Source organism: Labrus mixtus, chromosome 7 (genome assembly GCF_963584025.1).
Source record: "Labrus mixtus chromosome 7, fLabMix1.1, whole genome shotgun sequence".
In the NCBI taxonomy this organism is placed as follows: domain Eukaryota; kingdom Metazoa; phylum Chordata; class Actinopteri; order Labriformes; family Labridae; genus Labrus; species Labrus mixtus.
In genome coordinates this window covers 3015734-3304091 of record NC_083618.1, presented here as the reverse complement: position 1 = coordinate 3304091, position 288358 = coordinate 3015734, and the positions used below count along the sequence as shown (strand labels likewise).

The 288358-nt window shown below is 39.9% G+C and overlaps 7 protein-coding genes and 3 long non-coding RNA genes across 21 annotated transcripts in view; 2 read left to right on the top strand and 8 right to left on the bottom strand.

Annotated features, from left to right (window-relative positions):
• The window catches only part of LOC132977312 (uncharacterized), a 13598-nt gene extending 4802 nt beyond the window's left edge, over nt 1–8796 (bottom strand). The window contains exon 1 of the long non-coding RNA XR_009673804.1: nt 8266–8796. This is a non-coding gene — a long non-coding RNA (uncharacterized LOC132977312). The remainder of the gene's footprint in view (nt 1–8265) is intronic.
• LOC132977512 (MICOS complex subunit mic25a-like) overlaps nt 1–99155 on the bottom strand; it is a 291593-nt gene extending 192438 nt beyond the window's left edge. The window contains exons 1-9 of one of the 3 annotated variants that reach the window (XM_061042130.1): nt 98899–99155; nt 96954–97044; nt 96518–96572; nt 95613–95769; nt 75569–75589; nt 71959–72042; nt 65898–65968; nt 51565–51700; nt 35203–35233 (exon numbers count right to left, since the gene is read on the bottom strand). In XM_061042130.1, the coding sequence (XP_060898113.1) occupies nt 35210–35233; nt 51565–51700; nt 65898–65968; nt 71959–72042; nt 75569–75589; nt 95613–95769; nt 96518–96572; nt 96954–97044; nt 98899–98982 (723 nt within the window). In that variant the 5' untranslated portion in view covers nt 98983–99155 and the 3' untranslated portion in view covers nt 35203–35209. Of the gene's footprint in view, nt 1–34936; nt 35234–51564; nt 51701–65897; nt 65969–71958; nt 72043–75568; nt 75590–95612; nt 95770–96517; nt 96573–96953; nt 97045–98898 lie in introns of those variants that run through there. The other 2 variants (XM_061042129.1, XM_061042132.1) reach the window with 2 other exon arrangements.
• LOC132977504 (uncharacterized) lies at nt 17900–29828 on the bottom strand. Of its 2 annotated transcripts, XR_009673827.1 has the most exons (4): nt 29068–29828; nt 25129–26203; nt 22989–23072; nt 17900–18569 (listed from the first exon to the last, which is right to left on the bottom strand). It is a non-coding gene; the product is annotated as an uncharacterized LOC132977504 (long non-coding RNA). The 2 variants fall into 2 exon arrangements; XR_009673826.1 differs by lacking the exon at nt 29068–29828 and having other exon boundaries at nt 25129–26429.
• A 297-nt stretch (nt 99156–99452) lies between the features above and the next one.
• Nucleotides 99453–107104, bottom strand: tpra1 (transmembrane protein, adipocyte asscociated 1). Its single transcript, XM_061042128.1, has 11 exons — nt 106941–107104; nt 105164–105347; nt 104472–104604; nt 103931–104017; nt 102971–103043; nt 102700–102779; nt 102474–102584; nt 102322–102382; nt 102091–102193; nt 101622–101702; nt 99453–101545 (listed from the first exon to the last, which is right to left on the bottom strand). Exons 2-11 carry the CDS (start codon nt 105334–105336, stop codon nt 101275–101277), a joined length of 1173 nt encoding a protein of 390 aa, XP_060898111.1. The 5' UTR covers nt 105337–105347; nt 106941–107104; the 3' UTR covers nt 99453–101274.
• An 884-nt stretch (nt 107105–107988) lies between these two features.
• trim107 (tripartite motif containing 107) lies at nt 107989–110915 on the bottom strand. Its single transcript, XM_061042115.1, has 2 exons — nt 110689–110915; nt 107989–109811 (listed from the first exon to the last, which is right to left on the bottom strand). The coding sequence occupies exon 2, from the start codon at nt 109779–109781 to the stop codon at nt 108282–108284; it is 1500 nt and encodes a 499-aa protein (XP_060898098.1). The 5' UTR covers nt 109782–109811; nt 110689–110915; the 3' UTR covers nt 107989–108281.
• Nucleotides 110916–111019: 104 nt separating this feature from the next.
• On the bottom strand, nt 111020–122869 carry LOC132977500 (phosphatidate phosphatase LPIN2-like). Of its 5 annotated transcripts, XM_061042111.1 has the most exons (21): nt 120979–121117; nt 119532–119732; nt 119325–119420; nt 118949–119220; nt 118443–118547; nt 118159–118267; nt 117333–118053; nt 117121–117214; nt 116766–116953; nt 116562–116655; nt 116364–116433; nt 115992–116084; nt 115715–115773; nt 114781–114931; nt 114491–114639; nt 114281–114367; nt 113700–113852; nt 113277–113391; nt 112812–112915; nt 112252–112420; nt 111020–112219 (listed from the first exon to the last, which is right to left on the bottom strand). In XM_061042111.1, exons 1-20 carry the CDS (start codon nt 121042–121044, stop codon nt 112270–112272), a joined length of 3078 nt encoding a protein of 1025 aa, XP_060898094.1. In that variant the 5' UTR covers nt 121045–121117; the 3' UTR covers nt 111020–112219; nt 112252–112269. The 5 variants fall into 5 exon arrangements, with proteins under 5 accessions (XP_060898094.1, XP_060898096.1, XP_060898097.1 ...); XM_061042113.1 differs by lacking the exon at nt 120979–121117 and adding an exon at nt 122762–122869 and having other exon boundaries at nt 111020–112420; XM_061042114.1 differs by having other exon boundaries at nt 111020–112420; nt 120983–121123.
• Nucleotides 112080–117499, top strand: LOC132977503 (uncharacterized). The gene is made up of 3 exons (XR_009673825.1): nt 112080–112221; nt 112252–117176; nt 117363–117499. It is a non-coding gene; the product is annotated as an uncharacterized LOC132977503 (long non-coding RNA).
• Nucleotides 122870–125333: 2464 nt separating the features above from the next.
• Nucleotides 125334–130213, top strand: myl9b (myosin, light chain 9b, regulatory). The gene is made up of 4 exons (XM_061042109.1): nt 125334–125487; nt 128522–128725; nt 129134–129295; nt 129397–130213. The coding sequence occupies exons 2-4, from the start codon at nt 128542–128544 to the stop codon at nt 129570–129572; spliced, it is 522 nt and encodes a 173-aa protein (XP_060898092.1). The 5' UTR covers nt 125334–125487; nt 128522–128541; the 3' UTR covers nt 129573–130213.
• A 957-nt stretch (nt 130214–131170) lies between these two features.
• On the bottom strand, nt 131171–138769 carry LOC132977498 (mucin-2). Its single transcript, XM_061042108.1, has 3 exons — nt 138354–138769; nt 136065–136306; nt 131171–134924 (listed from the first exon to the last, which is right to left on the bottom strand). Exons 1-3 carry the CDS (start codon nt 138370–138372, stop codon nt 133404–133406), a joined length of 1782 nt encoding a protein of 593 aa, XP_060898091.1. The 5' UTR covers nt 138373–138769; the 3' UTR covers nt 131171–133403.
• A 3177-nt stretch (nt 138770–141946) lies between these two features.
• dlgap4b (discs, large (Drosophila) homolog-associated protein 4b) lies at nt 141947–256072 on the bottom strand. Of its 5 annotated transcripts, none has more exons than XM_061042122.1 (15): nt 255612–256030; nt 216844–216910; nt 178976–179024; nt 163281–164548; nt 162880–163094; nt 161932–162033; nt 161081–161231; nt 159494–159746; nt 158961–159113; nt 150482–150915; nt 149809–149897; nt 148386–148873; nt 147252–147343; nt 144492–144662; nt 141947–143621 (listed from the first exon to the last, which is right to left on the bottom strand). In XM_061042122.1, exons 4-15 carry the CDS (start codon nt 164475–164477, stop codon nt 143379–143381), a joined length of 3588 nt encoding a protein of 1195 aa, XP_060898105.1. In that variant the 5' UTR covers nt 164478–164548; nt 178976–179024; nt 216844–216910; nt 255612–256030; the 3' UTR covers nt 141947–143378. The 5 variants fall into 5 exon arrangements, with proteins under 5 accessions (XP_060898105.1, XP_060898106.1, XP_060898107.1 ...); XM_061042125.1 differs by having other exon boundaries at nt 143446–143621; nt 144455–144662; nt 255612–256072; XM_061042123.1 differs by lacking the exon at nt 161932–162033 and having other exon boundaries at nt 255612–256029.
• Between the last annotated feature and the right edge of the window lie 32286 nt (nt 256073–288358).

Genomic DNA, 288358 nt, shown 5'->3' with positions numbered 1-288358 from the left:
AAGTTTAGTTTGAATTAGTTATTTGTAGCTATAAAAAGAAGTGCAATGCCATGACTGACAGCTCTGTTTAACAAATGCAGCTCCTTTATGGAATGATTGCTACCAAAAGAGTCATTGAACTATTATAACCTTGAGTGTCTGACTTAAAACGAGTGCAAGAGTCTGTTCTGCTGTGGACTATATCAAACTGAGGGATCTTTGATGTTTAATTGGTTAGTTCAATTTGTGTTTTGGTAATGGGTGGAATGTCAAAACTACCGCTCCTACCTATCCCTACGATCTGCCCCTGCAATGAGTCAGTGCACATCACTGGTGGTATTTTGGCTTCACTATCGTAAAACTGGAGGAGGTTATCTGTCCATCTTTATATACAGTCGGTGTTTTAACTCATGAAACCAAACCTCAATGTGCATTTGCTGTATTTTAAGCAGCAGGACTGACCTGTACTGTCTTAAACACGCAATCATTTTAATCGTTTCATCATCCAGCTGCTTGAGCTTTTAATTACAATTTAAATGTAAATATTGTATGGTTCAAAATCTTGTTCTGCATATTCTATAGGCATCAGGCAGTGCCACACTTAATGTTTCTTATGTAATCCCCCCAAGAGAGTTTACATAATCTATTCTGCTCCAGGACTTTATGGTTTCTGAAGGATTTCCCTTCTTAGGATGTCCCTAGGACTTTCAGTTATTTGGTTACATTGAGAATTTTTCAGTATTTCTGTGGACAAACACACCCACAATCACAGACACACAGAGCTGTCCTCCACACAGGAACCCATTACAGAGAGAAAAGGTGACATGTAGGAGAAGCACAGGATGCCTGGCGTCAGTTCAGTGCCTCCATCTCCCCCCCTGACAGAGTGGTGAGTGGCCCCTCACTCACAGCTGTCCTGGACTCAGTCAGCCAGGCACACAGCTCAAACCTGCAAAACAACACGATAGGATGCTAAGATGCACCTGGCAGTGCAATTTTCCTCCTGGAGGAGATAGAGGGACCGGGAGTTATTTAAATGCTAAACAATGCGACCTGTTGCTGTAACTGCAGACGGCTTCCTGCTGGGATTGGTCATACAGGTTTTCATGTGTGAGGCCATTTGAGGAATGTGGGGAAACAGTTAGAGTTTACAGGGCTAATAGTGGCTGCAAAGGGTCATTTTATTGACTTGGAGCATGTAACCAACATTACGGATGAATCTACTGTATCTGCAAAAAGAAGAAATAAAAATATGTGTAAATGCAGGCTCATGCCTTTAACAAAAAAACTAGCCTTGTTTTATGGCATTGCCTAAATTCCCCACCATAAAAAACATTAAAGTCTAGAAGCCAATATAGATGGGATATTTTATGAAATCACTGAAAATAAATGCTGTATTTTATAACAAAAAGTACAAATGAAAGCTCCCATATTGTTCCAAATCCTTCAATATGGCAGAGCACAATATTGATATCCACAACAGTGCTTGGTATTAAATGTTTGTTCTGTTTTCTTAATGTAATCTTGAGAAAATATAGAAGCAGCCAGCCAACATCATCTTTAACTTGAACAGGATGAGTAACGTTGATCATTATTAGATCTGACGGGCTTCCTGCAATATAGCACAGAGCTCAATTAATGCTGTCTGTCTCTGCACAACCTCATCAAATATGGCATACAGCTTAGTGCCATATGGAGGAGAATAAAGTACATGTTGTAGAAGAAGGAGGCTTAATAAACATTCATATACATTAAAAAAAAATGAAGTGGCCATCGGTTGATCCAACATATTATGAAAATGGGGAAAGAGTACTGCATTAGTCTCTTTTTATATGAAAACTTAACATATTCTGTCATATTATTAGTGTACATATAATTAAAATATGTGATTTACTGTAGTTTTACTGAAGTGTTCGTTTTAAATGTGTGCTGTAGATGAAGTTGAGACAAAGCAGATGTATGTTCTTGGACACAGTCACTCTATTCTTTAATGTTAAGGTTACTGGGGAAAAGCAGGCCATGTTGAGTTTCAGTATAAAGAGGAAGAAGAGAGCTGCAGATTTGAGGAAGCTGTGGTTTGTGCAGGATGATATCTTGATCCTGCTTGGCAGACACGTTTATTTTTGGACAGTGAGCAAACCATGAGCCACTGTGTTATCTTGGAGCTGGAAAATTACCTTCCTTATGTTGCCTACGATAGATATTATTTATTTGACTGAAAAGCAGTGGTATCAAGTGAAGTATGTTCACAGTGCAGTGTGGCTTCTTCTATTACAGCGAGAGTATTTTTTTTTAAAGTTATTTGTGGGCTCTTGTTTTTAATGGATAGGAGAAAAACAAGTGAAAGAGACTGAGGACTGACGTGCGAAAATAATCCTAGCATTTTTTTTAACCCTTATACCTCAGTAGCATGTAATAAATGAAGAAATGGTTCATATAAGACATTCGGTATAATGTTTGTATGTTAGTGGTGGTGTTTTGGGTTATTTTGCCAAATTTAAAGTTAAATTGAGTAGTTCGTCTTTCAGTCTGAATTTTGGGGGTTTGATGCCAGCTCCTGAAGACACATGTCCTGATCCCAAGGATTGCATGTATCTATGTATGGGATTTATTAATGCTGATAGATATTTTACATAGCATCCTCTGCCATCAGGATGTGAATGTTCTGTGAATGGGTGACTGTGCTTTGAATATTGCCATTGTACCATTTACCAAAGGTAAAAAGGATTGTCACCTGACTGCAGTTAACCTTTAACTCAACATAACAATTTAGCACCTTTCAGCCCCTTGTTTTGGATTCTCCCAGCGAAATGTCTGAATGTAGCAGTTCCTGGCCAAAAAAATTATCTCAAATAGATGCACCGTTCACTCCCTGCCCGACACTTAACAGCACACAGACAAAGTAAATGCTGGTGAATATCGTAGCAACTAAACTGTCTGAGTTCAGGAACAGAGCTAGAAAGAGATGTTCTGTATTGAACGGAAGTCAGAATCATGACTCCAGATTAAATAGGATCTTAGCTATACTGGCTACTGGGCAAGCATTTACTACAGCTCATCTACAGTATGAAACTTTTCAAAGTCATTTGATCAGATGTCGATGTTGTGTTTACAGCTTGTAGCTGCACCCAAGAATCCATTTGACTCACAAAGAAACAGATGTTAAGTTACAGAAAAAAAAATGTGAGACAGCATTTCAATATTTTTGAAAAAGCTCTTCTTTTCAGCAGCAAATACCCTTCACAGCAGACTGTCATATGCAATCTAGCCAATTCTTTTCAAATTTATTACGTTGTATTTGAATTTTAATCAGAGGTCAAATAGATACTCTTTTCTAACAGCGCTGAAACTTTTGCGATGTTACCATGGCTGATCTTGGTAAAGGAAATTCTCCACTTGACCCAAAGCATCAGAATAAATGATGAGCATGCACATGCAATGAATAAGTTGGCTTGCATTTTGATCATATAAACAATATGTCAACATTATCAACATTAAATAATATTATAATATCAGAGACTTTTATTATTGATTTCTTTAAAATACAAAAGGTTGACTTTACTGAAGCATAAAATGATGTATGGATTATACTGATATTTATATTTTATTTGTTTATTTAACAAGGACAAATGCAATGAACATTGCTCCATAAGTAGTGCTGTGCATAAAGGTTTAAAGCCGTGGCTCATTTGCAACCTCTGTCCCTGGCTAGGCTTTCAAAAACGCATCAGTATGAACACAATGTATCCTGGCTAAGCAGCATTCATTCTCCCAACAGAAAAATAAGGCGGGACAGTTATATATGTGTGCTATTGTTGTCTCTTGTTTATGGTGCTTTATAATGCAGAGAGGATAATAAAAGGCAGCATTCTGTCATTCATTTCCTTCGGTAGGTGTCCTCTGACAGCATAAAGAGAAGGAATGAAAAGCAGTGGGAGTATTGAAAGGTGTTCCTACAAACCAAAAACAGCTTTCACTAACTGCATTCCCTCACAACAAGACACAGAAATGATGGCAAAATTGCTTCTCGATTCATTTCTCTAAACTGAGTGCAATTGCAACGAGTGCTACAAGCTGCAAATTGTCCAATCAAAAACGTTATTAAGCAATGCTGACAGGTAATCAAGACGAAGGCACTACACTGAGCTCCATTGTTAAATGTTTCCATCTCGTACCTCGCTCTGTCTTAGCACTCACACCCTACATGTGCAGAGAGCGCAGCGCAACAGACGCACTTATCTAATGACCTTGTACACGTAGTAAAGATATCCCCGTTTGACACAGCTAATTGGTCGATGTGTCAGAGGATGTTTAGCGGCTTAGGAAATCACATCTGCCCATTGATTTCTCCCACTACACCCCCTCCATCAGACATTGTATTGCTTAATCCAGTCTACAACTCCATTGTTGTGAATCCTCAATGGAGGCAGGAGGAGGAGGCGAGAAAGCATGAGAGCAGGAGGGAGATCGAAAAGCGAGGAGAGAGAACAAGCGATTAAGAGGCACTTGGGATGGGGAAGGTGAATTAGAGAAAGAGTATCAAACAACAGTGTGATTGCAGTAGGAGAGATTGGGGTGCAGGATGGAGACTACAGCCATGCTCCTCATTCATGCTGAGGCATATTTAATGGCAGGAGGTTTGTCATGCAGCAGTATGCCTTCACATGCGATTGTGTCATGCTAGTTGTGTTGGTGCTGAGCTGCTGTGCTACTTGAAGCGTGCAGGTTTGTGTCGCGGCATCTGCTCTCCGCTTTAAGCTTGTCTGCCCTCTGGTTAATCATGAGAGTTCCTCTGTGTTTCTGTTCTCTGCAGCGAACTCTGTGATACTTTTAAACCCACTTTTTCAGGGTCAGAGCACACACTCAAGCACAGGGACACGCACAGACTCAAATGTGAAAACTTATCTGGAAGGTTCAGGTAAAGGTTAAAGGCTTTATATGTGATTTTTTTGATCCAGCAGATGTCGCCCTTGAGCACCAGCATGAAACCAAAACAACTCACGCTGCATTGTTGTGTTAGCATGCTAATGCTAGTGATCTTTATTATTCTGGTATCTTCACACTGCATGTAAATTTACCTGAAATGAGCGTGATCTAGAAACACAGTTAAGCAGTGAGTACAGTATGTTATTCTTCTTTTCTCTAGTCCCTCAATTAAACAACTTTTATACGTGAGGGGAGGAGTCAGCCGCCGTCCCGACGATGTAAACAAACTGAAGATAGGACTCTGAAAACTCTGAAAACATCACAGACAGTGGGACTCAGGTGTTACACCCATTGTAGACAGTCATGACTCACAGAGTTATTTTCAGAGGATATACTTGATTTATATTATATTTAAGAGTGAAAAATCACATAGAAAGCCTTTAAGTGACTTTGGAAACAATGTCATTGCAGTTTTTTTAAATGATGCTTGTGTCAGTGAATGCACCTGTTAATAGAATAAAAGACAAATCTTTGTGGAGAAAACTATTGGAGATTAAACGTTTAATTTAACTTTTTTTAAAAACTAGACATGCTCAACTGATTATTTTTGTATTATTGCTGCATTATCCAAGAATTTAAGAGGTACAGTCATTCTAATTACAGTCATGATGTGAATATGTATGGTTCCATTTTTTATTTGAGAAATGGCTTTGAACCTTTAAAACTTTCTTCTGGTGATGATATACAGTATGCATCTGAGAACCATGGCTCATTTCTTGGTTATTACAGTCTGGCTAGCGATTTGTGAGCCAAGACTTCCTGTGTGCTGGGCTGCTTACAAATAAGCAGCTCGAGGAGTGACGTGTGTTCAAATCAAATGCGTCGAAAAATAATAAGTCACACAGAGGCTTCACTCGCGCCTAATCAGCGGTATGAGCCTTCTGATGCATTCCAGGAAGTCGGGAAATCTAAACGCTGATTGATTATCCTGGCATGACCTCAAATAGATTGTTCCCACAAGTAACATTTTTTAAAACATTAAGCACATTCTTAGCTGCACTTGCATGCAGATATCTGTTTAAACAGATTCATAAATTCATCGTCAGATTACCGTGGCCAGGAAATCTTTACGTGGCCGGCTTTAGCTATCTATACAAAAAGGTATTCCTAACTCAATCCTGCTGATACGTGATCTGTCGATACAGCTCGGACTAAGAACGTAACCAGAACACCTCCCATACTGAAAAACACAGCCCAATTACACAAACTACATTTCTCTGTAGTTTTTCTTTGTTAAAACTTTTGAAAATATCACCCAAACTATCCCAGAAGAGTTTAATGTATCTTTTAAAATGTCTCTTTGTGTGATTTGAGTGAACTGGCCCTTTAAGTGCTTCTTGTCATTGTAAAGAGATACACTATGCCATGGCAGCTACTATGACAAATGCACACATACACACACAGAGTCTCTTCAAGCAGCCAGTACAGTTGCTATGGAAACAAAGTTTGTCCGGCTCTTATAAAATAAAGCTTTTCTTGCGGCCTTGGCTTGTTGGCCAAACCTGTCACTCATCTTGCTGCAGCCACGGCTGCATCGTGATCTGTAAAAACTCAAAGGTGAAAAAAGTGGTAAAAAGTCTGTAGTGTATCATCAAATGAATAATCTTTGTGAACCAACACTTCTGTGGCAGCAGGGTTTAAGCTGACTTTTTTTATTCATTTATTTCACTTATTATCACTTATTATTATTGTTAATTAACAAGTGAACAACTGAAGCGATGTCAATAAGTCTGTATTCCTCAGTAGTTTTCAGAACTCACATAAAAACAGTCTCTTCTCACAGACTACTGGATAGATCAGAGCCATCATTTCATCTCAGGATGAAGCAACTTGAACGATAACTGCACAACAGTTTTCTGTTTTGTGTGGTTAAATGCCAATGTGATCACTGACTCACACATAAAGAGACTCATTTCATTTTTTTTTTGTGCAAAAGTCCTAGAGATTCCTGAGTCCTTTCTCTACCCACCCCTACACTCATCAGAGTTTATACCACCAGCTCCCAGCAGGTTTGCGTTGGTTCACACACACACTCGACATTATGGCTTCTTTCAGAAAAGACTGTAAATACAGTAATTGGCATTTCTTTACATTGGCTTTCATTCTATTATTTTAGTCGCTTAAAACGTGGTTAAGAATCAATTAAATATGGATATGGGAATAGCTTCAGTTTGTAGTTAGCTTAGCAGCCTCAACTACATTCACTTTTCTTATTCCTCAAAAAGTGAGAAGTAAACATAAATTGCTAAAACAAGTGTAAATTGGAGAAACCATCCACTGTTTGTTATTCGTGTAGCATTCATACATTCACATGTGTCATGAGGTTAAAGGCATTTCCAATAACATGGCTGCTCTCAAAGGTACTCTGCCTGGTAACAAAGAGCTGGCGCATGTTTGTGTGAGTCTTCTGCAGAGCTGCTTAGACAGATTCCTGAGCTGCCTGTCTGTGTGAGAGGCATGAAGTCACTGAGCATCAATCAGCAACCTGCTGTCTGCAGAGCCACAACCTCCTGTGTACCTGCAGCGCTGGAAACTGCTGAGACTGCACCTTATATACTTGGTTAAACACCATCTTTAACACCCCCCCCCCCCCCCCCCCACCTCCAAAAAAAAATCCTCAGTTCCCGAATGGTGTCTTAAAACAAGCTAAGCTCACTAACTTCACCTAGCCCAGAGACCCCTGCTGCACCCATTCATTTGCGCTGTCTTTCCTAATAAAGGCGGAAATAGTTCAGAGCGAGAGGTGAATCGCTTGACTCCGCATGTGTCCTTTGAGATAACGTGCCATGGTTATGCCAGGAATTTCTTGTCTTTAGAAGAGCAAGACATCGAGAGAAGAGAAATAACAAGCTCTCTGAAGTATACAGCTGTCTAATTTCAGGGTCAGAGGACAAACTGTATAAAACATTTTGGGTTTTTGCGCTTTTATTCTGTCACGCACACACATACACGATGGACCTACACAATAGTGCATGCACATTCAGCTAAAACATTTTGGATTGGTTTGTGCCCCTGCCTTTGTATGCCTATAAATCTACCCCCTGCATCAAGAAAACATTTTTTTCCCCTTTGATGACCTTTTCCTTTTGATCTGTGTTCTGCAATATTTTCCCTGTACAACAAAAAGCCACAGACATGATTGATAATGCATGCATGCTCCACTGGCTGCTGGCACATTGCTTTGATCTCCGTCAAAACTGAACGAGAGGAGCCGATAAAATGTAGGGCAAACCTCGTTCTGCTGGGTTAAAGGGAACTGGTGATTCTTGGAATAAAATGACAAGACCCACACAAACTTACGCGCAAGTCTTGGAAATCAAAGCTCTCTTCGGATGTGACTGGAATTATGTTCTCAATCGCGCTCCTTAGGGCTGCACTGGCCTCGCTTTCACCCCGATGGGAACTGCACCAACAACCTCTGCTTCTTATCTCTGCTGAAGAAAGAAAGAACAGGATCTATGAGATTGTGGAATGCAGACATCTCCTTACGTAAAAGCCACATATAGACTAAATCTAAAGTTCTGTGACAGCTTTGGCCTTTCCATCAGGGGTTTCAAGAGAAAACAGTCCTCGAAAGACCCACACACACACAAACACATGGCTTCTCTTCTGTTTCTCTCTCCATCCCTGTCTAACAGTGCAGCTAGAACATGCATGTATTATTCATTTAGCAACTAGCAGGATGTGGGGCCTTGTCAAGAACTGAACCCACCACAGCGGTGAGAGAAGGAAAGCAGAGAGCAGCAGAGGGGGGGATGGGAAGGAGGAAGAGAGAGGAGACAGTAAGAGCGACACAGAGAAAGAAAGATGGAGGGATGTTTTGCCTGGTAAGCATGTATTTGTGCGTCTATGTTAACACTTAATATAACAGAACAACACAGACACATGAAAAAACATTTATATAGCCTCTTTCACACATGCACTGCACTCCTGAAAATGTCTTCACATTAATTGAGTTAGCTGCATTTGGTAATGTTAACAGCCAAACCCCAACTTTATTCTGACTTTTTCCTGCATGCCCGATAGTTAAATGACTGCAACAATTCAGGGGGTTAGATGATGTGTGAACACAGCAGGTCATAGCAAAAAAAAAATCACTGCTACCAGGTGGGTGGGATGATGATATGTGACATAATGATTTAAAAAATCAACTCATATTCAGGCTGCTTCATGATCTTTTTTCTCACCAACATGATCTTTTCACTCTGTCATTGATACTGTGGGAACATCAAATATCTGCCATCTTGGACATATTGTAATTATTACACTGTGACTAGCATATTTTATTCCTTAATTTATAACAAACGTGTAAAAGGGGAACCCTAGAAAATTTCAGGTGCAGACTACTGTCCTGAAATGTTTGCAAATTGTCTGATATAGCTCTACCCCTCCCTTAAGAGCAACATCATCACTCTTCTTTAGAACATGGAACTGAACCAACAACCTCTCTGCACCTTCCCAGAGATATCTCTGCTTTTGGAAATTGCAATCCAATTTGAGGATATCACCATAAGCTAAATCCAGGAGGAATATTTAAACTATCAGCTAGCTTAGATTGGTTTTTCTGTCTCCCCTTGCCAATCTTAAACAGCAATCTGACTGGCATTTTCTCCTCTCTGAGGCTGTCACTCAACAGACATTTGCGGTTGAAAGAGTCGTAACACTCTGTCAGAAAGAGCCATTACTCTGTAGATGGACTCGCAGAATCCCTGTAGAGAGGAAGGGTGGGGAGAGGATAACAGAGAGGAAAGAAAGAGAAAAAGAGAGAGGGTATGGGTACTTTGAGGAAGTATGCAGGAAAAGGTAGTCAAGGGTCAGATAGAGGAAGGAGGAATGATAAAGAAAGAAGATACATGAGGATGGAAGTGCTGGAAAACTGAGCTAAAGGGAAAATGAAAATGAAAATGAAAGCTGGACTGTACACACACAGGTTTAAATGGGCTACATCTCACAGGCCCTGAGGATGCCCACATGTGACCGTGTGCAGTAAGTATATGTACAAAAAGAGGCAGCAGATAGAGGGAACAGAAAGGCCATGTTGTTGACATTTGGGAACTTTTGGGTTGAATAAGGTCAGTTATTTTGTATTCTGCTGTTGGGCTGTTATACATTATTCATTTAACCTAAGAGCAAATTGTTAATTTTTTTTCTACACCAGTGGAATATGAGCATCATAGCTATATTAATACTTGAGCTACTTAAAGCTTGTGTGAGGGTTTTTAAATCTGTTTATGAAATTTACAGTATTTCTAAGTGATGACTATTTATGACTTGGGAAAAAAATTCTATATAGTTATTTTAACTGTCGCATTTAACTGCACACTGCGGACGTTTTTTACAGCAAAGATTCATGATGTTTGACAGTTAAAAGACAGCAGGAGGACATTTTTAACCACTACATACAAAGGCTCAGGACATGATCAGCTAAGAAATAAGACTTACAGTTTTGTCCACAGGGGGCACCAACGAGACACATAAAAGTTCCTCACAGTCACTTTTATGCTGCTTCAATGAATACATTGGTATTAATAGTGGCTCAAGTGACCATGTGTAATGGTGTTTCAAACCCCATAGAGAGGTATCCGAGAACTCAGGAGTTCCGCTCAGTGTTTAAGTATCTTTAAGTATCTTTCAGCTAACTGTTAAGGGTCTGAATCTTATACCACTTCAGTACCAAATAGTGCAAGTTAAAATAGCTCACAGAGAATTTAAGAGCAAAAAAGCGAGATCTTCTTCAAATAGCTTGTGACGCACGCTAACAAAAGAATATCTTACATTGACCAGAAAACAGATACATGGTAATGTCTCCTGAGTGTGAAGGTGATAATATGAACATTTATGATGTGCAGCTTGTTGCCGCTGCCCCCAAGTGGCCTGAAAATCTAATAATGCTGCCTTAAAGGGATACTTCACCCGTTGAAACATGAATCTGTATTGACATTGGGTCATATATGTAGTAGAAATGTGAAATACATTTTTGTCTTTTTGGCTCATGTGGATGAAAGACACCAAATCCCAAAATGCACAGCACTGCAGGCCACTCCCACTAAGGTCCTCTAGTTACAGACATATTTACTTCAACACATAAGGCTGTTTCTTCAACTGATTCCGAAAACAGACTCTATGTCTGTGTCCATAGGTCAACAGTGAGAGCACCGACACTACCAGTCCGCCCCAGCTCAAGCCGGCAATTTAGCCGCGAGACCGTTGCTGCCGTCAGGCTGGTTTTGTTTCTCGGCTGCTGTGGCCAGTGGTGGCCGCTGCCAGCTCAGCCGCGACATAAGGCCTACCGCCTCGCTGCTATATTTAAATTTTTTCGCCATTATCAGCTTTCTCCATAGAGCCTGTTAGCATAGCTTCCAAGCAATATGGCGGACGTTAAGTTTGGATTCTGGGAGTGAGTTCCCACCCACTGATCTGTGATTGGTCTGTAGATTCAGTGGTCGAAAATATGAGGAACTAGCGTTGTAGTTTCACCCTGCTAACCGCAACAGCTTCCAGTGACGCAATATGAAGATTTTTGCGTCACTGGAAGCTCCTTTTCAGACTCAGAAATATAAAGATTTCCCATCTCAGGGGAAAATGAGGGCGGGATGCACGACCATTCAAAAATACTACCAGGTTTCTAATGATACAAAGATTAATGCAAATGGGTGAAGTATCCCTTTAATTTCATGCTTATTAAGTCTGTAACTAACTTGAGAGCAGCTGAGATTGTAGGAGGAAAATATTCTTACTAGGCCAATATGTTCAATGAAGCATTATGTTTATAACTGAAGCAAGCTGCCAACCCCCCCTCCCATTAATCCAATCAAAGATTGTACACATTTGATCAGGATGATTGTTTTTCCAAGAATAAAAAACTGTGTGATCTACCTGGAAAGATTCTAATCACACAAAACATATTCCAAAGTGGCTTTAAGGTAGTGATTCACATGAAGTGATTTTTTATTGTTACAGATTTTTTTAGCATACAGTTGAAAAAAGAAAAACACAATGGAGAAAGAAAGAATAGCCGAGCTCAGACCAGAAGTTGTCTCTTGTGATCAGCCTGTTTCCCTTGACAGGCGACATTTGGACAAACAAGGGCCAGCACTGCTGTGAGTAAAGCCAGGGCTCGGGGGAGGGGCCGACCCCAAACCATGTGGCCCACCCTGACCCGCCGCCTCTGAGAGCAAGGGCACGTCAGCACAATCACATTATGCTAGATAAATGCCTGGCCTGCGCCAAAATATGTGTGGCTTCTTTATAACAGAAGGCTGCCACATGGCCCAGTTTTTTAAAAAACAACAACTTGTGACTCTGAAGATCATACTGTGAGCATGGGGCAGCATGAATGTGTGTGTGTGGCAACAACACATGGTTATTATGCCCCCGAGCAAGGCTGTAGACAGCTGCACAGTTGTGAAGACAGTAGAGAATAAAAAGGGCCTGATGAAAGTGATTTCTTTATTCTGAACGCTCATAAAATGAAGCCTGGTGGCCGAGATATCCTGAATTATTACAGCAATTATATGACACAACAAATTCACAACTTTATGTGCCATTTGAGGCAAATAATAAAGTGGGCTAAAGGTGTGTTGGAAACTAATTTTTGACCAGACAAAATTACATAAAGAGTCAATAGCAGTCATCCCAGCAACTAAATAAAATGAAACAAGAAAATTTGTTTCTTTTTGGGTTGATGATGCTGAAGTAAGTCATAGTTCAGCCTCTGTGTGACTAACTAAGACTTATCTAAAACACATGAGCCGGCGCTCAGACACTGACATAAGAGAGACCAGCAGTTTGTTTGCATGAGAAAAATAATTTTCTATTATGAACCAAAAATTATACAATGTTCATTTCACCTACAAATCTGGAGGGGCAAATTTGTGTTTTGGTCTACTCACACTTACATCTTCCCAAATTCAAGCATGTACAAGTATCACAAGGCTTCTCTTTTGGTCTGAACCCATATCAAGATGCAGCACATGGCATAGTACACATACAGCACATTGCAGCAGTGTGGGTGTTGTATTTTTGCTGCATGTGTGTGATAAACTGCAGCTGAGTTGAGGTGAGAAGCTTTACAAACCCTCCTAAGTCTCTTCAATCAACTTTTCCCTTCAGAACAAACTGGTTTGCTTTCAACTGTTAATCCTGCCCTCAGAGTAAGTGAGACTTGTTGGCATGATGGCAGATGTCATTACCCATCAGCCTACAGGGTTGTGGGATTCACAAACAGGAAGTGATGGTATTACACTTCTTCCCTGCAGGCTGCAAATTCATTCCAGGTCTGTGGGAACGCTGTTATTATTATTACAAAAGCGTTCATTTGTTCATCAGCTCCAGCTGCTGCAGCTATTACTTTACATATTCACAGTCATTTTTATTTTTAACCTTTTTTTCTGATGTAATAACCCTTCTTCCTAATCTGAAAAAAAAAATCACATTTATAATTCCACTTTTTGGGTAGATTTTTGGCGGATTTAGTGTTTTGGATGGAGTGGGGAGAATAAAAAACAATTTCCCTCGAGGTGGAACTCTAGGCTGGAGGAAGGAGGGCTGCCGGTTGATTACCCAAGCTAGAGTGAACCGTGTGAGGATGAAGAACAGGGGGAGCCCCATTCATGGGCTCCGAGGAAGAGATCCATACTCTGGGAATAAGTTAATCCCATTATGACTTCCGAAGATGGCGGAGTCGGATCGGCTTTCTTAGCTTGGATAAGGAGGAGAAGGGGAGAGAGACAGAGGGATAGAGGGGTGTGAGAAAGAGGAGGGAGAGCCAGATAACTCCTGTCTACCCCAGGGCTGTGTAATTATACCTGAGGATGAGATAAATGTCCTTTTAAACAGACTTCCTTGCATACACACACACACACACACACACACACACACACACACACACACACAAATGTACAAAGGTAATGTATAGATGTTCCAGACCTTGGGCATTTCTCTACAAGTCTCCAACTGAGTGAGTGATTCCTCTAAACTGCACCCTTGGGCCCAGTAAACCAGCCTGTCAGGAAAGCAGGGGACACACATTTGGTGAACTTCCCAGTGTAGAAAAAACATACACACACTCATACACACACACACAGGAACAGGGAGTGTGGGCCAGTAACGGTGTGAGAGGGAAATTGGTGATAAAATCCTCATCTTCCTTCATTGCCCGATCGTTTGTCTTCGTCGCGCAGGCGGCTCTCTCCAGTCATGGAAATGCTGGCCGGCAACCGAGAGCTGAGTCACGTCAAGCATTCATCGATCATCTGACTGTTTACTGTTACTCTCTCTCTCTCTCTTTTGTTCCATCTGTCACTCCCTCTGTCCGTCTATCACTCAATCGCAGGAACTCAATGGTTAGTCTTTGAAGTTTGACTCCATGTGACCATTCTTTATTTCTCTCATCTGTTTTCCCATACTCTGCTGTTATAGTTTGATCATTGGGGAAAAAAATATTCATACAGCGCAAAGCGATATTGATGATTTTCTTTTTGATAAGTTAATGGATGGGATCCAGTGAGACTTACATTTTTCAGTAAGTAAGATAAGTCCATTTGAAATAAACATGAGCAGAGTAATGTCAGTAAAGCATCATAATTTACTGGCTATTAAGGTTGCAGACTTATACACATAATTTACAACAATTTGGTTCCAGAGAGTCATTTATAAAGTGGATAAGGACACTATACACTTCACCAATCACCACCGTCAGTACTTATGGGTTAATTTTACAAAAGTTCATTATTCACAACTGTACCAGGCAAGGTATGGTACGGAGGGGGGGGGGGGGGGGGGGGGGGTTTGGGCAGTTACAGGCTCTGATGGCTCAGTCCGCTTAACCACCACTATATTTCATTTCAAACACTCAGAATCAGTGACAAAACCCACTGAGATCCATTAAAAACAATTTGAAACGAAGTGGCTAGAAATCAAAGTCCTAAACTCTGGAAGAAAGGGAAAAACTCCAGTCCTTAGAGTTTGCTGGAGGGCGTTCCACGAGTTTGGGGCATCAAAAGAAAATGCAGATTCACAGAGTTCAGTAAAAGCTCGAGGGACTTTAAGAACGAGCCAATCAGAAGAACGGGACATGTAGGTGCCCAAATTCTATTCCAACAGGTCTTTGATGTAAAGTGGAAGTTTGCCAATAAGAGCCTTGAAAATATATAAAAACCAATGTTTGGTGGGTTTCTCTTCAAGAGAAGGCCAACCGACCATCTCATACAGCTCACAGTGATGAGTGCCAAATCTATCACCAGTTATAAATCTCAGGGTGGAGTGATAGACAGCGTCAAGAGGCTTTAGTGTTGAAGCTGCAGCATGTCTATAAATGACATCGCCGTAATCCATCACTGATAAGAACACAGCTTCAACAATTATTTTTCTGCACAATAACGGAAAGTTTGATTTGTTTCTGTACAAAAAGCCAACTTTCTGTCACAACCTGTAGACAAGAGTTTTTACATGGAACTTAAAAGTAAATTCCTCATCGAGCCACATGCCAAAATAGTTATACTCCTTTACTCTCTCAATTTCTGAGCCATTTGAAGAAGATATGTGTACACTCTCATAATCAATATTTTTTGGCTCTGGAGAATAGCATAAATTTAGTTTTAATCTCATTAAGTAGCAGTTTTTGGCTAATGAGATATTCTTGGACAGAATTAAAAGCAAGTTGCAAGTTTTTGATGGTTAACTGTACAGAATCTGCAGTACAATACAAAATAGTGTCATAGGCATAGAGATGGGCATGACAACCATTCAAAGGAGAAGCAATGCAATTAATATAAACAGTGAAGAGCATGAAACCCAAGACTGAACCTTGTGGCACACCTCCATTAATTAAGAAAGATCAGATTTAGCGGGAACTAACTTAACACACGCCTGTCAAACAAGTAATCTTGAAACCAGGCCCATGCAGTTTCAACCCAATAGCAGATAATTTCTTTAAAAGATTTGGTGGTGATCGACCGTATCAAAAGCTTTTGACAGATCTATAAAAGGAGCATCACAATGAAGCCTCTTGTCTAGTGCTTGTTTTTTTTATTTTTTAAGATTTATTTTTGGGTGTTTTGTGCCTTTATTGAAGAGGTATAGGACAGTGGATAGAGTCAGGAATTTGGTAGAGAGAGAGTGGGGAATGACAAGCGGGAAAGAAGCCACAGGTTGCATTCGATCCTGGGCTGCCCGCTTGGAATACTACAGCCTCCATACATGGGGCGTGCGCTCTAACCACTGCGCCACCAGCACCCCAGTCTAGTGCTAGTTTTATGTCATTTGTCACCAATGTGATGGCTGAAATTGAGCTATGATTGGCTCTGAAACCAGATTGCTGCAGGCTCAGTACTGAGTGATTGAAAAGACAGGGCTTGAGTTGGTTATTTACCAAGGCTTCCATGACTTCTGCCAGACAGGGTAATTTGGAGATGGGATGATAATTGTTTAAATCATCCCAAGCACAACCTTTATGCAAGGGAACCACATGTGCAGAATTCCATACATTAGGAATTCTACTTGTTGCAATCAAAAGATTGAAAATATTCATCCAGTGATCCGTGATGATCGGAGCAGCTTTTAAAAAGAAAGCATCTAGATTGTCTTCACTAGTAGAGCTCCTGGAATATAATGGTTGAAGTGCATTCAATACATCATAGTATGAGAAGGGGTGGAAGGAGTAAACTCTCACTATCATTAAAACATGGACCAATGTTAGCACCAGCAACAACTGGAAGGAGCCCAGGGTATTCTTTATCAAATAAAAATGCAGCAACTGCGCAATGCTTGTTTAATGCAAGACACATTTCAGATTCATTTGAAAGCACAGAATCACCAATTTTATTGTTAATGGGCAGCATTTGGGCAGCAATAGATTGTTTTTATCTAAGTTAGCTGCTCTCCAGAATATTGCAGGGTTTGAAGAGGAGCTAGTGATAAGATCTAGATCTATAACATTCTTATATCATTTTACTGTATTTACCTCCTCTAACTCTTCAACAATTTTAGCATAAATTAGAATGATTATCAACATTATATCTATGTACGTTTTTTTTTTTTTAAATCCTCCATAAGAGCTTAAAGGCTTTATATGCTTTATATTAAGTATTTTTCACACTTAAATGTAATATAAATCAAGTATATCCTCTGAAAATAACTCTGTGAGTCATGACTGTCTACAATGGGTGTAACACCCGAGTCCCACTGTCTGTGATGTTTTCAGAGTTTTCAGAGTCCTATCTTCAGTTTGTTTACATCGTCAGGACGGCCGGCTGACTCCTCCCCTCGTGTATAAAAGTTGTTTAATTGAGGGACTAGAGAAAAGAAGAATAACATACTGTACTCACTGCTTAACTGTGTTTCTAGATCACGCTCATTTCAGGTAAATTTACATGCAGTGTGAAGATACGAGCATAATAAAGATAGCTAGCATTAGCATGCTAACACAACAATGCAGCGCAAGTTGTTTTGGTTTCATGCTGGTGCTCAAGGGCGACATCTGCTGGATCAAAAAATCACATATAAAGCCTTTAACCTAAAAGAAAAAGAATCGACAATACAAAAGAGTATTTGACAAAAAACAATGCACAATATTAACATAAAAAGCTGTAAAAGAGAAAACCTAACCAACTGCAGAAGCACACATGAGTGTGTCCTTGGGTGTTTCTCACTCACTTAAGTGTCCCGTTCAAATAGTTTCATCATTGTTTTCCCTAAAGCAGTGTGTATTTGTCTTCGATTGTGCTTTCTCATCCTTTAACAAATGTGGGGGGAGTGTGTGTATCCTTCTACATATTTGCATGTGTTTTCTTAAGTTGTGTTGTGCTGAGTTCATAGGGCGACCTGATGATTCACTAAGCTTCATCTTGTCACCAGGCAGAGACTAATCTGCACTCTGCTTCATTTTTTACTGGAAAAGTTATTGTCATACAATTAATAGCCAAAACAGCAACAACTTAAACATGATTTTTAACCTGCAGGGAAATATGGACAGTTGATATCAAAGGCAAAATAAAATGAGTCAAAATGAGGAGGTTTTGCTCTGTGACAGGGCTACAGCACAGTGAGTGGTCTGTCACCACAGAGATCCATTACAGTGTGACATGTTACCCACTCAGAGTAACAGTAATCAGGGAAAGAGGACGATTTAAAGGGGCGAGAGACGATCTGTCAATGAGTCTGGGCTCAAGCTGGGCTGGTGATGGAGAAAAGGAGAGTTGGAGGGTTGGCTAGAGAAGTTACATTATCATCCTCCTTCTCTTTATGACTCTGCCATCATACACACACCAAACACAAACACACACATACACAGAAACGAATACACCAACACCGAAAAACTCCCATTGGAATCAAGCAAATCAGAAGTTCCTATGTGTAGGTGGGTGTATTTGCCATTCAGCATCTATGTGTGTGTCAGTGTGTGTGTGCCTGTGTGTGTGTTTGTGTGTGTGTGTGTGTGTGTGTGTGTGTGTGTGTGTGTCAGGCTGAAGACTGAATACCTGTGCAGTTCAGTTTGTACAGTATGACTCAGCAGCATTCAGCCCCCACGGGAAAACACGTTGCCTGTTAGCGCTCGGCTAATAAGACGCCTGCTTGAGGTGATGCGTCACCAGCCCACCTGAACACTGCAGAGAGAGACAGAGAGAGAGAGAGAGGGGAGGGTAGGGGAGGGGAGAGATGCAGATGTAGCTATTAGAGAGAGGGAATTGTCTTGAAGATGAGCGCACCTGTCTCTGAGCACAAGCTGCTGCTGCTGCTCCTTCACGCTCTAGCTCGAGTGTCGATGGAACACAGAAGTAGATATTTTCACAACCACTCGTGCACTATACTATACAAGATCCATCAAACTGTTTTATGTGGCTTTGCATAAGAGGAGAGCCCTGTGTACAAACATTCTTTATTACTTTGGATCAGCCCATATAAAGGAAACACAAAGGTTTTGGTACGTATTGCTGCACAACACTTCCTCATTCCAGGAACAACAGAATAGATCATTGTCAGTGAATCCTTGAAGACATATAGGGGTAGAGTTCCAAGCATAGTGGACAAACACATGAAATATACGGTTAATTATGTGAAATGGTTGCACTATAGTAAGGTTTAGGCACAATGCTTCGAGCTAATGATAAATTAAAGTTTGTGATTTGGGTTAGATTATGTCTGTCTGTCCTCTCACTATATTTCTACACCTATATGAATTAAAGCAAATTTCTCTGAACTCATATTCATGTCATGTCTGGTTCCTTCAAACACTAACACACAGAGATGCACGGACAAATCGAAAGATGCAATAACTGACAGGCTGACAAACAGACACACACACACACACACACACACACACACACACACACACACACACTGTTGGTTTCCTGAGCCCACCGGCGATGTCTGGCACTTTAGTGGACTGTGGCTTTTTTTTTTGCATGCGTGTGAGCATGTGTGAACAACACTCCGTAATGTGCTGGGTGGTTTGAGGTCAGATTGAGGATGACTATTCATAGAGCAGACATTACCCAGCTATTCAAGTATCTTGTCCAGCAAGGCATAGACCCAAGGAATTTGCTCACACTGGTCTCATTCTCAGTGTAGAGAAAGAAGGGGGGGGGGGAATGATTTCAGAACAGCTGTGGAACAATTAAAGTTTTTTTGGACAGTCAAGTGTGCAAATGATAACCTCAGGGATTCCTAAAACCAAGAGCAAAAACAGACACTGCTGCAACAAAAATGTTAAAGTCCTGAAAGTAACATTGATAATTCTGACCTGGACTTTCCCCCAGACAGATGAGTAACAGAGAGGCACATGCAGAAGTAAGCTGGTGAACTTAAAAAGAAACTTAAAAAGAGACACACACGTAATATTCCTCTTCCACATCCAGAGTAAGTAAAGGCAACACGGAGAAAGCGAGGTGGAAAGGAAAATAAATACTGAATGATTAAATGAACAAATGATGTTATGTTTGTGTGCTTTGAAGGCCTCGTGTAATACTGCTGGTTGAAGCTCGATCTATACTCACAGAATGTAGGATTATATTCTTCTTCAAATGAAGGAAATCCTATTTTTGTGTCTTTGTTTACCTTGTATAATAAACTTTTATTTACTACATTTAGCAGTCTTAAAGGCATAGTTAAAGGGATCTTTTTTGAGTGTGGCTAAAGTATGCATTTCGTATAAACTTGTCCATAGCAATACATAGCTTAGCTTTTTGTGGAAACTTGTGAAGGCTTTTCCAAACAGAGAAAGTACTGATTGTCATCTACACTTTGACCAAATGTTTTTTGTTTTTTTATTTTAATAGTTTATCATCTGCAGCAGCATCCTGGGCTAACTAGAGACCCCATACCATGTACAACTGATTTTATGAGATTCATGCAAAGACTCAACATGAATTGGCATGAGACTGAGAAGAAGTGTATCTGGTGAGTTAGCCTCATTAGCACGCTGAAACTTGCTAATTCCACTCTTGGCCTCAGCCCTTTGATGGTGGTATATCCGTCTCTCTCTTTGACCCACATTACATGGCTCTATTTAGTTGTCCAATCATTAAAGGAAAAAGGCCAAAACAATAAGACATTTGATGAAATGCACAGCTAAATGTGGAGTGATCCACATGACCAGCAGAGGAGATCATCTGATTGTGTTCTTTAGCTGATGAGGGAAACAATCTGCAGCAGTGACACAGGATGACTTCAGGGCTGTAGACGATGACCATTAAAGGTTAAATATGGCAAGTGTGTGTGTGTGTTTGTGTGTGTGTTTGTGTGTGTGGGTGTGTGTGTGTGTGTGTGTGTGTGTGTGTGTGTGTGTGTGTGTGTGTGTGTGTGTGCAGAAAACAAGCATCCACCTCATGAATTATAATGCAAGCTGTCAAAGTCAGTGTGTCTTCAGGATGGGAAGTAGCCAGTTCATGTCGGGACAGGACTACTTGGTGCTAGATTACATCATGCCAATAAACAAACAAACAGGAAGTTACACACACTATGACCATGATCACATACTGGGCTCGCCTACAGTGTCCCCTAACTCGACATGTCCTGTCAATTAAGGGGTGTTAAAGGGAGAGAAAATTATCAACAAAATCAACACAACCTTTACTTAAATATTCTGTAACACCTTTGTCAACACTTTAAGCACCACTGAACTAACACATTCGTCTACACCCTCCTCCAACCATCCTGTCCCAGAAATGTACTTTCAGAACCAGTGGTTATGTGTGTTACTTGTGAATATTGGTCATATCTTTGCATGGATGAGTGTGTATGTAGGATTTTTCTGTGCTTCTTAATAGCGCTCGGCTGCCCCTGTGTCCTGGGAGGCAGCGCTGTGCATGCACTGCTACATGTTGTCGCTGAATAGCAAGTGACAGTAGGTACCAGACCCGAGCAGGGAGAGCCTCTAACAGACAGTGAGGTGGGGGGAGGTGAGAAAGACAGAAAGGATGGCAGAGCACCGGGGGTGGGTGGGGGGGGTGGGTGGGGGGGGGCGGTGGGGGCACTCTCACTGGTGCTGGGCAAGACTTGAAGGTCATGTCGCTAAGCATCAGATCAGCTGGGCCGCTGGCCTGGGCGGGGTGTGTTTGTGTGATTCTTAAAGGATGGTATCATGAAATGCTCTCGAGGCATCGCAGTGTTTTCTTTGTTTACTCGGTTCAGTTTGGGCATAGAGCAAGGCTCAGAAGAGGATTTTAAAGTATACAGGCTCTACATTTTTGTCATCCTGAGTTGTGATCATGTGTTTGTAACCAATGCCCCATCAATGTTTGTTTTAATGTGGGAACATGAGAGGGCAATACAAGTGATTGACAGGACAACATACAGAGTAGAAGAATCAAACAATGCACCCACCACCATAAAAAGAAAATAGTGATGTCTGATGCCTTTTAGAAGATAGAGATAGACATGAATGTATGAATGTGTGGATGTATGTCAATGTGGTGGGGAAGGGGATTTTCAAAGGGCACTGGGTGAGGTTGAGGGTATAGGGTTTGGTGGGTTAGGAGCTGCAGTGTGTGTAAAAGTGAAAGTGTTTGTGTGTAGTGAAAAATCAACAGATATTATCCAACTCTCCTGTTTCTTTTTTTTCCACATTCAAGGGCCTTTTTCAGCTTTTTGTTTATGTCTTATGGAGTAACATTGTTTTCTTATGTTTCTCTCTCACATCTCGTTGTCTCAGTGTGGGTTCCACCAGCAGTCAGAAGCTGTTTTTAATGAGGCTTTGATATATCCACTGTACACTACACTTAAGAGTTAGCAACTGCAGAGTGTTTAGCAGCAAAAAAATAAAAAATTTTGAGGAGTTCACATGACAAAGGCTTAATTTAATGTGAATGGTGATTATCCCCTGCACTGTTGTCTTAATAAACGCTAAAATAAAACAAAGAAAGAGATCTAAACAATCCAAAGTTTAATCATCTATAGAGACTATTTATTTTCAATGTCTGTTTAGATTCTGATTGTTGAGCCTGATCATCATGTTGCCGTTCTGTTTATAAATCATTACTCGTTGAATAATTGGGGATGTGAGCAAAAAAAACAAAAAAACAAAGAGCCAACATACTTTTCTTTTAGGTTAGAAACACTCTCCCTCTGCTGCTTTCAAACCACACAGGACTGATTCATGTAATGTATTTCTAACTGCTGAAAGGTTTTGACCATTATATTTTCATCTAACAGCAACACAATGAAGTCAAAGAAAACAAGGAGTGGTAAAATCATATTACTGAGAACTGACCATACAGAGACTAGACCGGATCATATTGTACCAGCAGAGAGCTCTTTTGTGAGTCAGAGACTCAGAGTTGGATCAGAGAAAAGAACCTGGATGAGGAGAGGAAAACATCCTTGACTGCAGAGCAATAATAAATAAAAAAAATAAGATCTTTGCTACATTTGGAAGTTACCTTCAAATGTTCAACTCTTGGCAATGCGGGGAGAATATTTGTGTGTGTTTGTGTGTGTGAGTGACTGAAACTGTCAGTGAATCATCAAGTCTCCTCTCTACCAGTTCAATAAATAACCATTCCCAAAAAAATGCCCGTTTTACTCACAGGTCAATTTCCCCTGCAGTCTGTCAGAGAGGACTCCCCAGGGAGACGGGAATGAGTCAAGGCGCACAGGCGAAGCTTTTCAATCTACAGACAGAAGCAAGAAAAACCATGTGACTCACCAATTCATCCCATTATTTCTCCAGCTTTTCTAAGTCCTGTCTCCTGCTTGGACATCTTTTTTTTTCTTGCTGTTTTAAGGTGAGGCTTTCACTTTACCATTCCATTTATTTAACATACAATTCAAATGTATATAGCAATATATTTAGCACTGTATCTATAGACTGATGATCCTTTGTAATGTATGTATGATTTGTAATGATGATAATAAATGTTTCGTCATTTAAAGGTTTTATGGTGTACTATTTTACTATTTGCTTGAAATATTCACTGCTTTAGTCGACCCCCCCCCCCCACCGCCCCACCCCCCCCCCCTCCCAAAAAAAAAGAAGCTGAGCAACAATGTATCCCTCCTAACCAGCGCACGCTCTGACAGATTACGCTGTTGATCAAAAGCAGAGGAAATTCAAAGGGACCGCTTTACTGACATCACGTTTATATGATCATGGAAGAAAGGTCAAAGAGCAAACAAGAACCTACCCGGGGTGTTGTGTGCCATAACATGTAATGGGTGGTGACAGGTGTAGTTGGTATAGTGGGCTGAGGGCAGTAAAACAGAGCCAGGGTCACGTGGAGGTTGAGGTCCCAACACTCTCACGAGGATCACTGCCTGACCACCGAGTCATCGTTCCACACAGACACACAGAAGAGAGAGTATATTTGACAGATAAATTTATTGAGGTCACAATGGAACAGCTAATATATCCTGATGTGTGTGCTGTATTGAAATGTTACAAACAAAGCTCATTATAATTTTCAGCCTAATACAATTTGATCTATTAACTGATCATTCATCATACATGTTATGTTCATGACATATTATTTCTACAATTCTACAATTCACTTAGCAGACGCTTTTATCCAAAGCGACGTACATCAGAGAGTAAGTACAACACAAGCAAGGATCTAGAAAAAAGGGAACAATGTCAGTAAGAGCAAACGATCAGCTTTGAGTCTGATTGGACACACAGGTGCTGACAGGAAGTGACCAGAGGCAAAGCACAACATTGAGGGCAGTTCTTGAGAGCTCTAATCAGTATAGAAACCATCTTATAAGTCGTCGTTATCAAACAAAAACCATCGTCATTACCATCATCATCATCATCAATAATATGGAGACCATCATCATTAAGTTAGTAGGTATTCATGAAAGAGCTGGGTCTTTAGCTTTTTCTTAAAGGTGCAGAGGGACTCTGCAGATCGAATGGAGTTTGGAAGTTCATTCCACCACCGGGGGGCGACAGAGGAGCAGAGTCTAGTCAGAGACTTAGGACCCTGCTGTGAAGGTTGGATTGTTTCATTGGCAGAGCGTAGCGGGCGGGAGGGAGTGTAGACCTGGATCAGAGAGTTAAAGTAAGGAGGAGCCGTTTTTGTCGCTGTTTTGTAAGCGAGCAGCAGAGTTTTAAATTTGATGCGAGCAGTAACTGGGAGCCAGTGTAAGGAGATGAACAGCGGAGTGACATGTGCTCTTTTAGGGAGGTTGAAGACCAGTCGTGCTGCTGCATTTTGTATCATCTGCAGGGGTTTGATAGTGCATATTTCAAAAGAGAATCACAAAAGTAATCATGTGTTGCAGATATATAAAAGGAAACTGGTGATAACTTCCCCGCACTATCCCCTAGGCAACTGGCGCCCTGATGCATCAGGTTGATACATATATTTTTGGTCTTTATATTCCTTCATTTAGAGGTAGGACAGTGGATAGAGTCAGAAATTGGGGACAGAGAGAGTGGGGACTGACATGCAGAAAAGAAGCAACAGGTCGGATTCAAACCCGGGCCGCCAGCTTTGGAAGACTTTAGCCTCCGTTGCATATGATAGTTAACATGATTTTTTTTCTCTTCAGCATGATGTCTCCATGATCTCTACATCATCCATCTTCTGCGAGTTCTTCACCAATATGCAGACGATTAAACGATTTAGCATGCCTAAAGAATCCAAAGCACAACAAACTTTCATTCTAAGAACTAAAGTAGTGACAGCGGCGGCAGCACAAAAAGCTAGCTACTCTGTAAATACCCACCGGGATACGTGTCTTTGTGGCCTTGTCCAAGCAGAAAACTTCATCTGCCTTTCAGGGCCGGACAGAGGGAGGCATGTTCACACATTAGAGTGTGACCTCCGCTAGTTGACAATGTGAGATCGAGCCACAGGCTGCAGGGAGAATGTGTTGCGTTTAAATCTGCAGCATGGATGGAGAGTTAAAAAAGCAGACACACACACACACACACACACACACACACACACACACACACACACACACACACACACACACACACACACACACACACACACACACACACACACACACACACACACACACACTCTTTGCACACACCCTCTTTGCACACACCCGAATGCCCATACAGAAATTCTTAACACCTGCTTTCAAAGCTCCTACAAATCACACACGTGCACACAGAAACACACACATAATGTGTCTTGGTGACATTATGGATGGATGAGTGAGCGGCTTCACAGAACAGTGATTACTGGCTGCTGTGTGTGAAAGGAAATAGATTAGTCACTGTCTCATCTCTCTCCCTTTTTAATAATACAACATATAAACACTCCCTCATGCTGTCTGAGAGGGAAAATAAACCAAAAGAAAATTCAATGTTAGGATTCAAGGAAACTGCTTTTTAACATTGTGCCTTGAATCCAAATGATATATATATCACTGTGACGACCTCTTCAGAATCATACATGCGTCTGTCTTAGTTTACAAAAACTGTGAAAAAACATGTTTGAACAAACCTACTCTGAAAATCATAAAGGCTATTATTATAATCACTTTTTTTTACGTCAGATGTTCTTTTGTGCGTTTTCCTCAAAGCGTCTTCACAATTTCTGCTGTGAAAGAGAACAGTTTTCTGAAAAGTGTTTCTAAAAAAAAATAAAAAAAGCAAAGAAAAATTGATTGTGGCGGCATTGTTGAAATCCTTGCAAAAGAAAATTGCTAAAAAGAAGAAAAGAAAAAAAGCTGACCTTCTTTTGTGTGCGATTCCGGTGTCAGCGCTGCTCTCTTCCATCACTGGTGCATTGTGGGTACATTGTGGATGAACCCTGCCCTTCAGCAATTCTCTATGTCATGATTTCTTTTCCACCCACATGAAGACAGACACAACGAAAGACAACATGACAGAGGCATAAAAATAACCGTCTGTTTCCTATGATTAATTGTTAACTTTTACAGATTTATACATCTACTGTCACCGTCCAAAAAGTTATTTATTGATGACATGAGTTATAAAACCTAAATGTTGAAGTTGGTAATAAGTTCATCATCGGCACGACAGTATGGCGCGGATGAGCATACCACCTCACCTGATCCCACAAGAGCGCTGAAGATAAGCTGTCACACGGCCGACACACACACACGCACACGCACACACGCACACGCACACGCACGGACGCACGGACGCACACACACGCACACACACGCACACACACACACTCTCAGAGAGGTGTCAGAGAGGCAGCAGCAACAAAGGGTCTTGTTTATTAACGGAGCTCGTGAGGCAACAAATGAAGCATGAAATGAGTATCTCTCACACAACACAGACATACCAGGTAGTGTACGGCGAGGCCATGGAGGGAAAGAGGGAGAGCAAACCTGTGTCAAGCTGTAAAAATGCTCACAAACATACAGATAAAAAGAATCAATTTCATGGGTCGTGATAGTAAACAGAATGTAGAGGCATCTGTTTCGACAGCAGATTGTGTGACCCAGTTAATGCAGACTGCATGATGGTGTGTGTGCCGTAATCCATCAGTACTCTTGTTTTAATGAAGTAGTTTTAACAGTTAAGGACATACACTTCACCACTCTCATGTCTTTAACCATCAGCCGGTTTGCTTAGGTTCACATAGAGACTGGAAACAGCAAGCCTTATTTTCATCTAACAAAATCTCTCAGCAGGACCAACAAGCTCACCAATTAACATATTACAGGATATATTCTGAGTCAAGATGATAAGTTGTGATTCTACAGGTTATTATATGTAGGACCATTTCTCAGCCAGGCACAGTTACTCAGAGCTAAAATAGTCTGGAACATGAACACTGCATATAACAGATCCATCATGCATAGAAATAATGATCAGTTGATTATTGAGATTGAGAAGATTTTTTTTACAAGTTGGCTAATTTAACACCTAAGCCCATAAACACAATTAAACCCTGATTGTCACATTCTCACACAAAATCCTCTTTGCCTCCTGTTGTAACTACCAAACGTGTTTCAGCCGTTTTAATGCCAACATGTAACATTTGGTGAAGCTGAAGTGTAACAGAGGTATACTAATGCTTCCATACTGCATACTGTCCCCACATCTCAGAGAGGAATGCTGGATCTATATGCTGCAGGATAGTTTGTGTGTTGCTGGTGGTGGGGGTAGATTTGATGTAGTCAAGTGTCCCAGAGAGCATTGTGCAAATTTAGTTAAATTTATTTTATTTATTTAACCTTTATTTAACCAGGAAAAAGTCTCCTGGTCTGGTTAGAAGGTGTAAATCAATAAAGTGTTGAGAGATATCTAACAGGGACCCCAACAACGTGGATTCAAGCATCAACACAAGCTTACATGATAGATTTCATCCCTATTATGTAAAAAAAAATGTTCAAATGACATCATGTAAGCTGACCTGTCGTTGTGTCCCTGAGCAGGAAACTGAGACTCTGGCAGTTCCAAGAGCTTTTTCTTTTCCTGTGTTGACCTCCTTATGAGGTGAAAAGCAAATCTCCCTTCAGGGATCAACAGTGTCACACTTACAATCTGTGCTGTGCTGCAATAAAACGGCTGTAAGAGGGGTGTGACACGGGACAGAGGAGTGTAATGCTGCCATCTATAGGCAGAACCAAGCTGCCATTGATGAATCAACAGACAATGCAAACTCACAAATCTTCTCCCTCTCTGGTCTACCTTAACTTCCAAATCTTTTCCTGCCTTATACAACCCTGTCAACGACATACCATATGAGTCTAATGTGCAGTTACAACCACTCAAAAAACCTTTAAAACTTTATAAACTCTATCCTGCTCCTCTAACAGAAGTCGACCACACATGACCTGAAGGCTACTGCTGATTGGCATCCAGTTGCCCTGTTGGCACTGGCCAGCTTCTCACCTGCCAGCCACTAAAAAGGTGCAGGGCATCTTTCAGAGGTCCCTCACCCCATCACTTATCTGCTGCCACCACACACACTCACTCACACACACACACACACACACACACACACACACACACACACACACACACACACACACACACACACACACACACACACACACACACACACACACACACACACACACACACACACACACACACACACACACACACACACACACACACACACACACACACACACACACACACACACACACACACACACACACACACACACACACACACACACTTCATTACTTTACGGTAGTGAGCACACACAGCATCCTTAAACTCACATTGTATCTGGCTCTGTATGAAGTAGGCTAAAAAATTAATTTCCGAGCTGTCATAATGAGCCTGTTATGATGGATCCAGCCCACATGCCTATCATCAGAGTTAAATTGATCACAGTGTGGCTGATGTACATCATGTGGCGGGAAGAGAAAGTCTCTCTGCAGTGATGGATAGCTAAAGTGAAGGCGGCTAATTGGAAGTTTAAGGTAAAATCACACTGACAGTGGGGAAGGAAATTGGCTGCGTTTAATTTATGTTCCCTCAATGATTTCTGGCTGATGATACAAAATCAGAGTTGGCACTTTTTTATGTTTCTTTTTCTGAGAATTAGTCACAAACAAGAAGTGGTAAACAAAGCAGTGGGCTTGAAAGTTAAATGGAAAACTCTCTGATGTATTCAAATCACATTTTTCTAAATAGAGCTTGAGCGCTGTGTCGGTCTCTACCACATTATTTCACTCTCAACTTGAAGTTCATCGCCTTCAATAGAAACTCACCATGTAATGCAGCTTTTGTCCAAGTCTTACAAAGGCTACTGCCGCCTGTCCCTCATTAATCAAAGCTTCTGTTGACATAGGAAGTCTGTTGCAGGACGCCATGATGATGTTCTTCATTTACTTGGGGGTGATCCACTTGTACTCACACTGCCTCTCTTCTCTTTGTGTGACAGACAAAGCAGACAGCACCCCGACAATCTGGGAAGATAGGATCATTATACAGACTGTAGCCTGCCATTATTGACACTACATTTGTGTGTGAGTGCATGAGTGACAAAGAGGAAGACTGAGGAGAGAGATAGTGTCACGAGTGTCAAATGGAAGTGTGACTGCCTGACCAAGTCGACAGTACGCCTCAAACAAAGGCCTGTACAGTCACATGATTCGTGCAGATAAGAGTGTGTGCTTCTATCCACATTTGTTCCTTTTATCACATCTCGACACTTCTGAAAATAAACTTCTTCATCAGTCATGGTTTCAAGCTGTCACTCTTGACCCTGTGAACACACAAATGCAATCTGGCTGTTGTTTACTTAAAAATTGGCCCGCTCTCGACTTCCTCCTAACCTGGCACTTTACTAAATCACATGGATTTGTGAAGCCCTTAATTGCAGCTCAAGCCTCAAAAAGCATCACACTTGTTGTGTTTAAATGTTTTAAATGAACAAAACAAATCCAAGAGCACACATTGGAAACACACTTTAAGAAAGTCTTCGAAAAAGGTCCTGGGTAAACAACAAAAGGACATGTCAATATTTTAAGCCTTAAAGTGCCCGAATTGTTTTATTTTGTCCTTTTTTCATCTCTAATTCTAATGCTGCTGAAGATGATCAAGCATACTAGTGTTTGGAAAAAATCTAGGGACACAGGAAGTGAAGAATGAAATTAAAGGGGTGAAAATAGATACAATTTGAACTAATACTGTTTGTACCTTTACCTTTTCTGGCAAAACAGAGCTATGTGAGTTTAATATGCTTGTTAAAGTTTTTTTTTTTTAATAATTCAACTCAAAAATTGTACGATATGTCAGAGTTTGCCTGAATTTTTGGAGACAGTTGTGATCAGGGTTGAGTATCAAGAACCGGTTCAAACCTGGAAATATTTCTGAAAATGCTGATAGTTCACTGTTTTTAGAGCCTTAATGAGCTAACAATTAAGGTAGGCACATTTTGTGTCTTTAGATATTAGTATTTTTTTTGTACTCTATAAAAAATATTGGAATAGTAATCAAGATTCAATAAAAATTGTGTTTGATAAGTGGAACCAGAATCGGAACCTGCCGAATCCATTAAATTGGAATGGTTCCCAGATATAATCAATGAAATATGGCACCTTTTCAATCAGAAAAGACGTTATATTTTACTTTGTGTATACAAACAATCCTAGAAGTATCAGAAACGATCAAATATCTGAGGAAGTGAGTTGTCTTTCTCATATGTACTGAAATACCATGGTTCACTTCCAACACACATGGGCGTGATTCACTTGATTTTTTAAATTCCATTTCAATTCATTCAAATCAATGAACTCAGAAGATTAGAAAGGACAACAGCTTGAAGTGCCTGCATCTTGAAAAACAAACCACACTTTCATTGCACCTAAAACTCAACATCACCTCTAAATACTCTTAGACTTGTTGCTCCATTCCCAAGAGGACAGTTGTAGCGACACTTCCTGGCATAATATCACAATATCACACCATGCCAGGAGCCGGCAGCGTGATTGTTGATGGCAGCAAAAATCCTTCTTCTCAAGGAAAAGCTGTCCTCAATTCCTGTGCACAGCTTTCCAATAAAGAGCCAAACAAATGTGGAATCCATGTTAGCCCCATACGGCTGGGGCAAGAGAAGATTTCAGGCCCTAAAAACAGAATAATGAGGCATTAAAGTCTGGGGCTGAGGAGGGTAATAATAAGGAGGGGGTTTGGGGGGAAAGGGGACAATAGTTCCTGAGGAAAGACAGAGAGAGAGAGAAGGGGGAGCAGGCGAGATAAGACTGGTGGCTTATCCTAGTTACTGAGGAAGGATTAAGTACTGCACCACTTTGGTTGGGTGAATGCATGTGCACGTATACACACACAAACAGTCTTTCACACACCCTTTCTCTTATTCAATCACCCTCTGAGAACGTACACACATCCAGGCATGTGCTGAGAGGGGTTAAGGAGCTGCGTTGCCCTCTGAGCCAGTCTTACTGGGCTGTAATGACTTTAGAGGATGTCAGACTCTCTTCATCCACCAGTGTAATATAATAAAGCAGAAAGGAGGGGGCTATCTTCTTCAGGCTGCCTCTACTACACCCTCTCTTTTCCCCACCTTCCTTAACTTCATCCACCCAGTAATATCTCTCTGCCCCCTGCACTCCATGATGAAATACTTTGTACTGAATACATTCTTTACCTTGTTCCCCGATTCTACATTCTGACTTGCTTATGTGTTAGGTTCATACAGCCTTCTTCTGCTCTTTGTCTTCCATTTTTCCCAACGCTATGTTTCTCCTCTAGTGTCAGCCATGACAGTGTAGGGTTCTTGAAGTCGTGTGTTGTGACAGCCCCAGTTTCCCTCTCTGCACCTGGGTCAGTTCCCCCCCTCCCCTTCTTCAGGATCCTCTGTTTATCTCTACATCCTCTCTGAAGTATTTATTCTCTTTGTGTTCTCTCTCCATCTGCTTTATCACTGGATCCTGGCTTGGTGATACAGAAAGTGGCTCTTCCTGGGGTTCAAATGGAGACAGCTATAAATAAATAAATACATTTAAAACAAGTGTTTCATTATTCTAATGACAATGGTGCCATACATGTCAGGCCCTTGTTTGGCATCAGTTATCAGTGAACTGACCCTTTGATTTCTGACAGACTGAAATTCACCATCATTTCATTGTGATAATGCAGCCTTACAAAACTAAATGACAAACATTGAAATGAATGAAACAAAGCACCCACCTCTCAGGCTCTTCTTGTTCTTTGCCTCTTCCTCCTTCCTCCATGCTGCGTTTCTTTCCAGCCAGCCGCTTCTCCGAGCTGTGAGTGTTTATGTGTGTAGTCGCTGATTGTAGTGGGGGGTCTAATTCAATTCACCACTAGCCAGTTCTACTTCACATTAACGCAGTTTAATAAAAGACTATTCAATTAGCTAGCCAGCTCCGCCTGAGTGTGTGTTGCGTTGCAGAAACAGAATGGTGAATGTCATTGATGCAGCCCCACACTCCAATTAGGCTCACTGTCGACTTCTCACATATGCAAAGCCAAGTTGGCTGAGAGAAGAGAGAAGGGAAAGAAGGGAGAGAAAAACCAAAGGCAGAGAGAAAGCAGAGGGTAAAAGACTGGCAGTGGCTGAACTCCAAAAAGAAGTAGGTGTGTGTGTGATACAATGTGTGGGTGAGCGTTTTTCCTGTGGCTGAATTCTACAAGTGTCTAACTTTACTTGAATTGATCCCCATTAAGTCTTTACAAAGGGCAGCAGTTTGTCAAAGTCTGACACCACTTCTCGTTTGCCTACACCTTTTCAGCTGGATGAGAGAGAACAGCTGACAAACAGCGTTTCAAGAGCTGAACAAAGGAGACGGAGCAGAGCTGTTAAAAACATATACATTAGGCTCCGTGTCTGACTGTCAAACTCGTCTCCAGCAGACACTACAGGATGTTGGAGAGGTTAAAGACCTGGCAGCAACTCAAAGAAAAGCAAACACCTGCACTTAAGCTATTGGAAGAAAGCATGACAATTACTGTTTGTATGCTGCAGAGTATTGCCGTAACACCCCCCCCCCCCCCCCTCCCCCTCCCCCTCCCCAACATAAGTCACACCCTGCTTTATGCACATTTTCTGCTTCTCTTTGTAGTCAACTGGAACCAGTAATTGTCAAGGACTGGAAATCAATAGTGGCGCATTGTGAGGCGTGAGCAGCCATCTTTCTGACCTCGCAACCATGCAGCTGCCTTTCCTTTCCTTTCAATCAAAGCAATGCCGGTTACCATGGCAACCTCAATCCCGCAATCTTTCTTAGTAATAACGCGGGAAAAGGGAAGGCACAGCACTGGAGGTGCAGGGTTGAGATAGAGTCAGGAGGAGAATGAGAGAGAGAGTAAAAAAAAAAGAAGTATTCTCAAACATAAAACAGGACATAAAGTAACAGACGCCTAGAATATTAACTGGGAGGCAATTTCAGTGATGAGACTCATTCAAATCCAACAAACAACAGCTTCCTTAAAAGAACACAAACATCATCCCCCCCATCAAGATTGTGTTTATCTCATTTCACCGCCAACTCGCATTGAAAACATCTCATAAAGCCTAGTCTTCTTCTTTTTTTTTTTTCACCCATTGTGCTCTCTTATCCGATATATTGGTGAAATATCCCTGATATTTCGGTAATTCCGCCAATTTAATTAAAAGGGGGTGGGTTTCTAATAAAAGCCAAATGGCAGATAGCGGTGCTTGGGCTTTTCAGGAGCTTGTTTAATCAGAGAATTGCTGAATGGGAGAAGGCAATAACAAAGTGAATAGAGGCTGGTATTTGTAAAGAAATGTCAGCGAGAAAGAGGGGATATGAGAGACGCTCTTATGTGGTGCTGTCTTTAATATAGGTAATATGTGGATCGTGTCGGTGGGGTCAGAGCTGCCTAATCCTCTCCTATAGAAGTTGAGTTTATAGCTGGAGGTGTTCACTGACTCACACATAATAAAAAAAACTGGACTGAAAGGGCTGATAAACACGCATATTCACACACCCATTAATTCATGTCTGTGCTCTTTACTTTACTAGATTTCTATAATAGAGCGTTTATTGTATGGATTAGTCTGTGGGCATGTGCGTGTTATGTCGTGATCAATACCATGGTGGCGCGGGAGTCAAACTGTGATCAATAGATTGCTTCTCACAGCTATCGTAAACGAATACACTCTACTGCATTCAACATCGACTATCACTTGTGAGAGTGTGCTTTTATATCCGCTAACAAGTTTACAGGAATATTAGGCGGTCATTACAATTCTGTGCTTCTCTGTTGTGTATATATATATATATAATATGTATGCATTTGTGTATTTGTGTGTGTGTGTGTGAGTGTGTGTGAGAGAGAGAGAGAGAGAGAGAGAGATAACAAGCCTCTGTCATTCCGTGTGTGACCAACCGTCACATATATATAAGTGGCAATGCATTTTAACTGAGGCCCTCCTTTTTTTACGTATACACACACACACATGCACACACACACGCACGCACGCACGCACGCACACACACACACACACACACACACACACACACACACACACACACACACACACACACACACACACACACACACACACACACACACACACACACACACACATACAGGGGGTTAAGTGTCTAAGCACAGAGAGGCGCTGTGAGCTGTAGCTCTGTGTGCTGACCTTCAGGGTTATCTGGAAGGTTCCTCCACACCTTGCTGCTAGCACTAACCCCGGCTGTCACCATGGAAACACAGCTAGCAGGGACAATATGTGGCCTGTCCGGTGTGCACGCAAGAACCTTAACGTGGTGGCATGTATGCAAAACCGGTTAACTATCATGGGAAACACAGTAACAGACAGTAACACATGTGCACACACACACACACACACAGGTTTCTTGTTGCACACTTCACTCCTCATCTGTCCTGCACTTCATTTATCCCTTGTTTTTCCTCTCTCTTTTCCCTTCTCTCTCTTAATGAAACCATGAGCACGGCACAATCAAACCCCTGGGCCTCACTGCATTGACAGAAGGGTGCACACGACCCCATTTTCAGTAGTGGAAGTGTTATTAGCATGAAGTGACAAGACACAGCCATCCGCCACCGCACTGCACGCACACAAACACACATAAGAGAAAAAACCTGCAGTCTCATCACCACCGGATCACTGGGATTTATTTCAGTGATGGCAGGGGTGTGCCAGCGCAACTTGACAATAAATCAACACATCATAAACTCTGAGTGGCATGTCAAGATAATACACTCAAAAAAACAAGGAGGACAGTGAGGGGAAAACAGGAGGGGGTTATTCAGTGATAGTGGGAAAAATAAAACGGTGGATAAATTGGAGGACAAAAAAAAGGCGAGAAAAACACAGATATGTCATCTCTGCTTCTTCATGACTTCTCCTCCTGCTTTCTTTGGGGTCTCTTAGCCGTGATTCGTCAGTGAGCTCTGGAAAAAAGGAAAAGGGGAGAGGGAAGAAGAGAGAGCGTCAAATTATATTGTTTACAAGTACCTAAGGGAAATTCACAAACACAGAATGCATCATGAGATATCAGTCTCACATACTTAGAAAACAGTAGCCACAGTCATCCCGTATATTTCACAAAACTCAAGAAAGTACCACTTCTAAATATTTAAATATCACCCAGGGAAGCTGATCATCTGACACCTCTGAGCCTTTCTACTGTATTCTAAGTCCAACAAGTATTTATCATTCAGCTAGAAACTCATGGGAGATTAACATAGTGCTCTCTTAACAGGCTACGTTTGATATTATATTGTATTGACTGAATTTCTGTCTATTTATCTATGATGAAAATAATGAGCTTCATATTTAACTTAACTTTTGATACAAAGGAAATGCCTAAACACATGCTAATGATGTACTATGGGAGTGTGTAGATAATTTCAGTTCTACCTACCCAATAATGAAAAGGTTCTTTGACTATGGGAGATGTTCTTTACAAACAGAGCTCATTTGTTTAACACTTTTTTTTGAATGGACCAAAGTATTGTTGAATGTTAAGGAAACGCCTGATTAAGTAAACTACAAACGTTTGTACATTGTGTCTACATTTTCCATCAGTCAGTGTTAAAGATAGACTCTGACTGGGGAACAGACACAGACGCATGTTTAAACATATTTATTCACTCTGTAGCGCGGTGACTCATAGCACAGTAGCTGCAGGGAACGTCTGTATTGAAATACAATAAAAACAAAAATAAACCTTAGAGCAAGGCACTTCACTGCAGAAGCAGCAGAGCGGCAGTAATTCCAAATCTACCTGTTCCTTTATTTTATTTCAATTCTTCATTGAATGTTAAAATCCTACATCTTGTCACTGAATTTTCCTAAACTGGATTCTGCCCCTGTTGCCATAGCACCAACGTTTTGTGTGGTGTCAGTACCCGACGAGACAGACTGCTCATGAGGAAGACTTTGAAGTAAGGAGAAAGGGGAAAGCTTGTATAGGTTGAAGGAAATGTGTTGAAAGAACCTCATATGTTTGAGTAATCCAATCTAAGAATCCACTGGTTAAAGTGTCCTGACAAAGCAAAATCAAATAAAAACACAAACAACTGAAACAGTTAGTTCACAAAATTAATCCAATATCAATTATAGAGCATGTTAACCTACATTTAAATCATTTAAAATAAGAAATTTATGATTCCTTTCTAATAATTCCTAGAGACTTTCTTTTGTACGATCCAAATGTCCGGGAGTTCAGGCCCATAAAACTGAAAGCAGCCTCAGCAGGTTTCTTGAGGGACACTTTTGAAACTTTCAAAGAAAGGCAGTGTATGATGTGAGAGTTCACATTAGGACATGAAATGAAAGGTAGTCAATAATATATGAAGGAGCTAAATTATGTAAGGCCTTGAAGATAAGTAGAAGGAGTTTGAATTAATTCTAATAGAGACAGGTAGTGTGATTTTCTTTCTTCGTACAGTATTTGTTCAAATCAAGGCTGCAGCAGTCATTTTTTTTAAAAGGCCGGTAAAGGAGAGTGGCAATTATCTTAGTGGCTGGTAATAAAGGAATAAATGAATCAACATTTCAGCATCACTCTGAAAAAAAAGGACAATAAAAAAAAAAAACAAGCAATCCAAAGAGACAACAGTAGATTTTTCTAAAAGGAATCAGTAGACAACTCACAGAACTTAAGAGTTAATGAGTAACAAAAATAGATGTTATATGAGACGCCTTGCCGGTTTCATGTTTGTGTATCAAAACACTTTTCCAGTTTTTTGGCAAAGTTTGAAAATATTTTTTAGATTTGTCTTTGTGCCTTTATTCAGTTTAAAAATCTCTCATAGTTGATTATGGTTTAGAAAGCCAGCTTACTGGGGTATAAGCAGGATTTGTGTATTCACCTGCTTTTTGCAGGTATCAAATGCAGTTGTTTTAGGCAGATAAGGAAATCGATGGGCAAAACGTCAAACTGGGAAATATACTGCCAATAAAACAAACAAAAAAGGAATAGTAGCATAATAAATATTGTGTTTCCCCTATTTTTGCTTTTTTTTTCAAATCTTTATAAGATCGCCAAATGTGTTTGATACAATAATGTTCACTCTCCCATTACTCTCCACTCCTTGCTTACGTGCACGAGTCGTGTTTGATACCTGCTCTGCATGTCAGAGGGAGAAAAATGTCTGCTTGTACGTCCCTCAATTGAGCTGCAAGGTCTCATATTAAAGATGACCCTTCTTGTGATATTGTTATAATAGTTTTGTCCATGTTTCTCTGCACTCTTGGTCTTGGGTCATTGCGTTATGCTCAGCCATAAACAAACCTCAACGCGGCTCACCTTTAAGGTTAACAGAATATCAAATGGAACTTTTCAAAACGGTGTGAGCGGGGTTAATTGGATGTCTCTATTAAACGTGCTGCTGATGAAAAAGCTTCGGTCAAAATAGCAAAAACGGACAAAGAGAAATGAAAAGAGACAAAGGCCAATAGTATTTAGAGAGAAGATGTGCGGGTGTGTAGGCTGTGTGTGTGTATGAAGAAGTGACGAAAATGAGGTGATCAGATTGATTTCTCAGCTAGATTAACAAGTTAACGCTTACAGCCCCAGAACAAACCCTGAAATATGCTGGAGAACGTTTAAACACAGGTACAGCGTCATTGTTTGCAGGGTTTTTCCTGCATATAGAATTCTTTGGCGCCCCCCAAAGAGGTTTTACCCAGCGCCAAAGGAAAATCACGAGCGCCAAAAGAAAAAAAAGACGATTCAAATTGCAAATCAAATCCTCCCTGAATGTATGTTACAAATATCAATACATCAAACGACTGTTGAACAAGCAGAACATAAACTTAAATACGACGTCTCTGACTTCTAGCAGTCATCTAGTCATCCGTTTACGCATGCGGCTCACGCTGGATAGCCAGCCAATGCACTGTTTGTTTGTTTCTTTTGACTTGGTCCGGACGCTCCGCTGACAACCACAAGCGCTATATGCAGGTTGATTTTCAAGAGCAATCCACTTCATGGCAGTAAATATTAACCCAACAGTCATATTAAAACTATACTAAACCACGTATGATGTAGCTGCGGCTACTTGTCCCTGCTCCTCTGCTGTCTGCAGATGGGTCATCGCGGGGGCACGCCGAGACACGACACACCAACATACATGGCTGCAAACGCACACACACACACCAGAACGCCAACCACCGCGCGCACCTGTTTACTTGTCGTGCAACTGTGCAACGGAACACGGTTGATCCGCGATCCATATGGACCGAGTCTGGAACGCACGTTCAACTTTTCTCCGTTCACTTCCACCGTGTCTGCTTTTATCAACAATCAATAACTTAACTACCGTAACGTCAGCCAGCTGTAGTCTGTGAACTTCTCCACACAGACTGTCAAACAGCGCTGCGTTATAGCCAGCAAATATATTTTTATTATTTCTCAAGTTCCTGATCTGATCAAATGATCCAAATTATCTGTGACTTAAATCTGTGACACATTTTATTATTTTGTAGGAAGTCAAAGGAAAAAAATATTATTATTATTATACCAGATTTAATTGGGGTTTCAGTAACTTAAGCATTTTGCTAATATTCTTTATAAAATGGTCAGAAATAACAGGAAATGCACAGATTTCTGTCAAATAAGGTAATACAGACTCAGACTATACTGTTATATGCGGGTTGAACGTTTACTACAGCGCGTATAGTCACCCCCCAAAGGCCCATTCTGAGCCAGGAAAAACCCTGTGTTTGTACTTGAATTATAGAATTATACAGCCTTGTGTTTCTCCATTGTTAAAACATGCATATCAGTCGGGCTCTACTATTTTATTCTTTAGCTGCAGTGCTATTTGCCGTCTGCTTGTGGTGGGCATTACCCCGACTTGTTTTTTTCGAGGTGGGAACAAAACAAAACACTTAGCTTCTTTTATAATGACAGAAAATTGAGCTGTTGCATGTTGTGATTACGTTCTCTCAAGCTCTGAAGCTTGCTGTGCGGTGCGCACTGAGCTGGAGTAAATTGTGATTTGCGAGAGTGAGTCGCACGTTGGGCAGAGAGGTGAACAGTACCAAGACGGCCTTGAAGAAATTTCATTCTTGCCTGATAATGAATTAACAATAGCGTTTTTAGTTGGGTTTTTTTGTGCATTTTATTGCTTTTAAATGTATCATATTTGGCTGGGATGTTAACAACCAAAAAAAAGAGAGAAAAGTCTAGCATTAACTCAAGAGTATAAAATCTTTAAGGTCAACCTACATACAAACAGAGTCCCTTGAAAAGACACAGGGCGACTGAGTGTTCCTGAAGCTTCAGCTTGGGGCCGCCGGGTGGGCTAGTTGGCATGCTAACTACCACTCGGTGCTCGGCTGGCAGACAGATATGCCGGTGGGCAGGTTAGCTGTTCACTTGCCAAGTGCATCCGAGGGCATCGCGGCCTGTGCCATTGAATTGGAGATGAGCTGCAAATGTGACAAGGGGATTTAGCTTTACTGTTCCACTCACGTCCAATGATATGAAGGGGGGCAGTGTGTGTCTGCATATGTGCATGAAAAGACAGAATTTCAGGTGAAAAAAGTTCTGTTTGTGTGTGCAGGAGTTTAAGCTTGCATTAAAGTGTGCAGGGGCGTGAATGTGTGTGTGTGTGGGAATTGCAACATTTAGATACAGCAGTGTGATGGTACATTGTGCCTCATGCATAGTGTATGAAATAGTTCCTGAATTTCAAACTGACCCCTAGCACCTCCCACAGTACACACAGTTCAATTTGGTGCCCCAGGTCCAATTTTGGACAACTGCCATCCACACTTAGATGATTTAGAGAACGGAAAAAGCTTTTTATGCATGTCACCTTGGGCGGAGAGGGCAGCCAAATATTCAAGCTCAGAGTCTGCACTGAATTTCATTAGTTAACAGTACTTTAGGTACACCACGATCGAGCTTTGTTTAATCTAATGTATATTACAGAATGTATCCTGTCTGCATGGAGGTCAGAATATTCAGTTTTTTCTATTGAAAGTGTTGTAGAGGGGCATTTTAAACTTCACGACCATTTCCGAGGCGGTAGTTTGAGCTGTTGTTTAACTTCACTTTCTTTTTTACTGAGAGGTTCTTCTAATATTTTGCTCAGCTCATTAATGTCAGGTGGATGCTTTACTCTGCAGTCAGAAAGATGATCATCTCTACTAAAGCATATACAGTATATCAGGTAGAGAAATGTAGTGTTCAAAATATTATTTTCTCAAAATAGGTCACGCAATATTTATTTAAATATCATTCATAACAAATGAGAATATAACTAAAGCAAAGGCTAACATAGAAAAAGAAAACTGTATATGCAATAACCAATACACAAGCTGTACAACAGTGTGACAAACTGGTGAAGGGACAAATTAACTACTAATGATGCATCCGCAGGACCCCGTATTGAAGCCATGTAAGGGTTGGGTAACAAGACCAGTGGAGTCTGACACTTTACCCTTTTAGCTCCAAATCAATTAAACAGTGAATTCTGCCAAAAGTGACTCGATTAGCTGCTCGACATGTTACACTACTAACTTACAAACTAACTTCCACAAACAGGTTTTTTTAATAACTCTGATGGACTTTTCTACAACAGACACTTAGAGAAACGACACAGATTGGACAAACTCTGAAAACATGCAGACAGACAGAAGGACAGACGGAAATTGTGGATTCTTGGAGGGAATTTTCTTTTTAGATAGACACACTCACATATTCTAATTTTCTTATTTTGGATTCTAAATTAAAAAAAAAACAAAACCTAATAATTCAGTAGCAGTTCCCACTTCCTTATGCAGCGGTCTTTGACGTAACATACGCTGTTTCCTTGGCAACGATAAACATTCTGTGTCTGACATGGCGGTCACAAAATGTATTTTTAATTGCATTTTTAAAGCTTTGGAATCTACTGATCTACAGTATATCACTGCTCAACATTATCTGGCAGTAATATCATGGTGATGCCAAAAATAACCATAATGTATTTTTTTCTTGTCTTTTCACACTTCTTCTCTGGTTCATCATCACTGACTCTTGCTGAGATAGAAAAGATTAGGTTAAAAACACACACTAGCAGTGATTCACAGACAAGTGAGCACAACATACAGACACACAAAGACATGTTTTCTTCCACTTTCTTCCACCAGTTTCCATCCAATTAGTGAGCAGAAGATTGAATGTTGTGTTTGTTGACCAGGAATCAACTTTGAATGGCAGCAGCGTAGAAGCAACAGTGTGCACACACTGAGTCTGTTCAGACTTCTCCAGTCAGACGCTAATGACAAACATACAGACAGCAGACCTTCAATACATCTGTATTAAATATAGGTGGACGCTCACATGTACACATACTCCCATACACAAACACACTTGCCTCGCTCACTTGCCTTTTCTCTGTGAAAAACAAAAATAATAGACAAGAAGAAAATCAATAACTGTCTTCTTTGCTCAGTCCTAACAGCACTCAGTTCTCTGCCTCTCTCTGGAGGAACCGAGACAGTTGCCAGGCAGGACTGTCAATCAGACGCTCGCAGAGTGGCCGAGGCTATAGCTGCTTTATAAACACAGACTTTCACTGATTACACAGTCAGTAGGAAAGCCAGACAGTTAATCAGGCAGTCAGTTGAAGGAGCCTCTTAGTCCGTCAGTCAGCTAGTTGGTTACACATAAAGGAACATCTATTTGTTCAATCAGTCACTCTGTACATTGGTTGGTTGGTCTTTTGGTTTGACCAAGATGGATCGACACAAAATGTACATTTTCTAAAGCTAATGTAGATTTTTTTTTAATAAAAATGTGCACACTGACCTTAAATATCCATAACGACAAAAAGTAAGACATTTAAAAGCTCTGCTTTCAAATAACTGAAAAAGCTTTTCCAAAAATATTTTCATTGTCAAACTGCTGAAAATTATGTAAATGCCAAAAATAATTTTCAAATAAAGACAGTTTGTGCCGAGCCAAGCGAATTGCACAATAACTAAAACAAGAACGTTAGAAAATATAGAAGCTATCAGGTCAACAGGGGCAGGTATTTAACACAGAACTGGTTGATTTTGGGTGGAGTAAATACACTGTTTAAACATGGCTGTAGTCTCAGTGACCCATTGGTTTCTGTAGAGGCGTTATGAAGCCTTATGATGACTGCAAACAGGTGGAGCTGAGGTGGGGCTTAAGCCTATGGGTAAACAGATGCAACACGCCCATCTGTCAGTCAACTCAACCATGCCCTCAGTTTTGCAAATTCACAGAGCAGCACCTCAGCCTTTAAGTGAGTGAGTGCCTTTGTCCTTATTTATCCCAACACCTTCTTTGTACCCAAATGAAGACACACGATGGCCTAAAGGAGGACCAATCACGTTACAGAGATGGCGGTCAGTGGGGTGTAGCATCATGGATCAGATGTTAAGCTGGATTCTGATAGACTGTTCTATAGATTTAAGAGTAAGAGGGAGACAGAAAGGGAGGGGGACTGTTGGGAGAAGATGGGAGGGAGGGAGGGAAGGACAGCTCATCTTTATGTGGCCTGTGTGTTCAAGGGGTGGTCGCCTTGGAGATGATGGATGTGAAGGAGAGGTGGGATGGAAGGAGAGAGACATAAAGAGACAGAAAAGATGTGAGCTTGCACGCAGGAGTGTGTTTGTGTGGGCAATATATATATGGGCATAAGGTATTCATAACAAAGGTGTATGTCAATATTTATTTTCATGATGTGTCGCCAAAGCACTTTAATGGTAAGAACAGAAAATATCTGTGTCTGGAAATAAGTCACACGAATAATAATAGTGATCATTAGAAGGAAAATGGCACCCCACAAAGTTACTGTATCATCAATGTAGGGGGAATGCAGGTTTACTGTAAAGGAGATATTAATGATTGTGAACTGTCTGTGTGTGTGTGTGTGTGTGTGTGTGTGTGTGTATGTGTGTGTGTGTGTGTGTGTGTGTGTGTGTGTGTGTGTGTGTATGTATCTGTGTGTGTGTGTGTGTGTGTGTGTGTGTGTGTGTGTGTGTGTGTGTGTGTGTGTGTATGCGCTTCAGAGCAGGTTACTGCAGAATAGAGAGGCTCTGTTATCAGTTCAGAGTTAGAAGAAAGGGGCTTACCACTTTCAACTTCAACCATTGCCATACACATGCATCAACAAACACAGAAACAATAACTTGTATTTTCTTATTTTGTATTTATTTCAAGATCCAAAAATCATATTTTTCTTCTCTTGTTCCTCCAGCAGGAGAGGTTGACAGACCTTCCTCCTCTCCCCTTTCTTCTTCCCTCAATAATTTTGTTGTTTTTCCCCCCTCCCTCTTTCAGACCGACTGCTTTTCTCTTTATTTATCCTCTCTCCATTCCTCCCATCATCCACTCACTCCTGTATCTCTCTTCTTACAGTTTTCTATTAACCCTTCTTCCCTGACAGGCACTCTTAAGCCTCTTTCTCCCAGACTTTTCCTCTCTTTCATCAGTCTCCATCCATTTTCCCCTTTGACAGACACCTTCTGTTCCTCTTTCATCCCATGCAACAGGACTCATCCTTGGTTTTTTTTCTCTCTTTCGTTCAAAATGGCAGAATTTCTCCTTTTCCTATCAATCAAATTCTTAACCCGGATAAACAGGTAAGTGTGAAGACGTCTTGATGTATTGTATCTGAGATTTGCTATAGGACCAGAAGTCGGGGTAATGGAGGAGTAAAATGGTCTGCCATTACTGAAGCCATTCAGTTCTTTTTTTCCCCCCAAGAAGAATGCAGGTCTTAACATTTCCTTAGGACTGAATGTTGTCTGAGGGAGCTTAAGATTGTACTGGCACACCATTTTGAAAAATACATTGGTTGTTTAGTGTGTAGTTAAAAGAGACTGGAGTGGGAAATGTCAACTGAAATGTTTTTTGAAGAGAAGTGCTAGACAGATACAGAAGATTCACAGACACACACAAACAACTGAACATGGGAGCAGAAGGACAACACCAACAGCACAGCTGATGGAGGTGACATTAAGAGAGAAAACCTGAACACAGCAGATCCATCTGTAAATCCATGCACTTCAAACTCCTACTATTTTTTCTTCCTATAACAGCCTGCCAAATTAACAACCACAATATGTGTGTTTTTAAAATCCTTTTGAGATGATCTCAAAAAAGGAAGATGTTGTTGTGGACTAACTCCACTCACAATGAAGACAACCACTGGTGCATAATGTGTTCCCTTTTCTCAATCAGTTTACCATCAGAAATGTAACCTTTAAGCTTACTAGAGTCATGACGAACACAATAAATCTAAATAGATCATTTAACAATATGTTACTTCTTTGATTAATCCTTTTGTCCAAAGAATGTGTGAAAATATAACCCAAACTCACAACACAAGTTCATAGGCAAGTTGTGGTATTTTGTCAATCCACATATAATTTCATTAAGTTCAAATCAAAAAAGGATACAGCCTTGAATGGCAATATTTTGGGGGCAGTTATGTATAAAGACACCAATTTCAGATCTTTTATACATAATTGTGGTAATGTTATGATTACAAATCAAACTTTTGGGTTATGGAACAATTGAAACCATTGCTGTGAAGTTCACTGGATGTTGCTGAGTTTTACTGTGAGTACAACAGATGGTAAGAAGTTGGTTTCAAAAAAGGCAAAATCATCATTCAACTATAATTTGAGTTTGATGTTTAAACTCAAATACAAGCTCAGTTTGTCCATTGCATGCAACACTTTTGATCTTCGGTTAGGTATCTGCTTTGGTGTCCCGTTTTGCAGCAAAAAATACTTTACATATGTTTTTATCAATATAATATTTGGGGGAATTTTTTTGGTAGCTGAAATGAGGCTTGTTATAGTTATAATACATCAAGTCAATACTAAGCAAAAATATTTCAATAACATTAATACACTTAAATCTACGTCAACTATTCAGCAAAAATAGTTTTTCAAAAATGTAGAAGGAGATTCAAGAAGATTTCATAGATTGGGTCTTAGGACAGACTGAACTCTCTGGTAGGTAATGATTAAGTTTTACATGTTCTTAATTCTCAAGTTTCCAACTACAGAGGAATTCTTTGTTGCCATTACAAACACAACTCTTAACTCCTTCTCTTTTACAGTCCCACAGAATAGTACACAAATATCTTCATCTATGTGTTGATAACTTTACAATCCAGCAGCTTGAAGGTTGTTGACAAACTGGAAAAAAACTAATGGGACATAGCTATTATCAACTCCCATGTTTACACCTGCCCAGTTTGTAGGCTACAAGTTGCCTAAATAAAAACATAGTTGAAGACTTTCCACAACTAAATGTACGGGGAGGAAATTTCACAGGTAACTTATTCTTAATATGCAATTCAATCTGTCTTGTCTGGGTTTTTTTTCATTAAATAGGGTGTGTTTCTATTTTTTTTTTAGTATCAGCCCCCCATCGGGTTCATCAACATCTTCCATGTATTCTGTTTACCTGTTGAGAACTGCCATCTGTATCAAACAGTTAATGCCCTATTTAAAGGCTATAATACAGAATCAACAGCTTTCTGATTAAATCTTTAAATAGCTCCAAATACTTTAATACAACATACCTTTTTTGGTCTCAGCAGTGCCCCATAAGCTTTGTGAGATCAACGCAGGACCTGAGTGGCACTTAACCAAGCATCTCAGAGGGCATGCACACACTCATGCCTCAGGGTACACAAATACTCTGTTCAGGGGACCGACACATTTAAGTGGGCTAAGTATGTGGGATGCAGTAGCAAGTGTTGCTGAGATGTCATTGGACCCTTGCTAATGGCATTAAATGGCACAGCACTAGCATTAGCATTCTGCAGAAGGCTGAGGCCTTGGAGTGTTGCGGAGGAAGAGTGGGGGTGACACTTACAGTAAGTGGTGGTTGGAGAAACGTTTGTTCTTGAATGTGACTTTGAGGACGATTGTGTTTTGTTTGACTCAGTAGAAGGTTGAAAGAGAGACAAGATTATGAGAGGTATAAGGTGGACTAGTTAAACTCTCCGATGGGCTTAAATGCTCACAAAGAGTGTCAAAAACCTCCAATGACAGTGACAATATATGAGAAGCTGTCAAGGACCAAAAGAGCGAACGCTTACAAAATCCTCACGGTAACACAGGCCTTGGTGGGCTGACATTTACCCTGCATCCCTACAATCACACACTCACATAAAAACACTCTTACACACAAGGTCCCATATGCATGACAATGGCCTAACTAGAGACTCTTACAGGAGAGAGAGACAGAAGTGATAGCTGAGAGGAGGTGCAAGGCCACATCCTGAGGCTAACTGTCTTTAATGGATGGCTGAGGGCCATGTGTGAGAAAATGTGTGTGTATGCATGCATAAATCATAAAACATAAAAGAACTTTTGAGTGACATATAAGGAAGGCTGTGCCACTGTAGATAGTGGGTTGGGTGCACTTCAAGTCGGGAGACAGAAGAAGTGAGATAGATACGTTAGTGATGTTCAGATCAAGACTCTGGTGGAGAAAAAGAGAGATAAGCGGGTCACTGGTTTCATCGGCAGATTGATTGACAAACAGGCAGGCTGACAGAATGGAAGATATATACAGTAAAGCCTTCATGAATACACTTATGGGAAGTCATTTAAGTCTGCAGTAGCTTGGAAGTCTTTTAATTGACACAAGCTCAGACGGTAGGCACCTTCTGCTTTGTTTGTCATACCCAAACTGTATCTTTGCTTACACTTCTTAAAGTGACAGGCAAATTTAAAAAGTACATAAAGACTGTAACAAAACCAGTTTTAGGCTGACAGATGGTATTTGATAAACGTCAAGCGGGACAAAAGAGAGAAAGATAACTATATTTATGAAAAGCATGAACCATAAGGTATCAGCTTCAGACAAAGATTCATTTCAGCATTCTCCCTTTAATCACAGAGAAGAATGCTTTGCTTTAGAAAATCTTTACAAGCACATAGAGATAACAAAAGAACAGAGCTTTTAAGCTGTCGGGGGGTTTTCACCATGTAGGCTAGAAGCTTTGCTGTCTATTGAGCAGTCATGTTATTGTGGCGTTTATGTCTTTTCTTACTCACTTGCTGTCTTTTCTCTCCATGAACTTCATTTTGCTTCCAACTTATACAAAAAAAAAGAAAAGAAAAAAGCTTTTTCAAAGTGCATCTTAAAAATATTTTTGGTCGCTTATGCTGTCTTTCAGTTCTGCAGAGAAGAGGCATCTTTTATGTAACATACTTCCTCAAAGTTTTGTTTCTAAATATATATATTGTTTTTAAATATATTTTTAATGTATAAAAAATGAAATAATGACCTACATGATAAACAAATCTTGTTTTCCAGTTTTGCAACAAAAGCAGACAATAATTCTCACAGAGGGAAAGTAAAAACCTCCAATTATAAACAGTCTCACTGTTAACACAATATTTCCCTCAGGTGTCTAGTGAAGATTATATTTCATAATGTAATATGATCCTGAGCTCTCTCTTGTGACTAAATCTGCTGTGCATATTGCTCCCTGTTGACCCTTAACCACCTGCAGCAATACTGAAACTTTTCCTTTAAAACTTTGGTCCAAGCGTTCGGCTTTGCCAAGCTGCTGGCTCTGTCAGATCCATTTATAGACAAGAACACTGGACAGCTGCCTGCGTGTCCACAGGGGTCTTGGGACTGCCCACTCATTTCTTTTCATTAAGGCTGACTGATCGGAAGCCTCCGGTGGCAGCTCTTCTCGTCTGTGCTCCATTTGACCCAGTCTCAGTCATAGGGGGAACCATTCCAAGGTAGTGTTTGAGAACCCATATTAGCACCCAGCATAACTAAATATACTAAATATATATATATTACTAAATTTTCAAGGCTGATGGTTTTATGGACAAACGTTTAAAAAATACAATTTGCTCCGTTGGAGGATAAATGTTTTACTTGTGTCACTCAACTTTTGGATTGGTATATTTCAGACAGCAACAACGGACTAGATCATCAGTTTTATATTAAGATTCTTACATGGTCTGCTTCCCCTCAGACAAACTGTTTCTACTCACTGAGTTATACTGTTTACTACAATGAGAGTTGGGTTTCTTTTGCCTGTTTTTATTCACGCTTTGGCAAATTGACAACACAAAAAGTATGCCAAATACAAAATTAGTCCTTTCTTATTGCAGTTAGGAACTGGTTGTGCATACCAAAAATGTGCTTCAGGAGGCTTCAGGTTGCATTATGAAGAACTGTTTTGTAGGATTTCTACCCTGATTAAGGCTATTTATTTTCAGAAGGCATCTGACATGAGATTCTCTGAAAGTGTAAGTCACACAGAAATGTGTATGACTGTATGTTCATGTTAGGGATGGGTTCCCTCATTATTTTACTGTAAAAAAACGTTGGATGTTGAAGGTTGCCCGCTTTGTTTTCTGTGGCGTGTCGCTCATCAGTACTGCTTGTCTTGACAGCTGACTTCTGAATGAGATGCGTGTTGGTGACATGTGACTTCTTGGATAGAGCGGCCTACGATTCACGTTGCACATCAGCCTACATTCTGCTGCGTTTTCCCTATGCATCTTTTCCACTCTCATAGCTGTTGTTCACACTGTGATGGTTTCTTGTACTCTGGCTTGACAAACACCATCAGCTCGCAGTTAACTTGATTACACATGTAAGGCTAAAACAACCCATGTGCAGGTGCATGAGCACTGAAACATTACTTGAATATTGATGTCAACAATATGCAAGTAATCATGCTAATCCGTAGTTTGTATTTGATCTTATTTATATCTATGATCATTTTTGATGCCCATTGTGGCACTGAGGGATTCAAACTTTCCCAGTTTCTTAAATGAAATTTCAATTGCAGTCACTGCTGCTGCTATTTCTATACTGACCATGTTGATAAGTAAGCCGAAGTACCACAATTATCTCCCCATTGTTTTCAGAACAGTGGCTTGCATCTGTCCCTTTCACCTCACACAGTATCTTTCCCTCACATGTCTCTCTCAGCGCCCCCTCTTTCAGCTCTCCCTCGCCTCACAGTTTGAAAGAGTCTGGACCAGATCAGAACTCTTCTGTCTCCATCTCATATTCCTCTGTGGCTCCTTCATTCCCCTCTGCTTTTCACAACCCCCATCTGCCTACTCTTGTTGCACTAAACATGACCCTTTCTTTTGCATGCCGCTGGTGTAAAAGATGCTCTTTAATATATTGTCAAACTTTAGTATAAAATGTAAATACTTGTTGCAGCTACAGCTATGAGTAAAGGTAGAAGAGAGGTTTCAGCTCTAAAATGACATCATATATATATAATTGCTTGAATTTACTATCTAGATAAGAAAATGTGCTGCTTTGTTTCCAATACGACTGTTTCCAAACTATGATCAGGGCCTCCTGCGTCTGTGTGTTCAACAAAGACAGCAGTGAATCTGAGAGCAGGCTGTGGAAATGAACATGCAAGGGATGTTAGCCAAACCAACCAAGAGCTAACAGAGCTTTGTAGCTAGCAGTGCAGATCAGAGCTAATGCACTGGGTAATGTGAAGAAAGTGTGCAGTGAAGGGCGGAGGAAGAGGCTTTAATACAAGGAAGAGAGGAGCATGGAGGATGGGAACAGGTGGAGAAGAGATGAATCAACAGTGACAGCAGCGTGGAAGATCCAAGGATGAGCAGATGATTCACAAAATGGACAGGTAAAAGATAGAGAAAAAGAAAGACATAAAAGATAGAAAATAGGATGGATTATTGGCTGTAGGTAGTTTAATAGGACATTTAAAAATGAACACTTCAATCTTAAATCCCAGAACATTTAAGAGGGGTTTTGGCTTGTGAGAGAGCACTCTTCAGAAGTCTTAAAGGTCAACCTGAAAACCCAAAACCCACTTCAAAAGAGCAGCGCAGGTCGCTCATGAAAAGCAAAGATTTCATCTCAGTGGGATTATCCCAATAAAGAAAGGTTAGACTCAGAAGATGTCATCGATAAAATGTTTCAGATCAAGATAGTTTCCGTAGGAATTCTCCTATCAAACTTAGGAAGAGAGAGAATACCGGTCAAAGTCTCTCACATAGTTTGGTCTGCTATGCAGCAAAAACATCTGCCGAATAATACACCTTTATTCACCAGGGTACAAGTGAAGAACATTCTCTTCAGAGGACAGAGCAGGGTGTGGAGTCTACACAGTCACAGAGGGATGGGTGTAGCATTAATTTGCCCTTTTACTCTCTGTCTGTCTCTTCTGTGTTTTCTCGTTCTTCTTCTTAATCTTATTCACATTTACCTTTTCAATGATATGCCTGATGGAACCTGAATTAAACACTTTGCTAGCTCGCCTTTTCTCTGCAGTTTTCTCACAGTCTCAAATTATACAAAGCTCGCTCACATAACAACTAACAAACCAACTCACGTATAAACATATACACTGTTTTCTCCCCAAAGAGCCCCATCCAACTGGCAAATGGATCTTTTGAACCAGTTTAAAAAGACTGATTGCTTTTATTGTGAGCCTTTGCTTTGCTGTTATCGACCATTTAAACTGCCAAATTCACCAATTGTTGATTTGTGCCTTTTATCTGCTTTGGAACCATATCAGTGCGTTCTGTCATGATAATAATGTGCAAATTGCCCCATTCATTATTGTTTTTTGATGGAGAAATTGGGTAAAATAAGCACTTTGTAGATAAGCTTAGGGTCTGAACACTATTTGGGAAAGCATCAGCAGAACGCAGAATGCATTTCAAAGAGATGAACGCTAAAACTGATTTTAATACACTAATAACGGTGTAATCTTCCTATCAGAGAGTTCCAAAACACATAGCACGCCTGGTGACTTATAAATCCACTCAATATGCATGTCTCATTGATTAAGCTATGTATTTGAAGTGTCAAAGAAACCAACATGCAGATTACAATGCTCAGAAGTAGATTGATTTTGTGCAAGGATTGAAAGGGTATTTGTCTCTTCCCCTTTTTATTTCCACTGTCACTGTTACTGTCGAGTTTCCTGCAGGTCTTACTAATTAACTGCTATCCCGCTGTCCTCTTCAAAAACTGGAAGCAAATTAAAAAAGTCTTTAAAGGAAAGGGAACTACTCCAAGTGCTCTGGCAAAGAATGCTGTGAGCAAAGAGGCAAGAAAAGTAAAAAGAAATAATGGGAGTGAGATATCGATTGAGAGTAGAGAAGTGTGGAGTTACCTGTGACATACAAACTCTTACACGTATTACAACTCACTTATACACCCACACAAACAACTCAAAAACTTTACTCAAAAATCCCATCCAAAAAAAGAAATACCCACATAGAGTTTGCAGCCCTCGCCTACCTTCTTGGCTTGCTGGACACAGACCATGTACTGCTTGGCCAGGCTGGAGCAGAGCAGGGTCTGCTGTGGATTTTCTCTGTAGCACTGCAGCACCTTGACCTGCAGCTCAGTGCACACAGATGCAGTCTGCCGAGGTCTGTGCAGGAATAGAGGGTAGAGAGGAGGGTCAGCGTGATTAAAAACATGTAGCACTGCCAACTGAGAATTTCCTCAGTTACTCTATGTTAACAATCATCAGTTCATGTAGGAGTGCATAGTCTAACAGAGCCTCTCCTGTATCGAAGCCTTAAAATAGATTTGTGTTTTCCCTTGTACAAGCCATAGTTACTGCCACTAGTACCGCAATTATTATTCAGTAACAAGAAAATCAACTAAAATGACTTATTGATTATATTGTAGATGCACTCATTGTAAAGATCAGGACTGATACCAATGTGTAAAATAACTAAAAAATCCTATAGCTGATTCCGATAATTATATCCCCCCCTGCTGAATCAGCAGTTGCCAGCTCTAAATGGATGCGACACAATAGATAACCATTGGGTCATTATGTGAAGAGGGTCGATATCGTCTGATAGTGATGGTCAACCATGGCATCCCTATTGATTAGCATTGTCTACTGCTGTTTCATTGACAGGTTTTTTTCTTTCTCTTTTTTTTATTAATTTCCAAATTAAATGAGTAAAATGGCAAACTTGCATGAAAAAGGTTGGTTTTGAAATGAAGGAGTACGATTGTTTTATTATTAATGTTGATATATCATTTCAAAATTGTGCTGCAGGATAACTTAACAGTTTATATTTCTATAGAATATTTTTACTGAAGTAAAACATGGGGAAATGGCAAGTCTAGACAGATAACTTTGGTAGTTAATTCCCCTTAATGAAGAAGGCCTGATTACTGTATTTTTTTAAGGTTTATTTTTGGGCTTTTTATACCTTTATTTAAAGATAGGACAGTGGATAGAGTCAGAAATCAGGGAGAGAGAGAGAGAGAGAGAGTGGGGAATGACATGCAGGAAAGGAGTCACAGGTCGGATTCAAACCTGCTATCCTGCTAGGAGCACTATAGCCTCCGTTCATAGGGTGTGCGCACCAACCACTAGGCCACCAACGCCTAAGAATGCCTGATTTAAGGTGAGAGTATTTTCTCTAAAACCATGGTGGCTAAATAATCCATAAAATCCCTGAAATCTTGTTAATCTCATGTTAATAATTAGCAGTGTAAATACGTGTTGATACGCTTTAGTGCAGATTCAGTTTCAATCTATAGTTTCAGTCTCTGATGAATTTTGCTGAAAAAATATACAAAGGCAAAATGAATTAAGGAACTAACTACAGAAATGGTCATTCATTCCAACTGAGATTGCCAAACTGACATTTCTACAACTCAAGGTTTGTACATACAACAAGAAAAACTAGGTATGAAGGACTTCAAATAACTTAGTTATGAATTTACACTCACATGAAATCCCAGTTATAGCACTACTGACAATTTCTGTACTATGACACTAAGTTTTTCAGAGACTTTATCCTCCTTAAAAGAAAAAAAACATTGAAGATTGCTTATAAATTGTTTTAGTTTCAAATGTAAAAGGAAAGAGAGTTTCAAAGGCTTCCAGATGCAGCCTGTGCAGAGAGATGAATTATGCATTGACAAAGCAGCTTAGGAGTCAAAGTCAAACTTTCTCTTTTCTTTTTTATCTTACCCACACATACAGTACATGTGTGTACACAAAAGCACACAATCATATCCACAAATACATGCGCACATGCACACATGTACACACACACACACACACACACACACACACACACGTACAGGTAGCGAATGCTAATCCTACATGAGGGTAATCCTTGAGTGCTCTGTTGCTTGTAGTAATTTACCTGCTGTTGTGACAGAACTCGTAACTGGAGGGATTGGGATATGGATATGTGCGCGCTCACACACATGTCTACACACAAACACACAACTTATTATTCCGAGTACTGCTTCATGTACAAGCTCTCGTGTGCACATTGGGCTCACTAGAAGCAGAAAGAAGCAAAAGGGAACAGAAAGGAGGCAAAGGTTGACAACAGTCAATGGGGAGACTTTTTTTTTCCTTCCTGTAAGAATTGTGCCATGAATATCTCGTAACTCTTAACTCGTAACTCGCTCTATGAACTACACTGCTAGACCTGCAGAAAATATGTCCCAGGCTCCAACATGACCCTCACTTCTTCATGTTTATCATAGTCTATAAAAAAGAAAAGTAATTCAGTTCTTAAAGTTTGACTGCAGGAACACATTGTGCTCTTTGTGTGACTTCTGGGTCTATAGTCTCATTATTACAGTTTGATTTTTAAACAGTTTAACAGCAAACTGCAACTTTCTCACATGCATACTTTTCTTTTAATTGACAATCATCATCACATCATTGGAAATAAAAATCTTCTCAATCTCACCAGACTTTCTCACATGTTTTCCCCTAAATATTATCCCTTGATGGTCTTTCTAAAGGGGGGACTTTGAATACAAGAAATTGAACAAGTCACGAAATAAAAGAATAAAACATTTCTTCTACTCTTATCTTCTCCCCCTCTCTGTCTGCACTGCACTCAAATCTGACCCGGTCGTTACATCACTGCCTGGGCTCAGCAACACTAGCAAAAACCCGTGTCTGTGATTACAATATGTCGCTGCATCCACAATATGGAAGATCAAACTCTGTCCTAAACTTTTTTGAAATTCAAAATGTGCATATATTTTTCCCAAAACAATGACATTTAAGTTTTAACATGTGGTGTGTCATCTTTGTGCTATTTTCAAATAAATATGGAGTTTCAACATTTTACAAATCGTTACATTCTGTTTGTATTAAGATTTTACTCAACATCCAGGCTTTTTTTGGAAACGATTATAATAAAAGTAACTCTGTGTGACACTAGCCCATTTATACTATCTACAAGATATCTTATATTTCTTATACACCTCTGTACTAAAATAAAGAATAAATAGAGATGAGCAGAAATAATTAGTGTTTGATTAGATACAGAGACGCCAGGCTTCATTTAACATGATGGGACATGCCTATTTATTTTGACAAGCTGACCACCTGACACACACACACACACACACGCGCACACACAACCTCCATGCCATACCTCAAAGCAATTGCAGAATCATACATCCTTCACATATGAATTAGCTCAGCAGACCCTGCCTTCACTGACAAATACACACCTGAATTTGTGGGTGCACTATGCTTTGAAAAAAGCTCTGCACACGGCTGTATGGGTGTGTGTTTCCTGTGTGTGTATGTGTGTATGAAAGAAACGATACAAGGACATTTCTCTGCACTGATGTGTATTATGTAGACTGTGTGTGAGTGTGTGTGTGTGTGTGTGTGTGTGTGTGTGTGTGTGTGTGTGTGTGTGTGTGTGTGTCTGTGTGTGTTTTATGCCTAGAAGTGCAATGGAGGGGAGAGCAGGAGGATTAAATAAATCACTGGCAGGGAGAATATTCATGAAAAGAAAAGTGAATGCAACCAGAAACAGAGACAAAGACAGAGTGAGTGAGAGAGAAAGACACAGAACAGACAGTGATGACTAAAATGACTAAAATGACCTATACTCGTTGTATTTTTCTACATATAGTGTGAGGTCAAGCAACAGCTTAATTTTAAGCTGATAATTATTCATAGTTTTCAGATTCTAGAAAATCAAAAATCAATTCTGGATTCAAACTGATTCCCGATTCCACATATATTTCCTGGTTGTTTAAAGGGGTGCTTATTTCAGGATCGACTGCAGTCTGCTAAACACTTTATTATTTGATAGTATCAAACTATCATTTGACATTTAAAAGATCAACGAAATGGTTTCAAAATAAAACTGCTTTTATAAATGTTTTTTTATAAGCTGATTGTAATAATGTAAATACACAGAGGAAAACCTAAAACACAATTTACATTATTTTTGCCTCCCTTGGAAAATATTTTAATATTTTTGGGCTTAAAACAGCTAAGTAAGCATTCATCAGAAACTTGCCAGTTAATAAATGATGTGATCATAAATGTAAAGCCTATACGGTTGGCGACATTGTAGAGGTGAAGGTCTTTTCAAACAGACGATGGGATCTTGTTTTTTTATTGTCCGTTTAGAACTGGCTGCAGATCGGTAAAGTGATGCTAAGTGCGTCGGTCTGCACTTGTTGGCCATTGTTCCACTTATGTCATCTCTGGTCGGTGGCATATGATGTGAGCTCGGGCATTTGAATCGTTCCCGAGGTATTTCACTTTCATTTTGTAGTCCCTGCATACTGAATACATTGAGTTAAGGCTTCTCTTACCCTGGGGATTATAAAATCCACAGTGCGCTCCAACGCTTGCCTTTAATGAAAACAGCTTGGACTGAATGCTGCTCAACAGACAGTACAGGCAGTACGTTAGTATGTTGGACACAGCCATACATTACAGACACACCCCCTGCTGTATCAGTGTAAATAGGAGGGTTTTGCGGATTTGCTGTGCTCAAATTTGCTGCTGGTGAAACTTTACTTAGAAGAAGAATGTACGTTGAACCATAAAATGTATTCCTTTTTATCCTTATTATACTTAAAATCTTTAACCTTCAATTAAAGATTCAACAATCAAGAATCAACAGTGTACATATTGAAATGTAAGACATAAGGTCTTTGACATGCTTTTTGTTAAGCATCTCGAGAAAACATATGCTGTGAACTATACAAATAATGGTTGATTGAAATGTAATGGTAAATGGACTTGAACTTATATAGCTCTTTTCTAGTCTTCCGACTACTCAAAGTGCTTTTACACCACCTGTCACACCCACCCATTCATACCCTTTCACACACTGATGGTAGTGATTGCTATGTAGTATCATCCATCAGAAGTAACTAATCCCATTCATACACCACCACTGAAGCAGAGGAGCAATTCAGGGTTAAGTGCCTTGCCCAAGAACATCGGACATGTTGGACATGTTGCTCAGCTGGGGATTGAACCCTCAACTTTCTGGTTGAGAAGCGACAACTCTACCAACTGAGCCACAGCTGCCCCTGGTTCTGTCTTTCATTTGATTGTTGACCACTCCCACCAATAGTGCCATGAAATATCACATCTGTTACCAAAACCAGCTGATGAAATGGAGCCTTTTTAAAAAAAAAATTTAAAGATTTATTTTTGGGCGTTTTGTGCCTTTAATGGAGAGATAGGACAGTGGATAGAGTCGGAAATCAGGGAGAGAGAGAGTAGGGAATGACATGCGGGAAAGGATCCACAGGCTGGATTTGAACCTGGGCCGCCGCTTGGAGGACCATAGCCTCCATACATGGGGCTGGCGCACTAACGACTGCACCACCAGCGCCCCAGAAATGGAGCCTTTTTAAGGGAATGCAGGGAACATACATACAAAAATGATGTAATTCCCTGGAACGGCATTGAAGCCCTCAGACACAACGCTCTTTTTTGTCTTTTGGGACATCTCTTGCAACTACTACTCGTTTTCACCTAACCCCTCTCGTCCTGATACACTAATCAGATGTCCTAATATGGAGAGATGGGGGTGTGGTAGTGTGCTGATTGCAGGTTGCGGGCACGCGCCTGTCAATTTAGAATGATTCCGATTCACTAACATACGCACGGTGGTGAGAGCAAAATTGGCTGGTACGCACGTGTCATGAATCTGACGTTGACTTTGCATATCGGTTATTTTATGCGTTAGAGCAAGATCATTTCTATAAATTCATTAGTGAATGAGGCCCATTGAACTTAGAAAAAGTGGCTGCCACCATTGATAACTACATTTCCATGTCTTCATAACATTGCATGTTTACATCGTCTGACAACAGAACACTGTAAAAATTAGCTCTTAATTGAATGCAAGTTTTGGGCCCTTGCAACCCTTTCCCACAGACCCACACAATCCTTGTGCGCTGTGTTCCATTTTGCTAGGTCCCACGTCACGCAAAATAACCTACCACATCTGTTTTTAAAGCGGGTCATGATGCAGTACAGCCACATTCATTTGGTGCCTGTTTTGATGTTATGTTAATATAGTGATAGGTAACACGATGTGAGGTCCATACATGGTGTTTTAAATTGAAATTGCCTGGATTCTCTTTGCGTCTCTTGTCTGACTTCCTGTCCGGGTCTATCAGCCCTGTTCAGCTTGGAGTGTGCTGGCAGCAGGCGCCACTGAAAATAGACTCAGCGCATTTTGTGAGCCAAGCAGAGTGGATTGGCGCTTCAAGTACGCAACTGAGTGCAGTGAAAACATGAGCATTGACTAGAGAGGGCGATCAGCTTCTCAGATTTATACATACTTTCAATTGCTAAAAATAGCAAAGTCTTTGCCAGAACTTTTTTAATATGTACATCTAGTGGAGAATTCTTCAGGATGAAAGCCTATGAAAGTTTACAACAACTTAATGTTTTTATATGTGTATCATCAAAGGACATGTGATTGCTTATTTGCTAACATTAGCTAATGAATGTTAGCTGTCTTTCGTTTAAGAAACAAAAAATAAATCTGGTTAAAGCACGTAGGTGGCAGATTGGTGTGTGACATCACTTGAAAATAATGAACTGTTTTATGTGTAATGTTTTCCAACAGTCTCTCATTTGGGGCTCTGATATGGGGCTATCGCGGGTTAATACCTGACAGAGATCCATCCATTGCAATTTCTTATTCTTAATTCTTAATCAATATAATTTTCATTTTTTTTCAAGCTAGGAACTGCCAATTCTTTGGCCGATCCCAATTTTTAAGATGGTGATGATAGGTTGGTCAGTTTAACAAGACAGTTTAAAAGTAGTTTCCCGGCAGTTTAAATCACCTGTTTAAAATAGTAATGAGACTAGCAGGAGATAGCAATAACAATAGCCCTCAGGTATAAATCCAGGCTCAAATTGAAAAAAAAAAAAAAAAACACATTTTTTTTTTCTCAATTCAACAAGAGAAACTTTCTGATAGCAGGAGTGTTTTAATAATGGAATCTGAAGCAGAAAATTGCCTCCGCTAATCTGCACCAACTGCCTCGTCTGAATGAAAATTAGAGGTGAGCTCCTATTAGAAAAACATTAGCCGCCCCAGCTAGTCTGATTGCTAACTTTTGGGAAAAGAAACAAAACAATACTCCAATGGTTTTCAGCCTGTGACACTTTGTATAAATACGTGCAGAGTTGGTGGAGAGAGATTAGGCTCAAATCGTTAGAGTTTCTCATTATTTTTTGTCTCACCTGGCAGTGAATGGTTTTATGAAGAGAGCTCAAGTTGTGCGCTGCTGCAAACCATAACATTGGGGAATAAAGCAATAAGAAGAAAAAGGGAAAGATCATGAAGGCATAGCAATTTATTATTCCCTCTGTGTCAGTGTCAGTGTTGTTTGTGTTGGTGTGTGTGTGTGTGTGTGTGTGTGTGTGTGTGTGTGTGTGTGTGTGTGTGTGTGTGTGTGTGTGAGCAGTTATTAATGTATGACAAGGATTTGGGCTTCTTTAAGGCAGCAGCCATGGTATTATACTTTTACTTTTAATATCACGCTGAGTGGCGGCGGAGAGAAGAGAGGATCAAAGATGTCATGGCTGGGGTGAGATCAAAAGGAATGACAGAGCATGCATCTTGCATTGTTGGAGTCTTTGTAAAGCTTTTATGATACTGCCATAAGGATAACTGTCACAACATTATATTTCAACTGACACAAATATTACTTTCAGATTCACAGAAAATCAGCACTATGGATTTAGTTCAGGTCTGTCTGAGGAGTGCTATGATCATTTAGGTAGTTAAATTAAGTACAACAGTATTTCCACTCTTAAATCCTTAGCTCACATTTTACTTTCATGAAATTATTCAGAAACTTTCTTCAATTTAATCTCAACTCCACCAAAACCCTTACAAAGTCGCCGTCTAATATGGGAATAGCAATCCAAAATAACTACAAGTCGTGGACTGCTGACAGACAGAACCCCGCTCGTATCTCCACACACTGACAGCTGAAGTGCTGAACAGAGATAGGAATGCAGGAGAACAATTCGCACTCTGTTAGCCCGGCTGATTGATCCCCACCAAACTCACTTTGTGGGAATATAAGAGACAGAGATGGGTGGGGATAAGGAGAGTGTTTCATTAAAACAGGTGACATGCGGGAACAAGATAAGGGGTGCATGTGCGCGCGTGTTTGCGTGTGACATCTCATCACTGATAACTTTTCAATCAGGAGTCCTCGCGGTTGGACGACTCACTCCAATCGTGGGTGACGTGGGATGACACATGCTCTTTGGACCGTTTCGCTGTTATCACCTTACATCGCTAGACTTGTTTTTTTATCATCAACAATTTCAATTCCAGTTTTGTGTCATTGCATTTGTAAAGTCCCTTCTCTTTAAAGAACTGACCTTTTCTTGTGAAAAAACTGCAGCCTCAAAAATTACAATATCCGAGCACATAATCCAGTCGTTACCTCTTACTTTGGCTCTCTTGTTGAACCCTGTGTAACATAAATCTGATACATGTTACACATGTTTTGTATTCTACTTGATTTTAAATGTTGCTACTCTTGTGATGTCTCTGTGCAGCTTTACTAAGTGTGGTGCTGATGTCCTTGTCAACATAACAACTCACTAAATCAATGTGTTTGTTGTGTATGTTTCTGTTACATGCCTTAACAGGTGGGGTACACTGTAGCAAAATATCTAAGACTGTACAACATACATCTGTAGAACAACCTTAATTTTGAGCCTCTCTACAATATAACTATCAAAATAAAGACGAAACACCAAAACAAACAAAAAAGTACACATCCATTGAAAGAACATTCCTACCCCAAAAGAAGTACATAAAGGTAAATGAAGACAGTCAGGGACATAAAAACGACCTCATGACCACAGAGACTAGATCAAACAAGACAAGACATATTTTCCCTATCATAGCAACACTCTCATAAGCTGTTCTCACATATGCACTCCTTGAACATTTCAGGCAGGTTGACCCTGCGATCCTGACTTGCTTGTTCAGACACGCACCTCACAGTGGAAGGCGATCCTAGTCTGACAGGAGGTGGTGTGTCTCAAGAGGCAGTACATGACGTGAAAATCATGACGCAGCAACAGAGTCAGACACTATCATGACAAATGTAGCCATTATAAACAAATACAGTATATCAGTGCCAGTGAAGATCGACATATGCAATGTATCAACAAAAGAGCGGAGAAGAACATACTGGTCTGGCAAACAGAAAACATAATGATGCAGTTTCATTATATGGGCGCGCATCCTGTCTGTTGTTGTTTGCTGGTTGCAGGAAATAGACGTCATTAACCTCTCCATCTCACTTGCAGAGAAGTTTCTCGATTTCACAAGGAAAATTTACTAGGAGGCTGGCAGTGATACCTTCAGCTTAAGTCGGAGTCCAAATGTCTTTTTTTGCATTCACACATGCAGCTCACCAATATACAAAGACAATGGGCTGATGACCATGACACACTAAATGTCAGAGTTTTTAAACGAGTACATTCTGTTCCATTTGAGAAAGATAAATACAAACCCAAGACTTGCTAAATAAAATCCAGAGAACCAACCAGGTGGGATTATCATGACTATTAGTCTGTCCTTGTTTGTGGCCTTGGTTTTAAAGAAGTGGACCTTTGAAAACCACTAGCACTTAAACCAAGCCTTGAACGTTTACTGTAATGAATACAGAGTCTTATTGTTTTATAGAAATAATCATTTCACACCAACACATTAAAAACCTTCACCTACCTACTTTAACTACACAGACCAAATCTAATCAGTCTGTTATTGTTATCTTGTGCTGTAGTGTTAATGTGTAGGTGTATCTTTAAACATCCTGTAGAGGCAGTAAAAAAGAGGAACACTAACACAGTAACCAAGGCGGTGTGTGAAAGTGAGCTGTCTGTCCTAATGTTCGAGTCTTTGTTGGACCACAGTGCAGACAGGTGTTGTCTCCAGTAATGACTCCTGCAGGAGTCTTCTTCTTACCCGTCTCTTTCACTAATTGGACAGTCTACCCACACACAGAATAAAATAGATATAACAAACCCACATGAATGGAGGCCTTCAACCACAAACTGTCAGCAGTTACTTCATGGAGAGTCCTCACACAGGCATCCACCTGAGGCTCACTTGGGTTCTGTCTTTGCTAACAATTTGAGAGTAACAAGGTTTTTTAAGAGGATTAATGGATTTTCTGATCTTAAAGTAAGCTCTGCTGCAATACTGTGGGTCTCTAAGGTGAGTTATTTTGAGGAAATATGGGTTTGATACCCTAAGGCAAGGCTAATGGATGAACTTAGTTGGGAAAAGCAAGCAGAAAATGGCACTAGATAACATTTTACCACTCACTTTTACCCCACCTGGGAATATATCAAGTGTGTGACCTGTCCAGTGAAAGAAAACAGAAGCAATTTCCCAGAAGTCTCCCGTCTTGTTGCCTTTATATCACCAAAGAACTTTCCTCGTGTGAGAGAGGCTTAAACTTGTACACTGTTTAAGGCTGCATGACCCTGGAATCACAGGAATCAGCTGTCAAATTGGAGGGCTATAACTTTAAACATACAGCTGTAGCATAACTAAAAGGGATCTCTTATAGTTGTACCTCTGGACACAAGACAAGAGCATGTTTTTGTTTATGTTGTTTTTTGAAAACTTAGAAGAAAATACTCATTTAGAAAAGAAGATGACAATTAATGAAGGCACAATGTTTTAATCATTGGCACAGAAATAAAAAAAGAGAATGAGATTACAGATAAAAATAGTGTACCAATTAGACATTCATAGGTAGAACAGGAGATAGAGCCAGGTACAAGGATGGAAGGAAAAGATGAACTGTAGCTACATAAAGAGATGGACAGTATTGCAGCCCATCCACTGCTCCCCCTCCCTTCAACACTGGGTAAATAGAATAATTACTGGGTGGTCAGTGTAGTGTGAAATGACAGCGTGACCACAGCACAATGAAACGCTGCCCAAATGTAGACAGAACACGACGAGCACATGGCTTCCTGAATACAAAGTGTGCCTGAATGTGTAGCACAGATAGAAAAAGGAGTGAAAGTGTGTGTGTGTGTGTGTGTGTGTGTGTGTGTGTGTGTGTGTGTGTGTGTGTATGCATGCGCTTAAAGAATAATGAGCAACACAACATTGTGGGACAAAATGCTCTTCTTTCTGCAAACTAGTGCAGAATTGATCTTTTAACCTCTTCCATGCAGCCCAGGACAAAAGCAAATCCATGCTAATGTAATCATTTGGACCAAATTTTGGACTTGAATTGTGTGCTGTTAAATTCAATGGGCCAGGTGCATGAAGATAGCAGTGTTGTGGCTGAAGTGACTGCCCATCAGACAAAGCAAAGCCAGCAAAAGACCAGACAGCGTTCGTTTCTTCTTGTTGTTGAACAAAAGTAGCTACTATGAACCACATTTCAGACCTAAAAACACCACCTATACAGTATATATATTTTTACTTCTACGACTGCCATGTTTTTTTCCTTCTTTTAATAAAATAGATGGGACCTAATCTGACTGAAGTCCTTGGACAGAGTTGAATGTTTTCAACTTAAAGTGTAATTATAATAATAATATTAATATGTGATTTTTCACACTTAAATATAATATAAATCAAGTATATCCTCTGAAAATAACTCTGTGAGTCATGACTGTCTACAATGGGTGTAACACCCGAGTCCCACTGTCTGTGATGTTTTCAGAGTTTTCAGAGTCCTACCTTCAGTTTGTTTACATCGCCGGGACGGCGGCTGACTCCTCCCCTCACGTATAAAAGTTGTTTAATTGAGGGACTAGAGAAAAGAAGAATAACATACTGTACTCACTGCTTAACTGTGTTTCTAGATCACGCTCATTTCAGGTAAATTTACATGCAGTGTGAAGATACGAGCATAATAAAGATCGCTAGCATTAGCATGCTAACACAACAATGCAGCGCAAGTTGTTTTGGTTTCATGCTGGTGCTCAAGGGCGACATCTGCTGGATCAAAAAATCACATATAAAGCCTTTAAGCATAAGCACTTTTAGTTTTAAAGTAATAGCAAGAAGCAACATAAACTATTTAAGTAAACTACTCTGACACTGATTGAATTTCTTAAATTACCCAACATGTGTGGAAAAGACAGAAGTCAGATGTGAGAGATATTGTAGAGAGATACTTTACCATCAATTACCCCATTGTAGAGCTAACACTTTAACCTTCCACTGGACAATGAAGTTGTAAAATCTTTATATTTATGGACAAAGGTTTCTAATCAAGATTGATCAGATCATTTTTCAAAAATCTATCTATTTAATTCTGTGACCTATTCAGATGCATTTAACACTGCTGCCAACAGAGGGAAAATAGGTGACTTCTACATCACTTGTTACTTTTACAGGTCTTTCTTGGAGGTGTTTCATTGTAAGTGACATTAAGGCTTTAAAGGTGAACAGTAACACATTAGATCAGTGGTAGAAAATTGAAGGATGTGTGTGTTAATGAAAACCAAAGGGTGATGAATGGAAATGTGAGAATAACAGTTAAAAATAAAAGATCAGAATTAATTGGCCATCCTAATCATTTTTCTGATATATTGCTGGAAAAGGAAAAATGAATTGCTTTCTGACTTAAAAGGATTCTCTTTCCAAAAAAGGGGTGGAGAAGGGTGTAGCTATGGCCACAAATTGGGAAGGCCAACACAACGTGGCAGTGCCATTGTGGCTGCAGCTGACACATTTTAACAGCAGGTGAGATCTCAACTCTGAAATCTCAGAAGAGCAACTCTGCTTCTTGTGAAATCCTGCTATTCCTTTTTCCTACCTGCAGAATGAGGTTTTAAATTATAGTCTTGCCATATCTGCAAAGCTATTTGTAGCTAAAGATAAATAATATTGAGGTGTACTTCATTAAAAAGAGATGCTTTTTTTAAAATTATAACACACATTGAACACAGTGGAAAGAGCCCCATTATATGTACATGTTTTCATGCATATCTGTTCATAAAATCTAGTACCTATTCAAAGCTGAGATTTCAAACCAGCGTGTTTTTTTGTCTTTCTGTGAGTGCTTGAGAGGACAAAGTGGAATAAAGAACAAAGACAATCACATATTTTGTTATTTTACTCTTAAAAAAAGATTAGTCAAATGAAAGTAATAGAAATAAGTACGCAGTTATTGTTAGATATGTGTTGTTTACTTTTGGACTTTATTAATTTTCTTAGAACTATTGCAAGTTAAGGTTAATTAAAATAAGATCCACTGTGGACATTAATTGTACTATTTAAAAACAGCAGTGGATGATAAAGATAGCAGCAATGCCTCAATAACTATATACAATAACTATAAACACATGTATTATTAGTGAAACATTTGATTTGGTAGACCAAAGTATCTAAACTCTCACACTGTAACCGATGTCTTTAGGATTTTATTCATCATAGATTTAAGATTTATATGAATCTGAGAATGTTCTGTTATAATACTATTATAATTGAGTCAAGAAGTGGTGATAGCTCATTAACACTCAGCTTCACCACTGTATGCTAGGAAAACAATATTCAGATCATCACAATCATGTGGATCATCCTGCAGGTCAGAGCTGCTTTCTCTCTGATATACACTCTGCTGAACGTTTGATTCTACTGTGAGGGCACTCACTCTTTCGACTCACTTCAATCAGGTGTGTGTGGCCCTGATTGGCTCTGATTAAGCCCAGGTGTGGGGAGCTTTCATATACCATGAGCTGACTCATTATCTCACCTTCAGAGGTAGTGAGAGGTTCGCCCTGTGGTTTCGCGAGTGGTTGGTGTATATATAAACACCAACTCAGAACTTTGTGTGTATTTGATGTCAATTGCCTGTTTCCCAATGTATAACTTGGGGTGCTGGAGAGTTGGTTGTGACTCCAGCCTTTTTGGTTATCAAAGGTCGCCCGGGCTGCCTTTGCCTTTCGTTTGCAGTGGTTTGTGAATAATTTTCAGTGCAATATTCCATTTAGGATGCCTGTTGTGGCTATATACAGTTTTGTTGTTTTTTCCCCCCTTTCCAATCTATCGCCATTGCGATTTTGTGGTTATCCTTTGAGACACCCCTGGGTCCGCACCTGCGTCCCAAGCCCCCCCCCCACAAATACTGCACACAATGCCTGACTTTCACTTGCTATAGATGTGCAGGGTTAGAAAGAAAGTTAACTAATAGATCATTATCAAGCAAACTGCCTTAGGCTTGTAAAACATAATGCGGTAATGAAAAAAACATTGTAAAAAGTATACTGAATGGTTCATTCCACAGAAAATGGTGTTGCAAAGCCCGTTCAGAGTACTTACCGGATGTGAGCCTCAGCTGTAGTAGCTGCCTGGTTGAACTGTTCAGTCGTCTGCTCGTAGTTGTCAAAGTTCTGCAGACACAGAGACCGCGAGAGAAAGTACAATGAGAATCAATTCAGGGATATTCTACCCTATTAAATAAATTCCAATTCACCATGAACTGGATGCTCAGACCAGACACATGATGCTTTTGAGGATTTAGAAAACATGCACCCCGGCTTTTAACTTTGTTCAATTTTCACATCAAATTCATTTAGAAGATAAAGCCTAAGAGCTTGCTATAATTCAAATTTATTTATTTAAGCCTCAGTTCCAGCACAAATAAGCCAATAATGATGAGCAAAATTAATGAAGGCCTACTGAAAAAGCCACATTTGTTAAATTAGCAACCTTTAAATTTTGCAGAACTGCTTACAAATTTGAATGCTAATGGCCTCTTAGTGTTCACTAATGTTGTTTTTTGTGAGAAAGAGTGGCATTTAAACAGAAATAATTATACAGATGGAGCTGTGCAAAGTTACAAAACACCTTTCTACTGAAGTAATCAGTGATCACAGTGTTAACTACTCTGCATTAAGGTCAGAGCAGCTCACAAGGGGATCAAGTGACAAGGAAGAGGTAAAGATTGCATGTAGTTTTAGAGAAGCCACAATGCACAATGCATTTAAAAAAGATCCCAATTTTTAGACAAAAAATAAATCCCCAAACAGGCTTTGGATCAGAGCACACTGAATTCAGTTTGACTAGAATGCCCAAACACAAAGCAAATCTCTCTCACTGTACCACCCTCCCTAACACATTCACTGGGCAGTAATCACCATTTTAAACCAATAACGGCAGTGCTCACGCTTTTACTTAATTATTCCCTATATTCCCAATAGATGAGGTGATAGGAGAGGAAGATAATTGCAGTGACTGAGCGAGGAAAGAGATGGGATCAAACACAACCCCCCCCCCTCCACAATCCCTAGCACTCTACTCCTACAGTGCCCCCAAGTCATTTTCATATCTCATTATTTCACACTGATCCTCAGACATGCTTCTCCTGATCTCAATGTCTGGTGTTGGAAAAGACTCAAGTAGAGTAGTGAGCATCTTTTTCCTTAATCCTGCTAGTATGCACTACAATGTATAAATTGGTTCCTAATCTTTTTTCTTCCCTGTATTAAGAAGAAAAACAGCATAATTTAGTTATCAGCATGATATAAAGTAAAAGAGAGCATGTTGCTCTAACTAGTTACCCATGCCAATTACCAATAGTTGTGTTGAAGTATCACGCAGACAATTTCTATTACAGCATCACATAAACTACTGCCATTCACTGAAGAAATGTACCAGTTTATGTCAAGAGAAGTTATTTCTGCTAGTGCACTAACAACCTATAATGAATTTATCTCAATCAAATTCTGCTTTTAAAGTTTTTATTGGTATAGTTGCTTTTTAAACTGACACCAATGGTCTGTTTAGGCTGTGTTTGACAATGGGGAAATGTTAAACTTGATGAGGTACAGGTCTTATTCCTGCCAGTTGTGTTACCTGGCAGTGTTATACTGGATTTCCCAGGGACAGGATTCAGGATTAGACTCCTGTTGCTGTTAAGTCTCCCCATTGCTAATCCGTGGACAAGTCTTAAATGCCACATCCTGACAGGGCGGTAACAACTGCGGCTCCAAAGCAAGTCAGGTATACTTCATCGCAGCATTATGTACTTTTAGCATACATAAAAGTACACTTGATCGGTTAGTTTTGTCAAACATTTTAGTATGCAGCCTTCATTCAAAAGGGCTAGAAACCGATCCCTGGATTCATAAACATTTGCAAGATAGAAGTCCCACTTTCTGATAGAAGAGAGTTAGCTAATACTTTGGCAGCCGCCCTGGGAATGTGTGGTTAAAGGTTAGCTGCATGTTAGCGAGTGAGCCTTTAGCCTAAAGTCAAAGGCTCAGTGGGTAAACTCAACAGAGAAAGGCTGAGTTGAAACTTGAAAGTCTGGGATTGCCTGGTGTGATATCCAGTGTTTGAGCCAAGATAAAAGGCTCCACTGGGGTTTAAACTCATGGACGCCTCAGATTATGCAGGACAGAGAGAGTAGGAAACAAGCAAGGGAGCAGCAAGCAGATGACTGGTAAAGAGAACTTCTCAGTGATGATTGGTGTATCATGCCAAGGCTCTAACTTAAAGGTTTGGAGGGGTTAGACGTTGGATGTTTCAATGCCTCACACATGGAAGAAGTGAACATATTTCACAATGTTGGCAGTGTGGAAGCAATACTTTTATTATAATATTTGATTCATTATTTTCCTGTTTGAATCCTACCAAGGCATAGAGAGTAGCCTACAGGAACATGGGGCCTGATCTAAATTGACCCAAACGTCTCCTCCTCTCATACAAACTAACAGTCAAACAACAGTATGTCTTTATCCATGGATATTAACCAAAATGTTTAGCTTTTTTGTTATGGAAGGGATGTCATAACAAATTTTAGAAATAAGCACCTGCCCCCATCATGAGGGTTACATTTAAGTTAGCTGTGAAAGATAATTCCCCCTTGTATCCATGGTGTATAGGTTAGTGTTACATTGAAAATTATTATTTTTCTGAAGGAATTCTTACATTAAGATCCGTCAGGGCCTCTGAATGACTACTGTCAGGTACCAGTGTCTCTGTGTTTGCATATATAAAGTTGTCTTATTGAATTAAGAGAGGAAGACAAAAAAGATGGAGAGTTCAGTTAAGATGTTTAGTGGCCTGTCAAAGTGGCAGGCTAGAAAATAATATATTTCAGACCCTTGATACAACTATCATGTCTGTGGTCTTGGAAATAGAAAAAGGGCAAGGAGACAAAACAGAGGAGAGAAAGTGCAGAAGTAGTATTTGGATTGAATCGCAGGTACAGCTTATCCAGTCGTAATGCTGGGGGACCCCAAGGCTGTGTTGATTTTTGTGTGTATCAACATGTTTTTTTTGTGTCAGTTGAAAGAGCAGACCCAGAGCAGCAGCCCCAGCTCAGCTGACACCAGAGAAGTGGCAGTACTATCACTGGCACACATTCTCTGAGCTTTTCCCAGTCGTTTGCACCCATGGGGACAAAAGCCCAATGTGGAGAAACAGGAAAGGGGGGATGATAACCCTCAGCGGGGTGTGGGGGGTGGGGAATAGGTTTTGGAACCACTCGTGGAGGGGATTAGTATGGATGTGTGTGTGTGTGTGTGTGTGTGTGTGTGTGTGTGTGTGTGTGTGTGTGTGTGCGTGAGCTTGCATACATGCAGGTGTGTGACTAAATCTGTGTTTGTACGTGAATGCTTGTGTTGGATGATCCTTACATGCACACTCGTCTGAACACCCTCCAGCAGCTGAGGATTGAGATGGGCTGATGTCAGGATTTTGAGGGGTGTCGCGGGTTGGGGTGGGGTGGGGGTAGGGGTGTTTCATGCTCCACACTTGGATGAAGGCGGATTAATTTTTCGGGGGGGGGGGGGAGATTAAAAGAGGTGAATTTAAAACTGAGACTTGTTTACAGAGTCACAGGGTATGTTGCCACAGGGAGACAGATTTACTCCACCTGTACGCTGGGAAGAGATTAAGGAGGCATCCACAAATAAACCAGAGAGAGAGAGGGAAGGAGAGAGAGAGAGCGAGAGAGAGAGAGTACCAGTATGTTTAGGGGTGTTGTCTTTTTGTTAGAAACAGAGGGGAAATGCAAAGTTGTTCACTGGCTTGGTTATTCTATCACAATTACTTCTGAAGTGACAGCATACACACAAATCTGTCACACAACCCTCCCAAAAACACACAAACACACACACATATGTGCAGGCTTTTTCCTCATGTGTCAGTAGTGGACTCAAAGAGCATCATCAGCCTTTGGACAAATACGATTGTCTGTTATCGTCATTCATCCCTTAGGCAAACTGGACACCAGTGTGTTTGTTTTCATACAGGTAATCAACCTCACTCACACACATACACACACACACACACACACACACACACACACACACACACACACACACACACACACACACACACACACACACACACACACACACACACACACACACACACACACACACACACACACACACACACACACACACACACACACACACACACACACACACACACACACACACACACACACACACACACACAATTATCAGCCTACTATAAAGGGCTGCTACTAAGCCAGAGTAAAATGTTGATTCAGAAGAAGATCACACACCAATTACCTGTGGATTCTACTTCTAATCTGTCTGCTTTTTCCTTTGGCTTAAATCTCTGCCTCAGATCATTAACACATGCAAACAGTGTAATAGCTAGTGTATGAGGGGGTGCTTGTGCTATTGAAGATTTTGTATGCAACAGCAATACAGAAGTGAGAAAACAGAACCCTCTTATGGGATTATCATATAAGTATAAAATCGTAGCCTGGTATTCACACTTTCCCAAAGGTATTAATCACCTTTAAATGTGAGCGTCATATTAACTGGATTGAATATGAGACTGATGGTGAAGGATGTCTCACTGAGCAATGTACAGATGTCTTCACATGCCTGGATCATCATTTATGTGAAAAGTGAGACATATTACCACTTCAAGTTGGGTTTTGCATTTATATATATATGACCTATGTCAGTCACAATTCAACTTTTTTAAGTGGCAATTTATTTCACCCAACTGGCATTAGCCACAGGTAAAAGAGATTGAAAGGAAGAAGAAATGGGCAGGGTAAAGGAACTGCTTAATGCACAGTCCATATAGCCTCTTTATCTCTCGCTCTCAGTCCCCCTCTTTCTCACTTCCTCATCCGCATGCAGGTCAGCCGCGAGCAAGTGAGGGGTGAATAGAAGCGATAGAAAAGGCGAATGCTGCGGCAGGCGGGGGAACGATAGAGCATCCTCCACTCTTCTGCCAATCAGTCTCTTCCGTCAAGCATTGAGGTGTGTGCTGCTTGCCACACGGCGTGCAGGGGCCCTTCTATTTAACTTGGCTATGTAAAAGGTTTTCTCAGAGGCCTAAAGGAGGCGAGCACCGTGGACTAGATAAGGTCCACCTGATGGGTGCTGCCAGGCGGAGGGGGTCTATTGAATACTGAAGGGAGAGTTCTGGGTGTGGTGGGGTAGACACAGGAGGTATGTGCGATTACTCTATCCAGTTACATCACTTGAATATGTTTTTGGTTTTCAGCAATGTAAAGGTGCCCTTAAAAATAACATAAATATTCTTTCATCATATTTTTGTATCTTTCTACCTAGGATTTTCTATTCTTTCATTTTCTTTATTTTCAATCTGCCTTCTTTACTATTTACACCACTTCTTTATTCTTTTGTCCATCCCAAAGAGCACAAATCCTTTTTCAGGGTCTATCACACTGAGGGTACTAACCTTGCTTGCGGCAAAGTCTTTTAACAAATCTGCTCAGGTTTACTTCATAGGCAAGGAACAGATATGCCTGTGGCTTTTACCGAGTACAAAATATCAACAGTCAACTAGTGCTAAGGTCAAGGGAATACGGGACATCATTTCTTAAAAGCGTCTTAATAAAGGTACATACTGTACAGGTGATGTGAAAAGCAGAGCACATTTTGATTAATCTACTGAAGATTTCAGAGACACAGTGCTGTGAAAGCTCTTAAGAGTGCTGGTTTATCAACAACACATTGTGACTCTCATCTGCCTGCTGAACGTACAATTTGATACAGGTATGTGGACCTGACATTTCCAAGATAAAAAGAGAGCCTGGTGTCCCAGAGAGATTTTAGTCCCTAAGGAGAGTAAATAACATGTCATTTAAGACCATATTTCTGATGTTTAAAGCCTAGTTTTTTTATGAGAGCATACAGGACATTGTATCTAGTGAAGTCTCCTTACCTACAATCCTACTCCCTAAACTGTTCAAACAAAGAGGATGAATTGATGAAAAAAAATGCTCTTTCATTTACTTCAATAAGACAATGCTAGCACTTCTGTAGTTGCACTAACATGGTCTCAGAATGTGGTTCAACTCTAAGTGGTCATCTTAATTGTAAGCATGTTTAACGAGTGAGGAAATGGTCCTTACCTTTTTCTCCAGTGTTGCTAGTTGCTCTTTATAGAAGCTGGAAATGCTGGCCAGTTCCTTCTCCTTCCTCTCCAACTGTTTAGACTGACACAGGGATAGAAAGGGAATAATAAATGAAAAAGAGGGCAATGCAGAAGAAGGAAAATAAATAAAAATTAAAGAAGGACATTGCATTCGTTTCAGAAAATGTAAACCCAATTGTTGTTCTAGTTCTTTTTACGGACATAAGAGCATGGGTTTAAATGACTTGACACTGATCTCACCTGACAAGTTTTTAGCTCTTTATGAAACAGAATGAAATGAATACTTGTGCATCTTTATGACCTATAAAAGCAAACAAAAGTGATAACTTTGATATGGTCAAAAAGTGTTAATACCTGAAACCACTGCCATGGGGTTAGGTGTCAAATGAGGATATTAACAGCACGCTACAGAAACAAACATCTTTTACATTTCCCATGGGAAAAGTTCTTGATGATTGATTCATTAGATTTTTTGAAAATAAGCTGGATGAGATGTTTTGTTCAAAAACACTACACACACATGTACAGGACAAAACCAAAGAAATAGAAGTGCCACTTTGTCCACAAGGGGCACTAAAACTAACTGCCTTGTTAATAATGAGGATGAATGAAGTATCAATGAACCCTCATATTTCAGTTAAAAAGAAAATCCATCACTAAGTAAGTATGACCACTCTACCACTATAAATCATCACTTCAATGGATATCATTTTGTATTGGGACATATTAGCTTCATTTCAGCATTTTGTGCCCTATCAGTCATTTTACACTACTGTAATATTGTGATGGCAGAAAAACAATTGAGCTTCTGTATCAGCTGAAGCACAACCACTTGTGTTAATGACATCACAGAAGAGACATTTACATTTGGCTGAAATCACATATTTTCTACAACACAACATCACTGAGCTCCTGCCTCTGGAAACAGATCACTGTTGCAAATATTTCAAGAAAACAGAGCATTAATGATTATATCCTCCTATGCTGTGTGGTTAAAATATCAGTAGTAGTTTAATCATTTTTAAATCATTACTTTAAAATGTCTAACTTTTAATTATTCAACTGACACATCCACCACTCTATGAAAACTTCACAAATCGGATTCTTTCTTTTTTATTAAGGTTTATTCTTGGGCTTTTTATGCCTTCATTTTAGAGACAGGCAATGGATAGAGTCAGAAATCAGGGAGAGAGAGAGTGGGAAATGACATGCAGGAAAAGAGCCACAGGTCGGATTTGAACCAGAGCCACCCGCTTGGAGGACTTTGGCCTCCGTACATGGCGCACGCACTTTAACCACTAGGCTACTGGCGCCCCCAAATCTCTGATTCTTGATGTATTTATGGAGGGTAAACAAAGTAAAACATAAAAGACTGGCATTAAAATGACTTACAAAACTAATCAGCTGGCATGTGACTGGCACAGCGACACAGCAGGTGCTGACATGGCGATGTTGGCGTTAGGATGAGGTGAAACACTTTAATATGCCCGCTGAGCCAAGCTTTGACAGGCAGATAGATGGTAGATTGGCTGTAGGAAGAGCCATAGTTTGGGCCATGGCCATAGCAGCATGCAAGCAGAGGAAGATAGGAGGCAGACGTCAAAAAGATACACTGTGAAAACAAGTTGCCAGGAGTAAAAAAAATATGTTTTTTTTAATGCACATGTGCAAGGATTTTTAGATAAAAGAGTCACTGACAAACCACAGTTTCTAGTACCACTGAATTCACAGTGCTTCAACAGTAATATGCAATTTCAAAAGGTGGAATAAAACGGGATACGTACTCACGAACACAATAGATAGAAGCAGAAAAAGCATAATGAAGAGGTTTAAAGCAAATGTCACACAGACAGTTAATAAAAGAAGATGTTAATGATTTACAAAAGAAAAAAGATAGCAATGTAGGGACGTCTGTGTAGTATGCCAACAAGGCAACTGAACTATGATCTCTCACCATGTCGCCAGCTTCATGTGTTTATCAAATGCTTTTCTAACCCATCTCATTTCAGATTACGGACAATCAAAGAGCAACATATATTGCAATAAAGCCTGGTGCGGTTTGGTGTGGTTTCTTAATATGAAGAATAGCAATCTATTAGTAATCTTCAGAAAACATACTATAAACCATAAAGTTGTCAAAACAATCAATACTTTTCAATACCATGTTTAAAAAAAAAAATCTATTTTAATGATCGATAATTATGGAAAAGCATTTGAAAAACTACAGATACTTCAATCATAGTTTAACCAAAAGCAATGCGTTATGGAACAGAAATGCTGTTAACTAATTCATGCAATTAAGACAGTGTGCCGGAGGTTGTCTGCAATTTTTGGTAATTAAAAAAAAAACATTAAAATAAATATGGGAGCCTCTGAATTTTGTTTTTATTACTATGGTATCCAACAAGGTTGTTTTTTTACTAGTACAATATGGAAGTTTGCAATTCTGGTATCATGACAACCCTAATACCTCATACTGGATTCAAATACATTGATTTGTACTAATTCTAGCTGAACTGAAATGTAGTGAACTGAACCGAGGAACAAAAAAAAACTTGCAGCTCGGTTTAGATCTCAGTGTTTACAGTGCATCTGTCAGAAGTTTGGTCATGCTGTGGAGAGTATGCAGTGGATCAAAGAAGAAGCTCAGCAGCTGTACAAACTGAATCACATATTTTGACTAAAATGCACAAAAGGATGGGCAGCATGCACACTGTGAGCAGAGGGTGGTTCAGTTCTCTCTAGAATGCACACATTTGTTCGGAGGGAGTTTACATATGTGTGCCTGCATTTTAAAGTGAATATTTAACAACGCTCAGGCACTCACAAACACACGTTGTTTCTTGCCCATAAGGTTAATGAGTGAAGCTACAAGCTGGGGGAACATGATATGGTGCATGAACACAATGAAGCTGGCTGACAAGAAAAGGCAGCAATAGGGCATGGATTTATGTAGCACTGAAAGTGTGTATCATGGACATACGCACAGACACACACATTCAGTGTAACGCCATGGTGTAATTTTGAGTTGTGCATTAGTGAGGGTGATATAGATCAGATGGAGTACCAGCATCATCCCTGGATGATCTTCTTTGCTCTTAGCTGATATGGTGAACACAGGTGTACAGATACACACATGTGTACTTACACACAGACATCACATTACATCTATTGTAATCCAATTTAATCTTATCCTAACTTAACAGGCACATGCATCCCAAAAGACCACATCTGCAAATCCCTAGACTGTGCTTACTGCACTTTTTCCTTTCCGCAGCGTCTGTTTGATGCTTAAGGGCTGTGTGTGTAGGAATGTAGGTTTGTGTGTAAAATCACCTCTGCTAGCAGCGCAGATGATGTGTAATTTTCTAGCTGAATACCTCCCAAAGTGTTGTTGTGTGGAATGTTGGCGCGGCACACTCACAGCCTCGCTTTAACGCACAATGAAAACATGACATTTGAATAGAGGAGAGAGAGAGAGAGAGAGAGAGAGAGAGAAAGAGCGAGAGAGAAAATAAAAAGAGAAAGGACGAGGTAGAGAGAAAGAGCAAGAAAAAAAAATGAAAAGCATTAGAAGTGTTGCTTACCCAGGAATCCAAATCTGCTGGCTAGGAGAGAGTCAAGGAACAGAGGGTTAGTGAAATGGCAGAGGGTGTTAGGTACGTGCAAGATGTGTAGAAACAATTGATATGTGATAGAGAGAAAGAGGAGAAGGAAGTAGCAAGATCCAGGTGGATAATAAGAGAATATTCAAAATGGCTGTGCAAAATAATGTGTATTCCCCATACCATATCGATTTCCCCACCCTCTACATCAATACATTAAATGGATTAAAATGTCCTTGAGTTTCCCTTAAATTCCTGGAATCCAAAAAAACTCTGTGTCCCTGTAGATACTGTTAGTTGCAGCTTGCTCCTGGACCCTAAAGCTGTCGCGAGCAAGAGAGAGAGAGGAGCAGTGGGTAGAGCGACACGCAGAAGAGGTTTTTGTGGGAGCGGGGATGATATATCAGCAAAAATAATAAATAAGACATTATTTTATTTCACATCAGTTACACTCTAAAGACTCAATAAAATGATTACAGTTCTTCACAAAAATGCAGACAGGAGTACGTTTGGTTTATGTGCTGCTGTTCCCCATTCAAGCGGCAACCCCCAGTGTTGGATATGAAGCCAATGCGGAAGTGCAAAAGCTGCAGTTCATCAAGTGTCCACATGAAGCTGGCTGCAAAGCCCTGATGTACCATTAACACCGATATTAAAATGCCAATTTTTACAGCAGAAAAAAATGTTTAAATCCTTATAAAAAAAATTATTTGGTCTGAATAGTTAGTGTCTTTATGATTGGTATACACTGGATTGAATTTCTTTACAACTCATCTGTTTTGATTTTATGAAGGATAAGACTTGTTCATAATTAGGCACGTGGCTGACCTGACGGATTGTGGGCGCAGTGTAATCGTTAGTGAGGAGGCTTATGATCAGCCTCAGCTCCAGCTCTTTGCCTGGTGTTAGGTTTTCCACAATTTTCTTTTGAGCCATCATTCACAATATTACGACCGCCATTGACAGTTAAAGCCCTGACACACCCAGGAGATCATTGGCCGTCGGTCCTAGTTGGACCGTCGAAGAGCGGTCGCTACCCATCGTGCATGTGCAGAACGTACGCGGTGGTTGGCCATCGGCTGTAGTCTCTTCGGTGTGTTCTAGTGCATTTTTTTGGCCAAGACAAACGGCGACGTGAGGCGACGCCACAGGTCGCCACAAGTTCTTTGCCGTCTGCTTGGTGTGTCAGGGCCTTTACATTAGTGTCTGTTTTAGACCGATACAAGAGAGAGTAAGCGATGCCACCTACGACGCTTTCATATAGTCCCAACCTGCAAAAAGTTTGCTGTGAGCTTCACAGTACTGCATAATGATTGACACACAGAAATGTCCCAAACACAGTAACATGATGAGAAAACCTGTTAATACAGACAGATTTGGAGTGATACCTGAGATGTAATACTACTGTGGAGGCAGCTTAATGTGTGCAGCACTTGAGTCAGAGACAATGTTCCTTATGGTGACAATAAAGTGTATCGTACCGTACAATATAATGTGACAGCACATGCTAGACCACTGCATGTCACAACACTTTTATCAGCATATCAAACAACATTCATGTTTGTTCAGTATTTATATTGAATACAGACAGGACACAATATCTTTGTGTGCTCTCAGCCCATTCCAGTATGAAAGACGGGGATAGATTAGAGCACTGGGTGGCTCTAATGTTAGCATGCCTCATAAAAACACCATTCAGTTAAATGAGGTGGACTCACAAAGCCAGTTGCTGCAGAATACTGCTTGTGTGCTGGGTAATCTAACGGATACAACCCATACCATCTGTTTAACCTCCCTGCTCCTTGGCGGCAGGCCCTAAAATGAATGTGTGTCTGAGTGTGACTGTGGTACCTGTATGTGTGTGTGTGTGTGTGTGTGTGTGTGTGTGTGTGTGTGTGTGTGTGTGTGTGTGTGTGTGTGTGTGTGTGCGTGTGTGTGTGTGTGTGTGGACCCCTACAGAGTGCTCACAGGAGTGTGGAGGTCCCATTTCCATACATGACAGACTCTAGAAGAGAGGTGATTGTTTTGTTGGGATACAGATGCAGACAAACACACACCAAAGCAGTTTTTGAGCGGTCCATGGGCCGTAGCAGACAGTTAAAGGTGCATCCATTCATTGTTTCTGCAGCTCAGACCTCCCCTGTGGCCAGCAGTCAGGAGCCTCAGCCTGAAACATTAGGAGTCTGGAGCCAACGAACTAGCAAAGAAAAAAAAAGGTCCCAGACACTCTAGGCCTAGGGCACAAATTTTCCTCAATATTTTACCAAGACAACTCATATGTTTAGTCAATTATTAATCAAGTCTATGCTCCCTTAGTAGACATAACAAAAATCAAAGACTAATTGGCTTGAGGTGTATGTAAAAAAAATAAAATAATAATAAAATATCAGGACATATCAAAAGTCAATAACTCTCTGTGGACAAATAAAAGTGGAGGTTACCATAGCAACAATTACTTTACTACACAGCAAGGAAAATAACTGCTAAGACTTACCTAACCTTTAATAATGAACCCAGCAGAGACACATCACCAAACAATGGCAGCGTAAAAAAAAACACCCCTCAATCACCATAAATGACACTCCATTATTTCACTCCCTTTATACAAGTCATACTGCATTTAAGAAAGTACTATTTCTCTCTTTCTATTGAAGCCAACAGGGGTTTATATAAGTGTGTCATATTGACAGACATCTCCTCTTCTGTACTTCTGTTATTTTGCTAAATCAGTCATCACAATGTTTAGTTGTGCTAAGGTGCAAAAACAGCCAGGGTCAAAACCTTCCTTTTAAACTGTTATAAACGGAATAAAGAACGACTATTTCTGTCACATTTCATGGCCATCAAACATATCAGTATACTCTTGGTCTAAAATATATGTAGGTGAACAAATTGAAGTTCAAATTGTGCCAGATGTTAGAGATTGATTCAGCACCATTTGCATAATTGTACGTTATTTTCAGCATCTAATTTTTTTTCTTTTTAAATAATTGACCAGCAGAGTAAAATCAATCATGAACCCTTAAAAGCCCACTGATTTATTGCATCACAATGCAGTTGATCATATCTTCTTAGCTCAACCATGTTCGGCATGGTTTAACCAGGAGTGTCACCAGATGCACCAGTTAGACAACGCTTCATGCTTGATTTAGACTTGAAATCTGACTGAAAGCAGTGTGTGTGTGTGTGTGTGTGTGTGTGTGTGTGTGTGTGTGTGTGTGTGTGTGTGTGTGTGTGTGTGTGTGTGTGTGTGTGTGTGTGTGTGTGCGTGTGTGAGAGAGAGAGAGGTGAGAGAGATGAGTGTGCATGTGAGTAAGTGTGTGTGCCTATATCTGTGTGGGAGAGAAACTGTAAGTGACAGAGATGTGACAGGATGAGACCTTTTAGTTTCCAACAAAACCTGACATGGTGAAATATGCTTGCTTGAAAATCAATTATGCAAATGATGAATTATGCAAATGTTACATTTGAATAAATCTATGTGTTTTGGGAGAAAAGATTTCAGTGTGGTGTTCTACCTTGAGTCAGGGAGAGAGAGAGAGAAAGAGAGATGAGGAGACAGAGATGAGGAGAGAGTTGTAAAACAGAGATTAGTTTGGAGAATGTCACTCGCACCCACAGTTTGTGCAGTCAAACTCCTGATTTGTCTTTTTAGGGAGAAAGTCTCAGGAAAGAAATTGAGCTTATTCAAGGACAGCTTTCTTCGTGTCATATTGATTCAGAAATGCAAACGTTCATCAGACGTTCCAATAATAAATGCTATTGGCACCAAGGTTGCCAAAATGTTTGATACTTTTCAATACGCAATGTCCTTCATTTTAATTATCGATCATATCTAAAAGTACTGAAAAATTTAGATTATCAGGCTTATTTTCAACCAAAAGCTGCTGCTAGAGAGAGAGAGAGAGAGAGAGAGAGAGAGAGAGAGAGAGAGAGAGAGAGAGAGAGAGCAGTCTAAACTCCCCAAATTGGCACAGTTGCAGTATTATTCTTTGTATCAATTGTTCCTCTTCTTTCATTATTATAAATAAATATAGTGTGAATAAGAACTGGATTGATGTTAATCAGTAGCAGATGTGTTTGTAGTGTTAAAATGTAACACACAGAAACAAAAGTAGAAACATCCTACCATGATGAACAATGTATATCTATATATCTATATAGATATATGAATAAAGAACGGTTCTCTGGGTATCCTCACATACTGACACTGTCCTGGATGAAAGTATACTTTCATGAGTCATAAGCCACAGTCACATTGCTCTGTGTTGTCTCACCATAAAGCTGTAGGAAAGCATATACCTTTTATTCATTTTATGCCCTGAATCAATAAATCTTTGCAAACATACTTCGACAACTTCACCTGGCCAATATGACATGAGCATACAGTATGTGTTTAAATAAGAAGCTTCATCAAGGTGAAGATTGAGTAATGTATTTTAATAGGATATGAGTGTGCTGAAATCAAATAGTCCCTAGCCATTTTTAGATTTTAATCAATTTCAGTAAGGGGCCCTGAGATTATATTACAGGGTGATTTGATCCTTTGAATCTTTATCAGTTCACAAAAACAACTTCAACATGATTGGACAAGTTTAGTTTTCCATACATTTAAATGGAAAAACAATCTATTCTTTGAAGTATAAATGCAAATCTATTAAATGTTCAGCCAGCTTAAAGCCTTGGGTAAATAACAAACAACATAAGTGATTGATGTTTTCACTACCGATTATATCGACTTAAAATTGGATTCAATATATTGATCCATATCCTGTAGCGTCACATACCCTACATAGAATTATTTTTTTTTAAATCAAACTCAATCTTAAATTAAAACCGCAAGCGGTGATGAAGGGCCCTCGCACCCCTGTGTATGTCGGGGTGTGTCGCGACCGCGGGAGTGCAGCAGCAGTGGAACGTGACTAAGCAGCAGGTCGTGCAGTTCGATTTGTGTAAAAGTCGTAGTACTGGCATGTTGAAATAGGCAGCGTAGTGAAGATCACATTCAATTTTGACGTAGAGCAGGTCAGGCTGGCACTGTCATGATAGCTATGAAATCTGGAGGAAATTGAGCATTGTATATAGGATGTAGTACTTACTCTTTGCAGTAGGTGGCGCTATGGTTGAAGTTGACTATTGTTATGTCAATGTGTTCAGAGGCCAACCTTGATCATACTTGGGAAATTTTAAGCAAATCCGAGAAAGTATGTATGATGTAGTACTTAGTCCTTGCAGTAGGGGGCGCTATGGTTAAACTTTATTATTGTTTTGTGTCACTGTGTTCAGAGGCCAACCCTGATCATACCTAATTTCAAGAAGATCAGACAAAGTATATAAGAGTTACAGCCACTTCCTGTTTGATGGCGATGTGATTTGTGGACTTCCTGTTGAGTTTTGGGCATGGGTTGAAGAGGCTTTTTTGTAGGTTTTGTCATGTTAGAAATGCATAGTAAAATTCAGAATTGTAGGTTCAACGTGCTGCTGGGGCTGAATGTTTGAAATATTGTAGGGGGCGCCACTGAGCCATTAAGCCACGCCCACTCACTTGAACGGTATAACATGTTTGACTTTACTACCAGGATTATATGGATGAAGTTTCGGGACAGTACGACTATGTTAAGCCCGTGAAAAAACGACTTCCTGTTTGATGGCGAGCGACGCGTCCGTATGGCGACAGCGTTGGACGTAGACGTTTGAGCTTGAAAGTGTTGTATGGTCAAGGTGTTAGCATGGTCCACACCAATTTTGAGGGGAAAATGAGCTACTGTGTAGCAATGGCTAATGCTAATTGAGAAGCAGTAACTTCCTGTTGTCAACAGGTGGCGCTGTGACTAATCAAAAAATGTCGATCATGGATGTGTTCAGGTCAGGTCCCGTATCATGCATGAGAAATGTTAATATGATTGAACACTGCATAGCTGAGATATCAGCAATTACTTATTTGGCACCTTGCCAAAACGCTCTAAAAACCTCAAATGCACGCCACGGCCACGCCCTTTGACGAAATAACGTGCGGAGCACAACGAGATATGTTGAGCCTGTGTAGAACACACTGACACTGAGTTTGCGTCGATCGGATGATCGCCCTCGGACAAGTGCGTTCAAATAGGAAGGCTGAAATCGGCGATTTTGGGCCGTTATCGTGAAATTCAACGTTAATTTATGGACTTCCTGTCAGGTTTTTTGAAATGCTGCAAGAGGATTTTTAGTCCGTCCCGACAAGCTTAATATGCGTACCAATTTCCGTGAGTGTACGTGAAAAAACCCTTTATGGGGAGGCCATTTTGAAAATTTCAAGGGGGCGCCACTGAGCCATTTTGCAAACTCCGTTTCCGAAACCACCAAAATATAAAATTTTTCACCAGATCTGATGACCGTGGAAAGTTTGGTGAGTTTTCGGGCACGTTCAGGCCCTCAAAAGTGGCCGCAAAGTGGCGGAAGAAAAATAAGGAGGATAAAAATAATAATCGCTAGGGTTTCAAGAGGGTCCTCGCACGGTTCGTGCTCGGGCCCTGATTAGAAGAAACATTATTTGCTCCATTACTTTATGTTTAAATTTCAAAATTCACAGCATATTACAAAGTTTTAAAAAAATTAAAAGGAAATGCACAGATTTCTGTCAAATAAGGTAATACAGACTCAGACTATACTGTTATACACGGGTCGAACATTTACTACAGCGTGTAAAGTCACCCCCCAAAGGCCCATTGTGAGCCAGGAAAAACCCTGCATAAAGGCTAAATGCACGACTTTTTACACCTAACACACGCTAACACAACAATGCAGCACGAGTTGTTTTGGTTTCATGCTGGTGCTCAAGGGCGACATCTACTGGATCAAAAAATAAATCGCACATTCAGCCTTTAAGTGTTTAGTAATGACTGAATAATATATGTATATAGAAATTCACTTGTTGCTAACGCTGATCCCTGAGTTTAGCACATTGGTTTGTAGTCATACCAATCAATAGCACCAAGTGAATTTGGGTTTTTGCAGTTACGGCAAGCCACAAGGGGAAAACATGGCAGTCAGCTCCGGCAAAGCTTAATGAAAGGACTCTGCATTTATAGTAAGTGACTTTTTGACAGAGTATTTTTCAGGTCTCTGCCTTAGAGGCTCATTAATACACGTACACAGCACACACACCCTCTGCCAGGAGGACCGGACAGAAGTTGAAATGCTCAGTGGATTTATCACACTTACACCTGTGGCTTGTTACACACCTGCACAAAAACACATGAAGTCGCACACAAGCATTCAAATGTTACAGTAGAAATCCAGAGGCATGAATTGGTTAGTCTAGCTGTTTGCTCATTAAATGTGTGTGTACGTGTCACATAGCCGGAGAGGTTGAATGAATTAACACTTGATCATCAGCCTGCGTTCTCACCACAGACTGTCACGCAGACACACATACAGAAAAAGACAGCTGACGAGAAAAAGGAGGAGGAAGTGAAGGAACACAGAAGTGAATAAAGGGAATAGGGGGAGAACGAAGGAGGTGGGAAACGAGAAAAGATGAAAATGAGAATGTAAACAGTTATTACATTTTCTCTGTCTGCCTACCACATTTCCTCTACTTTCATCACATAAAGCTTTAAATAGTGAAGTTGATCGTTTGAAAAACACCTGGAAAAGTCTTATGGACTATAGACAGGAACAGATTGGTTGGACTGGGCAGTGATCAAACCAGGTATTTCAACCCACAGGAACATGCCAGTTAAGGTTTTTCATCTCGACCGCCTATGTCTTCACTTGGCATTGGACTATCCTATTGTATTTTTCTTTCTTCTGTTTGAAATCTTTATTTCTCCAAATTAAAATAAAAGTTTGTCCAGCTTAAAACATATCCAGAAGGAATCAAGGCTTCACTTGTAAATCTGATAAAGTATTACTTCTACTGGCAAATACACCATAGGGACCAAACGTGTGCTTATTTTGTAAAATAAAGAAATACAACATCCAATACATCCAGCAGAAACACAAAGTCTATACTCAATCACGCTTACTGAGATTTCTCAGATGCATTCATTTTGGGAAACAGAAACAATGTGTTTGAAAAACTATTGATTTCACTGGAAAATGTCTAGTTTACCTTTGAAAACACACAGTCCTTACAAACACACACTGGGTCCCTTATTAGACATGAGATAGGACTTCACAAATGAAACAAATAGAAGAGAGAAAAGGATCATCCTAAAATAAACTGTTGCATAAAATCTAACTTAGAGACGTAAAGTTAAATACAAAAAAATACAAAATAAAAGCCCCAAAAACTTAAAAGGAAAAGACATCTAAATGCTAATTCAAATTGATCCCTATCTAAAAAACAAAACAAAACAACCTCGTACTATGTTTTTTCTCACATTCCACTATATGAGATCAAGCATCTGGCAAACATGACTTTTCCTCTGTATAATAAGTCTCTTCCAGCTGTCTCATTACATCACGACTTCTCTCTGATGGGAGACGTGTTCCCCTCCTACACATTTGTCCTTTGAACCTACAGGATTTGCCCCCCCCACATCGTTCTGCTCCTCACCGATCAAAATCTCCTCAGCCGGTAAGCGCTCCGCTCGTCAGCAATTACCGTCGCTCGAGACGGTGGAGAAGTGCTGTACATGTGTGCAGAAGTGCGAGCGTGCACAAAGGGGCTTAGCTGCTTTAACATGCATAAAAGATGTCAAGTCTGTGATTACACTAGCTGATAGCAAGTGGTTTAGCTGTGTGTGAAAGTGTATGTGTGTCTGAAAAGCTATTGTATTTCACATCAGCAGTGTCTATTAGAAACACATTTTATACCTGTGTGTGAGCAAATATGGGGACCTGTAGACTCAAAAGCCATCACTGCTGAAGGCTAATGTTCAACCCATTTGTCTCAATATAAACCTCTTTCTCCCACTGCAATATCCAAAGGTTCTTTTTTTTTTCTTGTTCCATCTTTCTCGTCTCTCTCTCCTCCACTCATTCTCCTGTCCCTCTCTTCCCTCTCCCATCCTCTGTCTTTGGCTAACAAGAAGAGTTAGCTATAGTCAGCTGGTAGTACGATCTAGACATCTGAATCTATCTATGATCCCTCCCTGTCGATGTTTCTTTTTCACTGAGCTCTCTGGCCTAATGCTTCCATGTCTTGCCTGACCAGTCTGCTCACGTATTTCAGTGTAAACGATTCTTCAATTCGGTCTCATAGGAGGGTGATGGGAAACTAGGAAGGCTAGTGGACAAAGCATAAAGTAAATATGTTCATGTGTCTTCAAACGCTACGCTGACATAAAAGCAGGTGCACAAATACATCTATATTGTATGGAGGTATAAGACAATGCATTGCAATCATCTGCTTTCTTATTTTAGATATATGCCGTCATGTTGGGTCAAGGAGGAAAAATAAGAGGATATGGGGAATGCAGCTGAAACAACACTTCCATCTGGTGCTGAAAAGCAAACACTCAAAGCAACTGAAGAGATATCAATTGACAGATTGATGTAACCGCCGGCTACTTCGGTGAAGAGGGATGAGACGGTGGAATGTTACAATGTCTTAGCCCAAAAATCATTTATGTTTGGCAAAGTCTTTAAACATACCACTGATAAATGAATACATGTTATATGACTTTATTATCTATGTAATACAAATGGAGAAAAATGCAACCCTCAATTAATCACATTATGTTTAAAGCAATAAAAGTGAGGGAATTAGCTGAGGCAACAGTAAATAGATCTATTGCAGAGGATTATATTCTGTGACAAATGTCTTTAGGACTTAGACAGCAGGGGGTCCTGCTGGTTAGCGAGAACATCTTGTAACTGAAGGCTGCATATTCGGTGCAAAACACATTTTCAGCCTTGTCAAGTGTCGTTTTCCAGTGCTTTGAAGCAGCAGCAAGGCAATACTGTTAAGCATGTGAGGCTGCATCCACTGTGGTCCGAGTGTTTGTCATCTCAGGTCTGACTTTAATGAATGTTGGGCTTTTCACTCTGCTTTTCATCATCTTTCTTTTCGACAGTGTCGAATGTTTCTCTCTGAGTCATCATTCAAACACACACACACACACACACACACACACACACACACACACACACACACACACACACACACACACACATACACACACACACACACACACACACAAACACACACACTGAGGACTGGGGTTGAAAAGAGGAAGATAAAAAGATGAGAAGCAGAGGAAGAGGAAAAAAATGCTGGGTGAACATGTAGCCCAGGAGCACATGTCGCTGTGCAGAGTATGCATCCATCCTGCCTCTTATCATCCCGGCAAACAAAACATGCTTCAACAATGCCACCTAGTGTCTATTTACGAAGCTACTTCACCTTTTTCCTCATCGTGCAGTCACAAATCTATCACATCCAAATACCAGACATACCAATTGAATAACCATAAATATGCAGCCAGAGGTAATATTATGTGATGTGAAGGTTAACGGGGTGGGTCTGATTACAAAGCAAGGAAATTAAAACTGATCAACAATTTCAATTTAAGTATACCACTTCTGAATTCCTGCTAAATAATCCCAGTCTGATATAAGAAAACGACCTGCCTCCTCCTCCTGCCTGCAATCTGTCTGGGTTGTTGAAGATAAGACGATCAAAACAGGGACGTCAGGACTGACCAAATGGGAAAGTCACCTCCCCTCAACACACATTTCAGCAGAAAAATATCTAACTGATAAAATTCTCATTAAAGATTATCCTTATTTATCGGAAAACTGAGGATCTGTCACCACCTGCAGGTACATGGCTTCTTCATAAGCAAATCATCGAGAAACTTCCTTGCCTTTTTGCTTCATTTGGACATTGTGAATGATTTATCACGGGGCAAGAATAAGCAACTTTCAACTTCTTACCCTGTTCTGACATTCGTAACTTAAATGATCACTTTCCTACGAGTCAAAAGCAAAAATGAAGAAACCAGAAACCAACATGAACAAGGGGTGAAGTGGATTGATGCATTAGGGCTTACATTTTGTCATACTGAAATTGATATTAAACTGCCTCCAGAGTTAAGAAACTACTAGATGAAGTATAATTAAATAAAGGTGAGGGGAATTTACATGACTAAACAACAATTCAGAGGTATTCAAAAGCCAAATTACAACAATACTGGAGAGGTGCCAGTTCACTTCCTGAGTACTGCTGAGGTGTCCTCGAGCAATGCCCTCGCTCTTTTCAATGTGATAGTTTTACGTCCTAAGTACCTACTTCATAAGACTTTTGCAAAAGTTTTATTTGTGCCTGTACGGCCTCTGCAATTCTGTATTTTAAATGAAATTTTTAGTTTGATGGTATTTTATTTTTCAAACTGTGCTGCCTCTCAGACATTAACACAATTGTATTTACTCTATGGAGAATATGTAGGATGGTTACATGTGTTTAATTCTAGGATACATTTTTTATTTGTGTGTTTATGTTCTTTTTCCTCTGAATAGATGTGATGTGAAGGGAAAAGGAAACAGACATGTATCATATTGTACAGCTGAATTTACTGTAAATAACAACAACAAAAATGGCAGTTGCATGAACACGAGCGCAACAGGTTGTGGACATGCAAAGATCCCTCTGCCGGGATGCAGGCCACCTCCACTAACAGATAGACCTAGGGAACAGGTACTGGATAGTTGTTTTTATCACAATCGTATACCCACAGATATAAAGGTGTGTAAAGGACTACTTCCCCCTAATTTACCTGATATGATTTTACGTGTCTGTGTCTTATTTTGTTACATTCCCTTAATGGAATGTTCTCTGAACTGGTCTGAATTAATGCTTAACTATGAAATGTTGTTTATCAATAATGGTTTTAGTATTGGAGAACGCAGGTTAAAGCTAGCAATGAATCCTCTAACATGTTACAAACATCACACACAAGTTACAACCTCCAACAAAGAATACACTTCCAAGGAAGCTCCTGAAATTCAGTAGGTTAAAGCAGATGCTTGTCATTATCCGTGTGTGTGTGTGTGTGTGTGTGTGTGTGTGTGTGTCTGTGAGAGTGTGTGTTTCTCAGCACTGAATGCCTGTGCATTAGGGCTCAATAATAATATCTTCAAGGATAGACAACATGACCTACTGTCTCTGCATCTACCAATTTTTATATGATTGTATTATTCATACCTTTACCTGAGAAAGACAGATCACCAAAGTGTAATGGGGGTTTTCCCTCTCTGTGAACTCAAGACAGATGCTGACACAGTTTAAATAGCACTGCCTCACTGCTGAGAAGCCTAATACAAGGTTTAAGCTACAGTATATTAAAAATGTCTTCACAATTGATGCAGAAGTTCAATACTCCCCTGCTTGAGAATATTTATTGTGTAATATCATCAAAAACAATTAATATTTTAATCATAACACTCATTAGTTCCTTTTGATAGGGGCTACAATCTTTGCATGTTTGAAAGTTATTTTTTTTCCCCTTTAAATCTTTTTTTTTTCTATTAAAATAATTCAAGGTCCGCTCTATTTTCTCAAGCTTCCTACTGGATTTCTTTAGTGGGTGAGTGCAAAGCTATGCCTTGTATAAATATTGCCAATATGTTTATTTTATTTTAAGTTATTTGTATTTTAAATGAGTTTAGTTTTTTCATACGGAGCCTCGCAAGGCTCAAGTCAGAAAAATAAAAAGCCGTTTGTATATTCATTCCAACTAGCTACTTTGGCTAGTTATCAAACCTCTGGGTATTTGCGTCTTGTTTTTGGTTTAAAACGTGCTTTACATGTACGCTGCTGTGCGTAAGGTACAGGCGTGTGACCCGTTGGAAATAATCTTAATGGACTGTAATGACCTTTTCTAGTTTTATCTAAATCTGATGTCATATTTTATTGTAACGGTGAACTTCAAATGTTACATCTAGATACTTGTTTTTAAATACAATAAAGATTGATGTATTTGCAAATGTAAGCTCTTTAATTACAAATTTCTTTAACATAAGTTGTCACATTATTTTGTGTGGCGATGCTGGTTATAGGTGCAGCTGCAAACAACTAACTCTAATGCACACATCTGATAATGTCATTGGAATTAATGTTGATTTGAAGTATGCTAGTGGAGTTGTGGATCAAAGTATTTAAAAACAGCAATATGGTTTAAAAAAGAATTTGTATTTATTGGTTAAAAAATTATCCTTAGGGGGTGTTCACACTTGACTTCTTTTTTCAACTGCCTGCGCATCTTTGTATCTGCATCTTTTTTATTTTTGTGACATTTCTCAAGGATACATAGTAGGGCTTGGCGATATGGACCAAAACTCATATCTCCAAAATTTTTGGCTGAATGGCGATCCATATCGATATGTATTTTATTAACAGTGAAAACACATGGAAAAATAAACTACCTGTTTGTGAATTTAGGAGGAGCAGGGTTAAGAGGGACAGACAGTCAGTCATCATCAGTGAGATAAGAAAAAGGTGAACTGGCACCTCTGTAACGTTATTTTAATGCAACATAAACTATATCCATATTAACAATATTGTCTTACCCTATATCTTGTTTGAAAATATATCCATATATCTTAAAAACTTGATATATTTCCCAGCCCTACTGTGCATACATACTAATTGCATTATTTTTTTTGCTGCAGCAATGACACCTCTGAGGCGAAGAGAATAGTCCCGGGAAGAAAACAAACACAGAAGGTGCTAATGAAAGAAAGGAGAGAAGAAGAGACGAGGTGTTAACAACACTACTATCTGTCTCTACTGTTACTTCACTCAAGGTGTTACTGTTGCAGCCTAAATGTGGTCAAGGAACAAAGGAAGATAATGTCAAAAAAATATATGTTTTTTTCACTTTTTCAGAAGCACATTTGTAAGTAGTGTGATAAGCTGGATGTCGAAGTACATGGAGGCACAAACTAACCTCAAACAAGGTGCAACTAACAAGGTAACCACATTGTTTGCCTCCTTGTGTGTTTAATAATAGCTGCGGAAACCTAAAAAAATATGTAACAGAGGCAACTGTTACAGGTTAGTACCATATCTGCCTGAAAATAAGACAGACAATTACAGACAACGCAGCGAGCCAAAATAAGAGGATTTTAAGAGAGAAGTGTTGGCGAAGCGCTTTGAGCACCTAATTGGCATATCTATACAAAACAAAACAAAAAGTCCCTTTCAAATGACTTCATTGTAAATCTCAAGAGTCATCAGGATATGATTTCATATGGATTCTGTGAAACCATTTGATGTTTGCAGAACTCAGTGCTCGCTGCTATATGACTGATTGGCTTTAAATATGGGTCCTGTATTAACCATGCGGTGTTAACCTACCATTAAAACCGATATTAATATTCCAATTTTGACATCAGAAAAAAACATGTAAACATTCTTGTTAAAAAAAATGGTTTTGGACTGAATAGCTCATGTCTTTATTATTTGTATACACTGTACATGGCTTGTTTTTTTTAACTCCACTGTTTTGATCATATTAAGGCTGATAGTTATGCATAATTAGGGGCATGGCTGATCTGGCTGATCTGGCTGACAGGCTCCGCTTTGTAGCTGCTGCTAGGAGACTTGAGGCCCACCTCAGCTCCAACTCTTTTGCCTATTACTATACTGATTAAATCAGGAGCATTTCCAGCGTGATGACGTCAATTATAAATCAGTGAATCACTACTGTATATATCACTAACTAAGACATATCATTAGACAGACACCTAGTTTTCAAACATTCACAGGAGGAGGAAACACTATTAGATGTTGCAAAAGGCCACAGAATTTGGTGCCAAAGAGAAGTGTAAAAAATAAAAAATATATTTTATGCAAGACACAAATACAAGGGTATAATCTAGTGAACTGGGGATGAACCTTGCAAACAGATTTCCATATATGACACACACACATACACACACATTCCTCTGATAAACAAATACAGAGCCTGTTTAATGCACAGGTATGCACAAGCGTACGCACATGCAAATACATCATATTTATATATATACACACACAGAAATAGTGCTAGTAGTGGAAGTTGGCGCTGAGCCAGGCACAAATGGCTAATGTGAGTGTTTGTGACAGGCAGCCTGAGGCAGTGTGGGGAGCAGCTCCGTTCTATGACAGGTGTTGCCTCCACACTTCCCTCGCCTCCTTCTCACCCCATCACTGACACACAGCTTACCTGCTGGGGAGCCAGGAGCGCTCATGGGGAAATAGGCTGGGGGGTGCTCACTATATATATGTTAGTCTACTGTGTAAGCATCACAGGAGTGTGTGTGCGGGCGTGTGCGTGTGTGTTTCCTCTGGGGAATAAGGCAGCTCCCACACTGCTCAATGTAGATTGTTTTAAGTTGGAATGGGGAAAGAGACGGTGGCTGAGAGACTTTTCTCTGTAAGCCTCCAGCTGTGTTGTTGCTGGGAGATGGAAGGGTTGACAGAAAATGCAGAGAAGCCCACCTGCTAGGCTGAGAGATTTGATACTGGCAGGGCTCTTCAATCAGATTTTCATTTACTTTCAATCTCTTCAATAGCTGCAGCAATGCAACAGGCAGTATATATACCAAGCATAGGCTCTACTTCCTTTGATCTTATAAGTGAACTATTTGAGGTTTTAGTCTTTTTTAAAGTTTATGTCACATTTTAGACAGCAGCGAAATAAAGCATGGAACAATGAAAAGTCAAAGTGGCATTAAAAGGTGAAACCCAATAAGAAGAAGGACAGGTAAGAAAGAGTGAGAAGGGAGAGCCGGTGGGGAGATCACAAACAATCAAAGTTACATACTGTGTAGGCTTTTCTCACACACACAAAATATATCTAGGTCAATCCTATTCACACCTGAAAGCAGCTAAATAAGCTCCTTCTTCATATTTATACTTTACACTTGTGCCCAGCACAACCTCCAACTATTTTTCATGAACAAACAATCACTACGAGAAAACTGCAATTCAAATGTTCCCAAAAATACCCTCGACATGAAAACCACACCCATCACGAAAGACAGAGTTGGGTCAGTAGACATTTTGTACCAAGTATGACCACAGACTGCCAAAACCTCCCCCAAATAAAAAAAAAATAATAATAAAGCTACACACACTTACTGGCAGTATTAACTTGTCATTTAAAAAAAGTAAGAAAAAAGCTTTGAGGAAGTACAGAGAATGTAGAATTTGGCTTCACATTGCGATGCTTGAGCCCATATCAGTGTAAGCTAAGCCAGCGTCTCATTCAGTGTTCATTACAGTTGGTCGGCACACTAAAAAGACACTGCAGGTCTAATCAATCGGAGAGGAGAGAGAGAGACTGAGCCATGGGAAATCCACGTGTTTCATTCTAACTAAAGGAAGTGAGATAGAAATAATCAACAAGGTTGGAAATGCTAATTATTGATCGTCAATAGATTACATCTCATCAATACACATGTAAGTAACATCACAAAAAGTCCGACTTGTGTGAACCAAACATTTCAATTATCTCCAGAGCATTGTAAAGTCCAAAAGTCAAAATTTACTGAAAAAAGATCAATGCAATCATTTCCAAAATTCACAACATGTTTTTATCTTACCAAATTTTATGTTTTAATTATATTTGTTTGCATTTAGCCTTTCAAAAACAACATTTTCACTGCGGTCAAAAAACTTTTTGCTCTCTTGTGTATGGTGATTGGTCCATAGGTTACTGTACTGTGATTGGTCCATAGGTTACTGTACTGTGATTGGTCCATAGGTTAGTGTATGGTGATTGGTCCATAGGTTACTGTACTGTGATTGGTCCATAGGTTACTGTACTGTGATTGGTCCATAGGTTAGTGTATGGTGATTGGTCCATAGGTTGGTGTACTGTGATTGGTCCATAGGTTGGTGTATGGTGATTGGTCCATAGGTTGGTGTACTGTGATTGGTCCATAGGTTAGTGTATGGTGATTGGTCCATAGGTTGGTGTACTGTGATTGGTCCATAGGTTGGTGTATGGTGATTGGTCCATAGGTTAGTGTACTGTGATTGGTCGATAGGTTAGTGTATGGTGATTGGTCCATAGGTTAGTGTACTGTGATTGGTCCATAGGTTAGTGTACTGTGATTGGTCCATAGGTTAGTGTATGGTGATTGGTCCATAGGTTGGTGTACTGTGATTGGTCCATAGGTTACTGTACTGTGATTGGTCCATAGGTTAGTGTACTGTGATTGGTCCATAGGTTACTGTACTGTGATTGGTCCATAGGTTAGTGTATGGTGATTGGTCCAAAGGTTACTGTACTGTGATTGGTCCATAGGTTACTGTACTGTGATTGGTCCATAGGTTAGTGTACTGTGATTGGTCCATAGGTTACTGTACTGTGATTGGTCGATAGGTTACTGTATGGTGATTGGTCCATAGGTTACTGTACTGTGATTGGTCCATAGGTTACTGTACTGTGATTGGTCCATAGGTTGGTGTACTGTGATTGGTCCATAGGTTAGTGTACTGTGATTGGTCCATAGGTTACTGTATGGTGATTGGTCCATAGGTTAGTGTATGGTGATTGGTCGATAGGTTGGTGTACTGTGATTGGTCGATAGGTTAGTGTACTGTGATTGGTCCATAGGTTACTGTATTGTGATTGGTCCATAGGTTACTGTACTGTGATTGGTCCATAGGTTACTGTACTGTGATTGGTCCATAGGTTAGTGTATGGTGATTGGTCCATAGGTTACTGTACTGTGATTGGTCGATAGGTTAGTGTATGGTGATTGGTCGATAGGTTGGTGTACTGTGATTGGTCGATAGGTTAGTGTACTATGATTGGTCCATAGGTTGGTGTACTGTGATTGGTCCATAGGTTAGTGTACTGTGATTGGTCCATAGGTTACTGTATGGTGATTGGTCCATAGGTTAGTGTACGGTGATTGGTCGATAGGTTGGTGTACTGTGATTGGTCCATAGGTTAGTGTATGGTGATTGGTCCATAGGTTACTGTACTGTGATTGGTCGATAGGTTAGTGTATGGTGATTGGTCGATAGGTTGGTGTACTGTGATTGGTCGATAGGTTAGTGTACTATGATTGGTCCATAGGTTGGTGTACTGTGATTGGTCCATAGGTTAGTGTACTGTGATTGGTCCATAGGTTACTGTATGGTGATTGGTCCATAGGTTAGTGTACGGTGATTGGTCGATAGGTTGGTGTACTGTGATTGGTCGATAGGTTACTGTATTGTGATTGGTCCATAGGTTGGTGTACTGTGATTGGTCCATAGGTTACTGTACTGTGATTGGTCCATAGGTTACTGTACTGTGATTGGTCCATAGGTTAGTGTACTGTGATTGGTCCATAGGTTACTGTACTGTGATTGGTCCATAGGTTAGTGTATGGTGATTGGTCCATAGGTTGGTGTACTGTGATTGGTCCATAGGTTACTGTACTGTGATTGGTCCATAGGTTGGTGTATGGTGATTGGTCCATAGGTTAGTGTACTGTGATTGGTCCATAGGTTGGTGTATGGTGATTGGTCCATAGGTTACTGTACTGTGATTGGTCCATACGTTAGCGTACTGTGATTGGTCCATAAGTTACTGTACTGTGATTGGTCCATAGGTTAGTGTACTGTGAAGATTTAGGAATAATCCAGCGGCACCATAAATTATATTCATGAAAGGCTAAAAGGCTTCAAAGTCTATAGGCCCACTGTCGTTCCAATTTTTTTTCATGACTAAAAATGTTTCAAAAACATCCCCCCCTCTGTTAATTTTACAAATTGCACCCTGCTTTTAAGAATTCAAATCTTTCTAGCAATCACCTCTCTCACTCCCACTTACTGCACTGTTGGTTGACTTGTTGCCAAAGTGAATTTCTGAATATGACAAGAATATCTGTGTCAATACACACATTTCTGAAGAAGCAGAGTGGGATTTTCTGGCACAACTGCACCAACTAACAATGTGCATGAAAAGTGACTTGAAGAGGTCAAAATGCTCCAGCAACAATTGTAGTATGAAGATCAACTTTATTAACAAATTAGATCGACGCATTTCTGCTTGTGGCCTTCATACATCAGGGTCATCAGATGACCCTGCTTTTTCTTTTTTTTTAGATGACCCTGATGAAGGCCACAAGCCGAAACACGTCGGCCTAATTTGTTAATAAAGTTGATCTACATACTACAAGTGTTGCTGGAGCATTTTGACCTCAATAAGCACATTTGAAATAATGACATAGCAGAAAAATCTGAACACGGGAAACCAATAATAAGATCCTTGTTTTTGTACCGTGTTAGAAACCCTGTGACTCTGATGGCAGTTACTGTTAGTGTTAACATTCATAGCAGCAGACAGCATCGTGCATGTTCTGGTTTCAGCTCTAAAATCTTAAAAATTGAGCTTCTTAATGTACTAAATTGAAACAGTTCAATATGATTTTGTGTACTAAAAAAGACAATAATATAAATAATAACAGGGTTTTACAAGACTGGAGGAAATACTATGTTACATTAGAAGGAGACATTGTACATAATTATTCAAAAGCACAACGATGAACATCTAAGAATCGAAAGTGCAGTGGTATAACAATCAAACAGCAAAGAGAAAACTATTTCTGTGTCTCAGCACACAGTTGTCTTTCAAAGACTTAACAGTAGAGGGGGCTGTAGGCTCATACAAAAGGTTGGAGTGTAAAAGTACTCTACTACTAAATAATACAATGAACTCACTGGTCAGATGTTTGAAAGGTCCCTTTAGGAAATTGCTTCTTAGCCCGAACATTTAACATCTCCTCATACTTAATGTTGCCAAAATTGCTGCAAAATCAAACCAAGAAATGTTTAGTTAAATATATAAATAATAATATAAATATTTATTTATACATATATATATATATATATTTATCTTTTATATACATTTAAATTCAAGTAATAAATGCTTAAGAACTTATTTTTAGGTACTACATTAGACACAAGTGGCCCACTGTTTTCAGAGAGTTTAAATAAAGAAATCAAACATACTTGGGGAGTATTCAGTGCAATATAGCACAATTCATCTGGGACACCATAGTCGAAAGCACAGCTCTGACTCTTGGCATAAACCTGGAAAGCATCACTTACCAGGATTTTCGCCTTTCCTTGCTCTTCATGGACTTTTCCTTTCTCCAGGATGAGGGCAGGGGTCAGCTCATCCAGGCCTGTGGTTCTCACTGTCTCTCTCTCCCTCTGGGCCAGTTGGGCCAACTGTTCTTCCACCAGGGCCTGCTGACGCTCAAAGCTGAGGGGGGAGGAAACAACTGTTTTAATCTTTAACTTTTATTTATCCAATGCAAGTTGGCTTATCATGAAAGTTCTTGTTAACACAGAAAACTAGCAATATTGATTTTGGTTAATCAGCAACAGTATTAAGATTCATTTGAAAACCAATAGGACTAAAAAAAAGTATTTTATAAATAAAATTGTTTAGTTAGGAGCAGAGTGAAAAATTCCAAAGAGACCATTTAAGCCCTCAGACATTAAAACTGTTGACAGAAAATAAAAGGCAGTTATACATTACAATTCAATGATATTGTAGTATGTTACGTCTGTATGTGAGGTAATAAAACACTGATTAGATTGTGGCTAGACAAGCTGGACTTGCCAGCGTATAACATTTGAGAGGCTTGGGATAGTATACGAGCATGCCAGCAGCATAGCAGCATGCCTGTTACAGTATGTAGCACAGGCAGTGTTGACAGGCCACTCAATCTGTATAGGCTCAACATAAACATTACACATCAGCATCAAGTGTCCGGCACTTGCACTGGATATTTAATGTATGTGGCAACACAAAAGTCTCAAGCTAAGTGTATATAAATATACAGCTCAAATATTCTGCACAATAAAACAGGTGTCAGATTCCGAGCATGAAATACTAATAAACCATAATAAATAACATAAACATGTATATGCATAACCTCCTCTTCTCAAAATATGACTGGATAACAACCTAAAGGCACAATGACCTTGGCTTTATGGCGACATACTTTTTGCGTATTTCTTCCTGGATTTCTGTAGTGGAGGGTCCTGACGGTTTGGAAGCTGAAAATTAGATGGGACTTACGTCAATACACTGCAATATGGATCAGTTTGAAAAACAGAGAAGCAAAACCAACAATTTGTTACCAGAATATGAAGGGTTAAATTCTTGCCAAATAGTGTTCCCTGCTTATATGACCTCTGTATTACATAGTTATCTGATCTACAATAACTAAAAGTGGACCCTCTTTAACCCTTTCCCTAAGCAAATGTCAGAGTTTATGTTTACTCTATTCTATCCTGTATATACCGCAAGAAAAAAAATCACACAGCAATTGAGGGTTTTTTTTCTCATGTTGTTCTAATTCATCACAATATGTCATCACACTACACGCCTCCAAAGGGAGCTCTGTGAGAAAGGAGAGGTCTTTGACATGAACTTACTTGCTGCTGGTTTCTGACTATCTGCTGGGGGTGGCTTTCCGCTGTCAGACCCCTGAGACTCTCTCATCCGCCGAAGCACTTCATCTGAAAGCTGGAAAGCAATGTGAGAATTAAGAAAACTGTGCATATAAACATTTAAAAGCCCCCTGATGTTTAGTCAGGACTCATGTGTCTTGGAAAACTGCAGGACAAGAAACGTGCGAAAGAGATTATGAACATGTAACCAGTAGCTACTTGTGTACCAGTTCCAGTGAGTTCCAGTAAAACTCTCTGGCCTTCCTTAGTACTAAGATAGACAAACTATCTGCCTTCATGCTCAACTAATGAACAGGTGATTCATGTACTTTGCCTCTGGAAAATTTGCAGATTCACTGGGTCATAGTTCTGTGCGGATAAAACAAATATTTCATATTTTCATTTCATATTTGATTTATTTGCTCATTTCAGTGTATGGTTTCAACACAATAATACACAACAAAAGATATTTTCTCATAATGCTGACACACTGTTCATGAGCAAACAGGAGCAGGAAGAAGAACACTTATAATACCTGCCCCCTTTCCTAATAACACAAGATACTGTTTAACAGAATAAGATGGCTAACCTGTTGTTTTCTCTTTCTTTCACAAAACAAAAAAATAGATCAACAATATAGAAACAATCAAATACAATCAGTTAGATTAACTCAATACATTCATCATTTCCCAGAACATTTTCTTTATACATTCTTTTAAATTGAATGATACTTGAGCAGCATTTTAAATGATTATCGAGAGAATTCCATAATTTAACTCCATTTACTGAGATACACATTTGTTTTAATGTAGTGCGTGCAAATGGACTTTTAAAATTAAATCTTGGGATAGGATAGGATAGGATAATACTTTATTGATCCCCAGAGGGGAAATTCGGCGGTGCAGCAGCACATACAAGTAAGCTAAAAATACACATTAAACAGAATAGATTACATAAATAAAAATTACAAATAAAAACAGGAGGTATACACAAGTACAAAATGAATGATGAAGTTAACTATGCATGGAATTGAGACAGTATTTGCAGAGAATGACAAGATAAAGTGACTTGGTATGATAAATAGCAGCAAGTAATGTAAACAGCAGAGAAGAGAGGCAGTGTTGTACCACAGTAATGCAGAGTGCAGTTATATAATATAATGTAGTATAATATAATATAATATAGTGCAATATGAACAATATAGTGTAATATAATTAAATGTTATATAATATAGACTAATATAATATAATAAAATATATAGAATGTACAGTATGTATGTATATATATATTGATGCTAAATAATAATAATAATAATAATAATAATAATAATACAATAATACAATGTTAGTAAATCAGATCCGTCTATGATCCTCCTCATTAAATGTAAACACAAACAACTTCTGTACATTTTCTGTACAATAGACTGTGTAGTCTTTGGTTTGAAACTGAAAGTGTTTTTCTGACGTATGACGTCGCATTTGTAATTTACACTAGACTGACGTTATAGTAATATTAATAAAGTCATGATGGATAATAGAAAATATTTACGTGACGTTGTAGACATACAGCATTTCAAAGTTAAACTACTAAATGACTCCCGGTTTGATTGGCATTTGACCAACAACTACAGGTCGTGAATTATCACTTTTAAAGGACTGGAGGTTAAGATAGCATACTGGTACCACTAACCTTAAAGCACATGACCCTGTCCGGACATTGGGTGGGGGGGGGGGGGGGGGGGGGGGGCATGACAGGAGTCATTTGAGGACATGGGACCTGTCAGCCTTCACACAGCAGCACACACACACACACACACCTCCTAGCTAACCGATATTAGCTTTGCTGGTTATACCCTTATACCCAAGAACAATATTCAAACTTTGGCTCTGAATTTTTCTCTTTTAAAGAAAGGTTTTATATTATTATTTACCTTTACTCCGTCAATGACTGTGACCTTCTCGTCTTCGTCCAGTCCGAATGACACTTTCCTTGTCGTACTCCCATTGCCCCCCATGGTGAGCAGCCGTCGGTTCCCACCTGGTTAAAACCAATAATGAACACCCCGCCTGCTGCTGGGACAGGGTGTCACAGGGTGTCACACAGATGAGACAGCGGCTAAAGGCGCTGAAAACACTTCAATAAAGGTCATTCTGGCGCTGCAGTATCCTCCCTGCTCATTCGTCGGATGAAATAATTCAGAACCAATGACTCGCACTCGTGTGCCATCTGAAATGGACCAAGGGTACATGGGAATTGTAGTCATATTGCAGTTTGACTCAAGAGAAGATTGACTTTAATACCTTTTCGTTAACAAACCAAATTGAATTAAATAAAGGACAAACAGTCGTATAATCAAGATATGAGAAAAACATATGCAGGGAAAGGCAATTTTCCTGAATGTAGTTGCCAAGACTATCCACAGAGTGGAGTCCTATACTAAATTTGACTCCAACTAAAAGAGAGGTACATAAACCGGCCAACATGAAGGAGTCCATGGTTTATTTTGTTGGTCATGGAATGATCAATACATTCACGAATATGGTCTGAACATTACACAATCAATGCACTTAAATAAAAAGGCAAATTACAGATCGTTTGTGAAATTATTTTTTTTTTAAATCAGACACCTCTTGTGTATCAAGAGAGAGGATGCACCTTGCAAAGTCATGTCATGTGAAGGCAAACTGATCTCCAAATCACTATTTTAACTCTATTCACCAGCTCTAAAATTTGAATAGAAAATATTTCTGATTCAAACACAAGCCATTGTTTCTTGGAAATACACAACTTTGTTTCTGTAGGTCTATGAGAAAATAAATCATTTCTGCATACAGGTCATCTCTGTCTATGAATACTGCTAGCTTAGATACAGTAATTCATTCACACCAAGCATACTGCATTTTTTTAGAGAAACCCTTGCACACATCACATTTCCTCTGTAGACATAAAGTAAATGAGATGTGAGGTGGTTTACAAAACACTTGAGTATGACATTGTAGAGTTAAGACAACAAAGACTACACAAGTTGAACAAAGGAGCAAACGAATCAGGTATCAAACTGATCAGATTTCAACATTTGGTCTTTAGCGGTCTTGCAGGTTTGTCTTAATTCCTAAAATGATGATGAAGCCTTACCAATTTTTAACACAGCCCACCTTTCTTGCTCATAGGGGATTTCATCTTTATAATGCAACTGCATTAATACCATCATGTGATAACATCAAATTTAGCAAAATTGTTCATGGTCTTATTTCACTTTTTGTACCAACATTTTGTGGAAAAACTGAAAATAGAAAAGAAAGGAAGGATGTTAACTGCAAAATTAAACTCAACCTTTAAACAGCAACACTTTTGCAGCAAGCAAAATTTTAGCAGCTACTCTGTAAAGAACAGAGAGCATGACATAATTAGAATACATAGAAAAGGTTTCTGCACATTTGGTGTCCCAATCACACTTCCTTATTGACTATGAATTCAATATAAGTTCAGTAGCAGGAATGATAGATCTGGTATAGGAATAATAAATTAAAGAGGAAAGAAATTACATATCGCAATTTTGATATTCTTTAAGCTAAAATCTAGGAATGACCTCAAAATGGATTGTGATCTTTGACATGGATCCGATGCCTCTATAAGGGAGTTACTGACACATCGACCTAACACCCTCCACCTGCTCACAGCAGGGACAGCACCTATTTCAGAGGTAAGTAAACCAACAAAAATGAATTAGCACTTGTCCTGTGTAAAGAGGCATAGTGATTCGGCAAAAAAATAAAAAGCAGAGTCACATTTGTAATTCAAGGCAGCAGTCTATTAGGTCAGTTGAGATGCTATTTCTCAAAGCTTTGGTAGGAATGTTGGATTTTATTGATGTGGTGTTCTTAAACCACGGTTAAACTTCATCATTGAGGATTATGCAGTTGATGCGTAATGCTGGAATGACAGAAAATGTGCGGGGAGGAGTTGGAAAGCTCCAACATTTAAGAGCGACAGAATTAATACGGAGTCTGTTGCAGCCGCAGTGCGAGGACAGCACTCATAGATTGGAGTTACAGCAGCATTGCACTCTGCCAACAGTGTTACAAAAGTTTTGCTATATTCATAATCCTCCACATAACTGGCAAGCAAAGGTCCCTCCTTAAGTTTCCACTTTTCCTGGTTTCAAAGCAAAGCCAAGAGTAACCCTTTACCGGTGTCCCACAACTTTGTTCTGCATTTTTATGGCCGACTCCTTTGAAGGCCAACCTACACAACCTTAGCAACATGTAAGTCCAGCTGTAAGTCCCTCCCTTTCTTTTTCAATGATTCACACATTGATAGGTCTCCAGCGGTCTGCTTCAATGCTGTTGATGCTGCTGGATCCATAGGGTCCGGAGGCCACATCATCCAGGTAAGCTCCAACCACACGAGAGCTGCCTGGACCAGAGCCGTCGATCTGGGTGGAGGAGTAGTACAGACCCTGGTCAAGCAGCTCCTTACGGCCGATGGATGCAGCGACAGTTGGGGGAAGGTGGACGTCACTTTCATCCGGCTCATCCATCTGTGACTTGTAGGAGAAGAGGATCTTCGGCTCGGAGCTGTGGAAAAGGAGAAAAGTGTAGAAAAAAGGACGGGAAATACGCTGTGTATGTTTGTATGATTCTTTATACATACCCAAAGAAGCCTTTGAGGAATGTGACATAAATGAGCGGAGCAAAGGCGGAGAAGTAGAGGAAGGTGGTGACATCAACACAGCTGGCAAAGGAAATATGAAACAGACGTGTCAGACAGCATCGACGGAGCTGTAAAACAGAGTTCTGCTAAACAGACAATTCAATCCAAAAGTAAAACATCTGTTATATGTTGTCATCCTCTTGCCTTAACTCAAAAGAACTTTACTGGACCCGCCAAAATAGCGAGTCATCCCCCTTGTTGCTGCTGAGCCAAATATTTAATAAGATGGTTAATAAGCAGCCACAAAGCTCCATTTCCAGGATATAAATAATTTTAAAAAAAAACATGCAAAGAACAAATTCAAAAACAAAATGATTCATGAAGAATTGCTCTGAACCCAAAAATCAGTACAACAATGTTTCTTCCTCGAACATTTATTCAGCATCATATTCAATAGGGTTGTACTAACCACAGTCCCTCTATGATTCCAGCACACAGCAGGGAGCTGCCAAGGCCCTGGACCAGGTTCAGTGTAGACAGGATGGCAGCATACACATAGAAACTCCTCTTGGCTAGATGAGGGTAGCAAAACCAACAAAAACAGAGAACAAATGCTTTGGTATGCAGTGGTAACAAGCACATTAACACATTTCCCAAGAATCATGTTTAACTCTCTTCAAATCTTTTTTTTATAACTTACATGGAAGAGATATCCTCTCCCTCACTGGAGTTTTAGGCAAGATGACAATCAAAGAATAAACCTAAAGAAAAATGAAACGTTCAGCATTAGTAGTCAAGTCATTTATCAAGTATGTTAATCCACATGATGCTGCACTGACACACGTCACTGACCAGGAAGAAGAAGCAAGAGCTGGCCAACCAGAAGTGCCGTCCTCCGTGACCGTAGATGTTGAAGTCTTCAGCAGACAGGTGACTGTCTGGGTACAAGATCTCAAGTGTGCCCTGGAATTATTGACCATTTATTGCATGTAGCATGAAAGAAATACCTTAATTATCTGGCTTTGGGATGTTCAGTAAGGTCTTTAACACTGTTTGTTGTTTCATTATTTGTCTTTACCTGAGTGATGGAGTAGCCCAGAGCTAGAACAGCGGTAATAGCCAACACACGCTTTATACTGGATTTGCTCTCCAGGTGACCTGATCAATGAATGAAGAAAGAGGCTTAACACACTAGCAGACACAGAAAATGTACAACTGTTCAGTTACATTCACTGGATTCATGGAAGAAGAGAAAATAAATGATGGGAAGATTTGCAACAGATGTGTCAGGTGGAAAGTGACATCACACATGAAGTAAATAAGAACTGAAACAGGAAGAACAAACTAACCGAAAGCCAGACCCAAGATGATGACACTGAGCTCAATGGCCAGCAAGAAGAAGCGGGTAATTTCCCACAGCACCTAAAGAGACAAAAAAAAGTATCATGAGAATCCACGTCGTTCCAAGCTGTTTCATGACATATATTGATCCAGAACATCTACAGGTCAGGTCACACTCAAAGCGTTACATAATCACTGATGTTTTATCTTTTGAGCAGTGCAGTGCGCTATGGGAACAGTGGGTTCATTAGTGGTAACTCCACAGGGATCAGTCTGGTATGTGAGGAATGTCAGCCGTGCCTTTCCTTTTACACAACAAAGTCATGCTGACGCTCATATGTGACTGTGACTGGATGTCGCGTCATGCTTATTTCTGTATGTAGTTATGCTAGAAAGCTCCAATCTATCAGAGATCTACCTGTAGTTAACAATGCTAAATTACACTGTCAATCCAAGAAACAGTAACTGTTTTGAACCAGCAGTTTCTTTATTATTCTTTGTAGTTTAAGGGAAACATCAGTGTCATGTGATAAGTACAGCTCACAATATCTTTCTAGTTCCAGACAGTGACAAGTAGTTCTTATAGAAATACAAATAATTAATGAGTGCATGAAAATAAGATAAAATGTATTAATATGCAGTTACAGAAAAAAAAAAAAAAAAACTTGGGGTTGTTTGTCGAAGGTGGAACCTTAATGACTAGCTTTATTCCAATTCATGACGTATTTTCCCAAGTCAAACTTGTAGATTGATATCAAATTATTTTGTTCTTAAAAACATTACAGAAAACATTAATAACTTCCTGTTGAGCAGGTGGAAATATCATGATTTTCCATTTTGCTAGTTGTGGGACTACCTATTACCGGTTCGTACATTTGCATTTCATAATATTGAAATATAATAATTGAATGTACATATACATTAATGCAAGTTTCTAAATGTTAATCATGCTTGATGTGTTTCCTTACTTTGTCTATGATGGTGGCAGCACTGGATGCACTGACGGTCATTGACACTACAGCCCGAGTGATTCCAACTGCTGCTACAACAAAAACCTAACAAAAAAACACAGCTTGTTAAATAAGTCTTCTTGACACAATAAAAACATTTCCTTCAGTGGGATGAGGGGGAATTTATCGCCAAAAGCAACGATGCAGAGCTTAACACTCGAGCCAAACAATCAGATTTCCTTTACAGCCTTCTCAGCTGACATATCCTCTATGTGAGCCTTTGTTGTTATCTTACTATCAATGGAATGGTAACATCAAGTTTCAAATAAAGCCCACTTTGGTTCACTGTCCCTTGACCCTGTTGGGGCTCATTGCCACACAGAAATCTCCTGCAGCAGTAAAACTTCCACCGTGTTTGTCAGTGCAGAGGTAGATTATGTTGATCTTAAGTGATAGGCTGATATATTTTCATAACATTTATTTGCAGTAGCACAATGTGAAGCATCAACAGCATAACTTTAGATACTGTATATTTGTGTTTCTGTAGTTTGCATCCTACCAGCAAGTAAAAGGTGACAAAGATGGGGCTGGAGGTGAGTCGAATCTTGGCCCTGGCTGAGGGCAGCTTCCACATCAGGAATACAAGGAAGGCCACATTAGGCACAAGAAGGAAAATGTCCCAGAACCGCACTCTAAGACAGAGAGATAAATGTGAAGAGGACAATTCAGAGTTTTCAAAAAACTTGTATCGGCTGAAGACTCAGCACATCTACAGTTTTGTTTGTTATTCACTTTTGAACAGTAAGTAGTTCCATTTTGTATTTCTGGCACTTTCTCACACATGTTCACTACTCACAAACTCGTTCAATCTTTATCAATCAATCAATATTTGTATGGCATCAATTTATAACAAATCTTATCTAAAAACACTTCACAAAAACAGCAGGTGTAGATAGAGAGAGAGAGACAGACAAACAAACAGAGCAACAACAACAACAACAACAACAACAACAGCAGCAAAAATCAATAAACAGACTTTTTAACTACAATGCCTGTAATAATGGTAAAGTATGTATGCAGGAACAATGAAACATGATATTTAACTGATCAGTCTGATACACATTAACAACTATAATAGCGATTCAATGGGGAGGACTGATATTGTTAATTATAGCAGTTGAAGTGGAGCAGCTCTTAGATTCACATTAACAATTATAATGTTGATAACAGACATTCATGTTTTTCAAATACCTGGAGTTTCCAGCGTCCTCATACAAAACTTGAAGACATTTATGAGGCTTGCTGATGTTGCTTTCGTAATCAGGTTGCCAGGTTGGGAATGCTGAGATGTTCTCCAGCGGTGTGGGAGTAACGCTGCCATTGTATTGAGCAAACCTAACCACAGCAGTCACTGTGGCTAGCATGGTGTCAGACACTGTTGGGAAAGAAAATCTGATTATGTCAGGCATTAACTGTAATATTATTCACACAAGCTGAGGTAAAACATATTTTCTCATCAAAGAGCTTCCTCTTGTAAGGGGAAAGTTCTTTATAGAGTTTTAAAACGACAACGAAGAGTTTATACAAGTGACTTTTGTACCAAGCAGGCACACAGCTTTCTGTGTTAAACATTATGTAATGAGCTTAGCTGCGATATGGTGGTTAAAGTGCTCCGGCTTCAAACAGTGAAACTAAAATAATCCTGTTAGCTGTAAGTTACTACTCGAGAGTTTCAAGAACTGTCAAGACACAACAAGTTACCTTTCTTTACAAAACAACGTTTCTTCTTTATGTCTTTTCTTACTGGTTTTACTATTTTTATCTTCTTTTACTTCTTACTGTCCTTTTATTTATGCTCTTATCTTAACTCCTCTTATGTTTTAACTTGGTAATTTCTTATCTTACTTACTTTGTCTATTTATGTTTTATATTTATATTTACTTTTTATTAATATTATAGTTGTTTTTTGATCCTTTAACCACATGTTTATATTTCTTTTACTGCTCTTACCTTCTTATTGCTGTTATCTTTTGATTTGCTTTTAGCTCTTTTAGTTTCTTACATCTTTTTAAATCTTTGGTTCCTCTTGGTCTCAGCTTGTGTTGCCTGGGTTCTTATGATGGTTCTTGTGTTGCCTGGGTTCTTATGATGGTTCTTGTGATGGTTCTTATGATGGTTCTTGTGTTTCCTGGGTTCTTATGATGGTTCTTGTGATGGTTCTTATGATGGTTCTTGTGATGGTTCTTATGATGGTTCTTGTGTTGCCTGGGTTCTTATGATGGTTCTTGTGATGGTTCTTATGATGGTTCTTGTGTTGCCTGGGTTCTTATGATGGTTCTTGTGATGGTCGGGTTATATATGTCTGTTGGGTATCGTGCACTATGGGTTCTTTTCTGTTGAATTGTATTTAATTATTTTTAGTATTTTGTATTTGTTATGTTCTTGCTGTTGTTTATGTTCTTCTGTGTTTGGTTTAGTTTGTTCTTGTTTTTGCTGTTTGTCAAATCACTTTGTAAACCTGTGTTTTTAAAAAGGTGCAATATAAATAAAGTTATTATTGTTATTATTATAAGAGATAAGTAAAATGACAAAAACAAAGAGCAACACTAAGACCGTTCTTACTGTAGTTAAGTTGATCACGTAAAGCTAATATTCATGTATCCAAACCTGAAAGTCTTTCTTCAGGTTTATCAGAGTCATACTACTTTCAGTTAGTAAGTGTAAGGGGAATTACAGACGCTAGCTAACAATGCTAGCGTTAGTGAACCATAAAACTAGCAAGCTGCGGTCGGAGGATGTTATCTGTTCAATAAAGAATAACATCCGCCGAGTCCCCATTGTAGAGTTACACAGAAAAAAGTAGATTAATAATTGTAACTAGTGCTAGAGGATTTAGATGAAGTATCATTGTTTAAAGCTGACTGGTTTACGTTAGCATCATAACAAAACGTGATACTAGTGCAAGTGTAATTACGCCAGCCTAAAGTGACATAACGAGAGATTTCCTGGTGAAAAAAGAACAACTTACCGATTCAGTAGACCAGAATTCCAGAGAACAAATGCTGTAGAATGTTTTAGAAAAGATATGACTTCAGCATTTGTTCCTCACATCAATAAATGGATCACTGAAACGGGACATCGCTGTACCCGACAGTTTCGTTAAGAATTCCCTGTGTAGTCAGCTGACACATCTCACCACACATGCTAAGGAAGTCTCGCGAGAAGTCACCACACATGCGAAGAAAGTCTTGCGAGAAGACAACGTGACGTATGTTTTTCTCCAAACTCCGGCAGGTGAAGGCTTTGGATAGATACGTAAAGCCCATGATATATCCCTCTTCTTGATGGCGATGCTTGTTTTCTTGTTGTATTTTTTTTGTTTGTACATGTATTTGAATTAAGGAAACTGAAATACACAAGATAATTGACTGACATCTTTTAAATTATAAAACAATTAACAAACACAAAACCTATAGGCCTATATCAAGGCTTCAAAAGCCTTTTTGGAAACTCCAGATTGTGAAAATATTTTCGTTGTTCTAAACAATACCTCTATACTCCAATTTTTTACAGCTTTTAAACTGATATTTTAGGTTATAACAACGAATAATTGAATAAACTATAATGGTGTTATGTTTCATTAAGCTTTCAAGAAACAACCTGATCAGCTCAGCAAATCATCCAGCTATAAGCTCCCGTTCTTTTGCCAGTATTAAAAATGGCTGTTTTGTTTGCAGTAGTGACTGAAATAAAGTTAATCCTCTGTGTGTGGGGAAAATAAGACTGGTTCTCTTGCATGATCACTTTCTTTTTCTTTTTGAGACAAATCATGGACACATTGCACCTGGAAAGACTGAGAATGTATAACGAAGACTAAGGAAGTGTTTTTTAAGATCTTGACTATTATAGTAGTGTTTTTCAGGGTTAAGGACTAATGTGTAAGATGTAAAAGCTTGCTTTGTATAAATATTCCCTTCTTATTTCTTTTTTTTTTAAATGAGGAATGTGTACAATTTGAACAGTTCAGAGAAACTCCTCAATACTTTGTGAAATAATGACTGCAGTTGATAAGACATAGAATGTGATTTTATTTTATTTTTTTGTTTTCTTTCCTGAGCACTCATATTAAGCATTACAGTGCATTACCAACAAAAATAAAAACTTTACAATTATTTCTTTAAGCTTTTTTCATGGGCACTATATTTCAGGTACACTGCAATTATGTCTATGTTTGACACACAACATTAAACTTTAAATTAACACACACAACACAACTACACTCTTACATTTGTTTTCCTTTTATCATTGTTTTTTTTTCTGCATGGCATTTATATATACATTTATTTATTTTTTCTTAATGTAAATAGTGTTATGAGTGAATGGTGGCACGTGCTTTGGGAACCCCTGACATCATCCTGTAGGCCAGGAACACTGGTTCAGTCAGGTTGGCCTTAAATGTGTATATATGAGTTTTCCCGCTGATGGGGCTGACATTATAGAAGCTCAGTCTGTGCGTCTTAAAACTCAGTCTGATCTCCAGCCTGCATGACACTGTGGTCCTCTTCAGCGGCACACTGTGACCCTGCTCAAAGGCTGTCAGCAGATTATTGAACCACATCAGACACCAGGAACTCCGGCTGCTCTCAAGAGCCGAGGGCAAACCGGTACGCTCTAACTTTCTGCTGTAGCACAGGCCTATGATCCACGGAGACCCCTCCAGCTCCACATCCCAGCAGTGCTCCCCTTCATGGAAGCTCTGGGTGCTGAGGACCTGTAAGAAGTTGGTAAACCTCTGAGGAGAAGGTGGGTAGGGCTGCTTTGCGGCGCTGAAAGTGACTGTCTTCAAGTCGTCCGAGAGGACTAGGTTTGGATGGGTTGTTTCGGCGTCAAAGGTCACCTCTGAAGGGTTGAGGGCGTTCCGAATGGAGCGCTCAATCTCTCTGAATCTTTCCCTCAGTTCAGTGTTCATGCTTTCCAGTTTGGGACAGGCTCGTGCCGCGTTGACTTTTGTGTCAATGTGGTCCACTTCTTCCTCCACGGGCTTGGCCATTAGCTCTGCAATGCGCGGTTGTAGAGTCTGAAGATCGCCACTGAATGCAGCCTCGTCCTCTTCGGTCAGGAGGGACTCTGCCATGAGCACAGCTTGTCTCAGCTGCTTAGTCAGCTCCGAAGCACGACTGACTCTGTGGCCTATACCTTCCTCACCTGGAGCCAGCTCTTTTTCGATCAGCTGCATCACCTGTGCGCTGTAACTCTGCGTCAAATCTTTCACCTGTTCTAAAAGTTTGGATGTTTTCTCTCTCAGCATACTATTAGCAGCTGTCACCTCCGACTCTCGTTCCCTCTCTTTCTTCAGCAAACTCTCTGCCATTTCCAACTTCAAGCCCAAATCTGTGATTTGAGATGCAAGTCTGAATTTGGGTTCTTCCATTTCCATTTTGCCTTTGCGAGTGTCTTTCTCTTGGTGCGAAGAAAAGGGGAGCTCTTCGGACCCAGTCCCGATTACTAAGTCATCCTTTTCCTTTGCGTCAGAGATCTTCTCCTGGCTACCTCCAGCAGTCACTTTAGGGTGCGATTCTACTGCACCAGGCCTAGCATCACTCCTCGCCGCTTCAACATCAGAAGGGTCTGCATTTGGTTTGACTCTCCCAGCAGTGGCTTTGTAAGCTTCAACTAGGCTGCACATTTTGGAGCTTTTCGCAAGGGTGCTGGTTCCCTGGTACTCTACCTGGCACTCAGGGCAGCTATGCTGGTCAAGACCTTCTCCCATGGTCTGGAGGCAAGCCAAGCAATAGGTGTGACCACAGGGAAGAGAAACTGGATCAGAGAAGAGCTCCAAGCAGATTGGGCATGTGACCTTCAGAGCCATAGCTTCTGGATACTTTTTGGAAAAGTGTTGCTCGTTCTCGCACACAGACATGGTGAAGACACTGAAAATAGAAATGACAGGGTAACACTTCCAATATGTTGTTTGTTTTTTTAAAACATGAACTTTAACGTATTTCTTGGTTGCTTAATTGTTTTTTGTAGGGTAAAGGACTTCAAAAATAATCCCTAAGGTAGCGTCTGGCATTTGGGCCATTAAATTAGGAAATATTCACTTTAAAATTGCTGTGGTTAATGTTTGGTAAATTTACTGCATTTTATTTCCTTATATATATCGATGTAAAATTGAATATTTCTAAATATGGATATGGCCCTGACAAATATAGGCAGGTTATTGGCAAGTAACTAGCCAACATGACAGCACAGGAACAAGGAAACTACTGTATAAAGATAAGATCGCAGCATTTCCTATAATAAGTTTACAAAAAAAAAATAGGCCTAAGTCAATTCTTCTGTGTTGTGATATGTAGTGGAAATCCGAAGTTTCGTGTAGCCACGAGTGTGCAGAGCGAAGTCTAATGTTGATTACAAATGTTTCTGCGTCGTCATTGGGCAGTCTGTTTGTATTTAGTTGCTTAAGTTTCGATTTCCTTCCTGTGAGCAGAATCTCCAACAGATATTTAGTCTGAGTGCCGCGGCCAAATGCTGATAAATTTCTGTCGTTCATCTTAATTTAAACACTTACATTGTTAGATTATTCGGCTCCAGGGAATGGTTTAATTTCTTAATCTGGCTTTTGATTCCTTTTAAAATAATAAGGCACATGTTGTTATCGAGGCGTGCTTACGGATCACTCACGCTTGGTGGCTAGTAGCAGGCGAAGTAGTCTATCTTTTATTAATCAGAAACAGATGAAGATATGTCGTTCTTCTGTTAATAAGGAAACGGACTTACCCGTGACACTACAGCTGCCCTGTGCGAAGTCTTCCTGTTCAGGTGAGTCAGTAAAACGCACTGACGGAGACATCAGCCTTTACGCCTTCTACAAACATTACGCCTCTTTCTGCCCACTCTGAGCCTGTACCTGCTTTAATAGTTACAGATCGAATCTTCGAAAATGGTTAGAAAGCATATTAATCGATCTCCTATTGAATAGCAAAAAAAAAAGAAAAACAAAAAGAAACTTAAATGCAGTTAGGAAAAAAACATTAACGTATATTAAAATTAAATCTTGCTAACAATTAATGGTTTCAAAATACAACTGGAACACACAATAAAAGGTTATTTTTAAAATGCATTTATATTTCTATATATTTGGTTTACAATCAAACAGTCAAATACTCAGCTCCAATGCATTTCATCACAGTTGGATATTGAAAGATATGCAAAATATAATAATAAATATATAACAGTCGCTATTGTACAAAGGCACAGTGGCATGGTAAACTGCTCAGTTTACAATTCACCAGAGTGAAGTCAGAGTCACTCTGACCCACAGCTGTGTTTATGTTGTGTGCAACATTTTAAAACTAGGTAGTGAAGTACCTGAAAAGAATGTGAAATATGCATGTTGCAAATTCAAATTTTGAGATATGGTCAGATAAACTACTTATTGCAGTCCACAGTTATTCAAAAAAAGTAATACTAAAGTCCCTTAACCCCTTTACAGTATCCACATGCAGTACCACATCCCTACTGGGTCATACAGAAAGGTCATAAATACATTTCACATCACATTTGCTCACTTGGTACAGTACATGAAGCCAACCCAAGTCCAAATACATTCCCTGTTGTCTACATTAAGAAATGAATTGTACTTCTCCCAATGATATAAATGATATCAGATTTGTCTAGTAGATGTGTTAGTGGTTGAGCTTCAAGGACTGAACCAAAGATTTCGAGATAAAGTAAAAAAAAAAAACATAAACAGGCAGTTGTTCCTGAATAGTTTTGTTATGTGCAGGATGAAGGTGTTTCTATTCATTTTCTTTTCAAATATGGCAGTTTGTACACCTGAAACATGTGACAGGATTAAGATTATATACCAGTACACAGTTTAATTTCATATTTGGAATGTCTAGGAAACTTATGCACACAATCAGAATCCACTTTAAAATTGTTTTAATGCATAGCTATTTCGTTTTTTATCATGTTCATTCTTGCACAAATGTAGCATCGTGTATTTGGTCGTAGTCAATGTAAGAGTGCCCATTATGGTTTATACACTTCTTTTTGAAATGCAAAGTACATATTATGTATCATTCCCTTATTTGGCTTTGTCCGTGAAAGACGGGACAGCTGCCTCTTTCTGTTTCAGTTTGTTCAGTTTCTCATGAACACACATGATAGATTGCAGGCAAAATTCAGGCATACTCAAGAAAATCTTTTGGAAAAGGAGAAGACAAATGCGAGAGCACATGTGCCTGCCTATAAATGTGTGTGTGTGTGTGTGTGTGTGTGTGTGTGTGTGTGTGTGTGTGTGTGTGTGTGTGTGTGTGTGTGTCTTTTGGTAGAAGTGTATGTTTATGTGTCTACAGTAGTGCATCCAGGTCCAGCTCCGGCAAAGCCTCCTTCCAATAAGAGAAGCTGCTGTACTCAGGACAGTCCAGAGCGAAGGACATGCTGCCCTCCACAGACAGCATGGGAAAGAAATGTTCCACCAGCTCACTTAGATGGCTGTACCTGCAAAACACACACACACATGAAAACTTAAGACACATGTGTTAGAGATTGTAGGTTTGTAAAAGTGGGTTCTGTGACAGTCTAGTCATTTTAAAAGTTGTTTTGGAGTTTCCTACAAATAGTTGAGATTGTTCAGGCTGCATATGAACGATACTGATGAAAGTGGATAAACTTCAGCACATCAGTTTTTTGTTTGTTGCAAAATTACCAAACCCAGTGAAATTGAATGCAGTCAATTATTGTGTAAAGTCCATTACTTCTTAGTTGGGCACAAACACTCGTATCAGTCATAGGTTCTTTTTTTTTTGATATGACAGAATTATCAAAGTCTTTTAGAGTTTTTTTAAAGCTTAAAAAGAGATTGTTTCGATCTTTATTGTTTCACACTTACGAGGACTTGTTGCCTTTCGTTTTCTCCTGGATGAGCTCTCCTTTCGGGTTGACAGTAAATAATCTGGTGTCAGGCACCCCGACCTGCTTATAGGCATAAGCATCCTAAAAAAAAGAAAGGAAAAATTGTCTCATCGACCTTTGTTTTATCTATGTACACTAAAAAGATTGTTCTTCTGTTACAGCAGTAATCCATGATCAATCATTAGCCAGTGTTTACTTATGAACTAGCAAACCCCAGACTTTACAGCAACATTTCCTACACTTACTTCTAACTACTGGAGTATATTCATGGATGTATATGTGTATATGTTAATAGGACAAGGAAAAACACGTATATTCTTATTTATTTTCTTAACAGTCCTTAGTGATCATGTACAAACCCTGATGCAACATCACACCTGGAAACCTTGACTGAAAACACATTTGTGTCTCTTTTCAGAGCCAGTTTTACAGCATTGCTTACATTAGTCCTGTTGCCAAAGGCTGCGTAGAAGGGCCGTCTCTGTGGGTTGAACAGGTCCCTGATGTCACCGAGGCAAGCGATCTTAAAAACCTCGGGCTTCTTCTCAATAACTTCTCTGCAAAGTTTAGGACAGACAGTTCACAGTCAAAAGGGAAATCTGTTTTAAATGCTTGGCCCCTGTCATACATTTACAGTTCTATTATTCACAAAGGAAAATAATTTAGCACTTTTGTGTTCAAGAAGTGTCCACTAGAGGTCAGCAGTACACTCCATTGATTTTCAAACTCCAAAGACATTTTCCTACAAACATTTTTTTTATGTTTTTTGATGCTGAATTCTATTTATTATATTGATTATTTCTATAAAAGGAAACACAGTGAACTAATAGCATGTAAACAGTAGTTCAGTATTAAGATTCCTTACCTGTGTAGAGCTGAAAAGAGGCTGCTGGGGGCCAACAGCACAGGGCCTTTGGGGAGGACAGTGCCTTGATCATTAACCCACTGAAGGTAGTCCTTTGTGATGGCAGCCATGCCTATGGCCCTGGCTGAACAATACAGGAACTTATAACCATTTCTGCAAGGAAAGGGGCAACAACATTTCAGGTAAACAAATTGATTCACAGAAAGAAAAAACTTACAGAATTCTTCTGACAAGACATTTGTGCTGAGACCTGTTTTCTTTTAGTATTAGTGACAAAAGATTAGCACTTCAAATAAAATCTAATCTTTTTACAATTAACTGAACAGCTGAACTCATTATAAAAGCCCAACGTAAAATAAAAAGGCAAACATCTGGTAGAGCAGATTAGACAGACATCTGCAAAATCAGAATGACATCATCTGTGGGAGATAAATTGGATCTGTTTTGGCCTGTGAAATGTTCGTATTCCATGTGGAAGTTCAGTAAGGGCGGATACAAAAGGGAAAATAACAAACTAAATAAACACATTTCATGATGACTTTCTGTTGTTTAAAATGCTGGTAATATTTTTCTACACATACTGGTGTATTTTGTGGTAGAGTTTGGCGATGCCTTTGTGAGTCCAGTCTTTTCCAAACTGAGGTAGAATATGACCCAGAGCGTCAGACCTGCAGGAGACAAGACCCCTCATGAAACACGTTGCTGTTAAAGATGCACTATAGAGCAATCAGGAACTCTGCTTAACTGGCTTTATATCAGATTGTCTAATGCACAATATATGTCTGATTTACTTTGTGATGGTGCCGTCTATGTCTGATATGATGATGCGATCGTTCCAGTTCCACAGGTAGATGGCAGCCTCACAGCGACAGGTGCCTTGGTACTGTGTGGTCACACTGAAAACCACTTTGTTGGCTCCTTCACGCAGGTTCAAGTGTTCCTGGTTGTGAGAAAATGACATGATTAGCTTAGCGAAGAGAAAACAAAAGCACAAGGACATGGTCATCCTCTACATACACTTCATAGCACTATACAATTCTTAATGTAGATGTATGAATATGTGAGCATGTGCTTCTCTTACTATCTGTTCAGAGGTCAGACGCAGTGATTTGCGGTACATCTGACTGATGCACTGAGTGGCGCTGAGGGTTTCTGTTGATAGGCTGACTGGAAGGGTTGCTTTTCTGCCGAGTCCAGCTGCCTCATCACTGTCCACGTCATCCAATGTGGCTCTGGAGGAAAAGTGCACATTTAATTAACACACTATTATTCTTCCCTGTTACTGTGCCTCTATTTAAAGACATTAAATACTAACTCACTGACACAGACACTGACTGAAAATAAGAAAACCTTCAACATGGCTCTAAGCAACCTCATTTAATGTGAAATGGACGATTTAGACAAAGCTCTGGCACCCTCTGGTGGCACTTGGGTATCCTACATGCTGAGACTTTGAATTGATTCAAAAGAATATCACGCTGCACCTACTCAAAAATGAAACGAAAGCTAGTGCGTATAGGTTCAGACTGACACATAGATATGTTTCTAGGGCTGCATTTGTTTTCTTTACTTTTTTCACTACAATATTGGAGATCCTAAGAATGTTAAGAAATTCAGATATCATTCAAGTGCTCACAAAATACTTAAACGGACACTTGGATGGAGCCAGTGGAAGTGAATGAGACCTTACATTACTCTGTCACTCCTGTGTGTGGCCTTATTCAACACTTGTGTTTTATATAATCATTGGGGCAACAGACAAATAGCAAAAATTCTGTCCAATTATTTTTTTTACATTTATGTGAATTATGAAAAACAATAAATAAAAAGAAAGGACAGGCAATCTTTGGATTAATCTTTCCAGCGATGCTTCTCAATGTCCTTAAGAACCCTCAAACATTAAAAGTAGAAAGACAGCTGTTGAGCAGGAAGATCAGATTCCAGCTGAAACACAGCATGTGAGGTTTTATAAGGCAGAGTTTCTGTGTTAATCACTTCTCAGTGAGATGACTTACTTTACTGAGGAAGATACACTTGCCAGTGGCTCATCTTGCTCCTCTTTTGAGATCTTCTGCTGAAAACAAGGTTACATCTTCAGGTATATTCTCACAAGATACAGTAGCAATGATGGTTTTTTTTTACAAACAGAACTTATTTTTATGTCACACATGGATTTAACAAAACTGCACTGAAAAATATTATAATTACAATCATTTCTATTACAGGTGCAAACTGACTGTAGCTCATCAAAACACATTTGATTGAGACTAACGGGGGTTCTAAGGAAGGTACCTGGTTGTTGTCCATGTCTCTTCTCCTCCAGGAGAACCACCAGCGTCCACTCTTTTTAGGCATCTTGTCTTTCATCAGCCGGTCAATTGTACCCTACAATAGTATTAATAATCATAATAATAGATTGGATTTATATAGCTCCTTTCAAAGGACCCAAGGACTCTTCAGATTTAGAATTTAGAAGTAAATTCTAAATGTGAAATATGAGTATTTCAAAAAGATTTTTAAAAATTAAATACTATAATTTTACAATTGTGATTAATCATGATTAAATACAGTCTCTACTGTTAATAATCACAATTATAATTTTTACTGATTGACTGAACTATTTAATCAATATTTCTAAGGACTAAGGTAGGAAACGTGAAATACCTTTGGTAGATTTTTCTGGAAAGTTGTCATTGACAAGACCATTGGAGCAGCTGCTGCCCAGTTATAATAGCTGTGAAAGATGAACAATCATTGACATAAACACCAAAATACTGACCATTTTTAATTCATCTAGACGTACTGTACATGCAAACAATCAAACATCAACAAATAATTTACAGTTGTGATAGCAAATCTTACTTGGAGTTGATGCAGACTACAAGACTCAGATCTTCAATGATTCCCGGATTGTTGGCAAAATCCTGGTATGTCACGATATGCTCCATGAACTTTTCTGAATGAACAGAAAACTCAACACGGTTAAATTACCTCACTGTGGCTCCTTTAATCCTGCAACATTGAAAAGCCACTCCACAACAGCAGCAGCGATTCCCCGTCCCTTACCCTTAGTGATCTGGCTGGTGTCGCCCTCTTGTCCACAGAGGGACATGCTGACATCCATGTTGTAGGAGGTGGAATCAGACAGATACTCTGTCCCGCTGTCCATGGCCCCGCTGCCCACAGACTGTGGGGACTGGCTCCCTGAGTAGGAACCCTGCTCGGCCCCATGCTGAGAACCCCCCTCTGCCTCACTGCAGGGAACAAAGACACTCAAATTCAATCACTGTGGACATTACTGACATCATTGCCTTTTAATGTTTGTTTTGAAAATAAACGAGTTCTTCTAAATAGGTTTAAAATGTACCACTTATATTGTATGTTATCAATCTAATCTAACATACATTCTTTTTTTTTTCACCTCTTAGGGAAATAAAGTGCAGCCTTCTCCGGGTCCAACGTCCTCAGATCGTCCAGGTAAATATCTGTCGGTCCTAGATGATGATTTCGTTTACCTAAAAAAATCACACATGAACCCAGCTGGTAAATAGTGGTGTAAATAGATTACTTAGTTAACACAAACTCTACACTGATACTTTGAGCACATCTGAAGTGTGAGGAAAAGAATATCACCCTTTTTCTTTTCCAGTTGCTCCACTTTAGAGGACACCTCAGAAGAATTTGCTGAAGCCTCCACAGTAGTCCAACTGGTCGCGGCGTCTCTCCCGTCAGCTTTTGGTCCACGGTCCTCCTCCCCCTCTTCTGCCCAGGGATATATCCCACTGTCCTCCTCACTCACAGGGGGACTGCTGGTGGATCCCTGCTCCCCGTGCTCTGATGAGGCGCTCTGCATCTGCAGGTCTGACCTCGTCGCACTGCAGTCCTCGCTCTCTTTTATGAGTTGTATTTGTGTGTTGTTTAAATTGGTCTCACTATCTTGGTTTTTTGGGCTTATAACATCAGTCTCAGTGTTAATAAGCTCAACGCTGGTTGTGCTTTCTTTGCAAGCAGGAGAATCGGTTCCAGCTATTAAATTAGCTATAAAAGAAGATCGCTCCTCTTTTTCTTCTTCTAAGTCCACATAAGTCTTAGCTGTAGGTGCATACGACATGTCGAGGTCAGTGGGGGTGGAATGAGCAATGTGAGAGTTTTTCTCCTTGGATAAAGGGGGGGTCTGCATAGGGAGGCTCCCTAGATCCAAAGATTGAGTCCTTGGTTGTGGTCTGACCACTGTTACCCTGCCCACTCTGCCACAGCTGATCACAGGCTGGTAGCACGTGTCGAAGGAGTCCTGTCTCTCTATGGTGCAGAAATGAGAGCTGCCAGAAGGGGAGATCCTCTCTGTTTGACACAGCTGTGAGGGGGACGGGGCAGATTGAGTGTCAGCGTGGCAATACTGAATCTACAGCCAATCAAATCTATAGCTGTTTATGTGTGAGTGTACAGGGTGTTTACATACCACGGGAAAGGCACCCCAGTTCCACTCTATCTGAGGCCCAGAGGACCCCTGGGGTTTAACCACAAGCTCAGAGTCGCTCTTGGGAGAGGTGGCTAAGCTGAGGAACACACTGCCGTGACAGAGAAAAGATCAAACGTGAGATAAAGAGAAAAAAGTCAATTCATGTGAGGAGAAGAAACAGTACGATTTTATCTCTAACAACTGGTCCTCAAACTGCCTCAGTGTGGCCGCTCAACACAAACAAACCAATCAATCAATAGAGAGTAAAGATTAACATTCCTCACCTATCTGAGGGTGACTGCTCTTCGTCTGAGTGTGGATGAGTGTCTCGGCTCTGCATGGCCGCTAGCTCACTTGGCTCCTCGGACAGCGAGTAGTACACTGATTTACTGTAACACATGTCAGAAGACATTTTGAAGTGAACACTAAAATGAAGGTGAAAGGCTACTCTTTATGACAATCCCACTGACAACAACACCACGCCATGCCATGAAAAACAACATCAATAAAAATTATATAAACTAATTTATTGTTTTCTGCTTCAATGTATCATCGCAGGAAGATATTCTCACTCATTACTGCGGACAATTTCCACCACAATGAGAAGATCACAAGATGTGCAAACGTTTTTTTATGAGACGGAGGTGAGGACAAATGAAACAGTTTGGTTTTAAACGAGTGACTATTGCCTGAGTAAATCAAGATCTTGTACCATTTCTTTAAACAGTTCTGTTCTTAGTTTGCCTTAAAAAAAAACATATACACAGTCCAGTGAGTTTAAATCACAGACCTGGCGTGCAGCGGTGTCATGGGCCCCTCTTTAGCAGGACTCTCCTGTCCGGCCTGATCGCTCTCTCTCTCCAACTCCCTCTCTCTTTCTCTCTCGTCCGACGACGATCCGGCCTCGTCTCTCAGGTGAGAATCAGAACGGATTCGTTTGCGGCGGCGTTTCTTCTTGCGAGCACCAGAGCCAGTTATGATGGATCCCTCGCCTGTCTCCTCGAGCTCCTCTGAGGTCTCCAGAGGGATTGGGGAGGTGCACAAATGAGCTGGGACCTGGGACTGGGGGGGACGGAAAGTTTGCAAAGATGATTTGTTTAAGGATACACAAATGGATTCATTTTGACCAAACATGGATAACATGAAGAATGGCTTTATCATCTCACCTCCATGTTTTCATTTTCCTCCACAAAGAAAGCTTCTCCATTGTCCCCCAGCTTCATGTGCAGGTCAACCGATTCACCATTTATCTCGATGTCCACCTGCGATTGCGATGCATGCGTTTGTCAAATTATGAAAGCATGAAGAGAAAATCATCATCATAATATATACATAAAAATATAGTCAAAGTAATCATAAAGGGAAATACTGACAATTTTCTCCTTGGAGCGCAGCACACCCAGCTTGCCGAAGCGAACGTGAAAGGGGGAACACTGGAACGATCCATCGGGCTGTCGCACCACAATCACGTCGATCCCTCCGGTCAGAGTGGCGGGATTAAGGCCGCGGTACAACTCCTTCACTGTCACGAACACAGTCTCCGCAAAGTGGCCCACAATGTTCATGGTTTGGGACTGAAAACAAAAACACACAAAAAATTAGAAGTGAGAACATTAGGGCTGAGACACAGGAACAAAAAGTGTCTGTGTTCAGTGTTTTCTTTCCACGTCTTCCATTCATGATACATAACAATCTATTATAAAGAATTCCCATGACTTTATTATTGAAATAATCAAGCTAAAATAAATGTGAGATGCAACGAAGAGAAGTACATATCACAACATCATTAGCCAAGTAGCCTCAAACCTTTCCACAACAGTAAGCCCCAAACAGAAGGGTTTATTTTGAAAAACGCAACGTCAGTGTTTCCAGTGTTTAGAGTCAACCACAATGACCTTTGGATCGCATCTTATTCATGACTAATGGGCTAAAGATCAACAACTGTGAAAGAAGGTGAGGTCTATTACAGCTACATACTGACTGCTTGTTACTACAGCACAAAAAAGAGCTACTAAATGATTGTGGCAGAACATGACGATTATATGAAAGAGTCCCTGACATGAACATAAACGCTTGTTAATTCAGGTTAGTTAATTAAACTAAGAACTGAAAAAAGTTTTTATTATTTTTTGTCTCTTCAGTAAGGCAGAACATGTGGAACCAGAAGTAGCTTTAGTATGTCTAAACTTTTCCAAGGTTCCTGAAAAACTTAACATCTGGCCCAGTTTGAAGAACCTGCATCGACATTACTGACTGTCAGAGTCGCTTCAGTGTGATTTTAGAAACAGGTTTGTCACCTCGTTTGACTTTACAAGACCTTGACATGACTGAACAGTATACCAACTTATAACTATATTACCGTGTATTTAAATTTAAATTAAGACACACCTCAAGAAAATATTTTCTGAAGTCACAAACAAGAAGCCGGAGATGATAACCCTTCACTGTTACCGTATTAGTAACCAATTTTATCCTTAAAATTACTTATTTAAAAACACATACAGTCAAAGAAATCTCAAAACATTAATTAATTCCACTTTTATGAGGCTCATTAAGTTGAAATGTTGTTGACACAGCTTGTTAACCGCAGTGTTCAGGAGGCACAACGTGTGTCCGCTCTGTAAGACCAAAATCAAAGATTATCTTCACAACTCATGTAGATACGTTTGTTTATCATTTTTCCTCTCTTCCATTCTTTTAAAAAAAAACATCAGAAACAGTCATGGTAAACCTGGTTCTGAGATCTGAAAACTTAAAAAGAGACTCTTACAGTAAACATGTTTTAAGCATCGACTCTACATTTCCAATTCGAAGTCTTACCCACAGTGAGGGATGCAGATGTCCCCTCCCAACCAGACTGTGTTCACTGGACCTCTCTTCTGCCATACGACGACACTATAAAGGCTCTTCCCATCCCACTTTCCCACAAACGTTACCTTCATCTCCCCCCGAGGAACTTGTCATCCATATTCCTCGGGATGCTCAGCTTACTCTAAAGGCTAGACTTAAACCCCCACCCATGTCTGTCAGTAGATGTTAGGCAACATTTTGTTAGCTTTAACCACTGGGACCTAGCGACAAATATTGTAGAGTTGATTATAAAAAAACTGCTCAGTCAAACAGGACTTTCCTCTTGATCGGTTATCATTGAAATGATAGCGCTCTATTCCACTGTGTAGCTGTGGCTGGATGCAAAATATAGCAATCTATGAGAGAGTCCTGGTAAATTCAGTCACACGCTGATGCTTCCTCTATCCAACACAATTTCACAAGCACACACACACCCTCCTGTCACACTGAATTCATACTTCCCCACTTGCACTGCACATGACAGCCAGACCAGCAGTTTCTGAAAGGCTTTCGGACAGGCTATTCAAACACGCTCCACAGGAAAACGCACAACTGAGCGATCCCACAGTTTCTGGTTTTGACCACCGCTCTCTGGGCCATCAAAGATGAGGAGGGCTCACTGGCAGTCATGCTCTACCAATACTGGAAAACCCTACAGGGACTGCCTGGCCTTCTCAGGAGGAACTCAAGCAAAGAAAGTGCAGAGCTGGATGGACATCACTTCATGGGTTGTATTCTGAACAGGACTCAACAGTAAGGTAGGCTTATGTTCTAAAAAATGTCTCAGATAAAAAGCTGTCATTGATGTGAGTATTTCAAAAAGAACCTCTTTTTCCACTGAGGCTTTTATGCGTACGTCATTTAGAGTGATAGTGCAACTGCCAGATCAGCTGTAATTAGCAAACAGGAAAAACAAAGGCCAGCAGTAAACAATGCTAGTGAGATATAACCAAATGTAGAACTGTAGAGGGCTTACAGAGGGGAACGATAAGGAGTTAATAACTGATGCACATGGATCACTGTTGTCACTTGTAGCAGCATGCAGTTTGTACTTTATTAAACACATTCATGTATAAACAGGAATGTATAAACTTGTCAGAACTCCAGCATGGCTCCTTGAGGAATTTGACCTGCTGACCTTTACACTTTGGTTGGTCATTTACACTACTTATTGATTTATTGGTTGTCAAAATGATGTTGAAACTGTGAATTCTTAATGATGTTCTGAATGGTCGGTGAGAATTTGCTCCTTTTACAGGAAACAACTTAAAAAGTAAATGCAGTTAATGCAGTTTTCTAATTAATATAACTTCAGAGAGGGGTAGTCTACACCACGACCTCAAATAACTTTCGACACAGTGTCATCATTTGTATAATCCTGTGTTAGCAACTTTAACTCTTGACATTAAAGAACAGCAAAGAGGCAGGTCCGCTCCACTTTAAATTACGTTACACTAAGTTAAACTCTACAGTGAGACATAACCGTAAGGACTTGATATGTTTTACAGTGTAAATTTGTATAATTCAGTGTAAAACATATCAAGTCCTTACGGTTATGTGTAAAATTTACACGGAGTTCAAAGTGGAAATATCTGTCGGACTTGTCCAAACAACATGTAACTGGCAGAAAGTAAAAACAACCTCACAAAAAACGCAACTCAGTTTGACACATTATCATCTTTAACGACGGAAAAACAACTTAATATCGTTTGTTCTCTGCGTAAACAACAACAAAGTGTACATAGCAGCTTACCTTCCGTGGTGCTTTTTTGGATTAACAAAACAACGGCAGACATCCAGGATGCTTCCTGCTACGTATTCCCAGACTAGTAGTGGCAAGTTTGCTGCGCCTGCGCAGAACACATGTCAATCACACGAAAAGCCAATGAGGAGACTTGAAATGAAGAAATGTCCCGCCTCTAACGTTCATTTGTAAACAAAGCATTTAATGATGCATGAATTCCTTGAATTGTCATTGTAATAAGCAATAAGTAAAAAAAAATAGGGAAGTAGGTATTCAATTAGACAATGAAAATATTATAATAAGATTTTATTTAAATGTGGCACTCTTTGCAAAAGGTTGATTCTGGCTGCTGATAGGCACAATGGGAGCCGAGCCTTTTAGTTAAACTAGCCTATAATAAACCACTACACTTTGAAACTGATGTGTACACTTTAACTTATAGTTCCTTATACAAAAAAGAAAATACTGACAAAACCCACATGACACAAATCAGGGATCCTTAAACAGCACAAATTGATTTCCTTTTAAATTCAGTTATTCAAATTATAGCTGCAGGCCTTTCAGTTATTGGAAACAATCTCCTTTTGATGTTATACTCTACTTCTTATTCAACATATCTTGAATTTGAGAGAACGAAAGATTGGCTTTTTGTGTGCTCAGTGAAGACACCCCACCTCCCAATTATGTCCTCCCGATAAGTTACCTAACCGTCCACATCTTCCTTAGTAGCCACTGGAACACTAACGGCATTGCTACCTTAAACAGACCCAGGCTCAGTTTATGCAACCTATCCAGGTAGTGACAATGCCAATACTATCCACCCTACCCTACACCACATGGCCCCTATTGGCCTCCCACAACTAAACTGTTTAGTCCAATGGGCAGCAAGAGCCAGGACATCACTGGGGTTGACATGTGGGAACCCTGGTGAAGTCCTGGCTCTTGCTGACCATCTGTTGTTGATATAAGTATAAAAATATAAAAAACACATTTAAAGAGTTGGTCACAATATGGCCAATGCACAGCTGCCTGCAGTCTGGCTCATCTGACCTACAAAGTATTCCTGTTCATCTCTTATTTAAAGGATATTTCTAAGCTGTTTTACAGTCTGAAAATGTTCTCATCAATTGAATCTACAGAGGCCATCCTTCTGACTACAGAAGACATGTAGAGACACAATAAAGGTCAACTGAAAATGCAGTGTGTATCTATCACTGGAACGAGTTGTGTCACTTTACAACAGTCCACAGAATGACTTGTTGATTCTGGACCTTTTCTGGGCTGAAAAGATATGCCTGACATTTAAAAGAAAAACAAATAAAAAATCTTGTAGAGATATGATGAACACATTTTTTACTGACTTAACATAACTTTGAGTACTGCTTCTAATGTCTATTTTACTTTTAAAAAAGGCCCAAAATGAGGCAAATTCATTTGAATATATTTGCCTGAGCCTAGACGATATCTGCCAAAGAATTTCATTACATGTTGCATCTAACAACTTCATGCACACACAAGCCAGGCAGCACTTTTTCACATTTTGTCCCAGCACTCAACCCTCATCATCATTCATTGAGAAGTTTTCAGCACCTATTGAAAATGATAACTAGGGTGTCCCAGTAGAGGGCATCACTGCACCTGCACAGAGCCTCATTTGACAGGGACACCGCCTTTCTTTAACTGAATGCTTCCATTCATGCTGGGAACAATTGAAAAAACAATATATCTCAATAAAAAAATAACATTTTAATGTTACTTCTCTTTGTTTGAAAATGTGAATGAGCTCTGTTTCTTAAACAAAGGAAAAAGATGACAATCTGCTTTAAAGTTATATCTATGTATAAAATATATTGTAGATAAGATTTAGCAAAAATAATAAACGATTTGTGAAGCATTAAGGTATCTTTTTCATTCTGAATGGTAAGTCAATTATTGAATATGCAGAAATTGTCCATTTAACGGACATAGAATAAAACATGTCTGTAGTGCCTAAAAAAAGATGTCATTTGTAATAAGTGATGACCACACGTTTCTTAACATAACACATTATGTATTGCCCTGTTAAGGAGATGATTTTGTTACACATATTGGTCAAGGCAGAAGTTATTTATTACCTTGGCTAAACATGACATTTATTTACACAAAGTTATCGTCATGTAGGTGCCCTACCCATAAAACAAGAGGTTTTTTTGCATCTGAAAAACAGATGTTACCACCACGACATAATTCAAGGTGTTCCCTGCACACTCAGGCCTCAGTGATGGCCATCCAAACTGCCTATTTAAGGAAACCCATAGCCTCACAACAGAAACACTGGCTTTCAAAACTGCTCTGCAATTGCTCACAGCTCTCTCCCCCATGTTTCCAACCCTCCACCACACAGAGCCTCCTCTAAATGTTTAGGCTCTTTTCTCTAAATAAGGCAGCCTTATCGTAGTTCCTGTCATTTCTGCCTCTTTCCCAAACATCCCGAGCAGCGTCTGTGGCAGTAGCAAAGCTGGAGCCTGTGCATTCTTTTGCCTTGTATGGAGAAATGGCCCTGCCTGAGATGTCTTTGTACGGGTCAGGCCGGCCTCTCCATTGGTCGGGGCGGAAAGGGGAGGGAACCAACCGGGAGTCTGATTCTTTAAACAAACTTTCCAGTGGGACTGACTGTTTCCCTTTCGCGCTGCTGTGTTGGACCCAGACACCAGGAGTTTGAGGGACTTCCAAATATTTTTCTACCTGAAATCAAGGTGAGAACGAAAGCTGTTACAGAGTTTCAATGAAAGCGTGTTTTCATGTGTTTTAAAGGGCTGGAAGTGTGAATTCTCTTGTGTTCAGAGGTACAATGTTCCACTGTCACTGCTGAGAGGATAGAGATACAACTTCTGAAGTGGACATTTGAATAATAAAAAAAAAAACATTATTGATAACAGTGAGGAGAGACATGAAGAGGATGCTCACCTTGAACCTGTTTATCTTTATTAAAGTAGTACAAATGTACTGTATGCATGTGTTTACCTCAATGTCATCAGTACGGCACATTAGACAGAGGAATTTCTGAATGCAGCTGACCCATTTTGATCACACACTTACACACACACCTTTAATGTTGCCCCTTTTCTTGGTGATGAGAGCTTAACTTCCACTTCACTCTGTGTTTGTTTTTGGAATTCCTGGCCGTTGGCGTCCCCTCCTAAGTAGTGGTGACCTACATGACCTGGAGTTAGGGAGAGGGATGACAGCCTTACTGTTTGGTGATAAGCAATGTGTGTGTGCGTGTGTGTGTGTGTGTGGACTGAGGGACAGAGGAGCTTTGTCATCTGAGAGGATAAAAGGGTCTACAGAGAAGCTGCGGAGGTGGACAGAGAACAAATATATTTGTCAGAGCAAGTCAGGCTGAGGCACGTCAGACGACAAATTCCAACAACAGCCAAATTCATCTGAACCTTCGCAAATTATTCTTTTAATCGTTGTTTTAGCTGTTTTTATTCTGTTGACTTGAGACTCAGAGGAGTTGGAGAGCAGATTTCTGTGTCCTTCACCTTGAAAATGTAACATCACACTATTCAAAGTGTCTCGATTATTGATCGTTTGAGAGAGAGATAGAGCTGAACACTAATCAGCCTCTCTCAGGGGGACTGCTGTATTACTGCAGCCGAAAAAACAATGCACAATTTAAACAATCAAATTTAACTTCTGTTTACACTAGAGCCATTTCATTTTTGCCTTAACAAATTCTATTAGTGCTTAACAATTGCAGCGTGATGAAACTGTGGATTGTTGCGGGGGACGACTGTAGCATCTATGCGGGAGAGAGCCGCCCCTAATTGGATTGAGAATTCCTCTCTTCCTGTCTTCCTGGTTCCTAGAGTCTTAAGTTGGAGCTAGATTCTGTTTTGTTTCCAGCTTCCTCACTGACTGCTGGATGGAGAATGTGAGGGCTTCAAGCCAACAACACACACCTTCCACAATTCTCCAATTTCTCTGGAACATGAAGGAAAAATCAAGGAGTCGAACAGTAGTTGAAGAAAAAGGAAGAGTGATCCAACATGTGTCTGCAGCGAGAGAAAGGAAGAGACAAAATCTTGTGTGTGTGTGCGTGTGTGTGTGTGTGTGTGTGTGTGTGTGTGTGTGTGTGTGTGTGTGTGTGTGTGTGTGTGTGTGTGTGTGTGTGTGTGTGTGTGTGTGTGTGTGTGTGAAACTACATCTTTACCCTCCAGCTTTGTTTTACATTCAAGTACATAAATTCCTTCCCTGCAACCTTTGTACTGATAAACTAAACACACAGAGCCATTTTTGGACTGTTGGTCTTTATGTAAATTCTGCAGTGGACAATAAAGATATTCATTCCAAGTCTTAGTAATTTGCATTGACCATAAAAGTTATAAATCTGCTCTTGTATTTAAGCAGAATTCATTTGTATAGAGATCAACAAGGAAAGAAACGTCTGTACTTGAGATAAAGAGATATTCAAAGCTGCAGTCCAACATGAGGCCGCTGTGTGAATCACACGACCGACAGAGACGGCAGACACAAATATTTAAGGCTCACCCATTGCAGCAGCTCATTAGACGTGATGACAGACAGTGTCGCACAGACAGACAGTGCAGCTGGAGACATGGGGATTTGTTGAAAATAGGACAGCAAAGAGCTATTTTAAAGTGTTGGAGTACACTATGCGTGGCTGTTGCTGTTACTGCTACATGCTGTTACGTCCTTTACTTGTTGCTATAACAATGGATTTATAAATAATTGTAGATTCCAGATTAAAAGTCTTTGAATGTACCCTGATGCAAATGTATATGTAAATCTACATATTTGACTATCCAAGCACACAACACTCAATTTTAAAATGCTTTTGTATTTACAGGAAATCCTGTATTAGAATAATATTTCCAATAGACAAATTGTTCCAATTGTAGAAATTGGCAGGATTGAATGATCTTCTTTTGTCACAACCTTAACCTTCATTATTAATTATTATTGTATTGCTATAAACAACACAACAATAATCTAAATCTGTTTACTTAGAAAGTCTACCATGTTTTTTTGAAAGTGTGATTTTAAGGACAGAAATTTGACCAAGAAGAAAATAAGCAATGTCTTAAGAGTTCACCAGATAAAATTCTCTTCATGTGTGAGTTACAGTCAGTCACCTACAATATTCACATGACCTCAGGGCATGATGTCATGTCACCTCATCTGTGACTCATCAAGCACATTCACCTGCTGCTTCCTGCTGCTCCTCTGACTGCTATCACCCGCTGTGTATCGCACGATCCCATGACACACAGACACACAGACACACACAGACACACACACACACACACACACACACACACACACGCACACACACACACACACACACACACACACACACACACATACACACACACACACACACACACACACACACATGTGCATGACAAATCCTTGCAGACCTGAATATGAGTGACAGGTCTAATTCTGGAAGGACCTGAAGCTAGCCGCAGAGTGCTGTGAACACTGTGTGTCATTTTCACACCCATCACTGTACCCAACATCCAGGGGAAAGATGTGATCCTCACTCAACAAGAAGCGAGGGGAAAATATTCAATTTTATAGAGAAGAAAGAAAGAGCTTAATGCCTGCAGAATAATATATATACATCTAAATCGCATTAGCATTAAAGATGATGCTGAAATGTATATTCAGACAATACACCCAAGCCAAGCTTTCAATGATGGTATCACAACTTTTTTTTACAATCATATCGATAAATCATTTTTTACCGAATGTGCTCAGGCCCAGATCCAGCCGCCACCATGTCGAGCAAGCGTGCCAAGGGAAAGACCACCAAGAAGCGCCCCCAGAGGGCCACCTCCAACGTCTTCGCCATGTTCGACCAGTCTCAGATCCAGGAGTTCAAAGAGGCGTTCAACATGATCGACCAGAACAGAGACGGTTTCATCGACAAGGAGGATCTGCATGACATGCTGGCCTCTCTGGGTACAAATGATTTCTCGTCTTGTCTTCACAGATATGCTTCAGTTATTAAGATTTTTTTTTTTCTCTTCCAAACCCTCAAATGTGATGGAAAAACAAATGCTAACTTGCTTGAGTCCACCTTTAAGTTCCCTTTAATGTAATACACAACATATTGCTCTGAAATGTCTGCTTTTGAACACCCTGTCATGAATGGAAAATGATTAAATTGTTTTCAGTGTCAAGGTTATTCTACTGGCTATAGGCCTAGAAAGAAATGTGAGTTAAGCGTAGTCCAAAGAACAGTAGCGGTTCTAGACCACTTTTACTGAGGGGGCCAAACTAGGGCCAGTTGTTTTGTCAGAGGGGAACATTAAACCCAGGTGAAAAATAGAAATAGCATGTGTATGTAACAGTGCCTCTCGTCCTCAGGTAAGAACCCCTCTGATGAATACCTGGAGGGGATGATGAGCGAGGCACCGGGGCCCATCAACTTCACCATGTTCCTCACCATGTTCGGAGAGAGGCTCAACGGCACCGACCCCGAGGACGTCATCCGCAACGCCTTCGCCTGTTTCGATGAGGAGGGCTCAGGTGAGTCAGTGTTAATAGGTAGAAACATTCAACATAAACGGATCCCGCCACTTACACTGACTTAATCTCCAACCTGATGGATGTGTTTATTTGCATCAAAGGTGTGATCCATGAGGACCACCTGAGAGAGCTGCTGACCACCATGGGCGATCGCTTCACAGATGAGGAGGTGGACGAACTCTTCAGAGAGGCGCCCATTGACAAGAAGGGCAACTTCAACTACGCAGAGTTCACTCGCATCCTCAAACACGGCGCCAAAGACAAGGATGACGAGTAAAGCAAAAAGCCAACTGCCTCATTCCTGCATTCATACTGCAACACAAATAAGTCCCTAGTTCCTACCTTTGTGGGCCTTGTAGGCCTTAGAGAAATTAAATTGGATTTTTAAAAATCAAAATCTTTGATAAAAACGGCCCAAATGGATATTTGGTTTTGTTCATTTTGAACTGAGCATGTTTCAGAAAGGTAGGAGCTTGGTATTTATTTGAGATCTGCAGTTGTTGTAACCCTGGTAGATCATCACAGGGATCCTGGTTGGACATTCAGATACAACAAACATCATGAACATCACCTGGGTTTTTGGACTGACTCAGTGCTTCATACAGTGCCAGCAATGTTTACTTAGCCGTCACACCTGCAAAAGCACAGCATACAGTTTGCTTATCTGTAATATTTGTATCCTTTGTATGTCAGAAATGGATTTAAAAAATATGTATGATTCAGATTGTTTTGTTAAAAGTGATGCATAGTTCCACTTGTTTTTTTTTTTTAAAGCCCTCATCCTTCCCTCAGCTGTTGTTTGTAGCCTCTTTGTTGAAGGATCAGGTAAAGGCCTTAATATGTGTAATTGAAGGAATTCTGTTGTGAAATTGCTCGGACGATTAAAGAAAGTTTTTTCATGCCATTGACGGCGAAAAAGTTTGTGTGTGTGCTTGGCTGTTTATTTTTTTAAGTCCCTGTACTATCTCTTATAACTTCACATGCTGAAGTTTTGTTTTGGAACTTTACTTCTAACGACTGAGGAGAAAGTTTAGGACCGTGTAGATAGAGCAGTGAAAAAGCCTAAGGGCATTAACCTAAATAAACATTTGCTTTAAACTAACAAACATAAAAAGTTAAAACAACAAAAGGTTACTACTACAAGAGGAGATCAAAATCAAACTCTTTTGTCCATGTGAACATCAAAAACTGTTTGAAAGTCATATGAACACACTGTTGTACATTTTCTAAATGTGCAAGAATATTAAGAGTTTATCTGATAATTGAGGGTTTAATAAGCCACTTCCCTTTGTTTCATTATTTTTATTTAAATCACCTTCCAATTAAAGTTCCATTTAAATATCTGGCATTTCTTTCTTAAATATTTTATAGAACATGTTTGCCTTTATTGGAGAGGACAGCTGAAGAGTCACAGGCAAATGTTTTGAAAAGGGAGAGTGGGGGATGACATGCAGCAGAGGGCCGAGGTCAGATTAAAACCCACCGACGCTGCAGCCTCCTCCGTACATAGGTGATGTGACATAACCTCTGGGCTATTTGGTTTCTATATACATTTTTAAAAGCATCGTATAATTAACAAAAAAACTTGTTCTGATGAAAATGACCAAACAACCCACTTTAATCATACAACCAGCAACAGATTTACAGTCTACTATTGCTAAGGTCTTTATTTTTTTGTGACATGATATATTTTGTTGTCCACGAAAAAAAAAAGGATCTATTCAAAGCCTGTTGTACGAGAGTAATTGATTTATGTTTACAAGGCAGGTAACATCCATTGAAAATGTCATCATTTGCAAAGTTGAGCAATTTGTAACAAACTGACTTCTAAACATTCAACACTTGTATTGTGAACAAAGACCAAAGAAGTAGCACTTATGGAAAACTGAACTTTTATTTCATTGAAATTATTGTACAAAACACATTTAAAGTTTAAGGCATATATTGCACAGACTATTGAGAAGTTTTGATATAAAAAGAGACATTATCCCTTAGTCGTAGGTTTAAGGCACAGCAGCCAGACTGCTAACGGTCATGATTCACAACATGAACTTGAAAAACATTTTGAATGCATTTGGCTGTGAAAAGAAAAACAAAAAAAAAACTATACAGTTTGAAAGTTCATGCCTATACAAACAAACAAAAAAAAATACGACTGAAAATATTTACACACATCATCACATTGTCTGTTCTGATTGAAGCGGCACTCTGCATCTAAAATCACAAAACCTTGCAATAAAACAAAACAAAACAATGTCTCATCTGAAGCCAGCCATTTCCAGTATAATAACCGATAAGGTGTTGTCACAGTGGCATGATGCAGTATGAACAATAAAAAAATCACTTTAATACTTAGTATTCTACATGTTACCCAAGCCTGACAGGACCTGTGGAAATTGAGGTATAAATGCACATCAGTTTAGTGTGTACCTGTGTAATGAGAAAAAAAAAAAAAAAGGGGAAAAGGTCCACCGACATCCACAGATCAATAATGGCAGTGATGGGCGACACAAAAAATTATTTAAAAAAACCCAAGTGGAAATACAAGAGGAGTGTTTGAGTTTATAAATCTACCATGGAAAAGTTAGTTTTTTTTCTTCAGACATCAGACTTTTCCTTCCGTCTCCTCAAACATGCAAATAACCGTTTAAACTCAGCACATCTCAAAGACACAGGTAAACATGACAGTATTAAATCCTGCTAAGGTATTGTTCACATGGGAATTAATCCACATGATGCTACTGTTAATAGAAGTCCAGATGGCATGCAGCCATATATTGTGGTTCGTGCTAAGACAGTTTCATGGAAACTACAGCTTTGTGAATGATTTAAAGATGGAAAGAAACCATTTCTAAACACAGATGGAAAGCACCGATGGGGAAATAAAATTAGTTTAATGCTCTTGGACCCTCCTGGTTAAAAAAAAAAGAACCAGCAAATTTGCGCTATATCAGTTCATCTGCTACATTAGCTTCATCAAGACACTTTACTCATGTAAGACATTCAGGTTTGAAATACAATGCCCAAGTCCTAACATCCACATCGACAGGGAAATCAGGATAATTCATATTTCATAAATATGAGGATTTAACATATAAAGTGTGCAGCACTAGTCGCCTTGACTCCCAGCGAGTGTAACGTTTCAGCTGAGGAGATGTAAGAACTTGATGTCACCGGGTCATCAAGCTGCTCACCTCTCCACTCAAATTGATTTCTGTAACAGATCCAATGTGACCTTCTCTCCCTCATCCTGTCTCCTCAACTAAAGTCCCTGAAATACATACACGACTGATCAGGGTGGAATAAATAGAAAAGACCTAACTGCTTCATTTTCAGCGAGAAAAACAACAACACAGTGTGACCAGTTTTATAGATCAGAAAAGAAAAACCCCTGGAATGACTCACAAGGGCTAATTAATCCATTTGGTTTTTAAAATGCAGGAAGATAGATGGGGGAGGGGGAGTGTTTATAGCGAGACATTCAGTCCGGCTTGAGTACAATCACTTTCCCTTCTATTTATCTCCAGGGAAAAAAAGTGGATGTGGTTGTGTGAGGGGGAAAAAATAAAGGGAAAAAACAAACACTTTTTCTCCTAGAGGGGAATGAATGACAAGCAGCTAAGGTAGGTATGAATGTCTTTTGTACATTCATCAAAGTCTGGTTATGCTACTGAAGAGGCTAACTGACTGCTGGTGATGGAAATTACCCCGACTGGATTTTTTTTTCTTTTTTTTTTTTACAATTACCGGATATTTTTATCTTTTCATTCATTATCGTCATGTGGAAAAAGATGTGAACCCCCCCCCCCCCCCGCCCAAAAAAAGGTACATAATTTGACTCTAAACTGAGTACTGTTCATTGTAGTGTTCTTACCAGCAGGTGCCTCCTTATAGAAAATATTTAAAACAGCAAGTATATTGTCCGTTCAAAACTTTTTCTGAGTTCATTGGTCTCCTTTCATTCCCAGTTTCTTCAGGTACACACTTAATGACAAAAAGGGATAAAGATACATTCTCCTATATACATTGTTGTCCAGCCAAAGGGAATGACCTGGCCTCTCTCCTCCAATCATATACATGCATCTATAAAAAGAAAAAAAAAAAACTCCTAGTTAACTATTTCGCTCACTGTGTGCAGGCTGTGTTGTGGGCCCCAGACCGTGCTGATGGGGGTCTGCACCACTTGAAGAGAGCTTGGTTGTCTGGTTTCAGTGTGGACCATGCTCCAAACGCTGGGCACTATCGCTGAATTTCTCTGCGTGCTACTGCTAATACTGCTAATGCTATTGATGCTGCTGCTGGAGGAGGAGGAGACTTGAAGAGGAACAGAAATGTGTTGAGAAGCCTGATTCACGAGAGAAGTGATCGTGGAAGTGATCGGGGCTGAAGAGTGAAGAGAAGTTAGAGCTTCTGCAGTAGGGAGGACTGAGGTGTGAACTGGGGATGTTGATGAAGCTGCGGTTGACACAGGTGATGAACAAGCGACAGGGATTAGGGGGGATTTGTGGAATGGCAAGTAAAGTGGAACTCCTCTGGGGGCCGCCTTAACAACCGCTACACCCTGCGCTGAGGACTGGCTTATAGCAGTGACAGACGTGGAACTTTGCTTGGCCGAGAGAAGGACTGGTGTGGGCATAGAGGCTTGCCTTGTAGCTGGGATCGAAGGAGATGTGGTGAGCAGTGGGGCTGAGGTTGGAGTTGACGGTGAAGCTTGGGGGATAACCGGAGCAACAGCAAGTTTCTCAGAATTTGGTTGTACCAAGACTGAGGCAGACACGGGGATAAGGAGAGGCTGAGTCGGGCTGGAAGATCTGGCAGGATCCTTGTCCAAGGGGCTCCAGATGATTTTATTCATCGGAAGAGGGGACAGCCGTGGTGAAGATACTAAAACCGGAGTTGGGACTGGTACAGAGGCTGGTAGTGTGGGAGGCATCCAAGCCTTTACTGAAGTTACAGGTGAAGCTGGAGCAGCCATTGCCTTCTCCATCAGACTTTGCACCCTTGAAGGATCCATGACCTGCTGGTTGTCCTCTGGAGGCGGCGTGGGTCCCATGTCACTGCTGTAAGCCTCCACAAGTTCACTTTTTGAAGCCTCTGCAGGTCTGCTCTGGCTCTCCTTGAGTCTCTTTAGGTTCTCCTGCTCCGCTGCGCGCTGCAGAGCCGCATCCACAAGGAGCCTTAAGTCACTGAAGTCCTGCGTGGGGAACAGCTCGGGAGGAGTCGGGGGAGGCGTGTTAAAGAGGCCACTGGTAGGGCTGGCTGCTGTTGTGCTGGTGAGAGAAGCCCCCTGTTCCTCCGCTTCCCTAAGCAGACTCTGCGTATCTAGTCTCAACAGAGCCTGGACTGAGCCCTCCTTGCCAGGGTAGCCCGCTCCCGTCAGGATAGCTGTCGCCGTGCTCCCGAGAAGGCTGAGGTCCAATGTGGGAGCGGAGCGGATGACAGAGGGACGATGTTGAAAAGAGGAGGAAGAGGTGGAGGAGTTGCTGCGTGGAGAACTGGCTCCATCTCCGTTAGACTCGTTTTTGCCGCCAACCTTGCGGGAGATGGTGAACTTTGTGGGGTCTTTGCCATCCTTGCGAAGCAAATCAGGGAGGAGACGACGGCGTGCATTGATGAACCAGTTGCAGATCTGGGGAAAGAGCAGACGTTTTTGGCATTAAAAAAAACTGACAGATTGCTTAGATGGATGTTTTCTTATAAAAAGATCAAAAGAAAGTGTTTTTTTATTTTTTTTTTTTTACATTTTCCAGATTCATTTTCTCCCCCTACAGCTTCACAAGTCAAGCCTTGCATCACAATCAAGCTTTTAAAATGTCTTGGCTCTGTGATCTTAACACACCCGCCTACACACTTCCTTCATCTCAGCTGTACACGAGGCCTTTTTCACCCCCTCTAGTGGTGTAGCCTCCCACACAGGGATGAGAAAAAAGGAGGGTGAGACAGACAGAGATGAGAGCCCTCAGACAGCTGGCAATAATGAAGCTCTGGGTAAATATGCTGAGCCACAGAGAAACCAGCCAGAAGCATTCCAGTGAACCTACTGCAGAACAAGAGGCTCCGCCTTATGATGATCTGTGATGTCTCCACTAATGCTCAGCATGTTTACATGCACAGTTTAGTTAAGCTATTGCAGCGTGATTAAACTATTTAATTGGACTGCTCTCCTTGTCTCAGTATGGGACAATGGGGCAAAAGTGTGTCTGGATTTCTATATGTATTTGTTCGACTTTGAGAAATTCAAACGTACACTTCCTGTATGACTTACATGTTTACATACATTTTAAAATCCAGTTTTAGTCAAATTAATACAATACATTGTCTTTTTATAACTGCATGTAAACATTATGTTAATAAAAGAAAAGACTGTAGTTCTAACACTTGAGAGCTCAATGATACATTTCAAGATTGAGGGGGGAAAAAAATAGTAATTTGTTGAAGCGATGTCTTCTTTGACAAACAGAGGATTAACACTGAACATTACTTAGATCTTCATTATAGGGAAAGATCTGTTCTGTGCTATTGCATATTTAAGAATAACAAAATAATAATGAGGAATTTGTGAAATATAAAAACTGAAATGGCATTGGCAGTTATTTTAGACTGAAAGATTTACTTCATATAAATCATCACAAAAAATGTAATGAATGATCACAAATTAAGACGTATCAAAGCAAAAAAACTAACAATTAACAGAAAAAATACCCAAGAGAATGACGAGACAGAGAGCTCCACAGTGTCAAAGAAGGATAAATTAAATTCCTCTGCTCACCTGCAGCACAGAGAGGTTGGTCTGGCCTGACAGACTCAGTTTCTCTTGCTCTGACGGGTAGGCATTGAAGCGGTGCTCGTACAGCCAGCTCCGTAGAATCTGCACCGCCTCCTTGGGCAGGTTGCCGCGGCGACGGCGCTTCCCAAAGAGCCCTCTTCCTGACAGGTCGAGGGGAGAGCCATCATCGCTGTCGGACACAGCAGAGGAGTGCTCCTGCTCCGGGCGATGCTCGTCTTCCAGAGCTGAGGGAGGGGAGGCAAGAAGTCAGTCGAGCTTGTTACGGATACCAACTCACGTCATTTAATTAACGTGCTTACATCAAATCTGTGTGTCGTCTGCTTTAAAAAAGCCGTTGATCAGTGTAAATATGTTTTTGTTGCATCTTTATTCAGTAATGCATGTGTGTGACAGAGAGAAGAAGCCATTTATCTCATTTGAAGGTTTTACACTCGATGTGGGATTTTATTCACTTTCTTTCACAAAATAAAAACCACCACTACTTTCTCACAAAACCAGCAACTACCACGTGAGTGCACAAAAAAATCTGAACAGGTTACTAATGGATAAGTGTCTGACCTTGTCAGTCCAATTATCCTGCCTTTTTCTTTTTTATAAACAAATCTATACTGAAGTTAAAGAAAGTTTCATTTTTTTTTTAACAATGGCCCTGGGTTAGAACTTGTTGGATTTTCTTCTGTCACTCTCTGGTTGGCCACAGGACAGGATTTCCACTCAAAATGGAGTATGCCTGATCCCAGGGGTGGGTCGCAGAATGCAGTAAATGTCTTTCTCTGGGGCTTGGTGAAACCTGACCCCTGGGGGCAGCGCTTGTCTTCACAAAGAAGATTGTGTGCATATCAGCATCACAGTAGCCAGTGGCCCAGGAACCTATTGACCATGCAAAGGAGGTCGTTTTCACCTCATGCCACTTGGGCTCTAGACTGCTGCAGCAGTTGACAAATCTTTTGAATCCTGCATTCCTGGACAACGAGGGAAGTCCTAAAGCAAGTTAAAGAGGGGGGACAACACATGAGGACAACACTTTATTTCCAAATATAAGCAGAATATCTGATAATGCCTAAAATTGAACTGTAGGTCCGTAGTTTATTGATGATTGGAAGAATTGCTGTGATTCTTTATCATTATTGGCTGCTGTTTTTTTAAAATCACATTTTGTACAAATCATCAGAGTTAATAACAAAATAGTTTGTTTTGTTTTTTAAGCTGCTACTATAAACTGGCAAGCTGAAAAAGGAAAAATAAACGGTTATTTGATTTTACACACACAATTAAAAAAATATTCCTACAATGGATTTTAGTGATATCACCCAGTAAAATAAAGTTAGGCTACAGGGTATTTTCACAATTTCTGGATTAGATTAAATCTTTTTGTTTCTGTCTGATAGTATGATCAATAAAGTTTGAGTCATTCAACAGACACACTCATAGGTTGACAGACATCTCAGAGTCATAAAGAGAAATGGTGGAGCCCACAACAAAGCTCAATTCCCACAAGTCTGAGCACTGGATAGACATTTAAAGGTTTGCCATGAAATACATACACCCATTAAACCCGCGATTGATTCAATTCAAGCCAAGACAAATTTCAGACAGATGTGTGCTTTGTATAGTATGCCATGTCGGCTAAACATCACACTTGGAGTCATCTTTTTTTGTATATACTTTGTTGCTCTTGCACACAAGCAGGCCTGTGACCCTGTGTTGGGAAAAAGTGGGAAGTGATTCTAATGTTCAAATGTTTTTTAAAAATGGTCGAATCAAACTGGTTTGACTGTTCAAAAGTGAACAAAACTTTTTCTGAACAGGCCGAGCCAGATGTAAGAGTTTTAATGTGAACGTCAGTCAACCACACACTAAACATCAACTTTGAAGACTAGCTCGCTTTGTCAAAACCATTACGTCACACTTAAACACAACTGACGGCCGCTAAAGAAAAGACCTGTAAAAAGCAACAATGTAACATTTAAAAAAAAGTGACTAAACGACGAGCTATTTTAAATTAGCCATCTGGAGCGCACAAAGGAGGCAGGCAGAAAAACACAGCCTCCCGCATGTCACTCCGCCAGATGGACACCATGCCTGCCTCCACAGATAACTAGCTGGCTAGCTGTCCCTCCAAATTTGAACACAAACACACGCTGCATTTGCTCGCAACAAAGAGCCCGCATGCCAGGCTTAAACCAACAGAGAAGACACGGCTACAGGCGGACACACACTCTGAGTTATAACCATGCAGGGTAGAGATACCAAATACAAAAAAAAACTCACCTCGTTTGAATGCTTTCATTCTTTGTTGATGGCTCGCTTGAAAACGCGCAGCTGTCCAAGTTGCTTGCTGTACAAAGCGTGCCCGGGGAGCTTGAACGATGGTTGACACAACGCCACTTTCTTCCCAAGGAAACAGAAGGTGTTGCGCTTTTTTCACAGATTTACACACGTCGCTTTTTTTTTAGGAGTTCCGCAGCCAAGATATCGTTTCACCTGGTTTCCATTTCTCCCCTCGCTTTCTTGCCAGGAATAATGTTTTCTGTTTTGTGTCGCCTGAACCTTCTTTTACCTGCCCGCAGCAGCAGCGCCAGCTTTTTTGCCAATCTTGACAGTCGCAGCTGAAAAGATCCCGCCTCATCAACAGCTGTCAACCAATCACAAGCCTTTTTGACGCCTCCATTGCAGCCGTGAGCCAATCACACCGCGTCGAGAGACAGCAGACAGACTCTGTGTCTCTGTGATTGACGGGTAAGAACCATTTCATTCAAGGAACATCGCAGTCATTCAAACATTGTTATTTTCTCGACACGGCTGAAATTCTGCTCGGTAAAACAGATTAAAGCGCGTTTAAATGTGGCAACACGGTAATCTTAGCAGCAAGTGTGGCCCGTTTTTATTCTAAAGTACGGGAGACCGCTACACGGTGTGTTGGACCTTATGTAACGTTGTGCAAAATGTTCTGGTTACATAAATCATAAACGTCGAATACGTCGCTGGTGACCACATCTGCACACTTAGTTTTATGAATAAGTTATCTCGACACACTGTCCAGAGCGATATTTGCTGTGGTAGTTACGCTATGCAATCTAAGTTAGTTTCATTCTTGAAAAATGGATAGTTGTTGCAGAGGTGATGCTTCTATCGTCTCTGCGAGATTCCCTTTGCAAAATGAGCGGGAGTGTAGATTTAAAGAGCTGTCACTGTTTGTGCTGAGAAGGCAGGAAAGTAAGTCAAATAACGCAACAAAATAAAAAAAATAGCCTATTAAAAGAAACATTTAGTCAACAAGCGGTATCCTCATGCAAACAGTAAATATGGTCACCTTGTTGAGAAAGTATTCTGTGCCTTTTATTGAGTATTACTTCTTTTCATTATACATTTGAACAACTTTGAAATCGTAGATCTACAGCGCTGTAAAAGATGAAGATTTTTCAGTCTGTTTTTTTATTTACAGAGGACGACTTTAAAGAAGCACACAGAGGGGGGGAAAGAAGAAGCAGGAATTGGCTATTAGTTCCATCTTAATATCAAAACAACCCTTTGATGCAGTATTGCACATACTTTAAATGTTACCAGAGAGAATGAATTCAGGACAACACACCCACTCACTCACAACTTTGTCTCAAACAATGCAAAACGTTTACAGCTACCAAACCACACAAGCCCTGACATAGGCCTATAGCCTATAGAGTAAGTTATCCTATTCTTTTAAATATGTGCTATGTCCATAAAATATATACTTTGATTTCATATGAGCTGCCCCTCACCACTTTCCCAGTTACATGCCCAATTCAGTAGAATAACACAGATATGCTAATGAGCTTGTTTTATGGGGGGACTGAATTAAGGGAGGGAATTCACTGTCATCCCAACTTAGAAAAACCTATGCACTGAACTGCTTCTCTTGATTCATCTCCTCGGGTCGAACCTTCATTTTCAGGCCTGGAATTCAGAGAAATAACTTCATATAGCCTACTAAAATGTTGAATCCCATTTTGAGGAAAATAGGAAATATAAAAAGGTACATTTTTTGGCCATACAGTTAATAAAAGAAACATTTAAATTTCTGCTGGCTTAACAGTTAAACTACGAATTTTAACAAATGTCTGAGTGAAAACTTATTTCACAGACTCAAACCAATTTGAACCGTAGGCTTCTGTATTTAAAGTAGGCACATTAAAGAGGGAAGCTGAATACAAGTGTTGAAAAACCAGTTCTGAAAGTGAAGCCTAAAAGAACGAACGGTGCTCAAGCAAAGGCTGACAGTCTTGACTTTAAAAGGCCAATTCTATCAAACCACTATCACCTTGAAATCAATGGCTTTACAGTCACCACACCCCCCACAGTGCAGCTGTTTCAAACATGGATAACCCATACCCAGGAAATAGACCTAGGTGTGTCCCAGTGATATCTATGTGTGTATTGAAGAAAAGCCTTGTTTATATGTATGAGATGAGCTTTCTTTTCATTCTTTGAGTATGCCGCTGACATCTCTGTAGATGTTTTAAACATCCAATTTTTTGAAGAGCTGGAGAAGCAGCTTTCAGTTTGAGTTGGGTCAGACCATAGAGCTACTTTTTCTTAGCGTGTTTAAGATGCCAAATGGTGTTTGATGTGCATTCAAGACAGGTACACACCTACAGTTGGTGTATGGAAGGGTTTTTGAAATTATGAATGTTGAGAAAAAGATGTGATGAATTTGCTTTAAGCTCTCAATATTCTTGCAGTGGGTAAGAGGGAGATTTTTTTGTTTTCACAGCATATGTCTTCAAGTGAGCATGTATTAACATTTCACAATTTTCTTCTTAAGACATTTTACTTAATTTTAAGTGTGTCAAACCAACCATTTTTTGACACCGTGCAGATGATTTCAGACACAACTTTCTCCCTAGCAATCAGAAATCAAATCAAGCTAACGACAGTGTTGGGCTCACACAAAAGGCCTTCAGGTGCTAACAATGCTCTCCACACCAGTCAAACGGAGCGGGGGCATTGACAGCCACCAAGGAACAGCCTTTTGACACCCCTGAGCCATTTTCCTCGCAAAGAGTCTTCTCTAAACATGCAAACGCAACAGCCAAACAAAGGCCTGCCATCAAGAAAACCTCCTGCAAAGACAAGAGTAAGAATGGTGGTCATCAGGCCTTTCCGATTCAAAGCCCCTGGGCTGCATTTTGGAGGTCACAGCGGGTGAGAAAGAGACACTGCAGCAGATAAAGCAATGCAGTGACACTGCTTAACATAACTAATTAGGAAGTGGAGGTTAGGGTTTGTTTGCCTACCATTTGGAAGAGACCAAATGTGAGTGACGGGGAAAAGTCTGTGATTCATGTAAGAGCATGTCTTTTAGTGTTAAACCCTGTAGGATTTCTGAGGCCTGGGGTCAAAGTTAAGTGAGACAAAGAAGAATGTAAATGTGTCTACATGTGTACCCATCACAGGGCAGGGCTGAGGGTCGCCCTATAGAGTGAATCCCATTCCATTGTGTGCACACAGTTAACTACAATGTAGTTTATCTTGGGTTGGAAACTAACCACTGTCGCCCCCTTCAGGTCAGAGAGAAAACTCACAGGCAGACTTAAGGGGAGGGGTCCTGAACTCTCAAAAAAGGCAATGAGTGTTGTTGTTATGAAGGGCAGTTCTGTTTTAAGCTTCCTGGCCTGTGCGTATCAAAATGCTAAAATCTGTAATACAAACAGTGCTGTGGCTATACTCCATCTATTTTCACAGTAAGCTCTGTTACCGTTGAATTCCCTGCTTCTGACATAATGAGATGAATCTGAAACAGTGAATTCATCTTTGGCTTATGAGGTCTTCCATGAAAAGAAAAAAATGAGCAAGCAGCGTTAAATAAATGATGAAAACACAAAGACTAATGTACGTAATGCTTTTAATTAGAATTTGTTTTCCTTTGAATAAAAAAGTGCAGGTACTCTGGATGATGTTCAATAAGGGGAAACAAGAATGGTAACAAAAAAACCGTAGATTTTGTTGGATTTATCGAGACAGTATAAAAATGACACGTTCATATGTGTGTATGGTACATTAACAAACTATTATCCTGCATACGTAGCCTGATGCATTGCCTTAATAAAAGCCCTAGATTAATTGGAGATGTTCTGTATAAATGGAATAGTTTGTGAGGTTAATAAAAGCACTTAAAGAAGCATTAAAGTGACGAAAAACAAAACAAAATCCTGATTGAAATAATCACAGATCAGCAGTTACAGCACAAACAGAGAAAACTAAATAATGGGACAGAGAGAGCAAAGGAGACTTAATAGGAGTGGAAGGAGTCTCCACTTCAAAGAAAACAAAACGTTCAGGAATATTGTGGCCACTTTTATATTCACATGCTAGGTGATCTTTTCTATTGGACTGTGCCCTCTTTCAAAACCATTTACCCACTTCCTGTCACCACTCCTTCAAATCTTTGACACAACAAAAGTCAGATGGACACACATGTAAGAGTTAATTGCTAATATATATATATATAAATACCCCTTCAAAGCTGACTTTCAATTTCATCATACCAAAAATATTCATAGTAAGCAGATCTAGATTGATTTTCTTGATACAAAACAGAAGGTTAACAAACTAATGAAAGGAAGACGTACAGAGGTTTGGGTTTGTCGTGTGTGTGCAGTGTGAGGGCTGTGGATGTTGTGTGTGCAGTGTGTTCAATGGCCACAAGGGGGTGTTGTGCAAAGCTACAAGATGGCCAATGATCTGGATAGAGAGGAGGACAATGGGAGACAGAAGAGCATTAGTATTTGCTGTCTGTCTACTTAATACATCTTATAGCCAAGTAGAGGAGCATTTAAAACAGTCTTCATATAGATTCTTTTGGATATAACCGTCATAGTAATAATATCGTCATTAACAAGTGTATGATATCAAGAGTAGGAACAAGAAATGACAAAGTTCATCAGCTGAGGTTTTCAATGGCGGCCTCGAAACCAGGAGTCTCTTGCTTCATGATGATCCAGTCCAAGAAAGTTCTTGTTTTGTTTCCTGTTTTGTCTAATAAAAGTTTTGATTCCATCAGGACCAGCCTATCACTGTATGAGTGTGACAAAAATGCCCAAATCAATCCCCCCCCCACCCCCCATATCTGTAGGAGTTTGATCTCTCCTTCCCCCACCTCCATTTATCTCAACTCACAGTACCTCATTTGCAATGCAAAAGTTTTCCTCTCTTTGCTCCAAGTATTTCAAGGATTCATCCTCACTTTGTACTTCACTTCACTTATCTGTCTTCTGATCCTAAACACCTCTCCCCCCCCTCTACCCCCCACTGTCTCTCTCAGAGGCGGGTCTGGGCCTCAGGGACGTAGATTTCGATGCTGTCTGCACTCTCTGTGGCAGAGTTCTGGCGAAACGAGGCCGCCTTTTTAGCAGCCAGCAGACGCTTGCGAGCCTCTTGTCTCTGCTTCTCTGCTGAGGCCGAAGAAGAGGTGGAAGAGGAGTCGGCGCTCTTCTCACGGCTCAGCAATGGGCGTCCCTTACCGGGCTTCTTTGTCGCCGGAGGGTCCGCATTCTCTTCGTCCTGGAGTGTCAAGAGTGAAGCATTACAGACAGGAGGAGGACAGAGAGAGAGAGCAGTGTGTAAAAGGGGGGGAGAGAGAAAAGAAAGTGCGACTGTTATAAGAAAACTGGCTTCAAGATGTCCTTATTTGTTTAAGCAGGTTTTGGCAGACAGGACTTTGACGGACAAAGACAAAACGCCAGTGCTGATTGTTTTTTTTTTCTTAAGCTTAGTTTTTCAGCGTTAACAGAAAGAACACAAGTAGACAGCTTGTAAGAATAAGCAAACATTAGGAAAAAGAGTCATTGACAATGACAATTTCAGACATGAAATGGTTACATGAATTGATGGACACATTGGATCAAACTAAAAGCAAAAAAAAAGCATAACAACACGACATGAAGCAAGAGCCCCCCCCCCCCCAGCTGAAAGGATCCATACATGTACAACACACAGATACTAAGACACATCACAGTACAAAAAGACAGAAAGAGTTAGACACATTGACACACACAAACAAGTAGACAGACACAAAGACCTTCAAGCAGAGAAGCTGCAGCAACAAGACTGCATCTTAGCCATGCTTCACTGCAACACACACAGTAAATTACACATGCATGCTCAAAGCAGGGCTTTACATTTAAGAACACACCAACGACAGCCCTCTTTGAGATGAAGTTTCCCATGCATGCCTAAAGGGATCTCTCCGGTCCCTTTGTATTGGACGGGGAGGCCCTGTTAGAGTCGATCCCACGCAGGGACAGGGGAAGTCAAAAAACAGGGGAGGTAAAAAAGAGTGGGAGAAATGGTGGTGGTGGTGGGAGGAGAGAGGCCGGTTTCGGCGGCTTTCCTACCCCAGCCAGGGCACTGGGCAGCAGGGGTGGGAAGTACCTTCCGCTCAGCGGGCGACTGGACAGCCGCACACTGTACGGGCTGCCAGTCATTAGACTTGAGGTGGTAGAGCTCGTCGAACTTGAGGCTGATGTCCTCGATGGAGAGCTGCAGCAGGTCCCAGAAACCAGCCAGGTCCTGGTCAGTGGGCCGCGGGTTGGCATTCACATTCTGAACAAAAGATAGAAGGAAAAAAAATGGAGAAAAGAGACAAGGGATCTATGTATTAATCTAGAAAAAATACAAAAATACACCACCATAAAATAAATGCTAAAAAAATAAGTAAGCCTAAAGATGCATTTCTTTCAAATGCCTACTGCTGTCATCCATTTAGGAAATAAATGAGTGTGACTACAAAACCGTGTATATTGGTCTTACAACCTAGAGGCCTGGTTGTTCTCAAACATAGTTTTGTTTTTTTTAAAGTCTTGATTGTTTTATACTTCATGTGTGATTTACGTGATGCAGTGTTACTTGTTATATTGGAGAGCATTCAATGCCTATATAAGGTCGAGTTGAGAGTACAGAGATGACAGTGAACGTGTGGAAGCAGATAAGGAATGACATTTCTAAATGTCCTCCAGCAGACTGAAGCCAGGGAAGGTACAGGTCATGTTCAGCTTCTCACACACACCCAGACTTTTAGGGTGCCCCCCACATAAGGAATTATGTACCATCTTATTAAACAATTAGAATGTTACATCTCTACACAGAATTACTTACATTAAAGGTGCACTACGGAGTTTTGGTAGAGAAATGTGAAAGTTGGAGAAATGTAGAGATTCAGTGGTATATGTTAATTACTCCATACACAAACTGTCCTCAGAGGAAAATTTGGTCCCTGGAACACTGTTTGAAGATAAAATTATACGCGAGAAGTTGTGTTGGGGGGGCCGCAACAGTGAAACTGTAACTCTCCTGGTAGCCTTTTAAGCTCCAAACAGTGTTCAGGGACCCTTTTTTCCTCTGAGTAAAGTTTGTGTATTTAGTTCAGAAAATATAGCATAGATTTGTTTCACTTCTCCAACTTTCAAATTTCACTACAAAATCTACATGGTGCACCTTTAACTGGAGATTTTCTAGTTCTGCTAATTCTATTTTCACCACTAGAGGGCACCATGTTACAGCTCAACTCTTTAGTCAAACTGAACTGCACACAAAATTAAGGATAAGAACATAGCTGCTTTTATAATTGTGTTCATACTGAAAAGGTTGTTTAAGCCCTGACTTAACATGTGCAATCAGTTGAGAAGTTGAGGAATGCAAAGTTCTTCACAAAAAGACAAAAAAACATAAAAACCATTCAGGATCCAGTGTCGCTTAAAATGCCCAACAAGCTAAACCCTCTCACTTGTTTACAAACAGCTACGTCTGTGTTTATTGTTCGTGCCAAGCCTGCACAGATTGTCCGACGGATATAAAGTAAATCCTGATCTGACTACTTCTACTCTAACATACCAAACTGTGTGTAATGCTCCAGGCAGACTGTCTTTTTGTTTGTTCAGGCTCAAATCTTTTGTTCATATTCACAGAGCTGTATTCACTGCTGCGGTGACCAGACATTTCAAAACAAGAGTGCGACGCTGCTCTCCTGCTGTCATGCTAACGGACAAGTCTAGGTCAGGTTAACAAGAGGAGCAATTTCAGGTCATAGTTATTTTTCCTAACTGACTCAGCGCACAAAGCGGATTGGCATATCTCCCGTTTGCCTTCTGGAGAGTCATTTGTAGTCATTGCAAAAAGCAGTCAAATAAATGATACACTCATACTACACAGAAGGCGTAGACACCTTATGGTACCTTTATTTGAATGTAGATGAAACATTAACTGTAGATTTGCTGAGCTGAGTCTCGACCATTCTTCTACATGAAACTTTCTCTTTGAGGACTAAACCGTTAGAATGAAAGTATTCACAGTTCTTTAAAGTCTTTATATGTGATTTTTCACACTTAAATGTAATAGAAATCAAGTATATCCTCTGAAAATAACTCTGTGAGTCATGACTGTCTACAATGGGTGTAACACCCGAGTCCCACTGTCTGTGATGTTTTCAGAGTTTTCAGAGTCCTATCTTCAGTTTGTTTACATCGTCGGGACGGCCGGCTGACTCCTCCCCTCACGTATAAAAGTTGTTTAATTGAGGGACTAGAGAAAAGAAGAATAACATACTGTACTCACTGCTTAACTGTGTTTCTAGATCACGCTCATTTCAGGTAAATTTACATGCAGTGTGAAGATACGAGCATGCTAACACAACAATGCAGAGCGAGTTGTTTTGGTTTCATGCTGGTGCTCAAGGGCGACATCTACTGGATCAAAAAATCACATATAAAGCCTTTAAACAACAAGGCTTTGACAGTGTTATTTTGTCTGCTGAATACTCTTGTGGTGTGTTCTTTAGTTTGAACGGTTACGCTCTAAGGTATTTTGTTCTGTTGAGCTTGTAAAGAAACTCTTGATTAACCAGCCATGTTTATCTGGCCATGTGATGTGCAGTATAAAGCAATTTCTACTAAAACAAGTCACCTGAGATGAATGGCTTATTGGCTTATTATAAGCTCCTTGTAATTGTGTGCTGCCACCATGCCTTAGTCCTTTTAGTTGCAATAAGCAACAAAATGTACACTACTGTTTTGTGTTAAATATTTGTATGTTTTCCATTAACATTGGGTTTGCTCTGGTTCTGCAATACATAGGTTTGTAAACCCAGACAATCGCCCTGTAGAGTGGAAGCGCCACAGAAAGGCTTTTCATACACACCAAGTTTTGATCACACAGTCCTCGGAATTGCTTGAACTTCTTGGATATGAGGAGCTGAGCACTTCCTACTGCACTGCGAACCTTCCCCAGCACTGAAGAGAGAACAAAGATTATAACACATGAATTTGTGACAAAAAGGATTTTAGGAGTGGCATTTTGTTTCTGCTCTACTCAGAAAAGCATGCAGGGCACAAAGAGACTTACACGTGACAAAAAGGGAACAGGATTCTTTGGCTTACATCTGGAACTCTGCTTTGATACAAAACCAGCAGCTTACTGCAGGTGTCTAAACATTTGGCAATGAAATGCCAAACCAGCTCTACGGGGTGGCAGGAAGAGGATTACAGTGTATCGGACAATATTATCCTCTTTAAGGCATCTAAGCTTATATAGATACTCGGGCTGTCTGTAGGTCACTGATCACTGTGCTCCATCTAAACTGGGACAAACATCTGCGCTGACAAAATGTGGACTCCTATCTGATCACTGGATTGCAAAATGATAACAATGTGATTATAGTTTGCTGATCAGAAGATTTAATTCTGACTACTTCAAAGTCGTACACATACACAAAAACATATGGACTCACTATAGTACACGGAGCTTCTGATATGAACTGAGCATCCAAAGCCGTCCCAGTGTTTGTTTGTTTGTGTGTGTGTGTGTGTGTGTGTGTGTGTATGTGTGTACACTGCTGATGTTGAAGCTCTAATCTAATCTGGTGGTTTAATCAGTTGCAGAGTAGATTTGTGTAATTCTGGGGATTACAGGCCTGCTTGTGTGTCGTAACCCCAGGTATTACCGCCTCATCCCCTCCATGCTGTGTGTCTGATAGATTGATTGTAAGGGTCGAGACAACGCCCTTACAACAGATCTCAGTTGTACGGTTTGTGTCTCCAGACGGCGAACAGATTGGGGCTTCAAAACTGCAGGATCTATTCAGAAGGTCTGCTCAGCACTATAACTGCACATTTGTCTTTGTTTTGCTATTTTTAGGGCCAGATATCTTATTACTTAATCATATCATGAGTTTACTTAGATGGACGTTTATTATGCTAACATAAGAGTCAAACTTGTGTGCAGAGACAAATAATAGAATTAAACCTCTCTGGAGATGCTTCATCGCAGCCTTACCCTCCTCTGAGATCTGGTTGTCTTTGGTCTCCTGTTCCATCTGCTGGCACCAGCCCTCCATTCGTCCAGCCTCGGCCTGCAGCAGCTTAAGGAACCAGTGTCCGTCCCTCCGACACAGGGTCCCCCCTCCTCCGCTCTGGGGAACACTGCTGTTGCTGCCGTTCCCGCTCTCCAGCCAGGGGTCTGGAGGCGGCAGAGACGAGGGGTCGAGCGCGGGGTCCAGACTTTCTGAGAAGGAGGAAGAGCTACTCCGTGTGGTGGAGCGGTTTAGGATCTGTCTTGGCGGTGGAGGTGAGGTGGCGCCACCAGCAGTGTCACCATTGTCTAAAGAGTCCTGTCCGGGAGGGGAGCTCATGGATTGGCTGCCACTGTTGACCATGATTTTCTTCTCAGGGTGTTTAGCGTTGATGATATGGGTGATGATGGAGATGTCTGGTGTGTCTGAGTCTGTTTCTTGTTTTGAGGCCATGCTACTGGAGCGACTGTTCCTGAAAATAAAACAGGGTTAAACTGTTATAGGTGGGCCTTCAAGTACAACAGAAATTCTTCTGCAGTTTTTGTAAACCGCTTTTGTGTGCGGATCAGTGAACGAAGAAAACAATGAATTATTCAAGAATGATGTCAAAGTTACTGGAACAAACACACAAGTGCCAACTTTTGATTTTGAGTGTTTCCTGTTGGTCAATAAAGATACAATTACACAGGGTCGATCAGAGACTGGGCTTTGTGCTCCATGATAAGAGTGCACTCAGTCTGGACTCAGTCTAGACTCATCAGACCTCTAACTGTGAGACTGACTTCTTTGTTTTTAAGTGGAAAATGAAAGAACAGGCTGAATGAATGTTGTCTCAATCTAGATTTTTGCCATTTCCTGTTTTCAGGAAATGCTTCCATGTGACGTCTTAGTAAGATTCTGAAATACTTTTAACCCATATCAGAAGAGGACAAAAACAGCAAACCACTGGAGAAGCACAGGGAAAGCCATATTTGTCCAAAAATAAATCACATTGTCACAAAGCACAATTATGTGTACAGCATTAATATCAACTTGATTAAAAGGATGTAAAAAGAGAAGACCTCTTGTTCTACTGGGTTTGGTTGATAAAATATCCGTCAGGGGACAGAACAGCTGGTACATTCAAAAACTAAATAGAGCATGGAGAAAAATTGAGAAATGAGTTGTACCAGAGTTTCCTAGCATTCAAAACATCACCAGCAGAGAAAAATACTAGAAGAGTCTAAATACCTAATGCTCATGACAGTTATCTACTGGAACAACAGTTGAACAACACACAAAGAAAGGTGAACACATTCACTTTACTGTCACATTGGAAAGATCATGTAAAGGGGAAAAAGTGAGAGCGGTATGTATGGCTATAATATAAATTCCTCACGTTGTTACAAGGACAGGAAGAGGACTTACTGCCACCCGTCCTCCACCTGTACTCCGATGGACTGAAATTTGGCCAAAGGCGGGGTTTCCTCTCGTGGAACTTCCTGAATACAGTCAACCTTAAAAACACATCAACAATGAAACGACAACAGCAATTTATCAATGACAAAGTCAGAAACCTGACTTCAGAAACTTAAATATTTTGCAGCTGTACAGCTGAGTGAGATTCTTTATGGATACACTGAATCAAAAACAGAAAAATATGTAAAATTTTCTTTGCTTGGTTTTCAAGTATGCATTATGCATTAATGGTTACCCTGAATCAGGGGTAATAATAATAATGTGCAGGGCCTGGAAAATAGAGAAAATGGCTGTTATTTCAGCACCCACACGACACAGATTTATGGTTGAGTGGGACACACAGATACGCATTTTCTGCTTTCTATACTTCAGTATACAGCCAGCTGTAATGATAGAGCCCTGTTCACCATAATGAGACCTTTAGCTAGTAAGCACATTCTTGAGCTCAAAGTGAAACACTCATACATGGGCACACACCACAGATGTTAAAAATGATGTTTTTCATGTAATAGAGCTCAGTAGGAGGTATGAGGTCAACTTAAAACACTGAAAATAGATCCATCTTGTCTGTGCCACTCTGATTGAGCTGCATCAATCCTTTTTTTTTTTTACTGCCACCTACCTGTATGCCAATGGAGGACAGTTTCCGCCTGGGTACTGGCGCCACGAGAGGCTCCTCTGCTACTAAATTCCCTTTATTTGATTTCAGGCATTCATGCTGGATGACGGCGTCGCTGGTCTCAGTGGAAGCGTTGGAGGTGGTGGGCGCGATTGGCTCTCTTGGTATCGCGATGGGAGTAGGAATTATGTGTGGAGGGCGGGGGATACCACGGGCCAAGCTGTTGGCACGGTTGCTGTCAAGGCTGTCAGAAGAGTTGCTGTGGGCGTGGCTCGACTGGCTGTTGACCTCCGACCTCCTGTCCTGCTGGTCCAGGTAGTTGTCCTGGGCCGACTCTGTGCTGCTCTGCACGGTCACTGAAATGTAGGGCTTGGAGGTTGTGCGGGGGGGCACTGGTGGAGGAGCAGACTTCTTACAGGTGGTTATGCACGTAGAGACTGTTGGAGAGAAGAGGGAAAGAAGTATTAAGGGAAACGATTAAAGCGATTTGTAGGTATGCAAATGTTTAAGCAAATGTTTGTGGCCTCATCAGGTTTTAGAGTGAACATAAAAAATAGGTAGAAGTAACTTTTTACAGCTTGTCCAGAGCACAATGCTTCAAACATGTGATTCAGCAGGACATTATTGCAGAGAAGCTAAAAGAGCAGCAGAAGCCGAGAAGCCTCTCTTAAAGCGTAAAATCAAATCAGAGAGGAAACTGAACAAACATACTGTTCCACACAGCTGACTAAATGAAATCACACTTCAGAGCACTCAATCATGAGACAGGGGATGACATAAGAAGGGCAATTTGACGTCCATCTCTTGTACCAAATATGGCTGAGAAGACGAAGATGGGCATTTGAATTTCCCTCGGGATCAATAAAGTATCTATCTATCTATTTATCTATTTATCTGTTCCACTCCCTAATTCCAGACCAAATTGGCCCACTGGCTTTGACTGAAATAATAAAGAGGTACATTAACCACACGGGACAGAGGCCGGAAAAGAAGCACTCAGGCAAATCGGTCCCGTAAGGGAGATGATCGCAACAACTCGATGACTGGTGTTAGTGTGCTTCATGTTATATATACTGATCAGAGTCTGGCTGCTTACTTCAATTCTTACACACACCACAGTATACACAGGATTAAAAATCTAAAGCTGAGCACCTCACAGTGGGAACTTGGGTCCCTTCTGTGCTCAGTCATCTGCTGTCACTATCAGCAGAGCCTCTCACTCATCATATCTATTAACCACATTTTCTTTAAGTCTGCTTAATAGATATAGCTAAGACTGTGAGAGAAAGTGTCAGCGAGAGCAGAAAAAAGTAAGCAACAGTGAGCAAAAAGAGATGGAGCTAACAAGTGTCACAAGCAGGAGCACATCACAACTGGGTGTAGTTTCCTGAACCTGCCTTTAGGGAAGTTAAAGAGTCTCTGATACCTTCCACCTAGAGACCATATCAATCCCATAAGACTAAAAACAGAGTGTGATGCTGGACCTCTAAAACCTATAACCTGAACAGGGTTTTTTTTTGTAACCAGGGATCCCTTGAACAGATGCTTTATTTGACACCACAGTGGAAAGTTTGTGCAGCAACAGGACCTTAAAGGAGAGTAGGAGGAACAGACTGTATTTTTCATTCTGATCAAATAAAGAAAAAACATATTTCTGTTGAAAAACTGACTCACCTTAAAACGGATTAACAAATTCTAAATCTTTTTGAACATTGTGCTGTAAAGTCTTTGGACCACTTTTGTAAGTGGCCCATACTTTCCCTGCAAAGCTTGACCATTGTGTACCGTGTGAACAATAAACCCCTGTTCCAGAAATCAATCAGATGGCATCAATTTCTTTGCAGACACCAAAACAGATTGAATTACTAAGAGAGGAAGCTACATGATGACATTTGATTAGCCTATAAATAGTGTGTTTTTGTCTCATGGGAATCCACTGAAGGTTATGTTTGAAAATCTTGACAAGCCATCAAGGGTTTTTGTAAAAGCCTTGCAGAAAACATGTGAGGTCGTGATAATAAAAGCTCAGACAAAAGGACTGTTGTTCCCTTGTAATCCACTACTTAAGTTTTTTTTCTTAAGTGTATGAAACTCATGACCGCACTCTTTGTGCTGAAACTCTCTTTGAACTGTGAGTTGTCACACGGCTGTCAGTGGTGGGGAAACGGATCAGGCTTGATCCGCGGATCGATGGGAAATGTACAAACATGGTGCCGCCTATAATAATAAATACTACCATTAAATCCCTTTGCAGAGTCTCAGTGACAACAAGGCAGTACGTAGACCCGCTGTACAAATAGGAAGGCATTTCAGTCGTTCAAAATACACAGGTATACGCTGCACAGACACACACATTTGCTTGATGAACGGTGTGTGTTACGTGTTCAAATGTTTTGTCGATTACATCAAACAAGTTATTCACTCTTTAAAAGGGGAGTTCAGGGTTCATCTCACGGCTTCTATCATCAGTATTTTTGGATTTGAATCAATGTGTAGAGCCTGTAGTGAAAAAATAGAGGATCTGATTCATTATTCAGATTCATGGAGATGTATATTGATTTTCAGTTATGTTTAAATCCCCAGTTTGAGTCATGTCTCGCTGTGGAGTTGAAAAGTTATATCATAAACGTCTTTTTGGTCTATTCGGGGGGAAAAAGGTGATCCAATCCGTAGTCAAAATCTGTAATCAATCTGAGATGTGTGATCCATAACACCAGTAGCTGTCAGTAAGCTATCAAGAGTTGTATCAGAGGGAATTCAGTGTTTCCCCTAGGTTTACAGCGTTGGGGGGGGGGGGGGGGGGGGGGGGGGAGCCGACATGCCGACACAGCGACACGATGACACAAACACTTGAAGGAATCTTGGTGTTCATGTGTTACTTTTAATGACAGCTGTCCTTTTCTATCAGAAAGGTATCCTTAAATGATTTCTTTCCCTGATTTCCGACTCTATCCACTATCCTATCTCTACAATAAAGGAACAAAAAGCCCAAAAATAAATCTTAAAAAAAAAAAAAAATTCTACTTAACCTCCAGGGGGGGCGGGGCCGTTGGTAATGGTAGGGGAAACACTGGAATAAACTGCACTGAAACTGTCTGCAAACTCCTCTTAAACTGTGTTCACACAGAAAGCTCTAATCCTCAACTTCAACTTTTTGCTCGATACAATTTTTCCAGTTTAGCTTTTCTCTTTACTTTTTAAATGTGGCCTGCATTAGACACACATGTGATCTGAACTGACCCCCATGCGCAAAAGAGGAACAACAAAGATGTCACACTAAGCACGGTTTGAAAGAGATTATTTCATCATAGTCAGAACTGATCATCTTCCACTTCCTACAGAAGTGTCATCTTTAGCATTGAGGTAACTTTTTTGTTATTTTATCTCTGGAATTACTAAAAAAAAAGCAGTCTATTGTATTGTGTTTGCAGTCTACTATTGGCTGATATTTCACTGAAAGATCATCCAGTCCGTTCTAGTTGGGTTTAACGAAAGCTTTAGTGAGCTTCGCATAGTTTGGGGTTACCATTCATAACAAAAAAAACAACAACTGATTCAACCAAGAAAGTCTCTCACGGTTGACCATTTTCTTTAGTTGCCCTTTGCAAAATAAAGTTGGGCAAACTTCAGACAGTCTCTACTATTGAACAATGTCCAATCCTCTTCTCTTTTGTAATGTTTTTACAGTTAATACCTTCAGCCTGAACTACTGATACAGATTTCTTTTCAGGATAGAGCCATAAACTAAGTGCTGCCCTCGATCCCTCCCAGCTGAGACAAAAAAAAAGAAAAGAAAACTGCTCCCATAAGTCACATTCTGTGAGGTGAAAACAGCCACATCAACCGAGATGACACAAAACCACACCCAAATAAGATAATATCCAGGACCTTTTCTTTCATATCCAACTCATGTACATCACAAAGAGAAGACTGGACTCCACTCTTTTGGATTTCTAGGCCTGAACAAATCATAAGGTGCCAATAAAAACACTGCTCCACATGTATCATGTAAATGCCAGTTTCTTAGAAAATCAACGTCTGTCTTGATAGCTCCACATTTAATATTTATAGACAATAAACACCATGCAGGTCAAAAAGTTTACCCCTGACATCATGAAGAGAATAAAAACATGTTTCATAATGCTCAGTGAAACCCAGAGCTATCATAAACCCAGAACAAATTCTACAAGACAGTCGCACAAACATATTTCAAGAAATCTGCAGTTTAGCATCAGTCATAGTGAAACACCACAAGACTTTAACCGTGGATTATCCCTCACCCTTTGACCACCATTGCCGCCTTAAGAGAAACCTGTTAAATAACAAAAGGCTGAAAAACTTTACACAACCTTAGTTACATGTGAAGGACTCCTAGTCCCAGTAGCCATGATGTGAATTAATTTTTTATAGAAACTTCAAATAAGCAATTAACCTTCTGCCCAAATCCCATTTTTTATTCATATTTCTTTCTTTACTTTTTTATGATTTGATAAAGTCATAAAAAGTCATAAAAAGAAAAACCTGCTGAGACAGCTTTTAAATGTCCATTCTCCCTCTCATGACTTAGAAAGATGCTGGGCTGAATAACTGATGTGGCAGTTATGTGCTTCACCAGCTTAAACCTGAATCCCAGTCTAGGACAACTGTCACAAACTGGGTGTGAGAAAACATATTTTGTGTGTGTGTTTGGTGGCCTTCCCTGCGGTACTCCTCATGTCCAACGCTGCTTCCGTCACTCTGAACAGAATTCCCCCTTGAGCCTTAATACCACAGAATCTGCTTTACCCACCAAAACAAGCCCTAAAATCATATCTGACAGCTGCTCCTGAGATTAGAAAAAGAGATAAAGCTGCGGAGCTGGACACAATAAATGGCTTATCACAAAATATATCGATGCTGTATATGTGGGCTAATGGAGATCACCAGATGGTAAAAGTTACTTATCTATTTTTTTCATTTGGAAACAGTCTTGAATTTATACAGTTTCCCTTCAAAGAGTTTTTAGAGCTAATAATGAAATATGTGCACGCTGAAGTAAGATGTGAGAATGGTAAACATGAATTTACTGATTCTCAAATGACTAGCAAAGACAACTACCCTGCTAGGGTATTCCCTAATCCAGCCATAAACCAATCTCTCCAGGGGCTGTGCTCATCTTGATCCAACCATTTTTTGCATTGATTTTCGAGTGGAAATTCCCCTCAATATACTTAACATTTCATCAAATTAAAAGGGATCTCATTAGAAAAGGCTGCATGTGTGTTATGTTAAAAAAAAAACAATGCAATCATTATAATAGATCAGTTCCAAACTGTGCGTTGGTCAACCACACGAGTGATCAGACAGGTTTAAAGACAGGTTTTAACCACAACTTTTATGTTCATGGCTGAAGCTCCTGGTTTGGCCACAACCCAGATCGCAGCAGGGAAACTCGTGAGTGACTAGTCATAGAAAACTGCCCTGGGAACATTTTTAAAAATGAAGGTTTGAAAACAGAATTCTATATTTTTCAGCACACAAATGAAGGTGTCGGAAATGTAATCTAGCAGATTTTTGATACCTTTTACGAGACAGTAAATAAAGCCAAAGCAGGAACTTTCCACACATAAATTATGCATGGATAGTAACTTGCACATGCTCTAAATCGCACCATTTCCTGGATATGCTTATTTAGCTGCACAAGCATAAAACACAGCCTTGAATGTAACAGTCACTGACAATAGTTCTAATGCTGACAAAAGCTTTTTCCTAGACCTAAACATCCTCAGCAGCAGCAGCAGCACAGAAAAGAGCTATGAAAATGGACATGAAGCCAGGAGCTGCTCAGCATAACTTAATGGTTCATCTACAGAGGGGAATGTAACAACAGAAACAAGCCGTCGCTTTATGCCAAAATGTTTGAGTGGAATCTGGAGTGGGTGCTGAGCAGTGCTGTTTTCATGCCATCTGGACAGTGGCTCTGTTGTCCACAGAAAGCCTTGGTTCAAGATGTGATTTTCAGGGCTGGGAAACAATTAGTTGCAAGAAGCTTCAGCAGTGGGAAACAATTTCCAACAAACCCATGACCAATTTTTTTTATCAATCCTCTCAACAGAGCAAGTAATTTAGCTTACTATGTTATCACTATTCTCCAGTGAAACAAAGAATGATCCTCTAAAACTTTCAAGTAGATGAAATATGCAGGAAAGAATGTTTTGGCTGTACTTTCTCTAAACCTGATAAACTATTTGACCTCCAATGCTACATTTTAAAGGTGCGTCGTAGAGGTGGAACTGTTTTGATGTCACTACTCTGAGTAAGACAGTAGCAGACAAAATGTGAGTTTTGATGCTCTATTTAACATTTACCATCCCTTGCCAAAGTTGCCTGCAGCCTGGCCAGTTTACCCATTTGTATAATTTAATCAGATGACAGAAACACAAGACATAGACAAACCTTGCATGGAACTTTCACCAGTCCCTTATCAACAGATCAATTACTCCAATAACATATCACATTAAATGATTACAGCAAACAGCACAGCTACAACACTGCACATCCTATTATAGTGAATGTGGTGTTCGAATGGGATTTAATCTTTGCTGCAACACATAGGAAAACCCAGTGAGATTAAAGTGGAACAGCCCTCAAATAATCCCATGTGAAGGCCAATTTTTCCATTCCGGCAACCAAAAAGAAAGCACTTGATCACAAAGGCATGTGAATGCATTTAACTATACAGGCAGCTAAAGGACACTTCAGTTTACTATGCTGTAACATTGTCTAGTACACAAGCATCCCACTTATCTGACTCCCATGGTGGAGCATCAGAGGCATTAGCAGCACACATGGTGGGAAGTTAGATGTTTCTCTGATGTCAGCAACAGGACACTTAATACTGAACACATGGTACCTGTAATACTTAATTATTGATATATGGAAAGAGTGCAACAAAAATCGCCACTGCAGTAGGCACGATAGACCAATACATTGATCAATGACTGGGGCATCTAAGGAGTAAACTGAGAGTAAGAATATGTGCATATCTAAGTGTTCAATTAAGAGATAGGCTATAGTTCTCAAATGAAAATCTGACATTTTCCTATTAGACTACCTCTAAATTTAGGCTTCCTACAAAGGGGGTAGCAAAAGGCCTACCTATTAAAAGGTTATAAAGTCAATTTAAAAGGCTATTCAATATAGAAGAGAGAGAGAGAGAGAGAGAGAGAGAGAGAGAGAGAGGCACATTTAGGCTGAATGGTTGGAGTCACGAGTTATATTTGTGTAGCAATGCTTCAACCCGTCGCACAATGTTGAATGGTACCTGTTGAAGTTACATTGCACACGCAAACACAGTCGAGGAAGCAACAGATCGAGAAAACGTAATTGGCGTTCAAATACGTTTTTGGACTAATTTTCTGTTGTCAACAATTGAAGTTAAGAGCGTCCGGTTCAATAAGAATAATCTTGATAAACTCACTCAGCTCAATTGAAATGACATTAGCTTAAACTAAATTATATTTAAAAAAAAAAAAAAAACAGCCGTGAAAATACTCACCCTTTTATCAAGTGCAGCAGTCTCTAGAATAAACACTTTGATAGCAGAAACCTCATCCGCAGCCTCGATCAAAATGTGGGAATTAAGAGCCGGTCCCTACTGAGTGTTGTTGTGTCTCTGCCCGAAGGAGGCGTGTCTGCTGATGCCTTCAGGAACGCCTCGGAGACTAAAGCTACAGTTTGATTACTCCAGCTAATAAATTTTTTTGTACAGAGTTTGTGTTTTAGAGTGAACACATCTTGTTAACTGTCTCATACAGCAGAATGCTTTTTTTGTGTGCGCAAAGCTAGCCTAATGTAAAAAAAAAAAAAAAAAAAAAGGAAAAATAATTAAAACCATTTTTCTTCCATCAGCGTTTTGTGAATATTATTTGTCTTGTACTTGTTTTTACAAAAAAATAAACATTTAAAACCAACTACAATGCCACGAACAGCGATTTCAAGTTGTCAAACTAAGTGGAAAGATCGAAACACTCAAATAGATAATCTAGACTGTATCCTGTATAGCAAAATCAAACAAGAGAAAACAAAAATACAACAGAATGAAGGCACCATGAGCATACTGGTCTGTTAAGACTGTGGCAAAGAGCGCCACAAAGTGGATGCTCTATGGTACAGTTTTCACCCAAGCAGATGCTCATACACCCAAACTGTATTACTGATTTTGGGATGACGTCAGGAGTCAACAACTAGGCTACATAAAACCATCTTCATCAGTGTACTTGTCATCACACCCATTTATTCCAACTGTTGTCAAGGCAGAGGTTTGAAAACTTTGACTGGAGCTGTGTGCGTATGACTGGAAAAAGCTTTTCCTAATAATTAACTTTTTATTATTAATTATTATTATTAATGATTATGATTTTTTATTATTGTTCACTTCAGTAGCTTTTGAGGTGTTTAATTTATTTACATCTTTATCAGGGTTAGGATTTCAATTTATTACCTGTGTGTGCGGGTAGGATGCGTGGTCTGTCTTTCCCCAAACGCTGAAGAAAAATAGCAAGCTGTTTCTCCTTTGGGGCTTTGTCCAAGCCAGTGGCTATCAGGTAAGAGGCAAACTGTTCTTTCCATGTCTTCAAATGTGTAGAAAGGATGTCTAGCATGGGCAAAAAAGGCTGCATTTGAGCTTATATATATTAAAAAAAAACACTGGAGTGTGCATGCGGAAGGACGAGCACAACCAGAACCAAGGCTATAAAAATTCAGAGTAACATTGGGGAAAATGGTCGACAAATCAAAAAGGTTTGGGGAGCATGTCACTCTGGGAAGTTAAAAAAAAAAGATCAAGATTTAATCACTAAATGAATAGCTAAAACAGATGTGTGCTACATACACTGAGTGTGTTGTAAAAAAACAGATCTAAAATTGGCTGCACAGAAAATTGAATCACGGTAAGAACCATGACCTCCATTATGCCCTTTTTAAAATAAAGTATACACAGCAAATCTATCATCTGTTTTTCAGCCAGTGACTCACCAGTGCTGGTGCTATAGGTGCGAACAGTGGGGTCAGTTGGAGGTGGTGAGCAGCCCGAGTCCATGGATGCTGTGTCGTCATCTTGGGAACATCCAGCCTGGATGGCTCTCAGGTAGCTGTGGCTGCGGGATCGGAAGCATGTTGGCATGGGCAAGTCTGGAGGCTCTGGGTTGTCCTGAGAGTGGGAACGGGAATCTCTGAACGTGGACTCTGAGCTGCGGTCCTCATAGTGACTCATATCTAGGTCCCTTAGCTTGAGGAAAGAGAGGACATGATTGATGCAATGATGTAGCAGTAGAGTAGGAAGAGAAATAGAACAGTGAAGGTAAATGTTGCTGTTAAAGCAAACATACACCTTCATACATCTTGTGACTGACACAAGTGTTTCTTCCATTCATGCAATGCATACTTGATGTGCTGTCTCTTTATCAGACTTTTTCCACATATTAAAACTGTCATTTCAGTCAGACAACTCACATTTGTATCGTTTAAAATATTTATTGCAGAAGAAGTTTGTGTTTGGTGTCTATAGGCTCCGAACTAATCCCTCCTCACAGTTTTAATTTACATGCAGAAATTTGATAATATCTTAAACCCCCCCGAGTCTGAGCCTACAGGTGAATGCTGGGGTTGTGGTGATGGGGGGTCTGAGCAAGAGTACAGAGCTGGCAATGAAAGAGCAGAGGGGAGCAGCTTAAATAGACCTCTAATTGGAAGGAGGTGTTGTCAGGTGATCGTGGCACATGTCAGGTGTGAAATCAGTGCAGCTCGAGTTAACTGACTGAACTAGCTCGCAGGTGTCATTTTATCCAGAAAAAGACAGAAAAGTCAAGGTAAAACACTTGTGTTTCTGGCAAAGTTATTTATATGGTTTAGAGATGGTTGACCTCAGGAGTGGCGACTCAAAAGAAAATGAAGAAGAGAGTATAATAGTTAAGACTGTTTTGAAATATTGGGTTTATATGATTTTCTCTCATTCAGATTCAAATTAGTCATTAAAATTTCAATGGATCGCTGCTGTGCATGCAATCTAAAAAGCAAATGAATTCATATAATGCGTGCATTCATTTGAATGTGATGACCTGTCAGAACTTGCATAAAAATCCGGTTCTAATCCTGTGCTGCCTCTTTTGACAGGTTCATTGAAAAAGATCAGAACGGATTCGCATATAGTTGATCATCTCTCTAACCTTGTCAGTGGGAGGCTAATAGCCCTTATATAAGTGTTAAATTACACTTTAAACTACCTATGCCACTCATTCAGCTTTTACGTTAATAACACTAATATGAAAGACATTTGGGATTCTTTGTTCAGTGGAAGCTCATTTTTCCGACATTCAAGCTCTATCAGTAAATATGCAAATTATACTACAGAAATGAACATTAGTAGCTACAAGCAGACAAAGGGCTCTTTGAAACCAGATGAGGATGTAAAAGTAGAACGCTTGCTAGAAGCTCAGGGATGCACATTTCTAGCAAGTGCATTTTGAATTAATTAGGAACAGGGGCAGGGACACAGAAATTCTGACTACTCACAAACTTCACATTTCATGCAATCCCTGTTTGCACTGTTCACCAAGCACTGACCTGTCCCGTGTAGCTTCGTCTGCCCAGGGTGCTGCAAGCCTGACTGAAGTCGTCATCATCCCAGGGTGGCAAAGACGAGCCTGAACCCCCGATGCAGTCTAGGTTGTCCAGGCTGCGATTGTTGGAGAGCTCTCGGAGAGATGGAAGACAGCTAAGATGAGGGGGAAGAAGACATTCAGTCGATATGTTAAGGATATGAAAAATTAAAGTCTGAGGAAGATGTAAAAATGGTTAGCATTAATGTATGATTTCAGGGAAGCAGAGGAGAAGATTGATTAGGTGGGAAAATGAGCAAAAATTGAAAGATAGGTAAAAGGTTGGTATTCAAGTTACCCCTTTTCATTTCCACTTTCATTTATGAGCCATTATATATCCAAACCTGGACTGTATTCCAATTTCTTCTCATTTTATTTGTAGCATCTTTGCATGCAAAGCTAGTGATGCCAGGTGTCGTATGTACACACCTCTCTATGCCATCATGGTGCCCGAGACAAAGAACCAAGGTGAAATCAAACAGCAGCTCTGAGGTTGTTTTATGTTCTTTGTCGGCACACAGTGATATAACATGGCAGTGAACTGCCATGCCATGGTCTATACACCCAGATGTCCCCTTATTCCATTTCAGTGGTCACAAACTCAGCCACTTTTCACCTAAAAGCACGGGGCAGATGGTATTAACAAGCTTAAAGGAGTTTGGCAGTAGTTGGCAGCAGGGCATGAATTCAGCAGTTGCAGTTGCTGCTGACTTTACAGAAATCACAGGGGTGCAGTGCATAGTTGTGAATGATCTGAAGCGACTTAAGCATTGTGCACCACACCCCTGAGACATGGCTTACACACCTACCACTGACCTGCTCATTGACCTGCCCAGTTGGTGTAGAGAGGACACACTGTGGAGAGGAGACCACAGGGCATCCAGCTCCCCCTGCAAAAAGGAGTAATCCAGGGTTCTGCTGCTCATGCCGAGCAAGGTGGTGGGAACCGGAAAAGAGTGGGGTTGGATGGTCAGGGATTATCAAGGGGAGTAGGGTTAAACATTCAAGCACTCTTAAGGGACTCTTAAATTCCTCAACATAAACTCCTTCCATGTGAAGGTTTGTATGTCAGGTAGGCCTGTGGGCAGAATACTAAAACAGAGTTTCAGGAACAGGAACACACATAAACCTTTGTCTTTCCTAAACATAGCAACAAAACATCATATGCTTCCTTAGAATGCAGAAAGCAAGCAGACTCCCTGCAGGTCCACGCCTCACAAAATCTTATTCACCAATATGGCTACCTCCCTATCATAGCAAACTGTACAATATATCTGTTCCAGAAGTCATGTTATCCTAAGCGACTCACTGTGATCAATCAGGTTGATGGGAAAGTCAGTGCCATATATGTTCACTTCACTACTGTTGTGTTTATCATGTTAGCTAGACTAATGCTTTGTGGGTCCAACAGAAGGAAGGTGATTCACAGACGAGGTTTGGTAGTAAGGCTGGCATGTGGAAGACAACAGGGAGTCTGACACCACTTAATTCTGTGCGTGAGTAAGCCCAGCATGGGCTGTGTGTGTGCATGTGTGTTGAATGCATTAGAATTTTTCTGCATTATGACAGGTTGAGCCTGGGTGTGATGGTTTCCCTCCTAAATGAACAGTATAGGGTTGCCTATGTATATTTTTGATTGATTATAGGTTGGCCAATCAGAATCAGAAACATTTGAATAATTACTCATTTTTAAAAGCTCAAACTACTTTGGGACACCTCTATATGCCTCATAATAAAATAAGAAATAAAAGTCTGTTGTCTTACTTGCGTGGGGGTAGCTGGTCGCTCAGAGAGTGCTGCGTAGCCCTGAGGTAGCTCTGGCGACGAGCGGCGGTTTTTGGCGAGGGTTTGGGGCTTCCCTCTGAGTCATCACTGTCTTCCATGTCTCCCATGGCCTTCACATAGCTACCACTGCGCATCCGCCGGCACGGTATTTCATTGGCACCACCAGTTCGTCCTAAAGTGCTACTCCAATCACCCTGCAGAGAGCATTCGGTAGATGAAATAAGTAAGAATAGTTGTTTTTAACAAACTTTGTAATCTAAGATAGTCTTGATGATTGGGATACTTTTAAAAAGTATTTAACCCTTACCAATGATATAGAAATGTATATGTGTCTATAATTTCATTATATAAAGCACTTAATACCCTTTAGGTGTACTCACCCTACGTCCAACCTGCAGATAGTTGCAGGTTAGTTCCTGTTGGCAGGATTTGGACTTAAGCATTGACCTGTCCAGAGTAGCTGAGCCCTTCTGGATCACGTGTCTTGGCTGCCCCATGGTCAGTGTAGACCAGGACCCTCCTTTCATATAGTCATTATCATTTATCACCAATCTCCCTGATTCACCTAGTCCACCACCTCCCCCACCCCCTGGCATAGGAAGTGCTGGATACTTCATGTCATTGCTGCTTTTGGAGGTGCTAATAGTGTTGTAGCCACTGTGGATGTATCTGCTTTGTCCTCCTTGGCTGTCCTGGCCAGTGTGACGTCCCAGAGTCATCATGGCCATGGTGTTATGGTAGCTACTTAAATCACTGCTGTCCAAATCGTCTGAGCTCCAATAACCTGACATGTTGGAGCGTGGTCGTCGCTTGGTAGTCCCCTCTGATTTTGTACCCCGATCTTTGCTTTTGGATCTGCGATTCTGCTTCCCTCCATCATCTGTGCCGGACGAGCCTCCACCACTGCCAGTGGAACGCCCATTGACATTTCCTTTCATATTGTGGCTCTCCAGAGACTGGGACTTTGCAAAGAGCTTCTGCACAGAGTGCAGCATGTAACGAATACGACCTGGACTGTCCGTGCGCTGCTTGGCAGCTGCAACAGCAGATGTTCTATGAAACTGTAAAGTGCTGAAGCCATCACGGCCTCCAGGTAGCTGCTTATCAAACTCCAGCAGACTGGTAGGTGCCTGGTTCTTGGTCATATGGTGTGATATAGTTGCTGAGCCGCTTGTAATCATAGGTGTTCGTGCACTCAGACCTGCCATTCCCATGCCTGTTCCCATGCCCATGGACATGGAGGTGCCCATGGTGCCAGTACTTATCCCCCCAATGCTGTCTCCAGGTGGGGAGAAGTCAGACTGGTCATAGGAGTTGTAGTGAATCCGGGGAAAGGTGCTGCTGTTGGACAGCTGGTTGTTGAGGGGCAGCATGCACTCTGGTGGAAGGGAGCCTGGATTTGTTGATTGATAGAGATGAGGGTCCATTGTGCCATAGTGGTCCATTGTGGGGCTCAGCAGGTAGGGACTACGCGGCAGGGTGCTGGTCCTCTGATTGTACAGGGCTTCTGGATGGCCTGCTGAAGGTTCACAGGAGTCAGACAGGTGTCTGTTACGGTTGGTCCCCAACCCTTTCATGGTGGCAAGGAGGTCAAACCCTCTAGAAGACCTCCAGGCCAAGAGACAACTGATGACCTCTGAGATGATTCCTAGAAACAAAGACACAAGACACAACAGAGGAATGAAGTTCACAACTGGTGAATTTAGTACAGTACAAAACACACAAACACAGTCATCTACACTCACACTCTACAGCACTCTACATCAGCAAAACACGCCCACTCATGGGCGAAACCAGACAGGCAATCTGTAGGACAGTGAGGGAAATACTATGCAGTGAATAGTCCAGCTTTATTTGCATCCCACAGCAAACATCTGTTTTGAAATGCTGGAAGTGAATGGAAAAACAACATGTAGAACAAATATGAGCTGTTGCCAGTGGGCTGGGGCATACATTATGAGAAAGAGAACAAGCACTGGCAGTCATCTGTAACTTCAGACCCCTCTAAAACTATGTGGAGCCACACACATCCCTTTTATAGTGTATTCACATTCAGAGGAAACAAAGGAAGAACATTTATTCACATCATACAGCAAATCAAACTAAATGTTGGTGTGGACACTGAATCATGCAGTCTTTTTTAAAGAAAGAGCCCCAACAAAAAACAAAGTTATATTTTATCAGTAGGCATATAATACCTTATACTATACCCTTCAACATATTCTACTAGATACAGGCAATGAGGCGGCACAGGAGAGGTTCTGGCAGTGATTAAATCCCTCCTGGGGGCAGCTGAACCTCCCCAAGCCCCTAACCCAGACAGTAATTAAGTAAAAAATGTATCTAAGATTTTCAGAAATTAATGTACTAGCCATCAATTTAGCCTTAATGTTAAAAAACTTTATTTAAATAGTCTACAATATATTACAATATATAGTCTAATTTATATAAATTTTGTGTGAGATATTCCAGGAACGAGTAATGATCGGTAATGATCAGCCTCCTGTTGACGTTGCTGCTGACATGCAATTTGAATGTTTTTTTTTGTTATTGTTGTAAGTCCAACTGAATGTAGCCTATGGGGACCACATAACAAACCCAACACACCTTAGCATACTTACAACAATCTATAGGCTAGGAGTATATGAGGGACAAAAAATGACTAGTATAAAGTATAAATAAATAAATAAATGAATAAATAAATAAATAAATGTTGGGAGAAATGCATACAATAATGTATAAATAATTAAATAAATGCATCAATAAATATATAAATAAATATATTAATATATTTATTTATGTATTTCTGTGTCCATGTTGTACAAGGAAAAGTAAATATGTAAATTAAGTGGGCCGTCCTAACATTACTGAAGTAGGATTGGTTAATTTTGAAAAACAGACAGAAGCAAATTTACATTTCCTCTTACGACCTGGACACAGAAATAAATAGATGTGTAAATGTAAAAATACGGAAATAAATTAATAACTCAATTAATGTGGAAATGTATGCATTGATACATATATAACTGTAGAAATACGCTAATAAATACATGTAAAAATATATAAATAGCCTTTTTCATTAACAAAGTGTATTTATTATTTATTCATTGATGTATTGTTTTCAGTATTTATATATTTATTGATGCATTTATTTAATTATTAATTTATTTATACATTATTGTCTGCATTTCTCCCAAAATTTATTTATTGATTAATTCATTTATTAATTTATACTTTAGTAATTTTTTGTCCCTCACAGGAGTAACTAGCAAATCTAATACGCGAAATAAAAACAAGTTCGCTGATTCATGTGTGTCAAGCTAATGATAATACTGAGTGTGGGCCGCGATACGGGGACAGTGGATGCCTGCTAACCAAAGACTGCTCAACAACAAGGATGCTAACTCTGTGGAGACATTTGGCTGTGTTACAAGTGAAGGACAATGAGGACGACAATGAGGACGGTTAAAAAGACCGAGCTGCATTACTACTGTAAGTTTGCTTAAAAGCTGAAAGCAAGTTATTTATGTTGTCTGTTTGCCACTGCTAGCAAAAACTGCTACCTAGCATAAGTTGTCTCGGTTGTGTGATTTTGTCGGTGACTATGACTGTGGTTGTGCCTGACTGTTGGTAGTTTCATTGGTTTGTTAAGAATTGCTCCACGGCATTTGTTGTGTTTGCTTTTTTTAATGTAATTTGTAATGTAATAAAACGCGTTTTTCGGTTAAATTTACTTGATAATTGAGTATCACTATGAATTGAATTGAAATGTATGTTGCGTCATGTGAGCGGCAGTAGTAGCTTAGTCTGTAGGGACTTGGGTTGGGAACTGGAGGGTCGCCGGTTCAAGTCCCGGTGCGGAGCAAATATGGAAGTTGGCCTGGTAGCTGGAGCGCCTGAGCACTGCCGAGGTGCCCTTGAGCAAGGCACCAAACCCCCTCCCCACCATCAGCTCAGGAGCGCTCGCTGTGGGCAGCTCCTTCACCCTGACATCTCTCCATTAGTGCATGTCCAGAGGATCCTGTTTGTGCGTGTATATGTGTGTGTATATTTCAGCATGACTTACAGAGTGTAAAAACAGAAATTTGCAGGAATCAAATATGCTATATAACATATATAGCAATATAATATGATATACAATCCAGCCCATACAGCGCCCCCAGTCACACTCGACACTTCTAACACTTAATGCAAATAAATAACTGCAGGGATGATCTACAAAACAACACCAAGTATCACAATGTGGTTATTCAAACATTAAGTCCTGCAGGTAATGGCTTTCAGTTCTAAAAGTTAAGAACGAAACAAGAATAGTCCCTATAACAGACATCAGCCTGGTCCTGTATTTAGAATATAAACATATATTATTTTGCTTCATGTACCCGGGAAAGAGTCATTTAAAACTATAAAATAGAATCTTTGTTGACATGTTGTAGAGAAAGCTTTTTGCTTTAAATCTGTGTATTCACATTCTGAGAGCTATGCAGAAAAGTGATTGCATGTTGTAATGTACGACTGAAAGTGAGTGATGAGATGTAGTAAAGCAGCTCACACCATTTTACAGAGCACAATGTGAACTGATTGTAATTCCCTGTTACACAAAAGGTACCAAAAGTACTGTGCGTTAACTCTTTTTTATATACTATGAGCACACTCACATGTCCTCAGGAAGTCTTCATATAATTATAAGCCTAGCTTTCATACCACCATCATTAGCATGCTGCAGGCACAGACTCATTTAGTGTCATTAACAGAGCCTCTCTGAGTGTCATCTCTGCTGATAGGGTCAAATCCTCTAAATCCTTTTACACCACATTAGCTAACTGCCTCATATCCCGGTGTGACACGCCACTCAGCTAAGCTTAGCATATCCTCCCCAATGTATCAAAAAGCACAGTCTGAAATGACAGGGAGAGAGGGGTTATAAAGGGAGGTAGGACTGTAAACTGTACACTGCCAGTCAAAAGTTTGAGACACTTTGACACATTAATGTTGAATTTGTTTTTAAGACTGAATCGTACCTATGTTACTATGCTTTGTATTGAGGAAACATGACAGAATTAATTTAGCAAATTTGCCTTTTCATTGACTTTTCTACAATTTTAAGTACCAAAGTGCTGATTCATAGTTCCATAGAAACATGCTCTCTTATTTTGTAGGGCCCAAATGTGCCTTCATATTCATTTATAGCTTCAACTTTCTTTCAATAAATTCACACTGTAGAAATTACTAATTTTTTCTCAAGATATTTATGCTCAAACGGCAGGTCATTGCTTGAGATTAAAACAAATTGTGAAGTTGAAGTGCCCGTTCAGAAAAAGCCAGCTGACGAGAGTGAGCTTTAAGAAGATTTAAAAGAGGACACAGAGTTCACCTGCCAGAGAGCAGGAAGTTTCACTGTGTGCCCTGGTCATCATATTTGACCAGTAGGAACCACTAGTATAGGGCCCTACCGGAGGATATCAAGTAGCGGTCAGGCTCTGACGGAGTTAGAAGATATAGGTTGGGGCCTGGCCATTTCAGGCTCTACAAACCAGCAGTACCATCTTACAATCAATTCTAAAACTCACAGCCAGGTAGCCAGTGAAGGGAAGCAAGGACAACTGTAATGTGGTCACTTCTCTTGTTGCGCATTAAAAGCCTGGCATCAGCATTTTGAATTAATTGCAGTCTTTGGATGTTATTGTTGCTAACATCAGCTTCTACGTCTGCAGGAAGTGGAATGACCTGATTTTGTTTAATCATCCAGTTGAGCAAAGCAGGACGGCATCACTTTAGTCATCTGGATATGAAAAGATAGGTTTGAGTCAAAAATGGTCCCTAGGTTAGGGCCTCTTTGCAAACATTGTTAGATAGGGTGGGATAGATTATTAATGTAGCTAGTACAGGGGGCCAGGGGGAGTAATAATGAGCTCTTCCGATTAGGAGTCGTTGAGCTGTAGAAACATTTTTGACATCCAGTTTTTAATTTCTGCCAGACAGGACATGATATGTGAAAGATCAGTGCCAGGTTTTAATGGGGCATGGAGTTAAGTGTCATCAGAGTTACAATAAAATTCAATGCCGTGCCTATGCAGGATTTACCCCAGGGGTAGCATTATGTTAGTACTAACGATAGCTACCTGGTACAGTATCACTGGTGTGTATAACAGGAATAGTTTATAGGCATTTAATAAACTGTAACTCTCAGAGGAGAGAAGCAGAAGAATTTAGGTCAAACTTCTTCCTTCATTAGCTTGTTTCTAATCAGACAAATGTGTGTGGGCATCTTGTTCTGCTCATAGAGAATACTTTGCTCAGTGCAAAATGAACACAATGTCGTGGATGTGTGTGTGTGTGTGTGTGTGTGTGTGTGTGTGTGTGTGTGTGTGTGTGTGTGTGTGTGTGTGTGTGTGTGTGTGTGTGTGGGTGTGGGTGTGTGTGTGTTTTTACACCCTGCTTGGAGCGTCTGGTGGCAGCATCTCCCTGCCTTGTGCACTGGGGAGCTGCCATCTGCTCCTCCAGTGGGAAATAGGGCGTTTGGCACCGACTCCGACTCATGACCTTACTCATTCTCTCAGCAGCCACAGCCTCTTTGCCACAGGCAGACCAGTTCAAACTTCTGACCAGAAGAGGGCGACAACACTCAATACAAGCTGGACTGTTTCTGCCACATTTTGTCACTCTGATGTTTTCATTCAGAATTTTGGGCAGTTGTAAGGACTTGCTCAAGTGAGAATTTAAAGAATTGTTTTAAAACAGCAATAATGACGTGAACCAGGGTGGATTTAAAATATAGTTTAAATAGTGATTAAAAGCTAAAAATCCACAGAGCCATTTTTGAATCAGTCTCATTATCTTGTGTTGATTGTCAAAAAACAAGAAGTGACAGTATATTCCACCCTGAATTTTCTCTTGATATTAACATTTGTTTTTCATTTATGTTAAGAAAAAAAAAAATATAAAAATATAAATAGATGTGAAATGATTGGATTGCTGAAAGCATCAACATATAAGCAGTGTTCACTGTTGAAGCTAGTTGGTAATTGCTGGGGCTCGTTTGAACTCTAGAGGAGGGTATTTTTTTCGTTCACGAGGCGAAAAGTTAAAAATCCTAGGTTTTATCTTGAACCAGGTGTGTTGTTTTGACATAAATAGTTGCTTTGATGTCAGAAGAATACAGCAATGTAAAAGTACATAACTGTGAAATGTGTTGTGGGAGAGAAGGAGCATAAAATAGAAACACTCAAGTACAGTAAACAATATAAGAATATGCACTTGAAGCTTCTTTCAACAACTGATAATTTTTTATGAGGACTAGAGCACTGGGACCAAGGGAATACTTTGTTTGGATGAAAATAATTGAATTGAATGGAATATTTTATGCAGCAGCCTTAAATAGTAATACACTATACAGGGATAAAGTCTCAAATCTTCAAAAACACAAATGGTTGAAACATTACTGGGACCGTCATGGGTTATATAAAGTCATTCTAGGGACTATCGCCCAGTCTTTTCCCTGTCAGCCTGTCCTCGTTTACATTTATTAGAACTCCTGTCTGTCAATATTTGACTATTATAATAGCAAAATAAATATTTCCTACATTTTGTTCCAAAAATATTGACTAAACTCACATATTATTTCCTGGCCAGAACAAAGTGAGAAATTCTATTCCCAATATTTTCATTCACACACCTAAGCTTTTGCAATCCATTAGATAGTCCAACTGATTGCTGGATTCTGTAACAGCATGTCTCTGGGTTGTCTGTGTTGTAGCCCTTGAGTTGCCAGATTTTTCGATCAGATGCCAGTTTCTAGATTGGCGAGTCTGTGGGCGGCCAGATTAAGAGGAGAGACTGTGCAAAGGACATCATCCTCTCATCTGAGCAACACAGTACAGAGACAGAGAGGCAGTCAGTCAGCAAAGCCCATCTGCTCCATAAGCTTGCAGCTCTGCCCCTGAAATCAGGGTGCATCTCTGTGTGGAGGTGTGTGTTGTTGCAGTGTGTTGCATTTGACAAGGAAGGCGATTGCTTGCGGGAGGACAGACAGAAGTGAGGAAAATGCAGCAAGGAGAAAGGTGTGGGTATCGACTGCAGCGGAAATGAAAGCAATCTGAAGGGAATGAGAGGGTGTGAAAATGAGTAAATGTGTTGTAAATTGTGCACTGGGGAGAATGTAAAGAAATATAAAGGGCAGGTAAGGGATGAGTGACGGAAACACAGCATAGAGGAGGATGAACGAGAGAGGGTGAGAGTCATGAGAGTTGAGTCTTAGAAAAGAAACAAGCCAAGTGTTAAGTCAAAGAGAGCTGCTGGAGAAGGGAAATGTGTATCAGCAGTGCATTTCTTCAGGTGTGAAGGATGAGTGTGTTTATGTGAGGCATATGTGTGTGCAAAACAACAAATGTTTGAAAGTTTTCTTAGTTTTGTTTGAAGTAGCAAGGCCTGTTCAAGTGAGAAGTTACTTAATAAATCTGAGTGGCTGTGAGAAGACACACAGAAACACTCTTTTGCATTTGTGTCACGTAATTAATAATAAATTGCTCGTATGTGTGCATGCCTTCGTGTGTGTGTGTGTGTGTGTGTGTGTGTGTGTGTGTGTGTGTGTGTGTGTGTGTGTGTGTGTGTCTGTGTGTGTGTGTGTGTGTGTGTGTGTGTGTGTGTGTGTGTGTGTGTGTGTGTGTGTAGCTGGCTAACCTTGTCCTAATTACACTCCATTCCATCAGTGCTGTGCTCTGGCCTATTTTCACAGCTATAAATTTAACACTCTCCCCTCTGTTGTGATAGATGACCCACTCATTTTAGCCCATCTCTGAAGACTGAGCCAGAAAGGGAGTGGGCAAAAAGACAGCAGAAACCACTTCACATTGCTGATGATGGCCATGGAACTTTCCACGTCCTCAAAAGTATTTCCGCGTCTTAATGTCAAACGTTTAAGGTTAGGGTGCAGTTTTATTTTTTTCAGGATGATGAAAGCGTCATCACAGTGAATAAATTTGGGATCATCTGCATTTGAATTTTCATCTGGAGATCCCGAGAGTATTTTTCATAAAAAGCTGCTCTTCTTTGCTTTGAGTTATGAATTTGCAGTCCTGGTTATTGTAAAATATTAGCAGTGGTTTGAGACTTCAAGGGATCTCTGTTCTCTGAGGATTCTCTAAGGACTTTAGAGCACTGTTTTTTTAAGTACACGTTTTATTTGCTGTTCCTGACCTCTAATCTGCCCAGAGGGGAAAAAGTGTAGAGACACGATGTCTAGGGCTGCACTAACTGGTTCTTTTAGTAATCGAGGAATCCATTGATTATTCTAGCGATTATTCGAGTAATCTGATCAGAGATATTGTAGGTTTGTCTCCGTTAAATATCTTTTTTTTAATTCAAGCAATAGTAATTTGCCCTAGAGAAAATAAGACAGGTCTCTTAAATGAACTATTAACTTAGTTTTCCTTTTTGCTCAACTTTTGCTGTATTTATGCATTTACGGCGGTCACAATCCACATTCCCATATTGTGGGACTTCGGGAGGTTTGTCTTATCTTTTCTTATTACTAGCCCTATATAAATACTTTAAGTTCATTAGACTGACTAATGTAAATGATTTACTGATGTCAAAGGGATGCCCTTCACCTGCTCACCTGCTAATCCTCCTCAATGCAATCAAATCAAAATAGCACGAGCAGGGAACTCATTGTAGTTCAACAAAACAAAAACATTTTATTCCTGTAATTTTTAAAAAAGTTTTAAAAATGTTTTAAAAAGGGTATATAAAAGATACACTTTTTAGTGTATGCACAACTTCACATCAACCTTGCTTAAGTCAGGACTTGTCCACCCCAGTCAAAAAAAAGTCTTGATTTGGCCCTGCTTGTTGAACTTAACTGTTAATTTGTCCAGAAGCAGAAGGAGACAGGGCTCTGTTGATGGACAGAGGGGGCAACAACAGGGGGACAGGGACTCAACTTTAATCAGGTTAAAGACAGAAAACTTCTCAAGGATTACAAACTTTCCTTTATCGATCGCTTCTACAGTGACTGATACTGCTTCTGCTGAGAGTCACTGTCGGATTTCATATAAAAACATGTCCTATTGAGACTGAATAATCCCACAGAAAAAGTGGAAGATAGTGCTGGAAGTTCTTCTCTGATCACCCATATCGTATTGTGTGTGTCAATTAAAATATTAAAAGTCAGCAGGGGAATAAAAGCTGTCTCAGTATCATAAATATTTCAGAGAAATATCTTTAAAAAAGCCAATAGAATATGGAATAAAGAAAGGAAAGTGTTGTTCTTCAGGCTCAGCCAAAATTCGTATCCTTGTGGTGCGTCTGAGACAAACCATAAAGGAGATGTGTCAGTCAGAGTGATTGTGTCAAAGACAAATCTCGCCCTCAGTAGTAACAGGAGAGCAGAGGAGAGACATTGATCAGGACAGAGACGCTACTGAAATTAAACAATGGCAATTTTACGCAGGCACATAAATAAGCCTACGTACCTTTGTGAGGTACGCGATTGATTTGAGGAACTGTTTCAGCCCTAAAGAGGTTATTAAAGGTCATGTTTCTATAATACGTAATAAGTTTGCAAGCAAAATAGCTAGCTGATTTTCAATTCAAACTGACCACAGATCTTCACATATTTAAACATAAATGATATTCAAAAAACAATACTAATACAGTATTTGAGAAACTTTTCAACAGGTGTTGGTTGCAGCTCTAGGATAGTGTCTCCACATCAGTCTTCATATTCCATCGTGAATTGAGAAAATATGAATAATTGAAATGCCACTTGCAGCCGGGCCTTTGCTGTGATAGCAGAGCTCAACAATTATGTTCTGTATGTTTGTGTAAAAGCATTTTGACTTAATGGTGTTACTGAGTATATTATCAGCACTGTAAACAATGTAGAAGTGATTTCTAAATGGATGCACTGTGTTCTAAAAAAAAAGTCTGAATACAAATCTGACCCATTCATCTGTATAATGCAGAGTTGCAGGGGAGTTGACTCTAAAACAAAGAAAAGAGTTTATACAATGGGAATATACTTTTTTCCGCTAAAATCAATCATCCTGTTTACTTCGTCTGTAACAAATATGAATCTTATTTCAATTAAATCAGCAGGAAGCAAGACTAAGGAAAGCATCAACAGGATCAAACTTTAACCCCATGATACAACCCATCTGAACCCAATTTCAAGCTGAAAGCATCATGGCCAGACATGGCCTTGTGCTACTTTATTTCAGAGTGCATTTTTATATTTTGGGAACGAAACAGAGATTGGAGTCTCTCGCTTGGTTCTGCACACAGTTGGAGGTGAGTGGGAGGAGGAGGAGGAGGGGGAGGGGGAGAAGGTTGTGGGCTGCAGCTGGGTCCTCTATCTCTTGATTCAGGGTAAATCCGAAGTACTACTGCAGACAGACACAGAAGTTTTCGCATGCATGCACACACAGACACTAGCTTATTTTTTTATGAATGTGTAAATGCACTCGTATGGATTCAAACACAAACTTTCAACATAAAACCCTGCTAAAAAATGTATCTATAATACTGAAGGCGATTAACACACTACTTTAAATAGTATCTGTTCTTTGATATCGCATCGTATTAAAGCAGGCTCTGTGTCATTTTACACTTTGTCAAGATCATATAGAACAAAACTGAATATTCATATTTGAACTATAGTTCAGTAACAAGCTAGTCTTTAATGTTTTTACACAACACAACGCTGATGAAGTAAATAAAAACAAGGTTAAAAAGGGGTTTGAGATGTTATTCCATGAGCAAACTTTTGTAAGATCTGAAAGCATTAATGAAAGCTCTCGAACCTTATGCCTAAGCTTCAGCTCAGTGATGTCCTGTGGCGTCTGAGAGTTGCTTCATTACATGTGTGTGAGCTATGAGCAGTCACCCACAGCCAGTTATGATCAACCGCAGCAGGACTATAAATCCCGCCAGGATAAGCCTTAAACCTCACCCACTATAAAATGCCCTTGGCCAGACACACAATAGCCATGGTTCGGCCTAACACATCTACACAGACTTGCCCCCCCCCCCCCACACAGAGGAAGCAGCAAACAGCAGTGATATTTCCTGCTGTGAAATGGAAAAAAGGTGAAAAGTCACTTCCTGTCATGATGTGAGGGGGTCATGTGATGTGGAGCGAGTGGACCGGGGTCCCTGCTGTAAGCCAAGTGGGTCAACCCTGAATTCTTGCCACACAATCCCCAAATGACGTCACAATAATACCCTAATGGGCGTCTGTCAACCTTTCAACCCGTCAATAGCAAAAAGGATGAGCTGTTGCCATGACAACAGTCATAAAGTCAGACTGGCGGAGACGGTGCATATATATGGTTTATGTTACACACAGCACTGACATTTAGGAGACATGAGCATTTACTCCCAGAATATGCAGCTGCGTGTGACTTCTACAAAAAGGATAGGATATAAAGCTCAAACCTCATTTTAGCTCCATTAAGACATTTATTTTAAACATTGAGTACATTTCTTGACTATGAAATTTTAGTCCCTTGGCATGTAGCTAAAGCCACATAATGGTATTTCTTAAGATAATCCATCTGTCCAAAATCCAGCAGCACAAAGCCAAATTTAAATAGTCATGCTTTAGGAAATAACCTACTGGGATATACAGTATTTCTAGCAGGGGTTGACATTACGTTTAAGATCACTGGGCCACCATTGTAAACACTGGCCCAGGAACATTACTTTTTATTTGGTAGAATAACAGTCAAGACTTTCAAAATGTAGAAAATGAACTGATCTGATGTAAAGTCATTTATTTAATACCTTTTCTAATTCACTGAGCAGTGTTTCCCGCAGGAAATCAACTGGGTAGCTGGCATGTCTGCAGGTAAATTAAACACAAAATCATTATTTAAGAAAAAAAATACGACAGCTACCGAAAGTCACACACACCCTTTCAAAAAAGCCAGTTTTTACAGCAGAAATGAACATGTTTTACAGCCTGGTTAAAAAAATTGAATTGGCTTGAGAAAGCACTTACAGCATGGCGACCGCCATTGATGGGACTCCAATCCCGCCTGTAGTAACAGATGGTTGACATCACTCAGGTTTTGTCCATTTATCTTTACAGTCTATGGTCTTGGCTAGCGGGCCAGCTATAATGTCAAGCCACGTTTCTAGGTATACTATATGTAAGAAAGAAATATGACTCCAGAGGGATGATAAAAATGACAGCATCCCTATGATGAAAGGCCGCATTCCCAATGGAACCGCTCTCAAAATATTCATTGAAATATGACTGCTCAATGTCTTAAAGAAACAAACATACAGAACTGTCACATATAACTTCCTATCAGTCAATCTTTAATCAATCAATCAATCTTTATAGCGCCAATTCATAACACATGCTATCTCAAGACCATAATTTTTCTGTATAACACAATACAGCCTCTATGCTTTCTCAAACTATAAACCCGTAGTTCCCCTGTTGTAAAAAAACAACAACCAATTGCTCAGGGCTGAGATTTAGCCAAACAGCAACCTTTGGTCTTGAAAAATTAAGCCAATGCTGAAGTGCAAAATCCTGCAGTTTGTTGAGTGTCCGCTTGAGGCTGGCTACAGGAACACCGGAAGTCACATACACATGACAGCAGAAATTAACATGTTTACAGCCTGGTACAGAAATCGAAGTAGGTCTTATTAGTTATTGTCATCACTGGCACACACTGTACGGGGGTGATTTAAAAAAAAAAAAAAAAAGAAGCTCTGTTTTGATTTTGAAAATGATATGTGTTATCCATATGCGCGTAGCTGACATAACTGACAGGTGGGCACAGTGTAACGGTTTGTCAAGAGGCTTAAAGCCCGCCTCAGCTTCCGCTCTCAGCCTGTTGTTAGGTTGACTGAAAGTTAGTCAGAGACAGGATTTCCAGCATGGCGGCTGCTGCCGATGAGCCTCCGGAGCCCCCTGCTGTAACAGATTGCTGATGTCACTCAGGCTTTATCCATTAATATTTACAGTCCATGGATTTAACTTAAAAAAACATAATTTGGATTTACAACCAAATTTGACATTGTATTAAGGTATGTGAGAGCATTACTCAGTGTTATACCGGGGTTTTGCTCTGCTGTTGTCAAATTATAAATCAGAGGCTATTTTTCTACATTAACAGTCTGCTTCATCAACCTGTCCCCATGAGGTTTCCTTCCCGCTTTGGTTTGAGTTTCACCACTGAGACTCATTACCCGGTTAAACTGTGCTGAAGCAGGTACCGTGGATCTTTGCTGATAGGATTTCTGAGTCAGGGAGTGTGTTGACCTGTCATAGTAACAGCAAATTACATTAATTAATTCCTTCCATGTTCTTTTCACAGTGTGAGCATGCTAGGTGCATGCAAGTCATTTAAGTATCATACTACATAACAAATGTTTTCTCTGCTGTGACTAATGTAAAAATATGACGTTTTTAGAGGTAGCAGCACCACATCTAATCTCAGGGATAACCAACCATTCAGCTTTGCTTTTCAGGCATCATAAAAAACAAAGTCAAAGAAAAATGTGTGGCTCTATTCACATCTTAAATATATTTTCTGTTTAAATAAATAACCCAGTTTAAATTCAACGTGTGGGAAAAGCACTTTTCACAGACTTAAAAGAGGCTTTTAATTAGAAAGGATGATCACAGAGAGGGTGAGCACTTAATAATGCATGTGTAGTACAAGAAAGAGACAAGAGAGGAGGGGAGAGACACAAGAAGTTCTGCACTGTGATTGAAGGAAATTGCCACAGTCTCCCTCTCTTTGTGTGCAGACAGCCAGGATAGAGTAAAGCATCAATCACAGCCGTCCTTTGGAGCCTCACTCTGCTCCCTATACATTCTCATTCACAGAGTGAACCCAGCTTTGAACATAGTCTTTCAATATTGTGCTTGTTGCCGTACTTTCTGTCTTTCCTCTGCAAAGTTATCTTTGATCTGATTATACCTTGGCAAAGGCTGCATGTCTTACTTTGACCTGAGAAAGAGAGCATGAATTAATCCGCTAAAGAGCAAGTGGTGTGATGTGATTTGTTATCAAACGCCGGTTCACCTTTTGTGCACGATTACTGTACAAAATATGGTGTCAAATGCAACCTCCAGATCCAATTCTAAAACCTCTAACATGGCCTATTGTGTGCTGTCTGCTATACCCTCTTATCCTCCAACCCTAGGGAGAGTCCCATCAGGGGCCTTATGGGAAGGATGGAGAGGAGTGCTGTGATTGGAGCTTTTATGTTATCTCCGAAATACAGCAGCACGCCTGGCAGAACCCTTGTTTGTGCATAAATACTGGTGATATGTGTGCACATGTGCACATCTGCTAAGGTGTAAATGTGCCTGAGCATGTAAATGCCAGGGGCTCGATGTGTTTGCAAACGCATGTCTCAATGTGCATGTGAAAATGTGCTATACATGTTGGAAGTGTGGGTGTGAATATTTTGAGAGAACTTACAAGGACACAACGTGTGTAGAGAAATAAAGGACAATGGCATATATCTCCCGGTATATAAAACACTTCTTCATAAATATCCCTGATTTATTATACAATCTGCTGTGATTCCCTTAAAGCTTGAGCTTCTTATCTTTGCTGTAAGCAGCAGTGATTGACTTTGCTCCCTTCAGAACTGCCTAAAGGCTACAAAATCAGTTTCCAGGTGTAGAGCTGGCCAGTCCTGAAGCACTGGGGCTTCTGTAAACTTGCTGAAAAGTCTCACATCCTCATCCATTATTGATAGCACCTTAAACCTTCATTGTACTGGGGATGACAAACTAAAACTAGAAGTGTCAACTCTGTGGTGTAGCTCTGGAGGAAGGGTTGCGTTTGAAATCTGAATTTCACTAGCGTGTCCTGCAGTGAGTCATCCTTTTGAAGTTCCATCAGTGTGTGTTTGCAGGGAATAGCAATTAGCTGCTAATAAATGAATTCAGAGGTGAGTCCTGTCCCCGCTGGTTAGCTAGGAGGGGGAAGTTAAAGGTTAGGGTGCAGTTTTTTTTGTACTCTATTAGAACTTTGTGTCAGTTTAATTAATTTAAAAGCAACATTACCACTTGAGTGCTGAGGTCAGGCAAGGGACTTACATTGGCAGCTCATTTCGCAGAATCCTGGATCTGAGTAGGTGGATGTTACCTGAAAGAGAATTGATGAAACCAGTGTTACTATTTACGTGTTGTGAACCCATAGAAGTTTGTCATGCTTTCCTTTTTAGCCGACAAGCGAAAACGGAGAATATTTTGCAACAGATACACACACACAGAACTGAGGATAAGGCTTTGCCATGCAGCATTGCGAATGGGGTTAAAATAATCTGATTGAGAACCAGTGCTCGAGGGCAACTGGTGTTCACGCTCAGGCCAGCAAAGTATCAGCTCCACCTTGTTGTCTACTTTACTCTTCTCTGCCCTACTTTCTCTCTCTCTCTCTCTCTCCCCCTCTTCTCCCACACCTCGTAGGGTAGTACAAAGGCACAGACATTTCAATCGCGGTAGGCTCCAACTCATCCATATTCCAGTCACTTTTATAACTTCTGCAGCGCTACAGAGGCTATGACAGTGTTGGATCAGGGCTCTTTTCACCTCAAAACAGTCGTGCACTCTCCATTTGTCTGGTGTGATAACACTACAGAGTCCTCATGGGAGAGTTTGACTTGTGCTCGGACACAAGGTTGTGTGTGTGTGTGTGCATTGCTGTGCCTTTGGATGTCTTAATGATTTACTTGTTCGTGAGTTTTTTTTTGAGTCTATTCAGTTTTTTCATCTCTGTGTCTAGAGTGAAATGCAACCTTGTCAAACACACTACAAACACTTCACCATCAGAGAAGGAGATCATGCTACTCGAAACCAACTATAAAGGCTGATAGTTTGACATCTGCCATCTAAACTCTGTGGGATGATGACTTGTCTATATTGTCATGTATCAAACAGAATCCCACTCCGATGTTTGAATTTTGTATTCATCTTTTCATTGGAAAAAAAGAGTGTGCTTTTGTTCATGAGTCCCACAGTCACTCAAATATACAGTGCTGTGGAAAGATATATCCTTGATGTAATATTCAAATGCTGCTCTGTTCACTGTTTTATGCTGCTGTTTTATTCTCTTGCAAATATTTGACTCACAGCATGAAAAGTGTTGTTAATTCTCTTTGATGCTTGGGTCATCTTACTGTTTGTAGACTTTGTTGATTGCAAACATGCAAAGATAATGAGGAGAGTGGATGGCACACAAACAACAGGAGTATTTATGAACTCAGGCGACACAAGAACCTGTGTTCCTGCTTTTAAATGTCACTTATCTATGAGGAAATGTACGTTTATAATAACTCTACACATAGAACCTGAATTTAATTTTCAACACAACTTTCACTCTCTGCAGACTAAAACCTAAGTTGATTCTCTCTGACTGCCAACTAAAAATTAGGAGCATATTCAGTCTGGGCTACCGTCAGTACCTTATTAAACTGCTGCAAGTAACCTTCACAAAAATAACATTTTTTAATTTTTGTTAAATTCTTTATTTAAGGTTTGGTTAAGTTGAGGAAACAACAATTGCTTGTCTAATGTTTTCAGGGTCAAAGAGAAATTGTAATCTGTAAAAAGACAAAGAGGTGCCAACTCTCCAAACATTTTTAAATCAGTCATCTATCCTTAACCCCTCCCTGAAAGAAAGGACTGAGGCAGGATAAGTTATTTCATGTATTTCAATGAGTGGCCGATAATATTTTCAGAATGAGCAGGTACATTAGGTTATAAATATGTAGTGCTAGGGCTGCACCATGTGTTTTTAACCATATACAATAACCAATACATTTGCGCATGTGCAAGTCAAGAGGACTGTCAAGCCAGAAACATGTTTTGGTTGATGCAAAGATAGACCATTACCATTTTCTTATTTCAATGACTAATTTATAAGAAAAATCTGCTAACCGCATTAGAAGTGCAGTCCTTCAACTGAGCCCACTGCAGTGAACGGACACCATGCAGTGAATCTGTGTGTCACCTGCCTCTAATCATGCATGCAATGCCGCTTCAGTTACAGATACAGTCAGTTGGATGCTTAAGGCAGACGTTCAGAGTTGCAAGGTAGCTTATCAGTTTGTGTACTTCTGTTATCAAAAAATCAAAACCAAATATGAACTGGCCTAGCAATTTGCAAATAAAAATGCAGGAAAGACCCTAAAAACAGAGAGCGATAGCTGGAAACGGTTAACCTGTCTGGTTAGCCTTAATAACATTAACCAACCAGCTGCCATGCAGCAGGCTTTACAGATGGAGGTCCCATTTTCTTGGCTGCAGACCATTCAGAGATACTTTGACGGAGCACTCCACACTGAAAAAACGCTTTCCACACTTCGGTTAACTTTGATTTTTCAGTCAAAAAACACCTCAAAAGTGTTATGGCCTTTGAAAATAAATGTTCGTTCTGGCAAATCACGGTTTAATTTTGATGAGTGCGGAATGCGCAGCAAGGTTCAAGGCTTAAGAAGATAAATTAATCACAACATGCAACAGCTCAATTTTCTGTCATCATGAAAAAAACAGGCAAGGGGACTTTGTGATCTAATAAAGATAAAAGAAAAAGAAAAATGGTCTAACGGCTCATATAAACCCTGGTCCCCACACCACTGATTTTAAAGACGACGGTTCTTTCTCATGTTCCTGACTCTCCTCACTGCTCTCCAAGTCATTTGTGAAATCTGACGCCAGTGTTGTCAACATTAGCGCATAGTGATTAGATATTAATGCGTGGGGAGGAGTTTCCTCATCCCAGCATGTGGACTCACAGGCACACACAAACAGAGCCAATTCACAGAAAAATACAATGTTTTATGCAAAACCAAATTTATTGCAATTCACAAGCTGGTATTGAACCGTAGATGCCGTACCGGACAGTTCAATGTTATATTGAGAATTGTTGCATCCCTGATATGAAGTATATATGCAGCTTTTATGCAGATACAGAAAGTATGAAGGGATAAAATAGTGCAGAAACACAGTAACTAATAAATAAGTCCTCATGTCTGTAGACATATTTAAGAAATAAAAAAATAGGCAAAAGAGACCTTTGCATTTTAATGTGAAAAATTAAAAGATGACACGATAAGAAAATGACAAGAACACAATGTACTGTCATCACCTGTCAGTTCATATTATCAATATGGATTACATAAATAATACATGAAGAATTTAAATGAAGGAATACACCAAATCACTGCAAACACATCTGGTGGATTAGTGAATGACAATGGTCTTGGCTTGTTCTACCTCACTTTTGTCATTGAGAGCTAAAACTACATTAGGAAGACTGGAGGATTACTCACACTCTGTTGCACTAAAGAAACTCACCACATTTTAAGCTTGTTGAAAACCCCCAGATTAACTCATGGAAAAGAAAAACAGAGGGTGCTATAAGGAGTTTGTGGGATTGAAATGTAAATCGATGCCAAAACACTCTTCTCCTACTTCATTGCCCACTGCAGAAGGACAAATGTCAAATTGCACTACACTGCAGCAGGTTTGCTGGGTTAGAGTAAGATAAATTAGAAGTGAGATTGGGAAACAGATTGAAACATCAGGCCAGAGGGAGCTGCTGATTGGGCTCTTCATTTTCGGGAATAGATTATAAAATCATGTTTAGTGGCTGTGGAAAACCTCTCTCACTGATGGAAATTGGCCTCAATTGAGCAAAAACAATTAAATTAGACACAATGTTTTAGATTTTGAAGCTAGATTGAGGGCATTGATGGGAGAGGATTACTTTTTGCGACAGCAGATGTTGGACAGGACAATCCTGCTTTATAAATTAAAAAATGTATTATAATTTCAGGATAATATAAATTTGACATAACATTCTTTTTATAAAGATTTAGGCACATGATGATGGGAATCTCCACTTTCATATTGTTGTTTATGATAAAAATACACTGACTGTATGAATACTTAACTTTCTCTCTGTTACTCAGAAATACTCACTCTGTCATTAGAAATTCAGAAACCCTAGTTTCTTTGGAATGTAAAGTGAGAGGGAAAGCAGGAAATGGGTCTAAATGTATGGGTAAGAACTAATGAATTATGTGTATGAAGTACATTTTGAGTTGGTCCTGAAAATAACTCAATCCTTTTCAGAAGTGCATCATCGCTAGTTGAAAAGCGCAATTTTAGTCAGATAAACTAATTATTCAAGGCAGGCTTGAAATGCCGGTCAAATGCTATGACTTGACCGCAAACACAGCCTATAGTTTACAACTTAATCTCCATTTTCTGAGATCAAAATACTGCTGAACCTCTCCATGCTACGAGATGCCATCTGTTCACTGTGCTTGTTTACATCCAGGTAGTAGGACACTGTGGGAGTATGGCAGTAGTCATAAACTGAAGCTGCTGGATGATAGCTTTAACACAACATTTGACCGGCATCACGGGTCCGAATTAATACAAATATTAATAATTGACTTGATGGACTAGTTATTCTAGTTCCAACTATCAAAGTTGACAAAGTTTAGTGCCAAGTTTTTGTCACTTCAGAATAAAAAAGTAGAACACAGACACATAGTTTGTTTACAAAATATGCCCGTTAACAGACTGTGTGTGCTCTGTTTGAATGTGTGATGGTGTTTATCACCTTAAACTTAAAGTAAGTAATTAAAATAAAGGAATAAATAAATAAACACATGGGGAAAAAAACCTCATTGTATTACCACCTCTCTCTTCAGGACTAATTAGAAAAAGGGATGAGAGTTTAAACTTGTGGAAGCAATCAGCTCTCAATCAAACAATCCCCTGTCGTCACTTCTCAACCATGAAATCCAATTTACCCCAGGACCTGAAGGTCACCATGTGCAGGTGCATTATCAGGCAAACATTGATTATTCAAAGGCTCTGCTACAGAAACCAAGCAGAAAGTGTATCGAGCCGGAGAGGAAAAGCTTGGTGAAAGAGGCCAACAAACACAAGAGTCCTTTAGAAATGTGTTTGGCCATTTCATAAGGAAGAGGATTAGAAGTCCTCCTTCTGACACAGTTTGTAGTATTCAGTGAGCAGATGGGAGACGACTTGAGTGTGACTGAAGATGAATCCCACAAGTGAGGCAGTGTGACATCGCTTTAGGATGGAGTCACCCGCTCATTCCAAAAAATCTCTGCATGTTAAAATGATACTAATGACTCGGTAGCTGGAAGCCAATGTGGCGACTGGATTAACTGGTCACTAGCAATAACGCAAGTAATGAGTGTGTGCATGTGAGAGATATACGTGTGACTGGTTATGACAACATGCCATAAGGCTACAACATATGTGTTTATTCAAATAAAATAGAAATCCCTCAGCCTTCCTTTGTTCTGTTTGAAATATAACTCGCTTTGGTGCAATCAGCTTGAAGTAAACTGAGGAGCTGTAAAAAAACAAAAAACACCACCCTGTTTTGTTGTGTTATTTTAGAAAAAGCAGATGAACAGATTGTCACAATATTTAATTTAGCATGCAGCTGATGTCTATCCACAATATGTTGTCCCTGACTCTAGTGATCAGTAAATCTTAGTCAACAGATGCTGCATTGCTAATGTTTTATTTCATTGTCTCTCTCTTCTTCGATGCTTCCATGATATTCTGAATGATACAGTCTGGAGTACAAAGAGAAAATACATTTTTCTGTTGAATTCAAAATGTTTGTTTCACTACCACAATCTATTCAGTTCACCCATGAGTATAAGTGGACGTTTTTTGCCAAATTTTGATGTATTATTTAGGGCTTTCACACTTGCATAAAACTCCTGATATTTCCAGGAGGAGCCGTATATTTGAACGCAAACAGCCACATTTTTCACTCTGACTTCACCCAGAGTTTCTCCTGCACAGACCCCTAGTATTTTTTCCATAGCAAGTCCGAGTGAGCTGATGTGAAAACGCAGCAGGATATTCTCCGGAGAATTCATCTCGAGCCAATGGGAGGGGGTGGTGACGTTGACATTTTTTAGATGTTTATTCTTAGTGAAAAGTCCAAGAACCAAATTTGACTTAAATATTCTCCACCTCTCTTGGTGCTGCCTCATTTGAATGAACATCCCACCTGTTGGCATCTTACCTCCCTCTGGCGCTCCTCCCCAACTAAACTAGGGCCTGACTCGCATTGCTCATTTTTCCATCTGTACATGCATTACCATATTTAATCAAGTTCTACGGGTAAACATCTTCACATTAGTTACACTCTGACAAAACCTATTAGATTGTAGGATTTGAAATCAGGGAAAAAGCTTGAAGAAACTTTATTTTTTAAAATGTAATTTATTGTTTCTCTTTTACTTCGGGAAAGTTAAATAGTTTGATTTAATAGCCCTGGAGCACAGAACTCCTCTGCTCTGCAGCAGATCAGAAAGTGTCTGAGAACTACTGCCTGTTTTCATATTCCTTCTTTGAACTTCCTTCATGCTCTGAGCAAAGGGATGGAGTACAGAGAGAAAGAGAGAGGAGAGAAAGTGCTGGAAAAAACAGCCAGCTCAGCCCATCCTCAGGGCTAAAAAGTCACACACAAGATTAAGGAGAAAAAAAAAAACCTCTTCTAGTGGATGCCAAGTTTCAGCTCTCTCCCATCTTTAGAGCTTTAATGAGTTTGCTCTTTGGTTTCAGAAGTTCTAAACAAACCATGAGGTTTACAGTTTCAGTGCTAGACAAGGATCAATCCGTTTTTCTTTCAATCTTTATTAGACCTTAAGTCAACCCGAACATGACCCGAACGAATGCAGCAAAATTTGACTTGAACAGCACCATTCATTCAACAGAATCTTCCAATAATAAACCTCAAGCCCCAATGGCACCATGATTAAGATATTTTCTTAACACTAATCTCTGGTGTCTCCCTGACTTCTTAGGGCGCTTAGAAAGTAAATACAGAATTGCCTCATAAATACAGAAAGGCCTCAGAAGTGCCTCATGTTGAAGAGAATAATTGATTGAAGGCAAAAAAAATACAAATAAAGAAATATATTAAACCAATAAATAACTTAAGCTCTATCACTTAAATTTCGAAAATCAAGCTTTTTACACATCTTGTCGAATGATTCATCTTTGGTTCATTTCTGTGCTATGCATTTAAAAATGTTCCTCTTAACTTTAACTCACATTGAACTGCAAGTTTTTCTCGCCACTTTTTTTTTTAGTAATTTGTCTTTCCTTTCTTTTTTTCACAATAGTTGAATATGTCACTGGCAATAAACTTCAGGTTTTCATGTAATCTGAGAAAAAGTTCTTCAGAACATTTTTAAGTTTGCCATTTTGTGGGCTTTTCTATGCCTTTTATTATTGAGAGGATGGTGGATAGAGTAGGAAGTCGGGGAGAGAGAGTGGGGAATGGCATGCGGTAAAGGAGGTTGGACTTGAACCCGAGCCATTCGCTTGGAGGAATAAAGCCTCCACACAAGGGCCTTGACCTAACTGCTAGACCACCTGCGCCTTATTTTGAGAACGTTTGGACAAAATAATCTCTAGGAAAATTATTTTTTAATCTCCTTTTTCCCGAAAAATTTTACAATTAGGTGACCAGTATCCTCTACAGATTTTCATTAGACGTAATTGCTTTAACCTTATGTCACGGGTGCCCCTGATTTAATTCTCTGTTGACCCAGTTCATACGCTGCAGTTGTATCACCAACCAAAGGCTAGATAATAATGGCAGAAAAGTGAAAAATGAAGACCTGAATTATAACATGAGCAGCTAGTCTAATGCTCAGTACCTTGACTGAATGAAAAAGTAGCTGTTTGTGAATAACATCATTCTTTTTTGGTAGTATGTTGACATAAGTCTGACCTGTTCCACTATGATGACAGTTGACATTAAAGCCCTGAAGAAAACTAGTACTAGTACAATTAGTTTTTGTTGAAACAGATAATAAATTATTTGTAAATCATCATTCCCAATAATCTTATTGTAATGTTGGACACAAAAATTACTGATGCATCAGTTAATAATTTTCTACTTTACTGCTTCATTTAATGACACTACTGAATTCATAAGCAATGTTGTCTTTACAGAAATCTTTTGGGACAGCGTGGCACTATCTGAACTTTGAGTATTGCACACCGTACTAGCCAAACTTTTGTTTTTCTCTCGTTCTGTTTTAATTAGATCAAGAGGATTTGATTTTGACAGCCCTCTTTGTGAAAATGGTTGTTGACAGAGAAGTTCTTTTCATTTCTTTCAATTAAAATGTTTCAGCCAATTAGCAATCAAAATGAGTCTTGGAGACCACTCCATCAGGATCATCACTAATTAGAAACAACAGCTCCTGGTATTTTGTTCTCTAGCTTTCTTTGGGAGTGCAATCAATGTGTATTCATCTGTTCCACTGTTTAGAGGTTGGGATACTGAAGACAGGACAGTGTTAGAGTACAAAAATGAACTATATTTGTCTTTCAATATACTATGCAAAATTTAAGTCCCATTCAACCTGTTACACAGAAGAAATCTAATCTGAGCATTAATAATAGGCCAGCATCAGATGTACCTGCTTTAAGCCAGATAATCTGTATATGTGTCAGCTATGGACACTTGAGCGGCAGACGGTGTAAACGGAGACTGCTGCTTAAATACAGACCAACTGTGAATGCAGCATGCAAGCTCTGCAGGACCTGGCTCAAGAGAGAGGTGCACAGCCTTCAGCCAATATACACACACACACACACACACACACACACACACACACACACACACACACACAACATAGCTTACTGTACATATGCATTTTTTCTGCATGGATACCTACACCTGACAGAAAGACACAACATATACACACATACACAGGTGGATGAAAAAGCATCCTATGGGCATGTGCTTCCACATGAACAAGCACACCTTCACACAAACACACACAGCAGACAGAGAAGCAGGCACTTAAGGTTGACAATATCTGTCTGTCAGTCTCAGCGGCTGCAGGGTTCAAAAGTCAAGGGGAGAGAAAGTAATAAAAAACCTGTTCATGTATCATCAGCCATAGACAGACAAACACACATTCCCATGGACATTCTAGAACAGGGGTCTCCAACCTTTTTTCATCTGAGAGCTTCTTTATAAATGAAAGTGGACGAGAGGTACTTGCATTACATCGTTTATGTTCAAATTCACTTAAGGTATCAAAACAGACGATACACGTGTATGCACAAGAAATCAAATAACCAAAGCCAACATTTTGGATCAGAACATCTTATAGTAACATCATTACTTTATACAATGTCTATTCTGTATCCATGTTTCAAATTTTAAAACAGAGATAGCTGTATTTTTACGTGTTGCTTTCGGCCGTTGCTGAGTCCTGTGCAAAATTACCATGTAGAGGTGCTCCACATTGCTTCTTTGGCAGACTGAAACATTGCTATGCTGAACGTCCTTTACGTTTGTAAAAAAACAAAAAAACAAAAAAATAACTCTTTCCCACTCCACTGGAAATGGTATGTTTTCTGCTTTTTCTTGGCATGGCCACCAACATGTCCATTTTAAATCTGGCTGAAGAGGCTTGTTAATACCACTGGTCTCCTCATTTGAGCTTAGCTAGAGTACAGTGTACCTGACCTAACCTGTAAGTAGAGGTTACAGCTACATTGCTGTGAATGGTTAGGTTCAGTTTTTGACAAACTTCACAGGAGCATCACCTTTTTTTATCGACAGTTATTGAAATTATGCAGCTTTTCATATTACAGTCTCAGAGTTGTAAAGCACTCAAAATAAAAAGTGAATTCAGGTTTATATTATTGCTTGTATTATTATTAGTAGTAGCCTAGTATTGACTGTATTATTATTAGTTGTTGTACTCATTTTGTGTACCTGTTACTTGTGTAAGTACACAGTGTATGTATGTGGAAATGAGGGATTAGCCAGTACTTTGTGTACACTGGGTGTTGTGGTTTAATTGACCACTTGACATCTCTCATATATGTGAAAATAGAACTAAATAGAGAGAACAGGTTCCAGGTGAAGTCCCATTCAGAAATAACATGCCAATTAACTTAAGCGGGTCAATTTTTTGTTGACAGAAAAGTTGCATGTTGAGCTTTGTGCCATACTATACATTTGCTTGCAAACACAACTGGGTACAACTTTTTCCAGATACAAAGAGTATTTGCAATACAATGTTCTCTTCGTGATAGGTTAATATTTCAGTAACAGGCACATATTGTGGTTCAAATTCTTCTGTGAATTACAGAGTGTAAAGCCTTGCTAGTGGCTCTCTAAGACTGAACAATGTGTTTCTTTAAGCTGAATACTAAAATCAGCATGCTGAGTACAGCTGAGGCCAATGGGAATTTCAAATTTAAACCTCATGTACTAGAAATAAAAGTTAACAACACTTCTAGGATCACTTGCATGGACACCATGGGCATCTGTACTAAATGTCATGGCAATTTTTCTAAAATGTATCCAACAATCATGAAACATTGACCTCATTCTGGTTTTAGAGCAAAAGTCAGGGATCCCCTCTGAGGACAATGAAGGAAATCTGTTGAAGATGTGGTTTTCCTTCAGGGACCAATGTGGTGGACCAACCAATATATACAGTGAAAAGGCAGTGTAAGGCACCTGTGGTTCTATTTGTATATGCATGTCTGTGCGGTAGTCACAGTTGCTGTAGGCCTGTTCTGAGCATCCCCTGCCAGTGTCTACAGTACAGCAGGTTACAGCTGCCAGCCGAGCTCTGAAACCAACAACCTCATGTGAGGGAAGCTGCCTGGAAATAAACGTGAGCGCTCTGCCTCGCAGCAAGGTTGCTGAATAAAAATGTGTGAGAGTGAGCCTCGGGTTAACAAGTGTCCACATCAGGCCAAACACTGCGTGTGAGTACAGAGGCTTGCTTGTAGCCTGATTAATTCACATGTTGTGATGGGACCTTGCATTAAAAGCATCACTGCGGAGAGATGTTTTGCAATTTCGTTTTATTTGCAGCCTTATTTGCAGTTAACAAGGTGTGAATAGAATCTCATCCATGAAACGAAAGACCAATATGCCACCTCAACTTTTCAATTAAACCGTGCAGGACGCAGCCATTCAACTGCCATTACTATTATTAAACTCTGCAGACTTTATTGTATGATGAAACTCAGTTGACACTTCCCAAGCCCCAGTGGGAGGCATAGATATATACGTGTAACTGAATAAGTAACATTCAATTACAGCCTGTTGAGACCCATAACATTACCATTGATGCAATTACCCCTGTCTCGAATATGGCTGACAAAATTGCCAACAACCTGGCAGTGACTCTTAATCTACCATCATGTTGGGTGGATGGGTTTAGAGCAGAACAGACGGCAAAAGTGGAACCTTTTTCACTCCCTGCCTCTGTGATATTGTTAGCCTTGAACATAGTGACAACTGGCCCTTTGTGAATTGCAGACCAGTCATTTGAAAAGAGAGAAAAATGTACGGGAATGAGTAGGCTGAGGGGGATAAAAACCTAACTGAGACGAATGATGTGCTTGCCGCACCTTACCAGACGGCCCAGATTCACGAGAAGCAAGAGATGTATGAGCCTCAGTGGGGAGGCTTGCACGAGAGAGGGGAACTGGGTTTTACAGAGGCATACAAGATGGATTGATTCAAACCAACCCCCCCCCCCCCCATCTCCACGTCTAGAGGCTCTGCTGTCTGAAACCTCGGAGTGCTCGGGGAAGGAAGAGGCCGGCATGTCACATTTAACAGACAACGAGGAGGGAGGACAGGCGTGCTGGAAAGTAGGACAAGAACAGGCTGGCCTACTGTAAAAGCCCTAGGGATGTTCAAAGATAAAGAAAGACCCCTCAAACTGACAGAAGAGCATTATGTTTACTAAGTCGCAACAATAGAAAGAGAATAGCAGGTTTTATTTAAGTAGTATATGAGCTATTTAAAGAAGCTTGCAGCCCACCAGCTACATTACAGGATGATAAGACTAAGTATTGTTTACCTTTTCCTTTTCCCAATAGTAGTGATTAAAAGTGACCTACAACAACACATTCTTGTGTCACTGAGGCCTAAGAGAACAATGGGCTCCATGTAGGGAGGTCACAGTCTTAAAATAGCTAAAATCAAAAGCTGCATATATTCACATCGCGTGATGTGTAACACACTGACATGCAATTAGTTTAACAGCCTCAAGGTTATTATAATTTGAAATCCCCCAAGAAAAGAGATGTCAGAATTGGAGTTTTATGCACGTTTGACCTGAATAGGATAACGTAGACGCAACCTTGCTCTACCCTCACTCTGCTGGGTTAAAAAGTCACTTTTTACACGACCATGATTTAATAAACCATTCAATCCAATTATATTTATCGTCCTGTTTGCACAGAGATAAGGGCGAAAAAAATAAGCAGCTTCGGTAAACCACTTTAAGTGTGGCAAAAGGGACAGAAGGGTATGGAGAGGAATTTAAGCTAAATAAAAGCCTCTATATGCTTTTCCTCCACATAATAGTCTCTAAATGTTCCGTGCTGTCTGCTTTGTGTTTTCTACAATAAAGATGAGCATGAAGAAGACATCTGGACAGTCTTCGAGCGCTAGCTCCAACATCTGCTACAGCTCTAAACAGCAACAAGAAAGTGTGTGTGTGTGTACAACTGTGCAGGTGTTCCTCCAAGAATACACACGCAGATGCTTTCATGTTGGACAAGGTCATAATCAAGTCAATGATGTGGAGCTACCATTGCTGAGGACAACTTGACTCTTATAGATCATTTGCAACAAAGTTTAGTAGTGAATTTATAAAGAAATAAATACATTTTTGTAACGGCCAGCGAGTGCATGTGTATTTAAGAGTGATGCTGTGATGAGGATGGAATTGTTAGTAATTCATTTGAAAATTCTCATTTTTTATTTGGGTAACTTTTGAAATGTTTGAAATGTAGTTCTGTTGATTTGATAGCACATTGTTTTTCATCAATCTCTTCAAGCAGAGTCACACCGTTACATTTGGAACTGCAGCAGCATACAGTTGTCCTCGTACTCTGAATATAATGGGTGATGTAACTACAGTACAAACACATCACTTTGATTCACTATGCATGCAGCACAGTATGTACTGTCACACCCGGCTGTGCAGTCCCCTCTCTGTATGCATCACTATTACATCATTGATACACCAGATATTTGAAGATAACATCAATCAAAATTGAGCTTCTGTCAAGGTTGCTAGTTCAGGCAGCAGGAGTAGGTCCCAAATGCACAAAGGGGTGCAAGTCAAGGACAGTGCAAAAGCCTTGTTATGCAGGCAGATGGGTAGGATGCTCTAGATTCAGTTAAATAAGAAACCCATAACCCACAACGTAAGAACAAAAAACAAAAAAATGGAGTTGTTTAGTATGGCAGGAAGCTGATGAGGGAATTGGAGACAGTTGAGAAGAGAAATAAAAGGTCAGGAAACAGCAGGACTGATTAAAAGTGGGAACAGGTGTAGAGTGGCAAGGAGGGGAAGTCTGAAAGCACCCGGTGGAGAAGTTGAAAGAACGGCAGGGGGAACAAAAGGACAGACTGACTAAATGAAAGCTTTTTGATACTGAGACACTGACTCTTGTTGCCTTTGACTCATGACAGAGCTCTTGTCGAATGACAAATCCCAGACTAAGTTTAATGTCACAACAATAAAGGCAATGGATTATTAGATGCCATAGAGGATATATTGACTAATGAACAAACTAATATTAAGGTGATGAAAAGACTTTCAAAATGGTTCAGTACTCGAATTTCCCGACGTTACTTTTTGTAGGTCAAATGTGGCTCCGGTTTAAGTGACTGAGAAAGTATCGTCCAGACTGACAGAATAAAAAAAATATTATCTGTATCTCCACAAGGCGGCAGTATGAGCAAAGTAGTCAATTTAGGCTCACGATAGTCAAGTAGGCGTACAGTGCCACTCATTCATTCAAGGTTAAACAGTGCGAGCAGCTACGAGAGAGAAGCACTGCCTCCGCCTCAACATGTCAACCACCGACGACAACAGCGAGTCATCTTCCATAAGAATACCTTCACGTCCTAAACTTCTAATCAGAGCGGGCTTCCGATGTTCCTTATCAAACCTGTATGCTAAAGGTGCTAAAAAGAGTTTCGTACCTGCAAACAAACACTTGAGACTCGACAAGTAACTGACAAACACCAAGACCTCTCTGTGAGGTACAAAACACGACAGGTTAGCATCTAAGCTAGCCCGCTAGTGGGATGGAGAGGAGCTGCTTAATTATGCCATATGTAACGTTAGCGCAGTAGTTTTTCAGTATCCCCCCACCCTGCATTGTAAAGCATGTCAAGCATATTAGAGCCTGTTACTGTAGTTACAAAATGACTTTATGCTACATTTATAAGGGGTCTAATTTGTGTGCTTTTTATAAACGCTTGAATAGATAAACATAGTTTACGTTACATGTTACTTCTACTATGTTGGCTCAATAGTGTCAGACAGAGTAGCCAGTTAAAATACACACTCTCAATGTAAATTAACTGAATGTAACATTGCATGTAACAAGTAAACATAATGCTCGTGTATAAATACAAAACATGTGATTGTGTTGCTGGAGCAACTGTTAAGTGGAAATGGCCTGTTTATAGATTAATTTAATCTATTCTAGTTATAGAATAATACATGGACATTGTGCAGGGCAGGTCTATCCTACTTAATATATCATAGATCGATTCAAAGAACTTCATTGTAAGAAAAAGTCTCAAATCTGTCTTAAGATAACACAAGATAAGAAAATATACTTTATTGTCCCCAAAGGGGATCATACAAGTATATAATAGAGATCATACAAGACATAAAGCTTTTCATGTAACAATTCCATGTATACATAAAAATACTTTCTTGCAGCAGTGACATCTTAACATATTGACATCCTACATTACCTGTTAATCAGAATATTAATGGACATCGACACAAATGAATGTTTATAGATGTTCAGTCTAGCCTTAGGGACCTTGAATCCTCTCTTAGAGGGTAAAAGCTGAAACTCATCACAGAAGCTCCATTTTCAACATCAAATGTAAAAACAAGATTCAAACATTTGAGTCAACATTCAAACAGCAAATAAATATTCAGAGGCCTTCAACATGCTTTGATATGGGATTCAACCTTTTTAAGAATTTTTTTTTTTTAAACATTTGAATAACGAGCTCTCTTACTGAATCTTGATCCCTTGACATTGACATTGAAAAAGTATTTAACCGCAAAGCAAATTAAAAACAAGAAAGGAAAACAGAACTACACTGACCACAGGGCCAAAGCCTAAATGATAAAGACTACAGTTTATTAAGAAGAGAATATCTGTATGAGTGGATCAAATGGACACCATCAAATGAATGCCATACTATTATGTGCATACTCCAGATATTACATTTTGAATTGGGGTGCTATGACACGTTTAGCTCTATAGCTGTCCTATTTAATAAGGTAAAGGCATAAAGGTTGTGTTTTCTCTAATTACTGGTCTAGATTGTAGTTGCCCAATTAGACTTGTTGTAATTTCTTCAAACCTTCTGACCACTTTCTCTGTGATTTCATTTGAGGCAAAGCCTCTGATCTTCTTTCAAGGCACACAGTAAAGAAAGTCCCTTAGCTTCACAAGACTATCATCACCTGATTCAGTAGCCACAGAATACACAATGAGGGTATTGTAATGCAGAAAAGAACTGTAGATTCTAACACTGAAATGTCGCCTCTCTGGCTTTATAAGAAATCAAAGGCAGAGTGCCTTCTGATCACCTGGAACAACTCTGCTTGTGCCCCTGAAACCTGTCAGTAAAAGGCTGTAATTTAAGGTATCCTTTTTAGTTTGCCAGATGTGAGTAAAAAGTACTCACAGTCACAGATGACATCTGCTCATGAACCAAAAATGAAGGTATATTTTATAATCATTAAATGTGTTGCAATGTCAGTGGACTTATTGGGCTGGTACGGGTAGAAATATTAAATCTGTGAAGTCTACTGTGTATTTGACAAAAAATAAATGGTTTGAGTGATTGCCAAATATATCTTTTAAAATAGATTTTGAAATATCAGATAATGAATTCTTCTTGACATTCCACCTGTCACAGCTTTAGAAGCTCATTAAGTAGAGCAGGCACCACATGTACAGAGCTACAGTCCTTGTTGCAGTGGTTGCAGGGTCGATTCACGATCCTGACGCTGTTCAGTGGATGTCATCCCCCACTACTCCTCCCCACATTTTGGGTCGCTTTATAGCTGTCCTATCTCGTCAGGTAAAAGTATAAAGGTTTTGTTTTTTCTCATTACTCGTGAAGTTTGCGGTTGCTCAGTTTGCCATATAGGCCGCCGGTCTGGACTAAGATTTACTGCACTCTTGTGATTTGTCCATGTTAAGGCCTGTTTATAATATTATCTCACAATGTAGCCAAGCAAATTCTGACTTCTTCTGATGACATAACCATCCTTGTTCCTCTAGATGAAAAAGTCTAAGCTTAATCAGAAAGTGTCCCAGATCTATTTCTACATCTGTGACTCGGTCCCATGGGGAAACCTCAAATCAGTGATGAGGCGCTGCAGTGATGCTTCACACAAACAGAGACACTTTGTCCTGCTCCATACACTGCACTAAAACGGAGCTCTAAACAAAAGCTGTGATGAGAGAAACTACTTCAAATACTTGATGCTGCCTGGTGCTTTATTTATACATTGCTGTCACCTCTTTATCATGCTATCTCCAAGCTAACCAATATCCTTGCTGCCAGCAGAAACTACATTACCCTGAATGTAAGGCTAGAAGAATGGACAGAGCTAATTTTGTTTGCTCTGTTGCCATTGCAGAGGAAGGTGATCTTGTGCAGTTCGTCCTTCTTATTGGTATAAAAAGAAGTGACCATTTTCTCCTTCAGAAATAGTGTCAAACGTGTTGGAGGACATAATATGAGTCACCTTTCCCACAGTAATAGACAGCAGCAGCTAACACTCTGAATAAGGGTTAAAGGAGAAAAAATAACTTTTCCTCGACATTTAGCTTAAAAATGTAATTCCTTTTTCAATGTTGATCAGTATGAATTAAATGAAGTAAGAATCAACTCAACAGAAACCATCATCTGAGGGGAATTAAAAACTCTGTGAGCACTGATGTAACATCAGTTACTGCAACAATTAAACTCTTTAAACGGTGAGGCAGCACAAATCTGCACAGAATCTACAGATAGAAGTAGAAAAACTCAAACCAAGTCCTCCTTGTTTTGCTGAGGCTTTATCTCTAAGATCATTCTGTACGTATTGACATCCAAATGGGCACAAAATTAGAAAAATAGAAAGCATGAATCAACAATATTTCAGTAGCCGTTATAGTGTGGCTATACTTAATCTGGAATGAAATAATTAGCTTTTCCATATGTGGAAAATTTAAAAATGGTACAGCTGGTATATGACCATTTTAAATATTAAAAACCATACTGCAAGTCAATTGGAGCAATTTTTGAAAGTTGATTTCTCAAAAAGTAAAATTTGTAAAGTATTCAAACTTGGTCCTATGTTTACTAATAGTACATGCTTAACATACTCATAAACGATAATATAGGTCCACCATGTGCAAACTATTATTTATTTAGATGTTCACTACTACGCTATATTATTGTTTAACATTTTGAAAATTTAAAGTGTTTAAAGTTTATGTGATGTCATTGCCTCATATGGTGGCGTTGGTTGGTGATATCTTACCTTCTCTTCAGCTCAGTGGGTAAAATCACTGCTAAATGAATCTGAAGCTTTAGGGTCCGATTCCCAAGACTGACGAAGAGCCTCACTTACCATGGAAACCTGTATCTGTGTGTGGTATTAAGTTCTTAAAAGATACAGATTTCATACCATTTAACCCACAGGGGTGCTGCAGTAACAATAAAACAAGTGTATTTCAAAATTCTGATATCTTTTTAAACTTGATAAACAACTCTCTCATGGTTCTTATTGCTCCACCTTGTGGCTGTTTGTAAACCACAGTGAACTTATAGTGGAGTTTTAAAAACAGGGACCCTCAACAAGGTTGTAAGAACTGACAGACAATCATCTATAGGTGGTGCTCAAGGACTTTTAGCTGCAGCTTGGAGGTAAAAAAAAAAAGCTGCAGAAGAAATGGGGCAGCAATGGCTACTTATGCTCATAGCGCTCACACTGACATTTCTTTAGGATTTGCCCATTCTACTTTTCCTCTTCTTATCCTGAGTCCCGCTATGTAAATAAGACAACCAACCATTTCAGCCTGTCACGGACACCTGCAGAAAAGGGAAGAATCAGGCCAACTAAAGTTGTCATCTACATGTTGTTATTCATGGGCAGAGACGCTCACTTAATGATGAGAGTCGTCTGTATCCTCGCGATTTCCTGGAGCCATTTAGAGTGTCAGCATGTCATCTGCAGGATATGAATGTAGTCAGATGTGTCACCGGATGTTTTCTGCCACTGAAGCTATGCATGATTTAACTGATTCAAGGAGAAATCTAGATGGGGATGAGTTGGCCTATTTCTCTGACGTCATTAGCTTGTTAATAACCTGCTATGTACACTTTCTGGGCGAGTCGGTGTGGCTGAGAATGAACACTGAGAAGATTGCAGTTGACCATATTCACATATTGGCCATTTTCATTTGAGGTCACGCCCAGGTTGGGAAGGTATTGTGTTTATATGTAAATCGACTGTGTTCCATGCTTGTTTTATATAAATATAGAGAATTTTACTGAACATATTTATTTTACTGCTTTCTGATTGATGAGTAGGGAAGCAACAAGCTATCACAAGTCCAGGGCCTCTTCTGAAGAAGCCACAGGTCAGTATGGAGTGCAGACCTTTCAGTAGACTGAACCCTCATGGTCATTCAGTGGGCATCTTTTCAGTAGACTGAACATTTCAGCATGGATCTTCTGGGTTTTGTATGTATAGTTTAGATGCATCCTTTAATTGAAAAATTTAACGTATTTTAACACCCACAATGATTTGCCAAATTAAATGTAAAGCGTCACTTCAAGTGCACCTCCAACTCACAACAAACAAGGATGAAAAAAAAAAACCACAAGGATGGATGCAGCCAGTTCGGGTAACGCGCCTTTCAAATGTTAATTTGTTAAATTGTTTGCATGCAATTTGAAGTTTTGTGTTATTTACCGAGCCATCTTGCATATCACATCAGAGTTGGAGTGTCAATAACACGAGGCGGGCTAATGACGAGTCTTCCACACTGAATGAATCAGACGAAGTAGGAACAAATATCTGCCTACTGTGTGCGCCTACTGAACAGTAGGTCCTAACAGTATACAGCACGGATAGTAGGGACTGTCTACTGTCAGATTGTGTAGTCACTTTGCAATTCTGAAGCACCCAACGTTCATGATATAAATTTGGAGGTCACCCCCCTGGACATTTTGAGCATCAAACACTGAACTTCTTGTGTTCTGGTGTATTTTTGGGAAACAATTTGGCAAAAATAGTTAATCTACTTTTCGTTTATGATTGTAAAAGTAAAATAATCTCATTTAAATGATAAATATCTGGTACTTTCTGCAATGTCATAATTCAAGTTCTAGCAGAGTGTTATCATTCACATGGAGTCTGATAATCAACATGAAAGACACAGAGAGAAGTTTACTTCTTCACCTAAGCTGTTTTCTCACCTTACAGAATTATACCTAGAAGCACTTTTGTATTTTACTGCAGTTAGAAACTGTGCAAGTTTTTCACGATAGACATATACCTCTTTAGTAGTGTAGGATACTGTAGGATCCTGTTTGTGCATGTGTGTGTATTTCAGCCTATTTTTTGTGTAGCTTGTTCAACAACAGAGTGTACCCTCTCAGGCTTAGGAAACATATCTTATTCAAACTAAGACATTGTTGCTAATTAGGGCCCGACCGATATGGGATTTTTGGGGCCGATACTGATATCGATATTAAGGAGAAAAAATGCCAATACAGATTTATTGGCCAATATCTTTTTTAGATCTATCTTCCATCTGATGTTGCGTTGATCCCTTAAATGCAGTTATCTAACACAACTGGAAAGTAACTTTGTATGTGCATCACTGGTTGACACTCTGAAGACTAATGCTTGTTGTAATCCATATAGCACACTTTTCTGGTAACAGCCAGAAAGAGAACTGCTAGCCTCCTACAATGATACTCAAATGAAATGCGTTTTGACTGCTTGATAAATCTACAAATATCGGCGCATATCTGCGATAAAATTACCCCTTACCGATATTCACTTGATATGTTAATATCAGCCGATTAATCGGTCGGGCTCTATTGCTAATGTTAACTGTTGGTTGGTAGCAGGGTCCGAAATTAACTTTTTGACTCACCGGCCAAGGTGGCAGGTACATGAAAAAATTCCCGGCCAAACATATTTTTTTACCGGCCAAAATAACAAATTGTGTTTTTGTGTCCTATACACATCTGTTACAATACATTTAATTGAGAAGGCATTATGTTTTGTTTAATCAATAACACATTTAAGTCACAGATTCGATCATGTCATCAGCTCAGGAAATTGAGAAATTGTAAAAATATATATATATAATGTATTATTTGTAGGCAGTAGTTCCCAGACCCCCCCCCCCCCCCTGCTCCCCTATGAACTGCCCCTGTATTACAACATTACAGACTAAAAACAAAAATCCATCAGAGAATAATAAATTATTAATCCTCAAAACAAGTTTTCTCCTGATTTAGCTTTAACAATATTACAAACTTAATATAATCAGCCTGTTCATTATTTGACGTGTGTATATCTCTGACTGCTCCTGCTGCACGTGAAGGAAGAGAAGTGGAGCGTGCATTTAGCGTCCGCTAGGATATCTAAAGTGTTTGTAACGCAGCGCTGTTTCACAGAGTCTGTGTGGAGATGTTCACACACTTATGACGTTGTTAACGCTAAGTTAGCTGCAGACACAGTGAGAGTGAACGGAGAAAAGTCGAACCGACCGTTTAACCGAGTGTTCCCGACTCGGTCCGTACGGATTAAGGATCAACTGTTTGCTGAAGCACTAGAAGTAAACAGGTGCGCCTGGTGGCTGGCGCTCCGGCGTGTGTGTGTGTGTGTGTGTGTGTGTGTGTGTGTGCGTGCGTTTGCGCTGCAATGTATGTTGGTGTGTCTCACAGACAGTCTTGACAGCAGAGAGAGGAGCAGGGAAAAGTAGCTGCAGCTAGGCTACATCAAACGCGCTTAATATGCAGCATAGTTTTTTATGACTTTTTGATAAAACATCTACTGTGGCGGATAGCCCTCTGAAAAGTAATTGGCAATAACGGAAAATCTACCCGCATTTGGCCCTTGGCGGGTGTTAATTTCGGACCCTGGTTGGTAGACAAAAATTGATCATACTTTGCAATATCCTGTTCCTTCCTTCCTGAAGAAGTGATGAAATTTCAACTGAGTCTCATGTGAATGGATTCCTCGTCAGTATGGTGAATTAACATGACTTTTAAGAATTTACAATGCATGAACCAGCTACTCTAATATGATTTGGAAGGACACATAATTAAGGGTGGGCCATTACAGCTGACGCATCCCAACGACAGCTATGCTAGCCCACTAGCCTTCGCTAAGGTCCAGGCTTTGTGTCAGAATGAGGCACCTCGAGGTAAACACCTACGCTTAACATGCAGCCTTTCAGACTCGACAGGATTGCTTCCTTTCTGCCCACTGAGACTTAACGCATCACATTTAAAATGCTAAGTAGAATTGAATATGTCAACCATAACTACAGATACTATATTAGTACTCTTAAATGTAAATCACAGAGGCGCTGGGAGACTCCTTTGAAGAGTGGGAACATTTCTGTGTCACTGCCAGAGGCTTTAGAGGTGCTCAGGCATTGGCCAATCCGCAGAAATACAGCTTAGTCATCTCTGAGTCGGAGCTGTGTGTTTGCTGGTGTGCAAGATCACTGACTTTCTCTTCCTTCTCTCTTTATTTGTCCTCATTGCTGCTGGATGTCACTTTAGCCTAATGAGATGTCTTTCCTCCACCTTATTTCATCTACTCCACTCTGCGTCCTGGGCTGAAAAAGGCCTCTCCATCGTTCTCTGGTTCTTTCTATCTCTCGATCCCTCCTCTTCTCCTCCTCCCCCCTGTGTGGCTGCTGAAAGCTCTTTAAAGATGCCCGGGGGTTTTAACCACTCCGACATTATTACATGAGCCTGTCTCACTCAAACCGATCCCAAGCCAATTGAGAAGCTTACGTCTTTGCCACAGCAGCTTTACTAGGAAAAAAGGAAGCTCCTATAGTTCACTGACATGACCAAACACTGACTGTTCACTTCAACGTGCCTGGCTCATTCATGTTTTTTCTGCTGTCATTTTGAATGTGAGGCCGGCATAAAAACTTGTGTCCACTTGTTTTTATGGCAGAGTACATTTCTGTTGAAGAGCAAATGTAGCTGTGGGGCAAGTTACATAATCCCAGAGTTAAATATTCTATATATGCTGTGCATTAATTAGAATCCTAATCAGCTTATGCAATAAATGTAATGCTTTGTTTTGAAACAGCATGCTGCAGCATAGTTTGTAATATCCAAACTACTGCAGAAAACACATTTTAGGCAAGACAAGGAGGGCTAGTATTACAGCGATCTGTGTATGTATCTGCTACTGTGTATCCACCGTTATTGTAAATGTCAAGTTAAATACAAGACTTTTTTCAAGTTCAGATACTTCTTATGCAATTCTCATTGAAACGTATTTCAGGACAGCACACCAAATCGACTCTTTTTCTATTTTACCCCCTGCCGCAGACGTTTCGGGCAAGGGTCTGCTTCAGTGGCTTCAGGCAAACAAACAAACTCAGACAGAGTCATCATATATACAATGCTGAATCACAGAGGATGTAGCTAGTTCTTCATGCATCATTTCCAGGCCAACATATTTTACATTTTTAAATCCTCTGAACTGATGATGATTAACTGACTGCTGACAAATTGAAGGATACAAAATGGATGGTAAAACATGGTTGGTGTGCAGACCCATCCATACAGGTCACACAGGGTCACTGGAAAGTTGAACAAATGTGAAGCGTCACATTTACAAGATATTAATCTTCAGGTGGACTGACCCGTTTTTCCCTTTGATCTGTTGAAATGATTCATATATTTGAATATATGTTCTTAAAATACAAACTAGTACAGAATGATCAACTACACTGCATGCTAGCTCAGCCCTGCCCACTGCACTAGTTTGGAATGGTCATTACTCTAATCATTACTCCGGTGCTTCAATCCTTTTTTTTGTGGGGGGGGGGGGGGGAGATTTAGTTATTAAGTGAATCATCCCAACCATCACTCAAAAAGTGCACAGCAGTGGGTCCTCGCTTCAAAAGTTTCAGGATGGTATAGGCTTAAAAACAAACAACAAAACCCTTTTACTTTACAGGGAGCGGCCATATTTGTCAAAGTGGGTTTAGTCGACCTGTCAGCTCAATTTGACTTTCCCCGTGGTTCAGCGGCTTCATGCAGGGGAACGAGCTACTTTTTGGAGGGGAAGGCAGAGACAGTAGGACATAAATGGAGGAGCAGTGGAGGAGGATCTTCAAGAACCCTGTTGCATACACAGTGAGGATGATGACATATCGAGAAAGAGACATCTAAGTTTTGATTTTGTAGACTAACAGCAAAGTACACCCAAGAACAATCTGAGTTCAACCTTCTTTTTGAAATCTTTCTATTCTTATCTTGACAGAAGAATTGGAAAAACATTTCTACAGCTCCTGTTCAACCTTGATGTGATGACTTTTGGGGAGTTTATAAAACCAGAGCCTGACTCATATTTCCCAGACTGCTGGTCCTCCTCTTACATTTAATATGACTGCGCGGCAGTGACACAGAATGTGATAGCACCACTTCCTCTGCACAGTACACAGTGTGTCTCTTGGGGGTGTCGGGGGGTGTAAGCTGCAGGAAAGTGTCTCATCTGGGCACCCACACTGATGAGATCCATGTTCATTTATAATGCTTGTTGCTGAATGAAATCCAAAGATTAACAGCTCTTCAAAAAAATATCTGAGTGAGCTCTCGTCCCTAGATAAATTTGACGGTGGACCCAAAATACAGTAGAGTGTGTCTGAACAAGCCAGCTCTTCTCTTTGTTAACATGTTTACTCAAAGCTAAGATTTGTTTTACAAATGTGCACCAAACCCAACTGTTTTGAAAGCATTTTTCTCATTTCCCTTTTTTGTCCTCTGTTTCTTTGATGGCAGTTTTCAATGACATGAGTCAGACTATTTGGACCATTTAAACAGACATATGAATCATAGTTCAGTCAGGTTACCACACTATGTCTGCACACACAAAAACACAACTTAATAGTAGTATACAATCACATTCTGTCTTCTCTTGGATTTGAGGTTTGAGAGTATTTAATCTTTGTATCTTTGTCAACAGCTTACATTCAGCCCCCCCTTGATTTACCAAGGCACCATTAATCTTTGCAAGACAGTTTTCTAAAAGTCTCCAACTAAAGCTGACTGTTTACTTAGCCCCTGTCACCTTAATTACTGCTGCCTGTCGAGCTATTTGATTTCACAAACATGCACTTTACAATGGCAATTGTAGAAAATTAACTACCCCAAATACTTGGTAATTTTTAAAACAGTAGGCAATTGTATTGAAGCAGGCTTCTCATTTCCCAGTAGCCTGTTTTGCTAAACATCAATTGTCACCTGGTGACTCCATTTACTTTATTATGTAAATTTGAGGGGTTTTTTTTATTTGAAGCAGGCAACATTTGAAAGAAACTATAATTATCTCTCTCCTACACACTTGGTGGTTACTTCCGTGATCATGCTAAAATATTGAGGCTAAAGCGGCATATGCAGTTGTTTTGCTCAAGATCCATATTGAAAACACGAGCAAGTATAAACTGTTCTTGTGTTGTAGCATCAAGCTAGTTATTAACAGTGATTAGCTACGTAGCTTAAATGCTTAAACAGACAGAGGTTAGTTAACTCTTTACCTTTTGTATTTTCTGTTAGTTGTACTTTCACATAAAAGAAAAGGATTTGGAGACAAGGCTAATGTATATATTAAATAATGAGTTTTGTAGGTGTTGCTTTCGTAAATCCAATAAGCTAACAAACCCGTCCAGCTCTCTCTGCAAACAGAAGTTTTCAACACTGTCTCCCACATAGGGTAGTGTAGTTCTGAAGCAAGTGAAGCTTGCGTGCTTGTATGTGAATGCTTTTTATGCAGTTCTTTCCTCAGGGTTGGACGCCTGCCTTAGGCCTATATGATGCATTCAGCAGCACAAGATGTACATCACAAGCTATAACCGCTGTGTGAGTGCATGCTAATCCACAGTATGAGAGGCTACTTTAAAACACAGGGCTTTAGCATACCTGTAGTAGAAGACATCCAAATTCTTTCATAGTTTGCATCTGTGTTGGTATTTATTTTACGGCTCATGTGAGAAACAGAAAGAGGGAGAGAGAGAGAGAGAGAGAGAGAGAGAAACAGATGTGAGCATCTTTGCAGAAGTGTGCGACATTCCCTGTAACTGCAGGCTTCAGGCTCCAGTTCTGTCTTTTTGCCTGGCCAGATGGGATGCTCAACTTACACACAATCCACACACACACACACACAATCCACCACACAGACACACACACACACACACACACACACACACACACACACACACACACACACACCTCCAAACAGCAGATGTCCTCCTCCCTTCCTCCATTGCAACAGACTACTGGAGGTCATGGTCAACTCTGGCTCAGAAAGATAGAAAAACAAAACAAAGCATGCCATACACACATTAAAAACCCACATCATACTTTACTTCATTAGCATTTCCGTCCATCTGACCATCTATCCTAGATTTGGAGCAGACAGCCGGTGGTTTTAAATCCTAAGCCAGACACAGCCACACGTCACTGTTCTGGAAAGGCTCCTGCACGCCATGTTAACGGGTCCACAAAGACTACTGTAGCTTACTGAGGGGATGGGACGTAATGATACAACAGAGGTTAATCAAAAGTTGGATGAAAGGCTATCAGAGTGAAGGACAATTTACGAGGACAGATTGAGAAAGAAAGCTACAAATCTGAGGGATGTTGAGATATCAGTTGGCAGAAAAGAGAAACAGGTGCGACTGTAAAAATGTAAAATGACCCATTGACCCGAGTTACTGACAGCGTGGTTTAATGTTTGTGCAACAGAGGAACACAGAGAGAAGCTCCTTGTATGTTCCTCCCAGTTTTAATAAAGCTTTGAACATGGCTTGACGTGTGGACATCCTGCAGTGACGTGTTGATGATGCCAAAGCTCGAGTTGTGGCCAGTTGACGTGGCCTTAATCTCATTCATCCCCTCGCTTGCCCCCTCCTCCGGGGTCAGTTTATCATTTGAGTGTGTTAGCCTTATTATAAAGCGTGGCCTTGAATCAGAAAGAGGCGTACCTGTCGACCTCATGACAAGCTTATTGAGTGTATCTGCAGAAGAGTCACAGGCAATACAATGTTGATAATGTCAAAGCTAGTATTTATGAAGCTGATTCGACGGCTTTATTGTTTCATGTACTTTATGCTTCCCCAAAGATTTATCTCGCACACATCTTAATAACTTATATAGTCAGACTAGACCGGGAAAGTCTTCAGTGTGTATTCACTGAGGAGGAGTCAGAGGAAACTCTGCACTGTCTTACACTGGTGGGGATGCAAAATACACTGTGAGAACATTACTGTAACATGCTGTTGTATAAGCATGTACTACATATTTTATACTTCTCAAAATATCCACGTTGATATCCTGAAAAACTTTGTCTAAACACCAAGGAACTTGAGTTTTTTTTTTTTTCGGTTAAGGCTAGTTTGATCTACACCTGCTCTATTTGTAACGTTTTCATGACATAACTTTTGTTGTGATTTGGTGCTGTATAAAGCTTTTTTTTTTTTTGGCAGAAAAAGTACACAATGATAACCTCCCATTTACAGTATACGCCTATACTTCCCAATGACCATGTCTAACCTTCAAGCTCCTGTCTCTCTATTGGACTTTTATTCTTAACGTCTCTGTCTCCTGGGAGTGCTAATGAGCGCCATACCTGCTAACATGTGGGGGCTGTCACTTTACAGTGCTAATTACTGCAAAGTTCCTTTATTCTAATCTTCAGGACCAGAGCATTAATATAGTGTGGTATATTTCCCACCTCTCAATTACTGCCATAGAACAAAGCCTATTAGCTGCCCAGTCCCTATCTCCTCGTTAAAAAGAAGAAAAGCCTGTGAAAACCTGCACCTCCCTGAAGGGCTGAGAAAGAGAGCAGCCTGCTGTTAGTTTTCAAGGAAACTGATATCGCTCGGAGCTTTAAAGCTCTGTCATTGTTGATACACATCTAAGGTTAGAGAATTATATATAGCGCATAAAAGAATGCTAAATGATATTCATCGATCAGGGTCTCTCGTTGAATATCAAATAATGATTGTCATCCACATCCTTGTCCAAAGGAATGCTGCAATTTACAAAAAGCAACACAGCCCAGTGCATCATGGGATGTCATGCACGGTAGGCAACTGAAACTCCAGGACATTAACATATTAATGAACTGGAAATACCAAGAAAAAGCCTCCACGGCCTTCAGGCCATAGTTGTCTTTTTCATCATTCTAGTCTTTTGCCAGTCTAACATCGGTAATTTCGCTCATCTTTATGAACTAGTGGAATATACAGCATGCTAAATGCTTTCAGCAAACATCGTTGCCCTCATATCCTTTTATGGAACACTAGTTATCAAGCTAATACGGGTCTAGTGGTAACACAAGTATGTGAATAAGTAATAATACATTACATCATGAATAAACATTACAATTAAACTCAATGATATTTATGAAATATGTACATGAGAATTATATTTGACACCACGGCAATTTTCCAGGAATAAAAGACTGAAAAAACACGACAGTTGGAAGTGTCAAAGTTGACAGATGTGTTGTTTGCTTAATATAAAAGCCAGTCATATACCCCAATTGAACATCTGTGATGGATTTAGAGAAAAAGTGTGTCTTTGGTCAGTGTAATGTTGAGCTCAACACTCGTCAGAGTCCTGGTTTTAGTATAACAACCCTTTCTTTATGTAACGCTATGATCGTTTGAAGCTTTAACAGAGTAAACACAACAAGTGATTATCATTAAGCAAACTCACAAGCGTGCTTTATGTTTCTTAAATGTTTGACAATTGAATGCTAATTTTCCTCTGTTTCTGTTTGGAAGAAGAAAAAAAACAGCGATAACTTTATGCAGTGATTATATGACGACGCTCTGTATCTGCTAGCTTGCTTAGGCAGGGCAGGTTTAAAGTTATTGCTGGTTGGTAATATACAACAGCTTCACTTGTCTTCAGGTGAAATGATGACAAACTACAAAAGGAGAACTTATGAAAAGGGGTAGGCTAGTTTACAAGCTAGTTTTTGCTGGATAGCTCACTGGTCTTACACTCAGAGTGACAGTGATGGGGCACACACTTGAGAGAAAATTTCATTAGAAGCGAAATATTGTACACCTTAATTGCAGGATGGATCATCAACTTTTTTTTCTTCTGAAATATCTTTTAACAATATGTTTAAAACAACTATGTTATTGTTTGCCCAGGGTCTGGCAGAATGGGAATGTCAGTATAGTATATGAGTAATAAACTAAATGGATTTCATCAAAACTAATAATAAACTCTTGACATTTTCAGTTGAGTTTTAGCGTTGGCGATGTGTATTTTATTGCTGTATAATTGGCAAAGGCCTTTTATTTCACATATTGCTAGTAGTGAAGATTTGTGTCTTAAAGTCGTCAATTTTGCTGAGAGCTATTGGTAAAATGTGTAAAGCCTACATTGTCACGTAACTTTTTCAAGGTTCTCCTGCTTACAGAAAATATTTCCTCTACACAACAAGGATCCTTTTTCCTTTTCTTTTGCAAACCAAATCTTATCATAGTAACTAACTTTTGTTAGAGCAGAAACAGAGCTTACCTAAGCATAATTGGCCTTCACATGAGGATAACAAGGAAGCTATCTCAGTTTGGTTTTCCATATGGTCCACTTACTCCTTTAATTGAGGCCAGCCTTGTTAATTAGCACAAAAGATAAATTGGGTTTGCTGAAAAAAAGCAGGTGGAGGGTTAAAGCAGGTTAAGAGATGTGTGTAAGGAAATTAACGAGCAGAGTGTGTCTGGAAGGGTAGTAACCATAATTGGGCAAGTAAACAACGAGCCAAATAAAATGTAGGCTTGTGGAAAAGCAAATAACACATTCACACTATGAATGTCTGTAGCAGTATGTTCAACTGTGATTCATCTATTTTCCTTAAATGAGAGCTATTTAAACCAACCCCAGGTAAGATTGAAATTATAACACAGACACAGGTCATTTCCATAAATGACTCTCAATAGATTAATCAGTGTGTCTGTTAACACTGGTTATTGTTAACAATAAAAAAGGAGTGAAGTTCAGGTTAGACAGGCAGTCATTTGTTCAAACCCCCTTTTGTTTTTGTTTTTATTGAGTGATGCTTTCCCACATTTGTTTTACAAAAAGCTATAAGGCAACAGACGGTGTGTGATGGAAAATACTGCTGTCAGATATTTCAGTTAGAACATGACTGATATGGCACAACAGTGTCTCAGAGTACTCAAAATACAATAAAGGAGACTTGTCTCAGTGATTTCAAACCCCATTTAAAAAAATGTATGAGTAATGATTAGTAAATTGTACAAGAATTAGGACTCTTTGCATCAGGTCACTACGGTGAATACAAAAGCCTAAATCCATACTCCCTTGATGCTGTGGTTCCAACCTGCATATAGAAAGTAGAAAAAGCAACTGTGATGTACTCATTGGTTTATGAACTGCTGTTTGAGCCAGGGCTAATTTATTAGCTGGCTAATTGGTTATCCATACTGTTTCTGATCAGAGCTCTGTTGATTTTCCTAAAAACAGTTGTAGAGAAAACTGTGCACACTAAAGTAAAAATGTTACGCCAGAGAGATATTTTATTCTGTGATGCTTCAGACAACATAACTTTACACTAGATTCATGTCTTTACTACCCACATGTTCTCCACTGTTCATTTAACAAACTCCAGCAGACCTCATACCAGTTAGCTTTTTTCTCTGGGATTCCACCTGGCACAATGTTAATCTCACTACAGTTTAGGACAGTGATGTTCATCCAGCCAGCTGGGTGTTTTCAATGTGTCTGTGACCTGGTCTGATAGAAGAAGATAAATAGGGATCACATTTTAAAATTCTGATGTCAAATCAGAACGATGAGGCATTTTTCTCTCAGAGCAATCTTGAGCTTAATGTAGGTCAAACATTATTATTATTGTTATTGTTTTGTCCATGATCCTGTCAATTGACCAGGTGGTTTGTCATTGTTCAGCTCAAAAGCCAGCTCATCTGCTCATGCCCAGCATTGAACTTATCTCCTCCCACAGATCCCTATCAAAATGAGCAGCTTATATCTGTCTGAGGTTCACTCTATAATCTTGTCAAATGGATTCAGAGAGCAAAGATACTGCAGTCAGACACGAGGACGGGGGAGCAGATGGCCCTGCAGATTGGAGGAGGAAATACAGAGCAGTCTGTAGATATAAAGAGAAGAAAGACAGGGGCCAGTATTTATCGCTCTAAAGAAGGGAGAAAAGAGTTTGTAGGGTTGAGACGTCACACGGAGAGGCTCAGAGAGGAAACAGTCAGTGAAAATGACAATGATAGAGTTCTTTTCTCTTTTTTTTCTCAGATGTAAAGTCTCAGCACTTTCCTCTACAACTTTCTGTTATTACGAGCCGCAAAACACACACAGCTTGTTGAATTATGCATGTTGGGGTGAGTCAGGTGTCAACACAAAAGCAGCAACACATGTCGGTGAAAAACACTCGCAGTAACGCACAACCTTCATTGGGATTCAAGTGCATGTGATGCAGATTTCAATTACGGTGCTGAGGGCATCTTAAAGGGCAGTTGCAACAGCTGTTAACGCATAATAATACATTTCAATGTGTAATATAACTTATCTTCCGTGACCATGCTCAAAGCAACAGGTAGCGCAGGCATATTGTGGGAACATCCATAAAAGTCACCAACTGTGGCAGATTAGGCCGAGCTTATAAATAAATTACCCGAGTGAGAAAATGACCTTCACATAAGAACTTCATCAGGGACTTTGAAATTATTTCAAGATTGTGCCCATGTAACTTGCAGAATTTGATTTAACACTTGCATATGTGCATGAAATAAACATATTTACAGATATCTTTTCACAACAATAAATATTGGACTTGTGCTCTGGATTTAATTATTTTTGAATTATGAAAATAATGACATACAATCCAGTACCGTGTGCTATAGGCCCGCAGTGGAACTAGATATGTTATAAGGCCCTTTTCTCAATTACCTCTCAGCTACAGTAAATCTTACAATATACTTTCTCTCTTTAAATATTATCTGGAATGAGCTCATGTGTGAGAAATTAAATCATCTGTCTCTGTCACATTAATGAAGTTGCATGGTGTGATACTGGATGTTGAAGACCTGCAGTAATTGGTCACAAGGTTATTAAAATAGAATCCACATGTTAATAATAGGCACATTTAGACCCATATTCATTTTGTCTGAGAAACAGTTTCCAAGTGCGACATTTATAATAAAAAAGACAGAGGAACGGAACAGAACTAAATGTTTAATTTTCACTGTTCAACACAGTAGAGAGGAGCAGAAAATAATCCCTTGCAGAGTTCAGTGTCTTTCTATTCTTATCACGTCCTTCATAGACAAAGCCATGGATGGTCGTGTGAGAAGCTGTGGATTTATGGATGAGTGAATTACTAACAACTTATGTTTTAAGCTTTCCTTGGGTTAGACTAAGAGGAGCTTTCTGAAGCATATTTTTAAATCTTGGAAATGTGTATGCATGGGGCTTTCTTGCTAAGAAGATTGGAAAGTCAAAATGCACTGAAAGACTAAAAAATGCCAGTCCTTAATGTGTTTTTCAGTATCTATATATTATATTGATTGCTTGTGTTTGAAAGTATGGCATAATGCGATAAATAAGGCGAGGAGTCCAAAAGGGAGATAACATGTAAGCAAGAAAAACACAGAAATCTTTTTGATGAAGATCATAAAAAAGGAAAGAGTGTGTGTGTCTTGTCCAGGAATGATGCTTTACATCACATCAAAACTGAAGGAAGCTGAAATCTCAGTCCAGTATGTTCATCTTTAGGGTGTTCATTTATACACTACATTAACATTTATTCTGATATAAATACATTAATCAGTTTGAAATTCACATAAAGTAGGCAGCGTCGTCTCCAAACAAATAACACATTAATGTATAATTCATGAGGGGCAACCTCCAAACAGAATATTAATGTCATTGTTAAACTGACATGACAGCTTGACATCTTCCAAACATGCAAATTATTATTCAGAATCCAGGAAACAAAGGATCAGAGAGCTGCTTTTGACAGGCCTTTTTAAAAAAAATATACAACCATCAGCTCTTTTATATGAATCAACACTTCCAAGTCAAACCGCCCTGAAATTGAACTCTGACTAAAGCACAATTGTCATAAATGTTGTTGAAGTAAATGTGTAGGTTGTTGAATCATACAGTTCCCGTTTTAAGCACCAAGCCACTGTTGTGTGAAGTGACTGTAGAGTTTTGTAGACATTGCACAAGAAATCATGGTACAATTCATAACTCCATCAATCCATCCGTTATCTCTACTGCTTGTCCCGTTCAAGGAAGCAGGGGGGCTGGAGCTGATCCCTGCTGGCCAGAGGTGGGGTACACCCTGGACGGGATTCCAGTTAATCATAGGGCCGACGTATAGAGTAAGGACATACAGTCCTCCCTCAAACCTACAGTACGGATAATTTAGAGTATTTAACCTAGTGAGCATGTCTTTTGGCCTGTGGGAGGAAGCCAGTTTACCCTGAGGGACCCCACGCATTCATGAAAACATACAAAATCCACACAGAAAGGCCTGACGGGGGATTTGAACCATGAACCTTTTTTGCTGTGAGGAGACAGTGCCAACCACTGCAGACTATTTCATAACTTGAATCAAATACACGTAAGTGGCCAAATACCATTTTGGGACCTGCCAACATGTTAAATTCTGAATGAAGCAAACATCGGCTGCAGTTTAAGTGTGAAGGGGAAGCTGTTGTGACACTACAAGCTGATTTGCAAAATAAACAGAAGATACAATACAGTAGCACTGTGGTTTGCATCACCTACTGATGGAAAGAAAGGTTAAACACATACATACATACATACATACACACACACACACACACACACACACACACACACAAAAACATACTCTCAGAAAGAGACAGAAATGACAAGGCAGGAGCTTTAAAGCTTTGGTCGGGATTTGGATCCAATAAGCCATGCAGGGGATTAACCATGTTAATGCAATGCCTACACAAACTGGACACAGTGTGCATGCACACACACACACACACACACACACACACACACACACACACACACACACACACACACACAGAGCATGTCAGAAGTATGAAATGAATAAGCCTTTTACGGTTGTATTCAAATATGGTAATAGACATCATTGTTGTTCTGTGGCAGCTTCTACACAATACTACATCAGCAGTGTATTTGTAGGTACTGTAACTGTATTCTGATCTGCCCAAGTAAAAGTGAAAGTGTCCTTCTAGGGTGAAGTTCTTCTACCTGGAGTTCCTATACTTCTCCAAAACAGATCAACTCTCCTGAACAGCGTTTATGTAGCACCTGCTTCCCTTCACAGAAACATGTCGGTATCAAATGACTCAATGTTCCAGGATAGGGCCAAATTACTCTGAGTTCAAATTAAGCATAGCATTTTATAATTAACATTTCTCCAGCTGGTGTCAGTACTTTTTAAACGTTTTATCCGTGGTGTTTTCTCTAGAGAAAAGTTTCATAAAAGTTTCTTGCTTGAGGAGGAGTTGTGCTGAAACTTTATTAGAACCAATTAAAGAAGCAAAGAGTTCACATTAGAGAACGGCAAGATTCATCAACCGCTGTTTAGAATAAGAGGAGCAATTTTGTAGAAACTCTTACATTGTATTGAAAATATTCTTGTCCCTATTGAGTCAAATATGTTTTTAAGACAACACTGTACTGACAGTTCTGCAAAAAAAAAATCAGTGTTACCAGCCTGCACACAGATATGCTTTATTGTGCCACAGTTCCCAGTTCCAGTCTAAGTAATGCAACAGTCTTTAATTGATTGGGTCTATTATTTTGTGATCATGTGAATTGCAAATAATGACTTTTAAGATATTTCGCATTTTTTTTTTTTTTTTAGCTCAAAATCACAGTGGCAGCCCGACCTCATCACTAACATTGTAAAGCAATAAACACTGGTAATTGTTGTTGAACATTACCCGGAGTGATCAACTGTTCAAATGAATTACTTTTGTTGTGTGCTTAAACTGAATCAGAACAGTCAATATCAAAGCAAAAGATAAATTTATCCTGGATAAAACACACCACATAGACTCTCAGGAGGGGAATAAAAGAGGAAATTGATTGATGGCTGAATGACGCCAATGGGATCAGAGCTTTTGGGACAGCCAGCCTCGCTGACATTTACGGATGAATAGTTGTGAACAGATTCACCAAATGTACTATAATGACATCTTGTTAGAGATGTGAATGCCCCCCAGTAGTCAGAGCTAAGTGCAGGAGTTTCTCGGAAGAGGAAAACTAATAAAGCGTGCATATTGACAGTAACCTCGCTTCAGTTTAAAAGCACTAATATTTTAAGAGCTTAAGTAAAGAAGCTTCTCCTGCATAATTACAAACACACCTTTAGCCCTGACTGTTTGGTCCGCAGACTTGAATTCTTTACATAAACAACCCAAGATAAATACACACTTACTTTAAGACAGCATAATAAGCATGTTAGGTTTAAATGATCATAATCATATGATTTTCAAATCCACAATCAGAACTCAGAATATACACCTTTTTAAACTGTAACTTCTCAAGGCTATTTATTTGTCAAACATTTACATAAAAAACATGACATTAACAGCAGTAAACAACAAGTATAATGCTGGTTTAACTCCTCTGAGAGCACTAAAGTGTGCTCAGAGAGGCACTTTAAGTGTCCTTGTATGTTAACAAAAGACTTTTGTTTTGTTGCATTACTCAGAGGAAAGGCATTTGTTAATTTTGTCTTAGCAGATTTAACTGAGAGAGTCTTGATGTTTTTCACTCTGATAATGCAACGGCTTGTTATGTTTGTTTTCATTTTGTTAGAATAGTTGGTATAATACTGAATCTAAACTGGACAACAGCTTTTTGAGTCTAGAGAGAGGGGCCGCTAGGGTTGCCAACTTTTTCTGTACCAAATAAGGACAAAAGACATGTTTTGTTTGGTGCCACAGCGGTGTGGGTATGATGTATGAATGTAGTGTATACGCAGGTCAGCTGTATACTGTATTATAATTATTTTAGTTTATATTAATAAACCTCCTATGTCCCCCGAAAAAGAACCCCACAACTGACAAATGATGCCACAGACCTCCATCTGAGAATGATTGTAGATATTTCTATGACAGAAAATGAATGAGACCCTGACCAAATGAGTCCCATTCTGCCATTGTGTCACTTAAAGATAACTTTAGGCTATTGCAGTGGAAACCAATTATTCCACTGTTAACTTGGGACCCCTTATAACCCCATTATAGACCTCTGACAGTCCCTGGACTCCTCCAATAGCTCAGACTTTAACATAAATGATGAGATGAATCACAGGTTGGAGCCTTTTCAATAAGAATAGCAACAAAAAAAAAAGGTTTCCAAAAGAGAGGCATGACTCACTGAGGTCCCTTTGTCATGGCTATTTCTTACTGCCCTTGACAACTTCATCAAAGCTTCTGTCACAGAAAATGCACCAAAAGACCTTTTGATAGCCTGCCTTCGTGTGCATCTCTGTAGCAACATGCTATGTTAGGCTCACCTCTGTCTCCTATTGAAACTTCAAGAAGGCATAACGAGCTATGCTGCAAAATCTTTTCTTCTTTTATCTGGTGTATGTGTATTTTTTAAAAACACTTGTGCGCCACAAGGCAGCTGAAGCACACCATCCATGAACAACTCTTATTTCAGCACTTTGAGGCTGTATTAGCTATCTAGGTAATTTTAATATTACTTTTGTATTTATATCAAATATGCTTTTATCCCTCTACATTATTTTAGCAGGCTGTGCGATAACGTTGCTATAAGTTAGCTGTTGACACGGTGAGAGTGAACGGAGTAAAGTCGAACCGACCGTTTGACCGGCTCACATGTGTTCCCAACTCGGCCTGTACCTAATATGTACAGTCTATGGTCCATACGGATCAAGTAAAGAGGTGCGCATGGTGGCTGGCGCTCCAGTGTGTGTGTGTGTGTGTGTGTGTGCGTGTGTGCGTGTGTGCGTGTGCGTGTGCGTGTGCGTGTGCGTGTGTGTGTGCAGCAATGTAATGTTGGTGTAGCTCAGCGTGCCCGGGCCGCGATGCTCACAGTCATGACAGCAGAGACAGGAGCAGGGAGAAGTAGCTGCAGCTACATCAAACACGTTCATAGCACTCTCTCTCTCGTGCACGCAGCAATTTTATGAATACAAAAAATTAATCCGTAGCGGTCCTTGTCGATAATGTGGCGGGATAATGGGAAACACTGCATCAGACGTCCTGCCCCCTTCTTGATTTTGATTGGTCGAGACAGAGAAAACATTAATAAGTGTACCTGAAGTTTCTGTGACAAAACACAGCTTATTTACACTGTAGGTGTTTCTAGAGGTTAGGATCCTGAGAGCAGAAAACATGAACTGCATTGCCTTGAAAACGGGTGCAAACATTGGGGTTGGTGGACACAGGACCTAAAAGTGCTCAGATACTTGTCCATGATTGATTCTACAATCCACCTTTCTTTAAGTTGATATTGATCCAATCAATATCCAAGAATGCTAAGAAAAGGTTGACTTTCGACATTTCTCACTTTAAGGTTTTAAGTGGACTCTGGATTGATGAATGGATCACTGTTTTGTAAGAGCCCCGAGCTGCTCAGTGGAGCAAAAAATCACTAATGTCACAGCTGCAGAAAGGGTATTGATCTATTTCTTTGACCACAAAAATCAAGGAGGAACTTTGGGTGTCACTTACATTTTTAGCAACAAGGTACAAAGTCACAGCTCCTCCTATCTCTTGTTCCCCTTGTTTATCACATAACTTCCCTTCTCTCCTGTATAGAAAGACAGAATTTAAGGGATTTTTTTTTTTTGCTTGCATCTGTTAAGCCTGCTCTTTTGTGAGGGTTTTCTAATCCTCAACATGAGCAGCAGTTTGCTCCTATGGATGGTATCAGGGGAAGGTTTAGCTCAGAGTGAAATTAATCCAGTGTGAAATCAAAGAGCCCACTGTTGTACCTCAGGGAAGCCCACAGAGGACACTCACAGTGCAGAGCATGGCGGCCATGTTCCATCAGTGCTCTGCGGGCAACACTGTGTGTGCATCTGCGTGACAAAACATGCCCTTTTATCCATGAAATGACACAACAATGGCCGACTCACTGCTGCTACTTTCAAATTATTAACCATCAGAAAGAAACAACATTTCTATTCTGATCAGTTTTTGGCCTCAGCAAAACAAAAACCCTCGGATTTATTATCCACACAAAGGACAAGTTCTTCCTCCCACAGCTTCAGACTTTTTCACTTTGACAGCTGCGTTCGGACTATCCGCCTTGAGGATCTGCCAGACAAGGTCAAGGCATGCTGTCTTTCTGCAGCCCATTAGCTGATCCTCCTGGAGGTTCAGCCGCGTCTTTATATCCAGCAAGACATCAAGCAGGCCACTGTCTCATTAGCCCGGTGTTTCCAGCCCCCTTCAACAACCGGGTGGAAAAAGTTAACAAAGGCATTAAAAAATACATCACAGTCCTGGGGGTGGGAGAAAAAAGTCCACATGTACTGTACCTTATTGGACGGCTGAGGAGTTTTCTTCTTAAGGTCAGAAAACAGCCGGCTCCAAGAGGGAGAAATCCTGTAACACAAACACAGACAGAAGTCAGCTTCAACAAACACAACAAACTGCACACATTGATCCCACAATGAACATGTAATGCAGAAAAAAAAAGTCTTCCATAGAGCTCTGACTGATTTGTAAAACTGAACATAATTATAGCACTTTCCTAATATGCGTCATTCTCTTCAAAACTGCTTATTATCTGGAAAACTTTTTCTGTTATTATGAAATCAATTAGCTTTTGTGAGATAGGCAAACGGGCACATCTTGTGAGATAAAGTGTTTTAATTACAAGCTAAAGATTAGATTAGGAAAATGCTTCCTGAGGCTGTAAAACTCTACGATACAATACAATTAATCAGCAGGAAGGGTTTTTTCCACTTACATAATATGACTTTCAGATGTAATTCACTTACAGTTTTTTTTTAGTTACAACCAAGAGCCCTCTTTTTGTTTGTTGATTTAAATGCATTCATACCCTGAGGACAAACAGAATGCTGCGAAAAAACTTTACTAAGAGAAGCTGGTGTCAAAATAGAAACATTTCATGGTGATACATGAGAGCATTTTAGCAGCAAAACATCCAAGAGACAGCACACATGATGCTGCTGTCGTTAAATATCATAGGATACATCCACCGCAGCCTGGTGTGACGCAAAAGACTATTTCTAGTGACAAATGTCAGGGTGACACAAACAGAAAGAGCAAACCATTAATTCCCTGAGGAAGGACTACTGTGATTCACTTATACATTCTGCAGTGTCAAATAAATCCTCTGCTATTTAAAAGCTGTTTTTATAATCTATGTTTAGTCCTCTTTCTGGTCTGTTCACACCTGGATGACTTCACTGATCAGTTTGATTCAGGGTTGCTGAAGTTGACTGGGCATTCATAAATCTTCTACCCAATCTGGCCAAAACACTCGTCAGATTACATCAAAGAAGAAGAAGACTAGAGAGGAAGTGAGGCTTCATTTGTATTTTAGAAGAAGGTGAATCATTATTACTAGGAATGAGAAATTCTATTAAATGGCATGAAAAGCTTTTTATATTTACTTTTATTCATTTATTGGACTTGGAAGTTTTCTGTTCTCTTATACAAAACTGTGTAGATTTAATGAGTAGCAGATTGAATGTGGCTCCTGAACAGCCCTCTATTGTAACATCAATAATCAATTATCAAGCAGATCGTATACATCATCTTAATTAAGTACAAACAAGCATGAATGTCTTGGGCAAATAAAAAAGTGATTGTGATTTACTACAAAACAGCAGTAAACGAGTTGAGCCACAATGAGCCCTTAACAATCCAAAATGTCAAGGATACTCTTTTTAAATTGAGTTGAGCCAAACAAGCTTATCAGGGTGTCTGACCCAGTTGACCTTTTGTTTTGTTTTTTTAATTCTACTCAATAGAAAGAGGTCTATTTTTTGTTATCTCCACATGGTGAACTGCAGTGACGATAACTGGATGCTTATTGGATTGGAGCCACCAATCCCTGACTGATCAGTGACCTTTAGTGACCGCAGCTTGAACTCAGATTGATTAGAGAATACGTGAATCCTCTGGTGGGGCTTTTAAGGCTCTCATGCAGGCTAAATATGTGACCTCATACATTAGCCTTTTTGTTATCCATGTTTGTGTTTTCATGCTGATAACTTTGCATGTGTGTAAATTGTTTAAAGGGTACCAATTACTCCTGAATGTCTTTTTAAGGATCTGAATATGTGTTTGTGGTTCAGATCTCTTCGAGAAATGATATTAAAGCTCTCTGTTTATTTGTGAGAACTTCTCATTAAAAGCAAACACAACGATGTATCTGTTGGGACACAAAGTGGCGCCTGAAGCATCATTTGCATGGAGCCTGCAGCCATAACTGAATGTGTGTGTGGTATTCATGAGAGTGGAGCAGTAATGAGGCTTATTTTCACACAGTGATATTAAAAAACAGCATAAAGTAAAAAACAGATCAACATCTTAAAAAAATGTAAAGAAGTGGACTTTCACTGACCCAGTGATTTACATTAAAGGTGCTCTTGTGAAGTGTTGGACCACTAGAGGTCCAGTGACACAATGTTCACTACACTGACTTTAAACGTTGTAGGCTTTTGTTGCTTTCAGCCCGTTGGGGATTTTTAAGTATTTGAGTACTTTTATGAACACATTTCAGAGTTATTAACTTTCTGAAAAGGAGGCGCTGGTTTGCCAACATGATATTTCTGCCATTGTTAGTTGCATTAAACTCCGAATAAGCACTGCTTAGGTGTCAGTAGAAATAATTATGTTGTTGGCACATTGAAACCCCTTAGTTTAATCATTCACAATTGTATCTTGTAATTTAGCTCAAAAAATGCCAACGCCCCACAGGAGCCTCGTACTTTTTTACCATCACTATTTTTGTGAGGAGACTGACATTCTCTTTATCGCACAAGAGAAATGCATACACTGCTTTGATTTTAACACAGGTAGAAATGATGAGAACACTTTATTCACTGTGTCGATTTATCCAAACCAGCATCCTGCCATCAGTCAAGTTGGATCCAGTGACGTTGATTGATAATATTAAAGAGTATCAGCTACTGCTCAGATGTGTTATTTTTGTTATCTTGAATCCTGAAGTCCTAAACGAGCACTCGGGTTCTCAGACCAACTAAACTTTGTACCAACTTTGTGCTTCAGGTTCCTCCGAAGATCTACTTAAAGCTAGTTTCTGTCTTTTTTATTCACTAAATAAGATTCCTTTTAAGACACATTCATTTTGTTTTAAATACTTAAGGGGATACTTCACCCATTTGCATTAATCTTTGTATCATTAGAAACCTGGTAGTATTTTTGAATGGTCGTGCATCCCGCCCTAATTTCCCCCTGAGATGGGAAATCTTTGTATTTCTAAGTCTGAAAAGGAGCTTCCAGTGATGCAAAAATCGTCATTTTGCGTCACTGGAAGCTGTTGTGGTTAGTGGGGTGAAACTACAACGCTAGTTCCTCATATTTTCGACCACTGAAGCTACAGACCAATCACAGATCAGTGGGTGGGAACTCACTCCCAGAATTGAAACTTAACTTACAGCCGGGGCCGCCGCTCGCCGCAGCAGCAGCCGAGACACAAGGGAGTGGCCTGCGGTGCTGTGCATTCTGGGATTTGGTGTCTTTCATCCACATGAGCCAAAAAGACACTTTCTGCCTTTTCTCGGCCAAGAAGGCACCAACTTCAAAATTTATTTCACATTTCTACTACATATATGACCCAATGTCAATACAGACTCATGTCATGTTTCAACGGGTGAAGTATCCCTTTAATTCATTGAATTTTGTGTTGATCAGGGAAGTACTCTCAAAAAGAGGAGTCTGTAGAGTCCTCTCTTTTGTTTTGTTTGTATGGTTAAGAATAAGAAGAGACTGGTACATGACTTACTGACATTCTTTGGTCATTTGGATATTATTGACAAACCAATTTGTAATCGAGGTACATAATGATGATGCTGCGAAAACTCACAATAATGTTAAATGGGGGAAATATGTAACTCTGACTTTTAGCATTTAAAATGGGTACTACAGTCCAAATTCAAAACATTAAAAAGAGCTGTCCCCCCTGCCCCTCCTTCCTAGATTTGATGTGCACACAGGTTGCCATTTCACTGACATGGAAGCTTCAGTGTTTATCCAACTCAGCATCCGCCTTGAAACGTTTCTGATTTCTAACCTCTCTCCATTTTTCAAAATTATCTCCAATATTCATCCTAGTTTTACCATGTTTATGGAGCTTATTTGCAAAATGCCAAGGCTTTTTAGTTTGTGTTCAATCAATTATGTATGAACCAGTTTTATGATTTAATTCAGTAAATATCTCACAACCAGGTCTTAAAGCATTTGAATGCACTGTTATGCCGGCTGTATCAACAAAACCCCAATATCCATTTTAAAAACAGAGCTAATAAGTGTTTATACAAGCTCATTTTGTTTTTTTCAGTTAGCTACATTGCAATAAATTTTGATAATTGCCAACTCTAAGATATGTTTGTGGTACATTCTGTCTCAATTGAATCATTTTAATATCTCATCTCATTACATAGTTTTTTTTTTTTTTGGTTAAGTTTGTAATTAATAAAATTGTGGATGAAGGCTTTGCTCGTGTTTTACGAGGTAGGAAAGCCATTCACCATGATGGTGTTCAGAGGAAAAAAGGCTTTTCAATGTGTTTTGATGGGGCTCTGTTTTTGAAGTCTACATGGTACCTTTAAGTGCAGGGCTATAAGCTGCAAAAGGATTCTTCTAAAGTAACAGGGAATCAATAACTCTCTGCTAATACTGTATTGATCCTGGAAAGTGCACATATCTTGTATTTGTCTTCTGAATTTGGGTCCTTTTCAAACTCTGCTGCTTTTAGGGTCATCCGAGGACAAACCCCCTCTCTTCTGACTGAGCAGCGTTTAGTGATGAGAGACCCTTACAGCACAGTTTGACTGCAGGCCTGCTTTTCCAGTGAAATAGCTAAACCCTTCATTTTGTCTCATAAAACTCTGCTGTGACATACTTTCGGCCGTCTGAAGCAGCCACTCTAACTGTCTTACTACAGGCCCCACAGCCTCTCTGCTGCCCCTCTGCCACTCGACCCCGTCATCTCCCATTCATCTCTCCTTTCTCCTTCTGTTAACCCGCCGACATCTTTGTTTCGACACTCTGTCTAGGGGCTTTCTCTTAAACCCTTTGCCACCCCTCTCTTTTCATCCGTCTGATTTTCTCTCTTGCTCAAAGTTGATCATTCAGAATCCGGCTTTGATCTGACTGACCAGGCAGCTAACAGAGAAAAAAAACACTCTGCTACTTAGTCATGCTTTTTTCTTTTTCACACTCATCTTACAAAAAGCACAAAGAAGCAAACTGTGACTAATACACCAAGTGATTGATTCAAAGAGGTCTTTTTTCAGACAAATATGTAAGTCAACAGTCCTCTGACTTATTACTCTTACAGTATGCGCTCTGATCTTACAGTCTATGGCTCTGATACACAAACGTGTGTGTTTCTGTATCAAATATCTGCACGTGTCATCCTATCCCAACGATTTACCCACTATCTCTCTTTCCTTTCATATCAGTGAGGGCAAGTGCTTAAAGGTAAAAAGCCGTCAAGAGCAAAATGGAGGAAATGTTTCATAAGACCATGAATGTATCGGATGGAAAACAAATACTCAGTCATATTTAAAATATTTTTTGAAGAGCAGTGGTGTAGAAACTCAAGGCTGAAGCCTTTGTGATGGAGGTTGATTGATTACATTATTGGATGTCCATATCAGCCCATCAATATTTAATTCTGCTCCTCTATTTACAGAAGTAGTGACAACTACTCAACCACATCACACGTGCACACACATCACACATTATAACTAATGTTTGACATCAGCAAAACATATATCCTCAAAACAACAAAACTAATTTTGCCTGAAATGAAGTAAAGCTCAAAGGTCAGTCATTCTTTTTATTTTAGCAGTGTTGAGTTATCCGTGTTGTTGTGACCCGTCATTGTAAGAGTAAAAGTGAAGCTGATTCCAGGGGGAAAAGGCTCACTTTGGTTTAGCTTTCCTCTGTGAGTTCTACTTTCCTGCTCTACTTCATGCCCCACTTCTTGTCCCCTATAAGTCAACTGTGGCATACTTTCCTTCTCAAACTAGTCCAGCTTTGCCTACACACAGTGATGCTGTGGAGTGAGAGTGGGATATGCAAAAAGTTTTGAGTAGTCATCTGAACAAAATGTCCCTAAACCAGATTTTTTCCTGCAAAAAAAAAGAGATGATTAAGCTGTTAACTCCATAATTTATTGGAAAAGGATAAAGCAGAGGGTACAACATTAAACTTAAAGGGATAGTTCAGAGTTTCTGAGCAGGGTGGTGTGAAGTATTTGTCAATAGTAAGTGGATTGGCAACAGGAGATAATGGTCAGCTCAACACCTTTACCACGTATTTAGCTAATCTCAATAAAAACAAACCTAAAAGTCAATCATTATTTAAGTTTATACTATATTTAGAAATATTTAAATGATTTACTTTGCTTTCAGAAAGCCAATTTACAACAATTACAACCATGCTAAAAAATGAATGATCTTAAAAGTGAATATGACACGCTCTTTACTGTGGCCACAAGAAAACACTTTTATGGACCCGAGTACACACAGAGGAAGACGGCTGCAGACTCAACAGGTCAGAAAAATAAAGGGTGGAGAATAGGAGAGATCACAAGTTACCTGGTGATACAGGTTTGTAAACTGTGAGCCGATGCCAACGAACCCAGAGTGCTAAGAGTGGGATAAAAAACAAACAAACAGTACTTCAGGAGGTTTCTGGATCAGAGGATACCAGCAGCTTACATATGCCTGCAGCCGGCATCACTCACCAGACAGAGTTCCCTGCCGTACTGAATAACAATGTTTGTAAATGTTAAATGGACACAAATTCTATTCTATTGCTTTTCTTCGGACTACTCAAAGTGCTCTTACTCTACATGTCAGATTTACCCATTCACACCACATTCACACACTGATGGACGGGGCTGCTACGTAAAGTACACAACCGCCCAACAGTACTACATCATTCACTTGACTTTCACAAATTGAATTAAAGAAACGGAAATGAGGAATGGAACTTTGTCTTCAATGTAAGTTTCTGTCCCACATTGTTTTCACTATTACATATCACTATTTCACAGTCATTTTTTGTTTCTAGATAAGAAGTCCTAATACCATAAGTGACCCTGCAGGGTCACCTTTTCCTATAGAGCCAAAAAGAACATGACATATCTTACTTTACAAACTATGGATTTCTAAAGAAATTTACCCACTCAATTATGCCCAAATCAGCATTAATTGTGTTGATTTATAGTGTTATGATCAATACTTGGAAAATGAATCTGTTCTTTGTGTTAAGTGTCAGTCAGCACATATTAGCATGCTGATGTCAGCAATTTCCCCTGGTGTGCCATAAGTACATCATGACAGAGCTGCTAGTACGGCTTAGCATGCTAGTGTCATATTTTGACCTCATCTACAAGTGTAGATTTTATAATAGTTGAAATGGATTAAGGATTAATTAGGTCTATATTGTTAAGTGTATTTGTGTTCATTTCAAAACATGTCAAAGTTATCCTCATTTTTATTTGCAGAGTTCAGCTAAGGGTTGACCGCCTTCCATGAAGTTTAATACGTTAAGCTCTCATTCTGTGATTTAGCTGTAAACCTAGAAGAAATTACCATCTCTGTGACTACATCTACACATTTGATGAGCTCATAGGTCAGTAAAGATCACTTTTTAATCTCTAATCAATGCAAACATCTTATTGTCTAATGAAGTATAACTCACCACCGTGCCTGCTCTGATATTACACCCATTAAAACCCCCAACGTATCGACCGCCGCTGTGGGTGCGATGTATTTCCTCTTGATTGCCCCCGGGAAAATCCTCGCTATGGAAACGACCCCTAATAACCAGCATTGTGGCAACAGCTGCAGTCGTAGCAACAGTTGGCTAGTGCCGCTCTTTCACACTGAGACAAAAGGTTGAGGGGGTGAGGAGGGAAGGGTGAGGGCAGGGTAGTCTCTGTCATCTGCAGACAGAGATATGCATCTGTGTCTGTTGAAACTCCTCTTCATCCATCCATCCATCCATCTGTCTCTGGACCACTTTCCCATCTGTATTGTCATCTGTGAATTGTATGCTGTTGCCTCGTTTTCAATAGATAATTAACTGCTAAATGTTCTCCTCAAGCAAATGGATTTTCTGAGTCATAAATACACAGATCGTTACCATCATCACCATTTTTTTCCCTCCTTCTCTCTCTCTGATTAACTCTCTAGTACATCATGCAACACATATATGGCCATATTAATGACCCTGATGAGTCCTGCAGCATCCATCAACACACACAAAGGGAACATTTAAATTTCCACCATTTTTCCAGTGCTTTTTCTCAATGGAGCTTTTTTTTGTTCTCATCCTTTTCTCATTTTTTTGGGTCTTACATTATTCAAACTATCATTTTCTCCTCACAATGTTCCTACCTCTCCATAAATCACAAAATGATTCAACCCCTACAGCATGTCATACCTGCTCCTCCTCGCATCAGTCTCCAGCTCTAACCTTTTTCCCTCCTGCTCTGTCTCTCCATCAGCAACCCGTGTACCCCCGTGAGCGAGAGCGCTGAGAGAGTCTGAAATATTGATGACCCCAAGGGAAGACCGCCTCCAGCAGCACTCTGCAGGGGGTCCAGACCAGGGCCGCAGTCAGGGAGAGAGTCAGAGTGGGTGAACTTTGGCAAGGAGGGACCAGTATGATACAGCAGATGGAGGTGAGGTGGGGTGAAGCGAATCAGGAGGAATGATGGAGTAGGTGTGTGTGTGTAAGAGTGTTTAAAAACCATGCTATCCCCACAGCCAGCTGGCTTCTTCACATGCATCTGCCAATTTGCATTCAGGTGATGTGGAGCTTCATCCAAAGCGAGAGAGTGTATTTTACTGTTTTTTATTTTAACCTTCATTTAAACAGGAAAACCTCACTAAGATTAAAATCTCTTTTTCATGACTGTCTTGGCCAAGACAGGTAGCAGCGTAGCTCACAAAGTTTGTGACAAACAATGAACAGCAATACATGCAAATATGATTCAACAGACATGGCTATAATACATTGACAAGTCATGAAACCAGCAAATATTTGTCCAGAACAACCACAATCTATATTAGGCAGAACATTTGCAGCCAGATGTACTTCTTTCCAAGACATTTAGCGAAAGAGTCCAGCGAAAATGGCTCTAGAGTTTTAGGTTTGTTGTACTTTGTTTCGAGGAAAGGGAGCAGCGAGCTTTCATGCCTTTTTCCACAGTTCAGTTCTGACCTTTGGAACAGACAGTAAGGAAGGGTCCTGGGAGAAAAGATTGTGTGCTCCTATTCTCTTCTCTTATCTTCTGTTTGATGTAGGTTAGAAGATACAAAGGAAGTCGATCTCAAATAGACTACACAATGTTTTAGTCCGCTTATGGACAAAGAAGACCATCCAACACGGGCATACAGCAAATATTAAGAGACACTTAGAGAGAGTAGAGCTGTGTTCTTTGCATGCTGCGTTAACTAAACATCTTTCTTCGGAACACAAGAAGGAGGTTCACATTGAGCGGTTTCCTGTTTATGTGCCCCTCCCCCCCATTCTGCCCTCTTTTTTCCCCTTTTCCCCTCTCTTGTGACCAGTCTCTCTCTCTCCCTCCCTCAAAAACCAAACCCGTCATTTTTCTTCCCTCTCATCCCTCACGCTCGAGATCTTTGTCTTAAACTTTGACATTTTCTCTCTTTGTTCCCTTCTCATTCTTCTCTGGGTTATCTCTCTCTCTCTCTCTCTGGTGAAGGTGACCTTGTCAAAAAGACTCAGAAGAATCGCCATGGAGACAGCATCCAGCTAGGAGATAGCTTATGGAGAGGGAGAGGGGTGTAGAGTGGGGGAGGGGTACAAAAAAAAAAGAAGGAGAGCAGGAATGAGAAAGCAATGGGGTGAAGGCGGCTTCACTACAGTTGAGCTTATTTTCTTCAGCGCCTGATTCATGGTCCCATCACTCTGGTGTAGATTACTGTAATAATGCCTTCCTTCTATTTTTCACTCTCACTTTGTGTGGGTTTTTCTTGAACCTAAGACACATATGAAAAGCTGCCATGTTTTTAATGAATTACATTTAATCAGGTGAGCAGCAGTCTGAACATCTATTTTTAAAACACTTTCATATTTTTATATTTGTATTTATATAAGATCTTTTCTGAATGCTAATATGTAGGGTTTCTCTTAATCCATGGAAAGTGCTGAGTTAGTCAAAGTAGGAAACCTGCTGTTCAACCTGCATTGTAAATGAAGCTTGCAGCACATAAGTTTTATCTCATTAGGTGCGCCCAGTTTCAGTCCATTTATCTGCATATGTTTAAAACAGAGTCTCACGGTAAAATGTGTCATTTCCATTGTAAGCAAATTAAACTTTACAACAACTTAATGCAACCTCTTTCATTTTCTAATGGCGTCAATTCAGTCAGATAGCCTCTCCTTTTTAAATCCCAGTTTTGTATGCTTAAAAAGGCGTATTTTAACCTCTTTAAGCACACGAGGCACTTTTGCAGACCTGATCAAAAATTGATGAAGTAAGAAAAGCTGAAAGCGCAGATGCTGCTGCAGCATCTTTTGAGAAGATTTTTTTGCAAGTCACACATCAAGGTACATTAAGTACAGTACAGTAAGTGCTACTAATAATTCTTCAACCCATTACATCAGCAGTCTGGTCACAAAAGGTCCTAGCATAATGTTCTTTTTATTGAATAAGTTGTTAGCACAGTTATTAGTTTGACATAAAATAGATCATTGACTCGTGAACTTTTCCAGTTAAGCCTTACACTGTACACATACTGAATTGCATTACTTAGACATGCTTTCAATTGAGTGTTTTAAAAAAAAAAATTGACACATTTAGCTCCACCCCAATAGATATTTTGTAGTTCTAAAATGAACATCTCAAAGAACTAAGAAATTATAGAAGGGCAATAAATGTATAGTTCAACATTAGAAGAAAATGGTGGTTTCCAATGTAAACACATATGTGTTTTTAGCACAGTGTTTTGGCCCGGGTAGTAACTAAGCCATCTGGTCTTCATCGACATGGTGACCCGTATACAAACATAAGACTGAAATTGTGAACCTGGTCTGCACAGTCTGCAGAGTTTCTGACATTTGACAGTTATCCCAGCCTGCAGAAATGTGGATCTAAATGTCAGTGGGGAAAGTGGTGTTAAAGTCACCATGACTACATATCCCATAACAATCAAGTCAAAAGAGACTGATTTCACAGAACAAATTAATGTCATTCATGCTTACAAACATACATTCATATTATGAATCATATACTACAAGCAATGGGAAAGTTACCATGCCTTTTTTGCCCTTCAAACGATAAACTGCCGTTTACTCTGTCCGTTGATAATAACGTGGCAATGTTACTTACGTGGCTAAAAACTTGCGTTTGACAAAACTTTTAAAAAACAACAAAAGCTTGGAAGTTAAACGTTGCCCTCAGTGCTTAAGGTGAATTCTTTTTAAAGCTCACTAATCAGCCCCTCTGAATAAATATCATCCTACTTCCTGCATTGTAACTGGATGTTGAAACCAAGTATAAATTATATAATTGACAATTTATCAAGGGGGAAAGACTGTTGAAAAACGACTTGATATTATAGCTACATTATTGAGCTGTGAGAAAAGTAAAAGGAACCTTTAAACAAAGAGAAAGTACTGTAGTTATTGTTACATTCTCAACGGGTGAAAGTTGTTCTGCAGCTCCATCGAAGGAGGTCAGGAGGTACTCATAAAGATACCTGATACATTCAGTAACAGGATACCATTTTTATTAGCAGAAAACGAGAAAACCTGGTGTCTTCACAAGCAGATTCTCTCTGTTCTTCTTCTTCTCTGGTTGTTGTGTGGAAGAGATGCAATCAGGCCTGCAATGCGTCACACTCCCAGCCGTAGGCAGAGACATTCACAGCTGTCTGTCAAAATTAGGGCACTGACTCCAAATGTAAATATAGATGTGTCACGTTTCAACTTCAAAACTTCACTTGGTATTTGTAGTGTTTTTAAACTGAATTTAAGGAGACCACAAGGCAGGGTTTGATCTGTTCCACTACTCTCAGAGGTTGTGCTGGCTCGGTCACATGCTCAAGTGCATACATCTGGATCTTGTGTGAATCACTGCAGTGTAGAATTTACCATGCATGGGACCACACTGCCTGACATTACACTGGGAGTAAAACCTACACAGAAACGTCCTGTGTTTTATTTATAGCAGTGGTAACAAAGAAAACCAACTTTAACGCCTGTGAGGTTACAAAAGCCTGAACACATCATTTCAAAATACAGACTGGTTACAGCTCAAGAAGTAGACAAAGGAAAGAAGGAGAACAGATGTAACATTTTTATACAGGATCAGTGAGCATAGTTTCCAGTTGGAGCAGTTCATTGTCAGAAATAGTAATGAGTTCTATTTATTGTGCATTACATAATATGTCAAATATATGTGTTTGTCAAACTGAGGAGCAGAACAAGCTGTTTAAATGGCTGATGATTTAAAGGACACTTCCGAACACGCAGCAGAAAGAAGATTTATGGCCTCTGTTTGAAATTCAGTTTGTTTCCTTTTGACGAATGTTTCCTTGACATTCACTACCTTTGTGGCTCACGTTTGGTCTCCACCGACTCCTGAGGTAATCACTGGGCAACTCGGCTGCTAAATACTCCTTGTTAGTCGCTAAAGTGTCGACTTAGACAAATAAAAGACATTGAGGTGTGGGCTCGCTGTCCATCCAAAACAATTAGCTGAAAAGCTTTGATAAAGCCAAAGGAAAAATGTTCAGTTTATTTATTCTAAGGGAGTATATAGTTTTTATTGGAGCAGCTTTGAATATTAAAAATCAGTTAGGTGTATCATTGTTGTTGTTGTAGTGACATTCCTTTTTTTATTATTTACCAATATTTCTTTTGTAAATGAAAATTAAAAAGTGGTCTTATCATGTGTAGCTTGGGAGATTATGATTGTCTGCCATGAATAATATTTAATGCCTGCAGGGCTGTACACAGTGAAAGCTACATGTACTTGATTCTCCAAAATGGCTATCCTGTACTAAGGCTGAGTGAGGGCTGTGTGGCTGAGCAAAGTGGGCTTTCTGAAGGGCTAACTGTGGATGTCTAGTTGAAGCTATGTATCTGTGCCCCATCAGTGATGAAGAGCATCAGAGGGCACTCAACGGACAGGAAGGTCAGGACAAAGGATACAGAGTGGAAAAGGAAGTGGGGACAAGGTAATAGAGGGCGGTGTGCAAGAGGAGGTGAGAGCAGTATTACTTGAGACAGTTTCAGAAAGAAAGAGAGAGAGAGAGGGAGCGAGAGAAAGAGAGAGAGGTAAAGTTTGACTCGAGGTCAGTTTTTTTGCAGTAGTTGCTTCTTTGCCAGAAGAACCATCTCCCTCACTTATTTATCTTGAAACCGCCAAAAAAAAAAACAGCATCCGAATGAACATTTGACAACATCTTTGAGCACACAGAGTCAGTACATACTCACGATCTACTCACACAGACACATTGGCTCACTTCAGAGAACTATCAAATCCTCCTCACAAGCCAATTATTACAGTCAAATCCTGAGAACATTGCATTCTCTCTGCAACGAGGCTAATTAAAATTCTCAAGGCAAGGTATGATTAGAGCAATTATATTCATTTGTTGACCCCTAAACACTGTGTGCTCTGTAAGGATTTGTTTACCATGAAGGGGGTTTGGATGACTGAAAATAAGACCAAAACAAACAACAGTTATTCTTAATTAATTTAAGATAAGTACAACTCATTCACAGATTTTAATTAGAATCACAATAAATGTCAGACAGCAAACTGGTTCTTAAAAGAAATAACTCAAGCATACTCTTAATTAATAAGAACTACAGGCAGTTGTAGTTGTGCTACATTGTTTTAAGTAGTTTGGACTTCAGGCAAATCAATATTTTGCCAAGTTTTTTTGTGGAGGTGTAAACTATGCAAACACAGCGCAAACTAAATTGGCGTGAAAGGTATGAAACTCTGGCCTGGAGCGCACAAAATTAAGATTACATGGAATCCTTTCCAGCAGACTTTCCCTTTGAGAAGAGTTTATAATGTGCTCCATGTGTACCTGTGAATGCTTCAGCACGTAAAGTCTCATCTCAACTTCCTTTAAATCTGCTGGAGGGATTGCAAGTGACAAGGAAATAATACTTGATAATGCCACAAAGACCCACACGTGTTTGTTTCTACCCTCCAATATGACTCACTGGATCGATTTCTGGAGACATCACCTACCAATGTGTACAGAGAACAACCATGTGAAATGTTGCAGTTTGGTTTGGGTTACACCAAAGCCAAGTTGGTCATGTTTCATTTTTATGTTGGTTACCTTACATAATGTGACTTATAGCTACTCTTTCAGCTGGATATGAAACAGAATGAAATCCTCTATTTGAGCTTCAGAAGCTAACAAGACCATCAGCAAGAAGCTTTCTATCGAGATATTTGTGATGGCTGTCACAGGTCGCTCTCAGATCAGGCAACTAGCTGCATTCTGCTGATACAGCTTTTGTTGACATTTTCCACAGCAAAGAATCATAGTTCAGTCAGACAACTCATGTTTCTGAAGGTTCAAAATGTTTATTGCAGCAGCAGAACTTTGTGTGTTTCGTTTCGAGGCTCTGACCTCATCACTCCTTGCAGATGTGTTTTACCTGCAGAAATGTCTAGGAGTGATGAGATAATATTTATCTATAATATCTCTATAGATGACCCACTTACTATGAGCTTAAATAAGGGTCATTATAGGCTGAAGCCCATGACCTTTACCATCCTGGTTTTTGCTGAGGTCAGTCTTTGAAAGCACTGCACACTACGTCCTTAAAGAGACCTTTGTGTGACTCACATTATTCACACACAGCATACATCAGGGTGATAGGCCACAGGTGACACTGCCTGGTTGCCTCCAGGAATTTCCTCAGCCAAATTTGAACCACAACAATTTTCCATAAATACACACAAGTCACCAAATGAGGTCGTAGCTTGATGGAACTAGGTGAAGTAGATTCACATGCGCACAGATCAGCCCTGCTGCAGCCACAGCATTTTCTAATGAGCTGAATGAGCCTCAGTGTGACCTCTCCGTGACCTCTCGGCTCAGATAAGGTTCTGCTCCGTCTGAAACGCTTTGTTAGCTGGCGCGGGCCACAGCTGTATTATCACACAGATGAGTAGACAAAAGGAGGGTGAATGGGGTCAGGCTCATCCGATAAATGCATTTTGGGAATTTGTGGAGTGTACTTAAAATCATCTAAATAAAACGTCATCTGCTATTTTTAGCATATTCAAGCATTTAAATGTTAATGTTTGTTATTTCAAATATTCAGTCTGTTTCAAGAGATCACAGAAGCGGCTACAAAATACACTGATATTCATGCAGTGAAGGAAAGAGCTCTTCAGAATACAATAACCACAAAGCAATGACACACTTTTATCCGTCATACTCAGACCTGCAGCAAAGCACTTTGCACATTCATGGTTACTGAGGCTGAGGTGCTTTTGTCACTGAGACAAACAGTCAACACTTGAGTCTCAGGGGCTTTTTTTTGTTGTTGAAAGGCAAGCAGATTCAGACATCTGATTCTGGGTATGCTGCACATTGGATTGGATTAAATCTAGAGAATGAAACCTTTTTCTTCTTCTGAAATAGTCCAGAGATCCCCCTGTGGTGCAAACTTCAAAAAATACCTTAACAAAGCTAATGCAACTATAATGTTAATTATTCATATTTCTATTGAGTCTGGGCACAACATGACGACATGGTCTTTAATCTTTAGACCACACATCTTCTCATGTCTGAGCTCCCAGTTTGAACAACCCCTGCAGGATTATCCACCAATACTCCTTAAATCTGCCCTGGTGGTAAAAAACCATGACACAAGCTCTTGCAGGGATACTGTTGGTGAAAACATTTATAATCACACCAACAGGCACTGTCAAGACCCCCCCACTTTCAACTATCAACGGACCTAACTTTGCCAGCTATCTCTACCCGCGGGTTCAAATGTCATACTGTCACAGCAATTAGCAAATCCTACTGCAGATGTCACGCTGAGGAGTTTAGTGCTTCCTTTTCTGTTGTTATGCCGAGTTCGTTTAAGTCACTTTTCTCCCCCAGAAATTATTTTTCCTTAAATCATTTTAGAAATTATTTATCTAAAGATCAACTTACTTAACAAATTATTATTTATCTATTTATCTAAAGATCAACTAGACAAGAGGAAAAAAAGGACTAAAAGTAGGTAGATTTGCCTCAACAAGGATTTCGCACAGCTTTTATTTACACAGTTAACATAAATGTACTCAGGTGTGTAAACGTTTTATATTTTTCTTTGGTTATTATTGAAACTAGTACATGACTTTCTGGAGAAGAAAAAAAGGTTATGGTGGCATCCATTACATCAGTCTCTACAGGTACCTTACTCTATCAAGCAAATGCAACAAGGGGTACATGTTTTTTGTTAGCTTGATGCTAATGCATAATGGCAACTGCCTTTAACGGCATTCATCAATTAATTCACATTTTTGCATTGCGATCGCAGTTATTTTAACTTCAGTCACGAGCAATCCTACTAAAGTAAAATGTATCTTTTCCTGAGTTAACAGATCATTATGGTAACGCTTAAGTTTAGGCATTGATCACTTAGTTTATAAAAGGGCAGGAGTGACGGTTGCGCATCTGTAGTCATATAAGCGGCGATGTGTCAATAGAGTTATTTGGTAAAAACATGTGAACATGACTGATTGCATCAGTCCAATCACATTAAAGAAAAAAAAAGATCACCACTAATTTACTGCCAGTGGGAGTGTCTGAGGCGCAGTTGGAAATATGAGACAAACCAGTAAGAGAGAAGCCGTAGGCCTGTCATGTTGACAAGTGCTGAAAGACTTTGAGGCTCAATTGACACATTATCTCATTAATTAATGTTTAACATATTTAAGTAGACTTTCTTCTCTCTTAAGTTTGAAGGGGTTGGTGCCCCATTTTAACAAACTGCAAATGATAGAGTGATGGAGCTGAGTTGAAGATGTCAGGGTGAATCATTCCCAAACTTCCATTGAATTTCAGACAGATTTTGGAGGGAGAATTGACATGAATCAAGCCAGTTTGTGTTAATCACCACATATTACTCCCTCATGTTTGAATCATTGGCGATGGCTGAAAGTAGCTGGAGCAGGCTTGTAGACGCAAAGTGATGGAGCCTTTCATTGTTGGAACATAGTCCAGGTCATTATATAGGTCATAAACAAGGGCAGTGGCAGCTGCAGGAGGAAAAGGAGAGAATAGATGAGAGCGATGACGATGGGGAAAAAAAGAAGGAGAAGAGGAAGAGAGAGAGAGCGTGAAGAGAGAACAAAAGGAGGAATGAAGTGATAGCATTAAAAGAGTCGGCAGCTGAACTCAGAACACCCTGGTATTAGCTTGCTCAGAACAGAGGATGGATTTAAACAAATCAAAGCTTTCCACTTCAAAATAATCCTCATTTGATAGCTTCTTATCAGCCACACTGGAAAAGAACAGCCAAAGGACTAAGACACTCAGATATGCACATGCTCAATTCATCAATGCACATACCAACATACCAGTATACAATATTTCTCTGCATGCACGGTCGACTATAGTTCATGCTCTCACATCTCACTCTTTTTTTTCTCCACATTCTGCTGGGGCTTCTTTAGTTAAGAACAGTTTCTTCCTTGAGTCAATTTTACCAAGGTGGCGTAGAGAAAGCCTGGCTATTTTCAGACATTAAGTGTGTGTGTGCTGTCTGTAGGTGGGAATTCAGTGTCTGTATGCTGCCATTTCAATGTTTGAGACAGCTGTCCACTGCATTAAACACCTCTATCTCTACTTCACATCCCTTTTTGCAATAGACCTTATGGCTTCTCCTTGTGGCTTCTCCTTATCCAATTCTCACATAATTTATACTTCCTCCTCTCCTCTCCTCTCCTCTCCTCCCCTCTCCTCTCCTCTCCTCTCCTCTCCTCATCCAAGAACCAGTTCTATTTCCACTGACAGCAGTACTAGCATTTAGGTCAGCAGTTGGCCTATTTAAAGCATGAAGGCCTAGATTTGCTCTGTCACTTAAGAACATCAAAGACGGCAATAAATCTCACAAAGGAGACTTTATACTCAAAGCATCGAAATCTGCCTAATTTGAGCAGCTGAATCACAAGCGTACTTTCTGTTACACTCTCTGACAGGTCAATGTGAGGTTTTACATCAAATATGCATGGGCTCGCGAGGCCGGCTAACAGCCTCAAACAAGAGCATGGTGTACAGGCGTTGTGAAGGTCACCCTTCATTTAAAGAATCTTTGACACAGAGGGATCAGCAGACTAAGTCCAATGTATTAACTCACAATGTCACTGAGGTTGAATATGACCTTGGTCCAATAACACCACCCTTGAGATCTTAAATAAGTGAGCGGATTGACTAGCACTTAGCCTAGCAGCTAAAATAGCTGATTACCACTTGGGTCACTGATCTATAACAGTGGCTTGACCCATTAGCCCTTCAAGTCCTGCAAGAGTAAGGGTGGATCTACTAACAGCTTCTGTGTGTTGACAATGTCTGTTTGAATTAAAGTGATGAGAGAGGATGCACTGATTCACATCAATCATTGTAACAGATTCAAAGAGCCTTGCAGAATATATTTGCAAAAAACGTGCAGTAAAATTAATCATGTTGTTATATTGACCATTCGTTAAGCTAATGATATCAACCAATTAGCTTAAAGTTCTGCTGCACCACATTTTAACAGGACGGTTCAGTAACTTAATGATTCATTGCTGGAACAGATTTACCTAGTGTGTGATATTTATTTTATACAAAAGTACTACAAGTGACATACTGGTATATATATACATATATACATATAAACTATAAGCAATAACACATTTTTATTATTGTTTATTAAATCTTTAATTTTGGTTTCTGCAAGCACAGCAGTACCACAGCTTGCTGGAACTGTACGGCAACATACAAATATTTTCCAGCACTCGGGCCAATATGTTTTTCCAAAGCAGCTCATGAGATCCAAATTGTGGATGCCACACCAAGTGAGAGAGGAGGCAAGCCAGGGCTGGTAAAGGGGGAGTATTCATCCACAGAGGAGAAAACTAGCACTCTTCACCAAAAGCACGAGGATCACGGTTTCTACGATCAGCTAAATCCCACATTGACCAGCTGATTGAGCTGAACTTTAAAACACTGCTGAGAGATATCCCTGTGGGCTCACAAGACAGGGGAATATGGAAAGATGAAGTGAAACAAAGAGGGGAAATAACCAAGCCACTCACAGAAGTCAAAAAGAAGGGTCAAAGAGTGAAAACCAATTTAGACAAAACCGGAACGAGCACCAGGGGAGTGTGGCACAGGCGTCCCGCAAGAGACACGATGACTGGTATGGAAGAGAAGCCCAAGAGAACAGAAATAGGAGAAATGAGAGGCCTGGGACAGAGGAGGACTGTGCATGAGGATCTTCTTATCATCACAGTCTACATGAACATATTTCACTTTAACATTGGAATATTAATGGATGGGCTTCGTTTGGTCGAAATAAGAAAATGCATATGAAAGCATGTAGAGCAACAGGTGATGTTTGGCTGATATTGAAGTCAAGTTTATTCTAGGATTAAATGTTGAAATTTTGAAAAAGCTGATGTCATTGTAAGCCTCTCATTTCAAGATATCTGGATTTTGTTTTGTTATATTTTCCTGCTAACTCCCACTTAATAAATCTCCCTGGGGAGAGATCAGAGACTACTGCCAACAGCCAAATCGTTCGTTGATTTTTTTCATTTTTTTAAGGTTTATTTTTGGCCTTTTTATGCTTGGAGAGACAGGACCGTGGGTATAATCAGAAACCAGGGAAAGAGAGAGTGGGGAATGACATGCAGACTCCAGCCTCCATACATGGGGTGTGCAAGGCAACCACTAGGTCACCGGGGCCCCCCAGATCGTTCATTGTTAATGATGAGGTTCAGTGTTGGTTATAAAAGTATGAAGTGTGCCAGATACCGTTCTAAACTTAGATATTAGACGTGCAGCTACGCTGAAACTTTATTGTAACAAAATATCAGAGAGGTCAAATAATACATTTGTACCATTTATAATTAAGAATTAAGATTAATTAAGATAAATAATGTGGACTCAAATGCTCGCAAAAGTTTCCTATGCAAGTCTGGAGTGTAATAAAAACATCATCTGACTTGGATAAGGCATTAAACGAATGGGAGAGTACTTTTTCTGGCCTCCTCTTAAGACAGCCTAAAAACATTGATTATCAGTTTTATGAAGACATTTGTTGCTTGGGGAGGATTGGGTGTTGGATGTTCAATATACCAATAGTGATGCACTCTTAAATAGAGATCTAACTAGAGAAGTATGGAAGCGATTAGTGATCAGAATTCAAGTGATAAAGCTAATTTGAAAATTCAAATGCATTAACAGAAATTCTTTTTAATTTTCAGAATATGAGTGTATTATTTGACTCAAAAATAAAATGATGATTAATTTATCTAATTTGAATTTTAGTTTTCAACTTCAAAAACGCACATTCTTTGACTAAATTAAAATGAGGAAGAAAATGACATTTGCTTTATCATTTTCAAAAAATGCCCCGCTAAATCTGTATCATAATTCAAATGAAAAAGCTAATTTTAAAATGAAAATACAGTAACAGAAACACGTTTTAATTTTCAGATTATAGGTGCATTATTTGACCTATATTTAAAATGAATATTCAGTCATCCAGTTTGCATTATACTTTTACTCTCTATGTATGCATATTGTATGACATCATTCAAATGAAAACTAAAAGGTCTTTGGCTTTTCGTTTTCAAACTTGCCGTGCTAAAAAGTGATCATAATTCAAACCAACTTGAAAACGAATTGGCAAAGTGGACGACGCAGGAAATTGACGTCAGACTCCAGCTCCCAGGCAGGTGAACGTAATATTTACAGTCTATGAGGCGAGTGGGCAGAACGCGCAGTACGATGGGTGGCGGGGTGAATCTTTAACGCTGGTACAAGCTCCAAACTAGTTGTTGCCCTGATTTTGATTCAATTTTAGCGTTGTAGTTGATTATTCTTTTAATAACTACAAAACAATCTCTGAAAGGGAGAGAGAGCTCATACAGTCGGTCGAGAGGGAGAGTGTGAGCCATTACGCACAGAGGATGAGAGACACTTTGTGCACAGAGCTGGAGAGATTATTAGAAACAGAAAATTCAATCGATAATCTTTTTTAATGTAATTAAGTTAAACAGAGAAGACAGTGATCTATAATCTATCAATAAACCGGTCTTAGGACACGTCTGTGTGAATTTCACGGCGTGCAGATGCTGAGTGACTCTCACGGTCAGAGATAGTGGGCATGGTGTCATGTGTGAGACTTGGTAGCTCTGGTTATAAAGCTGCTGCGTCATGCTCGCTGAAAGTTCAGTGTGCGCTGAAAAAACCACTCCGATCGCCACCCGTATCACAGTGTGAACTAAAGTCTGCCCAATTGTGTTAAAGATTCACCCCACCACCCATCGTACTGCGCGTTCTGCCCACTCGCCTCATAGACTGTAAATATTACGTTCACCTGCCTGGGAGCTGGAGTCTGACGTCACTTTCCTGCGCCGTCCACTTTGCCATTTCGTTTTCAAGTTGGTTTGAATTATGATCACTTTTTAGCACGGCAAGTTTGAAAACGAAAAGCCAAAGACCTTTTAGTTTTCATTTGAATGATGTCATACAATATGCATACATAGAGAGTAAAAGTATAATGCAAACTGGATGACTGAATATTCATTTTAAATATAGGTAAAATAATGCACCTATAATCTGAAAATTAAAACATGTTTCTGTTACTGTATTTTCATTTTAAAATTAGCTTTTTCATTTGAATTATGATACAGATTTAGCGGGCATTTTTTGAAAATGATAAAGCAAAATTCAAATTAGATAAATTAATCATCATTTTATTTTTGAGTCAAATAATACACCCATATTCTGAAAGTTAAAAAGAATTTCTGTTAATGCATTTGAATTTTCAAATTAGCTTTATCATTTGAATTCTGATCACTAATCGCTTCCATAGAGAAGAAGTCCAAAAAGCAATCAAAACAGCTGCAATCAAAAAAAGCTTTGATTTGGATGAGTTGCAGCACTCACCTCCCTACAATGACCCATGGATCAACCATGTGTTCTAAGCATGAATCTGTATGTCTGTTGACAGTTGCTGGGTTGGCATGTTTGATTCTGACGCTCCACCTTGATTAATATGTACAAAGAATGGTTGCTGTGCTGAATTCAGAACACATCAAGCAAAGTTTGACATGTAGAGCAAAAACTCCCAGTGCTGTTGTTCCTGTGAACGCCTCTTGTCCAGTCATATTACTTGGTCTGAGCTCACTGTTGTATAATGGTCATTGTTTTGCTCTTGGATGCTCACAATAACTCACTGCTTGTGGCAGCCAGGCCACAAAGTTACATTTTGGTCTAATTAAATTCTTGCAGTATTTCAACCCTTTTATTACCATTCAAAAACTGGAGGCAGTGCAGCCTCTGTAGCCAAAACTACTCCAAGAGAAGCACTTGTCAGAATAAAAGAAGCAAGATATGTGTTCGTCTTTCTGTTTGTACAGAAGAGCCTCAGGGCAGCAGTGACCATCAGTGCTCTCTTGACTAAACAGAGCTTTACTCAGGTGCAACAAGTGCATCTCAGGTACAAAAATGTTTCTCTTGGCCACTTTTTCATAAAACACCATGTGAAATTTTTATTCTTCTTCTTAGTATTCAATTCCATTCGGTTATTTGTGTCTTCAAAAAGAGACAAGTGAATCAAGAATAACATTACAACATAACATTCCCACCATCCTGAACTGTAGCTTTTGCTGCTGTTTATTTCCCGCTAATTAGAAATCATTAGTATGCTAACATGCTAAACTAAGATGCTGATGTAGTTGACTGTATTCATCAGTTTGAAATGCTAGCATGCACACATTAGCATTTAGCTCACAGCACCACTGTACATAAAGGCATCCTCACAGAGCTGCTCGCATGGCAGACTCTAAACTGGTTTTTGAGAGAAAACCCATACAAAGCACACACCAGAGAAACATAAAACCGACACAAAAACACAAATCATTCTATACACACCCACCACACATATGCACAAAAGACCCCCTGAGGCAAGTCGCTCAGTCAATTCAAGCTGTTATTCACACTAAGTGCTGTAGTGGATTCAGAGCTGCTCCCCATCTGAAATCAATCGATTCACTTTGCTCCTGATTTAGCGTCGTTCCCATAACCAATCTCCCCCTCTTTTCTTTGTTTGCCTGTCCCAGTGAGCCAAGGATGTTAGTCTCCATTGATGAGACATGTGGCATGACTGGTGACTAGACACAGAGAGAAAGAGAGACCACCAGTCTTGCAGGAGTACACAAACACATACCCCTACTTTATTGCATTATTCCTGCCCCACTTTTAATGTATTGACGTGTATTCAGCACGGTGGAAGTGATTCAGCATAAGCACAGGGATTTATAAAGATTACCATCCTTTAGACTGAAAGCCATTTGTCTCTTTATTTCATAGTATAAACAAATGCTCATATTCAGGCATGATTTTATTCTAATCTCTTCTGTAATGGCATTAATGTAGATAGGCCTGATTCTCGATGGAAAGCCTCAAAGCAAACACACACAATGAACATGGGGAAAAATCAGGTCATGGACACACAATATGGAGGTTACAGATTCATATGAGATAGTAACAAAGAATGCAATGACATGACATTAATAATATTAGAAATGGCTTGTAGTTATACGCATAGAAAATGAATACTGAATATTATCAGAGTGATTCATTCACTTTAAATACGACACTATCAGTATGATCAATGGAGCCTGTTTCAATTACAGCTATCAGGGAGCATCATTATCCCTGACACAAACCACAAAGCATGGATCATGCAGCACTTAAAACGTTAATGATATGCTCAGTAGTGATATTCACTTCAGCTGCACATTGAATGTGATATTTAGTTTGCATGGGATCAGCATATTAAACTGCATGTTTCTCAAAAGCAAAGGCACCCAGTCCAAAGCTTTTTATAATGCTCTATTATACGATTAGTAGAATTTGTTGCAGGTCGTTGCATTTCGCTGCATTTTAGCCTTTTCAACTATTGCAAGCCTTTATGTTTTGGAATTCATAGTTTGTATAGTATTTGTTTTATTCTGTGACACCTAGAGTTTACAGCATCTTCTATAATTGACCTAAAAGTTTATATCCACACGTATGGTGACAAAAGTTAATGCTATTCCTGAACTGTATGGACTACAAGCACAAATAAGGCCTCTTTGGAAAATCTGTAGTTTCAAATTTTTTTGAAATTCATTAAAATGTGCAAACTGCAAGTCTATTTTTTTGGTTCTTTCTGTCTTTTTCAAATATAAAGGTATGAGAAGATAATTAAGTGCCTTCATTGTATCACCTTCATATCTTAAATTCTAAATGTTCTTTGTTTCCAAACAGAGAGCACAGGATGTGTGTAAGGGGGCTTGTGTTGAAATACTTAATAGAGCCTCAAGCTATCTGTACAACCCCTTAGGCACCCTGCACCATTAGTGGTGTTACAAAAGCCTGTTGTTAGTTTGATTCGATTTTAAATACTTGAAATTCATTGTTAAACTGTAGTAACTTCAAGTGTTCTGTGAGATCAGGTTGGCTGCCAGTATAAATTCTAACTTAGTCGTCCTGTAACCCATCGATTGCTATAGCTTTTGTAATGAAAAGAAAAAGGGTGGAGAATGATCTTTTATGAATCATTTCCTCTGCTGACAGTACAGCATTCTGCACACTGAACCCCCCAATGGCTTAAACTCTGACATCGGTTTCTAGTTATTCATTTAAAGATTTCACCGACTGATCTCAGTGACAATATTTATCCTGCAGTTATATATCTGCCCTGTTACACTGACGTTAGCCTTGAGTCAACTCCAATACATGTCAGCTAACTGCTTTAACAGAATGTGAATACCATCAACATCAGTTTCTACCAACTCTATTTTTATGCCGTGTACGTTGAATATGTCGTATTTTCTGCTCTGCTTGAGGCCTTATTATGGTGGTCTAGTTACATTGTTAAATCAAAACATCAATTACAGTGTTCATATTTTAGTCCTCCTGCCCCCACAGAACAAACCACATACGAGCTGTTTCATTTATCCATTAGAACAACCAGCAGCAGTCATGCTATTAATACAATAACAAATGGCTGGCCGAAGGAGAAAAACATGTATCAAGACAAAGATTGTTCATGACGTAGGAATGGTTGGTTCCTTCTACCCAGAAGTCTGAAAATATTGTATTGAGATATTACATTCGCACTGCTAACATCTGTCATTGGATCTGTAAAAAGCTGGTGTAACATAATAAGTGCTCCAGTCCTAAGAGAGCTTATTCTTCCCTTCACAACTTCTCAAATGCACTGACAGTTTGTCAATGAGTCAGCCTGAAGAGAGAGAGAGAGAGCGAAGAAGGTTAGCATGAATTAGCTCTCTGGTTCTGAGCTACTGTGACTGTGCAGAAAAAACAGAATGATATAATTAGCTGCTCGTTCCTCAGATAATCCAAGGTCGCTTCAGGCCATTCAATCAGGACTGCTTATGATTTGACTGGCATTGATAACGTTGTTAATCGTGTGTGACCAGATAAACACCACGTGCTGTAAGGTTAAAGTTTCAAACGAAGAGTGACCTTTATTGGTGGCTGTAAAGTTACTGAGAGGTACCCTGAAGTCTTCATCTGGGCTTTTAATTAAAGGAAAGTTGTTAAGTTCCTATAGTTTTCATTTGATGTATGTGAATCACATAGAGGTCAGGCTATAAAGCATCATAATAAAGTATTTGTAGAGTATAATAGTGATGAATACTATGGTAGCAAGAGAGAAGCATGAGAAGCATTGTACATGATTTCCTTTTATACATCTGTATTTAGGGATGAAATTATTACAATTTTTCCAAAAGAAAAGAATCAGGAACCACATACTTTAGTGCAGATGTACTTTGGTTTCAACACTTTGAGCTAAATGTTGGGTTTTCCTCTAATAGTCCACCAAACTCTGGTTTATGTAGAGTCTTAGCAGGGAAAGTTTTCATTGGTTGTTTGGTCCCTGACATAAGGCACAAAACTTGAAGTCCAACATCTAAAAGCTGCACGTTGTCTCAACTCAACTCAACTTTATTTATTTAGCACTTTACACACAACACAGTTCATCCAAAGTGCTCAACAGCAAGTATAGGAAAAATCAAAGCATTAGAAAGTAACAGACAAAAACAACAATCAAAATGAAAGAACAGATAACAATTATGTAGAGTGTAACACAAAATTTACAGCGCTATGGATCCCTGAGCCTGATGGGTTGTTTCAAATTTACGCCAATTGAGTAGATATACCTTCTAAGGTGTCTAGAAACACCAATAGTTAGTGAGATACAGCTGTTGGGAGGTAGAGAGTTCAATAATTTTGGTCCAGCAACAAGAGAGGCTCGATACCCATAACACCCTGCCCTGAATCTAAGAATGGACAGAAAGTTTTGGTCAGATGATCTCTTACTGGCTGATATGGTGACAGGAGTTCTGGAAGGTAAACAGTGGCAAGTCCATTTAAAGGCTTTATATTTGATTTTTCACACTTAAATATAATATAAATCAAGTATATCCTCTGAAAATAACTCTGTGAGTCATGACTGTCTACAATGGGTGTAACACCCGAGTCCCACTGTCTGTGATGCTTTCTGAGTTTTCAGAGTCCTATCTTCAGTTTGTTTACATGTTCGGGACGGCCGGCTGACTCCTCCCCTCATGTATAAAAGTTGTTTAATTGAGGGACTAGAGAAAAGAAGAATAACATACTGTACTCACTGCTTAACTGTGTTTCTAGATCACGCTCATTTCAGGTAAATTTACATGCAGTGTGAAGATACGAGCATGATAAAGATCTCTAGCATTAGCATGCTAACACAACAATGCACCGCAAGTTGTTTTGGTTTCATGCTGGTGCTCAAGGGCGACATCTGCTGGATCAAAAAATCACAAATAAAGCCTTTAACACCTTGAACATAGTCAAAAGTATTTTAAAATCAGTTGTCAACTTGACGGGTAGAAAGTGTAAGGAGGCAAGAATTGGAGTGATCTTTTCTTATCAACCGTGTTAAAACTCTGGCTGCTGCATTTTGTACGAGCTAAAGACATGACTGAGTAATACCAAAATAAAGTGAATTACAGTAATCGATGCGAGTGGATATAATTGCATCAATACATCAATATCTTTCTCCAGGTCAGAATGATAGAGGATGGGTCTTAATTTGGAGATTGATCTGAGCTTCATGAAGCTTAATTTTACAACCTGATTTTTTTGGTTGTCGAATTTAAGTGCTGAATCAACTATAATCCGAAGATTTTTACCTCAGATTTAAGGGGCTGGGGCAGTGGCCGTGATGAGGGGATATTGAGTCTGTCAAGTGCTGTGGACCAACCAAAAAAAACGGCTTTATCGTTTTTGAGCTGGAGGAAGTTTGTGGCCATCCAAGATTTGATGTCTTGAAGACAATTTTTGAGGGCTGTGAGTGTGTTGTAGTTGTTTGGCTTGAGGGGGAGGATGATCTGTGTCTCGTCACATATGTTAACAGTGGTAAGACATGTTGTATTTCTGAAAAATGTGGCCTAGTGGGAGTTAGGGTAAGAGTTTGCACTTTAAGTTAGGCATGCTAACCAAAAAAATGCAGATAAAAAGATAATCTGACAAACTGCAAATACAAGATCAAAAGTTTATACCTATCGATCCGTATTCATGTATGTTATATTTTAGGTTAATTGAAAAATTGCTGATGCAACAGAATGCAAAGTCAAGGAATGACGAAAATCAGCAAGAGCCAGCTTCCAAGCACCAAGGATATATGTCAACACACCCTTAGATTGTTCAGATATTTCCCTAGAATGGATGACTGTCTGACTGTCCATCCATCCATCCAACCATACATCCATCCATCCATCCATCCAACCATCCATCCAACCAGCCGACCAACCACATTGTAATACCTTTAGCCAATCCACTTGCATAGCCAAGAGAAAAAAAGTTGAGAGTCCAAGAGCCACCACAACACACTGAAAACTCAAAGTCTGTTGGAATCTTCTTGCATGCTGCCTTTGCTTAGATTTTTTGCTTGTGATTTTTGTGTTGAGTGGTCATTTTAAGTTAAATCCAACCTGTAGGTATGTTGAGTAACACTGAGGTGGGTACAGAGGAATGAACACTTCATAAGACACAAATACAAACAAAATGAATGTATAAAAAGTCTATTTTATACAAATATACTTATGATGAACATTGCTTCACAAACGTTTGGGCACCCTGCTAATTTAAAGGGACATCAGCTTCAGATTTTATGGAAATGGTACTCTGGTGGGCGAGTAGAGAAAAGTATGGAGAAAGAAATGGAAAAAAGAACAAAACCATGATTGACACTGACAGAGAACAGTATGCAGAAATAAATTCCTGACATCAGCTGTGTGCGGTAACAAGCTCTTTTGTAGTTACATAGTTACAGACATAACGACATGGCCTGGTGCATTTATTAACACACCACATGAGGTTTGTGTTCATGTCTCCTGAGCTTTAGCACTAATCACTGCTCGTTTGTTTGTCAGGAGCTGGCATCTGAACTGGCAGTTTCTCTGTCTGTATTTATCTCCACCATTCTCGCTTTCCTCCTTCCATTTCTCTGTGTGATATCCTTTATGAGTCACCCACAGGTCTGTGCTGCAGAGGATCCAATAATTACTCCAAAACAACTCGTATCAAACAGCCACGGCAGGTTTATTTATAATTTAAAAAGCAGGGCATATCAAAGAATCAAAACAATCAAAATAGACCAAAAGAACACACACAGAATAAAGAATCAAATCATGAGGCAACATTTTGAAAATCAAAGCTGTGAAAGTACAAGCTGACTTTTAAGTGTGTACAGGCTAAGACTACCAAAACACAATATATATTTCCCAAGTAAACCCAAACAAACAAACTCTAAAAGAAAAACAACATCATCTTCTGCTTTCATAAGTAAGGAAAACACAAGGATATGACACAAAAAACATGACCAACAGTTATGTAGCATCTTAAAGTTGTGTCTTGGTGTAACAGCAGGGTCGGTCTAGAGCCAGCATCATATCTGGCAATTATTGGGCAAAAGCAAACTGTCTCTTTTTCGAAATTTGGAAAGGATATAAAAAGCCAACATGTTGTATTATGGTTTTAGAATGATAACAAATAATTGGAAAACTATTAGATACAAAATACATGGAAGCACTAAAGGATTTTTTTCATCATCAGGTTTCTCCCAAGTGATTTATAGATTTTTGGGGGAATCTTTCAATCAATTTTCATGTTAAAATTTATGATAAAATAGTACAAATATCTTCCATAAATATGAAAAACGTTTCCAGTGGGAGCATGCCATGCACCCATCTCGGTCTAGAGCATGAAAATTCACCTTGTGTGTCTCATTCCCTTGTAATAGTCCAGGGTTTTCTGTTATTGTACTAAAAGGTTTCATTAGACTATAGTTATTTTAATCACAGATAAACAGCTAAACCTTCCCCTTTTAGACAGGAAAGGATGCAATCTCTTATGTGAATGGCAGTGATAGTCACCTTTGATGACAAGAGACTGCTGCCTTCAACAAAAAGAGGAAACAGAAACAGGCAGGTTCTATAGATGCTCAAGAGCAGCTGTTTTGTTCGATTTGACCAGTGCTGAGTGAAGTTCACAGCTCTCCATGTTTTCGCTTTTAGCAAGATGCGCTCCAGCTCTAGCTACACAGTTATTACATTGTGATTTAGTATCGTGGAAAAACCTCACTATTAAGGCCGACAGAGTTCCAAACACACACACAATGAGAGGTGGAAGGAGGCTGTGGAGAGCAATACGAGACTAATAAAAGTGTTTGAAAGAAAGCTACAGATCATTGTGAATGTCGAGGTCAAGCTGTACAATTAATTTCTCAACATCCCAGTTTTTTTTAGACTGTAAAGCTTAGGGTTTGTGTGAGTCAGTGTGTGTGTTTAAAACTTTGAGTGATACATTATAAGAATGTTTAGAACATGTGACACAATCCTCCAGTAACACTGTGTAAGAACAAAAGTGACAGTATATCGACAGAGGTGCGCTATGATGGTTTTTGCTAGTACACATCATAGTTACCTTGCCCTTTTAAAAAATGACACTTTTATTATCATAATATCATAATAAATCACATGTTCGACAGTCTATTACAGCCTGCCATTGCACCATGTCACTATTATGTGATTTAAAAAAAACACAGCTCGAAGTTTTGGGGCTTCTGGAGTGGCCAGCTTCTACTTAAATAAGCACTGAGGGGTTCCTGAGGGCGTTTCCATGTTTGACATTCCCACTAGTTACTTGAAAAGGTAAAATTGAGTTATACTTAAGAGATATCTACCAATGCAGTGGGAGCTCCATTGTATAGTTGTCTGGTGTGTTTTGTCCCTATTCCATGTTTTTTTTCTTCTTATTTTACAAAAGCTTTAAAACACTTTGAATTTCATTTGATTTGTAGGAAAGGTGCTAAATAAATAAAGCTTTATTTATATATTGATTGATTGATTGATTGATTGATTGATTGATTGATTGGTGACACTGCCAATGAAACGCGTCTGATCCAACCTTCACAACAGCGTCCTAAGACCCTTGCTTGTGTTGTACTTACTCTCTGATGTACGACGCTTTGGATAAAAGCGTCTGCTAAGTGAATTGTAGAATTGGTGAATGCCACTGGGTTACAGGATGCATTTCAGCTGATGTGGTTCACCTCTTTTGCTCTACGGACTGTTTTCCTGAATGCTACCAGTCCCAGATGAAACACAAGTGGATACTTGGACTGCAAAATGGAAACTAAACAACTGATACCAAAAACCTTGCCCCTGTCAGTAAAGATGAACATTTTGTAAAACCATGTCTTCTAAAGTATGCTCTAAAAATATTCTTATTAAAATGTAAAGCCCAACGCCTTTGTGTCTCTTTTTAGGTAAAGATGTGCAGCCTCTGATGTGTCACTGTGATGGAGGAGCCCTAAAAATACACTCACACTAACCCACCCAATAAACTCTTAAAAAGACAGAACAATAGAAGTCAACTTTGGGATTTATCAGTCAGACAAGTTTCACACCTACATTGCACAGGCGACACAGACGACGTTATTATGCAGGATTCAGTATTAAGTGAATCTATTCATCTCTCGACGACGTATGTGTGCGTGTGTGAAAGAGAGGGATGATTATTAGCGAGGCCATGAGAGTAGATTTAAGTAAATTGAACACAGAGGTGAGCTTGCTGTCCTCTAATTTCATTTTTTTACTCCATTCTTTAGTGGGGGGTTGGACTATGCATCCCAATGAGGCTCTATCTGTTGGAGAAGTGGTCTGACTGTTTATAAAGACTCTGGAGACAGGAAGCAGTGGCATAAGTTATCAGGGACTCTGCGTGTTATGGTTCCCTGAAGGAGGATGTAGTGTTGTTTTCAAATAAGTTCTGATACCACTGAGAAACACCAGAAAACAGTCCCTCAAAGATAACGCAGGCTTCTTTTGCTTTTGTTGAAGCCTGATTTTGAGGCATCTTTTAAAAAAGTATCTCAATGCAAGTTGTGATATTTTGAGGCATTGAAATTGCTGTAGAAATATGGTTAGTGTAAAAATATTTGAAACTGGTATACCAAAAAAAGGTTTTGGATCACAGCAGTTCTAGAAATGTTCTTTATTTTTGGATAAAAAGAGCCTCTGGTAGTTTTCTTCAAAGCACCAAAACCTTTTTATAAACATAACGTCTGTCAAAATAGCAAGAAGAAAAAAAACTAAAAGTTAAAGTGCAGCGAAAATGACAAAATATCAGGTACAAGAAGACATCTTGTGCTCAAAGGACAATGTGTGTGTGGTTACTTTAGCTGCTACACAAGTGTAGAGTGATTGAGAACAATGGGATATCTAATGCATAATGCCTCTCTGGGATCAGCGGTGAAAAACACATCAGTAAAATAACCTCTGATTGGTCGACAGGCTCAACTAGAAGCATCATGAGACGGCTAAGATTTTACAACACAGGATGGTGGAATTAATGATCACAAGCATGCATAGGAAGTGGTTGAATTTGTGTTAATTGTTGTAATAGCAACATCAGGGCATACTTGAGGGACTGGTTAAAGTGCCAAAACGTAATTACAAAGACTTTAAAGAATTTTTAGTGCACTGCAAATCACAATTATGACGTCAGGTTTTTTTCTGATGATCCAACTCATAACTGTAGCTTTGAATTAAGAAAGATGTGAAGCTCAATAAAATCTACTTTTGTTTAATATCATACTATAAAGGCAGCTGCGGGTGCAGTTCGTATGTCTGTCTGAGTTTTTCATATTGAGGCAAACAAAATTTCCCCTCATTATTTATGAATGACAGGAGTGCAAAGACAAAAACACACACACAGACCTTCTGATAACACTATAACAGTTACAGCTGATATTAACAGACCCAGCTCAACAACAATTTGCAAATACTGTGAAAATCTTCACATCTGTGATCTCGAGTGATTTTTGGAAATCTGCTATCACCATGCGGTAACCTCCATCTAGCAAATTGAAGCCAATGCGGAAGCGCAAAATCCTGCAGTTTGTCAAGTGTCCGCTTGAGGTTGGCTCTAGTTAGGCGGGAGTTTTAAAACTGCTCGGTTTTGATTTTGAAAACGATATGTGTTATACACAGTTAGACGCGTAGCTGACATGATTGACAGGTGGGTGCGATGTTACGGTTCTTCAAAGGGCTTAAAACCCGCCTCAGCTCTATGTCGTTAGTTTGACTGAAAGTTAGGCAGAGACAGCATTTCCAACATGGCGGCTGCTGCCGATGAGCTTCCGGAGCCCCCTGCTGTAACAAATGGCTGGTGTCACTCAGGCTTCATCCATTAATATTTAGAGTCTATTGCTACCACCCATGCCAACATTCAGAAACTTTAACATTTCTTATTTTTCTTTTTTACTTTTCAGTCTTGGGCCTGTCAGGGACTCATTTCTCTTCCAGCTCATGAGCAGCTGACAGTCGGACCTCTCCTCACTGAGATGCATCTTTTGACTGCCGCCATTTACTCTCCATTATGTTTACCAATGGGCCTGTGCCCGCCAGAGGCTGGGGGCTAGCTGCTGAGGCTATCATTCATAGCAGTGGAGAGGCAAGGATTAAGGCCACTGAGAGAGAACGGCAGAGAGAGGGGTCTGCATCTTAATGCAGGCCCCAGTGTGGAACAGCCTTGTTAAGAGGAGGCTCTGTGGAGAAGGAGGAAGAGGCAGAAGTGGGTTGAGGGGTCATAGGGGGCTGCGTGTGGAATGATATTAGGAAGAAGGAAAAAACGGAAAATGCAGAAAAATATTTGAGAAATTGTTTGAATAAGACGGGAAAATAAGGAAATAAGAGTGCATTTAAAGTACAAAAAAAAAGCCCTGCCAACATTATGTGTTATTTTGATTCAACCACTTATTTATAAACAGGAATAACTTTTCTTTCAATATCACTACTAGCAATGCTATTTACTTTCCTCGTCACATCTCTGCAAATGCAAATGTTTAGCAGCTTTTACTGTCAGGGTTGGAATTTCTTGTGAATTTCTCCATGACTGAATAATTTGGATAGTCAAATCTAAATAATTGATATCTTTCCAACTCCATCTACTTGGTATCTGATTTCTCAGTCTGGTCAGTTAATATTTTAAACACAACTTGGTTGGAAACTTTCTCAGTTTCAAATCAATAGCACAGTCTGTTCTGCTTCATCATCAAGCATCAAGTGAAACGTCACATCTCTTTTTAAAAAAGAATTTCAGGACGCATTTATGCCCATATTAGGGCAATTGATAGTGCAGTGGTGGTTGAAAAGACGGCAGAGGACGATCGGTTTATGACATGCAAAAATAATGAAACACTGGAATAATCATAAAGGATGAAAGGGTGCTCTGTAACAATTTTGCCATCTTGTCACCCGAGGAATCTTTTTTTGTCTTTTTGACTGATAGCCCCAAAAAACATACAACCAAACCTAAGTAGCTTCCACCCTATGAAAGCTTAACACTGATTGTTATTTGAATCTGATTTAGAAAAGTCTTTCTTCATAATAAGTCTGAAATGTATCACTAAAAGAGAATAACACATTTCCCAAGATTTCAAACTCGATCCACTGCTCAGACAGGCTGACATAAAACTGTACTTAGAGCCTCACACACACACATTTATAGACACACAAACGTAAACCTAACATGGATCCATCATAACAGCATTTCACACTCCATTGAGTTCCTTCAGTCACGGCTGTTTGCTCTCACACTCTGTTAGGTTCTACTGCTCTTAGATGATGCAGCTGAAAAAGAAAAGAAATGAGGATCATTTAACTGATGCAGGACATCTTATTGCGTTGCTCATGGGAGTTGACTCCAGGTTCTTCTGGGTCTGTTGTCGCTTTAACGTATCTGATCTGATGAATGACACTTGTTTACACAAATTGTGTAACCAACTGACACATTATATCTTCATCATTTTTTTTCCATTTGCTGAGTCTTAATGCAGGGGACAGGGTTTTTATGATTGCTGGACCACTGAAGGACATGAAGATATTTCCTTTGTAAACTAAGTCTTAATTCATTAAACACACTAAATCCTGACTATGGTATTATTTACTCCTACGTTTACTTCTGTTGACCTCAGGTGGGTGTTTTGGCATAACTTTAGCAGATCTGTGGAGAATAGCATAATTATCCTTGACGTTCAGAGGTGAAGTCGAATGTGGAAAGCCACACTGTAAAGAATCTCCTTGGTGGGTGCTTATATGAAGCACAACACTGCATGAATTTCAAACAGGAAGATGATTATAACTTTGAAGGAATCATTATGCAATCTCGGTACCTGTATCTTCCACCATGTGCAACCAATAGCCTCATTTAGTGTTGCATTACCTGGCTTCTACATAGACTGATTAGCATTAGCGTAATGTGCTTGAATGCTGATTTTTCCAAGATGCTTTCCTATTTCTGGAGCTGAATGAAATGATAAGCTGGTGCATGATAAAGCTAGGGTTAGAATTGACATTACATTTTAAGCCGCAGTCTTGATGTACGCAGTCTCATCCAAAATGTAACTTTATTCACCTACATTTAATTGCTCACACCGTATCTGCTATGCACAAAGCCACAAGGAGAAATCAATGTTCAGAACACAACACTCACAAATAGCACTATTATATCATCTTTTTGCAGGATCCTTCTGTTTGACAGCTGGGTTGTAATCCTCCTTAAATCCTGGACTTTTAAGAGCACAAACAGTTCCTTTTTTGCAGTGTTAATGAGCGTTTCCTAGCATCACACCAGCCATAGAGGCATGTCATGTTGTGTTCAGAATTGCAACAGCCTCAGTGGTAAAGCTCCCCATTTGCCAACCTGAGCCTGTGCCAGCCCTAGTATCCCAGCGCAGCACGGCTAGCATGGCTATTAGCTGCAAGGCAGGTGAAAAGAGGGTTTGGCACCCATTCCTGTAATCCTGCCGCCTCCTCTAGGGAACGGAGACTTGAGGTTTAATTAGAGAGGATAGTCTTGGGTTTTTGGACAGCTAGTGGAGCCTTTAATTGATGTCAAAAGTGCATTTTTCATGTCAGATCCACCCAAACTGCACTGCTTTGATTTCAAGTTGGATTTCAAAGTGGGAGGTTTGAAGTATCAGGGTTGCAACCTCTCTCCCAATACTTGTTTTATGTAAAGATGGAATCAGCTAATTTGTGCTCAAGACATCAAACATGTGAATGTCTGACAGGTCGGTGCGAGTAAGAGAAAGTAAGCAAAACAAGGAGATAAAAACTGCAGCATAATTCAGCATTTTCAAAGATTTCAGACTGTTTTGGAACTCTTAGAGTTGCATTAAATAATCAGCAGATGGGTGTGAATTTTGCCACGATTTTTGGAATGACATATTGCTTTCATTTAGTTTCATTTTGGCAATCACGGCAGAATCAAAAATCATTTTAATTTGTTTTGCATTATCCAGCTTTCTGACTACACTCTTGTAGATTTGCATCCCAACAAGATTCTGACAACTAAGAAAGGTCTGCTTTTTTCCCCCTAAGACAATACAACTGCAAATAACTTGTAAAATAAAGGGCAAACAAGGAAGGTTACATTTCACTGAGTAAATGATTCAGTTTTTACATTGAGGCTTGTATCTGGAAATTGCAACACACATAACACATAAATTGTATCTGTTTTATTTTTGTTCTCATATCAAAACAGTTTCCATTCCAAAACATCCTGTAACCGTGTTGTAACTAGACTCGAAGCTGTGATGTATTTCTAAACAGCTTTATCGAGAACAAGTTGAAAAAGGACACAACGAGATATGAGATTCTTCTGTTTTGGGAGAATGACGACATCTTGTCTCTCTCCGACGTAAGGCAGTTTAAATATAGACTTCTGCTACTTTATCTGTTCCTGCCGCTTCACGTTCTGTTATACTTGATCGTAGACTTCCTGTTATGTTTTCATCCTAGAAATTCAGCATCAGTGAAATCAGCATTGTGTCTTGAACCTTTTCTACAATCTGCCAATATAACTCCACTTCTCTGAAGTTATGTTACAGTATCTACCAAAATATTACCTATAAACCAAAAAGGTTACAACACCTTTATACCCAAGAAGGACACTATTCTTTCCCATTCCCTTCCATATTGCTTTCATCCCTTTATTGATGCAATATGCTGTAATGTGCCCCCCCTGACTGAGCAGTGCAATATACACCTCCGACTCTGCAGATATTTAATACAGGGCAACGCTATACATTATAAATGGCCCTCTGCAATATACCATTCCTCTGAAATGAAGCCACTGCGCAAATAGAGGAAATAGAAATGACCTGCCCTTGGAGTACCTCCAGGGATTTGGAAGTTTTATTCCCGGGCTTCTTCTTTCTGTCACGTAAAATTGCGTTCATTATATACTTAAATTAACAGAGAGCAATGTTATAAGGTCAAAGAGATCACAACGTACAGCAGACAACGTCAACCACATGAGGAGGATAGAAAAAAAAGGGGGGGAGGGAGTAAACAATCAAATTGTGACACAAGCTAATGCATGAGTGGTACGTGCCAAAATCCCAGATTTTATCAACATGGCCGTGGGCTGTTCTGCTTCTTTTTGTATGTGTGCGTGTGTGTGACGGAGACAAGCAGAGAGGGCAGAGTGCCGCTGAGAGTGACGAGATGCGATGAGACACAGTTTGAGTGAGTGCACACTAGCAGGAGGGAGAGAGAGAGAGAGAGAGGCAGAGTGTGTGAAAGTGGACGAGAGAGCAAGAGAACAAGAGAGGGAAGATGGACATAAATGGCTATGAGTTACCATACCCTACCATTTTTTACTTCTTTTTTTTTTTTTTTTTCAGGAGAAGCAAATTGAGGCCACTAACGCAGCAGTTAGGCTGCTTTTCAGGTCAGCTGGAAAAGCTGCACTTAAAGGGTAGCCAGACCTAAATCCATTGTTAATTTAATGGAATAAAAAGAAACTGCGTCCCACTAAAGGATCCACGAGCACGTCTCATATCATCCATGCAGGACAGACCCATGGGAGCTTATGTGATTAAACCTTTTGGAAAAATACTATTGATTTCTGTTGATTATATCCCAGGCTGAGCACAACTGGATCTGCATCAGCTGTTTCCTCCAGTGTGTCAAACAGAGACTCTTCTTATTGTTGTTTTTTTTAAATTTGGCAACATTTCTGTGGTTTTTTTTTCTCCTGGTAACATCCTGTCGATTCACAACATTTCTGAGCTGAGCTGAGCTGTGGGAAAGTGACTGCTGAGTGGACAGAGCAGCATGTGTGATTCATGTATTTGTAGTGTATCTGACCTTGTAAATATGAGAATGGGAGTCTGGGCTAAATCATCATGGAAGCACGTTGAATGTAAGGATGCGCCTGAGTTCACACGACAGCTCATTTATATCAGTCAATTGATCCTGCAATTTAGAGAGAATTGTTCCATCCTATAAAAACTCCTAAAAACAGTGCAACAAATTCAAAATGAAAAGCTTGATCACCCTTCAGAGTGTTCACAAAGGAGTGTTATAACCAATACAATGATGATTATTTGTGTTCAATATTGGAGAGAGAATGACATACAAAGTTCCCTATGGAGTTTGTGACATTTCAGTTGAGAGCTAGCCTCATATTTCTAAAATCTTGCACACATTATTTCTTTGCTGAGAGATTAGCAAACAGTAAGGTTTGCGAACACCTCTGTTAGAAACACAGCCATCCAATAAAAATAAGTCTAGGAAGACCGTAGAGCAAAAATAAAGAATACTTTCAAATTTCAAGACACGACATGCCCTCAGTCTCCTATTAGACTTCCTTCCTTCCTTCCATTAACAAGTAACAAACTAACCCTGCAGTCTGTGACTAACATGTTCTAAACCTAACCTGACAAGCCACTGGGGCCAACACCACCCAGTTCTCCTAAACCTCCATCGTGTATCTCTTTACCTGTCAGAAAATGATGTTGCTGATGAAACTGTGGAGGAGGAGCTGCATCACAACATCACAGGGACACATCGCCCACTGTTGTTTTGTTTTAATACCCACACAGACAGCAGAGAGCCCCTTGTCCTGTGAGAGCGCCAGGGAAATGTTCAAGGAACAGCCTTATAGCCTGTGTGTGTGTGTGTGTGTGTGTGTGTGTGTGTGTATTTAAACACCGCATAGACGCAGTGTAAATACTGAGTCCAAAAACAGCGTTTGAATCAGCATGAGTCACCATCCCACCCACTTTGCACGAAATGTTCACTCCTGTCTGACATATTTGACTTAATATCTAAAACACACACACACACACACTCAGTGGGCGAGATGTAGGCTGTTAGACACTAACACGAAGCAAGAATTCAACAGTTTTAGTCACTCTGGAGTCGTTTTACCTTTTAAGTGAAAGATGACTTGGAGGTTGTATCCGTGTTTTGTCCGTAACTTCTCAAGCAGCGCATCTGATTTCGAAGACGTGTCGTTAAAAAAAAAAACAGGAAGAAAACAGCATCGACCGTCGCTGTGGTAAACAGCAGCGGCGGCGGCGTTTCCCTTTGAAGACTGCTTATCAGTCGGCGTGTTCGTCCGGTGAGTTTGTGTGTCTCCGGCGGGAAAGACAGCACGAGCTCCGGTCCTCAGCGGTCTCCATTACCGACATTTGTATTCACATATACATGCGGAGACGACAGACAGAAACACCAAGACATACGAGGGAGGAATTGAGAGAGGAGGAGGACTGCCTCTGTCCTCTGTCAGGCGAGCCGGCTCGATGCTGAGATCCTGCTGAAACCAACCAACAAACTCCAGAGAGAGAGAGGGAGAGAGAGAGTGAGTGAGTGAGAGAGAAAGAGAGAGAGAGATTGAGAGAGAAAGAGAGAGAGAGAGTGTGAGAGAGAGAGAGAGAGGGCGAGAGAGAGAGAGATAGTTGGCACATCACAAGTAAAAAGCTTGTATTTCACTGTACCTGTTTTTCATGTATAGCTTTGGTATTAGTGTTTTCTTGCTTCTGGCGCCAATATACTATAAAGTTTGAATTTATGTCATAAGATTATTTAAATGTGTAATGTTTCAGGCAGCCACATGGCGTTTATTAATTTCCATTTAGCATAGGACTTTGATTACATTCAAGTAGAAACTTGAGATGTGGATGGAGTTAGTGACCGAGGAGGCTGTCAGCTGCACCTGCATGCAGATGTCGTCAATTAAAGCTAAAGCATTGTTGAGAGTCGATGGGTTATGCATTACGGATTGCATTTTGCCCTTTTCTCAGGACGGTTTTCCTGCAGCCAATGTTTGCTAAAATGCTACTCGATTACAAAAAGGTAACCATTTGTCAATTTTTTTTAACCTAAATTTCTAGACAACAGACAGACAGTACAGGGCAGGCAATACATGCAAAGGATCATGTGTCTTCAAGTTGGGGTCCTGCTTACCTTGTTTTGGGGTTCCATTTTGCGGTAATAACTTGCCAACTATACATTGTCCCGCTAATTACATGCCTACTACTTAGGAAATCAATAATTTGAAACAAATATTGTTTTTGAAATGATTAAAAGTAATGTATTTCTTTCGCTAAACTAGTCTGTTGGATCTGTGGTTTGAGCTGTGTCCATGGCAATGGTTAACTCTGTAGCCTTCATAAATGAGCAAAACTAGCCTTTTCTTTACTCACATCAACGTAAACATTTTAACTGATGGTGAAGTGAGTCAATGTGAACAGATCCCTATGAATCAGAGCAGCACCTGATTGAGTTTTTCTGTCTCATCATTTTCAGAGTATGCTGACATTGTCTTTTCAATTCACCAGTCTTTAAACATCCTGTGTGGCACATGGCACTTTCTATGTGTTGACTTCATGTGATATGTTCAGTTTTGTAGATTTCTCTTTCGTAGTGTACTGTTCTTTTAACCTCTCTCCTCCAATTGTTATTCACTTCTTTCCGCATATTCATGTTATTTCAGATAGTCCTCCAGATTAGAGCTCTTTCCCTATGAGCCAAGTGTTTTTCTCAGTAATGGTTTGTTCTTCTTAACATCAGTGATTTAGAGATAGCAGACCATTGAACCGGATTGGCCAATTAGAATGAGGTAGTTATCACAGTAATAAATACAAAATAGAACAGCAATAATCATAAAAAAATAGGTGTCCAAAAGTAGTGTTCCGATTTTTTAAATACCATGAACAAGAACAAACCCTAAGAAGATTCTCCCTCCAGCTTTTGTGAAAGTGCATAAAATCCCTGAGGGGAATCAAGCATGACAGCTGCGGCTCCTGCTGTAGGGTGTACCAGATTTGGGGCACAGTATAGGAAACAGCCTTTTCACCAAATCTCCCCTCATGATGATATAGAAACTGAATCTCATGTGTAAATCTCGTGAAGTGCCCCTTTAGTTCGTTGTTATGTGACTAGTAGTTTCAAACTCCTGTTGATAGCATACTTTCCAGAGATAAACAGATCCAAAGGCTGCCTGGAAGTGAAGCTACAGGACATGAAAATACTTTAAACTGTACTGTACGACATCCATTCCAAAAAATGTTAGCAGAAATGCATATTTCATTTAAAGGCAGGGATGTAAATCAACATAACGTACTAAAAGAGTATTGACCTGGATTTTCTTTCATTAATCAGAGTATCTGTTTATATTGGTTTTCAAATTTCAGCTTGAATTCATTTCACTCGGCCATCCTGAAGCTTGTTTCCTGTAAAACAACGAGACATATATGGAGTAAGGTCAACCGAGCGAGAGACAGACAAATAGAAAATATATTCAGTCCAATTTTATTTCTGCAAGATATGTTGATTGTTGTCTCACATTAAGGGGAACAGGCAACCATACTGCATACAAATCAACACTGTGGATCTGCCCATCTGTTCTTATCACACTGCTCTTTCTGAGCAGGGAATGTAATTCATTTTGTCACCCTCTGCTTTAGCTCTGTATGCAGTCTGTATGTCATGCCTGTGAAGCAGAGACCAGGCTGCACTGAAAGAGAGTAAAGGAAAGAGAGATATGAAATGGATTCAGGACCATGGACAGCTCACTGTGGTGCCTAACTAGGCCAAACACTCTGCTCTTGTTCTTGCTACTACCTCTTTTCACCATGTCAGTCGTTCTAAATTCAGCATAGAGCAGACTTAAGATATGCTGAGGTTCATGTCCTTGTCCTGTTACTAATTGATTCCAACCCCAAAGAACACTCAGGGAACATGCAGCATTGTCTATAGACAGAAAAAGACAAGAACGCGTACGATGTGTGGTGAGACATCAAACACAGTTTAGTCAAGCTAAAGCAGCCCCAGGAGGACCACTGGGTTATTGCTTTATTATAGGGGCGGCTTCCACCTGTCAAATTTGATCGCTCTCATCCCCGGGAGTTCAATGCTGCAGGAGGGAATGCAAGTGTTTCTTCTAAGGTCGACATTTACCTTCATGTACTTTGAAGCAGGTATCACACTGAAGTGAAAACAATCCCATTCAGAATATTATAGCAAAATAATTTGTGATGATCTTATAACTTTAAAGGCTTTATATGTGATTTTTTGATCCAGCAGATGTCGCCCTTGAGCACCAGCATGAAACCAAAACAACTCGCGGTGCATTATTGTGTTAGCATGCTAATGCTAGTGATCTTTATTATGCTCGTATCTTCACACTGCATGTAAATTTACCTGAAATGAGCGTGATCTAAAAACACAGTTAAGCAGTGAGTACAGTATGTTATTCTAATTTTCTCTAGTCCCTCAATTAAACAACTTTTATACGCGAGAGGAGGAGTCAGCCGGCTGTCCGGGCGATGTAAACAAACTGAAGATAGGACTCTGAAAACTCTGAAAACATCACAGACAGTGGGACTCGGGTGTTACACTCATTGTAGACAGTCATGACTCACAGAGTTATTTTCAGAGGATATACTTGATTTATATTACATTTAAGTGTGAAAAATCACATAGAAAGCCTTTAAAGCAAAGAGGGTGATTGACTGTTTGCTTGAAGTTTGAGTTAAAAAAAAAGTTCATATTGAGCAGTTTTTAAATATGTCATACTTTATAACCCAAAGTTTGCAGTAAAATAATCACAAGTTGGTTACAAGGCTTTGTGTGCAATTGAATGATGTGGAACTATTTTAAAGTATTGCTCTCTCTCTCTCTATCTCGTCCTATCTCTCTCTCTCTCTCAATCGTTAAATGTCTGCAACTACAGTATCCACTCCTCTCCAGAGCAGCACAACTTGCTGCTCATTGATCACTCTCCATCAGATCTCCCTCCAGGTACTTTGAGGCAATATCTTTTAAACTGAACTGGTAATGAAGTGGCTCCTCAGATGCTGTCCACTTGCACTCTCTCCAAGTGAGAGAAAAAGAACTAAACACAGAGTAAGGCTATGTGACATTTGCTTCTCTGGTATCTCTGCTGTCGTCGAGACAATGGTCATTTGGATAGACCTAGTAAAAAATGCATATATGTATCTAAGCTGAGAATCTTTTTAAACAACTGATTTTAAATAAACCTTCACAGAAAAATGTCACAGTGAAACTGCAACTTCAGATGGACATTTACTTTAAAAAAAATGGGACTCATCATAACATACGTATCTAGCACAATGAAAGTCTTGTACACATTCAGTTTGATAAGGTGGGGTCACTGTATGTTACACAACGGGAGGAGAAGAAGGGACCCTTTCTCCTCTCTCTCTTACTGTATATGTTTCTGTACTGCTCATTGGTTTTCTGCAGGTTTTTTTGGTTGTTTTTTTTTACCTTAACAATTTCTGCCAAATCTGTCTATTATGGCTTTCACACTTGCAGAATTCTCCTGAAAAACTCAGGATATTTCCAGGATTAGCTGCATGTGTGAACACAAACAGCCAAATTTTTCACTCGGACTTCACCCGGAGTTTCTCCTGCCAGACCCATAGTATTTTTCCCGCAGCAAGTCCGTGTGAGCTGATGTAAGAACGCCGCAGGATATTCTCCGGAGAATTCACCTCGAGCCAATCGGAGGGGGGAGTGACGTTTCTATATTGTTACTGCTGCACGGTATGAAGAGTGTATACACGCGACCACTACGATCTCCGTGCGTTATTAAAAGGGCTTCATTACGTTTTCTGTTCCCCAGTATGTTGTTCTCCGCTCTTTTGTTGATGATGTCATTCCGTTCGACTTCTCGTAGCATTGATATGAAGGCAAATATTCTCATTATTGCGTTTTATAGCGGACTCTGTTGCTTCCTCCGCATTGTTTTCTTACATCACGTCTTACATCAGTAGACCTTACATATCACATATTACATGATTAAGCACTACTAGCGGGCTGGCCAGCTAGCTTATATGCTAACATGTCAGGTTTTGTACCTCATGGAGAGGGCCGAGGGTTCACTTAGTTTCTTAGTGAGGTTTGCTGCTGGTGTGACACTGTTTTTTGTAGCATCTTTAGCATTAAGGTTCAAGTTCAGTCGGTTCGGCATCAGTGTCAGCTCTGTAGGCAAGTAGTCCCACAGGAGACATCGGCAGCCTGTTCTGTTGAAGTGCAGCCATGGAGGTATTCTTACGAAACATGACGCACTGTTGTCGTCTGTAGTGGACATGTTCAGGAAGAGGCAAAGCTTCTCTCTCGTGGCAGAGGCTCTCGCTGTATAAATGCAATAAATGAGTGGCGCACGTCTAGTTGACCACTGACAGTCTTACCCCCGATTCACACATACTCCGTCAACGCCACGGTTTTGCTCCGTTGAACCCATGACACATCACAGGAAAACTATAAGATGCCGCGGGAATAAAGTAAGAAAAAACTTGCAAACAACATGTTGCTTTGTCTTTCTGAAGATGGTTTGTTGTTCATTCGGTGCCTGTTTTGACGTAATGTTGATAAAGTGATGAAAAATACGATCGCGAGTCCGTATATTGTGTTTTATTTTGAGATTGACCGGATGTTCTGTGCGTTTCCTTGTCTTGCTTGACGCGTGCCTGCAGCGTACTCCGGCGGAAATAGACTCGCTGCCTATTTGAAACGGAGCAGTGCCGTTTGTGGCACGCGCCGGAGACGGGCCGCAGCGTGCCCTGTGTGAACGGACCTCGGCTAGCACGCAGTATGTGTGAATTGGCAGTCCTTGCTCTTGCTGCCTCTGAGTGGAGATACATATAATATTTTCTAATTCTCTCAGTCTGGATCATAATCTCTCAGACAATTACACCGGAGCCACATTTGACCTGCAAAAAGCACAGAATGGCTGAATTAGTAGCGAACCGTTTTGAATAAAAAGTAGTGAAAAATGTCAGTATGCGTTGCAACACTACTTAACAGTATGGCTGTGTCATGTGAGTCAGTATTAGAGGAAGAATCAGAAGTGCTGTTATCTGAAAAAATATTAGCTACCATTTTCCACTTAAGTTTGGAAATGCTCAGATATCTGTACATCAGTCGTGCAACGTTAGCTTTTGTTTACTTAACGATAGCAGCGGTCTAATTGACTAAGAAGGACACTAACGCTGGGTGTAAATGGCAGGTTAACTAATGTGTGACTTCGATTGATTTTGTTCTAACTTCATTGCAATTAATATCCAATTCACACCGACTTTCCAAAAAAATTCAGAAACTTAAAAGACAATATTTTGATTTTTATCAAAAACGTTTTAATACTAACACTCCAATATTGGTATTTAAAAGCCTAAATTAAATAGTTGAAAATATGTTGAGGATTTCCAAATTCTGTGCAGAGGAGTAACTAATAGGCACAGCAGGAGACTGCTGAGATTGTAAAAGTATCATCAGAGTATCCAGTGTTGTACTGCAGGCCCCTCGACATGTATTCTGATCATGTCTGCTGCATGAACCTTGCAGATAAGCTTGGCACGTGTGCTTGAATCAAAGCGGCTCCCTGCTGCTCTCTCCCTCTCTAAGCATGTCTTTCAGCAGCATCTGCACAGTGTGAGAGGGGAATATGACTGAGGATTACCTGCTTAATTAGAAGGGGAGGTGAGGTTATTGTGTGAGGTGCGTGTGTGTGTGTGTGTGGGGGGGTTATGTGAACAGCAAACACGGGGGACATTGAGTGTAATCACAAGTAATCAAACACCTTAATAGACTTATATTTGATTTTCCCACAGTATTTGCTTCAGTAATTGCTGCATGAATTACTCCATATAACCAGATATAATAAAACATTTGAAACTTGGACTAATTAGCTTATTGCTACATCTAAATCAGTGCTAGAGCTAAATATGTTTGTATTGTCAATAATGGATTTGAATTAAAGATGGATAAAGACTGTGACAGAGCAGTAAGTCATGTGATGGTGCAGCTGATAAACAGATGGTCCCTCTCTGTTTCTCTGAAATACACACAAACACACACTATCACAGATGTGTATCATCCCTTGCTCCTCATCTTTCTCTGAGTGAAAGAAGATAAAGTTTCTCACTTTCAGAACAAAAATACATCAGGAGGTATAAACTGCATGTTAGATGATGCAATAGTTGCAGCATTTCACAGCGAGGTAAGGACCTTTCAGTCTGTCCGTGAACACTGGTGTGACTGTGATCTGGACTCATTAAGGAAAAAGTCCTGTGTATGTGTAATGTCTGCACCTGCTTGTCACTGTTCCTGACAACACTGATTAAATACATGCTGTTTCAGAGTGGGCCTGGCAGCTCATTAACAATAGGAACAACAGTTGAAGGGCAGAGCTGTGTGCCACTATATAATGACCACAAAAGAAAAAACAAAAAGGAATCCATATTTACACACCACAAACCTCTTCTAAACAAGAAGTTAACCCATGTTGGATATTTTGTTAGAAGACAGAGAGGAAGCAATAAGAAAAGATGAATCACTGGAAGGGTGGTGAGTTACATTAAAACTGAATGTCGTCTTCACTTAATATAACTGAGCGCTTTGTGTTCCGCTTTCTGTTGATGTTTGTTGTACTGACCAATCACAAGTTAACAGGAAATGTTCAATGACTTACTACTTTCACTGGAATGCATTGACTTTAAAAAGAAGTGTGATTATTGAGACGCTCATGGGATTTCTACAGCCATAAAGGATTGTGATTACCTCGATTTCTTAATGAGCCCTACCTGCCTGCACTCAGATAATGTTATGACACACTGCGATTGAGCAGCTTTCCCTGCCAAACACCGGCCCTGCTGTCAGTTCACACATCCTAATGCAGACACTACTCAATGCTATTTAAAAGTCAAGTGAAAGAGAGGGATGCCAGTTTACAACTCAAACACACACACACACACACACACACTGATGCACCTGTCCACCTCTGCTAAATGTTACCATCTGAACAGGCTGTCAGCTGGTGTCAGTAGCAAAGCCTTTTTGCTCCATCTCTAATTGCATTTCCTATTTAGAGCTTCCTGCACAGTGGAGAGGACATGGTCAAGTGATCAACACACTCAGGCCAACGTAACTGGAATGAATCCAAAATTGATTTTTTAAACGAGGAGAACGTCAATAGTAATTGTATTAAAATTATGGATGCAACACTATTTATTAAATGCAAGCCCATTATCCACATCATCTCTATTCATCGCAGCTTGTCTGTGTTTCTCTTGTGTAGTAAGACAAGCTGTTAGATTGCACCATCTTTAATGGAAAGTGACTTTGAATAGAATGCAGCATTCAATGCAAAACACACAACAGACGTCAAACCATCACGTTAGAGTATTTCTCAATACATATAATGGGAATTCAGCAGCTTTAAGGAGCACATTATGGAATTTCAATATCATTTTGTGTTACTGTATGTGTGATTTTTCCACTGTGGTATTACCCTATCAACACCTCTAAAACGTGATACACATGAGATCTAAAAATGTCTCCCTGCTCATTTGATTCATTATCACCTCACGGGCTGCACTCTAAAATAGATGGTTTATAAGTATATTCTAAGTGCAGGGTCCAAATTTGATAGTAGGTTGTAAAAATGTGTTTTTATCGTGTCTTGAGATAGTTTTTTTTATTGAATATTATACCTAATACTACATGGTCACATCACCTTTTATCACATCTTCCATTGAAAAAATAATAATCTATTTGCCCTCATTTGCAGAGTGTCTTTGTAGCTATTTAACCTTTTGTGCAAACAAGCATAGCTGCTCAAAGTCAGCCAGTTGTATTTGGGGCAATACCAACACAAAAAAAGCACGACACAGTTGATAAAGTTCTCGGCCGTAGAGATGATTCTATGTCTAAGCTTTTTAGGATTTGACAGGAGGTCACAGCAGGACTCTGTAAACTTGATTCTGGTCTTATTCAGGCTTCGTTCCATGACTGTGGTCCCTGGAGAGCACGCAGACAAATGAGAGCTGAAGCCCAGGGACAGGAACACAGGGGAGTTTAAGGGCCAGTGGGAGAAGGCGATGGCTAATGATGCCCAGTGGACGTTACTGTCTCAAACAAAACCTCAGCTCAGCTTCTAGCAACCATGAGTGCATTCTAATGCAGGAATGTAATCTGTGTGCAATCATGTTTAAATGCTCGTTGAATTATTATGCCCTCTGTTTAACAACCTGTTTTTGCTACCGGATTTGCTCTTAATGTAATGGTATGATACAGTATTAAAAATAAATAAAAAAAGGTTTGCAATTTGTATAGTTTTCCCGTGTGCATTATACAAATTAATCTATATGCCTGTATAGAGCAAGCAGTGTAAGCTGTTTTCCCTCTTTGGGACCATACTACAAAACAGTTTATGAATAAATACTTTTCTGTACACCATACACTAAAAACCGTCTTTTAATAAAAAAAAATATATATAAACAACTAAAAAACACACAGAAACATATAGTATGTAACATTGACCCTTGTCCTACTCCCATTTATCCAGTCTTTTCTGCCCAGCTGAGGTCACAACCTGCCCTGTTGGATGTAGTCTATTTCCCCCATGCTTTCCCCCTGCTGTCTTCTCATGGAATATTTTTTCCTCGACTTCACTACATCCAACTGGGTGGTGCTGGGCTTGGAAGGTTCTTCTTTTCAATCAGTTCCTTAGGATGGTCTTTTTTTTTTTACAGGGTTTTAAAAAGGAAAATTCCCTGAATTGAATGAATGAATTTTGTCACTGGGAATTAGTGCCAGTCTCATAACTAAATTTAACACCCAAACTCCCTCCATTGCCTCAAGCCAGTGGACATCTTTTGTGTACACTAAACCTTTTTTTTGTTTTTGCGTACCTGTGAGTGAAAGATCCCCACCACCCAGAATATAGCCATTAATACTTTTTCCACATATTGCACAATTTGTCTCCCCACAGTACTTGATGTATCTTTGAATGACTTCCCCAGCCAGCACGATGCACACAGTTCCTTTAAAAATGTAACTAAAGACTTGTTTTCATTACCAAGACAACATTCTTGTTTTTTTAGCAAAACTACTTTCTCATTTCTCTTTGAACAGAGGCTGTATTTGAGCCAAAGATTTTATAAAAGAAAGTTAAAAAAAACAAAAACAAATTCTAAACACATTTGAACTTCTGGATCACATCATTACATCCCTAAAACAAATTTTAGCACGATTACAGAAGATCTTACCAAGAAGTAACAATTGTTGAAGATGTTTAGTCTTTTTACTTTATTTTTTACTTTCACCCGCTGCTCAGAAATATTACCAACCCTTTGCTGCACCAATGAGTGGGCTCCACCTGCACCTTCAGCTGCCTCTCTGACCTTTGTTTCAGTCAGGCTGTAACAAGACAACTCTGACACCAAAACCCTCGTAATTGATCCATACGAGACTCCCAAGAGGTCACACCAATTATTTCCCTTTTGAAGGCAGAACAAAGGAAGAACAAGTACCCAAGTGGACCATGAGACGAGGAGCCAGACTGCTGCTTTGTTTTGTCATTGTATATTTTTTTTCTTCTCTCGTTCAAATTGAAAATGTCACAAGAAAACATGTCAGAAAAATGTGTCCAGACCAAACTGCCTTATTTATCTATTTCTGATTTTCAAGCCCAGACAGATACACAAATGTGTTGTAGCCTATAAGCACAGGCAAACACATGTTCAGAAACTCAAAGGCTGAGACACACATGCACCCACTCATAAACACACATAGGGAATTTATGTGTTAATGTGCCTGAGAGGAAGAACATTTCAGAGGTCATACAGCACCTGTACATGTCAGAATCAAACCGATGAGTTGTGTTTAAATAATGAAAAGTTGTATAGAGTGAGGTTATTTCATGTTTTCATTTCAGTTGTGACCTCAATTTCTTTCTCCTCTCTGTCCTTGAATTCTTCCTCCCACACATCAACCCTGAATACTCAAAATCTTCAGTTTCTACACACACGCATGCACGCACACACACACACACTCACACACACTCACACACACACACACACACACTCACACACACACACACACACACACACACACACACACACACACACATTTGTTCTTTTGTAGTTAACATCTGCTGAAAAGAAAGCATGTGATAGAAATATAACAAGCTATAAGCCTCCACAACCATGACGATAGGTTTAATAATACAAAGATATGCTGGTTATTTACAGACAAATTGGATCGAGGAATTCAGAACAAAAATACATTATAATGGCTGCATCAGCATCAGGGGACTGTTGTTTCTAGAAGTGGTGAAATATAATATAATCTGGGGAGTCAAGCATTTAAAGCATTTTCACAAAACATTCTGATGTACAGATTTATTATATCTGGCAAGTTATCATGGCAGCAAGCAACTTTATCACTATGTATCAAAGCATTGACAGGTAAACAGTAGAAGTGCCACATTACAATTAGGATATTGTGAATATCGTGGCTCGTCCTCAAAGCTCACAGCCCGGGTTCTAATCCTACCTGTTGCTCCTTTACCGCATGTCGTCTTGCAATCTCTCTCTCTCTCCCTGATGTCTAACTCTATTTACTGACCTGTCTATAAAAAGCACAAACAGAATAAAAAGAATATATATAGTGAATGTATTTGATTGGTCAAAGCAGGATTTTAACTGACATTTCATAGTAATCAAATTATTTTTTTTATGATCATTGAGGTGTAGTTCATGATTTAGATTTTTTTTAGGATTAGTAGCACTAAAGCTAGTAAAAAATGTTTCATTTGAAAAACACTTTTTCTCTAAAACATGCAAATACTCATGCTTAAGCACATTCACATAAATATTTCCAGAGCCTGATCATGCTCCATTTGAGGATAACTCTTACATGGCGTCTATTTAAAAAGCAGAGTCTGGAGCCAGTGGCCACTGAAACACTACCACAGATGGTTCCTTAATGCTAGCATGGACATTTAGAGATGGGGGGAAAAAAGAATGAAATCAGCCAAATGGGAGCAGAAGCAGCTTTGCATAGAAGGTAGAGACTAAGGGATTAGCAGGACTGCTAAAGTGCAAAGCTAACAAAGCTGGAATGCCTTTTGACCCCTATAAAGAAGAGCAACAAGAAATGTATCTTCTTCACTATTTTAGGATAAACTGTTGCACTTAAAGGATTTTTAAAAAAAAACAAAACACAGACAACCAAATGTAGCTATGACATAACTAAAACGAAATATCATCACTTAAGAGCGTAAGTCTCCAGTCTCAGAGTGATGATTTGTCTGGATTCTCTGATAGAAATACTGCAGTGACTAATCTTTACTGAATATCTGGTAAAAGCACTCGATATGTTTTACAGTTTCGGTTCTCATCTAGATCTAGAGAAACCCTCATGTTTGAGTTAACCACACGAGAAGGTACAGAATAACCAATACTACTGTCCTTCCAAAATCCACATGAACATGGATTGCCAATCATGAATCTGCCGGGAAAACCATCACCAGCTGCCACTTCATCCTCTGAACAGTCTGTTGTGTATTATAAATACATAGGCTACTCTGTGTCTGTCTACAGCAGTTCAGCTATCCATTAATCAGGTCTACAAGGCATTCGATTGGTGTATGTGCAAAGTGATTACATTCCTTTGTTAAAATGATAAATGAAACTCCATTGAGGCAGCAATATGACAAATGCCAAATACAAAGAAAAGCTTGAGTAGATACTGAACAGTTCGATATTATACGATAAAATATGGTATGGTATGGTACAGTACAGTGCAGTATGTTATGTTACGTTATGACACTTTATTTTACTTGGAGGAAGAATTTACGATGAACTTTTTTTGACAGAAAAAAACAACAACTACTGGACACATGCTGTGAATGAGCATATATGCCCAATGACCTAATTTTAAAAGCAATAAATTGCACAAAAACCCACAAATGCTACTGTTCATTCATTATCATGCAAGAATGAAATATCTTAATAGTCCTCTCAGTACTGTGTAGCACCACTCTGCCAGAAGAGCTACACATTCTCACAAACCGTGGTTTTATTCAGATCCCTGCTTGGAGGGAAGTAGCGCACTTTGTTAGTCATTCATTTTTATTGGCGATCAGTAAAATAAAACGCCAATACAGATCATCAGCCAAATGCCAAATATCGGCCCCAATAATCAGCCAGGTCAATTAAGGGTCGACCCCGCACATTTTGTAACCTTTTCACTATAAAGCACTGTCAAACTAGTTATAAATCATAAGGCCACTACTACTACTACCTACTGACTGAGAGAAATCACACATAACATATATTAGAACTGTGAAATAGACCTGTGTGTAAAGCCACACATCAGTTTTATACATTAAAAAATTATTGGATTCGACTAAAATATTTGAGCTTTTCATGATTGTACAAATGTGTTTACAGAATCTGAGTCTTTATTGATTGCTCGTTTGCTTCTGTCTATGAATCTATGCGTGGACCTACTTTTATTTATACTTCATAGCTCCCTTCACTTCATCTTTCCATCTCTCCTCGGGCATCCTTTCTGCTTTATAGTGAAACTGCTGTATCCCAGAGGATATTTCCAACTGTGCATCGAATGCAAATGAGCCAAACACGGTAAGGCGATATGATAGTACAAATATAATTTCCAAAGGACCAACTACTCCTGATGGGTCCTATAACAGCTGTTACATTTCAAATTCAAACTTCTAATGCTAATAATGCTAAAATCTGCATAGTGCCTTGCAGTTGTGAGTTTTCTGTTCTAAAAAGAGCCTTTTTTCTCTGTTTGCTAAAAAATAATATAATACACACTTTACTGTTATTATATTTCTTAATGATATGTGATAATGTTTCTAAATATAATATATGTTTTTCGGAATTCTTTTACATATGATACTGTTATTTGAAATGATATTATATAATATATATAACTTGCCACTAACTATAGGCCTGTTCAAGAACAGACAGTGAGCCTGCATGCACACTTATGGACATGTAAAAATTGCTCAAGACTATTATTTTGTAAAAGAAAAATGTAAGTTGACTAATGTGAAGCCTGATAAAAAAATGAATGAAACATTTTGTTTAATATTCTAAAAGAGATGTAAAGTATATGACTTTAGAAATACATCAAATGAAGTGTTGTTTGTGTCATAGTTTGTACTTTGACAGATTAGATTTACCCTCCAGAACACAGTGGCTAAACTCAGTGACAGAATAACATGGAAATTGTAACATTTTCCTCAGTTCTTGCCGGTTGGGGGGCTGTCTTCGACATTACTGTTTTATTTTGCCTCCCCAAACAAAACAAGCTCTCTCTTACATACAAACATTTTAGAGAAGGCAATTTGACTGACGAAGATCAGCAAAAACAGGCAGCCAACATGAGTAGTTTGATTAATCACAGACATCAGAAACTCTGCTAACCGTCATTAGCAGCTTGTTTGCTAGCATTGGTATGTAACTAATGTCTTAGTATTATCGCTATTTTAGGCTAAAACGCATTTGGCTGCATAACCATATGCTCTCTTTTTCAGTTGGTTGTGATATTTCAAGATGTTATACCAGTTGTTTCACCTGCTCTGCTTTCAAATTGCCTTCAACATGCTAACAGGATTAGCATTAGCTAAATGGTAGGCTAATGGTTCGCTAGTAAGGATTATAAAGCTCTTTTTCTTTTGTAGGCTCTCTCATTACAGAATTGTATTGTGGTTTTTAAATATAGTAAACAATGGCACAGTCAGGCCCACCAGATAAGGAGTTCAATTTAACTGTCTGTATGAAGTGTAGTTTTTGTACTTCATAGATCAATGTTTTGACAAACAATAACTTTCTTTAAGTACCTCCACTACAAACAACTTTAGCATGTTTAACAAAACAATGAAAGTGTTCCAGAGATCACTGGAAGTGTTTTCTTTTTGTGTTTTAACTTTAAAGGCAGGGTTGGTCATCTTTGAAAACTAGCATGATTTTGAAAGTAGCATTCCTTTAGTGCTCCGTCTGCACCCCCTCCCCCCCTCCCCCCCTCCCCTCTGTGCTCACTCAAAAGCCACGCCCCTCACTTACATGCACAAGCGCCATTGGTCCAGGAGCGGACCTCAGCTCATGCTTTGAGTGTGGGCTGTGCATGCATGGGGTAGAGAGTGAGCAGGGAGACATGGAGGCGTCTGATTGGTTCATCAGATTGTTACCTCTTGGCAGACATTGGTCAAAGTTTTTACATTCTTACAACTGATACAGATGACAGATTTTCTTTGTTCCTTTTTCAGAGCACATGACCAGGACCTAAAGACAATTTCAACCAAAATCTTAAAAAGTGTATCTGGAGAAAATGACCAACCCTGCTTTTAAATATATTACACAATAGTCTGTCTTAGTATTGTTAATGTGTCTTTTGGGTCTATTTAATAAGTCTGTTTATTATAGGGAATTGGCAATTTATTTGCCAAGCTAATGTCTATGTTTACTCTTTTTTAGCTCCTGTTTGTGTTATTCAGAAGATATCCCATTACACATTTCCTGTAATCGATGTGTCCTTCACTTTCTGTTAACCATGAGTGACATTCATAGAGAACCTGCTCAGATTGATTCCTCTCCCTTAACAAAGTGACTCCCCTTACCTTGTTGTGCATAATCAGGTGTTTACACAGTTAGTTCTTTAAAAGCATTCCCAAAGATATTTGGGAAGATTAAGTATTAAAAGGCAATTTGAAACCTATTTGCGTAATAGGCACAAACAGTGCCTTCAGTTAGGTGTGAGGGTGTATGAAGATCATTTTCTGACAATTAAGTCCTGATCATCTCTGCAAGCATCTCATTAACGAGTCTCATGACCTGGTGTCCTAATTTAGCCTTCTGCTCCCCAGAGATTCAATTATTCATATCGTTCTGTTTTTCCTCTTATCATTATGTCATCTTCATTTCTTCATTTTCAAATAACGGTAAATATATCTCCAAAACGAAAACAAGATGGCGTTTTGAAGCTGTTTAACCTTTTTATAATATATTCAGACAAAAGACGCTAAATAGACGAGGCAAATATTTTACCAGGTTTATGTTGTAAATCTACCAAATTGAATCTGCTGCAATATTCACAATTCTGTGTGTACACCTGAAGCTAAGTGTACATACACCTGAAAGTCTTTGTTTACTTTGAGGTTTTTTGACACCATTGAAATGAAGCTCTATATTTTTGATCCAAATTACACTTCCTGAATTTGAGTCAAAATCTGATATAATAACACATTCTCACAGTAAAGAAATTGTGAACCTGAGGTCGACAACTGTGTCCACATTGGATAGTAATCGAAGTTTCCCCCCTCAGGCTCGTAACTAGTCGCTGTATGTTTGTGGGGTCCATGTTTTAGTTACTCTGTGAATTTGAATGGTAAGACAATTGCGTTTTATATGATGTTTTTAGTGAGACATACACATTGTATTGCCTTACTCTGCCCCCCCCCCCCCCCCCCCCCCCCACCCAATTTCTTTCAACTTTCTGTTAGATAAAAGATGAAGACAATAAAAAATAGTGCAGACATCTGATGGATGGAAAATCTCAGTGTCAGTTAAACATCATAGCAGCTGGCAGCCTCTGGAGGTGAGACCATCCAATGCTCTGCTGCAGAGATATAATGATCATGCACACACACACACACACACACACACACACACACACACACAGACGCGTATGACATGAAGTCTATTAGCATATTCACACGTTGTACTGAAAGTTGTCTCCTCATAAAACTTCTGACATAAGCGTGTGTAGATGCCAAGGCCAGCTGTTATCACTGCTCCTGCTCCCACATGTGAAACTCTGCAGTCGTGTTCCGGCGTTCAGTAGGTGTTGACTGCTCTACATTTCTGTGATACAGTGCAGCTAAGTTCACACTCCTACTATCAGACAGTGACTTCCTCTGTCTGATGACTCAATGGAAATCAGATTAATCCGATTTCTTTCAGACGGGGGCGGAATACCCTTACCTCGAGCCCACACACACACACACATACACACATGCACAAACTCTTTTTTTACCCCGTGTTTAAAAACTTTCTGAGCTCTGCAGCCACACGCCCACGCTTCTTTTTCAGCATTTGAAGAATTCACTATTAAATTTGATGTCTGAACACCCCCATACACTCCCCCCTCCCTCTTTCTCTCTCTCCCTGTCTTTCTCTCACTTACTCACTCAACACTCACGCACACACAGTCTTCAATAATCTTACCATCACAGTGTTTCCACCCACCCATCCACACCTTGTGATCCACTAGAGGCTGCTATTGCTGCATATAATCTACACATTTGCACTGTCCCAGATTTCACTTTGTAGCCTCCACTCTATCGTTTACTCAGCGCGTGCACAGTTTGCCCTCCTCCCTCGTTTTGCAGTTACATGAGATAAGGGGATTTTCTAGAGCAGTAGGAAGACTGATAGACAGTGCCTGGAAGTAAAAGCAGTTTTAAAAAAAAAAAATACCTCCTGTAATTTTTTGGTAATGGTTTTGAAGTGCTAGGAATAGAGACAGCTGGGTCATTCAGAGTAGCATCAGAGTGTGTGTGGGTGAACTGAGTTTCCTCTTTTTATGTGTAAGACTTTCAGTGTTTGTGTTTGAATTCGCTCCCATTTTAGAGGCTTATAATTGACTGTTTTAATTTGCATTGAGGGAACTTAAGTGCTGCCGAGTATGGAGCTTTGCTTAATTTGTACAGCGAAAGCCCATTCATCTTTTTCATTTGCATTTATAACCTAACATAACAGAAATATTATACGTATAAGTATTTCCTTTACATAACCATATATTGCAGACTCTTAGATCTCAGTGTGTAGCCACCAATCATGAGTCTTACTTCTCATACATTTTTTAAATACGTTTAGTATTCTGGTCTAAATCAAAAATCACTGACATATAACGTACTATCTGGAGTTTCTCCTTATTCACATTGAGATTCTAAGAATAATAGGCTTCATCTGTTGGATGGATAATCAAGCTCCCAAAGCCAAATCTGCAATTTCTGATTTTGGGTCAAATAAATAGATTTAACTTGACTTGACATGTTAATACATCCTCCTTGTCTGAATGCATCAACTATAAGTCATCTTGGACTAAAGTAGCACAGTGAATGTGCTAGTAAACTAGTAATTTCAGTGATTTGCTAAGCTAGAGTATTTGTAATGCTATTTACAGACACACAAATACATCTGGTTTTGCTGTTTTTGGTTTGATCTGTTTAATGTGAACTCTTTCAATTGTTGAAGCTGTTTAATTAAGTTGTAGGAAGAATCAAGATAATCATGCTTTTTTACTGATACGCTTGTTTTCATTGAAATAATTTGTGTTTGTACGTGTTTGGCATCAAAACATCAGCAGGTTGACTGCACTGATTGATTATTTCGGCTCTCCATTATGCAGCAGATATTATCGTCAGTGGCACGCTGCACAGCAGGACTGTCTCCATTGATTGGGCCTGTGGTTAGGTTTTTAATAACATGGGAGATGGAGGTGAGCTTGAATCCCATGCATACAGAAATACCTCTCAGGAGATGCTTTTAAAAGGTAAAGGTTAAGGGTATGCAGACAGGTAGGAACATATTTAGGACAATTTACACTGAATAGTGTTGTGTTTATTTGCGGATGCGGAAAAACAGGCCACAATTGTAGACATGATGCAAATGATTATTTTTGGATTATTGTATTTTCTTTTCCAATATGCAGTCCATTTCTACAATGGAAATGTATTGAACATGTTTTTTCCTGAATTGAAGTACAATGTAATGTCATGTAAAGACATTTTAATAACAATGGTTTTGCTGCCTAGGACCATGAAGGAGTTCCAGGATTTTTCATTCATACAGAAGATAAAAGTATTTCTGCCTCACACAATATGAGTCTGAGTGTGTGCCCCCGTGTTGACAGGAGGAAATGAGTCATATTTCCAAAAATACACATCTTTGAAGTCAGCGTTAGCCTCGGGACGAGTAGTATTCTTACTGAGGAGCGAGCGTGTTAGCGCACACACATATCTCATCAATAAGGTCTGAAGGGCAACACAAACAAATGCTGCATTCATAATATTTGACTTTGGTCTCAGACCTGCAGCTCCTATTGGGATCAAAAACTCCACTCATTAGGCTTTCTGTTTGTGTAACACACGGCTTTGAATCAGCCAGCTTACTTTCAGTGCTGCATATCAAGTGCTTTCATTAGTAGTTCTGCCGGAAATATCTGAATGCCTGCAGCAAGTTCCTCCATATCTGAGGACAAAAAGGTAACAAGAGTAAATTTAGATGTGAAAGCTGAAAAGTCAGATTAACTGTGAAAACAACCACCTGCTGCTGCTGCTGCTGCTGCATGTTACACTGTGATAGCGGAAATCATTACACGGAAAGCAGAGCCGTTGTTGTAAAAACAAAAGACTATATTGTAATTATGAAGACACATTTATAATTTATAACGGCAGTTCTCAGTACAGTTACAACAGGGGATCGTTTTGTGAGAAAGAATTCGACATGAAATTCAATTAGTTTTTATAATACAGCTAAATGAATTTATTTTACAATTATTTGTGTATATTGAAAGATTACGTTATCTTTTGTCAGTGTATCATTACCCTAAAACCTCCATCATTATTTTATTGATATATCTGACACTCCTCTTGGTCTGAAGACGGAGGGTGTGCTGTAAGGTCCAGGATTCCAACCCATCATGTAAGGTTGTTTAAAACCAAAGAATATTTATTAAATTCACATGATAGTTCTTGTTTATACCGCAGAACCGTTTAAGAGAGGAGTCCCCTATTATATACCTAGAGTTATACTTTTCATTGTAGCAGCTCTGTTTTCCTCTCACTGGCTTCACTAAAGTCAAAGAACAGCCTGAGTGGGAAATCAGGTTTTTGTGGCCCGTCTGTGAACCATCGTCAATATTTGAAGACTTAGAAAGTGAAGGGTAGTGCTCAGACTGACAGTGGCCCACATCTCTGCATGAACAACACAGCAGGGAGCCGTTGATAACGTCTTCTCCACAAGACGACATATTAGTCATGCTGACATGGTCTCAGATGAACAGTTTATCGCTCATGCTGACTGAGAATGGAGTCGAGTTAGGAAAGTGTGATTTAAAGTTCAGTGCACTGGACTCCTGTATCAAAATCCAACTCCTGATTGAATTCAATAGCCTACTTATTCACAACGTCATCTTACACCTCCCAAATTGTTATTTTAGCTTGTTTTAAATAACTTACCTTTATTTTACAGTCTTGTATTTTTCACAGTTGTCTACACTTGGTTTGAAGGCTTTTTAACTGAATTTTAATTATGGTCATTTATCAACATTTCTCCCCTGATAAAAATGGAATAGCTTTTTATTTTTGATTTCTTGCCTGTTTTCTGCTTTTCTTTGTATTTATTTAATTCTTGTTATTGACTCAATGTCATTGCAAATGGCCCCAGTAGTAGATCTATTGTGCATAAATAAAGGTTGATTGGTGGATTTAACATGTAAATATTTCCGCTTTGATCTAACACGTGAACATTTTTAAACATTTGCCAATCAGCGTGTTAAAGGGGTCATATTATGCTTTTTCTGGTTTTATATGCTCTTTAGTGTGTTTTCCATGTATCCTGTGCATGTTTAGGCACATCTATGTGCAAAAATTCAAAGTCTGCGGAAACGCGGCTTCTCCTACGTCCTCCTGTTAGCTGTAGCATTAGCTGCATGTAACGCTCGGTTCTAGCCCCCCTCGATAAAAATTTGCCAGTGTTACGTCTTGTCAGTGTGAGATCACAGATCTAAGCCCATTGGCTCGTTGTGGTAAGCCCAGCAGCTCATGTTGCACGCCCGTTAACTTCTGTAGCACGCCCACGATATGCTGTAGCCTGCGGTATCACAGTAGTGCTAAGATGCTAAAGTTTTTGCTCCCATCGGAGCCAAAGTGGCTGCATTCCCAATATGGTAAAAGGGGCGGGACATTTCCGAGAACCGTGCTGAGCGACTGACCAATTACGGCAAAGCCGACAGGCCGACCAATCAGATCAGACTTGGCACATGTGGGGACTCTGAACGTGGGCACTTCAGAGCCTTAGAGAGAGAGTCAGAAGAGAGCCGGTGCATGGAGCGGCAGAACATGAAAACAGACACTTTTTTATAACTTTATCTATTGTGAACATACTTTAGTAGGTACATAGATTAAATATATGAACCCCAAAAAGGACATAATATGACCTCTTTAAGGAGATCCTAGGTACGATAAACACATCAACAGTTATGTTGATGCTACATAATGTGTGCAGCTCATCTAGTGTTCAATCTGGCTGGTTTATAATTTTACCCATCAGTGAGGTGGCTGTTTAATATCTTCATATTGCCAATGTGTTTCATGAAGGTAGAGTTCACTCCTGTGTAGCCGAGGCCCTGGGCTAAAGACCCTGATAGCCTGTGCATCAAAGAGCGTTGGCCCCCTGTGCATAGCACATAATCAACTTCAATCAATCAATCAACTTTTATTTGTATAGCGTCAACTCATAACAAGTGTTATCTCGAGACACTTTACAAGAAGCAGGTAAAATACCTTACTCATTGTCTGTTAACATTACAAAAGAGCAGGTAAAAGACCTTACTCATTGTTATGTTACAAAAAGCAGGTAAAGGACCTTACTTATTGCTATGTTACAAAGATCCGGCCTATCCATCATGAGCACTTTAGCAAAGCAGCAAAAGTTACAGTGGTAAGAAAAAAACTGCCTTATTAAAAGGCAGAAATCTTCGGCCGGATCCCCGGCTCATGACGAAACAGTCTTCACAGGCCTAGACTGCGCCGGGCTTGGAAAGGGATAGGGGGAGAGATGGGATAAGATGCAGGAAGAGGGATAGAGAGCAAGGGGGTGGGGGGAGGTAGACCGTCCATCAGCAATCCGGTGGGGAGGGGAGGGGGTGTGGGGGGTTGTTCTGGCAGGCCGCCAACCCACGATCCGGTGGGGAGGGGGTAGTGGTGGGGTGGGGGTTGTTCTGGCAAGCCGTCAACCGATGATCTTGAGGAGCCTAGGGGAGCTCAAGAGCTCCCAGGAAAGTAGGTGGTTAGTGACTGAGATTTATAGATAGATACATGCAGTAATATGATGTACTGTATATGCAGAGAGAGAGAGAGAGAGAGAGAGAGAGAGAGGAGCTCAAGGTGCCAGTTCCCCCGGTAGTCTAAGCCTATAGCAGCATAACTAAGAGCTGGTCTACACCAGCACCAGCCCTAACTATAAGATTTATCAAAAAGGAAAGTTTTAAGTCTAATCTTAAAAATACAGACTGTGTCTGCCTCCCGGACCCCGGCTGGAAGGCGGTTCCAGAGGAGAGGAGCCCGATAACTGAAGGCTTTACCCCCCATAGTACACTTGGAGACTGTAGGTACCACCAGCAGGCCTGCACTCCGGGACCGCAACGCTCTCAAGGGACAGTACGGCACTAGTAGCTCCTTAAGATAAGATGGTGCCTGGCCATTTAGAGCTTTGTAGGTGAGAAGAAGGATCTTGAATTCTATTCTAGACTGTATAGGGAGCCAGTGCAGAGAAGCCAGGACAGGAGTAATGTGGTCCCATTTCCTGGTTCTGGTCAGTACACGAGCTGCAGCATTCTGGACCCGTTGAAGAGTCTTTAGAGATTTGCCAGAGCACCCTGACAAAAGAGAGTTACAATAATCCAGTCTGGAGGTAACAAATGCATGAACTAGTTTTTCTGCATCACTTTGCGACAGGATATTCCTGATCTTGGATATATTACGAAGGTGAAAGTAGGCTGTTCTTGAAACTTGACTGATGTGAGAGCTAAAAGACATATCTTGATCAAAAATAACTCCTAGATTCCTAACAGTGGTGCTAGATGCCAGGCTGATGTCATTAAGGACAGTCACATCACTAGAAAAAGTCTCTCTGAGGTTCTTAGGGCCTAGCACAATAACTTCAGTCTTGTCTGAGTTAAGTAGCAAAAAATTTCTGGTCATCCAGGTCCTAACGTCCTTAAGGCATGTTTCTAGCTGACATAACTGACTGGTACCATCGGGCTTCATTGATACATGAAGCTGAGTATCATCTGCATAACAATGAAACTGTATGGAGTGTTTCCTCATAATATTTCCCAGAGGAAGCATATATAATGTAAAAAAATTGGTCCAAGCACTGAACCTTGTGGGACTCCATGGCAAACTTTAGTGTGCATAGAGGACTCATCATTAACATGTACAAACTGAGATCGGTCTGATAAGTAGGATTCAAACCAACTTAAAGCAGTCCCTGTAATTCCAAGCAAATGCTCCAGTCTGTACAACAGGATCCGATGGTCAATGGTGTCAAAAGCAGCACTAAGATCTAACAAGACGAGCACAGACAGAAGTCCCCTGTCTGAGGCTAGAAGTAGATCGTTTGTAACTCTAACTAGTGCAGTCTCAGTGCTATGGTGGACTCTAAATCCTGACTGGAACTCTTCAAATAAACTGTTGTCATGGAGAAAGTCACACAGCTGTTTAGCTACCACCTTCTCCAGGATCTTCGAGATAAAAGGAAGGTTGGATATAGGTCTGTAGTTAGCCAGAGTTCCTGAGTCCAGAGTAGGCTTTTTAAGTAGAGGTTTGATTACCGCTACTTTAAATGTCTGTGGTACATAGCCTGCCAGTAAAGACATATTGATCATATCTAATATGGAGTTGCTAACTAAGGGAAAGACTTCCTTAAACAGCTTGGTTGGGATTGGGTCCAAAATACAGGTTGACGGTTTCGATGCAGAAAAAATGGAATGTAGCTCTGAAAGGTCGATTGGAGAAAAACAGTCGAGACTAATATCTGGTCCTGGAACTGTCTCTGCCGTAACAGACGTATCTGCACCAGGTAAGGGCAGGAGGTTACCAATTTTGTCTCTGATGTCTAGAACTTTGTTGTTGAAAAAGCTAAGGAAATCATTACTGCTGAGGGCTAGAGGAATACAAGGCTCAATGGAGCCATGACTCTCTGTCAGCCTGGCTACAGTGCTGAAAAGGTATCTAGGATTGCCTTTGTTTTCCTCGATTAGAGAGGAGTAGTAGGCAGCTCGGGCGTGACGTAGAGCCTTCATATATCTTCTATGACTATCCTGCCAGAAAAAACGAGATTCTACCGTTTTGGTCGAACGCCATATTCTTTCAAAATTCCGTGATGATTGTTTCAGAGTACGGGTTTCTGAGTTGAACCATGGAGCCACTCTCCGCCGCTTGACAACCTTCTGTTTCAGGGGAGCAATCGAATCCAGAGTAACTCTCAGTGAATCCACTGCACTATCAACAAACTGATCTAGCTGAGAGGGACTAAAGCTATCGTAAGAGTTTCCAACTGGGTTGAAACACGGTACTGAATCAAAAACAGCTGAAATAGCTTCCTTAAATCTAGCCACAGCACTATCCGACAAACTTCTAGAAAGCACACCTCTTCCAGGCAGAGGTAATTCTAGTAGGACAAAATCAAATGTAATAAAAAAATGGTCTGATAGCAGAGGATTTTCTAGGAAAACTGTAAGGTTATGGATTTCAATTCCATAAGCTAAAACAAGATCCAGGGTGTGGTTAAAATGATGAGTAGGTTCGTTTACACCCTGGGTGAAACCAATAGAGTCTAATAGTGACATGAAAGCTGTGCTCAGGCTATCATTTTCAACATCCACATGGATATTGAAGTCACCTACAACAATTATTCTATCACTGCTAAGGACTAAGTCTGATAAAAATTCTGCAAACTCAGATAAAAACTCAGAATATGGGCCAGGAGGGCGGTAAACTACAGCAACTAGAACTGGCTGAAAGGTTCTTGAGACTGGATGTGGAAGACTAAGAACAAGGCTTTCAAAAGAAGAAAAATTCAGCTTTGGTCGAGGGTTAACTAAAAGACTGGAATTAAAAATAGCTGCTACTCCACCACCTCGTCCGGTGTCTCGAGATATATGAGTATTAAAATGACTGGGAGGAGTGGATTCATTCAAACTAACATATTCATCTCGACACAGCCAGGTTTCAGTCAAAAAAAGTAAATCAATGTGCTGATCTGATATCAGATCATTCACTAAAAGAGACTTGGATGCTAAGGACCTAATGTTCAAAAGTCCGCAGTGAATCCTCCGATCTTGTAGCAAAATCGTATTCGTAGTTTTGATTCTAATCAGATTCTGATGATTCACGCCGTTTGGATGACTTATAAAAATGGGTCTGGGCCGGGGGACAGACACAGTACCTATAGTATAACTACAGTTCGATTCAGAATTACAGCTATAGTGACTGGGAGACAGATCTAAGGGAGGCGCAGAGAAGTGTGTAAGACTGCAGCTCTGCCTCCTGGTCTGAACTCTGAGTTGTTGTCAGGGTTTTGGACTAATAACCTCTGCTATGTTTCTAGATAATAGAGCTGCACCGTCCAAAGTGGGATGGATGCCGTCTCTAGCTAGCAGACCAGGTTTTCCCCAAAAAGACTGCCAGTTATCTATGAAGCCCACATCGTGTGCTGGACACCACCTCGACAGCCAGCGGTTGAGTGATGACATGCGGCTATACATGTCATCACTGGTCTGATTTGGGAGGGGTCCAGAGAACACTACGGAGTCCGACATCGTCTTAGCAAAAGTACACACCGACTCCACATTAACCTTAGTGACTTCCGACTGGCGTAGTCGGGAGTCATTTGTGCCGACATGAATTACGATTGTATCAAATCTACCTTTAGTCTTTGTCAGCAACTTTAAATGAGATGCGATGTCGCCCGCTCTGGCCCCGGGTATACACCTAACTATGCCCGCTGACTTCGCTAGCTTCACGTTTCGGACTATGGAGTCTCCAATAATCAGAGTTTTATTCTCAGCGGGTGTGTCGCTGAGTGGGGAAAATTTGTTTGAAACGTGAAGTGGTTGGTGGGGAACCGTGTGCTTCGATTTTCGACTATGCTTCCCTCGGACAGTAACCCAGCCACTGCCTCCCGGCTGCTCGGGAGTTACCGGGGGGGAAGCCAAGCTATGTCGGCCCGCACCGGCTACAGGTGGCTGGCTAACTACTGCTGCATACGATGACTCCGACTCAATGGTGCGGAGCCGTCTCTCTAACTCAGACACCCTCGCCTCCAAAGCTAAAAATAAACTACATTTCTTACAAGTATCATTATCACTAAAGGAGGACGAGGAATAACTTAACATCTGACACGTAGAGCAGGAGAGAGCAGGAGAGGGAGAGACAGAAAAAGAAGCCATTGTAAAGCTAACTGCTAGGCTAAGCTAAGAGTAGGTACACAGTAACACAGTGCAGAGGAGAACAGAACAAGCAATTTATGCAATACGCTCACCGTAGTACGCTGCTCTGCTCAGGTGCTGCTCGCTGCTCTGCTCAGGTGCTGCTCGCTGCTCTGCTCAGGTGCTGCTCGCTGCTCTGCTCAGGTGCTGCTCGCTGCTCTGCTCAGGTGCTGCTCGCTGTATATAGTGGGCGGGGCTCAAATGTAAAGATGTGATGTCACTGATTGTAAAAAGACATAACTACTATCTGTAGTTAAACCATTGACTAGGATCACCGAGAGTTAGTTTGAGACAGCAATCCAACCTAGGGCCTTTGCTGCGTGTCACCCCCCCCACCCTCTCCTCCCAACATTCCCCTCTCTTCAGCTGTCCTATCAAATCAAATGATCAAAACAAAAAAGGCCCACAAAACAAAAAGAAACAACATTTCCCCATATGGTGACAGCCATCGATGGGCTTCAAACTACGCTTCATAAACCACTGGGTGAATTCATATAGACAATGTTTCCTTCAGTATCTTTGAGAACAACATACTATATAATTATAGAGTACCTTTGTATCACTTGGAAGGCTTTTTCAGCATCACACTAAAGAGTGTCATTAGGACTATGTATACACTTGTCATGTTTGTTTGGATGTGCTTTAATTGATTCAATGACAGGAGGTCATGCTTGTATTGACAGTTCTGTGCTAACCTGCTACCATAGAGGATATAAACGAGCAGAGAGGCAGCCTGTGATTATTCTAAATGTTGCAGAACACATACTATAATCTATGCAATGATAGCTCTGCAGCCTGGTAACTCCTGAGGCTGCTTGACCCACATTCAGAGCTCCATTTTGTGTGATGGGTGGAAGGCAGGCACAGCGGGCACAGTGAGAACAGGGTCGGCCTGTGCATGAGATAGTACACAGCTATATTTATTCTAAAGAGGTTACCTCCAGCAACCCAGCAACCTCTAGCAGCAGCCAATCTCTCTTATGAAGGCCAGTGAAATCAGGGCAGAGTTACTTTGTTTTGCATTTTATATATATATATGTATATATATATATATATATATCTATACATATTTAAATATATTTTGGTGGTTTACACTCCGTTATTGAGAGAATTGTTACTTGCTCACAAAGCCTCGAAATACAGATGGACCTATGGACATTAATGGAGAGATGTCAGAGTGAAGGGGCTGCACACAGGGGCCCCCCTAAGCTGTGGGGGGGGTTCGGTGCCTTGCTCAAGGGCACCTCAGCTGTACTCTCAGCAACCTCACCAATTTCCATACTTCTTAAATCAGGAACAAACCAAGTCCCAACACAAGTCCCAGTGTACTGATCTACTACCCCCCCCCCAACTATCGGCACTAACCCTGAGGGTCTCTGACTACAACTGCAGAGTCTTAAAACACAGGAATGTTGCCCCGCCCCCCCCTCATAGACGATGTGCGTCTGTTGACAAACAGAGGGCAAAGACGTTGGGAGAAGCCAGAGAAGCTTTATCGTCTGGCCAGATGTTTACAAAATGTAATTTATTCATTTATTAGTCGTTTATTTTTCCAGTTCAGATTGGTTTGTAAGGCTTATACCTACAAACCGAGCTCTTGTAAAGTCACACAGCTAACTTCCTATTAACAAGGAGAGTGACAGCTTTTTAGTATAAGATGGATTTATTTACCTTTTTGTATGTAAGCCTGAGACAGAACTTGGGTTAGACGACTTTCTGTACCCAGTAAAGCTGCAAAACATGAGACAATGATACAGCTCAGCGATACACAGGGATGTACACTCTGCCTTCGGATAGTTTCTTTCCCATTACTCCGTGAGACAAATCATGATACCTACGTGCTGGGCAGTAGTGTAACCTGTTTGCAAACATACTTTTTAACATTCTGTTTATGTACTGCTATATCCTGAAGCTCTCTCAAACTTGCAAAAGCCGAACCAATACATCCTCTAGTCCAGCTTCTTGCTCAGTTACTCTTTCTTTTTCTCTCCTTAGCTTCATCCGTCAGCGTCCTCTGTCGTCTCTAAAACTCAGCCATTGTATCAAACAGTAAGGAGATGGCTGAAGCCTTCTGTGTGAACTAGTGCCGTAAAGACGTACCCACTTCGAGCGAGATGACTGCGGCTCACTGCCAAACTGAAATAGCACTAAAAGCAGGCGACTGGGCCCTCCTGTGGACATGACAGAGACACTATTCTCCCTGTCTGAAGTCATTGTACCATTAGATCGACTATAAAAAATACAATTTTTATGATGGAAGAGTTACATATTGTTGCTTTAATATCATTATTCCAGAGTGGTCTTCATGATGATGTTGGCAGAGGAGAAAACAGGCTTTAAAAATGTGTTTGTTGTCAGAGATAAAATTCATTTTTGAACAACTTAGAAATGTTATTCTTTGACAATTATAAAGAAATATTTTGTATACAAAAGGGTAAAAAGGATAAAAAAGTTGCAAATAAACAAAAGATAATAAAATACATGAATATGGTAACTCTTAAAAATAAAAAAAGGAAGAAAGAACTAAACAGACAGATTATTAGAGGACACTGCATGCAAACAATGAAAACAAAAACAGAAGCAAAAAAATTGAACAAAATGACATTTTTTTTCCCAGAATCTCCGTGTAAAACACAAATAGTGGCTTCTGCTGTACACAGTGTGTTCAGTTTACAGCCAGTCACTCTAATAAAAGTGACATAAGAAGTAAAAAAGACTTTGAATAAATGAATAAAAAAAAACAAGGCTTGCTGCAGCATGACCACGGGTTCTCGCCAAAACAGGCCCATGTGTTTGCCTCCGCCCCAAATAAACTCCGACCCTCCTTCTTTTCGTCTCCTCCACCCTTCCTCCAAGGCTAACACCTGTCGTAAGGGCTACTGCATGTTGTTCCTGCTCTGCTGAGTTTGGCCTAAAGATGAGCAGACTTCATGCAACACAGAGAAGATTTTTGTTTGTTAGCCCGACTTAAAGTTGTGAAAATCACATCACAAGGTATGTTAACCCTTTTTATTTCTCAGCCTCTTTTTTTTCTCTGCTCTTTGTTTCCTTTGTATTTGTGTGGCACAGATATATAATATCATCAATGATAAGATGAAGTGGGTGAAGTGTTTTTTAGCCTGTGGGCATGCACAGAAACATCAGGAGAGAGTATAAACACTCTCTGCCGCTAGGCTCGTCTGAACTGATGATTCCTGTGCTTTAAGTTTTGAGGGGGGGGGGGCTTTAATAATTGATACACGTCTCAGCAGAAAAGTGATGTTCAGGTCACAATCCATCTAATCTCTTACAATCAGAATACAGAAACTTTAACCTTACACAGTGACAGCAATGAACTCCAACATTTTGACAAAAAGTGGATTACTACATGTTCTTAAACAAAAGGTCATTTATTGTTTAAGCTAATATATACTGTATATACTCAACGTTTACAGTCTTTAGAGTGCCATTTAAAACATGTTACTTATTCAGGTCATTCAGCTGCAACTGCAACAACACTTCATTGTAGCTCTTTAGTCGACTTATCAAAGTTTCACATATCAGGTTTTGTAGCACTGGGTTTTATTATTTTCATGACAGTGAGGATCGGCTGGTGAAAAGCCGTCACAGACACCAAACAAAAGGGCATCCCATTAACATTTTGGAGGCCAATTACCTCATGTTTTCTGGTACCAGTTGACGCATATTCTGTACAAGAGAGGCTTCCCCCTGTGCTTTACTTTGAAGCTCATCTCTCTGCTCAGCCGCCTTGTAAGCTGGTGTCAGATCTTTCCAGTATCCCATGGAGGAAGTACAGCAAGTTAGAGTTTTTCTTTTCAAAATTTCTTCCTCCAGATCTTTGAAAGTCGACACAAAGTTTCACATCCTCTGATAAAGAACAGATGTGTGAATATGTTTTCAGAGTTAAAGGCATAAAAAGATGATACAAGCTGTCCTTTTAAATGGCTAGCATTTAGGTTGAACACGGAGCTGTTTCAGGTGCTGGTTTTGTTAACAGTGTTTAGACAAAAGACACTTGAAAAAAGTAGGTCGACATTTTTTGTCAAGGTGGTAAAAGCCATTCATTTGATCCCCGGGGTCATATTTCCTACCTGTAGGCCTGTCAGTCTGCACTAAGACAGGCGGTTCACTGAGTTTCCTGTTTAGGGGTCTGTCAGGGAATCACAAGTGTAATCCACAGACACTGAGGTGTGTGAGATTGTGTGTTGCTGTTTTTTCTTCCTACACTTGTGGGATATGTTGAGTCGTGGATGTTGAGGTCATGACCTCTTAATGGCGTCTTGCAGCCTGTCTCAGGGTCAGCTGCCACTGAAACACATGAAGATGCCTGCATCTTTATTTTAGTACCTCTGAGCTATGCAATGTGATCAATCTATTCCGTTGTCACAGCACTTGTGTGTGTTGCTTTTGCCATCGAGCTGTCATTTATAAATGTCTCTGAATTGTTATTATTTTTAAACAAGGATCTGAAATCATATATTTTTACACATCATTTCCATTTTCATTGTAGCTGTAAGAATATTGATATACAATTTAGATTTCCAAAATACAAGAAAAACATTACGGAGCCCAAAATTCAGGGTCTCTGCGTGCCTCCCGGGTGAATGTAATCTACAGTGGTATGTATTTTTTTACCTTTTGTTGTTGAGTCAGTGGTTATAATAATCCTGCTGCTTCTATCCTAGGTTTTTTTCTTCTTCTTTTTGTCAGTGATGCACCGTCTCATTACACAGATAAAAGCTTTCAATGTTTCCCAGAACGGAAAGCCTTACCATCCTGAGCAAACATGAGCACAGACAGGTGTGTCATCACAAAGCAAACACACACACACACACACACACACACACACACACACACACACACACACACACACACACACACACACACACACACACACACACACACACACACACATAAACACACTGATATTAAACAAGTATTGTAAGTTCCTTTTGTAACAACTTGTCTTTGATTCCTACATACTTTTTGGCAGTGACCTAAAAAGTGAGAATTAACCCTTTTATCACATAGGTGTGATTGTTACAGACTTCTTGACATTTCGAGGCCTGAACTTTCAATCATTTGTTTAAAGGTTAGATCCATGTAGCCCAATGTGATGTTGACTGCATAATCTTTGAGCTATTTTATATGTGTAGCTCGTACCCTGTGAGCCCTGTTAAACACACAACCTGTGTGTGTGTGTGTGTGTGTGTGTGTGTGTGTGTGTGTGTGTGTGTGTGTGTGTGTGTGTGTGTGTGTGTGTGTGTGTGTGTGTGTGTGTGTGTGTGTGTGTGTGTGTGTGTGTGTGTGTGTGTGTGTGTGTGTGCGTGCGTGCGTGCGTGACAGAGTGGTACTAATGCCCCTGTCATGTTGACTGCTTAAACAGCTGCACACTTCACAATCAGCAGACAAACATTCTCTCCCTCACCAGCACACAGATGGTTGTTTTTGGTGCACAATGTTCAATCATAGCCTCTGTTGGAAAATGTATTCATGTACATTTAAAGCCCTTTCTTTAATCTTATGCATTTCACTTGTCTACTGTGTCTTCAATCACTGAGACGCTGTGCCTTCCATTTTTTGCACAGCGCTATACCAGAAACATTTTGGAGTTGTTCCAGATTCACAGCTGGTACCGTTTTATAAAGCAGGTACATTTTTTTCAAATATAGGTGTGAAAACTTTTAAGTTTGTGTTTATGTGTGTACACATGTGTGTACACAGTTGCCTACCTAAGAGTGGACTTTGTTGTTGTTACACATTCTACAACTGGAGACCACCGGACCAACAGGGGTCGTTTCATGGTTTGTCTCATCCTATAATTATGTCGAAAAACTTTTGACACTTTTGCCAATATGGGACCTACAGGTGTGAGGGGCTTGTGAGAGTTCATCCTGCACTATACTCAGCTCTTCCAGCCATATGTTTTCTAGTGTTGTGATTAAAAAAAAAAAGTACCTTTCAAAGAGGAAGGTGAAAAGAGGGTCATAATGCTCATGATGTTCAGTCCACATACCATCTGGATCAATTTATCCTGCCAGGGGAAATGACTGGCTTCACCTGACAGCGGGGAGGTAACACTTATCATTAGTCCTTGTTGGGTTCAGGCTTGTTTCGATGGATCATCATGTCCTTTTTAGGAGAGGCTGCCTCTTGCTGAACTACATATTCGAGCCTGTTTTCATTTCAGATGCTTTGAAGTCAAGAGATGATATGTGGATGCAAACACAGGGAGCAGAGAGCAGTAGAGTCTCTTTCTGTGGGCTTGTTGAGAGGCAAGCTGCTCTGCTTCTCAAATTACACTCACAACACAAACGTGACAGTTGATGAAATATGACACCTAGTGGACAAACTTATTCACTGCAAGTTCAATGCTGAAAGCCCAGACAGAGTAAAACGCAAAGGCTTGTATTTACTGTGCATGTGGATGTGTGCAGGTTCTATCTTCATGGATGCTTTATATTTAAAATATGGTTATTGAAAAAGAATTAAATGTAGTGATAAGTTAAAAACTGGGTTTTTTTCTATACTTTCAGAACACTGAAAAAATT

What these genes read in the sequence shown, in the direction of transcription:
- tpra1 (XM_061042128.1), bottom strand. Translation starts at nt 105,336, where the DNA reads ATGCTAGCCACAGTGACTGCTGTGGTTAGGTTTGCTCAATACAATGGC. An exon ending in GGAATCATAGAGGGACTGTG is followed by an intron (nt 101,703 to 102,090) that starts GTTAGTACAACC and finishes TTCCTTTGCCAG; the next exon opens with CTGTGTTGATGTCACCACCT. An exon ending in TTCCTCAAAGGCTTCTTTGG is followed by an intron (nt 101,546 to 101,621) that starts GTATGTATAAAG and finishes CCTTTTCCACAG; the next exon opens with CTCCGAGCCGAAGATCCTCT.
- myl9b (XM_061042109.1), top strand. Translation starts at nt 128,542, where the DNA reads ATGTCGAGCAAGCGTGCCAAGGGAAAGACCACCAAGAAGCGCCCCCAG. An exon ending in TGACATGCTGGCCTCTCTGG is followed by an intron (nt 128,726 to 129,133) that starts GTACAAATGATT and finishes TCTCGTCCTCAG; the next exon opens with GTAAGAACCCCTCTGATGAA. An exon ending in TTTCGATGAGGAGGGCTCAG is followed by an intron (nt 129,296 to 129,396) that starts GTGAGTCAGTGT and finishes TTTGCATCAAAG; the next exon opens with GTGTGATCCATGAGGACCAC.
- LOC132977498 (XM_061042108.1), bottom strand. An exon ending in CCAACCTCTCTGTGCTGCAG is followed by an intron (nt 134,925 to 136,064) that starts GTGAGCAGAGGA and finishes CTCTTTCCCCAG; the next exon opens with ATCTGCAACTGGTTCATCAA.
- dlgap4b (XM_061042122.1), bottom strand. Translation starts at nt 164,477, where the DNA reads ATGAAAGGGTTGGGGACCAACCGTAACAGACACCTGTCTGACTCCTGT. An exon ending in GACGAAGCTACACGGGACAG is followed by an intron (nt 159,747 to 161,080) that starts GTCAGTGCTTGG and finishes TCTTTCCTCAAG; the next exon opens with CTAAGGGACCTAGATATGAG. An exon ending in GACTGTGTGATCAAAACTTG is followed by an intron (nt 144,663 to 147,251) that starts GTGTGTATGAAA and finishes TCTTTTGTTCAG; the next exon opens with AATGTGAATGCCAACCCGCG.
- trim107 (XM_061042115.1), bottom strand. Translation starts at nt 109,781, where the DNA reads ATGGCTCTGAAGGTCACATGCCCAATCTGCTTGGAGCTCTTCTCTGAT.
- LOC132977500 (XM_061042110.1), bottom strand. Translation starts at nt 121,044, where the DNA reads ATGGCAGAAGAGAGGTCCAGTGAACACAGTCTGGTTGGGAGGGGACAT. An exon ending in ATGACACCGCTGCACGCCAG is followed by an intron (nt 118,548 to 118,948) that starts GTCTGTGATTTA and finishes CATGTGTTACAG; the next exon opens with TAAATCAGTGTACTACTCGC. An exon ending in CACCAGCCAGATCACTAAGG is followed by an intron (nt 116,656 to 116,765) that starts GTAAGGGACGGG and finishes CTGTTCATTCAG; the next exon opens with AAAAGTTCATGGAGCATATC.